Source organism: Phyllobates terribilis, unplaced genomic scaffold (assembly GCF_046119375.1).
Source record: "Phyllobates terribilis strain yellow unplaced genomic scaffold, ASM4611937v1 Scaffold_3__8_contigs__length_932513732, whole genome shotgun sequence".
Lineage (NCBI taxonomy): Eukaryota > Metazoa > Chordata > Amphibia > Anura > Dendrobatidae > Phyllobates > Phyllobates terribilis.
The window spans coordinates 748,170,469-748,458,826 of NW_027362763.1; the positions used below are offsets into that span (position 1 = coordinate 748,170,469).

Below are 288,358 nucleotides of genomic sequence, written 5' to 3' on the forward strand. Positions count from 1 at the left end.
CTCTGTTTGGCGGTGTCCTCCTTTTCAGAAGTGCACAATACTGTGGCTAACGGCACTTTTATGCACGCCAAAGAAGACGGACACCGTCGGATGATAGGCAAGGTGGCGTCCGCAGTGCCTCCATCTGCCTCATTATAGGGAATCTTCCGCTTGGGGTTCCATCTAAATCACGTATTTCAGAGATTTACACGGAAACCCCAGTATAAGCACTCAGCGCAGAGCGCAGGGTAAATGTGAGCAATGCCTTACTGTGATCTTTGGGAGGCAAAATGACCAAATCAACAGCAGGTGAAGAATTTGTTTTATTTATGTTGTACGCCGTTCCTTGTGTGGTATAAGTGATTACATGACTTTATTCTTCGGGCCGGAGCGATTACAGCGATACCAGATTTATATCGGGTTTTTATATTTGGCTGCTGTCACACACTAAAATACACTTTTTTTTGCAAAAACTTGTTTTTGCATCACCATATTTTCAGAGCTATAATTTTTCCATATTTTTTGCCAAGAGAGTCATGTGAGGGCTTGTTTTTTGTGAGACGAGTTGACGTTTTAATTGGCACCCTTTTCAGTTACATGACATGTTTTGATCACTTTCTATTCTGATTTTGGGAAGCAGAATGACCAAAACCCAGCAATTCAGGAATTGTTGTTTTTTTTTTTTGGGGGGGGGGGGGTTATGCTGTTCTACATGTGGTAAAATTGATAAGGCAGCTTTATTCTTTGGGTCAGTACTATTTATATCTTTTTTATGCTTTGACACTTTTACACAATAAAAACTTTTATATAAAAAATAACTATTTTTGCATTGCTGTATACTGAGAGCTATAACTTTATTCTTTTGGTACTGATGGAGCTGTTTGGCAGCTTGCTTTTTGCGGGACAAGATGATGTTTTTGAGCTATACCATTTTTATTTACATTCATCCTCTTGATCGCGTTTTATTCCACTTTTTGTTCAGCGGTATGATGAAAAAGCATCATTTTTTTCCCCATTTTTTTTTTTTTTTTTTTACGGTGTTCACTGAAGGGGATAACTAGTGTGAGAGTTTTATGGGGCAGGTTGTTCCAGATGCGGCGATACCAAACATGTGTGGGGTTTTTTTATAAATTTTTTTAAAATAAAATTACAAATTTATTAGTACAATATATATATATATATATTTTATTATTATTTTCTGATTTTTATTTTTTTTTAAATATTTTAACAATTTTTTTTTTATTTTTTTACCTAGTCTCACTATGGGACTTTGACTTTCAGCAGTCTGATTGCAGTTATAAAGCATAGCAATTCAGAAGCATTGCTATGCTTTGTAACTGTCAGCTCTGCACTGACACAAGTTAGTTAGATCGTGCACTGCACAAGATTTAACTAACTTGCTAGAGCCTGAAGACCCAGATGTCATCATGACAACATTGGGTCACCATGTCAATGATCGGGCCCCTGCAATGATGTCACGGGAGCGCCGATCGGAGAGCAGAGGGGGCCTGCTAAATGCTTTGATCGTGAGCAACCGCTTAGTTTAGGGGGTTAAAGCGTTGGGAGTGGTGCGGGCACCGCTCCTGGCACTGAGTGCCAGATATCAGTTTTCAGAATCAGCTGACACCTGGCAGTGATCACACGAGCACAGCTTCTGTGTGTGCAAAATCGCCTGGATGTACTCAGTACGTCCAAGATCGGGAAGCACTTCCCAACCAGGACATACTGAGTACGTCTAAAGTCATGAAGGAGTTAAAAAGGGGGTGAGGTTTAATCCAGACTGGAGGAAAGGAAAGACAAAAGGATAAGTTTAAAGAAACTAAAGATTAAAGTATGGACAAAGATAACGATTAAAGAAGGACAAAGAGAAATTTAAAGTCCAATTGGCATTAAGCTAAAGTCAAGTTTTCTTTTGCCTTATGATTTTTGCTGGGTTATTGCTGGGTTTTCCCCTTTCCTGCTGGTAGCATGACAATGTATGTATTTTGGTTATCATTTAAAGTATGTATGCAGTGTCGGACTGGGGTGTCTGGGGCCCACAGGAGTAATTGATCCTCAGGGCCCACCCTACAGCATTATGCAAATAACTGTTAGCCGATAGCCCCGTTATAGCGGAGCGTCGACTGTAAATCACAGGTAGCTCCTGCACATACAGTTATATGAAAAAGTTTGGGCACCCCTATTAATCTTAAGCTTAATGTTTTATAAAAATTGGTGTTTTTGCAACAGCTATTTCAGTTTGATATATGTAATAACTGTTGGACACAGTAATGTTTCTGCCTTGAAATGAGGTTTATTGTACTAACAGAAAATGTGTAATCTGCATTCAAACAAAATTTGACAGGTGCATAAGTATGGGCACCTCACCAGAAAAGTGACATTAATATTTAGTAGATCCTCCTTTTGCAAAAATAACAGCCTCTAGTCGCTTCCTGTTGCTTTAAATGAGTTCCTGGATCCTAGATGAAGGTATTTTTGACCATTCCTCTTTACAAAACAATTCCAGTTCAGTTAAGTTTGATGGTCGCCGAGCATGGACAGCCCTCTTCAAATGATCCCACAGATGTTCAATGATATTCAGGTCTGGGGACTGGGATGGCCATTCCAGAACATTGTAATTGTTCCTCTGCATGAATGCCTGAGTAGATTTGGAGCGGTGTTTTGGATCATTGTCTTGCTGAAAGATCCATCCCCTGCGTAACTTCAACTTTGTCACTGATTCTTGAACATTATTGTCAGGAATCTGCTGATACTGAGTGGAATCCATGCGTCCCTCAACTTTAACAAGATTCCCGGTGCCGGCATTGGCCACACAGCCCCAAAGCATGATGGAACCTCCACCAAATTTTACTGTGGGTAGCAAGTGTTTTTCTTGGAATGCTGTGTTTTTTTGCCGCCATGCATAACGCCTTTTTGTATGACCAAACAACTCAATCTTGGTTTCATCAGTCCACAGGACCTTCTTCCAAAAAGAAATTGGCTTCTCCAAATGTGCTTTTGCATACCTCAGCCGACTCTGTTTGTGGCGTGCTTGCAGAAACGGCTTCTTTCGCATCACTCTCCCATACAGCTTCTCCTTGTGCAAAGTGCGTTGTATAGTTGACCGATGCACAGTGACACCATCTGCAGCAAGTTGATGCTGCAGCTCTCTGGAGGTGGTCTGAGGATTGTCCTTGACTGATCTCACCATTCTTCTTCTCTGCCTTTCTGATGTTTTTCTTGGCCTGCCACTTCTGGCCTTAACAAGAACTGTCCCTGTGTTCTTCCATTTCCTTACTATGTTCCTCACAGTGGAAACTGACAGGTTAAATCTCTGAGACAGCTTTTTGTATCCTTCCCCTGAGCAACTATGTTGAATAATCTTTGTTTTCAGATCATTTGACAGTGGTTTTGAGGAGCCCATGATGCCAGTCTTCAGAGGAGATTCAAACAGGAGAACAACTTGCAAGTGGCCACTTTAAGTAGCTTTTCTCATGATTGCAAACACCTGGCTATGAAGTTCAAAGCTCAATGAGGTTACAAAACCAAAAAAAGTGCTTTAGTAAGTCAGTAAAAAGTAGGTAGGAGTATTTAAAACAAGAAAATGATAAGGGTGCCCATACTTATGCACCTGTCAAATTTTGTTTGAATGCAGATTGCACATTTTCTGTTAGTACAATAAACCTCATTTCAAGGCAGAAACATTACTGTGTCCAACAGTTATTACATATATCAAACTGAAATAGCTGTTGCAAAAACACCAATTTTTATAAAACATTTAGCTTAAGATTAATAGGGGTGCCCAAACTTTTTCATATAACTGTATACTGTGCACCTCTATAACTGGGATGTAGAATTACGGTGGTTTGCATTAAAGGGGTTCTTTGGTTAAAACAAGTTATCACCGATCCATGGGATCCACAGGATCGGTGATCACTTATTGATCGTTGGGGTCCGAACATTGGAAAACGCACCTATCGGAAGAATGGGGACGTTTTATCCCTGACAGGACCCTTATCTCCATTTTAAAATGCAGCGGCAGGTGGAACATCTGACCGCAGCTCCATTCATTCTCTTTGGGGCTTCCAGAAAAAAAACAAGAACAGCCACTGAGGGAATGAATGGATCAGTGGCCAAGTCGCACATGAGCTCTAGTCTAATGGGGATAAAAGCTCCACATTCTACCAATCGGTGCAGGTCCCAGCTGTCAGATCCCCACTAATCAATAATTTATCACTTATCCTGTGGAGAGGTGATTACTTGTTTTCCACGGAGAACCCCTGTAAATGCATCTTGTTCCAAGTATTTAATCACTAATGGAAATGAAGAATCTTCTCCTAATTAATATCAGAGAGAACAAATGACCGCCACACACAGCACAATCCACTATACCAACACCAATAGTACCACATACAAGGGAGAAATACTGCCACACCATGACCAGACCACATATTACCACCACATAGTGACCGAATAATACTACATACAAGGGAGAAATACCACCACACCATGACCAGACTACATATTACCACCACATAGTTACCGAATAATACTACATACAAGGGAGAAATACCACCACACCATGACCAGACCACATATTACCACCACATAGTGACCGAATAATACCACATACAAGGGAGAAATACCACCACACCATGACCAGACCAGATATTAATAACATATAGCATTCAGATAATTCCCCATCATTTCTCTCTCCCACCCCATCATTGCTCTCCCCCACCTCCTCCATGATTGCTCCCTCCCATCCCCATCACTGCTCTCCGCTACCTTCTCCAACATTGTCATATCTCCCCCACCTTCTCCATCATTGCCATATCTTCCCCACCTCCTCCATCATTATTGCCATATCTCCCCCCCACCTCCATCATCATTGCTAAATCTCCCCCCACCACCTCCATCATTGCCATATCTTCCCCCACCACACCCTCCATCATCATTGCCATATCTCCCACCACCACCTCCTCCATCATCATTGCCATATCTCCCCCTACCTCCTCCGTCATCATTGCCATATCTCCCCCACCTGCTCTATCATCATTGCCATATCTCCCCCACCTCCTCCATCACCAGGGACATGTCATATCTCCCCCACCTCCTCCATCACCATGCCATGCATGTCTCCCGCCCACCTTCTCCATCATCATGCCATGCATATCTCCCCCACCTCCCCCTTTGCCATGCCATATCTTCCCCCACCTCCTCCATCATCATTGCCATTCCATATCTCCCCCTACCTCCTCCATCACCATGCCATATCTCCCCCACCTCCTCTATCACCATTGCTCTCCCTCTTCTCCCCCAACCTCCTCCATCACCATTGCTCTCCCTCTTCTCCCCCCACCTCCTCCATCATCATTACTCACCCTCATCTCCCCCCACCTCCTCCATCACCATTGCTCTCCCTCATCTCCCCCCACCTCCTCCATCACCATTGTTGTCCCTCATCTCCTCCCACCTCCTCCATCACCATTTCTCTCGCTCATCTCCCCCCACCTCCTCCATCACCATTGCACTCCCTTTACTCCCCCACGCCTCCTCCATCACCATTGCTCTCCCTCATCTCCCCCACTATCACCATAGCTCTCCCTCATCTCCCCCCACCATCATCATTGCTCTCCCTCATCTCCTCCCACCATCACCATTGCTTTCCCTCTTCTCCCCCCGCCTCCTCCATCACCATTGCTCTTCCTCATCTCCCCCCACCTCATCCATCACCATTGTTGTCCCCATTTCCCCCCATCTCCAATCTAAGTTAAAAAAAAAAGAACACTTACTTCTCAGCACGCTCCCCCGCACCATCGTCCTCAGCTTCATGCCCGTCATCTTTCTCCCTCACACAGGCTCACGCTGTATGATGACGTTATCAAGTAGCGTGAGCCTGTGTCAGGGAGGAAGCGCGGGCAGGAAGCAGAGGTAAGGACGGATCCCTGCAGCCCCGCTGCCATTTTCCTACTGTCAGCAGTGGAGCTGGAGGGATCGCTCCCTGCCCGCCGCACAGGATGAGGGCAATCTGGCAATGGGCCCCTGGAGCCTGGGGCTCTGAGAGGCAGGCCAGATTGCCCTCATCAGCCACACTGCAAGGGCTCTCCTGACCCTCCGGGCCCTTGTAGTGCGGCGCACTGGCGGCCATGTTAACCAGGGGCCCCGTGCGTCCTGCTCGGGGGCCCGCTGAGGACCCGGGCCCACCAGAGAATTCTCCGGTGTCCCAGTGCCCCACTCTGACCCTGTATGTATTTATTGTAATGTTTTTCAATTTTCTAATAAAAAAGAGTTTCAGTTCCAGTAATGTACACTAAAGCTGCTTCAGTTAAATAGCTCATAGTTGGATGTGGGATTGAGCTGACACAAGGCATTCTACAGCCAGTCCCACCTCCTCTGCCTTGGAGCGCTTCCCCGATGTTCTTGACTGATTGTCTCGGGGGCCTAAAGCGTTTACTTTAAAAAAAATTGAGTGTTCAAAGCAGGCAGCCAAGCATGAATACTCTAGCTAGGAATAATGGAATAGCACTCCAATTCTATTTTGTTGGTTGTCGGAACTGGGGCCATGATTAAGTCGGGGGTATCCGTATTGAGCTGTTACAGATGAAATTCTTGGACCGGCGCAAGACGAGCCAAAGCAAAAGCATTTGCCAAGAATGTTTTCATTAATCAAGAACAAAAGTCGGAGATTCAAAGACAATCAGATTCTATTGTAGTTCCGATCATAAATGATACCAACTGGCGATCCAGCAGCATTATTCCCATGACCCGTCGAGCTGCTTCTGGGAAACCAAAGTCTTTGGGTGAGTATGGCTGCAAAGAGAAACTTCACCCGGTCCGGACAAGGAATGGATTGAGTCTTTTTGGATTCTGTGGTGGGGGTGCATGGCCATTCTTAGTTGATGGAGCAATTTGTCTGATTAATTCCAATAAAGAATGAGACTTCGGCATGCCAACTAGCTATGCGACCCCAACGGACCACATCCAGATTCTTAGAGGGTCCACCGAGACCCTGGAAGAGAGCCAAGAAGATGATTGAATTTGACTATCTAGAGGACGTAAAAGTCATTACCAGGTTTCCATAGGTGAATGTGAGAAAGAATCATTAATGGGAGAGAAGAAAAGAGGCTGATGCAAGCGACTCTTGTTGCACGGTCAGCCCTGCTTTGTGGCCCCAACCGAGGAGGCGCGAGGGGTTCATTATGTTCAATGGAGCACCACACATGCTTGCGGAAAGGGCTCATGAGGTTTCGCCATTTGGACGATGGCAGAGAGGCATGAGGGTGAGGGAGACATGCAGGGGCCCTGCTCTCTGACTCATGGGGAACCCCAATAGTTCCGCAGTTCTAATATGCCCAGCCTCATGCGACAGAGCCCTCCTGTTCCCCAGCCTAGGAGAAAACCCATGTGAAAGGCCGTCCCAGGTAGGTCGAGAAGATTTGCGCCCTCCATCTTTCCCCTCCTCGTTGGAGGGAGGTACGGGGAGGCCGAGCACCTGGGGCAACAGGGCTGAGAGAGAAAATCCATCCCAACTCATCCTCTGTCCTCTGTGGCCGGCTGACACAGAGAAGAGCGCCCTCGCACGTCCAGACCCAGAAGCGCAACCCTTAAAGGTGGATCACTCAGCTCGCACATCAAAGAAGAATGCAGCTTGCTGCGAGAATTAGTGTGAATTGCAGGACACATTATTATTATTATTTATTGTTATAGCGCCATTTATTCAATGACGCGTTACATGGGAAAAAGGGGTATAAATATAAAAACAATTACAATAATCTTGAACAAAACGTGATGGCGACTGGTACAGGAGGAGCGAGAACCCTGCCCGTGAGGGCTCACAGTCTACAAGGGATGGGTGAGGATACAATAGGTGAGGGTAGAGCTGGTTGAGCAGTGGTATGGTGGGGCGAGGCTTACTGCAGTTTGTAGGCTTGTCGGAAGAGGTGGGTCTTCAGCTTCCTTTTGAAGGTTTCCACGGTAGGCGAGAGTCTGATATGTTGGGGTAGAGAGTTCCAGAGTAGGGGGATGCATGGGAGAAATCTTTTATGTGATTGTCGGAAGAGGAGATAAGAGGGGAGTAAAGCAGGAGATCTTGTGAGGATCGCAGTGAACATCCATTAATGTTGATAGATACAGAAGGTCAGCTGGTGGGATGAAAGAGATGGTGGAAAGATGATGAATTCAGTTTTATCCATGTTAAGTTTTAGAAATTCAGCAGAGAAGAAGGATGAAATAGCGGACAGACATTGTGGGATTTTGGTTAGTAGGGAGGAGATATCGGGTCCCGAGAGGTAGATCTGTGTGTCATCAGCATAGAGGTGATACTTAAAGCCGTGCAACTCTATGAGCTGTCCCAGGCCAAAGGTGTAGATGGAGAAGAGCAGGGGTCCTAGAACTGAACCTTGGAGGACACTAACAGATAGGGGGCGAGATGAGGAGGAGGTGTGTGAGTGGGAGACACTGAATGTCCTGTCTGTTAGGTATGAAGAGATCCAAGATAGGGCCAAGTCTGTGATGCCGAGAGATGAGAGAGTCTGTAGTAAGAGGGAATGGTCCACTGTGTCGAAGGCAGATGACAGATCTAGGAGGAGGAGGACAGAGTAGTGTCGCTTGGATTTGGCGGTTAGTAGGTCGCTGATGACTTTAGTCAGGGCAGTTTCAGTAGAATGGTGCAGTCAGAAGCCAGATTGGAGGCAGTCAAAAAGAGAGCAGGAGGAGAGGTGGGAGGACAGTTCATAATGGACATGTTGTTCCAGTAGTTTTGAGGCAAAGGGGAGAAGTGATATGGGATGGTAGCTTGTCAGAGAGGATGGATCAAGGGAGGGCTTTTTGAGGATGGCTGTGATCGAGGCATGTTTGAAGCATGAGGGGAAGACACCAGTTGTTAGTGACAGTTTGAAAAGGTGGGTTAGGGTTGGGATGAAGATAGTGGTAAGGTTGGGGGTGAGGTGGGACGGAATTGGGTCAATTTCACAGGTGGTGAGGTGTGATTTGGAGAGTAAAGATGAAAGTTGATCTTCAGTAATCGTGGAGAAGTTGGTTTTGGAGGAGGAGGATTGAGTAGGTGTGAGGAGGGGCTGGGGGGACTTTAGGTAAAAACTTTGTCTGATGGTGTCAATCTTCTGCTTGAAGAATGAGGCAAAGTCTTCGGCTGAAATGAGAGGAGAGGGAGGAGGTGCTGGGGGGTGGAGGAGAGAACTGAAGGTGTTAAATAGCTGTTTAGGGTTGTGATACAGAGAGGATATAAGAGATGAGAAGTATGTTTCTTTTGCTGCAGTGAGTGTGGACTTGAAGGTAGTGAGAGACTGTTTGAGTGTGATGAAGTGCTCATTTGAGTAGGACCTTTTCCATCTACAGTACAGACCAAAAGTTTGGACACACCTTCTCATTTAAAGATTTTTCTGTATTTTAATGACTATGAAAATTGTACATTCACACTGAAGGCATCAAAACTAAGAATTAACACATGTGGAAATATATACTTAACAAAAAAGTGTGAAACAACTGAAAATATGTCTTATATTCTAGGTTCTTCAAAGTAGCTACCTTTTGCTTTGATGACTGTCTTGAACACTCTTGGCATTCTCTTGATGAGCTTCAAGAGGTCACCGGAAATGGTCTTCCAACAATCTTGAAGGAGTTCCCAGAGGTGCTTAGCACTTCTTGGCCCTTTTGCCTTCACTCTGCAGTCCAGCTCACCCCAAACCATCTCGATTGGGTTCAAGTCTGGTGACTGTGGAGGCCAGGTCATCTGGCGTAGCACCCCATCGCTTTCCTTCTTGGTCAAATAGCCCTTACACAGCCTGGAGTTGTGTTTGGGGTCATTGTCCTGTTGAAAAATAAATGATGGTCCAACTAAACGCAAACCGGATGGAATAGCATGCCGCTGCAAGATGCTGTGGTAGCCATGCTGGTTCAGTATGCCTTCAATTTTGAGCAAATCCCCAACAGTGTCACCAGCAAAGCACCCCCACACCATCACACCTCCTCCTCCATGCTTCACGGTGGGAACCAGGCATGTAGAGTCTATCCGTTCACTATTTCTGCGTCGCACAAAGACACGGTGGTTGGAACCAAAGATCTCAAATTTGGACTCATCAGACCAAAGCACAGATTTCCACTGGTCTAATGTCCATTACTTGTGTTCTTTAGCCCAAACAAGTCTCTTCCGCTTGTTGCCTGTCCTTAGCAGTGGTTTCCTAGCAGCTATTTTACCATGAAGGCCTGCTGCACAAAGTCTCCTCTTAACAGTTGTTGAAGAGATGTGTCTGCTGCTAGAACTCTGTGTGGCATTGACCTGGTCTCTAATCTGAGCTGCTGTTAACCTGCGATTTCTGAGGCTGGTGACTCTGATAAACTTATCTTCAGAAGCAGAGGTGACTCTTGGTCTTCCTTTCCTGGGGCGGTCCTCATGTGAGCCAGTTTCTTTGTAGCGCTTGATGGTTTTTGCAACTGCACTTGGGGACACTTTCAAAGTTTTCCCAATTTTTCAGACTGACTGACCTTCATTTCTTAAAGTAATGATGGCCACTCGATTTTCTTTACTTAGCTGTTTTTTTCTTGCCATAATACAAATTCTAACAGTCTATTCAGTAGGACTATCAGCTGTATATCCACCAGACTTCTGCACAACACAACTGATGGTCCCAACCCCATTTATAAGGCAAGAAATCCCACTTATTAAACCTGACAGGGCACACCTGTGAAGTGAAAAACATTTCTGGTGACTACCTCTTGAAGCTCATCAAGAGAATGCCAAGAGTGTGCAAAGCAGTCATCAAAGCAAAAGGTGGCTACTTTGAAGAACCTAGAATGTAAGACATATTTTCAGTTGTTTCCCACTTTTTTGTTAAGTTCATAATTCCACATGTGTTAATTCATAGTTTTGATGCCTTCAGTGTGAATGTACAATTTTCATAGTCATGAAAATACAGAAAAATCTTTAAATGAGAAGGTGTGTCCAAACTTTTGGTCTGTACTGTATGCTCAGCAACCCTGGAGGCCCATCGCATTTCTTTGTTTAGGCTGGTGTGCCAGGGTTGCCTGTTGATTGTGCGAGCTATGGTATGTGTGAGGGGGGCGACTAAATTGAGAGCTGCAGCTGTTGTGGTGTTATAAAAAGCGGCAAAAACATCTGCGTCATGTAAGGAACTGATGTCTGTAAGAGGGAGGAGGGATTCAGAGAGTGAGTGTAGGTCAAGGTGTTTAAGATTTCTGCGAGGGTATGCAAGTTTGTGGAGTGGGGATTGTTGCACTGGAGAGGAGAGGGTAGAGAATGTAAGTAGGTTGTGGTCAGAAAGAGGGAGGGGTGAGTTTGAGAAGTTAGACAGGGAACAGAGGCGGGTGAAGATGAGGTCCAAAGTGTGGCCATCTTTGTGAGTGTCTGCGGAAGACCATTGGGAAAGGCCGAAGGAGGAAGTGAGGGATAGAAGCTTAGAGGCAGCTGAGAGAGAAGTGTCAATGGGGATGTTGAAGTCGCCCATGATGATAGTGGGGATGTCAGTGGAAAGGAAATGAAGTAGCCAGGTGGTGAAATTGTCTGGGAAGGTGGTGGCTGGTCCTGGGGGGGGGTAAATGACTGCCAGTTGGAGGTTGGAAGTAGATGCGCACACAGTGCACTTCAAAAGAGGGGAGAGTAACGGAAGGTGGCAGTGGGGTTTTGGAGAAGGAGCAGTTATCTGTCAGGAGAAAACCTACTCCTCCAACATGCTTGCCAATAGGGTGGGGGGTGTGGGTAAGGTGGAATCCACCATATTAAAGTGCAGCTGGAGATGCAGTGTCAGAGGGGGTGAACCTGGATTCGGTGATGCCGATGAAGGAAAGTTTGTTAGTGATGAAAAGATCATGGGTGTTGGAAAGTTTGTTGCAGATGGAGGGAGCGTTCCATAGAGCTCCTGTTAGTGGGACTGGGGAAGCAAGGGCTGGGCGGATGTGTATGAAGTTAGAAGGGTTGTGAGAGTTTGTGATTGATTGTGGATAGGAGGTGGAAGTGACTGTGGGGATGTGGTGAGGAGGGCCAGGATTTGGGGAGATATCGCCAGCAGTGAGGAGGAGCAGAGAAAGTGTTAGTAGGTGGGAGCAGGAGAGAGCATAAGGTGGCTGTCGGTGCTTAAAGGCACAGGATTGAATGTTGAGGAATAGTTCTGAGGAGGAGGTGAGATGAATGGGGAGTATGGAGGGAGAGATGAAGAGTTCAATACTAGGTATAGGGATTAGGGGTGGTTGTAAAAAGTGAAGGATTAAGGGGGTGAGAGTGAAAACAAACACAAACATTGTTTACAATGTCCAAGTATCCAGTTACCTTCAGTTTCCTTCAGGTTCAATTAAGGTATAATTCATATTTCTCACACTTAAGCAATACACTTAAGGCAATGCACTGCAGACACGTCTATAGCAGACTCCTTGTTCACAATGTATGTGCTACAGAATGCGTTCAGTTGTGAACCACAGGGGAGTGGTCTGTGATCATCTTGAGCAGCTGATCAAGGCTAAGCCAAATGCAGGATATTCAAGGGCCAAGTAAACAAAGTCATAAATAAGTGGTGGGTAGTAGTTGATAGTTGAAAAACATACCATGTGTATGTAGGAGCAGAGGAAGGAAGAAATCAGCATGGGAAAGTTGGGTCACATACCATGTGTAAGTAGGAGCAGAGGAAGAAAGAAATCAGCATGGGAAAGTTAGGTCACGTACCATGTGTATGTAGGAGCAGAGGAAGGAAGAAATCAGCATGGGAAAGTTGGGTCATGTACCTGTAGGAGGAATGGATAAACAGAGATGCTGATTTGAGTGCGATGGTGGCAGATGACAAAGTACAGTCTGTATGCATCATATTAATCATGTATAATTCATATTTTTCACACTTAAGCAATACATTTAAGGCAATGCACTGCAGACACGTCATGACATGACATTGATCATTGACACTTCGATCACACCTTGCAGCTCCAGGTTGTTCCTGGGGCTGTGCTTGTCTGAGGGTCATCCCTCCGTCGATCACTTCCATGGCATGGCTGGGGTTTACGTTGCAAGGGTATGGGGTAGGCCCAAGGCTCCACTCCCTCACACTCTCTCTCTCGCTTATGTCCCCCTAAGGCCAGACTCACCCACCCGGGTCTCCAATGGGGTATTCTCCGTCCCCCAGAGTGCGTCGTGAGGCTGTCTGTGGAGACACAGGGCTGCCTCTCGAGCTTCCAGCGAAGGGAGGTAATTCTCTCCTGCCCCGCTGGACACCGATCCCCGTTTCCCTTTGGTGGTGGATGGGCACGTGCGTGAGCAGCTGCTCCAGTGGCGACGGCAGCTGGCTCTAAACTCGACTAAAGACCTCAGTTGAGAGGTGGTGACCCGCTGAAATTAAACATATTATTAAGTGGAGGAAAATAAACTAACCAAGATTCCCTCAGTAACGGCGAGCCCGGCAGGCATCAGGAAATCTAGCATACGGGAGACTGGACCACCCCAACGTTGCTCAGGAGCCTGAGTTTGTCTAATAATGGCCAGAGCCCATGGATGGAGGTAGGCCAGTAGCAGTCCCTGGTGTCGGGCTGTTTGTGAATGCAGCCCAAAGCGGATAGTAAACTCCATCTAACATCCATCCTCCCCTTTTCCCTGAAAGAAATATGCATGGTAATAGATACCTTTATGCTAAGTACAATGATTGATATGTTACAATGCATAATGTTGCTATGGGCATTACATTATAATGAAACTTAAAAATCAGAGGCTGCAGAAAATAGTTTATTTTTACATTTTCAAAATCTCCTTAAAATGGACATATGCAAGACAATTGTAATAAAAAAACTGTCTAATTTTCCAATAGACGTTCTGTAACCCAGAATTACTCAAGGTACTTAACTTGCAATAATTAAACTGAAAAGTACATTGCTTACTTCTACAAGATAGAGATCCATGTCCTTATCCTGGTACTATTTAATGATAGCAAGTGGAGATCTTGCAAATCACAAGATACAGTAATACAAAGTAGATTGGAAACTTGTAAAAACCTTTTAATCACACATTGTCATTCAAATTTATACAATCTTTACACATTTCATAAATTCCCCACATCATCATTACCAGACCTAAATTGTTCATGAAAAAAATAACATATACAGTATATATAAATTTTATTTTTAATTACCAATAATTAGGTCTTGTAATTATATCTAAAATATATTTATATATAATATATATAGAATTATATAATTATATTATCAATAATAACAATTATTATTATATTGTTATTATATACCTATATATTATTTATGTGTGTGTGTATATATATATATATATATATATATATATATATATATATATATATACATAAAACATGATTTAGGTTTGCCTGCACACAACAACCTTTATCCAAGAGTGACAGCCATATTGCACCAAGGGTTAATCCAACACATCCACTGGCATTAATTCCCAGTAATGTAGAAGGTGATACCTTTAGTATCTCACTGAGAATAAAGATCACCATAGTCATATCCACACTGTGTTCACACCAGGACACATGTCCTCAGCTAATGACTCTAAGTAAAGTGTCTTCATTCCAGGTGATGATCAATTAACAGCTCCCAGAGAGGTGTGTGCTGCACCCTTCACAGGATTGGATGCCCTTGACCCTGCCTAGGCGTAGGTGCTGCCCCTCAGTGGCCTTCCCTTCCCAACTCCTGGCTATGTGCTGCCTCTGCAGCTGCTACCTGAGAGAAGCAATCACACTCTAATCCCTCTATTCTCACCTGCACCTAATCCCATTAACACACCTGCAATAATAGCCTTTGTGACAAATGTCTCTCTGTCCCAACAATGGTGCTTGCTGTGTTAAGTGCTATTACTATTACATTGCCTTTGGTGCTTGGTTATTTTCATAAGGATGAGAAAGCTTCTCTCACATACAAAGAGAAAGAACATATTGTGTCTAGTGCACTAAGAACCCCTGTGTAAATACCAGTATATAAACTATGCATTACATTAAACTTTAGAAAACATTTCCCCCAAACTCCAGAAAAGTCTACCTTTACAGCAACCTCCTGCAATAGTGTCCTGTATTTTCTGCCAAAACCTTCTATATATAGTGAGGAGTAACAAGATATAACATAAAGCACTAGAGGCCTCCGAGAAAGTAATAAAAGTTGGGTCACTGTTTCAATGAAGTGTAATAATAATAATAATAACAATATGTATATTATTGTTAGCAGTAGTAATTTTCAAAAACTTTACATAATACATAGTGATTTACTCAATAAACAGAAGTAAAGCAGGATAAATCACATGTCAGTTAAGTGGATGATACCAGTATTATATTGTAGTAATAATATTATGGCTGCAATGATTATGATGATTATTCTAAATTGTTAATTAGATTTTATTATGAGTAATTTTATTTTAAATTATTATGCTGCTCTCTGTAATTATACCAAAAGTTAAATTCTTTTTTAACCTTTTGTTTAACACTGTTGTATTATTTTATTCTTTTGTAATTCTCATTATTATCCTTATTTGAACTGGATCTATTTATGTTTTATGTAGTTAATTATTTTCCCCATACAATTTAAACTTATAGTTACTGTAAGTTATATAGGAAAAGTTATAAGGAAGGGTTAAAATAGTCTACACCTGGATAGTGGCCATGAAGTGGGTGAAAGGGAAAGTAGGGCACAGTGAGATGAAAATAGGAAAAAATGGATAGGGAATGATAGATAGATTGATCGATCGATAGATATGAAATTGATTGATGATAGATAGATAGATAGATAGATAGATAGATAGATAGATAGATAGATAGATAGATAGATAGATACATAGATACATAGATAGATAAATAGATATTAGATGGACAGATACAGAAAGACAGAATTTTAACTTTTACCATCAAATGATTGTCTTCTTCTTCCAAATAATGAATCCACATTACATAAGTTAATTAACAGAAGAATTAACTGTGAATCTCTAATATATTTTACATTTGCAATCCTTCTTCTGCAATGCAAAAATTCTAAGTTGTTTACAGGAAGATATTAAAAATATTACCAAAAGTAGTGCAAAGTTGTTAGTACAGCCAACTTCATGCTCTAAACAATATGTTACTTGTTATCAGACCCGTACCTGCATATAACAGTATGCATAATATATATAGATATAGATATATATGTGTTGCATGGATTAATACTTTTTACTCCCTGCCTGGGACTGATCTACAGGTCTAAAAGAAACATTTTCACTGCAAAAGTCGCAAGTGAATGTAGTCAAGGAAAAAACTTTATTTAAAGTGGTGGAACATGATTTCTCCATAATTCTTCTAATTCCACATCTCTCTTTCTTCCCTATGTATTTATTTGACTAAATTGCTCTCTAGCAACCGATGATCATATTCTCCGATATCTTGTCGATTCCTATTAATTTTGTATGTCAATAATGTCTGAAAACTGTGTCTTTACTTGGGCTATGAATAGACAATAACATCAATTATGAGTAAATATTTATGACTATATATGAATGATCCTAAGAACCTTAGTTATAGGATTAATATTAACATTTTCCTGCTATTTTGAGACTTCGCTTTTTCCATTGGATGCAGAGTTCCCGATCATCCACTAGACGGCGCTAAAGATCAACTCAAACTGCATTGCAGGGCTATGGGACTGACTTGCTTCAGCCTGGATTGTTTCTTTATCTTTACAAACCTAATGCCTTTTTCACTTTATGGTATTGTGGTGTAAATTTAATATAGAACTAATGTTCAAAAAGCAATGAAGCCTGTAAATAATTTGCATAACGCAAACCCCAATCTGCACTTGAGTAAATTGAATTTACAACAAAGCAAGACTAAACAATATACATCTCCGGGCTTTGTTAATTAAACTTTTGCCATACATGTGATTTCAGCAGACTCGGTATCACAGACTGATGCCAGGGCTGCGATACACATGATATAACGCTTCATTACTTTTGCCTGTTCTTTATAGTGTTGACGACAACAAGATTCGCCTGCAAAAAAAATAATGGAAGAAAAAACCTCCCCTCTGTTATATGATTCTGTCAATGCATGCAAAGCTAATTATAATGTAAGATGTTGTGGGTCGTAAATACCTGATGGATGGTACTGTGCGGCGGCTGCAGAGAGGAGGGAGCTGATTGTGTGCAGGGGAGTTATGTGTAACTGGTGTGTGTGTGTGGGGGGGGGTGTGTGTGTGTGTGTGGTGTGTGTGTGTGTGTGTGTGTGGTGTGTGTGTGTGTGGTGTGTGTGTGTGTGTGTGTGTGTGTGTGTGGTGTGTGTGTGTGTGTGTGTGTGTGTGGTGTGTGTGTGTGTGGTGTGTGTGGTGTGTGTGTGTGTGTGTGTGGTGTGTGTGTGTGTGTGTGTGTGTGTGTGTGGTGTGTGTGTGTGTGTGTGTGTGTGTGTGTGTGTGGTGTGTGTGTGTGTGTGTGTGTGTGTGTGTGTGTGTGTGTGTGTGTGTTATAGGTGTTTGTGTATGGCAATAGTATGTGGATGTGTTTTTATCTACTAGTTTGTATATATTTGTGTGTCTGTATGTTGCAATATGTGTATACATTTGTGCATATATGTGTACATTTATATGCACATGTACACTCAAATTATATTTCTGTGTGTGTTGTATATGTGTTATGTGTCTGTATATGTCTATATGTGTTTGTGTTTTATTTACTAGTTTGTATATATGTGTGCTTTTGTGTGTATGTATGTTGCAATATATGTGGATACATTTGTGTATGTATGGTGGAATATGTGTGTGTACATTTAAATCCACATTTACACTCAAATTATATATGTGTGCTATATATGTGTGTGTGTGTGTGTATATATATATATATATATATATATATATATATATAGGTGTCTGTATATGTCTATAATGTGTGATTGTGTTTTAATTTACTAGTTTGTATATATGTGTTTGCTTGTGTGTATGTATGTTGCAATATGTGGGTGTACACTTGTGTATGTTTATAATATGAGTGTTTTTAGTTCCTAGTTTGTATATGTGTGTTTGTATGTATGTTGCAACATATGTGTACATTTGTGTACATTTATATCCACATTTACACTCAAATTGTATATGCTTGCTCTTGGCAATATGTGAGTAATATTTATTACCTTCTACATGTATGTTTGTGCCTATGTATGTTGCAATATATGTGCGTGTGCATCTCTACATTAATGATTATATACATTTATATGCGCAAAAAAATAACTATGTAGATGTACATAATATTTTCTCATAATGTAGAGATTTTCCATCTCTGTCCGGTCTGTGTAACCCATGCCTGTGGTATAGTCTGCGCTGACCTCTATATGACTCCTGAACCGGTCCAGGCGCCTTTTGTTTCCCCTGAGCTGAGTGCAGCCCTCCACTCCACATAATGCCCCTTGTCTTAATCCTGCACTGAACTTCTCAGACTGTCTCCTTCCCCTGCCGCTGCTCTCTTTCTCTTCTTCCATTGCCTCCAAACAACAGCACAACAGTCTGCTCCATCTGTGTCCTTCCATACCATCCCCACCTTATCAGCAGCAGCATTCCTGCACTATCTCCACAGAACATTTCCAAATCTTCTGTATTTTTTACTATCTCTCTTTCCTCTCACCTCCCACTCCTTGAGTTTTCCTTTCTCCTGGAAGGATATTTAGATAAATTGTTCCCAGTCACTAATGGAAGCTGAAGTCATTTAAACACCTAAGATTGATACCTGATCAAGAGCAAACTGCAGGCAAATCTCTGCTTCCTGCTCTCAGTCTGTACAGTCCTCTGCTGTGCTGTATACTGATGTGTCCACATGACATGTCAAATATTATACAGGACTAGAGCTGAAATTAGGAATTACTCATTTACTGTCATTAAAAGCTTTATTGCATGGAAAGAATTAATTGTCATATTAGTAGTAGCAGTAATAGTAATAATTAATACATATTTATATTTAATATATTTTATTGGTATTACTTTTATGATTGTGTGTTTGCTTTCTTCTGGGGTAGACAGGACTTTCTACATTGCTTTCTTCTGGGGGAGACAGGACTTTCTACATGTATTATATCCTTCCCTTCCTTTCCCTCCCTAGAAGATGATTAATTACTGCATCCTCAGCCTGTTGTTATGGTCAGTATATTACATCTACGTGTCAGGGCGGCAAGTTTGACTAAACTGTTTGCCAACTGTAAAACCTTTAACCACTATGAAGCTTGCTCAAACAACAAGAGCTACTAGAATCCGATCATCATCATCATCACAAGTCCTATCAGGCCCAGGAACTGAGGGCTATAAAGACCTGGAAGTTTATACTCTTGATATTGTATGTTGTAGCTTTAACATTATTATTAACTATTATTATTATTATTATTATTATTATCATCATCTGCATTCCTTACACTTTATAGTTAACATTAAATATTTTTTTAATAAATCATTTCCATAATACCTATATTAATTTGCAATTAGAAGAAATCAAAAAGCTTAATTTCCTAAAAAATCAGAAGTTTTACTATTACATACTCACCATTATTAGGGATAGACTTCTGGCTTTGTGGATTTGGGAATTTTTCCTTTAATTTCATGCCTTTTTCTGTACAATTTCCATGATAGACATGATATTGAAGTACTATTAAGGGTCAGGATGAATGACATGACCTTACCAGCTCCATAAACTAGTATTGGTGTCCATAGTTGATGGCTGTCCTGCTGCCAGGCAGTGCCCCATAATGGTTCCTCTGTGAGGTGGCTGCTCTGCTGCCCTAACCCTGAAGATAACCTTCGCTCCACTCCACCTGGTCATCATCCCCCAGTCACATCACATTTACTCCTCATTAACCCTCTCCCTGCTGTGTGTTCCCAGGCAGTGTTTTTTTTTTTTTACTTGGGATCTGACACTTTTGCTTGAACACCTCGATGACAGCTTCTTCCTTTTCCTAAATAGAAAAGTATCTAAAACCTTCAGGATCACTAGGATAAGACCACAGATAAGAATTGCCTGCTGCTCCATCCTGCATTGTGTTCTGTTATCTACAGACAAGTAACAGCTGAAAATCAATGAGTGTGAGCAGATTAGGTGGAGACCTATGATCATCTTATGATAGATATTCTAAAGAGTTAAATGATACAAAGAAATCAATGAATACATAAGAAATGTAGAAGTCCCAGCAATGGGAATGCAACATTTAGAAACTGCTCTCTACATGGGAGATAGATGTAGTTGTGCTGCCTTTGTCAGATGTAGTTGAGCTGAGTTTATCATATGTAGTTGAGCTGAGTTTATCAGATGTAGTTGAGCTGAGTTTGTCAGATGTAATTGAGCTGAGTTTATCAGACGCACATGTGCTGAGCTTGTCAGCTGTAATTGTGCTGTGTTTGTGATTTGGTGGCAATGCACTTGGGTTATCAATGGTCACAATAAACATCATGAGTTCTATCATCTCACTAATGTATTACAATGCACAAACGGAAGAGCTGAGAGTCCAACTCAGCTCTGCTACATCTGCCCATAGAGCTGCGTGTTCCTGCAGTGTGTGAGCCCATCAGCCTGTGCTTTGCTTACACTACACATAGATGATGGCTTTTCACAGGGAGAGAAAAGTGAGTTCTCCCCATGGTGAGTCCCCCCCCACCTCCCGCACATCGCAGCGCCTTGCTGATCGATTATTTGATAATTGATTTTCTGTCTAACCAATCATCAGCCGTCCCTGCCCCGCCGCCTTTTGATTGGATGAGAGGTTTTCTATTTCTGCCTACTGAGATTTGGGCTGGCTCATTTTTCCCATCTAAGGGGGGGGGTTTCTGTGTATCAGCATTCCATACAGTGTCATCGTGTATAAAGTTTTTGATTTCCTGCAGAGTTATGTGTCTACATGTGCTGCAGCCAGAATCAATGTAAAGTCTGCAGAATAAGGTTACAAGAGACACAGATAATACATATACCATGGTTTATACTTCTACAGACTCTCAGACATGGGACTTTATGGATTATACTTTTACTTTACACTTATACATTCCACTTATATACATTCCACCTATACATCACACTTTATATATACAACACACTAACACACTGATCATGGCAAGTTAGACTTACCTTTATATTATATATTACACCTATATACTTCTTGTAATGCTTTATTCTTGAGCAGTGCAGTATAGATTGCACTTTATATAGTGTACTCTATATGTACTGCACTATGTATCTATGTATATATTACACTTGCATTATATATTATACTTGTATAATATTGCACTTATGTGCTGCACTTTATATACAATACGTGTGTTATATCTCACACATACTGCACTTTTTATATATACTATGTACTACACTATATATATATATATATATATATATATATATATATATATATATACCCACGTGTACTCTACTTTACATAGTCTTCACTATATATATTCTTCCTGTATTACACATTACACCTATACCTTTGACTTATATTGTGGAATTTTACATATAATACTCGTGTTATATATTACACCTACATACTGCACTTTATATATACTATGTACTACACTATATATATATATATATATATATATATATATATATATACCCACGTGTACTCTACTTTACAGTTATAGTCTTCACTGTATATATTCCTTATGTATTACATATGACATCTGTACCTTTTACTTACATGGTGGGACTTTATACATTATACTTATCTGTATTACACTTGTATACTGCAGTTTCCATATTAGACATTTTTTACACTTATATGATACAATTTACTTATATAGTGAACTTTGTACATTACACATATAGCTTATATGACACTTTCCTTCTATAGACCTATATTTATATACCGACTAAACATTGCATTTATTTGCTGCACTATATGTATATATATTACAATCATTGACGTTCCCTATTGTATGTTTTGCAGTTTGTGCATGACCCATAATTTATAAGTGACACATTTATTATATTTTATGCAGGACACTTATATATATATATATATATATATATATATATATATATATATATATATAGCACTTTACCTATGTATGTATGAAGTATGCTGCACTTTATACTTGGCACAGACATATCACATTGGTTCCATACGTACATACAATGTTCATTGCACAAGTGACTGCTGCTTACCACATAAGTTCATGTTCTAACTTATCTACATTCATAAAGCGAGGTATATAATGTCGGCAATAGTTGAATGAATATTTATGTGCTTCATTTCTGTGCATGTGCTGAATACATGTGTACTTGCCTCATTAATGTGTTTGTTCTAGCAGCATCAGTTCTGTGCCTCATTTACGTGTATGTCCTTTATTTATGTGTATGTGCCTCATTCATGTGTACAGTATGGGCTATAGCTATAGTTATTAAGTATTTTATTTTATTAAAACTACTTTAAGCTACAGCTGTATATCACACCCAGCTATATATCACACTATCTGCACGTATACCTATAGGTGCATGTGTTTGCTAGGTCTGCCTCTGTGCGTTTACTGAATATATATTTTCAGCTTGCATGCATTCGTTTACTTAACATGTTGCCTGCACACATACATCCTGTGTACATATATAGGTGCATGCACTGATGGCCTGTATATGGGTCTGCATTTTACATTAGATTTGTAAAAGAGGTTTGCAAGTGCTGTGATGTGCTGCTGGTGGCTGTGTAGCCTGAATTTACATATGTATAAGCTGTATACATGTGTTCTCTGCATGTATGGACTGCCTGTATAGATGTGTTCTCTATCTGTATATATGTATAATATGCCTGCATGTGCATATGTACTGTATATGTCTCCTGGACTGCCTACATGTATACAGTATGTATGTGCTCTTAGCATCACTATGTTTTGTCTGCAGGTAAATTAGTTGTCTACATGTATATGTGTTCTGAAATTGTCTCCCTTGCTTACTGCATGCATATGTATGTGCTCTCTGCATGTGTATGAGTCTTGAACACGTATCCTGTGCTGTATATGCCTGTATATGTATTAGGCATTCAGAGAACATATTGCATGCTGTATATATATATATATGTAGATATGCTGCCTGCATGTATATCTGATCTCTGCATACTTACGTGCTGCCTGCATGTATTTGTAATCTTTACATACCTATGCATTGCCTACATGTATGTATCTACCCCGCATGTATATGTGCTACTTGCATGTAGGTGCACTCTCTGTGTGCTGCCTGGATTTGTATGTGCTCAGTGCATATACATGTGCTGACTGCATGTTTATGTACTCTACATGCATATGTGCTGGCTGCATGTATATGTATTTTAAGTTACCTGTGATGTGTATGCACGCATATGTATTTTATATATTCCTATATGTTGCCTGAATACATATGTAATTTTTACATACCTATGTGCTGCCTCTATGTAAATGTACTCTGCATGCATATGTGCAGCCAACATGTAATATGCTCTCTGCATACCTATTTGTTGCATACTCTGCATGCATATGTGCTACCTAAATGTATATTATAAGTAGACTCTGCATATATATGTGGTGGCTGCATATATATATATGTAGTCTCTGCATACATACGTGCTGATTGCATGTATAGTATATGTAGTATCTGCATACATGTGTGTTGCCTGCATGTGTATGTAGCCTCTGCATACATATGTGTTGCCTGCATGTATAGTATAGTCATATCTGCTGCCTGCATGAATATGTAGTCTCTGCATACAAATATGCTGCCAGCTTGTATATGTAGTCTCTGCATACATATGTGCTGCCTGCATGTATATGTAATCTCTGCATACACATGTACTGCCTGCATGATGTATAGTATAGCCATATGTGCTGCCTGCATGTATATGTAGTCTCTGCATACATATCTGCTGCCTGCATGTATATGTAGTCTCTGCATACATATGTGCTGTCTGCATGTATATGTAGTCTCTGCATACATATGTGCTGCCTGCATGTATATGTAATCTCTGCATACACATGTACTGCCTGCATGTATAGAATAGTCATATGTGCTGCCTGCATGTATATGTAGTCTCTGCATACATATGTGCTGCCAGCATGTATAGTATAGTCATACGTGCTGCCTGCATGTATATGTAGTCTCTGCATACATATGTGCTGCCAGCATGTATATGTAGTCTCTGCATACATATGTGCTGCCTGAATGTATATGTAATCTCTGCATACACATGTACTGCCTGCATGTATAGTATAGTCATATGTGCTGCCTGCATGTATATGTAGTCTCTGTATACATATGGGTTGCCTGCATGTATATGTAGTCTCTGCATACATATGTGCTGCCTGCATGTATATGTAGTCTTTGTATACATGTATTGCCTGCATGTATATGTAGTCTCTGCATACATATGTGTTGTCTGAATGTATATTTATGTAGTCTCTGCATACATATCTGCTGCCTGCATGTATATATGCTGCCTGCATGTATATGTAGTCTCTGCATACATATGTGTTGCCTGCATGTAAATGTTCTCTGCATACCTATGTGCTGCCTGCATTCAGCATGTGCTTAGTGGACCTGTGTATTTGCTGCCTCCCTATGCTGTTTACCTACACAAACCTCTGCCCATCAAGTCAATGCTGGATACGAAGTAACAACATCATCTTCCGAATTGTTTTCAATGCAACAGTGTATCAGTGCTGACAGTGACTGTTCTCCAGAAGCCTCAGTGGCAGACAGCAGATCATAAACTACTAAAGTAGCGAATATTAAAAGTGCAATGTGGCATCCTAGACATGAGACAGAGTGAGGGCATGGCTGCTGCAGCCCTATACTGCCAGGCTGGGGCTGTATGTGTAGTGGAGAGCAGGGAATAGTTGCTCTTTTTTAGCTATATTATTGGAGTGTATGTGCTGCTGCTGTCTGGGATGTCCTCCTCCTCCTCCTCCTCCTCCTTCTCCTCCACCCCCCTCTGCACATGAGCTAGTTGATGCAGCCCATTGCATTGTGTAAGACACGACCTGTTATGGCCACCACTACTTCCGGGTTCCAGCATTCTGGTCCAGACCCAGCTCTCCGCCTGTGCAGCACACACACTGGGAGCAGGCGGCAGCAGTGATCGGCAGCAGTGGCGGTGATCGGCGGGACTCACACACTCTTCTCTGCTCCCACAGCAGATCCCAGGGAGAAGGAAGGAGCTGCTGCTGCTGCTGCTGCAGGCTGCACACCCCGAGAGGAGCCCGAGCCCCCTGCACTCTGCATCTGGACACTATTTCACCAGGAGATCGCCCATCATTCATTCAGCACCTTGACAAGCGGCGCACCTATGATTGACAGCTCAGGTGGCACACAGCCATCAGACTTTCCCCTGTTTCCTGCGACTTTTAAACTCATTTTAAGGGGGAAAAAAAAGGAAATTTTTTTTTTCTGCTTTTGGGAAAGTAAAGTCTGAGAGGCTGAATGACTCTTCTGTGTAAACTCTGGAAACTCGGAAGAAGGATTTAATCTCCTGTATATTTCTCTATCTCATCATCACTTGGTGGAGTAATTGATTGTCATCCACACTGGCCTTACATAGGATATATCTTAAAGTCAAGTAGCCAGGAGTTAGGAAGGCCGATGGCTCAGAGGGTAGGTACTCATACATTTAAATGCAATGGAAACGTGGCTCAGACTCAGGCTGGGAAAACTTTTTCCATGTGAGAAGAGATGATGTTTTCACTTTTCATTAGAGTGCATGCTCCATTGCTCCATTATATGATGGCATGTGTATATATATATATATATATATATATATATATATATATATTCATATGTACAGCGCATGCACATGGTAAGGCATATATACTCCTCATATATACATTATATGCATAGGGGGCATGTGTAATGCAATTAAAATATGCATTGAAAACATAAGAAAATATAATGGTGTATGTGTTCACATATCCAGGGCATGCACATGTACATAGGCTCTCTTGTGCATTATTGTGTTCATCCTATAGATATTTCTATAGGGTGAACACAATAATGCATGTGGGCTATGCACTTATTGTATACACTGCAGTGCATACATAGGGGTTCATATACTTTTACATAGTATATTGTATAGGGATAATGGGATAATATCTTTCACATGGGTACATATTGTGCATACATGTAAAGAGATTCATATATAATGCAAAAGATATATACACGTGGACCATCTCAATTTTTAGGAGTTTTGTATGCTACATACAAATACATTGGGACTCATTATAAAAAGTAACTAGATACAATATATAAAGAGAATGTTATAACTTATACATAGGGGTTTATATAAAATGCAGTAGATATACACAGCATATAATAAAGTCAGTGTTCATGGGGCAATATAATACTCTAAACTATCACACTTGAAAACATACACACTACATATATGATGTATATATGTATACAATACATGTCTCTGCCTGAATAGTTTGCTGTTGATACTGTTGACAGCAGCAGCCAGTAAACAATGCGAGGTTTCCAAAGTTGTTGGTGCCTATAGGAATGAAGTCAGATGTAATCTCTCCTAAGGATCTGTCACTTCGGTGAAGTTGTATCCCAAATAACACAAGTAATCTGAAAATTGCTGCCACTTCTTGTGAATATATGCACGTAATCAGGAGCCTTTCAATAATTAAAAGTCATTAAACTTTTGCATATATGAGTACTGAGCCATAATGAGCTAACTAGAATAGAAAGCTGCTTTGTTGCTGACACTTAAAGCTTCATCAAGTGTCATCATCAGCGCAGAACCCGAGCTTTTTACTAGTGTCCACACTCACAGATCATTCCCAGCCATGAGAATGGAAAACGTGTCCTGTACTAGGGAGAAGTTTTGATAAGAAGGCAACATATAGCTTGTGTGGGTATGGAGAGTCACACATACTGAGGGTCAGAGTACTGTAATATATATGTATATACTATATACATATAGCACATACATATATATTATGTATGTACTATATACATGTAGTACTATAATATATATATATGTATATTGTATATGTATATGCAGTACTAAATAGCTATATATATTACATTACAGATATAATATATTACAGACATATTCCGGCCACACACACATATAACAATGCTATGTATCTAACTATACATATATATATATATATATATATATATATATATATATATATATACACAAAAATCAAAAAATAGAAAACAGCACAAAAAGTATTTTTGGTGCAAAAAAGCCCCCAGGTACATACCGGTCCATTAGGTAGCCATATGGGCTATTAAGCCTTTCACTTTATTCTACTCTGTGTGCTGCCTCCATTTTTGCACAACAGGTTAGCTATACTATATATATATATATATATATATATATATATATATATATATATATATATATATATATATATGTATATATATATATATAACTATACTATTCTATACTATATTATATGACACAACAGGCTAACTCCCCTTAATTGGCCTCATTGGCACATGTTGGCATATGGTTATTGAATTAGGCAAACGCTTCTCAGCTTCATTTACAGCTTCACTTCCCAACTGTCACATAGACAATTCATTCACTTCTTGTGATTTCCATTGGATTTTCTTAATGTGAAAAATATAAATAAATAAATGTAATAAAAAGCAAAGATTCTTCAATCAGTGCCAAAGTATCTGTCTGGAAAGAGAGAGAGGCTCACCCAGAGCAGCCACAAGTTTCTTCTCTATAGAGAAGATGAGGAGGATGATGATGGTGGTGGTGGAGGGATCTGGAGGCCCCATCTGATGCCCTTTACTACCCCTTGTCTGATCGCGTCTTTCTATCTGTCATACAGTACGACGACTTGCCCCATTACGGTGGGATGGATGGAGTAGGGATCCCCAGTGCCATGTATGGGGACCCCCATGCTGCTAGGTCCATGCAGCCTGTTCATCACATGAATCACGGTCCTCCTCTGCACTCCCACCAGTACCCGCATACTGCCCATACCAACGCTATGCCCCCCAGCATGGGCTCCTCAGTCAATGACGCCCTCAAGAGAGATAAAGATGCCATCTATGGGTACGTACAGCTCCAGGCTCTACTATGTATAATTCTTACCCTAATAGTACCCATCCAGCTTGGGCACTGCTCATGTCATGTGTGTTCTGATCGATTGCCAGCGGTGGCTTCAAATTAAAATAGAAAGTTTTGAGCTGTTCAGATACAATGCAGTCAATAATAATGAATGTGCTATTAAAATGTTTTGTGTGCAGTTAGTTAAGTTCTAGACTTTTTTTACATGCATAAATTTTATAACTTTGTGCGACTCTTTGAAGTTTAAATGATAAAGGAGGCGTCGGGAAAGTTTTAAAAGTTATGCGAATATTTGCAACAGCTAGAATCGTGTGTGTGTGTTTAAAGCAGCAAGTAATGGGTGGAAATGTATAAGTAATTAAATAAAATAAAATAGGAGGATATTCATATATATATATATATATATATATATATATATATATATATATAAAACTAGAGTATATATGTAACTAGAGCATATATATATTTATATATACATACGTATATATATCTAGCTCCTCTTGTTAATTTTTTTCCTTGACACAGATACATTGTTGTGTTATCCTCAGTTCTGTAGTTCTCCCTGTGAATGTCTTAAATAAATGAAAGCCCCACGCTCTGCTTAATGTGAACACAAGTGTAATCTCCCTCATTTGTCGCACTCTACCACTAATCTTACCAAGTTTATTTAGGCTGGTAACATAGTATCTCTTGCACGAATAAGTTTCTTGTTCTTCCAAAACACACACAAAATGGAGAAAGTTGCGAAGGAATTAAAATATAATAAATGGATCACTTACATTTAGGTTGTGTTCATATGACCCTTTAGCTTTTACCGCATTTTAATATTACAACACACATACTGGTCAGCTCGTTTTACAATGCAGGATAAAGGGAGATAGATATAGTAGTAGTGGAAGGTCCTTTTTTATTTTTTTTTTTTATATAAATATCACACGTAATCCTTTTATTCTGAATACTACATACTGCTGATATTATTGATGCAGTTTAATATTTTATTTTCACTATTATTAAATGTAGTTGTACTATTATTTCAACTATTAATATAATGATGATTTATTTTGCTACTTATATTAATATTATTACTCATGCCAGTTAGTATCACCATAATCATCACTATTATTACGGATATAAATATATGCATATTCAGCCACTTTTTTGGATGATATACTTTTGCATACTTTGTATTTTTTTGCGTTAAAAAATTTACGTGTAAAGCTTTCTAAATAAACTTGTAGCAATCGAGCCATTAACCCTTTCATAGACTGGAATCTCTTGTCGGATTTACTAGAAACGTCATAATATTCTATTCCATAATAATTGCCAGCTAATAATGTGATCACAGGTGATATCATTATCCTGTGTCGAAGTCATCACTGCTCTTTGCTGTAGAAGTAGGAAAGGCCAAATTAGATGACTATGGAGTGTAGTGAAGCTGAATTCGCTGCAGATTTGAGTGTTGATAAAAACAAAAACCTGTTGTGAGAAAATCTAGTAGTTGGGAGTCAGGGTTGTAGTGAGTGCATTGGGTGCTGTAGTGTGTGTTTGCTGTAGTAGAGATTGTGACAATCACACTGCCACTTTTCTATTTTATAGAATTGAATTTGCCAAAGCGCATTGTATGTAGGCGCAGTAGTGTAGCCGTGTGTAGTCACAGTGTAGTTTTTTTTATGACTGCGAGTGTGCGTCTTTTTGTGCTTAGTGGTTGTATCTGCTTTGATACAACCATACATTGACTGCTGTACAATGTAGAGTTAAATAATCAAATTCACATAGCATTTTGGTGTTGTAGGGGTATTTGCATGCGAATGTATATACACACACATATATATACAGATCGATATTTATATAGATAGATAGATAGATAATTGTCAATCATGTCCTTATACTGTTTACACTGTAGTGTGCTAGTATTTTTTTCCATGTTTTGATCGCTATTCTATTGCACAAATAGTCGCAACAATGCACACCGATTATGTTGTGTATTGCACAGATAACTAGACGTAAGTACATTGCATTGAGGCATTTAGTGTTGTTTGCCTGTGTTTGTTTGCTGGTGAATTAACAGTATGATTAGTCGTGTCCTAGGCCTGTGGTGTTATGCAGCACTGAGCTGCCAGGGCCATAGGGGCATCTGCCCCCTCTGATCATGTGGCACTGCTGGTTACATGCCTTATTGATTTATTGTGTTTCTCTTGCAGACACCCTCTATTCCCTCTATTAGCACTGATTTTTGAGAAATGTGAATTAGCTACTTGTACCCCCAGAGAACCAGGGGTGGCAGGCGGTGATGTGTGTTCCTCTGAGTCTTTCAATGAAGACATTGCAGTATTCGCCAAACAGGTCAGCAGCCAAACAATGCATGAATAATCTCACACTGCACCCCCAATATTGTCTGTGTACATGTATGATGATAATACAGCTCTGCTAATATACACCCAGGCATGATAAAAGCATACAATAATACATCTCCTACTAGCTCTTAAGAACCTGATGATAACTATATACACATTTTATGATTGGACTCATTATTATAATAAACCAAAAAACTTCATGGCAACTAAGTGATTTGTATTTCCCTATTATCTGCGTTCAGATTCGAGCAGAAAAACCCTTGTTTTCTTCAAATCCGGAATTGGATAACTTGGTAAGATTTTTTTTTATTGCAGATTTATAATTCATGTAATAATTTAATTTATTTTCTTACTGTTTTATGCCATCTACTTCCTTTGCCTTGTTTATTCTGCACAAAGCTATTAATTAGAAGTCAAACTGAGTAACAGTTTGGTCTAGTCATTTACACGATGATCAGAGCACAGATATCTGCCCCTCTTTGAGATGAGATGGCCCTTTTTTATGACTCCCAGTAATCAGCTTCTTGGCTTATTTAGGGTTGTCAAAACCTTTAGTCTTCTCTGTGCTATCACATCCCCCCACACAGAGTTGTTGACAAACAGATTGAAAATACATCAAAAGTCCCCCTACACCATTTAGGGGTATTTCAAGGGAAAGTCATCAGACAGAAATCCCACACTATTTTCTGGAATAGTTAGATATTTTCACGTTTACAGTATATTCTTTAAATCTGCAAATACTGTGTTTATTTTTGCATTCCAGGCTGTTCTGTTCTGTAAAAAGTGATCCTGGTGTTTCTGCCTGTTTTTTTTATTTTTACAGATGATCCAAGCCATACAAGTATTAAGGTTTCATCTATTGGAATTAGAAAAGGTAAAACATGTGATGTGGAGTCATAATAAGATATAGCTAATAGGGAATTTGCATAGATGTCTTTATTTCTGGTTCGGTGTAATTAGTGTCAAGACAAATCACAGAATCCATTTCTCTTTTTCGGTTTAATTGCTATTTCAGCTACTAAATCCAGAATCATCATCTTTTTGGGCCTGGTGTAAAGTGCAATATTGGGCTTGCATGTGTATAATGCTGTTTATTTTTATGTTAATATTTTGGTGTATTATTAATATTATTTTTATACATATTAAATAAAACTAAGTAAAATTAAAGGGGGAAGAGAAAGGACACTGTTGTGGGAGCTTTTTCATCGACAGTGCTGCCTGCTCTTTGAGACTGTTCTTGAAAGCAGAAGGGAGAAGGATGATAATGTCATTTTACTGGCTGCTTTGCATCTGAGCAATAAAGGGGATTGCAGTTTGATGCCAGCTATAAAAGTCGCATGCCGGCTTTTTTATTTTATTTATTCCATTTCTTTATGGCTTTAAATATTAAACACAAGGCCTCGTGCTACCTATCCAGGCCTGAATACAACTGTTAGTGGTGTATTCTATTCTAGTTTCTTTTTTTTTTTGCATTGTATTTTTCCCCATCGCCTTAAGCAGCCCCCTCTGATGATGATGATGATGATGATATAGCTAGATGAAATTAAATAGTTTACTTTAAATGTCACCCATGCAGGTCACAATCTCTGTTGTGGTCACAGCCCCAGGAGCAGATGAATTTAACACGGGTGTTGCATTTGCTGTAGCCTGTGAATCATCTTGTCAGTGTCAATTTTCTAAGATATCTCTATTTTAGCAGAAAAGAAAGTTCCTCCTAATTCCTGATGCGTCTTGGAAGAAGGGTCTCAGGAGAATAATTGCAATGCGTTCCCCTTGTTTGTGCTACTAGGAGATTTTGATTGCTCTTGTCAATTTTATTTATCTACGCCTGATTATATAGTTTATTATTTTTTTTCCTCTCCCTTTTTACCACTCCCATGGACCTAGGTACATGAACTGTGCGACAATTTCTGCCATCGGTATATTAGTTGTTTGAAAGGAAAAATGCCCATAGACCTGGTCATTGATGACAGGGAAGGTGGATCCAAGTCAGACAGTGAAGACATGACCAGATCAGCAAACTTAACAGATCAGGTAAGCAGAAGCAGATCCACTCTGTGCTTTCTCATCCTTTTCTTATTGATATTCACACCATTTGCTGGGGCCTTTCCATTATTTGCATATGATTAAGGAAATGAACATTTTGGAATAATGTGCCTATTATTGCTTCATTAAGTCCTGGTCTCAGATTAGACCTGGCAGGGTGAACAGTCACAGAGGCTTCTCCTTCCAGCATGTCCTGCTTTTCGGGTGCCTTTTACTGTTTGCTTCATTTTTCCTATCTAAAAATAAAACAAGTAAATGCAATTGAAAGTATTAAAAGCCAGTTCACAAGAATTAGTACAGTGGCTGCAGGGATAACGCTGGATAGGTGTTTTATGGACGGTAATAATAATGACCTGGAAGGATAAATGTGCAATGGGTGCATTGATCACATTAGTGTCCTACTGATGATGGTGATTGCAGTGATCTGTGCTGTTGTGCATGTGTGATATAGGGAGGTATATCCACAGTGGAGACAGTGATAGCGCTGTGTGCATATTTGATAGTTGTATACTGCCCTCAAAACTGCATCCAAAGAGTCTAATATATATATAGCCGTAAGGAACCCTCCAGGAGAGATCTGATGCAAAAAGTGCAAAAGGTGCAAAAATCCAAGAGTAAAAAAAGACAATGTTTCGGCTCCAATACTGAGACTTTGCGAAGTATTTATATTGTAGCCGAAATGTTACATGTTACTTTTTTTTTTTCTTTCTTTCTTCCTTTTTTTTTCTTTTTACACCTGCTATTAAATTTGTTTGCACTTTTTGCATCTGATATCTACTGGAGTGCTATGTTTTTTTTTAAGGGGTGGGTGAAGGGGACTTTTTAATCCATTAGGTTTGTTGGTTTACAACCTGACCTGTAGAGACAGGCACAACATACCTAATATATATTGTATACTGATATAGATGTGATATATAATATATATTATAAACTATATAATGTCCTGTATAAAGTGGTAGTTTGATATGAAAATGTCAATTTATAATAAACTATGGTTAATGAAGATATATGGTATAATGGATGTAGAGAATGTCCTTCATATTAATGATATATATTATATAGTGCATGCAGCGATCGTGTTGATCTTACTGTGTATTATTAATGTTATGTGCATTCTGTATAGCGATGCTATAGATGGCAGTGGATGCAGTTATCCCACTTTGTTGTGAGCCGTAGATAACACGGTGGATGCAATTACCGCACTGAATGTGAACAGTGTACATTGGTGTATAAGTGTTATATTAGTATAAGATGGGTTTTATATGGACGCTTGGTGCGGTGTGTATATAGTGTATGCAGTGAACTGGTGGTCCTGTGATCTGGGGTCCTATGCAGCGATCGCGCTGTATATGTGCTATAGGTGGTCGTGCAGGCGGTATATGTGCAGTAGTCTAGGTGGTCTGGTGCATACCATGGAGCAGGATCGGGCTGTGCTCTAGCTGTGTGCACGCTTCATTAGGCTGTCTTGTCAGTTTCCCTTGGCCGAGCGCATTCAGACCTCAGTGCACATTGCTTTGTGCACAGGCTGCTTGCAGTGAGCGCCCATCTCCCTTATTCCTCCCTGGAATCAAATACTGTAAAATCAGCCCCACATCTATATCTGTGTGTGATATGTAACCCCCTTATTATAATATACCATATTATTCCCGAGATGCCCCTGGTGGTGAGAAGTGACCCACTCTGTTGCCAGAGGCCAGCGCAAGATCTGGCGCAGGAGGAGGCGCAATGTATGAATTGTGTCCCTACCATCAATGCTCAGAAAGGCTTATTTAGGATGATTTCATTATAGGGTCATTTTGCATTAATAAGGGGTTAATGCTTTGTGTGGTTAAACTACTGGGATAATGTTATTTCTATAGGATAAGGAAGGCTTGAGGCAAGGGTTAATTGACTGTGTGCATTAACCCTGAATTAAGGGGGAATCAATGGTGGTGACTGCACGGTGAGCAACTGCCTGCTAGGAGCCGGGAGAAGGGGCTCGGCAGTGTAGAGGGGTCACTGGAGAAGTGGGGAAGGGTGGGCTTTAGGGTTTGGACTGGTTCTATGTAATTTGTGACTACTTTTAATACTTCCTTTTATTTACATTTTAGTTTTATTTTAATTTTTGTGAATAGGCAAATGCTTCTAATCACAATATTCTATCTATCTATCTATCTATCTATCTATCTATCTATCTATCTATCTATCTATCTATCTATCTAATAAAAAAAAAATGGAACAGCACACTTATAAAGATTTCAATGTGGGTGCAAAAGCCTCCCAAACAAAATATCCAGATTTTACATGAGCATATAGAAATAAAAAAAAAGAAGAAAAAAAAAGTTTCAGTTCACTGAAACTTTGCTATGCCATATGGGCTAAATAGAGTCCACTAATTTTTGGTAACTATTGTAGTGCTGCCTACATTTTTTCTCTATCTATCTATCTATCTATCTATCTATCTATCTATCTATCTATCTATCTATCTATCTAATATCCATCTATCTATCCATCTATCAATCTAATATCTATCTATCTATCTATCTATCTATCTATCTACCTATCTAATATCTATCTACCTTTCTATCTATCTATCTATCTATCTATCTATCTATCTATCTATCTATCTATCTATCTATCTATCTATCCATCCATCCATCTATGATCTGTATATATCTGCCATAGACCTAAATGATACATTTAGGCACCTGGTGTATGTTTACTTCTTTCCTTTGCTGTTTTGTACTATTGTAATATGATTATTATTTACTAGAGAGTATTTAGGGTGTAATAATAATTTCTCCTGGGAATTGCTCGCTGGTGATTCCATATGCAGCCAAATCATTGCAGCACCAGAGGCAAGGCGAGCCCCCTAGCTGTGCAACTGTCAGGACCCCCTAAGTTTTAATTAGCTGTGCTCTGTGACTTTAAATTTCCTTAAATGCATTATTGGATTATTGTGGAAAATTATGAGACTGTTATAGAAGTATTTCAAAATTTGGTGTTTAAAAATAAATATTGAAATAAGAACAAAAATGTAAATAATAATAATTTATAATGTCAGAATTTTTAAATCTTACTGTATTTTACTGTCACCTCTCAAATTAGTTACCATCTTGATTAACCTATTCGATTCCATAAAGCATTGTATTGATTCTGCCACATCCATGTCACATTCCAGCAGAAAGCTTTGTGTCCTAGTGAACCCATTGTGAACCGCACAGGCCTGAGATGCCTAACAAATAAAACAAAAAAAAAAATTGCCAGCCAACAAGTCTTGCTAGACCTAGGTTACTAAAAAGCTCTGCTGTGCAGGGTACAGAATGCTATTTGAGCAAATTACAAGAATAGCTCGGGGGCACAAATGAAATCAACACTTTAATTGCCTCCAAAATGAAGATTTATACCTCATTTTCTCCCAAGAAATCATTATTTTCTTGAGAAAGTGACCTAGAACACAGGAGGACAACAGATCTGAAACAATTAGGAAATTCAACTGTTGCTCGAATATTTTAAAGAACTTCAAAATGAATTCTGGACGTCAAATCCGCCACTCGTGGCGGGCAGCAGACACCAGGTCGTAAATTGTAAGTTTATTTTTTATTATCTCGTGATACATCTGATGTCTTTTACTATATCAGCGCCGTCGCGTGGGATTATTTCCCTGTAGTTTTTGTTATGTTAGCGTAGTGCATACTTTCTTACTATATAAATGAGTTGAGTCGGAGATGTAGCAGAGCTGAGTTGGTTCTTTATTTATTCGATTTCAATGTTTTATTTTTGTTGTTTTTTTCAACTTAGGCTATAGATGTTTATTTATTCGATTTCAATGTTTTATTTTTGTTGTTTTTTTAACTTAGGTTATAGATGTTTTGTGAATTATCTTTATGTTTTAAGCCATATTCAGCATTTTGATCAGTATTTTACATCAGTATTTGTAAGCCAAAACCAGGAGTAGAACAATCAGAGGGGAAGTATAATAAAAACACGTCACCACTTCTGTATTTATCACCCATTCCTGGTATTGGCTTACAAATACTGACCGTGGCCTAAAAGACATTGCTACCTGACAGATACAGCTCTGCTGCATCTACATTTTCCTTACCCTAGCCCACATTATATAATAGTCATTAGCTAGATTTCGGATTCTTGGAAGGAACTGATTTTTATTTGTGAAGTTTGCTTCCTTGTAGATTATTTGTATACGCTGTCATTATTGGACTCAACTGAGAACGGTTTGATACATTTTGCTTTTAAGCAAGACACCCAGGACACCGCCCCCCAACTCTGAAAAAAAAAAAGTTTCCTATAGACTTAAAGCTCTTCTACTTTCCTATGAATGTGGCCCAGCCAGTTTGAATTGCACTGTTGTCTCCTTGCTGACAAATGAAGATCCCCTTCAGGTGTTATGTGATCTGGAGTGGCTAGTTGCCTGTTTAACTTGTTTGCTTGCAAAGTATGGTAAAGAGGAGTTGGCTTTTACCACCACTAGAGCCTGTCCTTAATTTTGTCTGGTAACCCAACGCCACTTCCTGTCCAGCATCTGACCCCGTCGCACAGCCCCACCTATGCTTACCGCTGGAGGAGCTCCATATCACCAGCCATATTTCATTAACCCTTTTTGAGGAACTGCCCGTCTAAGGCCATGTGCACACGTTCAGTATTTGGTCCGTTTTTTACCTCAGTATTCGTAAGCCAAAACCAGGAGTGGGTGATAAATACAGAAGTGGTGACGAGTTTCTATTATACTTTTCCTCTGATTGTCCCACTCCTGGTTTTGGTTTACAAATACTGAGGTAAAAAATTCACCAAATACTCAACATGTGAAAGTGGTCTAAGGCTGCGTGCACACATTCAGTATTTGGTGGGTTTTTTACCTCAGTATTGGTAAGCCAAAATCAGGAGTGGGTGATAAATACAGAAGTGGTGACGTGTTTCTATTATACTTTTCCTCTGATTGTTCCACTCCTGGTTTTGGTTTACAAATACTGAGGTAAAAAACTGACCAAATACTGAACGTGTGCACATGGTTTAAGGCTATGTTCACACCTTCAGTATTTGGTGAGTTTTTTTACCTCAGTATTTGGTGAGTATTTTATATCAGTATCTGTAAGCCAAAACCAGGAGTGGAACAATCAGAGGAAAAGTATAATAGAAACACGTCACCACTTCTGTATTTATCACCCACTCCTGGTTTTGGTTTACAAATACTGAGGTAAAATACTCACCAAATACTGAGGTAAAAAACTCACCCAATACCCAAAGTGTGCATGTAGCCTAATAGTTCCAGAAGTGGATGGGATTTATAAAGATCTCCAGTCCATTGTGCTTTAAACGCAGCGTAATATGACCTGCGGTGCGTATTTCAAATCCGCAACACGTCAATTTCTCTTGCTTGTACGCTGAGTTTTCTGTGCAGATTTTCCCCATAGACTTGTATTAGATGCGGAAAATCTGCAGGTAAAAAAACGCACATGCGTTATTAGTGCGTTTCCGAGCAAAAACGCATATAATCCGCACCTAAAGGTATCAAGAAAGTTTTATCAAACCCAAACATCAGGAAGTATGACAAAGAAAGCAGCTTTATCTAAAGCATGACATACCGAAAAGAGATAAAAAATGTGGTAAAAATGCATGTTAAAATAAACGCACACAAAACCGTAATAAAAAGCTGCAAGTAGCCTAATTTAAATAATAGGTGCTGGAATTCTGCAGCGTGAAAAACTCACTAAAAGCTCAACGTGGGAACGTAGCCTTATGGAGGTCCTTGACTTGTGCAACTTTCAGTCTTTTTATCAAGTTATAAAATTGTGTTTCTCCAATATGTTAGGTTATTTTAATCCATGACTATGACTATCCTAATCAAAGCTAATCGAATCACCTCATTTTTTTTTTGGGGGGGGGAGTTTTTGAAGAAAAAAAAGTATTATTATTATTATAGATTTATTTTGCTAGCTTATATAGTGCCATCATATACCGCAGCACTTTACAGATATTATTATCACTGTCCCCATTGGAGCTCACAATCTAAATTCCCTATCAGCATGTCTTTGGAATGTAGTCGGGAGGTTTTTTTGTTATGCCCTACATTTAGGTTTATGGTATAATATAATAATATATATATTATATATATATATATATATATATATAATATATATATATATATATATATATATATATATATATATATATATATATAAGATAAGTGGACATTCCCAAATATACTTAATAAAAAATATATACTTTATTAAAACATTTACATGAAAAAAAAATTATATTAAAAATGTGTGTGTGTGGGGGGGCAATTACACAAAAGAAAGCTCATGACAAAATGGCTGTATGCAAACTATATGACATTGAAAAAGTGTGCTAATAAAACATACTATATAAGTGTATCCAGTATGTCTGATCACAAATATCATAAATAAATAGTATAATAGAAATTCAGTGCAATTATGAGATTACAGACATAGCGTCAGTAAAAAGAAGAAAACTGATTAAACAATCAGGACCCCAGGACTCCGACGTACGTTTCACTTTGGCTTTCTCAAAAATTGAGTATAACTCTGTAGCCCATTAATATCATCTACAAAGTTTCCAAAAACTTAAGTTCTGCAAGTTTGGTGATTCTTCTCAACATCATAGGCCTGACTGCATAGAATTTAGATCTCCTAAATCCTGCCCCCCCCCCCCCCCCCTTTAAAAATTCTGTTTTAAAACTTTTTTTTTTGCAATTTTTCCTTGCAAGATTCAGAACAGCTCAAGTTTCCACTGCCCTTTGGCTACACAGGAGTTAATTTGTCTATTTCATAAGTTACAGATGAGAAATACGCACTGGACATTTTCAGATTGGCAATTAAAGTGATACATGACAATATGGTAACAATAAGAAGCAAAGGACTTTTTCATTATTGCAAAGCCATGTCCAAAGCAGAGCTAGAAGATTTTTTTTTTAAAAAAAACTTAGTTTTATTTCAAGCCTGGATTTCTCATATTTTTTCTGTCGTAACACACATGATGGTGGAAATCTTAAATAATTTTAGAACAATTGAATTAGTTTACTTAGTCCGATAAGTCTCATCGCTTGGACATACGTAAATGGTACTGCTTTATATAATGTATATACTGTAGTGTCATATAAAATACTATGGTATTATAATATTCAAATCAAAAATGAAAAAAAATGTCCATTTAGTACATAACTTAGACACTTTATAGAAACTATTACTTTAAGTAATTATTTTATTATTTTTATAATATAGTATCTATAAGTAAATATTACTCACAATTGTAACAAAAATGATATTGTTCTCTTTATTATTATGATTTTAAGATTTAACATAATACATTAGATTTACCTGGAGTCTTAGAGGAAAAACGCATATATCAAAATGACTGACTCAACTCTGCTGTTTTTATATCAATCCATTGCCATTGTTGAAATTATGAACATATAGATTCATACCTTGGCACGGATATTACAAAGCCGCCTCAATTTAAGAACATACCTTCATGTTAGAAATTAATCATGTACAATGCTGACATACTAAAGGTATGAGATGTATCACAAGATAAAATAAATCAAATGAATTCATTGACAGCACAGAGCATTTACTATCCAAAATTAGTTTGAAGGTTATTTAAAATATTCCCAAAAGCAACCGTGATGAACTTTGTCATTCTTTTTTTTAAAACATTTTGAAACCTACTTAAAGATAATACATTTTTTTTATCCAAAGACATACTGATAGGGAATCTAGATTGTGAGCCCCGATGGGTACAGCGACGATAATGTATGTAAAGCGCTGCGGAATATGTTAGCGCTATATAAAAATAAAGATTATTATTATTATCTATTCCGAGGCAAATAATGTTTTAACTTCCTTTTTGTAATACGCGTTATGATGGCATGATGAGTTCAAGTGACATCTCTTGTAATATAGGAAAGAAGGAAAGAAACTTTTTGAAAGTTGCACTTGTTCACCTTCTACTACTTTACATTTCTAGGTTAAGTTCCCACAATGAGTTTTTGACGCTGCATATTTTTAGTCTGCAAATAACGCAACGTTAGTGTTTCAGCAAAGTGGATGGGATTTATAGAAATCTCATGCTCGCTGTGCTTTTTTTTTAATGTAGCGTAAGCTGACCTGCGGTGCGTTTTAAATCCGCAACATGTCAATTTCTTTTGCGGATTCTTTTGCAAATTTTCTCCATAGAATTACATTAGATGCGGAAAATCCGCAAGTAAAAAAATTTCCGTAGAGGAAATGCACTAAAAGTGCATGTAATCTGCACATGACTATATCAATAAAGTTTTGTAAAATACCAGAAAGTATCAAAAGCATCAAAAACAATGCAGTTTACCAAAAAGAGACAAAAAACGTGACATTAAAAAAGCTATAAAAATGCATTAAAAAAACGCAATGAAAAAAAATGCAAGTAACCAAATTTACCTAATAGGTGCAGAAAATCTGAAACATAAAAAACCCACCAAATACTCATCGTAGGAACGTAACCTGAAGTTTTTAAATCATAGAATCAAGTTCTAAAAAGTGGCAAATAATTAGATAATAAGCATATTAGTCATTGGCCACCATATCTATTGGCCATATTGTGAGGTTTGCAGTATTGAAATGTAGGGCAGGAAATGGGCGTCATAAATGGTCTCCTTGTGGTATATATATAAATATATTGTAGGTTTATAGTGATATTTTATAAAGTTCTAAACTCATAGATAAATATTATTAATTATTTATAAAGTGCCATTGTCTTACCTGGCTCCGAACAATGCAGTAAAGAGAAGTGGTACAAATGTAACACAAAAAAGCAAAAACAGCAATAAATAAAGTAACATGCCTAATATAGAGAACGTTCTTCCTATATAAGCTTACAATCTAATGCCATGATATCCATAGTTGTTACTTAATGCATGGTGAAATATGGTGACGAGGTAGCAGTAATATTGATATCTATTGGTAGAGGTCATTGAGGAATGGCCATTATTCACTGTATAAGGAAAAGTTATACTTTTTTCCTATATACTTTCTGTATCAATTCTTCATAGTTTTTAAGATCTCTGCTTGCTGTCATTCAAAATAAAACTTCATTTTTTTTTACATTCTGTCCTGGTCTTGGACATAAAAAGGATAGTATACATTAAACATCAGCAAGCAGAGATCTTGGAAGCTGTCAGAAATTGATACAAAAATATACTGAAAAAAGTAACGTTTAATAACACAAAAAATAACGTTTATTTGCATAAAAAAGTGCAGCATCCATAGAAATAGTTAATTTGTTCCATAAGGGCTGTTATACATACAGTTTTGCAAATACTGTTATAATTATCAAAACTGTATCAAAGCCAAATGAAGAAATATTTCTAGAAAAAAAAACAGAGGTAATAAGCCAAATTCCTATAGGGCCGAGCAGAGCAATGATCAAAAAGTGAACTTGTCATGAAACCTTCCATAAAAATAACTATTAATCAAGTTTATATGACTGAAACATCAAAGGGGCTGTATGGAGACAGAGCTGATAAGAGATCTCAGTGATATTCACTGTATCCTTAACATTCACTAATAGATTTGAACATGCTTTTGGGTTGTTGTGCGGAGTCTTTAGCTTTTCTGTGACCTTCTTAATAGAGCGTTCAGACGTGATACGTATAGATTTTAATTAATTTAATTGGTTATAAAAATAAACAGCCATTAGTCAATTTGTGAAGCCTAAACCTGGCCTTAATGGAAACATATGCCATAAACATCTATTACCGGATTCCAAAATATGCCCAGAATGTAGACGGTGGGAGGCGTACTTCATTAGCTCTTATCTAGCGAGTGGAGCATGGGGCCTTCACATTTTCCCCTATAACAGAAGTCTGAATATAGGCAGAGTGCAGAAAAAAACCTTTATATTAGCACAGAACTTTCCCTATAGGAAGCTTTATTTATTTATTTTTGTTACTAGGTGGGTAAAAAAGCCAATGAGATCACACAGGGTGAGTGGGCCATAGATATTTGACCCGGGGGTATGGACCAGGGTCACCCTTTTCAGAGGCAGTGACATTAGCACTGAGCTACTCCTGTAGTCCTCCAGGCCTGTAACATTACCATAGTGTCTCTTGCGTGTGAATAACCAGTGGCATGAAAGCTGTGAAAATAACAGGACGTACAGACACAAGAACATGTTACCTTCTGGTCTCATAACAATTGGAAAAAAATTGTTTGTTAAAAGCAAATTGTTGGATGACTGTACATACTGTGGGAGTCAGCCAAATCCTAAATTTATAGTGGAACGCACTCTGACAGTGTGGACAGTGACTATGTGAATCTTCTAACACTTTACTGCTATAATGATTATACTTATATACTATAAATGTGATGTACTTATATATTCCATGTCTATCTATCTATCTATCTATCTATCTATCTATCTATCTATCTATCTATCTATCTATCTATCTGTCTATCTATCTGTCTCTCTAAAAAAAGCTGCTCTTTGCCAATAAAGTCCACTTTATACTGGAATTATCTACAGAGCTGCCTTTCTTTTGCATGTATCCTTGAGGCTTGCTGTCAACCCTCCTTTTGATTTCACAGTGCTGTTTTGAATTTTCTTTCTTTCTTTCTTTCTTTCTTTCTTTCTTTCTTTCTTTCTTTCTTTCTTTCTCTCTCTCTCTCCCTCCCCCTCTCTTTCCTTCCTTCCCTACCTTCCTCTCTCCCTCTCCCTCACCCTCTCTTTCACTCTTCCATTATCATTTCTTCCTTCCTTCCTTCCTTTTTCTTTCTTTCTTTCTTTCCTCCCACACTTGGATACATTTTTACATCCACTGAGCTTCTGATTTAGAGGCAGTGCAACTACAACAGACCCCTAAACCTAAGGTCTACCCTTCCATCCTTGCCCCTTTGAACTTTTGCTTTTTTACCTTAAAGACTTCTATGGACAGCAGGAAAAAAATGCATATAAAAATATAATTGAATTTTTAGGCTGTGATGCATTTGCAATGCATTTGTTGCAACTTTTTTTGGGGAAAATCACAGTAAAAAATGCATCACAAGCGCATCATGTGATCACAACCTTTAAAGGGGTTGTCCACTACTTGGACAACCCCTTCTCATACCCCATGCTTGGCCCCAATAAAATAAAAAAGCATATACTCATCCCCTGTGCTGGCGCTGTTCCAGCGGTGTCATCACTCGCGGCCCCAGGGCTCTTGTGCGCTTGTGATGACACGTGACGTTGGTGACCAATCAGTGCTGGCGTCACTGTCCCCACCTTCAGACAAATCAAACATGAAGAGGAAGTCTGCGATCAGCTGATCTCTCACTTCCTCTTCATGTTCAATTTGACAGGAGGCGGGGACAGTGACCCCTGCGCTGATTGGGTGCCGATGTCACGTGTCACAGCAACAGCACCGGAGCTCCTGGGAGAGCGAGTGCTGACACAGCGGGAACGGCGCCAGCACTGGAGGCTTTTTTATTTTATCGAGGCCAATCGTGGGGGATGAAAATGGGTTGCCCAAGTTGTGGACAACCTAATTAAGTGTGGATTTGCAGTCTTTTTTAGCTATAAAATGAATAAAAAAACCACTCAACACACTGCTACAGAGACACACTTAGAATCATGCATAAAAATGGTGGCAATCAATTTTGAACATTATCATGCAAATCCCTCCAAACTTCTAATTTCAAAAGATCCTTTTCGTCCAAAAACTATATTATAATTCAAAACTACTTTACAAATACTGATCCCATTACACAACTTGCTCCGCTATGTCAGCTGGGGTAAAATGGCACTTTATCTTTCTGCTTCTGCCATATTTTTAAGATCAGTTAAAGTATGAAAGGTAGTGAAAGGCATATGTCAAAAAACTGGGTCGCTCACGGCAGGCCACTCACGAATTGTGGGGCCATATTGGTTACTGCCAGAATATCTAGTCCCACTAGACTAATTCATCTTTGCCGAAATTCTTGCGTGAAATTAATATATTCTTCAAAACACTGAAGAAACTGCGGGATAATCAGAGTAACATAAAGCAGCAGTGATAACGCCAACTGTAAATTCTTTTATAAATTTATATATTTCATTTTTAGATTTTGCTTTATGTAACCTGAGAGTACAAGAAGAAATTCTCGCTCTAGTTACATGCAAGATGGACCATGTTACTTCCTAACATTATAGTCATGCCCTATTGAGAAATTTATGAAAAACAATGAAATAGCAAATAGCGTGATGTATTCAAAACTGATGTCGTTTACAGGGAAGCTATCATCAGCAAATTACCTATTGTTTAAATTAAAGTTTTGTGTTAAATGTATTTTTTTTTTTTTTGGCAATGCTTTTTACATATCACAATCTGTATTAAAACTATTAAATAGAAATCTTGTCATTTCACACTGGTCACTGGAGCTTTATTAGACTTGAACTTCCTATTGTTTCAGGAAACAACACATGTACATAGCCGCAATGAACAAAGTCTTTTGTATTGAAGCATGTGAAGCACTGTGAAGGGAGGGGAATCTATTACATTGCCTATTATGATTGGTAGATTTATTTTATTATTTATTTTACTCACTTATATAGCGCCATTAATTCCACAGCACTTTACAGACATTATCATCACTGTCCCCATTGGGGCTCACAATCTACATTCCCTATCATTATGTCTTTGGAGTGTGGGAGGAAACCGGAGAACCCGGAGGAAACCCACACAAACAAGGGGAGAACATACAAACTCCTTGCAGATGTTGTCCTTGGTGGGATTTGAACCCAGGACTCTAGCACTGCAGTGCTATCCACTGAGCCACCGTGCTGCCCAGCTGTGTATAGAGGTTTTACCTGTCATTGTAATCCTGCCTGCTGAAAACAGGACAAAAGGTACGAGTCCAAAAAAGTGTCAATGAATCCCAATTTGAAAATTGCAATATTAATATTTATAAATATGGATCATGAGTGATATGACAGAAAAAAACATTTCCTTTTTTTTTAAATACATATAACACACAGACCTGATTTAATCAATTGATCATTTTCTGATGATGGCTTTCCTTTAAGATCCGATCCCCAGATCAGGTTATCTGACTGATTGTATTTGCCAGCTTGACCCTGGTTACATAACAGGATGAAGGTGAGCACTTTACCATGTGCAATTAGATGGTGCAGGAATTAGCATTAGCAGTTATCCAGCACTTGTCCTGTATTTATTTGCAGCTTAGGGCACCTCTGAAATGTAGTTTTTTATGGGGAAGCAGGCAGTCACATGGCAGGAAGTGCAGGACTGCTTACACTGCCATTGATCAGCTGCAAGTCCCACGAAGCTGCTGGGGTGTCAAGCTGGGGAGGTAGAACCTGGAGAATGTTGGCACAGATAAAGACAACCTGTCAGCAAAATTTTGTAATGCAAAGTAAATACATGGCTGTAATGGCGCTGTAATAGTGATTACATTAATACCTTTGGCAAAGAAATTCACTTTGTGGTTCTTTTTTTAATCACCATTTGAAGTTTTCTGCTAATTAGATTTCAGTCCTCAGGGGCCGGACTGTGCACTGAGTCTTCTCCTCCCTGTCTGTGATTCCCCGGCCCCTCCGTCTGTCTCCGGTCTGTGAATGACAGGTCACTGCTGAGATTTCATACAGAGGAGTCAGCTCATTCACAGAATGGAGGCAGATAGATGGGCCTGGGAATCACAGACAGGCGGTGAAGAGAAGATCCAGTGCACAGTCCGGCCCCTAAGGACCAAAATCTGATTAGCAGAAACTTCAAATGGTGATTAAAAAAGAACCACAAAGCGAATTTCTTGTGATAGGTTCTTTTTAAGGCCCATTTACATGGGCCAATAATTGTGGAACAAGAGTTGATTTCCCAATGATAACCCGGTCTAAGAGATGAGAAAGGAGTACAATGCTCATTCTTTAGGTGAGATGATTTTTAAGTAGGCTAAGAAATTGTTATCTGTAGACCATCATCCTGTACAAATATGTGATTAGGCCATTAAATGACCACTTATTGGATTGTGTGTAGCCATCAGTGGTTGTTTAATGGTTGCAATTGTGCCATATAAATCCTGTCACATTGTGATTTTTCAATATCTACATCTATCTTTGAATTAAAAAAAAAATGGGGCTCAGACAATTCCTTTATTAGCTTTATGAATAATTATATTATGGTACATTTGAAGGGGTTTGTGTATAGGTGGCTCAGTGGTTAACATTATTGACTTTCAGCGCTTGGATCTTGGGTTCAAATCCAACCCAGAGTCACATCTGCCTGAGTTCATGTGTTCTCCCTGTGATTATGTGGGTCTCCTTGTGAACCCTAATGGACACAGTAATGATAGTGTCTGTAAAGTGCTGTGGAATATGATAAATCGTCCTCGTGTGGTGGAAACACTGATTCTACTTGAAGAGTACGGCTGAGTATGGAGTCTTAACAGCAATGTTCCATGGTAGAAAAGTATGTAAATTAGCTCTTTCATTCTGCATACATTGCCTTTATGGCATTATATGTTGGCATGCTTTAATTTCAGAACTCTGAAGTTACCATGTAAGCTCACAAGTCGCAGGGTGGCTCAGTGGTTAGCATTATTTCCTTGAATCTCTGAGGTCCTTGATTCTAATCTGACCAAAGGCAACATCTTCATAAAGTAAGCATGTTCTCTCAATGCTTGACTGAGTTTTCTTATGTTTCTCCAGTTTCCTTCCAGACTCCAAGAACATATCGTTAGGTTAATTGGCTTCTTATGAAATTGCCTCTAGTGGGTGTCTGAGATAGTGAAAATTAGACTGTAAGACCCATTGGTTATCTCATTGGTGAGATAAAGTTGTAGATATGTTTTAGAATAAGACGGGGAGATAAAGATGAAACTTTTTCCTGCAGACCATCATGGAGCAAGAAGATGAGCCTTTGCATTTGTTGCCTCACTGGTTTTTTCTTTACATTTCTGGAGAAGAGCAGGAATGAAATGAACATTGTTGGATGCTGCAGGTTTATCGACTTTCTGTAGCTACAAAACATTGTCCTTGCTGTGGTCATTTCACAATGCATTTGCACTTAGTGAAGTTGCTTTGACTTAGTGAAGGTTGAAAAGCTTTAGGTTTCTTCTTTATTTATAATTGTAAAAAAGTCAACAATGGTAAAGCTTTCTATACTCTGCAGCCTCTACAAGATTTATAAAACCTGTATTAACCCTTTCGCAACCTTGGGTTTTGTCGTTTTTGCTTTTTCGTTTTTTGCTCCCCTTGTTCCCAGAGCCATAGCGTTTTTATTTTTTGGACAATATGGCCGTGTGAGGGCTTATTTTTTGCGGGACAAGTTGTACTTTTCAATGCCATTACTAGTTTTACCATATCGTGTACGGGAAAATGGGAAAAAAATTCCAAGTGCGGTAAAATTGCAAAAAAAGTGCAATACCACAGTTTTTTTTTTTTTTTACCACGTTCACTGAATGCTAAAATTGACCCACCATTCTTATTCTCCAGGTCATTACGAGTTCGTAGACACCAAACATGTATAGGTTATTTTATATTTAAGTGGTGAAAAAAAATTCCAAAATTTGGTAAAAAAATATAAAAAAAAATAGCGCCATTTTCCGAGACCTGTAGAGTCTCCATTTTTCGTGATCTGGGGCTGGGTGAGGGCTTATTTTTTGTGCGCCGGGCTGACATTTTTATTGATAACATTTTGGGGTAGATCCGATGTTTTGATTGCCCGTTATTGCATTTTATTGCAATTTTGCGGTGACCAAAAAACGTAATTCTGGCGTTTAGAATTTTTTTCTCGTTACGCCGTTTACCGATCGGATTAATTCTTTTTTTATATTGACAGATCGGGCGATTCTGAACGCGGCGATACCAAATATGTCTATGTAGTTTTTTTTTTTTATATTTTATTTTGAATGAGGCAAAAGGGGGGTGATTTAAACTTTTATATTTTTTTTATTTTTTTTATATTTTTAAAAACTTTTTTTTTTCACTTACTGCATGCTTCAATAGTCTCCATAGGAGACTAGAAGCAGCAGTTGTCTGATCGGCTCTGCTACATACAGGGGACCAGCAGATCCCCTGCATGCAGCAGAAATGGTCCTGTGCTATGAGCGCTGACCACTAGGTGGCGCTCATAGCGACCAGATTATGACAACCACAGGCGTCTGCTGCAGACCCTGGGTTGTCATGCCCACCCATCGGTGACCCGCGATCACGTGACGGGGTCGCCGATGGGCGGGGCTTGTGACGCGCAACCCGGAAGCGCGCGTTAAATGCCGCTGTCGGAGATTGACAGCGGCATTTAACATGTTAACAGCCGCAGGTGGATCGCGATTTCACCTGCGGCTGTTGCGGGCACATGTCAGCTGTAAGAATCAGCTGACATGTGCTCGGTTCAGTGAGGGCTCAGCGCAGCAGCCCTCACTCAATGGGGGGTACGCAAATGTGCATACTAATACGGCATGGGCTGTAAAGGGGTTAATATTACTTGGTCAACGTAGCGTGTTTTCATGCACAAGGATAACTATACAGTAAAAATCCTTTGCTCTTACACCAATGGGACTGTAGAGGTGCATGATTATCATGTATTCGGGATTATCAGAAGATAGCCATAGAAATGTCAGTTCTTCGTAATTGATCCTGCAAAACTGCTTATTATATGGTGTATTTGGAGCAAGACTTTTTTAGTGATATCTATGGTTTGTTTTCTTTGCATATACATAACTTACTGTGATTGGATTTAGTCGGCTAACCATATCACTTAGAGGGACAACAGCACTGAAGTTTGTCTTATCAGCATTTGGGCTACAGATATTGTAACACGGCACTCCTGGAGTTCAGGTGCTCGGATAGGGTCCCATCCCACATAGACAAGTGTATTAAAAAAATCCGCCACTTTGTTGGATGCGAGGAGTGTGATATTTATTAGAGAATCCAATGTGTATAAACCTTTATTGAAATGTGGTGCTGGAGAAGGATGTTATCAATACCATGGATGGCAAAAAGAACAAACAAATCAATTTTAGAACAAATTAAGCCAGACATGTCATTAAAAGTAAGGATCACCAAACTACGATTTGCCTATTTTGGACACATCATATGAAGAGAGCAATCACTGGAGAAGGACATCATGGTCAGAAGAATAGAAGGAACAAGGCGAAGAGGAGAACAGCAATCCAATGGCTTGATACTATCAAGATAATGGCGGAGAAGACCCTGGTGGACCTATCTACACTAGCACAATATCGATCTTCCTACTGATTGCTCATTCATCAAGTCACCATGGCTCGAGATCGAGCCAAATGGCATTAAAAAAAACACTTGTATAATGTGACATTTTGGCTTAACACAGTAGACCTTCATCAGACATACAGTTTCTGCAAGGCAAAAGGAGTAATAGCGATGTAGAGGCGTAAGGTGTATGATGACAACTGTCGCAGTAGAGAGGGTCATTTCTCGAAAGCGACCGTTGTCATACACCTGCTACTACATCGTTATTACTCTTCTTTCCTTTCTCAATCTGCATGTCTGATGAAGGTCTATGGTGTTAGGCCGAAATGTCACAACATTATACACATTCGATTGTCTGATAAACATCACTCGCTTTGCATCTAATAGAGTACCAGATTATTTAATTACACATATCAGCAAATTGATACAATCTATTACTTCCCTTATCAGGCACATCAGGCTGGGGAGTAACAATAATGAAGGATTAGTGACAAAAAGTCTAGGAAAATATCTTCCTTCAAGATCACAGCTTTATATCACAAAGGTCTTTGAACAACCCAAAACTTTTACATAACTATATGAGAATAATATTATTAGCTTTGTTAGGGTTAGCACCCTATGTACAATGTAGTACATAGCGTAGGGCCCGAAGTGAAGGTAAATCTTGAATGTATGAGTCTAGTACTACCCCTTCAGGCCATACACTAGGCACAAAACAGGGTATAATTTTTTTTCTGGAATTTTCCTTTAAATATTCTATGTTCCCAGTGTCTAAATAGCTGCATGAAGGTCATAGACATAGATCTGGACATAGATCTCCCTGAGAATCTGCCTCAAAAGCTTAATTTAAATGACCGGGGGCATTATCAGTATGAGACATGTAGATCAGGAGAGCAGACTGTCAGTCGTTACATGTCTCACACAGATAATCCACCCTTCCATTTAAAATAAGCATTGGAGGCAGAATCTTGGGGAGATCTCTGTCTGGCTCATAGATCTTAACAGCTTATTTACATATTAAGAAAAATGTGGATTTCTCAGGAATATCACCTTGAATTGCAGATATCAAGGTATCATTTTATTCAGATTCCTATGCCCTACATACCCATATAGATGGCTTAGTAGGGTTGATCCTACTGGCCGACTCCCTTTAAGAGCTTACCTTATCCTAGTCAGAATCAAAATGTAACAGAAAATGTAGGTATAAGTTTACAGGGGTCACAGAAAAACCCAGAGACATCCAACATTGTTATATCATCCAAATACGTGTGTGTGTAACATTTATATAATCTAGTACAGTGTGTAATGTTTATAATGATATATTAGAGTATTGCTATTTGATTGTTTCTTTTTTTTGTGGTGTATGTTTTAGTGTGTAGTGTGTTTGGCAGTGGGCTTTATTTGTCAGCTCCTAGAAAGTGTCCAAAAAATAGGACATTGCTGAACTTTATTTTGTAGACTTAGGAGCTAAATATATATGAAGCAGCGTTGTATCTCTGCCATTAGCACAGGGTGCCCGTGCCTGTAGTCTTACTGTAATGTTACACTTACCATAGAAATAAAAAAATGTAGGTCTCCAATAGGCATTTGGCTGAAATCTCTGAGGAAGAACCTGGGCGCTTGCATTAGAGTTTATTGGTTTAGCTCCTAAGAGAGAGAATATCATGGTTAAGTAGATTTTATGAAAGCAGAGCTGGAGCACACGTCTTTATTTAACATACACTTTCATCTTTTCAATCTCTATTATTTGTTTTGTTTACAAAGAAATTGCATTAAATACTTCCTTTGTCAGGAATGGCTTCTAAGAGGTGCTCCATGTGATGTGAAGGAGCTCTGAGGATAAGCCGTGCTCGCTGATTGGACTGTGAGGACGGATCCATCTTTACAGCGTCCACGTGCTGCAATTAAATACATAAAATCTGTCGCCTTCCAATTTCTTCCAACATTCTGTGCCATTTGGGAGTTGTAAATCGGTGGAGGAATATGATGACAGATTTTGTTTTTCTACCATAAGGTTGAGTACAAATATGGAGCATACGTGACATATTCCCATTATAATCCTTGAATATAAAGTATACATTTGTTTGCACCTTATGGTGTGACACTGATGGCCATTAATACACAGAGCTTCTGCTAGATCTTGGTTCCCAAGGCTCCCACCATAGATCATTCTAGCCGATGGCAGTAATGGATAGAGGAACAGGAAACTTCCTACTTAAGCTCCCTTCTACAACATAAACAATGGACATAATGTTGCGGCTATGGATTATAGCATTCATTTCATCAAGAGGTGCTTTGTGCTTCACTTGTGTAGATGCTTGTCATGTGCCACTGTCGAATATGATGTCAATGAAATCATTTCACTCCACACTCACTCTGCTATGTGCGTAGTTTAATGCTCAGGCTTCCAAGTGGCTATAAGATAATCTAAATAATTCTATTAGTGATGGAAACGTTATAAGAATGTGGCTAGCACTGTCATTGCTGGATCATACATAATAAATGGCTGTATGACTACACATACATGTCCTGGCCTGATGAAACAATACCCAATGCTGCACAGTCTTTTTGATTCCAACTGTATCAAGACTAGTGATCCATAAATCCACCATCAAACTAACTCCACTGTATGCTTGCTCGAAAGAATTTAAAGGGAGCCAAGTGTGGGTTGGAAAAATAAATATAAACTAGCTTACTTTTACCCTGCTCATGGGGATCTGGCCTGCGCTATGCAAGAGTTTATCAAATATTCTTGAAAAAACAGTGATTTCTCTGGCCTGGAGCTTTGCCTATCAGTGCTCTTCTGTTTAAAGGGAATCTGTTATGTGAAAAACGCTATTAACCTGCCAATATTGAGTTAATCGGCAGGTTAATAGCGTTCTGAACCAGCCTGGCGCCCGCACTTAGAGCCCTTTTGCAGGGAGGAAAATAACTTTAGTTCCACCGACAGTGTTCGGCATTCAGTCATGGGGGCGGCGCCAGCGCGGGTTCAGTCACCCCTTGGTATATAGAGAGAGGCAGCGGTCACCGCACCAAGAGGACTGACTGACAGCTGGGTCTAATGCTGAGCGGCTGTCAGTCAGTGCCAGGGGCACGGTTACAGCCACTGCTCTCTATACACAGAGCGGGTGACTAACCCGCGGCAGGGCCACCCCTATGACTGAGCACCGAACACTGTCAGGGAAGGGGGAGGAATAAAGTTCACTTTGTCTTGGCAGCGGGGCTCTAAGTGCGGGTGTCGGGCAGGTTTAGAATGCTGTTACCCTGCAGATTAACTCCATCCATATCTGAAAGTTAATAGCAATTTTTCACGTGACAGGTTCCCTTTAAGGAGGAAATTTGGTCCCTAAATTTTACCACACAGACTTAAATTGAATAAATCTTAGACATGATGAGGCTGGGATACTTACTTTGAAAATCCATGTCAGAATGGCTGCATAATCCTTCATAAAAGATTTCCCCTCTTTTAATAAACTGAATATGTTATGTTCAGCTATAGACTAAGAGAGCTGCCCATTCAAATAGAAAACAAGTGAAACTTCGAAAAGGGATTATTCATCCATTTTGACATGGATTTTCAAAGTAAGTGCACCATTATCATCAGGACAACAATTTTACTTAATAATATATAAAATATGTAATTGTGATGAAAAATCCTCTTTAAAACAACTAGAAGAGATTTCCTTGTGATCAGGGGCAAACATACCATTGGTACAACCTGGGGATCAAGGAGTAAGGGGGTCCACTACCACCTGTAAAGCAGATGGAATTGTGAATTATGATGAGATATTGGACTGAACAGGGTCCTTATAAAGTTCTTGCACCGGGACCCACTTTTGTCTGTGTCCGCCACTGCTTGTGATGCTATAGTTAGCAGGTCATAGTCACATGACATCGCTATGAATATCATGGCACTTCAGTGTGCAACACACGAAGGCCAAGACAATGGAAGTATATCTGAAATATTTTATTTTCTTACAGACGACACAGTAAAAAAAATTTTTGAGAACCCTATAACATTTGTTTGTGCAGTTAGTTCCATTTGGGCAATTAGCTGATAGGCAGGTGCCATTAACAGAACCCTATTATTAGCGCGCTGTATTAAAGAGAGGTTGTCTATTCACAAAACTGCTAAATAGTGGACAGTCATTCGTTTGGTTGAAAAACTAGACCAGGTAGAAAAGTCTTTGATTAGGGTTTAATATATTTATTTAGCATATTTTTTATTTATTTTCATTTTACGTTATTGATATGTTCTATCCACTCACTCTTTACATTAGGTCATATTAATTCTGGAGGGACATGTCTTGAGTTACAGCTTACTTTTCTTCAATATGCTCATTTTATCAATGCTTTTTCTTACACAGTTCCCAGAGCAGTGTGGTGCAGCAACCATTAGAGGCAATTAATTTTTATGATCTCTGTATGTCAGTCCTGTAACAAGTGAAGCTCAATCAAATTGGTAAAGAGCACTAGAAGCTCAAATTGAGACACGGGGCTAGATGACAGCTACATCAAAGCCGGGGCACTGAGATTCCCATGTTAACAGTTTGTTTGCATCCAGTTACGAGAGGCTTTCTTTAAGGCTCATGGCTGGAGAAGGGTGCTACAGTCTACGGTTCTTTAGGGTATTTGAATATGTAAGTTGTATATTTGTATTTATTGCGTGAGAATGATACATTCTGATCTGATTCTACTCTGATCACTGATGCAGTTGGAGCTATGATTGGTGAATACCACGTTTTCCTGAAAATAAGGCAGGGTCCTATATTATTTTTAGCTCCAAAAGATAGGTTAGGACTTATTTTCAGGGAATGTCTTATTTTTTTTTCCATGAACAACAATCCAGATTTATTCTTGAACAAAAAAATCAAGATTTATTCAAATGTAGTTATTATGTCATCACACATACACATATAGACAGTCATTGCCGAAAGTGTTGGCACCCTTGAAATTGTTCCAGAAAATGAAGTATTTTCTCCCAGAAAATTATATACACACACTGCACATATGGTACATACCAGTCTAGTTCCTCTAGACTCCCAATTAAAGGGCCTTTGATGATACCATGGTTACATGACTATGATGTCACCAATGGTCCTCAAGCAGTCTTAACCTCGGAAAAGAAATGCTGGTGGCCTCTAAGAACATGGTTTCCCTGGGCAATTGCACAGTTTGCCTGTGACCTCTCCTAACACCCCTGACTGTAACTAAGGCTTATTTTTGTAACAGGGCTTCTATTTCAAGCATACTCCAAAAATCCTGTAAAGTCATGCTATGGCTTATTTTCAGGGTAGGTCTTATTTTCATGGAAACACAGTAGTTCATTTGCCTTAGTGACCAATAGACGTCCTTTTACTGACCTGGGATATAAGAGACTAGCATTCCCCGACAGGTGACAATCCTGTAACTGTCACCTGTACATTATAGCTGACAATTTTCTGCATCTGCCACGATCAGTGTTGGAACCGACCATGCACGTTTAACCCCTTAGATTCTGCTGTCAATAGTGACCTACCTTTACCATTATTATAAAGTATCATGTGTCACAAGAAAACCGTCTTAAAATCAATGGGATATGTTGAAGCATTTCAGAGTTATTACTACATAAAGTGACACTGGTCAGATTTAAAAAAATTTGTCCGGTCACTAAGGGGTAAAATGTCATATGCACAGATATACATCTATATCTTGTGAGACTCGTAGGCTGAGCATTGGTCTTTTGAACCAATGTAGAAAGTCAATTAGTTTAATTCAGGAATCAGTATTGAAATGGTTAGATAATTTTGGCCAAAGCCTTTTACTTACGGCTTCCTTAAAGAGCTTGTCCCATGAGGAAAACCTCAGATTATATTTCTAATTAAGGCATATGGATATTATGGAGAATAATTTACAGCTTGAGTCTTCCCTTCCCAAAACTGAAGCCACTAAAAAGCAGCTTCTTCCCAACATTCCAAAAGTCAAAACCTGGAATAAAAGCCTCATCCCAGGAACAGCCTAAAACCAATTAGAACCATCCACTTTTGGTTGGATTTTCCTTAAACCCCAGAATTTAGGAGCTGTAAAAAACAGACATTTTTAATTAAGACCTATTGTAAAGTTTTTTTTTCTAATTTTGGAGGCACTACAACAGTAAAAATTAGACAAATACAGAAAACGGCAAAATGACGATCAAAAAGCCAAATATAAAAAATAAACTCCCTGACGAAGGCAGCACCAAAACACGCATTGGGGAGGACGCGTCAACATTGGAGCACTAGGTGTTCTCTTCCCTGCATCCCAGGTATTGAGGCTTAGGGTGATTTGTTACACCATTGATATAGGCAATGCGGCCCCATATGTGTGTATATATTTATCTATGTATACCCTAATTAGCCAAGATCCTGTCATGTGCTTAAGACTGATATATTGATATAGTATTTGAGAAATCCTTTTGTATTAATGTGCATATCCATTAATATAAGATGCACATAGGGATATATTTGGGATAGATGGTATATGCTGATATGTTGTCATTCTATGGTGATTTATAATGGCTCCAGTGTGGGGCGTCCTTTGCACACGCAGTTGTTTGCATATTTGCACACATCTTCCCCATTCCCCTTGAGTATTATTGTTCAATAAAGATTTATTTTTTTTATATATAATTATTTGGCTTTTTGATCTTCATTTTGCGGTTTTCTGTATTTGTCTTTTGGCGATTTGCCTTTATATAAGTCCAGTATAGGTAGCATTTCATTAAAACATATATATAGTTCATATTGTTCTCATGAAGTGTATTGCTATTTCTTTCATGAATTATTTTTAACAGTAAAAATTAGTTTAATGGGAAATATATCTATATTGATAAGAAGACTAGTCAAAAGTACTGACAGGTCTTCTTCAGTGGTCCCAATAGTTTTGGAAAGCAAGTCTTGCTGTCTATGACTATGACTCCTAAAGTTCTTTTCCATTCTTGATGACTTCCTAGGCGAGGTTCACATATACAGTGCTCCCATTGAGCACTGCATTGAGATTTCCATTGGCTCCCCCCCCCCCCATTAAAGGGTTGTCTGATATAGAAAAAACACATTTTTAAAGCATTGATGAGCTTAAAATAAAAAAAATAAAAAAAATGATGGCATACTCACCTTCCAGTGGCCCCACAGAGGCTGCTCCAGAGGTTTTCCAATGCTTGTAAAGTGTTGCCTTCTATGTTCAGATGTCAGAGGACTGCTGTAACCTGTGATTGGCTGCATTGTTCAGGTGATTAGAAGAGTGCATCATCAGATCATCATCCGATTAAGTGCTCCACTAGTCAACTGACTGCTGCAGCCAATCACAGGCTGCAGCAGTACCCTGACATCTGAAAAGAACAGACATCACTTTCTGAGCTGGCGCAGACTCATAATAGTTGAAGGGGTTGTCCAATATAGAAAAAAATATGGCATGGATGCACTTAAAGTAAAAACTGGTGTCGTACTCAGCTTCCCAGTCCTCCACCAATGCAGTGGCCTGTGCTGCATTGGTGGGGGAAATGGAAGCTGAGTACGTCACCAGTTTTTATTTTAAGTGCGTCCATGCCATTTTTTTTCTATATTGGACAATGGGTTCAACTATTATGAGGCCACTTTGGATTCCGGTCGGCCTCCATCACCGCAGTGTTCGTCTTTTGCAGTCGTGCATGTCTGAAAAAGATGACCACTGCTGGGACCTAGGCCACACGGAGTCCATGGTAACTCTGTTGGCCTCATAAAAGTTAAGGGCTCGATCAGGGTTTTGTTGGCCTTACCATTGGAATCTTGTGTATTAAGAATTCCTACGGAAGCCTCGACAGAGTTCTCAATGTAGAGCCCTGTATATGTGTGAAAGTAGCCTTATTGTGTCACCTTTCCATGGAATCTGACTTGTAACGTAGATAATGACACTTACTGCCTAGATATCAGTATCTGAAATGTACTGGCCACACCGGCAACCAGGATTTGATATCACAAATAGAAAACTCTTCCTGTAAGTCATGCAGCCCTCATCCGGGAAACCCTTGGCTTTTCAATGTTATTTCCTGCCAGTTTGTGGTTACCAAGTCTATTGCTAGCTCCAATGTACCAGTGTGATATACAGATACAGATGTAGCAGAGCTAGAGATACATTACAAAATCATGATAAAGGGAAGTTCTGAAAAAAAAAAAAAACAGATAAAGAAAACCTGGGAAATTCTGTAGAAAACAAAAAACTCCATCAAAGTTTTAATTATATGTTGCATAGGTTGAAAAGGACACTTGTCCATTTAATTCAACCTTTCACAGACAAAGTTGCTCAATCTGGACATTAAATGATTGAGTTCTGTGTTCCCTAACTTAAAGGTGATAACTTGCTGATGGGTGGGTGTACCACCACCAATCAGCAGATTGAGGAACTTTTATTCCTGTTACAAAATGGCGAAGCAAGATGTTCCCCATTCTACCATTCTGCCAGTGGTCAGACTCCCATGATCATCAATTTATCACCCATCCTATGGATAGGTGATAACTTGTTTTCCTCATTCAACCCCTTTAAACAGTCTCATATACAGTATGCCTATTTGGACCATGAGTTCCGTAGGTGTGAAATCAGCATTGCTGTCCAGACTTTTTAAGTGCAAAATCTGCAGAATTTCTTACCAAATCTCATCCACCCGCTGCACAAAAAAATAGATTTTAAATCCGCAGCATGTCAATTTATGCAAATGGTTAAAAATCAGTAGCAAATGTGCAGCAAATTCGTGGACAGACATGTAACTCATGCAGATGTTGCTGCAGATTAAAGGGACTCCGTCAGCACAGAACGACTGTTCAAAACAAGTACAGGCGCTCGGTGCTTCCCGGTGGGGCCAATCATTTATATACACCTTCCCACCTGCTTATTTTCCTTCTATCTCTGACTTTCTTTGGCTTTATGAAGCCAAAGCAGTCAATCAAAGTCGAAGGGGGGTGGATACAGGGAAATCAAGCAGGTGAGAAGGTGTATTTAAATATTTTGAAATGCCTTAGTGCACTGAGCGCCTGTACTTGGTTTGAACAGTCATCCTGACAGAGTCCCTTTAAGGGTAGAGTCACACCAGCATATTTTCTCTCATCCGAGAGAATCTTGTCGATTATGCAAATCACACTCTGATCAAACTCCGATCAGAGTGTGAGCATAGTGTGATCCGATTTTCTCGGATGAGGAGTAGATGTAAAAAAAAATTCTCCCATCTTCTCCATTCTGTCAGTCTGTGAAAATCGGACAGCTTTCTGATGTCACCCCAGTGCAGTATGATGTTTCCCACTCATTGACTTGTATGGCCGAGTGCGATCAGATAATCGGATCCAACTTGGGCATGCTGTGAGTTTTTCCTCGGATCGGCTCTGTCCGAGGAAAAAGTCAGACAAGTGCACTACCGCATAGAATAACATTGGTCTAAGTGCGATCCGATGTTTTGTCGAATCGTGCTTGGACCAAAAATATTGTCATGAGCGCGAGCCCTAATTGTGTATTTTTTTCTGCTAAATTTATGCATTTTGTGGACTTAAAGCAGGAAGATTTCTGGGGAGGTCATTAATTTTGTCCAACTTAGTGTTGTGAAGGAGATTTAGGACACCGTGCAATAGTCCTGAAGTCTCATGTCAGCTACCACAATCTCTCATCATTGTGAGCTGGCAAACTCAGCCCTGCTCCATCTGACAGTCCTGCCTCTACTACATCCAGAAATACAACATATTTTGGAAACAATGACACCATAGTATAAACCATCCAATTCTACATCAAACAAAGAAGACACAAATAATCAAATCTTCAAAGCGTGAATCAGGTGAATTCTTTTATATCGCCTCCGATCTGTGTTATCTCTTCAGCACTGAAATTAAACCTATGGGTTAAGTGACTGTTACACACAATTTTGATAAACTGAAGGTGGAATTCAACATTTCTTGCATGAATGGCTGTATAATGTGGCAATAGCTGTGAGAAAAAGAGGAACTCGGCATCTAAGACCAAACACAATGGAAATGCAATGAATCGGAATGGCTCACAGATCATAGCAGCATCAGAATTTCCAGCAAGGAAAATCTTTTCATGGTGAATTAAGTGGTGGAGGAAGAAAAATGGTGATGAAAAAAAAAAAAAAAAAAGGTAGGCTCAGATCACAAACGCTCGACTTAGGCCTCACTGCTAAAGATTTAAGAACCTTAGCTAACGCCGCACAGAATAGAATGTGGAAAATTGAATTTACTCAACAATTAAGCATTGAATTAATCTACATCCCGGCTCAGTAGAAACGTGTGTGCAAGGGGGGCACATGGTGTGGGGGTGGCGTGATATGGAACAAAACCGAATAAATCATCCCAGCTCATTAAAACATAGTGAATATATCATGTTTGTGGTCTATAGTTCTGCGCCAACTTCTCCTGAATTGCACCCATAATCAGATTAATCAACACATTTTCGCCGGGGTTTGTCGGCCGCTCTATATTTTAGCTTGTTATCTGCAGATTTTCTATTAATTACAAGTCAGATCAGCAGCCGACAATAGTAGTGAGGGACAACACAAATAGAATGAGAATGCCCTGGAGATGTCACTCCTAAGATCTGATGCATCCCAGAACTCCCACGGGTTCAGTGCAGCCTCCCACAAGCCTTGCTGGTCTTTTGTTCAATTACAGTTAATGCAATAGTTTGCCATTTTCTTCTTCTAATTATATTTTCAAGTGGGATTTGTAGCACATAGAAAAACATCCTTTTACATGTTGAGGCACCAGGGCTTTGTGCCTGGCATTGTCTGTCCCCTGGGCGCTGTACCATTCTCTCTGCAGCGCTCTGAATAAACAAGTCTAAAAGCTGCAGTTGTACAATCTGAAAATTTATGCATTAACCGTTTGCATTCATGGCATGTGTTCCACATTACCCACTTACAGCATTCTTCTGGCATGTTGGAGACTGCATATTTGTTTAAAAAAAAAAAAAAAAAAAAAAGCGTTTCTCCCACAGTTCACACATCTTTTTACCAGTCACTGAATCACTAATACAATTGACAGTGTTTAGAATACCCTTGATAGTTGCCTTGCTCTAGTGTGAGGCTTTTTTTTTCTTTTTCTTGCTGACATAGCATTCAAGTAAAAGCACTGAGCAGTTTGACATGTTAAAAAAAAAAAAAAAGATAGATTTTTCAGCTGAGCATGTTTACAATTAATGAGACACTAAATATATTGCATTTTCTACAGTTCATTCTCTTCTGTTATCAGCCATTTTAGTTCTCAGTCAGATGTCAGTGTGTTTTGGATCCGAGTGTCATCAGTGTTTGTTCCATGTGTCCATTTTTACCATCAGTCTATCATCCGTGTGTCTGTTTATACCATCAGCATGTCATTTGTGTGTTTGTTTTTACCATCAGTGTGTCATCCGTGTTTCCATTTCTACCATCAGTGTGTCATCCGTGTGTCCGTTTTAACCATCAGTGTGTCATCTGTGTGTCCGTTTCTACCATCAGTGTGTCATCTGTGTGTCCATTTCTACCATCAGTGTGTCATCCGTGTGTCCGTTTATACCATCAGTGTGTCATCTGTGTGTCCATTTCTACCATCAGTGTGTCATCCATGTGTCCGTTTCTACCATCAGTGTGTCATCTGTGTGTCAATTTCTACCATCAGTGTGTCATCTGTGTGTCCATTTCTACCATCAGTGTGTCATTTGTGTGTCCATTTCTACCATCAGTGTGTCATCTGTGTGTCCGTTTCTACCATCAGTGTGTCACCTGTGTGTTCATTTCTACCATCAGTGTGTCACCTGTGTGTTCATTTCTACCATCAGTATGTCATCCATGTGTCCTTTTCTACCATCAGTGTGTCATCTGTGTGTCCATTTCTACCATCAGTGTGTCATCCGTGTGACAATTTCTACCATCAGTGTGTCATCCGTGTGACAATTTCTACCATCAGTGTGTCATCTGTGTGTCCATTTCTACTATCAGTGTGTCATTTGTGTGTCCATTTCTACCATCAGTGTGTCATTCGTGTGTCCATTTCTACCATCAGTGTGTCATCTGTGTGTTCATTTCTACCATCAGTGTGTCATCTGTGTGTGGCAAATTTTATTTATTGAGTGTTAATTGGTTGATGATTTTGTGGGTAAGGTTGGGTTGACATGAGTGACAGTGTGCCACAATGTGTGCCTGCAAAAGACTGCATGTTCACCGCAAATAATCACGGTGCAATTATTGGTTGCCTAATACTGCAGCTTTACTATTGTATCTATACTAATTGAAAATTCTAGATTTCAGGCCACTGACCATATAATGGGTGTGAGGTTTTCCAACTTTTGCCTCATGGCGATTTCTGGAAAAAGATAAGGCTGTTTGATTTCAACTGATCATTTTGTTCTCACTGGAAATAAGCAGCACCCTGAGATGTCTTGCATTGGATTATTCCCCTCAGAAATCATGGATGCTCCTCTGAGATGAACATGCATGTGTGATGGGGAGTGGAGAAGTATGGCTGGGGTATGGCGTGACACCACTATCCATCAATGTCTCCTGTTGGGGCACATAAGGTTTGGCATGTGGGATTTTTAAAATACTTACGTTTGGGGCTACACGGCAACTTTGACCAGAACACAGGTCACGTTCCCAAACATCGCTCTGTGTCGATGCTACATAGCAGCATCATGCAAGTGAATAGTGTCACATTGTGACCCACAGATAGTGCGACCGGGACTTGAATGTTGAGAAAAATCCAACTGGTCCCTACTTTTTGCTACTTGATTGTCACCGTCACAGAAACTTGCGGGTGTCAATGCGACCCCATTCACTTGGAAGATGCTACGATTTAAAATCCTAAATGCCAAACCTTATATGCTCCAATAGAAGACATTGATGGACAATGGTGCTGCCCCATACACCCAGCTCTTCTTTTCAACTCCCTAATACACATTTACGCTCGGCTCAGTGGATTGAGCATCATTGCTGAAACGGGAGAGGGGAATAAGTTGCTGCAAGATGCCTTGGGAGGGATGGGGGCACTTATTTTCCCTGAGAGCAAAATTATCGGACATGTTGAAATAGACAGCCCAAACCACTTTTTCCCTGAAATCTGCCATCAAGCAAAAACCTCAACCTAAAGACCCCAATACATAATAGATGACTGTCAGCCAAATAATGCGCTTTGGCTGATTGTTCAGCCAACAGTCATCTCAACCATCTCTCCCATACCAAAGGAGTGTTCACTCGGCCGAGCACTCCTTCGTCATCTATGACAAAGCTGCTAACAAACATCTGTGTCGGTAACTTATCTCCAGGGCAAGAAAATCGATTGGCATTCGAAATTGGACATTTCCGGCCAACGTCTTTCCCAACATTCAGTTTGCCGGTGCCACCCATTAGTCTAATGTGCATGAGGGGCTTAATTCTTTGTTAATCCAAGATATAAAGTACAATAAGAAGTGTCTGGCTGTTTCTTATCCTCCCTTCCTTATGTCACCGTACATACTTGCTTGACCACCAGATTGACTCTAGTTAATAGTGCAGCCAGTGACAATATGGCCGGGGTCACACAACCATTGTTGTACTCATCTGAGAGAATTGGGACGAATATGCCAATGACACTCTGATTAGAGTATGATCACAGTGTGATCACAGTGTGATCCTATTCTCTCAGGTGAGAAGATGGAGAAAAAAAATTCTCCATCTTCTCCATTGTGTCAGTTCGTGGAAATGTCATCCGAGTGCAGTCCGATGTTTTCCATGGACTAACTGACTTGCATGGCCGAATGCGATCCGAATATCAGATGAAACTTGGACATGCTGTGATTTTTTCCTTGGACTGGCTCAGCGCGCCGCCTCATAGAATAACATTGGTCCAAGCGTGATCAAATGTTTTTCAGATCGCGGAAAATACGGTGAAAAATAAGGTAACGTGAGTGGGTCTTAACCCTTAGTAATAAATATAGGGAAATCGTAATAAGCTTTACCCTTTTTTAGTAGAGGCCCCTAGGCAGCTGCCCTGTTACTCTTTGAAGCTGACCTATAATAACAGATAGATAATGCACATTTTAACTATAAATGACTCCTTTGTCAGACACTACCTCTATATTTCCTGATTGATGGATTAATTTGCAATGTATGGGAGCCAATACTAAGAATTAGAGTCTTGATTATGCATGCAAGCAGCTACAGGGTAACCACGCGCGGCCTATAGCTATATTTAGAAGTAATTACTAAAAGCCTAATTAAAACTTTTCTAGTGATAAAAGGAGTCTCGGGAGGAGTGTTTTTGTCAGGATTGTTTTTTTTTTTTTTGTAAGAATTTAATTTACAGCCAATTTTTCCTATCTGAATGTTACTTTTGAAATTCGCCCTGTGATAAGGACTAACATCTGTTTTCTGTTGAATACTACAAGGAGGCTCTGCATGGGGCTGAGTGTACATAGACCATGTGAAGCCATTGTTGTTCCCTTCTTTTTTGTCCTCTTGCCTAGTCCATTTGCCACATACCATCCGGCAAACAGCTGACACATATCGGCTATTGTGGAGCCAGGGCCTCATTGTGTCTAGGGCTCTTCTACGCTTGTCCTGTGCGATGTATCAGAGGCTAAGACTATATAAACGGCAGAATCAAAGACCACTCTCATTTCTGCATTTGCAGAGTAACAGACTGTTACGCCAGAGGGTCTGATGCATCTAAATATATAATCAGAATCTAGAAGCCATTATTTGCCTTTTTCTCGGGAATGTTTGTGTTTTCCATGGTAATTCGCCGCGCAATTATGAAAGATATCTGCGCAGTTTAGCTCAGTGAAAGAAACTAATGCACAGCCATTTGGCAGCTTTCCTTTAAAATTTGCACATTAAATTGGTTCTTGTTAAATATATGCGAAAAAAAAAAAAAGAAGATGTGGTTTGAAGCTTTTACTTTTTTTTTTTTTTTCCTTGTGCTTATCAAGTTTCAATGTGTTCCCACAGCCTTCCTGGAGCAGAGACCATGATGACACAGCGTCGACTCGTTCAGGGGGTACACCAGGACCTTCCAGTGGGGGGCATACGTCACACAGCGGAGACAACAGCAGCGAACAAGGTAGGAATATTGAATATTGAAGTTTATGTACACAGATGTAGCAGAGCTGACTATGTTATTGCCTTTATTTTGATAAGGCCGGGTTCACACATGCAATTTTTGTTTTTTTATTAGAATCGTCTATCCTTTAATCTTTTTGATCCAAACTGTTAAAAAAAAAATCAAAACTACATTTGTAAATCCAGAGTTCAATACCCAAGACTTAAGATAAACTTTTTTCCAAGGTCCAAATGCAAAAATAGCTTTAAGGCCACGGCCCCACTATCAGTATTTTTTCAGTATTCGGTCAGTATTCTTTTTCAGGAGTGGGAGCCAAAACCAGGTGAGGAACAATCAGAGAAAAGGTATAATAGAAACAAGTCACCAATTCTGCATTTATCACCCACTCCTGGTTTTGGCTACCACTTCTGAGAAAAAATACTGACCGAATACTGACCAAATACTGATAGTGGGGACGTGGCCATACATTGACAAATTCAGCTCTGCTTCGTGTAATAATATAGTAGGATTGCGTCCTAAATAATATGCACAGTGTAGCCATTTCTGAAGGCTATGTTGCATTTTTATTGCTTTAATGTTGATTAGTATCTTGTTATTTTGTTGTTATTTCTTCTGATACTTGTTATACAATATAACCCTGATGGGAAAATATTTAATTTTGTCTATTTGCTATTGGGAAATCCATTGTTGAATCTGATTAGTGCACTATTGTTCTTTGTTTGAGAACCAGACCCCTATGAATGAGAAAGCTCTACAGATTTAGCAGTGCTGAATTTGTTTCTTAGCATTTTGGCTGCACTCTCCAACGAATCAGAGATAAGCCGCTGCCCCACTATCAGTATTTGGTCAGTATTCGGTCAGTATTTTTTCCCAGAAGTGGGAGCCAAAACTAGGTGAGGAACAATCAGAGAAAAGGTATAATAGAAACAAGTCACCAATTCTGCATTTATCATCCACTTGTGGAATTGGCTTCAATACTGACCGAATACTGATAGTGGGACTGTGGCCATATGCTACATTCTCAAATTCATGTGAAATGTTCTTGCGCTATCCAATGTTGTTGGCGTGCAGCACACGGACCCATAACAATTCAATAAACTATACACATATTATTGAAGATCACAAATGCACGTGTGAGATCCGTGAGATGCAGAACAGGTCCCATTCTGATCCATATTTGCAGTCAGTGGTGATCAGTGAAACAAAGATGCAAATCGGAAGGCTTCAAATTTGCTTTCATTTTGCTTCCGTGTATCACAGATTCATTGCTCAGTAATCAATCTAAATATCATTTCCAGAAGTCTAAATGGGGTCCACAAGGAAATATGAGCTCTGCTACATTTGGCCCACTACTTTTTCTTCTTTAGAATCTGAAGATATCGTGGATGAGATTAATCGCACGATGATAATTGCAGCTTCTTTTAATTTCAGTTTTCTGCCTTCCGCAGCTCTTTGAGTTTAGATCCACGTAGATTTTTTATTTTTACATTTTTCACTATTGCTTATCAGTATGCATTTGTTTTTAGTCGACATATGGAAGTATTTAACGTCATTCTTTAAACTGCTCACTGAGTGTTATGTGCTATGCTCTTATCCCAATAATTCTAGGATAAACCATAGAAAGGGAGCATATAAGTGCGTATATAAATCTATCTATCTATCTATCTATCTATCTATCTATCTATCTATCTATCTATCTATCTATCTATCTATCTATCTATCCATATCTATCTATAGTCCGGGGGTGGAGGGGTTATATACGGTGGTATGTTAGTCATATACCTTTCATAAATAGAGCTCACCTAGGGCGGTTTGTTGGCCTCTGGCCAGAAGTACAATCTTGGTGTATGGGAATTTGTGAAGTTCTTATTTACATACTACAATTTATTTCTGCTACAATTTTATCTTTATTTTAGAGCTTGCTGAATTGTGTATTTTTATTTTTTCATTTCCACCGAACCTAGGTGTGGTAGGTGTAACTTCAATTATATGTAACTCTCTGTAAAAAAAAGTTCCTCGTCAGGTTTTCTATGGCAGGATAACTTCCAATATGCATTCATTGGTTAGCAGATCATAGTACTTAGTCGTTCATGCCTTAGAGGCTATTTGCACGTTCACAAGAAAATTATAGATTATTTTTTGTCTATACAGCTCTTATGCAGAACTATGTGTGTCCATGGTTACAGACTATAAACAAACCCTGTTTGCAGTCTGATCCTATAGTTATGTGCAGAGGTGTAAACTCTTGGGTTTCAATAGAAAACCTGTGAATGGCTCTCAAGTATAATATATCATTTTAAAGAAGCACTCCCATCAAAGTTTTTATCCTCTTGCAGTCATCATATTACATGGCACTGTGTACTTACAACTGCTCATTTTGCCTTTCTACCCAGCTAATTCTTCTCTTTTCCATTAGGTCTATGACATTACGTGATTAATAAAAGACTAGCTGAATCCTTCTAAGCTCTATGTAGAATCAGGAAGTCTCTTTTCCCTGCATGTGTCATCATTAGAACTACAGTTTAACATCACTGGATAGACCCTGGCAGGGGGAGAAGCAGAGCAGCTGGGTTAGGAGTAGTGTTGAGCGAATTTGTTCGGCATTTCAAATTTGGGTTCGTGTTCGGGGTTACGGCTTGTTTGTGCCAAAAAAATCGCCTCCGCGCATGAACATCCCTGACATCAGGGATGTTCGAGGGCTGAGCCGATTTTTTGGTGCGAACACTAGTCAGGAGTGGAAGAGAGATGGAGCTGGGCTGACAGGGGCTTTGCAGTGATTGATAGAAGAATTGTAGTTCTAATGATGACTCATGTACCGGGAAAAGATTCTTCATAGAGTTTAGAAGGATTCAGCTAGCCTGTTTTTAATCATTTGATTTCATAGACCTAATGGAAAAGAGAAGAATTAGCTGGGTAGAAAGGCAAAATGAGCAATTGTAATATATTAAAAGGATAAAAACTTTTGATGGGAATGTTTCTTTAAGCATTTATCTCCTCTTATGGGGTGGGAAAAAATAATTTCCTGCACCTTCCCCTGAATCCCTTATTGTTATGTCTCTAGTAATGTGTTGCTCTACACTCTCTGGCCCCTCTTCTTACTAACCTATGGACTGTATTACCCCCATTGGCTCCAATGAACTACCTAGCCCAAAGCACCAAAACCTACCGATACACCCCAAAACCCAACAAGTGTTAGATAACATCAGCTTTTACTCTGATTTTTTAGCCTATGAGTTATAAATGTGATATGATTCCTATAATGAATGATATACGACAAGCTCTATCATTTATAGACTGCTGATCAGATGCATAAATGATGACGCCTGAAATATATAGTAATCATTGTGCTATAGTGTCCAAATACAAGAGTCTTAGTCATGAGTCTTCATGAATGCTCAAAGTCTCACTTGCTCTCAGCACATATCTAAGTACAGGCTCATGAACATATGGTTAATTTTCTTTGAGAGAGACTAGCTCTACTGTAAGGTTTTTTGGAATCAGCAGGAGTCAGTGTACGAACGGGAGTTGGCGAAATATTTCAGCAATGAGCACAACCTACTTGGCACTAGAAGGCTTAGCAGTCATTATGTCTGCACAACATGGGGAGCAGGCGGCTCATGGTACTAGCCTTTAGGGCCTCAGGTGTGGCCTCGGGGAGACTTTCTACTCACTTTAAGATGCTTCTCATACATATTTGCATGCTCTGCTAGTTTTGCAAATGTTATTTTAGTGCTATTGTATTACAGCCCTAAATTCACCGTGGTAATTGCTGACAAATATTTTTGCAATTTGTCTGGAATCAATGAGTTCTTACATTACTATTGTAGTAAAAGGTGTAGAGTTAAAAAGAACTCCCTGACCCTTATACATAAAATTCTCATCATATTATGTGACACTGATCACAGATTTATTATCAAAGCAGATTATTGATGGGAAGTAACACTGCCTATGGTAATTATCACTATATGAATATCTATAGCTATCTATCTATTTATCTTCTATCAATTATCTATCTATCTACCTATCTATCCATCTATCTATATGTCTTTCTATCTACCTATCTATATATTATCTATCTATCTATCTATCTATCTATCTATCTATCTATCTATCTATCTATCTATACATCTATCTATATATCTATCTTCTATCAATTATCTATCTAATATCTCTCTATCTATACATCTTTCTATCTTTCTTTCTATCTACCTATTTATTTATCTATCTATCATCTATCTATATGTCTTTCCATCTATCTATCTATCTATCTATCTATCTATCTATCTATCTATCTATCATCTATCTATTTTTTTCTATCTATCTATATTTCTTTCTGTCTATCTATCTACATATAATAATAACTACTTCTATGAATTAGTTATAGAATATTGATAATTTTAAACATTAATGTTTTCTTTTTAAAAAACCTATAACATGAAGCCAGTTATATTCTACTGACTTGTTCCTATGTATTTATAGCATATTTGTTCTATCCAGCAATTTTCATCAATATTCACAAACTCGGATACTTACCATCTATATGTTTCACTACCACCCATTTATATCTTTAAAACTTTTTTTTTCTGTGTATGGATTTTTCATTTGGGAAATGTATATGGCTGTTATCCAAGCTTTACAACCACAAGGCCATTGGAGCATGGCATTGCAGCTTCCTAATGGAGATCCTTGGCAGCAACCTGTAATTTACTTTTAATATGAGGAGGAAATGAGAGGTCTCTGGATATATAAGTAATGTTCTCTCATACAGGGGGAGAGTCTATGGGACAACGTGTAATATATCCTTAGCAATAAGCTTTATTAGGGTGTAATAATTATCTATCTATCTATTTATTTATCTATCTATCTACGTACCTTTCATCTATCTTTCTATCTATCAATATATTTATCATCTAATTTTTCCATCTATCTATGTATCTATCATGAAACTTCCGAACTAAGAATCTATAATCTATGTCATATCTCCCTCTTCTATCTATTAAATACAAAGACTATATCTGACTAAATTGTTAACTTTCTATCTATAATCTATATATCAATCTATTATCTATTTATCAATCTATCTATCTGTCTATCTATCTATCGATCTATCTTTTTATATCTGATCTATGCCATATCTTTCTAATATCCATCTATCTATTTAGCCATCTATCTTATATCTATTATCTACTTTTCTATCTATATATCTATCATCTTTTTCTTTCTTTCCTTTCTTTTTCTCTCTTTCTTTTCTTTTTTTATTCTTTTCCAGGAAAAAATAGCACAGTCCGCAAACAACCAGCCAAGAAGCCATGCTTGAGAAATGCTTCAAAGCTGAAACGTTGCAAATATCTGTGTGAATAAAGTCCACTTTTTTCACCATTTCCAGTGGAGTGCTGCTTCCAATATTTTCTTTCTATCTATCTGTCTATCTCTCTATCTATCTATCTATCTATCTATCTATCTATCTATCTATCTATCTATCAAGTTGACGCACCCCCTGGGCCATGTTCAGGGGATACCCGGAGCCGGATCTGGATAGGGGTAGTAGTCCTTGTGGCGGTGACCCGGTCCGTGCCCAGGGTGTCAAACTAAGTGGCAGTCTATGGCAGTAGATGTTAACTTGATTGTCGACTACGCCACCCGTTGAGTGCGGCTTTGACGCCGCCGCTGCAGAGCAGTCCGCTGAGGCCGGTGGTATATGTGCAGCAGTGATGGTATAACCCCCAACGGGAGGGGTATGGCCTCAGGGCAGCAGGTGTGGATGATGGGGGTTGTGATGATGCAGAAAGAAGACTCAGAGTCAGGAGATGCAGTTCAGGGTTTTTACTTACTGGTGTTCTTTTGGTCACTCTGGCCTTGGGTGACCACCCGAGCCGTGCTGCGTTCACCAGGTCCTGGACTCGGCTAACCCCCAGGCGATTCCGGAGCGTGGTCCTGAGCTCCCTTCTGACTCCCTCTCTCTCTCTGGCCGTTCCCACCAGGGATCCACCTGTGTCCGGCTCCCTCGGGTCTCTTAGTGGTCAAGCCTCCTCTGGGCTCCCTGACCCTATGCTCGGTGTGCCATTCTGGTGGATTTGGTGAGGGTCGTGGCAGATCCTGCCCACGACCTCCGGTTCCTGGCTAAGGTTTGTTTTGGCCTCTGCCAGCTTGGGATCCGGTACCCGTGTCCGCCAACCCTTCACCCTTTTGTCTTTATTCTGGGGTCTTGGGGTTCCCTTCTTGTCTTTCTCTCTGGGTCCTTCTTTTCTCCTCTCTCCTCTGCAGGCTTAGCTCTGGAGCTGGGCCCAGCCGGAGCCACAGCTCCCTGTCAGCCCTCCTGGCTGAGCTCCTCTGCTCTGCTTCTCAGGCTAAAAAGACCCTGTCCTAAGATGGTGCCCACCATATATACTCCCTCTATGTGTGAGCCCAGGTGACTAGCACCCAATGAGCTCCTAGCTTTACCCAGACTACTCCCCCTATCTGCCCCTACACTACTGGGATGTTCCACCCCCCTCCCACTCCAGCCAGGGACAGACGCTGTCGTACCTGCACATATACTGGTGGGAGTACCGTAGTTCTGTCCCCCGGAAATGGGATGTATGTAGTGCATGCAGCCTACTGAGCTCAGTTCCACACTCAATCCTTACCCGGGAGTGGAATACCATACCTCTGGCTTGAGGTGTAATACCCCTGTAGCAGCCGAATCCTCAGGGTGCTACATTCCCCCCTGGTAAACCACAGCATGTCCTCGGGCTGTAAAAGAGCAAAAACATAAAACATACAATTTTTTTCCAAAACATCATAAACATATAAAACACTATATATATATCAGCAGCATAATACTCTTCATATAAAACTTTTCATAAAAAAAACATTCTTGTCCTCTGGCCACTTGTGCAAATTGTGACCAGGTAAGTGCCACAGTCTCTGGTAGAAAAAAACAGTTTCCTATAAAACCGGTAGGGGGCACTTTAGGAAGCGCAACTATATACAAGGGAAGGTGGCCGCTCTCAGTCCTCGGCCAGTGGGGAAAAGGGATGGCTGCTCACAGTCCTCAGCCTGTGGGGAGATGGGACACACTGGAACAGTTCACTGGTCCCAACGGGGACTATATCTTACTGGCAACAGTTATTGTACCTTCACGGGTAACTATTTACAGTGCTCCTACTGTACTTTAGTAGCGGCGTCCTCCTGATGCTTCCTCCCTGTATTCTTCAGACCCGTCCGGGTCCTCTTGCTCCTCCTGACACCTCAGCTCTTTCTCTGTCAGTCAGTGTACATGAAGGGCATAGGGTCCTTTGGCACATTGGTGCCGGGTGAAGGTGACCTCATCACCCAGGTAAAGATCACGACCTCTGTGTCCCTCCGGTAGGTAGGACTCGACATCTCTTCTGGTCACGAAGACGTCGCCGGGGGTGTGATGATCTCTGATGAAGCCCCAACCGTGCTGCAGTTGGAATTTGATTACAGTCCCGGTGGCACGGGGACCGTGGGCTGCACGGGGGTTCCGTCGGGTCCGGCTCTTCTGTTCTGCACTCCTTACTTGCAGCCGCTCCTCGCGGACCCGTCTCTCTCTCCGTTCTCGCTCAAAGACTTCCAACTGCTGGCGGCAGCACTCTGCACGCTCCGCTGCAGCCGCTCGGGTCTCTTGAGTGAACCCGATGAGGTCTCCTCCTGCGGGGTCCCACTCAAACTGCGCCTCCTCTAACGAGAGCGGGGTCATCTTGACGGGCGCCGGAGCCGGGATTAGGGGCTCATCCAGAGGTCTTTCTTTCCGGAGTCGGGGATGGTGGTACTCCGGCGGCCACACAAACGGCTGCCCATCCGGGCAAGTGTGTTGGGCAAACAAGTCCTCACCCAGGTGCGGCACAGTGGAAGTTGAGGGCGCGGTGGTGGCAGCGGTGCCCGGGATCACTAGGCCTTGCGACCAGGCTTGGGGTACCCTGAAGGTAAAGGGCACCGTGAAGTCGGCGGCGCCCGGGGGCACTCGGCCTTGCGACCAGGCCGGTGGCGTCTCCTGCTTGGCCGCGCTCAGGGTTGAGGCGCGTGACGTCACAGGGGGCGTGGTCGCGGCTCCTGCTTGGGGCCTAGTCTGGAGCGGTAGCGGTGCGGCAACGGGCACGATCAGTGGGACTTCGGGCTCTGCGACGGGGAGCGGGGGTAGGCTTACGGTGGCTGGGCTTGGGGTAGTAACGTCCCCTTTACTTGCCTCCGTCTCTTCAGCTCCCTCTGCGGCGTCGTCTCCGGCCTCCGTCCCTTCTGCATCCTCTTCAAGGGCAGGCGTGCTCCTCGTTGCGGGTGGTGTGCTCCGCTGGCGGGTCCCAGCCTGCTGGGCCATCTCACTGCTCCACTCCATCAGCGTTTCTCGCTGCACTTGGGCCATCCTCCGTGCGAGGCCCTCCAGCGCGGTCTGTGCACGCTCCCGGTCTCGGGGGAGCTGTGCCAGGATCTCCACCAGGTCTCGTGGGGTGGTTGCTTGCATCAGGCTCCTGACCACAGGGTCGGTGCTGCCTGCCTCTCCCTCCATCTCCGGGTACGGCTCCTCCAGACTCCTCCAAGCTGCTCCCATCTTCTCTCTTTTGTTCTGTCTCTGCCCCCATTGAGGGCGGTCCTGGGACAACTTGGTGATTGTCAGTTCCCGGGGCAGACCCCCCACGCTGATGGACATCTCAATCATTGCAGTCTCTGCTGGTGGGGGCGGTCTTCGTTTTTGGCGCCATTCTTGGTCCTGGCCCACGATGGGAGGTGGCCTCTTGCCACCCTCTGGCACGCCCATAATGGCGTCCGCTCTGCCAGGGCGGGAAATCTTCTGAAATGGCGGGAACCGCTTCCCAGTGGCGGGAAACTCTGTGGATGGCGGGAAAAGACTGCAGATGGCGGGCAAATGGCGGGAAACGATCCGAGATGGCGTCCGATGGCGGGGACCCTCCGGAACCGGCGGGAGACTTCTTTTTGAGGTAAATGCGAACTTTTCTTCAGGCACGCAGTACCCGATGGTTGCGGGCACGTGATCCTGCCGACTACGCCAAAAAGTTGACGCACCCCCTGGGCCATGTTCAGGGGATACCCGGAGCCGGATCTGGATAGGGGTAGTAGTCCTTGTGGCGGTGACCTGGTCCGTGCCCAGGGTGTCAAACTAAGTGGCAGTCTATGGCAGTAGATGTTAACTTGATTGTCGACTACGCCACCCGTTGAGTGCGGCTTTGACGCCGCCGCTGCAGAGCAGTCCGCTGAGGCCGGTGGTATATGTGCAGCAGTGATGGTATAACCCCCAACGGGAGGGGTATGGCCTCAGGGCAGCAGGTGTGGATGATGGGGGTTGTGATGATGCAGAAAGAAGACTCAGAGTCAGGAGATGCAGTTCAGGGTTTTTACTTACTGGTGTTCTTTTGGTCACTCTGGCCTTGGGTGACCACCCGAGCCGTGCTGCGTTCACCAGGTCCTGGACTCGGCTAACCCCCAGGCGATTCCGGAGCGTGGTCCTGAGCTCCCTTCTGACTCCCTCTCTCTCTCTGGCCGTTCCCACCAGGGATCCACCTGTGTCCGGCTCCCTCGGGTCTCTTAGTGGTCAAGCCTCCTCTGGGCTCCCTGACCCTATGCTCGGTGTGCCATTCTGGTGGATTTGGTGAGGGTCGTGGCAGATCCTGCCCACGACCTCCGGTTCCTGGCTAAGGTTTGTTTTGGCCTCTGCCAGCTTGGGATCCGGTACCCGTGTCCGCCAACCCTTCACCCTTTTGTCTTTATTCTGGGGTCTTGGGGTTCCCTTCTTGTCTTTCTCTCTGGGTCCTTCTTTTCTCCTCTCTCCTATGCAGGCTTAGCTCTGGAGCTGGGCCCAGCCGGAGCCACAGCTCCCTGTCAGCCCTCCTGGCTGAGCTCCTCTGCTCTGCTTCTCAGGCTAAAAAGACCCTGTCCTAAGATGGTGCCCACCATATATACTCCCTCTATGTGTGAGCCCAGGTGACTAGCACCCAATGAGCTCCTAGCTTTACCCAGACTACTCCCCCTATCTGCCCCTACACTACTGGGATGTTCCACCCCCCTCCCACTCCAGCCAGGGACAGACGCTGTCGTACCTGCACATATACTGGTGGGAGTACCGTAGTTCTGTCCCCCGGAAATGGGATGTATGTAGTGCATGCAGCCTACTGAGCTCAGTTCCACACTCCATCCTTACCCGGGAGTGGAATACCATACCTCTGGCTTGAGGTGTAATACCCCTGTAGCAGCCGAATCCTCAGGGTGCTACATATCTATCTATCATTGCATTCCAATTAAGTTTTATCTGTGGCATTTCCAATAATGTATCTCCCATTCTATAACACAGCAGCAGAACCAAATGATATTTGATCCCCTCCATCTTTCAAAAGTTTTCTCCCAAACTGGTTGCCCCAGACTAATGCTCTCCTGGCTGGAGTAATGTTGTGACTAAAGTCTTGGATTGTTTAGTTCGCCGTCAATGAACTGGAGTTGCTTAGTGATAATGTGCAGAAACCTGAAAGGTTTGGGACTGGGTTAGGCTTCCATTTGAGGAGCAGTTAAAAGTTTTATCCAGATTAAGTCCTGCTCTCCAGGGGCTTCAGCCTAAGTCTCAGCTAGGTCAGATGCACATTCTGTTTAGACTCTAGAAAGGTTTGGCTTGTGCTACGTTGTATCTTGAAACTAGATCCTAATATTCTTATTTCCTTCTGAGAAGGCCAAAGAAGCAAAGTTACTATTTTTTTGAACGACTTTTAAGGTCATAATAACCAATAGATGCTTCCTTGTAAAATCAGCAGGACATAAGCCGCCTCTTGAAGTCTTGCCGTTTTCAGCTCGGGATTCCTTTCTGCTGTAATGATTATAGCAGATTTTGCTGCGGATACATCAAGGATACAATGCAAAATGTTCTTTTTCTGTACGACATTCTTGCAGGCTCAGATAATTTCTCATACTGGTGAGGGGAATCTCAAGGTGGTTGTTTCAATCCTGTTGGACGGAGAAGAAGAGAAGGGCGGGGGAGGTGAAGGGCCACCGTATGTTCCAGTTGACTGAGCAACGATTTATATACCAGTTCTCCTTTTTTTAACATGAACACGAGGAGTAATAACTGCACAGAGCTGGGTATTCTGGAGCGGCTTTCTATCTGATGACTGATGTGATAGGGTGGAAGGAACTCGCTGATTGGACATCTTAATGAGCACATTTCGCAGGGAGTTTGGGCTCCAGTTCCCCTTGACCTTTGCCCTTTATTGACCAAACTGACACTTCATTTTTCACATACTTCCAATTATGGCTTAGCTTAAGTGTCGCTCGGCCTCCTTTATTTCTTTTCTATGGATGACTTTGGAGCGGTTGGAGGCTGCAGAAGATATTTTAATTTGAGAAACAAGCAATACAGGTTTAGGAGGTAATATGAAACTGCTGGTAGCTGCTGACCCTAAGAAAAGCAGAGGCAGGTTGTGCTAGATATCACAAAACTTCAAATATACATTAGCTAGACATGAGAGTGATGATATAGATATAAGATAGATAATAGATAGATAAACAGAGAGATAATAGATAGATGTGAGATAGATAATAGATAGATACGAGATTGATAGATAATAGATAAATACGAGATAGATAGATGATAGATATGAGATCGATAATAGATAGATACGAGATAGAGAACAGATAGATACTGTAGATATGAGATAAATAGACATACGATATTAGAACTTATGCAGACGACTGTTTTTTTTCCTTCCGAGTATGATCCGACAAAATATCAGATCACACTCGGACCAATGTCAGTCTATGGGGTTGTGCACATGTCTGATTTTTTTCCTCAGAGTCTGTCAGGGGAAAAAAAATCACAGCATGCCCAAGTTTAATCCAATATTTGACAAGTTTGACAAGTCAATGAGTCCATGGAAAACATTGGACTGCACTCGGATGACATCATAGTGCAATCCAATTTTCATGGACTGACACAATTGAGAAGATGGAGCCATTTTTTTTCCATCTTCCCCATATCAGAGAAAATCGGATCACGCTGTGCTCACACTCTGATCAGGGGTCCATCAGAGTGAGATTAGCTTAATCAGCCTGATTCTCTCGGATGAGAGGAAATACGGTGACCCTAGCCAAAGATAGATGAATAGATAGATCGATAGCTAGATAGACATATGTGAGAGAGATAATAGATAGATGGATAAATAGATATGAAAGAGACAGATATACATAGATAATAAATAGCATATGGACAGTGGCGTAACTTGAAGATTGTGGGCCTCAATGCAAAAGCTCCAAAGGGGCCCCCAACTATTCCAAGTCTTTAACAGCAATGGTCATTTCATATGGATCAAAGACACCTTTTGAGCCCCCTAGACTCATGGGCCCAAATGCGATTGCAACCCCTCCACCTATTATAGTTATATCCCTGCAGATAGATAGATAGAATCAAAAATTGTAGGTTCAAGCCACAGAGTCAAGATAAATGGTCTATAAAATACAAACAATGAAGAATGGCAGCAGTCCCACTTCAAAGAAGTGAAAAGTTGTATTTATTTCAACCCATGTACACAATGTTTCGGCAATGAGACTTTTTCAAGTAAATATGAGATAGATAGATAGATAGATTAGATAGACAGACAGTCAGAGGGATTTATAGATGGATAGATACATAGACATATGACATAGATTGATCTGAAGATAGATAGATATGAAAGCGATAAATAGATGGATGACAGATCGATAGATATTTAGCAAGAAAGTTGGAATACTCTATAATAAATTGCTGCTACAATATGTAACTTACATAGACTGGGATACGACTATATTCGGGTGTTTTTGCAGCTAGCGTGTGGTCCACTTCCATGGTTTTGTCCTATAGCAGAATACTAAATAGTGCGACATACTTCTTTTTGCTTCAATATGGAAATGAAAGAATATGTAAAATGGCAAAGAGAGATTCTGTCTTTTCGGTAAGGTGACCTCTGTTACCCAGTAACTGCTTTACTTATGAGCTTATTAAAAACTCAAAAAAAAAATGAGCTTTTCATACTTCACAGGCATTGATGTGAAAATGAGCCGTCCTGTGAGTAGTTTTCTTGATCATTTTTAGAACAATTGATTGACTAAAGAGCTCCTGTCATTAGTTGACATTGACTGATAGCAATTTGTCACAAGCTCCGAAGGTCATCCTGACGGCAGAGACTGTGGCTTGTCTTTGATTGACCTTTCCTGATTTTTCTGATGCCATTATCATGTGCTGGTTTTTGACATGATATGACCGCTTGCACAGGCAGGACATGATTCAATATAGCTGTTGTCTTATTGTTATGGTAAATACATTTGGTTCTTGCCAGCTTCAGTGCCGGGTCACAAGGTAGCAGGATATAAAAAGCAAGTCCTCAAGTGTGGGATAAGTGTGGATGGAAAGATATGCTAAAGAGGATGTAGCAATATCTTTCTGTTATAGGAATAATTCTCCTTAAGATATAATGTGAAACTGATGAGGATTACAGACAAGTGACTGTTCAATTCCCCTGCAGTGCTCCCACAGACAGAGAGAAGTATTACACAGTTACAATTTATATCGATGGACTGATGATATAAAGCACAGACATGATGGGACCTCCAGAGTGAGAATTTACTCTTACATTTATCTTTAATTTTCAAGAATTTAGTTTATACTATTGATAGTTTTCAATTCATGGTGAAAAAACACTTCCATTGAAAACCTATGGCTATGTGAAAACAACTTTTTCAGATCGATTCCGCTCCGAATATTACCTAAAAAAGTGCTAAATAAGTGCTAAAAAGGATGAACATAGGCATTTTTATGTAAAAAAGACTTTCTGTTCATATGTTGTATTTTGAGCTTCTTTTAACAGCTTAAGATTCTTAAAGACGCCAAGTGGTTAAAAGAAGTGATATGGCAATCATTCAGGGGTTTTCCACCCTGAAAATGCTTTATCCTTTACAATACAAGTCAATTTAAAGGCTCAAAAGACGCCTAAAATATGCCTGGGCAATTTTTTGAGCATTTTTGCCAGCGTTTTGATTGAAAAAACATGGTTTGTTCATTGTTGAATGAAGTTAAAAATTACCTGAAAATGGCAGCAAAAAGATGTCACAAAAACCTTGGAAAAAAAGCTAAAAAAAATCACCGGCAGTCAAAAAATGATCAGGAAATAATGAAATGCACGCTGGAAATAAGATGCATCAGGAAAAAAACGCCGTTATATCCTAAGGCATCTTCCTATTGAAAAACTCATTGGATTGTTGTGTGTAGATATCTTTAGGTGCAATTTTGAGTGAAATTTCATGATACAATCTGAGATATGGGCCCCAATACACATTAGACTAATGTCGGCCCAACCTACTGATATTGATTGGCTCTGCTAATCTGTATGAGGACGCCAGCCGACTGATGGTCGCAGGAGATGTCGATTGCGCATATCCGATATCAGACTGCTGCTCATTGTTCTGCCTGAGATAAGCTGCTGGATGACATGCGAGATGGCAACTTTCTCAAAGAGAACACAGAAGCACATGAACGAGCGAGCTCTACTGTGTATGGGAGAGTCAACTGAGATGGCTGTTGGCCGAACGATTGGCCAAAGCATTGTTCGGCAACAAATCTAGTAGGCATGGCAGGCTTTAGGAGAAGTAACAATCCATTGGCAGATTCTCCTGGAGTTGACTTATCTCCCTTGAGTCTTCAAAATCTGTTTTCTGAGGAGAATCCAGACACTCCTCAGAAATGGTACACATTAAGTGGTTGTCTAGTCCTGTGGAAACTGGTAAATTCAATTGACATTTTTTGATTCATATAGAAAGCTTAAGACTAGAGATGACGAGTGAACTCGAATTTAAAAGTTCGGGGTTCGTTCCAGACAGTTATTGTATGGTGCTTAAACACTGAACATGGACTTCTCCCGGAAGTCTGTGGAATGTTTGGAGTTCCGGGGGAAGTCCATGAAAAAGAGAGAATGAATTTTTCCGGCTCCAAAGTTCGGGTCTCCATTTTTTCAATGAGATTCTGGTTCAAGTTCGGGTACAGTTCTGGTACCCGATCCAAACTTTGGAATAAAGTTTGGGTCGAGTACCACAACCCGAACTTCCATGGTTCTGCTCATCCAATTCCCTACTTAAGACTCCTGAACCAAAAATCCTTTGTTCTGATAGAACTTGAGTTTACACATGTGAACACGTGGTGTTTGGGCCTTAGTGAACCCCATATACAGTTCTGAATGAAAATGTCATTTTAAAGGGAACCTTTTATCTGATTCATACCGCCAAACTACGCATTTTATTTCGAAACGCTGCTACATTTCAGAAAAGACATGCTTTGAAAAGTCTGCCTACACCTCTGATTATTAGTCCTATGTAAGTCTCCTGTAGCTTCTTCCAGCCCCACTTTGTGTGACTGATGTGTCTCTCCTTATGTGTGTACTGTATACGGAGAAATCTGTCAGTCAAGGTGATCGGGACGGGGATGAGCCGCTGGAGACCATCTTGTAGTTGTCATCCGAGACACAGTCTCGGATGGCTTTTCATAGTATCTTTTCTCTGAAACGTCACAATGTTTCAGACATACTTCCCATGGTATGAGCAACAATATTCAGATGCAATATGAAAGCCATAATAATACTGATTAATTTTATTTATATAGCGGCAATATATTCTGCAGCAATTTACAGTTGACTAGTGATATCTACATTCAGAGCTACTGTGTAATCTTAGGCATTCATAATCTCTTTAGCAGTGGTCCCCAACGTTTTTTTATCCTAAGAGCAACAGATGGTCACAAGCTACGTCCAGAGCTTACCGAATAATGACATCCAAATTACCAGTATAATGACAGACAAAGCTTCCCCCAATAAATAACACTGATACCTTCTACCATCTTGACTTATCGGCAGCATACTTACATCCAGGTGTTACCATCCTTCTCTCATTCTGTATTCTCGCATGAAGCACTTACATCACTCTATCACATCCAACTTCAAGCACCCCTCTACAACTGGCAGTATTATTCTATCCGCTGGCGGACACAGACAGAACAGGGCCCCTGTGCAAAAACAGTACATGGGCCCTTTGCAGCCCAAGAGCTCCTAAAAAATGCAAAATTGCACCTGCTTTGGAGGTGTAAATGGGTCTCCTTGCCTCTTGGGGCCCTGTGCGGCTGCACAGGTTGCACTAATGATATGTCCGCCCCTGATTCTATCTCCTGCTTACCATATCTCTCATCCCAATGACCAGCTTATGCGTATACAGATTTGATTTTTGGTACAGGGCCACTCAGATGAGTCAGCTTCTGGAGAGGATCTCTTCATAGCTGTGTGCTGGTAGACCTGATTTAGATGAACCAAACCGGCAAATAGTCATGAGCCACACATCATGTTCCCAAGAGCCACATATGGCTTCCAGGCCACAGGTTGCTGTATCTCAATTTATGAATACAGCATTTCCTACCCATATGGGTATATGGTCTAGTGATCCTTTTCTCCACATCTGAAAATAACGGTACGATTATTCTGATCAGAGTTTGATTGGCATCAGTTTTTATCGGATGTGGCGATAAAAAAAAAAGGTTCCCCAGTTTGTGAAAATTGGACCACACTTGCATGTCATCGGTGCGCAGTCCAATTTTTTTCACGAACCCATAGACTTACATTGCCGATTTGATCTGACACCTGGATAAAATTTGACATCTCTCTGATTTTTACCCTGGACCACTCAGTCCGAGGAAAAAATCAGATATGTGCACAGCCCCATAGAATATCATAGGTACGAGTGCTATCCGTGAAAACCACGGATAGCACTCGGATGAGAAAATCGGTCGTGTGTACGAGCCTTATGGATGAGAAATACTGTATATAAGCAAACACTGCTTCATCCGTACTCTATAGACAAAGTTCTCAAGATCAGCTCCTGGAACTATTGTATGATATTAAGGCACCATTGTGCCATTTTGTGAATAGATGTTTAGATAAAGCTTAACTAATATATAAAAATCTGCTTTTGTACTGTATATCATTTGAATATATGTTCAATAAAAATATTTAATTTTATTAATTGTTTTACCATTATTATTCATGGGAGTTTCTCTTTTCGGCTGGATAATAGAGCTCATACTCCCATAGACTTATAAGACTTTCTTAGGCTATTAATATATAATACAATAATATATCACAAATAAAGCAAACCAGAATCATATCATGACCCCTGTGGGCGACATCCGGCCCATGTGCACCAGGTGCAGAAGCCTTAAATAGTGTATTAAATATTTCTTATCTACCACCGACTTCATGGCAGGTTTCCTCAGTGTTTATGGTGGATGTGGTACGTTTTTGGCCTCGATCTATTGTGCATTTCTTATCACAGACCTAGTGATACAAGGCAATGGCCGTACTAAAAAAAACAACAAAAAAGTGAATTAAGTAGATATGCGGTGCTATTAGATGGCCTTGTGTGAAAAGTCTGTTTCCCCTTTTGCAAGGAAGAGATACAGTATTGATGTCTATATTCTGTAATGCGTCACATTGTAGTTTGATTTACAGCTGCTGTAAGCCCTATATCAGGGATGCTTGTCATGTCAGACTAAAGATTATTAACTATATAATGACGAGAAGAAGCCTTCAAAAACAGGAACCAAAGAAAATACAGAACAAGATAAGTAACAATTAAAATAAAAAGTTTGGGAATAGCAAACAGAAAGTCCAACATGAGACGTCACAGCAATTAATATGATATTTCCCACTCATACAGTATATATGATGACTTCAGTGTTGGATCCAAAGTTTTGAAAACATTTTTTTAACAATGTAATTGACATTTTATTACTAAGTTTCTTACTTAATAAAATGTTTAAGGTTATTACATTTTCATGGGAACCTCTTAGTTATTTTTAATTTATATCATTGTGGCCTAACCTCATAGGGTTGTGTTGTGATCTGGGACATAACTATTGATTTAGTGGCCGCAGATGACCCTCTGTGATTACAGAGATCACAAACGTCTGCCTACATGCAAATGACATTTTAATTTTATAGATATTTCTGAAAGGCCAATTTGTTTCTTAAAGGGAATCTCTGAGCAGATTTTTGCTACCACATGAGAGATTAGCATGGTATAGGGGAAGAGACCCTGATTCTAGCAATATGTCACTTTCCGAGCTCCTTGTTGCAGTTTTTATAAAAATCACTGTTTTCTCTGCTGCAGATCTACCAGTTCTCTGAATACTGAGCTCTACATAACCCCGCTCCACACTACTGATTGGCAGCTCTGTGTACACTGTGCATAGGCAGAAAGATGCTAATCAGTGGTGGGGGCAGGGTTTTACAGAGCTCATGAATATGGAGGACTACATGGCCGCAGGGTCACTAGTTTTGTAGTGATAATCTCCTGCTGAAAAAACAGTAATTTTATCAAAACTGCAGCAAACAGCCTAGTAAGTGACACATCACTGGAATCAGGGTCTCTGAATAATATGCTACTCTCAGCTTAGGTGGCAAAAACTTGGTGACAGGTTCCTTTTGAAGGTATGTGCACACATTTTTTAAACTCATCAAATTCATCAGGCAGAAGATGTTTCAAGAAACCGTTTTTTTTCCTCTGAAGTTTCTTCTGTGTTGTTTTTTTCAGTAATTTCCTGAGCATTTTTCTTACTGTTTTTCCCACTGGTATTTTTTTGCTGGATTTTCCAATGTTTTTTTATAATGTGTTTATTACTGTAGCTTTCCGGTAGTTTTTCTTTCACTCCATTGAAGAAACTGCACAACACATCAAGAGATGTCCAGACATCTTCCAAGCATCTTTTAAGCTTTCCTTCTTACTTGTATTGTAAAGTACAGAGTGTCTTCCGAGTGGAAAATATGAATGGTCGGGTCACTTCTTTCAACCGCTTGCCGGTTTTAGGAACCTGAGGCAGTTAAATGACGTTCACAAGCCTGAACATGTGCCCAGCAAGTTACATAGAAATGCAGATGTTCATTCCTTTGAGCGCCTTTTCAGGTGGTTTCAGTGGAGGAATCCACCTGAAAAAGACGTTGTGTTCACATAGCCTAAACTTAACCTTGTCCCCTTGACATTGCTGTGCCAGTTATAAAGCAGGAAAAGCTAAGGACATTGATAATGTAGAGATTTCCTATGCTAAATATTTCAGAATTATGGCACAATGTGCTCAAAAAGCTACTTATATGCTGTGCACCACCTTTAGTAAATGTTTTAGACATTTTCTGTGGTTCATCATGACTTCATGGGAAAGGATTGTTCCATAATAAACAATTCCATGGGCCATTTTGGAGCAAATTTGTGGCACAAAGTAAATTAAATAACAGGTAAACTTGAGGGGCATTTACACTTCACGATTATCATGAAGGAATGTTCCTAGGAAGCAGTCAGACTGTGGAATGGCCGACCACAAGAGGTAGTAATGGCGGACCCTAAAAAAGGGCCGGATACGTTTCCCACAACATATGCTAATGTGGTTTATAAATAAACTAGTGATAGGGAATCTATAGCTGATGGAGAAAGGGTGATCTTGATGGACTTATGTCTTTTTTTTTCCAACCCATTCAACTATGTATGGTCCTGTATGTATTACATAACAATAATCGTGCAGTTTAATCAGGTTAGCGATTACCCGATGACTGAACTCTATGCTCATTTGTCGGGTAAAATGATCTCTTCTTTTGCATAAGAGATCATCTTTCTCAGCAGCACATTGTCCTGTGTAAACTGGAGCTGTGCTACTGAGAACAATGGCAGCCCATGGGCATGTCTCCTTTGGGCGGTTGTTTAACGCTGCGCATGCGCATCCAGACAGTTTAAAAATGCCCCAAACATCATTAGCCCCTGTGATAAATCTGCCACATTTTAAGGGCTCATGCAGATAACCATAGTTTTGGTCCGAGTGCAATCCATTGAAACATCTGATCGAAGTCGAACGACTGTTATTTAATGTGGCAGCGCATATCCGATCTTTTTCTCGGATTGAGAGGTCCGAGGATAAAAAATCACAGCATGCACGATTTACCTCCCGATCGGATGGCAATCGCCCATTCATTTCTATGGGTCCATAGAAAATATTGGATCACACTCAGATGACATACGAGGGAGAACAGATGGTCGTGTGACCCTACCCTAAGACTGTCTAGTTTAACTTTACACTATCTACAAATTAGACAATTTTATTAAATCTGCCCCAAAGTAAAAAGTTTCAGTATAACTTGTAAATGATTGAGTTTCAGGCTTATTCTGGGCTCAGGAGTCCAGTGGGCGGAGTCACTCAATGCATACAGTAAGAGCTATCAATAATTAGGACAGGACTCCTTAGCTCAGGATAAGCAGAGATTTAAAATAAACAACAATAAATAAAGAATAAGTACTGATTATTCACCCACAACACTGTATATCAATGCACTCAACCCCATCACATGATGCTGTTGGACTAGACTAGGGTGGGGAAGGTGGACAGAGTAAGGGCACAGTCAGACAGCTGTAAAAATTGGAAGGAGATCGGACTGCAATGCATGGATTGACTGGCGGCTCTCCTGCCCCGAGCGTTACAGGTTCATGTATTTCTATGCGGCTGTCACGCTCAGCTCAGGAGAGCTGCTGGCCGGTCTGTGCACTGCAGTCCTATTTATACACTCTTAGATGCAGACATATTCTAGCCCCCTGACCTGGTAAGGATGGGAATATGACTTATTAAAGTATCTGGATGAGGGCCCTAAGTGAATAAAGTTCTCCTTTATTTAATGTACATCACAGGCCTCATGCAGCACTCAGACGGCAGCGATTACCTGGGTGTTCTGGAAACAGGTCACTGTATTCTTATGGGTGACGATGATTGTCACCCAATATTTATGCTCTATTCAACAAAATCTATTTTGTTTTGGCTATAGTTATACACCATTAATTCCACAGTGCTTTACAGACATCATCATCACTGTCCCCATTGGGGCTCACAATCTATATTCCCTATCAGTATGTCTTTGGAGTGTGGGAGGAAACCGGAGAACCCACACAAACACGAGGAGAACATACAAACTCCTAGCAGATGTTGTCCTTGGTGGGAATTGAACCCAGGACCCCAGCGCTGCTAGGCCACCGTGCTGCTCCAGCTTGAGCGATTGGTTACATAAGTTCCGATTCTGAGACGCTATTGCTTTGTTGGCTTTTTCAAGCAGCTAGAAAAGGCTGAAATGCAGAAACAAACGCCTGTCGCTGGGTCACTTTTTTGCTCTCTCACTTGACTGGTCAGACATCTGTGGCAGACGAGCCGTTTTAGCGTGTGCTTTCTCACCTTCTCTGCCAGGGCAGTGGGAACAGCTCTGAAGCTTTCATTCAAAATTGACAGGTGATTGCTTCCATAAAATGAACACGCTCGCATTTCCAGCAGGGCTGTTTGATCACCTTACGATTACATCCCACTCCTGTGATAACAAGTCACCTGTTCCCAGGGAGCAGTCGACAGTCCTCATGTTTATTACCCAATCGAATGTTAGTAGCAATTGCAGCTAAAGATAAACAAATATGCAAGTACGTATTGACCTTGACTTCTTCTTCTTTTTCCCCTCTCGTGATATTGTACTTGATGGTTCCATTGCTGTTAAGCTGATAAGAGTTATAAACAGTAGTTTAAGGAAAATGTTCTATTCCCAGAGGAAAATGCCATATAGCTGTGGGAAATGGCAAATGACTAATGCCCTTTGCCAAATTCACTTAGTTCACCTTCATTTCAGCTGTGGGAAAATTAAAGAAAGTCTCCATTATGGTTTAGATATTAATAATCATGGAAATACACATAGAGATCCTGTGGACTGTGAACTGCCTGGTGGTTCAATGACCGGCAGAGGCATTATGATGAGAAATATGTGAATACAGAGGAATATTTACAATTATATAAACATAAATATACAGGGTGGTCCAAAAGTAGGTGGACAGAAAGTGTAATAAGGTTATGAAGGGGGAGATTTATCAAACAAAATCCAGTAATTTTAGATAACATTATGTGGAGTGATGAAGCTTCTTTCAAATTATCCGGCCATATTAACAGACATAATTGTATTTACTGGTATAATGAGAACATGCATTTAACATTAGAGCAACAACTAAATGAGCCTGGTGTCAATGTTTGGGGGGGTATTTCAAGTTTTGGTGTTTTAGGAGCAATATTTTTTGATGGAACAGTCACAGGAGATAAGTATCTCGAAATTCTAATGAATCAAGTTGTTCCCAAGTTACAGCAACAGCCTAATTCAAATGACCTTTATTTCCAACAAGATGGGGCCCCTCCACATTATTCAAGAGTAGTCCGCGAGTATCTTGATGAAACATTTCCTAATAAATGGATTGGCCGAAGAGGCCCACTTGATTGGCTGGCACATTCACCAGACTTGACCCCAATGGATTTTTTCTTTTGGGGAGTACTCAAGGACAAAGTTTATAGTCGAAAACCAAAAAGTGTCAGTGATTTGAAAAATTACATAAGAGATGCATTTCAAGAAATTAATACCCAAAGAGACTTGTGCAAAAAAGTTTGTCGAAGCGTAAGAGGCAGACTTCAAAGCTGTGCAAATTGTAATGGAAAACAGTTTGAGCACTTGTGTTTGGGCTTTTGTATTATTGTTCAGAATAAAATGTAATTGTCAATGTTATGCTTGTGTTAATAAATATAATTTTATATATAAATCAAAATAAATGTTATTATTTTCTGGCCACCTACTTTTGGACCACCCTGAATATATACACTGCTCAAAAAAATAAAGGGAACACTTAAACAACAGAATATAACTTCAAGTAAATCAAACTTCTGTGAAATCAAACTGTCCACTTAGGAAGCAACACTGATTGACAATCAATTTCACATGCTGTTGTGCACATGGAATAGACAATAGATGGAAATTATTGGCAATTATCAAGACACACTCAATAAAGGAGTGGTTCTGCAGGTGGGGACCACAGACCACATCTCAGTACCAATGCTTTCTGGCTGATGTTTTGGTCACTTTTGAATGTTGGTTGTGCTTTCACACTCGTGGTAGCATGAGACAGACTCTACAACCCACAGAAGTTGCTCAGGTAGTGCAGCTCATCCAGGATGGCATGTCAATGCGAGCTGTGGCAAGAAGGTTTCCTGTGTCTGTCAGTGTAGTGTCCAGAGGCTGGAGGCGCTACCAGGAGACAGGCCAGTACACCAGGAGACGTGGAGGGGGCCGTAGGAGGGAAACAACCCAGCAGCAGGACCGCTACCTTCGCCTTTGTGCAAGGAGAAACAGGAGGAGCACTGCCAGAGCCCTGCAAAATAACCTCCAGCAGGCCACAAATGTGCATGTGACGCGCCCACTGGGCCTGTGTTGTGCAGGGGAACCCGGAACCGGGCCTGTTGTAGAATGCTGGGGGCTGTAGTCTCCGTGTGGTGGTGACCCGGTCCGTGCCCAGGGTGGTCAAACCAGTGGCAGTCTTAATGAATAGCAAATGTCCGACTACGCCACCCATGGATTGCGGTCAGTGGGGACCGCCGCTGCGCTGCTGACCGCTGAGGCTGATGTTGTTTGCGCAGCCGAGTATGGGATAACTCCCCACGGGAGAAGTATTGCCTCAGGGCAGCTAATGTGAGAGATGATGGGAGTGATGGTGTGAGGGTCCCAGTGCTAATGGTGCTGGTGCGGCAAGGAATCACAGAGACGTGAGGTGCAGTTCAGGGTCTTTACTGATGGTACAAGGCAGACCCTCCCGGGAGTACTGGCTAGTATAAGGGGCCAGGTCAGTCTGCGAGCAAGCAGGAGTTCCCCTGGCCAGGTGGAGTTGTAGGCCTCCCCGTTTATCTGCACTCTTCCTGGCTACCTTGCTGTCAGCGGTTACAAGTAGCCCACGTCCCTGAGTATACCGTGTGGTGCTCACCCGTATGGCTGGTGACTTGGGGCCTTCTGTTAGCCTCCGCTCCTGGATGGCGGCGCTGGTCCCTTCTTTGTGACTGAGCCTCCGGGCTTCTATGGCCAGAGGACCTGGAATCCCCTGCCGGTTGGTTTCTGCTGCTGGGTATATATCAGTCCCCACAGCCTCGGACTCCTGTGTCCGGTTTTAGTAACTTCAGCCAGGGCGAGCTATATCTCTGCTCACAGCCCCTGGCCTTCTGCCTCTGCTCCTACAGAGCTCCTGATGTCACTTTCCCTCTCCAGGATCTGACTGCTCTGCTTGTTCTGCAGGCTCTGTCTCACTTAATCCCGCCCCAGACCCAGTTTATAAGGGCAGATTCCTCCCTTCCCAGGTCTGGGCGGGCAGTGTTGCATGCTTAGGGCTCCTGACCAGAGAAACCTCCCACTTGCTCTCAGACATAATATCTCTATTACTGTGGCAACCAGACCCCTGAGGTGTCACATTCCCCCCTAGTAAATTTTAGTACTCCGGGACTAAACACATTTTTAAAACATAATAACAGGTTATAAACAATAATACGATAACATATTTACAAGAAGCTTTAGTTCTTTAAAGGTCACGGTGTGTCCGCAACCGGGTGTCCATATCACCCAAGGTGAAGTTTTTGAAACAAGAGGGTGTCCATGTCACCCAAGGTGAAACTTTAAGCGAAGTAGGGGACCTGTCCAAAGCAAACCCCTTGCGTTGGCCTTGGGCGTGGCTGCAAGGGTAGACTAACTACTTTGGGCCGCAAGGAGGCCACGCCAGACAGGTTTTCTCTTCCGCGGCCGTCTTCACAAGAGGCACCAAGGTGCAACTATCTACAAAACTGTTCCGGTTATCCAGCGTCCATAACCTGTTAGTTCATAAAAATCTGCAGGGTAACTGAGAAACATAATTAATAACAGGCAATAAACATAAACCATAAACAGTTAACAGATAAATTCACAGTGCATTAGTTTAGATTCTCCAGCGAGCGGGCATCTGACCTCTAGTGACTCTAGTGGACCTACAGAGCTCACTAACTGGTCCTGCACTACAGGGTGTAGGAGGTGTTATGGGTAAGCTGGGCAGCTGTCTGCGCACTCTTTGGCTCACTAGGGGCACGGCAGGCTCACTACTAGCAGAGGGTTGATCCTCCTGTACTGCTGGTGTGGACTCTTCTGCCTCTTGGGCCGGCCGCTCTTCCAGCTCTACCGGTTCCTCTGTAGGCACTTGCGGGGCTGGCTGGAGAAAGGTGAGGACGGGTACCACGACAGCGCCGTTTACTTGTGTCCAAGACCGGGGGAAGTCTCCGAGTACGGTACTGATCATTTCTTCCCTTTCCTCTGCGGGTTGAGGGTTTTCTTGATCTTCTTCAGGGCTTTGCAGCTGCTCGGGACACTTCTTCAGGTGGTCTCTGGAGACAATGGCTGTGGTTTCTCCTCCATCCTTACTGATTACGCAGATTTTTGGGTTCTCTTGGCTTGATGGCAGTACGGTGTACGGGTCCTTCTCCCACTGGTCGTCCAACTTGTGGAGCCGCCTCTTCCTCTTCAAGACCTGCTCTCCAGGTACCAGGGGAACAGCGGGAGCATACTGGTTATAAGCCTTCTCTTGCCTTTCTCTAGCTTGAGACAGACTTCGCTCGACGCTCTCCTGTACTTTCCGATACTGCTGCTGCCGTTCTGTATCCCAGTCTGCCTCTGGCGAGGTGTCCTCAGGCGTCAGGACTCCCATATCCAGGTAAATGGCAGCTTACCAGGTCTTGCTCTCATTAGGTAAGCCGGAGTACAGTTGGTGGAACCTATAGGGATGTGGTTATACAGGTCCACCAGATTGGGCAGTTTCTCAGGCCACAGACTGCGTTCTTCCAGGGGCAACATTTTTAGCAGATCTATCACCACCTGGTTCATCTTCTCGCAGAGTCCATTGGTTTGAGGGTGATAGGGCGTTGTTCTTATCTTCTTGCAGCCATACAGGTTGCAGAACTCCTGGAAGATCTCCGCTTCGAAGGCTGGTCCTTGGTCAGTCAACACTTGGTCAGGGTACCCGTGTGGACGGCAGAAGTGCTGCTGGAAGGCTCTAGCTGCTGTTTGAGCCGTTAAGTCCTTGACCGGGACCACCACCAGGAACCGGGAGTAATGATCTACGATTGTGAGGGCGTAGACATACCCAGATCTGCTTGGAGCCAGTTTCACATGGTCCAGGGCTACCAGTTCCAGTGGCTGTCTGGTGATGATGGGCTGCAGGGGAGTCTTCTGGCTGGCTCGGTCTTTTCTTCTCAGGTGGCACGGGCCACAGTCTCTGCACCACTTCTCGATGGCTCCTCTCATGCCTACCCAGTAGAACCGTTCACGCAACAAGAACTCCAGCTTCTTCCATCCGAAATGCCCTGCTCCGTTGTGGTATGCCTCCAGAACCATAGCCGCGTCTCGTCTTGGGACCACTACCTGCCAGGTCAACTCATGTGTTCGAGAGTTAACCATTCTCCGGCACAGCTTCTCCCTGTAGAGGAACAGCTTACTTTTCTCCTTCCACAGTTGCTTGGTCTCCTCCGGAGCATCTGGGTCAAGACGGGCATCGGCCTGGGTCAGCATTTCCTTCACCAAATGGACTGCGGGATCACTGTCTTGCGTCTCCGCCCAGTTGTAGTGGGGCAAGGGATTGAACGTCACGGAGCGCCTGTCCTTCACACGGTGGGAATACAGGGTAATCCCATGACGGTGGAACGCAGGGAGCTCAACTTCTTCCAGATCTTCTGGATCTTCCCCTACGTCCGGTAAGTTCGGCATTCTAGACAGGGCATCCGCGTTGGCATTTGAGCGTCCTGCCCGGTATTTGATGCTGAATTCAAAGTTGGACAGGTAGGCCATCCATCTCTGTTCCAGGGCACCGAGCCTTGCAGTGTCCAGGTGTGTCAACGGGTTGTTATCCGTGTACACGGTGAATTTGGAGGAGGCAAGGTAATGCTTGAAACGTTCGGTCACTGCCCACACTACTGCCAGGAACTCCAGCTTGAATGAGCTATAATTCTCAGGGTTCCTCTCCGTGGGCCGTAGCTTTCGGCTGGCGTAAGCGATTACCCGTTCTTTCCCTTGCTGGATCTGGGACAGTACGGCTCCTAGCCCGATGTTGCTTGCGTCCGTGTGGAGGATAAAGGGCTGGCTGTAGTCTGGATATGCCAGGATTTCATCCCCCGTGAGGGCCATCTTCAGCTGGCAGAAGGACTCCTCTTCCAGCTTTTCCCACCTAAAGGGCGGCTTCTGGTTTTTGGCTTTCCGAGATTGACCTATCAGGAGGTCCTGCATAGGGGCTGCCATTTTGGTGAAACCGGGAATGAATCTTCGGTAGTAGCCTACCAACCCGAGGAACTGCCGCACTTCCTTTATGCTGGAGGGTCTTGGCCAGTCCTTAATCACGGTGATCTTATCAGGGTCGGGAGCCACTCCGTCAGCACTCACCACGTGTCCCAGGTATTGCACCTTTGGTTTCAGGAGGTGACACTTGGAGGGTTTCACCTTTAGGCCGTAGTTTGCCAGAGCTTCGAACACTTCTGCCAGGTGTTTCAGGTGGTCCTCGTAGGTCTTGGAATAGACGATGACATCGTCCAGATATAACAGGACCGTCTCGAAGTTCCGGTGTCCCAGACAGCATTCCATCAACCGTTGGAAGGTTCCTGGTGCGCTGCAGAGCCCGAACGGCATACAGTTAAATTCGCTGAGAACCATCGGGGTGGTGAATGCGGTCTTCTCCCGGTCCGCCTCTGCTACAGGAACCTGCCAGTACCCGCTAGTGAGATCCAAAGTAGAGAAGAAGTTAGCAGATTTTAATGCAGCTAAGGACTCTTCTATCCTTGGTAACGGGTACGCATCTTTGTGTGTGATACGGTTGACCTTCCTGTAGTCTACACACATTCTCATGGTGTTGTCTTTCTTTTTCACTAAGACTAGTGGAGCTGCCCAGGGGCTACAGCTGTCCCTGATTACCCCAGCCTCCTTCATGTCTCTAAGCATCCCCTTGGCGTGTTGGTAGTGTGCCGGGGGTACGGGTCGGTATCTCTCCTTTATGGGAGGATGGTCTCCCGTGGGGATGTGGTGTTCTACCCCCTTTACTCGCCCGAAGTCTAGCGGGTGTTTACTAAACACTCTCTCGTACTCTCGAACCACCCGATAGACTCCCTGTTTCTGGTGTGAGGGAGTGGAGTCAGTACCCAAATGCAGTTGCTGACACCAGTCCTCCATTGGTTTCTTAGAGCCGTTACCTTCCTCTGGTTGAGATGGAGCCAAGGGTTCCATGGCCTGTACAGAGTTCTGGTTGATGGTGAACAATTTGGCTAGCGTGGCATACCGGGGCAGGTGTACTTCTCTCTCCCCGATATTTATGATGCGAACGGGCACCCTCCCATGGCGTACATCGACCACCCCCCGTGCTGTCAAAATGGTGGGCCTACTGTCTGAGTAGATGGGTTCTACCATTGCTTGGTAGTCTCTACCTCTTAGACCAATAGCTGCCCGGCACCAAATCATCATCTCACTTTTTGGGGGCATGGCAATAGGGAACGGGTCACACATTCTCACGCTACCTATCTCACCACCAGATAGTTCCACCTGTTGCCGCTTCATCAGTGCCCGGATCTCTTTTTGGAGCACACGCTGCTGGCCGGAACTGGCGTTCTTGGCAACCTGCTGTAAAATGAGAATCACCTCTGCAAGACAATTTTCAATCAGATTAGTTCCCAAGGTTATTCTAGGGTGACTCTCATGACGGTCTATGTCCACTATAATCAGTCCTTGTGCCGCCAGTTCGACTTTACCGATCTTAATGGTCACCTCTTTGAATCCCACCTGCGGCACGGGCTGACCATTGCTGGCGATGATACTCAGGTCGTCATCTGGGTAGCGGGTTATGTCCGAGTCATTCCAGTACTGTTTAAAGAGCACGTACGGGATGGTGGTCACCTGTGACCCAGTGTCTAGTAGGGCACTCATAGGAATGCCATCCAGTACCACAGCCAAGATTGGACGTCTCCCTACGTATTTATCACACCAGTTTGATGGGCTTGATGGTCTTATGCCTGGGGGTTGGCCCTCTACCCCAGGTTGTGCCCGTTTAAATGACAGTACCTTGCCACATGTCCGGGTTGATTGCAGCGGCGGCAGATGGGTCGTCCGTCCTCGTTGTATCTGTCGCTGGGTCTTCCTCTGGCCGGTGGGGTCCTCCTCAGTCGGTGCCACGGGACGTCCTCCGGTCCGGATGCCAGCTGGATCTTTCCTGGAGAAGAGACCTGTAAAGACTGCACAGTTCTGGTTAGCGCGGCAACGCTCTTAGTCAGCTCTTGGACCTGATGGTGCAGGTCTGTAGCCGGGTCACTGTTTAAAGCCTGCGCATCAGCTCCCACAGGCCCTGCAGAGAAGGGCGCCGTCTCCTGGTGGTTAGTGATAGCAGGGCGCCTGTGGGTCACAGCGCCACCTGGTGCCGGTTCTCGGAGCACCCGGATGGCTCTGTCCTTGAACTGTGCAAAGTCCAGGTCAGGCTCCTGTAAGGCCATTGCCCGCAACTGGGTTCGTTGGGCATTGCACAGTAGACCCTCAATAAATTGTTCAGTCAACAGCTTATCTTCAATTCCCACGCTGTCAGGGTCTGCCTGCTTAATGGCTCTCAGGGCTTCTTTTAGGTTTAGAGCATAGTCTCTTATACTCTCATGTGCCCGCTGTTTACACCCGTAAAATCTGAGCTTTATTTCGGCTGAGGTGCGGGTATTAAATGTGTCTTTCAGCCGGGCTAGTATTTCTCTGACAGTCCTCTTCCTCCCAGGTGGCCAGGACTTTACCTCCCTTTGGGCTGCCCCGATTAACTGGGCCACCAGGATGCTCACTTTTTGCTCTTCTGTGAGGGGGTACACCTGGAAGAGGCTATCCAGTTTTTCTCTAAAGTCATTTAGAGTATGTGACTCCCCTGAGTACTGGGGTAGCCAGGTTGCCCCCGGGATATAGGGCATGGTGAATGGCATGACTGCTGCAGCGGTTGCGCTGGCGGTGGCTGTAGCAGTGGAGCTCCCCTCGGTATCCGGCATCCTCCTCCCCCCTAGTGGACCGTGGCCTACCTTGCGATGCTCTTCTTCCGTAGGCCGCGGCTCCGCAGTCGATCGTCGGGGTTGAGGACCTGGCGTCGCACTCCGATGACGTCAGCGTCGCTCTTCCTCTCTTCCAGGACCTTGCGCAGCATCAGAGCGTGGGACGGAGCTTCGGATCTCGCGCGCTTTCGGCGTCCACGCCCCTCTTCTTCCCGTGCGGCGTCCCGAAGATGGCGTCCAAAGGCGGGAAGCAGCTGCGGATGGCGGGAAGAAGGCAGAAGACAGTGGGAAACGGTCCAAGATGGCGTCTGATGGCGGGAATCGGCTCCGGACGGCGGGAAACTTCACCACAGGTAAGTATAAAAGTCTCTTTTTCAGGCACGCAGTACCCGGTGGTTGCGGGCACGAAATCCTGCCGACTACGCCAAAGTTGATGCGCCCCCTGGGCCTGTGTTGTGCAGGGGAACCCAGAACTGGGCCTGTTGTAGAATGCTGGGGGTTGTAGTCTCCGTGTGGCGGTGACCCGGTCCGTGCCCAGGGTGGTCAAACCAGTGGCAGTCTTAATGTATAGCAAATGTCCGACTACGCCACCCGTAGATTGCGGTCAGTGGGGACCGCCGCTGCGCTGCCGACCGCTGAGGCTGATGTTGTTTGCGCAGCCGAGTATGGGATAACTCCCCACGGGAGAAGTATTGCCTCAGGGCAGCTAATGTGAGAGATGATGGGAGTGATGGTGTGAGGGTCCCAGTGCTAATGGTGCTGGTGCGGCAAGGAATCACAGAGACGTGAGGTGCAGTTCAGGGTCTTTACTGATGGTACAAGGCAGACCCTCCCGGGAGTACTGGCTAGTATAAGGGGCCTGGTCAGTCTGCGAGCAAGCAGGAGTTCCCCTGGCCAGGTGGAGTTGTAGGCCTCCCCGTTTATCTGCACTCTTCCTGGCTACCTTGCTGTCAGCGGTTACAAGTAGACCACGTCCCTGAGTATACCGTGTGGTGCTCACCCGTATGGCTGGTGACTTGGGGCCTTCTGTTAGCCTCCGCTCCTGGATGGCGGCGCTGGTCCCTTCTTTGTGACTGAGCCTCCGGGCTTCTATGGCCAGAGGACCTGGAATCCCCTGCCGGTTGGTTTCTGCTGCTGGGTATATATCAGTCCCCACAGCCTCGGACTCCTGTGTCCGGTTTTAGTAACTTCAGCCAGGGCGAGCTATATCTCTGCTCACAGCCCCTGGCCTTCTGCCTCTGCTCCTACAGAGCTCCTGATGTCACTTTCCCTCTCCAGGCTCTGACTGCTCTGCTTGTTCTGCAGGCTCTGTCTCACTTAATCCCGCCCCAGACCCAGTTTATAAGGGCAGATTCCTCCCTTCCCAGGTCTGGGCGGGCAGTGTTGCATGCTTAGGGCTCCTGACCAGAGAAACCTCCCACTTGCTCTCAGACATAATATCTCTATTACTGTGGCAACCAGACCCCTGGGGTGTCACATTCCCCCCTAGTAAATTTTAGTACTCCGGGACTAAACACATTTTTAAAACATAATAACAGGTTATAAACAATAATACGATAACATATTTACAAGAAGCTTTAGTTCTTTAAAGGTCACGGCGTGTCCGCAACCGGGTGTCCATATCACCCAAGGTGAAGTTTTTGAAACAAGAGGGTGTCCATGTCACCCAAGGTGAAACTTTAAGCGAAGTAGGGGACCTGTCCAAAGCAAACCCCTTGCGTTGGCCTTGGGCGTGGCTGCAAGGGTAGACTAACTACTTTGGGCCGCAAGGAGGCCACGCCAGACAGGTTTTCTCTTCCGCGGCCGTCTTCACAAGAGGCACCAAGGTGCAACTATCTACAAAACTGTTCCGGTTATCCAGCGTCCATAACCTGTTAGTTCATAAAAATCTGCAGGGTAACTGAGAAACATAATTAATAACAGGCAACAAACATAAACCATAAACAGTTAACAGATAAATTCACAGTGCATTAGTTTAGATTCTCCAGCGAGCGGGCATCTGACCTCTAGTGACTCTAGTGGACCTACAGAGCTCACTAACTGGTCCTGCACTACAGGGTGTAGGAGGTGTTATGGGTAAGCTGGGCAGCTGTCTGCGCACTCTTTGGCTCACTAGGGGCACGGCAGGCTCACTACTAGCAGAGGGTTGATCCTCCTGTACTGCTGGTGTGGACTCTTCTGCCTCTTGGGCCGGCCGCTCTTCCAGCTCTACCGGTTCCTCTGTAGGCACTTGCGGGGCTGGCTGGAGAAAGGTGAGGACGGGTACCACGACAGCGTCGTTTACTTGTGTCCAAGACCGGGGGAAGTCTCCGAGTACGGTACTGATCATTTCTTCCCTTTCCTCTGCGGGTTGAGGGTTTTCTTGATCTTCTTCAGGGCTTTGCAGCTGCTCGGGACACTTCTTCAGGTGGTCTCTGGAGACAATGGCTGTGGTTTCTCCTCCATCCTTACTGATTACGCAGATTTTTGGGTTCTCTTGGCTTGATGGCAGTACGGTGTACGGGTCCTTCTCCCACTGGTCGTCCAACTTGTGGAGCCACCTCTTCCTCTTCAAGACCTGCTCTCCAGGTACCAGGGGAACAGCGGGAGCATACTGGTTATAAGCCTTCTCTTGCCTTTCTCTAGCTTGAGACAGACTTCGCTCGACGCTCTCCTGTACTTTCCGATACTGCTGCTGCCGTTCTGTATCCCAGTCTGCCTCTGGTGAGGTGTCCTCAGGCGTCAGGACTCCCATATCCAGGTCAATAGGCAGCTTACCAGGTCTTGCTCTCATTAGGTAAGCCGGAGTACAGTTGGTGGAACCTATAGGGATGTGGTTATACAGGTCCACCAGATTGGGCAGTTTCTCAGGCCACAGACTGCGTTCTTCCAGGGGCAACATTTTTAGCAGATCTATCACCACCTGGTTCATCTTCTCGCAGAGTCCATTGGTTTGAGGGTGATAGGGCGTTGTTCTTATCTTCTTGCAGCCATACAGGTTGCAGAACTCCTGGAAGATCTCCGCTTCGAAGGCTGGTCCTTGGTCAGTCAACACTTGGTCAGGGTACCCGTGTGGACGGCAGAAGTGCTGCTGGAAGGCTCTAGGTGCTGTTTGAGCCGTTAAGTCCTTGACCGGGACCACCACCAGGAACCGGGAGTAATGATCTACGATTGTGAGGGCGTAGACATACCCAGATCTGCTTGGAGCCAGTTTCACATGGTCCAGGGCTACCAGTTCCAGTGGCTGTCTGGTGATGATGGGCTGCAGGGGAGTCTTCTGGCTGGCTCGGTCTTTTCTTCTCAGGTGGCACGGGCCACAGTCTCTGCACCACTTCTCGATGGCTCCTCTCATGCCTACCCAGTAGAACCGTTCACACAACAAGAACTCCAGCTTCTTCCATCCGAAATGCCCTGCTCCGTTGTGGTATGCCTCCAGAACCATAGCCACGTCTCGTCTTGGGACCACTACCTGCCAGGTCAACTCATGTGTTCGAGAGTTAACCATTCTCCGGCACAGCTTCTCCCTGTAGAGGAACAGCTTACTTTTCTCCTTCCACAGTTGCTTGGTCTCCTCCGGAGCATCTGGGTCAAGACGGGCATCGGCCTGGGTCAGCATTTCCTTCACCAAATGGACTGCGGGATCACTGTCTTGCGTCTCCGCCCAGTTGTAGTGGGGCAAGGGATTGAACGTCACGGAGCGCCTGTCCTTCACACGGTGGGAATACAGGGTAATCCCATGACGGTGGAACGCAGGGAGCTCAACTTCTTCCAGATCTTCTGGATCTTCCCCTACGTCCGGTAAGTTCGGCATTCTAGACAGGGCATCCGCGTTGGCATTTGAGCGTCCTGCCCGGTATTTGATGGTGAATTCAAAGTTGGACAGGTAGGCCATCCATCTCTGTTCCAGGGCACCGAGCCTTGCAGTGTCCAGGTGTGTCAACGGGTTGTTATCCGTGTACACGGTGAATTTGGAGGAGGCAAGGTAATGCTTGAAACGTTCGGTCACTGCCCACACTACTGCCAGGAACTCCAGCTTGAATGAGCTATAATTCTCAGGGTTCCTCTCCGTGGGCCGTAGCTTTCGGCTGGCGTAAGCGATTACCCGTTCTTTCCCTTGCTGGATCTGGGACAGTACGGCTCCTAGCCCGATGTTGCTTGCGTCCGTGTGGAGGATAAAGGGCTGGCTGTAGTCTGGATATGCCAGGATTTCATCCCCCGTGAGGGCCATCTTCAGCTGGCAGAAGGACTCCTCTTCCAGCTTTTCCCACCTAAAGGGCGGCTTCTGGTTTTTGGCTTTCCGAGATTGACCTATCAGGAGGTCCTGCATAGGGGCTGCCATTTTGGTGAAACCGGGAATGAATCTTCGGTAGTAGCCTACCAACCCGAGGAACTGCCGCACTTCCTTTATGCTGGAGGGTCTTGGCCAGTCCTTAATCACGGTGATCTTATCAGGGTCGGGAGCCACTCCGTCAGCACTCACCACGTGTCCCAGGTATTGCACCTTTGGTTTCAGGAGGTGACACTTGGAGGGTTTCACCTTTAGGCCGTAGTTTGCCAGAGCTTCGAACACTTCTGCCAGGTGTTTCAGGTGGTCCTCGTAGGTCTTGGAATAGACGATGACATCGTCCAGATATAACAGGACCGTCTCAAAGTTCCGGTGTCCCAGACAGCATTCCATCAACCGTTGGAAGGTTCCTGGTGCGCTGCAGAGCCCGAACGGCATACAGTTAAATTCGCTGAGAACCATCGGGGTGGTGAATGCGGTCTTCTCCCGGTCCGCCTCTGCTACAGGAACCTGCCAGTACCCGCTAGTGAGATCCAAAGTAGAGAAGAAGTTAGCAGATTTTAATGCAGCTAAGGACTCTTCTATCCTTGGTAACGGGTACGCATCTTTGTGTGTGATACGGTTGACCTTCCTGTAGTCTACACACATTCTCATGGTGTTGTCTTTCTTTTTCACTAAGACTAGTGGAGCTGCCCAGGGGCTACAGCTGTCCCTGATTACCCCAGCCTCCTTCATGTCTCTAAGCATCCCCTTGGCGTGTTGGTAGTGTGCCGGGGGTACGGGTCGGTATCTCTCCTTTATGGGAGGATGGTCTCCCGTGGGGATGTGGTGTTCTACCCCCTTTACTCGCCCGAAGTCTAGCGGGTGTTTACTAAACACTCTCTCGTACTCTCGAACCACCCGATAGACTCCCTGTTTCTGGTGTGAGGGAGTGGAGTCAGTACCCAAATGCAGTTGCTGACACCAGTCCTCCATTGGTTTCTTAGAGCCGTTACCTTCCTCTGGTTGAGATGGAGGCAAGGGTTCCATGGCCTGTACAGAGTTCTGGTTGATGGTGAACAATTTGGCTAGCGTGGCATACCGGGGCAGGTGTACTTCTCTCTCCCCGATATTTATGATGCGAACGGGCACACTCCCATGGCGTACATCGACCACCCCCCGTGCTGTCAAAATGGTGGGCCTACTGTCTGAGTAGATGGGTTCTACCATTGCTTGGTAGTCTCTACCTCTTAGACCAATAGCTGCCCGGCACCAAATCATCATCTCACATTTTGGGGGCATGGCAATAGGGAACGGGTCACACATTCTCACGCTACCTATCTCACCACCAGATAGTTCCACCTGTTGCCGCTTCATCAGTGCCCGGATCTCTTTTTGGAGCACACGCTGCTAGCCGGAACTGGCATTCTTGGCAACCTGCTGTAAAATGAGAATCACCTCTGCAAGACAATTTTCAATCAGATTAGTTCCCAAGGTTATTCTAGGGTGACTCTCATGACGGTCTATGTCCACTATAATCAGTCCTTGTGCCGCCAGTTCGACTTTACCGATCTTAATGGTCACCTCTTTGAATCCCACCTGCGGCACGGGCTGACCATTGCTGGCGATGATACTCAGGTCGTCATCTGGGTAGCGGGTTATGTCCGAGTCATTCCAGTACTGTTTAAAGAGCACGTACGGGATGGTGGTCACCTGTGACCCAGTGTCTAGTAGGGCACTCATAGGAATGCCATCCAGTATCACAGCCAAGATTGGACGTCCCCCTACGTATTTATCACACCAGTTTGATGGGCTTGATGGTCTTATGCCTGGGGGTTGGCCCTCTACCCCAGGTTGTGCCCGTTTAAATGACAGTACCTTGCCACATGTTCCGGTTGATTGCAGCGGCGGCAGATGGGTCGTCCGTCCTCGTTGTATCTGTCGCTGGGTCTTCCTCTGGCCAGTGGGGTCCTCCTCAGTCGGTGCCACGGGACGTCCTCCGGTCCGGATGCCAGCTGGATCTTTCCTGGAGAAGAGACCTGTAAAGACTGCACAGTTCTGGTTAGCGCGGCAACGCTCTTAGTCAGCTCTTGGACCTGATGGTGCAGGTGTGTAGCCGGGTCACTGTTTAAAGCCTGCGCATCAGCTCCCACAGGCCCTGCAGACAAGGGCGCCGTCTCCTGGTGGTTAGTGATAGCAGGGCGCCTGTGGGTCACAGCGCCACCTGGTGCCGGTTCTCGGAGCACCCGGATGGCTCTGTCCTTGAACTGTGCAAAGTCCAGGTCAGGGTCCTGTAAGGCCATTGCCCGCAACTGGGTTCGGTGGGCATTGCACAGTAGACCCTCAATAAATTGTTCAGTCAACAGCTTATCTTCATTTCCCACGCTGTCAGGGTCTGCCTGCTTAATGGCTCTCAGGGCTTCTTTTAGGTTTAAAGCATAGTCTCTTATACTCTCATGTGCCCGCTGTTTACACCCGTAAAATCTGAGCTTTATTTCGGCTGAGGTGCGGGTATTAAATGTGTCTTTCAGCCGCGCTAGTATTTCTCTGACTGTCCTCTTCCTCCCAGGTGGCCAGGACTTTACCTCCCTTTGGGCTGCCCCGATTAACTGGGCCACCAGGATGCTCACTTTTTGCTCTTCTGTGAGGGGGTACACCTGGAAGAGGCTATCCAGTTTTTCTCTAAAGTCATTTAGAGTATGTGACTCCCCTGAGTACTGGGGTAGCCAGGTTGCCCCCGGGATATAGGGCATGGTGAATGGCATGACTGCTGCAGCGGTTGCGCTGGCGGTGGCTGTAGCAGTGGAGCTCCCCTCGGTATCCGGCATCCTCCTCCCCACTAGTGGACCGTGGCCTACCTTGCGATGCTCTTCTTCCGCAGGCCGCGGCTCCGCAGTCGATCGTCGGGGTTGAGGACCTGGCGTCGCACTCCGATGACGTCAGCGTCGCTCTTCCTCTCTTCCAGGACCTTGCGCAGCGTCAGAGCGTGGGGCGGAGCGTGGGGCGGAGCTTCGGATCTCGCGCGCTTTCGGCGTCCACGCCCCTCTTCTTCCCGTGCGGCGTCCCGAAGATGGCGTCCAAAGGCGGGAAGCAGCTGCGGATGGCGGGAAGAAGGCAGAAGACAGTGGGAAACGGTCCAAGATGGCGTCTGATGGCGGGAATCGGCTCCGGACGGCGGGAACCTTCACCACAGGTAAGTATAAAAGTCTCTTTTTCAGGCACGCAGTACCCGGTGGTTACGGGCACGAAATCCTGCCGACTATGCCAAAGTTGACGCGCCCCCCTGGGCCTGTGTTGTGCAGGGGAACCCAGAACCGGGCCTGTTGTAGAATGCTGGGGGTTGTAGTCTCCGTGTGGCGGTGACCCGGTCCGTGCCCAGGGTGGTCAAACCAGTGGCAGTCTTAATGTATAGCAAATGTCCGACTACGCCACCCGTGGATTGCGGTCAGTGGGGACCGCCGCTGCGCTGCCGACCGCTGAGGCTGATGTTGTTTGCGCAGCCGAGTATGGGATAACTCCCCACGGGAGAAGTATTGCCTCAGGGCAGCTAATGTGAGAGATGATGGGAGTGATGGTGTGAGGGTCCCAGTGCTAATGGTGCTGGTGCGGCAAGGAATCACAGAGACGTGAGGTGCAGTTCAGGGTCTTTACTGATGGTACAAGGCAGACCCTCCTGGGAGTACTGGCTAGTATAAGGGGCCTGGTCAGTCTGCGAGCAAGCAGGAGTTCCCCTGGCCAGGTGGAGTTGTAGGCCTCCCCGTTTATCTGCACTCTTCCTGGCTACCTTGCTGTCAGCGGTTACAAGTAGCCCACGTCCCTGAGTATACCGTGTGGTGCTCACCCGTATGGCTGGTGACTTGGGGCCTTCTGTTAGCCTCCGCTCCTGGATGGCGGCGCTGGTCCCTTCTTTGTGACTGAGCCTCCGGGCTTCTATGGCCAGAGGACCTGGAATCCCCTGCCGGTTGGTTTCTGCTGCTGGGTATATATCAGTCCCCACAGCCTCGGACTCCTGTGTCCGGTTTTAGTAACTTCAGCCAGGGCGAGCTATATCTCTGCTCACAGCCCCTGGCCTTCTGCCTCTGCTCCTACAGAGCTCCTGATGTCACTTTCCCTCTCCAGGCTCTGACTGCTCTGCTTGTTCTGCAGGCTCTGTCTCACTTAATCCCGCCCCAGACCCAGTTTATAAGGGCAGATTCCTCCTTTCCCAGGTCTGGGCGGGCAGTGTTGCATGCTTAGGGCTCCTGACCAGAGAAACCTCCCACTTGCTCTCAGACATAATATCTCTATTACTGTGGCAACCAGACCCCTGGGGTGTCACACATGTGTCTGCACAAACGGTTAGAAACCGACTCCATGAGGGTGGCATGAGGGCCCGACGTCCACAGATGGGGGTTGTGCTCACAGCCCAACACCGTGCAGGACGCTTGGCATTTGCCACAGAACACCAGGATTGGCAAGGTCGCCACTGGCCCCCTGTGCTCTTCACAGATGAAAGCAGGTTCACACTGAGCACATGTGACAGACGTGACAAAGTCTGGAGACGCTGTGGAGAGCGATCTGCTGCCTGCAACATCCTTCAGCATGACCGGTTTGGCAGTGGGTCAGTAATGGTGTGGGGTAGCATTTCTTTGGAGGGCCGCACAGCCCTCCATGTGCTCGCCAGAGGTAGCCTGACTGCCATTAGGTACCGAGATGAGATCCTCAGACCCCTTATGAGACCATATGCTGGTGCGGTTGGCCCTGGGTTCCTCCTAATGCAGGACAATGCCAGACCTCATGTGGCTGGAGTGTGTCAGCCGTTCCTGCAAGATGAAGGCATTGAAGCTATGGACTGGCCTGCCCGATCCCCAGACCGGAATCCGATTGAGCACATCTGGGACATTATGTCTCGCTCCATTCACCAACAGTCACGTTGCACCACAGACTGTCCAGGGGTTGGCGGATGCTTTAGTCCAGGTCTGGGAGGAGATCCCACAAGAGACCATCCGCAACCTCATCAGGAGCATGCCCAGGCATTGTAGGGAGGTCATACAGGCACGTGGAGGCCACACACAATACTGAGCTTCATTTTGACTTGTTTTAAGGACATTACATCAAAGTTGGATCAGCCTGTAGTGTGTTTTTCCACTTTAATTTTAGGGGTGACTCCAAATCCAGTCCTCCGTTGGTTAATAAATTTGATTTCCATTGTTGATTTTTGTGTGATTTTGTTGTCAGCACATACAACTAGTTTTCAATGAGAATATTTCATTCACTCAGATCTAGGATGTGCTATTTGAGTGTTCCCTTTATTATTTTGAGCAGTGTATATATACGTATAGAAAAACTGATCTCAGCATCATCAGTATTTTCGATCAGTGTGTCCTTTTTTTACCATCAGTGTGACATCAGTATTTTTCACAGATGGATAAAGAAAGAAATAAATTCCCAAATTTCTCCTATATTTTGCAATGTTAAACTCGTACAGCACACGGACGCACACTGACGACACTTGGATGCCATCCATGTGCTGTACATGTTTTTCACGTACTCATAGACTTGTATTGGTCCTTGTCATCCACACAGCCAAAAAAAATGAACGTCCCTGTGTGTTTTGCACAAACACACAGTCCATGAAAAATACGGACATCTGAACAGCACCATAGAGTATAATGGGTACTTTTGGCATCCATGAAAAAAATTGATACCACGCGTACTGCAAACACAGACATGTAAAGGAGGCCTAGGGGTGCAAATCCAAATCTGACCCAACCAGGTCTATAGTAGATAATATCCAAAAAATGGAAGCACTTCTCCAAAAAGTGAAAAAAATACATATTGGAGATGCACAAATAAAGGCACCTTATGTTTTTTCACTTATTGGAGAAGGGCTTCTGATTTTTGGATTTTATATACACGTAAAAGATAAGGAGACTGCACTCTGTAGCTTATATACAAAGGGTGAAAAAGTTAATTTCATGCCCAAGGTACATATATATATGACTTTGATTTATTGTTTATTATCTACACTACAGTTATATGAAAAAGTTTGGGCACCCCTATTAATCTTAAGCTTAATGTTTTATAAAAATTGGTGTTTTTGCATAAGCTATTTCAGTTTGATATATGTAATAACTGTTGGACACAGTAATGTTTCTGCCTTGAAATGAGGTTTATTGTACTAACACAAAATGTGCAATCTGTATTCAAGCAAAATTTGACAGGTGCATAAGTATGGGCACCTCACCAGAAAAGTGACATTAATATTTAGTAGATCCTCCTTTTGAAAACATAACAGCCTCTAATTGCTTCCTGTAGCTTTTAATGATTTCCTGGATCCTGGATGAAGGTATTTTTGACCATTCCTCTTTACAAAACAATTCCAGTTCAGTTAAGTTTGATGGTCGCTGAGCATGGACAGCCCTCTTCAAATGATCCCACTGATGTTCAATGATATTCCGGTCTGGGGACTGGGATGGCCATTCCAGAACATTGTAATTGTTCCTCTGCATGAATGCCTGAGTAGATTTGGAGCGGTGTTTTGGATCATTGTCTTGCTGAAAGATCCATCCCCTGCATAACTTCAACTTTGTCACTGATTCTTGAACATTATTGTCAAGAATCTGCTGATACTGAGTGGAATCCATGCATCCCTCAAATTCCCGGTGCTGGCATTGGCCACACAGCCCCAAAGCATGATGGAACCTCCACCAAATTTTACTGTGGGTAGCAAGTGTTTTTCTTGGAATGCTGTGTTTTTTTGCCACCATGCATAATGCCTTTTTGTATGACCAAACAACTCAATCTTGGTTTCATCAGTCCACAGGACCTTCTTCCAAAAATAAATTGGCTTCTCCAAATGTGCTTTTGCATACCTCAGCCGACTCTGTTTGTGGCGTGCTTGCAGAAACGGCTTCTTTCGCATCACTCTCCCATACAGCTTCTTCTTGTGCAAAGTGCGTTGTATAGTTGACCGATGCACAGTGACACCATCTGCAGCAAGTTGATGCTGCAGCTCTCTGGAGGTGGTCTGAGGATTGTCCTTGACTGATCTCACCATTCTTCTTCTCTGCCTTTCTGATATTTTTCTTGGCCTGCCACTTCTGGCCTTAACAAGAACTGTCCCTGTGTTCTTCCATTTCCTTACGATGTTCCTCACAGTGGAAACTGACAGGTTAAACCTCTGAGACAGCTTTTTGTATCATTCCCCTGAACAACTATGTTGAATAATCTTTGTTTTCAGATCATTTGACAGTTGTTTTGAGGAGCCGATGATGCCACTCTTCAGAGGAGATTAAATAGGAGAACAACTTGCAAGTGGCCACTTTAACTAGCTTTTCTCATGATTGCATACACCTGGCTATGAAGTTCAAAGCTCAATGAGATTACAAAACCAAAAAAAGTGCTTTAGTAAGTCAGTAAAAAGTAGGTAGGAGTATTTAAAACAAGAAAATGATAAGGGTGCCCATACTTATGCGCCTGTCAAATTTTGTTTGAATGCAGATTGCACAGTTTCTTTTAGTACAACAAACCTCATTTCAAGGCAGAAACATTACTGTGTCCAACAGTTATTACATATATCAAACTGAAATAGCTGTTGCAAAAACACCAATTTTTATAAAACATTAAGCTTAAGATTAATAGGGGTGCCCAAACGTTTTCATATAACTGTATATACGGTATGTATAATAGGATTAGGACTTATTGTTGGTTTTACTTATTTTCTTATAGTAACATTAATATACAGCATTATCATCTATGTATTAGCTGGGTGACTTTTTTAAAAAATATATTAATAATTAATCATATTCTTAAATCATCCTTAAAATAACCCTCAAGACAATCCCTACAAGCTCGAAATGTATATGTAGACCCCTTTACCAGCTGCTCCCAGTGATGTGGGAAGAAAGCCAGATGCTTGCCCCAGATCTTGTTAAAAAGAGAAGTGTTGCTCTGTTTCCATGTTGTGCTTCCAGACTCACTGTAATTAAGGGTCTAACCTAAAGTGGCCTAACTTATCTATGTGATTTCAAACTATTGTTTTCTGTTATCAGCCATCTTAGACAAATATTTCCTCCTGGCTACCAACAGAATATACCTCTGAGCTATGAGCAGTGAAAAGCAATTCTGAGGCTAAGTTCACATATCCAGTAATGATCCGTTAGAATGGATGCAACAGCAATCTGTTGGCAAAAAAAGTTGTACAGACACAACTTGTTAGTCCGTTTTTCAAAAACTGATCTCTGCTGGATACGTTTTTTTAACATTGAAATCTATGGGCAATGGATCTGTTGCTCTCCCATTTCTAATGGATCAGTTTCTTGCTTGATGGAGCCGTTAGAAATGTAAGACAACGATGGCTACTTAACTGATCTGTTGTCCATAGTCTTAAATATTAACAAAAACCTAATCCAGCAGAGATCAGTTTTTGAAAAACGGGCAAAAAGTTGTGTCTGCACAACTTTTTTGCCAACAGATTTCTGCTGGATCCATTCTAATGGATGATCACTGGACATGTGAACATAGCCTAAGTTTATGTTCACATGTCCAGTAATCATCTGTTAGGCCACGGCCCCACTTTCAGTATTTTTTCAGTATTCGATCAGTATTTTTTCTCAGGAGTGGGAGCCAAAACCAGGAGTGGGTGATAAATGCAGAATTGGTGACTTGTTTCTATTAAGCCTTTTCTCTGATTGTTCCTCACTCGGTTCTGGCTCCGACTCCTGAGAAAAAATACTGACCGAATACTGACCAAATACTGAGAGTGGAGCCGTGGCCTTAGAATGAATCCAGCAGAAATTTGTTGGCAAAAAAGTTGTGCAGACACAACCTCTTTTGTCCATTTTTAAAAAATTGATTTCAGCTGGATCAATTTTTTTTAACATTGAAGTCTATGGAAAACGCATCTGTTAAATAGCCATACATTGTCTTCCATTTGTAACAGACCCAGTAAGCAAAAAACTGGTTCCTTTTGAAATGAAAGAACAATGGATGGCTAATTAACGAATTCATTTTCCATAGACTTCAATGTTAAAAAAAAATAGATCCAGCTGAAATCATTTTTTTAAAAACAGAAAAAAAAGTTGCGTTTGCACAACTTTTTTGCCAACGGATTTCTGCTGGATCCATTTTAACGGATGATTATTGAACATGTGAACATAGCCTAAGAGAACCTGTACAGGACTATTGCTTTCGTGGGCTACAATATTGAAGTGGGGCATCAGAAATGGCTACATTCGACATGATCAAGAGACAGTTTAGGAGCCATCATACCACCACCTGTTGTCTAATCTACAGTACAAATGTTTTGCTCCACCATTCGGCCAACTATAGTCATCAGGACTGTTGTCCACTTTTACAGTCATAGTAAAAACATTGGCAGTATGTAAATTACTTTAGCCGCGGAGTGATGAGCTCTATTTGTGGGTCAGTGTGAACTGTTGTCGGATTGTTGTGCCTTCTTTTAGTGCTTCCCTAATTTACCAATTAGGCCAACTGAATAAACAACCATGGTTCTCGGGAGCGGCCGTGCAGTTTGTTATAAGTGCTAGTTTGTTAGAGGTGTATTTATCAACAAGCTACGGAAAAGAGTCTGTCTCTCTTACGCTTGAACATGATGTCAGCATTTTCCTATTGCATCAGTATTTGTACGGTATACAAGGCAGATATTGTTTACTTTTCCCCTACTGGGCACAAATTGGAGCATGATAGGTCTTAAACTATCCTCAAGGGTTTACTGTTTAACCCTGAGACCCAGTGGCTGCAACAAGCTAAAGAAAATATACATAGCAGTCCGCTCCTCTAATTGTGTGTATAGCACTCATATACAACCACAGTGAATTGAAAAGTAATTTAAACGATTTTTTTTCAGCTCAGGCATGAGAAGCGTTGTCAGGCTCGAGAACATTGAATGGCCTGAGGGGTTGGGAGAAAAGATTTGGGCTCTTATTTAATAAAAGTCAGTAATGCAGTCTTTATATCAGCTGCATACAGATTCACCTTAACTTTGACCCTAAAGAGAACTTTCTATAGGATCGAGGATAAATGTCTTCTGGGACATTCACAACTAATAGAAATGGGATCCAGAGACCCCCATTACTCCTTTGTGTGGGGCAGTGGTCGAGCATGCGTGGAGAAGCTCTATTTAAAATCTATAGGATTGAAGGAGACGGAGCGGCTGAGTGCTAACTTGATTGCTCCTCCATTCACCCTTTTTAACTGTAGCTACACAATGGGTGGAAAAGAGATTTGGGACCCCCATTCCATTCAGCAGTGTGCCAGTGGTTGGACTTCTGTCTCCCTGCAGACAAACATTTATCACCTATGGTGTGGACAGATGATACATGTCTATGTGGGATCAATCCTACTTATAGGGTTTGCTCTTTTTTCCTGAGAAACAGTGCCACTGTTGTCAATGGACTGGGTCTGGTATTGCACCTCATCATCTGTTTTTTTCCCTGAAATGGCGCCACTTTTGCATATGGGCTGTGTCTGGAATTTTAGCTCAGTGTAAGGGCTCGTGCACACTTTCGTATTTTTGGTCTGAGTGCGATCCGACTAAACATCGGATCGCAATCGGACCAATGTTATTCTATGGGGTCGTGCTCATGCCACATTTTTTACTCGGATCGAGCCGACCCAGGGGAAAAAATTGCAGCACGCCCGAGTTGGATCTGATTATCAGATGGCACTCAGCCATGCAAGTCAACGAGTCAGTGGAAAACATTGGACTGCACTCGGATGTCATCTCAGTACAATCCCGATTTTTAAGGACTAACAGAATGGAAAAGATGGAGACATTGGATTTTCCATCTTCTCCTTTTCTGAAAGTATTGGATCACACTCTGATCAAATTCTGATCAGAGTGTGATTAGCATAGTCGTCCCGATTCTCTCGGATGAGAGAATGTACGCTGGTGTGACCCTAGCCTTAAGGGGACTTATCACTTGCCATAAATATGTAATTGCTTCACCTAGTGTAAATGCTGCTGTTTCCCTAAATCTGTCATTGTTTATTTTTTGTCCCTGTGCCTCTCTGTTCCCTTGATAAGGCTCTCACTTCCCTATGAGTAAAGCCCCTGTCTCACATAGCGAGATCATTAGCGAGATCGCTGCTGTGTCACGGTTTTGGTGACGCAACAGCGACCTCACCAGTGATGTCGCTATGTGTGACACTTTGCAGCGATCAGGCCCCTGCTGTGAGGTCGCTGATCGCTGCAAAGTGTCCTGGACCATTTTTTGGTCGTTGCTCTCCCGCTGGTCAGCACACATCGCTGTGTGTGACCAGCGGGAGCAGCGATCAGGCTGGTAACTAAGGTAAACATCGGGTTACTAGGGGCACACGCGCACCTAGTAACCCGTTGTTTATCATGGTTACGAGCCTGCTAAAGTGAGCGGTAACCTCCCGCTCACTGTAGCAGGGTGGTAACCATGATAAACAACGGGTTACTAGGAGTGCGTGTGTCCCTAGTAACCCGATGTTTACCATAGTTACCTGCCTGCTCCTGCTTCAGCAGGCTCGTAACCAGGAGCAGGACATCGTGGAGAGATTCTTTCCACGATGTCGCTGCTCCCCTGATCGTTGGTGAGCCTGCCTGTTTGACAGCTCACCAGCGACGACTTAGCGACGCAGCAACGATCCCTGACAGGTCGTATCGTTGTCGGGATCGTTGCAGCGTCGCTAAGTGTGACGGGGCCTTAAAGCTAGCATTTTATCCAACCAGACATGGTATCCAAGAAGGCGTCTACACAGTAGAGCTGAGAACCACGCCCACTTGGCTAAACATATTAGATTCATCTATAGAGAAGAGGGAGCTATAGCTCAGGAATAGCTAGGCGCAGGAACAAAAGAAAAACAAAGCCAGATTCAGGAGAAAATTGTCATTTACACCAAATTAAAATATGATATATTTATGGCATGTGACAAATCCTGTTTAATTCAAGTGAATGGGGCTAGGCTGTAATATTAGACATAACTTATGAACAGAAGTGGTATTGTTTGTTAAAAAAAGAAAGCAAATTCTTTCATCTACTCTAAGAAAAAAACCCCGTTTTCTTGTTATTGTTACTATAAATTACTAAATATTTAGAGCTTATATTTTAGTGGTAATGAGCCCTTACTTAAGCTTATACTTGTCCAGTTGCATTTTTCTTTTTGGGCAGGGAAAAGGATGTTTAAATGAAATGTTTGCTGGAACATGTTCTTACTCATACCATTGCAGGAGGTCAAACGAGGGTCTCACAATACTTCTTTGCCTGTTGTTGAGCAACACTAAATGAGTCTTGACATTTTACGTTACGCCGCTTCAAAAATTCACATTTCTAACTAAAAAGAGTCTTTTTTAGTCCAAACTGACCTGAAGAAAGTTAGAGATTTCTATTTTCTTACATCCAGACCTGACTGGGAGCTTTGAAAAATCTGTAAATCTTCTTAAAAATAAATATATCTTCCCGTCTTCTCAGACACATGTTAGGAAGATGGAAGGTAGACAATGTGAGTAATCATTGTAGGCCGGCATCTGCCGCTATAACTGTAACTCGGAGAGTGTGGGCCGATCGCTTCTTTTATTAACATTATAACTGGAGTCATGTGGAGAGCTGCAAAGCCGTTTGAACTAATTTTAGCTTACAAGAAGATGAAGATAAGCTTCCCACTATGGTTATACCATATGCTCTCCTGGTGATAATATTCAAGTCTAAAATACTCAACAGAGATACATTGTTTGAAGAGCTAAAGGCAAGAGATGGAAATTTCTGCACAGTAAGATTATAGAAAATAATATAGTGGCCCAAGTCTCAGATAACATTAAATTAGCAATAAATTCAATTAACCAGATATATTTTGACCCTGATGCCTCTTACGAGATCTAACGTAATTTGTTTTGCTACATATTTGATTGCATTAAATACATTTATCGTGGGCCTATAAGAAAATCAATTTTTATGACGATTGATTGCTTTTCAAGAAAACAAAAAGTTCAGTCTTTTATGTCCAAGCCCACGATTGCCGCCTCCTTTGTAGAAATGAGTAAAGAAATAATGACCAACTATGTTAAAGGGAGTCTGTCGTCCCCCTGACTAATTAAACAGTTATGTAAGGGACTTAGAGCCTAAAAAATTATATTAACAGGTTATTTTGCTGTTGTAATTAGTCTGAAAACTCTTTATATAACATATGACAATGAGGGAGCTTTAGGGCACCCTTAGTGTGGCCAAGAGCTCGGGGCATACTGAGAAGTTCCTTGACTCTTATTGACAGCGCTCACTTGTCCAGAGCGAGTGCTGCCTGAACCCTAACCGTGGTGCTGGGCATGCACACTGACTATGCAGGAGCATGCAGTGTGCATATAGTACGAGGCGGGTCCCCCTTTTATCATTGCATCCTGTCCTGGCACAGCTACTTCTACACCTAGAAGTGTAGAGAGCAGCTTCAGAGGGGAGATCAGTTTTCCTGGCTTCTTTCCTGTCTATCCTGTGACCCACTGAAGACAGGAGGAGCACAAAACTGATCTCTCCTCCCCTCTGAAGTCATTTGCTACACTTTTGGGTCAGGACAGGAAGCAATGATGAAAGGTCCGCCCCATACTGTGTGTGCCCTGCTGATTCCTGCTAACTCCACCATGGTTAGGGTTCAGGCTGCACTCACTCTGGCCAAGTGAGCTTGGTCAATCAAAGTCATTGAACTGCTCTGTATGAAAATTGAGGGAGCCAAAATGGTGCATCATGCTTTTGGCAATGCTGAGGGTGCACCAAAGCCCCTTGTTTGCATATGTTGTAGAAAGAGTTGTCAGACTAATTACAACAGTGAAAATAAACTGTTAATATGATTTTTATAGGGGCCAAGCTTCACTCTGGTGAAGTGAGTGCTGTCAATCAGAGTCAGGGATTGCTCAGTGTGCAAATTGAGTCATACGGTGCACCAAACTCTTGGCAACACCAAGGGTTCACAAAACTCTCTCATTTGCAAATTTATGCTGCTATTATGATTTTTATAGGGGCTAATTCCCCTACATAACTGTTTAATTAGTTCAGTTTGTATTTTGGGGGGTGACAGGCTCCCTTTAAATACCATTCCTTGAAGCCTCCTTAAACAAGTCCTATCATGCATCCATTTTTCGGAGAATGGTTTCTCCGGAGAGTATTTGGACTATATATTTGTCACCGAGACCTCTTCTCTAGGAAGGATTTGTTAGTTCTTGCTATATTGAGAATGGAAAAAAAAAAGTCCAGCGTGGATAGAAAGCATATTTACAGATGAAACAGGGGGTTGAAGACTTTGCAGGAGCTGGTGTGGAAGCTTTGTGTTAACAACTGCTGAAATGCTTGACCTCAGAGTGACCTTGGTCAAACAAACCTGGAACTGAAGAGTCCTCTTTTGACACAGATACCTGGTAGTGTAGGAGGGAGGTAAAAAAAACATCAGATGCTTAAAGTGATGGGAGATAATGGTAGCAGTACTGACCCAGAAACCTGAGGTTAACGCTGTCATCACAGTGATGTAAAGGAGAGTTGACCGACTGTTATTTCTGGTTGCAAAGAGTGGTGGATCTCGTTTTTTTGTAATTTTCTAGATAGGTACGGATAAAGGTGTTTTTACAAAGACAATCCAGACCGACGTGTTCATTGTAAAGTGAAAGCTAATCCTAGATACAACGTAACAATATAAGCAAATAGACCGTTTCCAAGATGAAATATGTGATACATGCTAAGCTTAAAGACCTGGCAACACGAGATGGCAAAGCTTGCTTATCCCCCGCTCTTTGTTTTTATAGGGTTTGCACAGGAACAAATACCTCCAGTAAATACAAGCAAAATAGCTTTGCTGGTCCATATCATGGCAGCACACATGCTCACAAGTCAGCTTTGGCAGGAAGTTACTAAGGTCTGTTCCGTACCATTTCCATTGCATCTTTATCTCTCCTGCTCATTGTTTGTTGCTGAGTACTTTAAACCTCAACTTCCCAACTAAAAGCTTCCTGCTGCCTGCTTTTAAATTTAGGTCTTTCAAGCACAACTTTGCTGTTGTTCTGCAACTCATTTCAATCACAAGTGGTGGACAATGTAAGAGAGGCCTACAGGAGGTCAGAGTGTTTCACCATTGCTTAGAAGACACGTTTCTCCAAGGGTTGTGCATGTAAAGCATGAAACTTTTGTGAATATGCTGTTTTTTACTACTCCAGTTTAGTATTTTTTCACATATTTTTCGTAACTTCTCAGTGAGCATTCGACAACACAGTCACAGTGGACCCATTGACTACATCATATTCAGACATACAAGAATATAACTTGTTCTACAGATCAACTTGGACAAGGGGCATAACCAGTGTCAGACTGAAGAACATTGGGCCCACCAGAGGATTTGATTCTGTGGGCCCACCTTTCTCCCCCGCTTAAGAGCCCCATAGCAACTGCAAGGTTTGCGCTATGAACTCTCCTGAAGGAGAAGCCTGGGTCCACCAGAGGATTCTCCGGTTCTCTGGTGGGCCAGTCCAACCCTGGGCGTAACTACAATGGGTGCAGGGGTTGCAGTTGCCCTCTGGCCCTGCAGCCTAAGGGACCCCAAAAGGTCCCTTTAGCCCATATTAGATGGAAATTATCATCAAATTCATACGACATAGTTCAGCTTTGTTAAAACGTTATCATATTGTGAACCCAAATGTTTATGGGGCTTTATTCAGAGACCCCAATAACAATCATAGTGCTTCAATCCTATGACCCGCAGGAGTCCTCCTAACCCTGTACATTATACAGTGGTTGATTACAGAGCAGAAATCTTTCTTTCTTTCATATGCAAATAAATTAAAATATACTTTAACTATGAAGTGAGAGCTTTAGCACCTGGTCACGTTACATTTTCATATTGGGAATCAGTGTCCCAGCTCTGGAAGCCATAATCAAATGAACCATGATACAATATTTTCAATAATATTCTTATAATAATTATAATGTTATATAATTAGAATATTATAATATAAAAAAATTAGTCTATAGGAAAAAAAAAATATTTTAAATTCTATAAAGTAAATAAAATGAAGCATATAAAAGCACAAATAAAATTGTCTGGCTAAGTGCTCATTCAGATTTTTAAGGCATGCACAAACACAGACCACTGAGTGTTTTGGATCCAAGTTTCAACAGTGTTTGATCAGTTTTTACAATCAGTGTTTTCATCAGTGATTTTCACCGAAGAAAAAATAAAGAAATACATTGCAAAGCTTCTCCTATTCATGGCAATGTTAATCACGGACAGAAAGAACACAGGCTGCACTTTGATGCCATTCATGTGCTGTCCGTGATTTTCTTGAACCCATAGACTTGTATGGGTAATTTTAATCCATGACTCCAATCAAAAACGCACATGTCACTGTGATTTTTTGTGGACCATTCAGTCTGCAAAAAAAACACGGACATGTGAAAAGCCCAATAGATTATAACGGGTATGTGTATAATTACGGCTGGCCATGAACATTAGATAGCTGGGGGGTACTAAATATTTCTCACTATTCACATTTGGCACAGTGCAACACCTATGCGTTTTCAGTAGGCAGAGGGAAGTAAACTGTCACGGGTGTATCAGGTTTGACAGACAGTCATTCTGGATCCGGCTGTAGAAGGTCGCTGCGCTTGGCCTTGCAGACACCTTCTTGATCCTTTCATCATCCCTCCCTCTCTAGGACCCAGTGGTGATCTCCACCTTCTGCTGCTAATTAACACACCCTTGCTGGATCTTTAAATACACTCAGTTTCTCCAGAGAATCACTGGTGATAAGAGTGAATTGCTCTTTTCAGGTCTGGAGTTCTAGCAGTTGGCTAGATTCTTCTTGGAGTTCCTTTGTGGATTGTAGTCGTGATCTCTCTGGTGTCTTCTCAAAACTAAGTGTATCCCCTTGTCTGTTTCCCTTGTTTGTCTTTAGATGCAGTGGGGCTGACTAGTGCTCACCCCTCCCCCTCCCTGCCTAGGGCCTAGCTCTAATGACAGCCAGGGCTAAGGTATCCTGCTTGGCGATAGGTGCGGAACCTATTTAGGGATGATAGGGGAGTCAGCATGTTGTTAGATCTGCTTAGGGGTCTCCACTCTCCCTTTCCCTAGTTGCTGGCTTCCCCCCTTTTCCCGTCGTCATACGCTGGGTCCTTCCCATACCTAGCATGACATAAACCATTTCTAGACACTTCTGGCAGCTGCGTTGTGACTAAAAATCAACAAAAGTAAGCAGCTTGAAATCTGTTTGATCCTCATCTCCCCTGGCATCAGCCATTGGGGAAGAGTTGGGAGGCTCCCATACAGATTAGATGGCTGACAGTTTCTGCTATTGGTAATGGATCATTCATGCCCCTCTATGGCCCCATTTCCATTTATCTGGACATCCGGCTTTTTTTCCTTTCCATCTGCAACAAAAATAACAACAAAATGATGGAGGGAAACTGATGAATCTAAGGGATAGTTCCCATTATTATTATTTATTATGCTTTACATAGCGTCATCATATTCCGCAGCGCTCTACAGATATTGTCATCCAGTGCATCAGTTTTTGCGCCAGACCCTTCGAGAACTTAAAGCACCACTCCAGCTTTTTTTTATTGTAGTGGTGCTACTAATCTAAGTTCCCTTCCCCTAGTCTTATACTTACCAGCCGCCGTCTTCATCTTTTATCGGCACCACTCTGGTCGGTCTGCAGCAGTTTGTGACCTGCTGGATTGCTCCAGTGTTTGCTGGGTGATCGGTAAGTCACAACTCAATGTAAGTCTATGAGAGTCAGAACGGAGCCAGAATGAGACTCCCATAGATTTACACTGAGAGCTTGACTTTCAATCAGTCATAAGTTGTGGTTACAAGATGGCGTAGCTCGACCGGAGCAACACCAGGAAAAGCTGAAGACAGTGGCTGGTAAGTATAAGACTACGGTCAGGGACTTTATGATAGGTGATACATAAATAAAAAAAATGCTGGAGTGGTGCTTTAAATTCATAAATGCTGCGTGCTGCTTTTGGCAATCCAGCTGTATTTTGCCGTAAAAACTCGTAAAAAAAAAAAAAAAGACAAGTGATATAGTTTTGAGATAATCAGTTGTGATCAATTGAAACACAAGAATACTGATCCTAATGCAACTAATCAATGGAAACCCAGCCGATTTCACTCATAAAGAAAACTAGGATATATCTTAAAGTAATGGCGGTAATGTGATTGTCAAAATTCTGAGGGGTCTACTGTGTAGGTGAAGGCCATCAATGATATATTTCAGGCTTGTATCATTTTCTAGTTTCTGGCAGTCTGTGTGTCTGTTTCCTTTAATTAAAATAACTTGGCCTCTGTGATGCTAAAAGGCCTCTTTATAAGGAAAACATTTTTGTAAACAGGTAGAGACCTATGTGACCTATTGTGTTAAGTTTACTCGATCTAGAGTCAACATCTGAGAGGAAGGGAATTTACTAGGAGATACTGTTAGAATGAACCCAATCACCACAAATATGTCGGCTGTTTTCTTAGCCATTGTTCCTTATCAGTCACTGATTAAATGTTAAATGTGGAAAAGACACAAAAAAACACATTTTGTGATGTGTTTCCCATGCAGTGTTTACATTTTCAAGTGGGTGGCATGTGTCGGTGCCCATTAGAGTAGAAATAAGAACGTGCAGATTGATTTCACTGGACGGCTCATTCAAGGGAATAAATGAATGAATTCTCCAGAATTAAAAATGCTTGTGTCCGCAAAACTGATGTGTAATCATTCATGACCACACTATTTTTTGAGCTATGGGAAGTTGTGGAAACCTGAACTGATTTTCTCAAACTGTGATGTCCGTTATCCTGAATTTTATTTAGCAGTTTTTGATACATACGTAAAGTTTATTTATTTTGCACCATTAATTCCACCGAGCTTTCACCATTTGGGCTCAAAATCTAAATCCCCTATCAGTATGTCTTTGGAGTGTGGGAGGAATCCTGAGGAAACCCAAGCAAACATGGGGAGAACATACAAACTCCTTGCAGATGTTGTCCTTGGTGGGATTTAAACCCAGGACCCCAGCACTGCAAAGCAACAGTGCTAACCACTGAACCATCATACTATAGTTTAGTCCATGTCTATGGCAAAACATCTGCCATCACAGAAGAATAAGGAGCCTCCATGTACAATAAAGTAATGTCCTGTCCTGCCAAAATCGGCTGGTTGAGCCAATATTAATCAAATGTTTATGGCTCACTGGTCAAATATACTGTGTAGACATCTATTAATTCAGTGATTCTTGGAGGAGAAAAGTGAATTTCACATGGCAATATTTCTACTATGTCTTTAATGCATATGTTAGGAGGGTTTTATACCTTCTGAGAAGATTTTACCCAGCCAAACTCATTCATTTTAGCCAGTAGAGAGATCGTCTATAACCACATATTTTGTAGTATGGAAGAATGCCTTCTTGGTGTTACCTAGCAATGCTGTTGTGGTTTTTATTTGTTGAGAGTGACTCTTTTGATTGAAAACAAGCAAGTAACACAAAGAATTCTCATGGAATGTCCAAGGGGTAGTAAGGTAGTTGTCTCGCCTTTGTCTGGACAAGTTTGCTGAGATCCACGTATATTGCACATTGACTTGATTTTTTCAAATCCAATTGTTCAATTTGATCCATGGTTTGATGCCACTACTTCACCCAAGAAATTTAGGATTAAATGCTCATTTTGAGTGTGGGTATACATGTGTGTGTATGTGTGTGTATATATGTATATATTTATTGTTTGGCAAGTGTGGAAAAAATGCTTCAAAGTTAGAATGCTTTCAAACATAGAAAAGTTAAAAGCTAATTGTTATCAATTAACAAAATGCATGCAAAGTGAATGAACAAAAGGGAAATCTAAATCAAATCAATATTTGGTGTGACCGCCCTTTGCCTTCAAAAATGCATGAAAGCATTAATTCTTCTCGGTACACTTGTACATGCATGCAGTTTTTGAAGGAACTCGGCAGATAGGTTATTCCAAACATCTTGGAGAACAAACCACAGATCTTCTGTGGATGTCGCTTGTGCAAATCCTTCTGTCTCTTCATGTAATCCCAGACAGAATCGATGATATTAAGATCAGAGCTCTGTGGGGGCCATATCATCACTTCCAGGACTCCTTGTTCTTCTTTATGCTGAAGATAGTTCTTAAATCCATTCGCTGTATGTTTGGGGTCATTCCATCATGCAATACAATCATGTAAGCAGCTGATTGGCTCCAAATTTATCTTGCAGCAGGACAATAACCCCAAACATACCATCAATATCAGCATAAAGAAGAAAAAAGAGTCCTGAAAGTGATGATATGGCCCCCACAGAACCCTGATCTCAACATTATCAAGTCTGCTGGGATTAAATGAAGAAGGATTTGTGCAAGCGACATCCGCAGAAGATCTGTGGTTAGTTGCCCAAGATGTTTGGAACAACCTCCCTGCTGAGTACCTTCAAAAACTGTATGCAAGTGTACCAAGAAGAATTGATGCTGTTTGAAAAGCAACAAGTGGTCACACAAAATATTGATTTGATTTAGTGTTCTCTTTTGTTCACTCAGTTTACATTTACTTTGTTCATTGATAAAAATAAACTATTAGCGCTTCTATTATTAAATGCATTCTTACTTTGCAGAATCTTTTTGCACTCCTGCTGGCCAACTTTTGCACAATACTGTACATTTCAATAGTAATACTACAACTATAAGTGTTTTTTTGCTTAGAAAATCAGCTATAAAGCACAATTATCCACTCACCGATGGCTGCTCAACTTATAGAAGAATTTTGTGGCTGAAGATATGACTTTATTATTGTTGACTGCAGTTTTCTTTATTGTCCCCATTATGTTCTGGGATGGACCCCTGTAACCACTGTTGAACCCTAGTAACACCCCTGCTTACAGTCATACTATTAAAATCAGCAACATAGAAAGATGTCGTGCTGAAATAGACGGTATACAATGAACCTAAGCAAAGCAACATTTTTATTTGGAAAGATATCCCAACACGCTGGAAGCCTCACCATTATCAAAATCATACAATATTTCCCATATGGCCAAATTTAGGGCCGACCCATTTTATTACTCCTCCCCAGTAGCTAACGATTTGCCTTGAGGAGATCCAGTATACAAAGAGTCTTTGGAACAATGCTACAGATTAACCACCTATAAGCGGCGCTACAAAGAAAGTGATCTTAATTCTATTTTTTTTATATTTATTTATTTTATCCCAAGCTATTATTTTTGTTTTATTTATTAGTCCTAAAAAATTAGTAAATCTACAAAAGGGGGATCTACCCTTTCCAGGCACGTACATGTGGCAAGAAGAAAAACAATTATTCTGAAAAGTGTAGCTCAAACCTTAAATTGCCAGCAATGTACACAATATGTTTAGAATACAAATCTATTCCATGACATTTCCTAATGACTGCAAATTAAAAATATTTATATGTCTTTCATTGTAGATTGAAATTGCAGCTTTTCCAAATTAAAATGCTCATTTTGGTAATTATTAAGGAAAATTAGAAACAGTAAACTCTACAAACAGTGAAGGAGCCTGGGACACTGTCCAGATTCCAGATAAACAAACAATACTTTTCGCTGGCTCTATTATTTATGTTAAATAACAGTCACACTAAAACACAAAGTAAGTTCATAACCTTTTATATACAGTGCAGCCGCGTCAGTGCCAAATTCAGATTTAACTCTTGCCCTGTGGCTTTTTTTCTGCTCCCAGCTACATGCATCTTTGATACCAAATTAGATGATAAAAATGAAATTAGAGCTGGAATCATTGTAAATATCACTACTGAGCATAAGTAATAGGAACATGTTAAAAGGTTAGACGATTTCTGATGAGTATTCCAAAATATTTCAGAACACTGCCATTGTCTTGCAGAGAAATTCAGGCGCCTTGCCATCGCTGTGCAAATCTGTCAGCAGAATACAAGCTGCTGTTAATAACAACCTGTGGTCAGTTTTAAAGGGAATTTGTCATCAGGATTTCACACCCAAATCTATTTATATGTGCATGTAGCTCATTCAAAGACAAGTCCAGCAACACCTTAATTTGGCCAGCATGTTCCTCCATTACTGAGAAATCAGTGTTTGAATTGATATGCAAATGACACTGACATGCTATTTGTAGATCTGAAGACTTTGTCACTCCAGCTCTATTCCTCACCTAGCTCTATTCACTGGCCAGTCTGTTCACCCATCACTGAGAAATCAGTGTTTGATATGCAAATATTGATATGCAAATAAGGCTGAAGAGTTATTTGTAGATCTGAAGACTTTGTCACTCCAGCTCTATTCCCTGCCCAGCTCTATTCCCTGGCCAGTCTGTTCCTCCATTACTGAGAAATCAGTGTTTGAACTGATATGCAAATGAGGCTGAAGAGGTATTTGTAGATCTGAAGACTTTGTCACTCCAGCTCTATTCCCCACCCAGCGTCACCTCCTCCTGACAGATAATTCATTTGCCTGAAGTCACACAGCATAGAGACTGTCAGTCAAGAAGGGAGAGGCAGTGCTGGGCGAGGAATAGAGCTGGAGTGACAGAGTTTTCAGATCTGCACTAGCTCTTTAGCCTCATTAATTGTCTCATATTGTTAAATGGGTAAAATTGCAAAGTGCTTGTAAAATCCAGCAACATTGAAATCTACATCTTATTAAAAATCCTTTTCATTCTCAAGAATGGAGGGATTAATAATTATATTATCTACTGCTCATTGTCTAAGTTACCGGCCACATCTACAGTCTTTGAGAAGTGGCCTGTCTCCTAGGCAAGGAGCATGCACCTACCTGCTTTATACTTCAGAGCCTGAACATAGCTCTGAAGTTGACCAGATCGCTGGATTGGGCGCCCCAGCAATGCAGCCCCTGCTTGCAGCATAGGGGAGCATACTGTTCCTTCCAGTGGAGTGACCATGCTGTCAATCTTCAGGAGTGCACCGATACCTGACAAGCAGGAAACCAGGAGGCAGGGTAAAGGTGCGCCCCTGAAGAATGAATATGATACAATCCATTTAGGCATAAAACTGATTGCTTCTTTTGTTCAGTTTAAGGACTTAAGAATACAGATCATATAAAAAACAGATACGTTTGGTGACTACTGAAGGATTGCAGCCTTTTATATTATCAAAACATTCCCACATCTATCCCACAGTAATCCCCTAATCTCGAAATGGGAGGCTTAAAAATACATATAAATATATTTATAAATATAAAATTTGATTTCGGGATACTCTATCATACTCTAGCTATACTGTATGCATCTGAGTGATCACCAAGTGGTTGAGATGTGAATTGCAGCTTGCCTTCTCTCTTGCTAGAATGTCATGGCACTATAGTGATCTTATTTTAGAAAAATTTACATCCTTACCCAAATTCAAGAAAAGGTAAAAGTGAATACATCTTAAGCTTCCATTGACTTGTTAACTTTTGCTCAATCATCAGTATAGTTGTTGAGAATAAAGTAGGACTACATGCAGAAGGCAGCATTACTAGAAGGATAAATAGGCATATATGTATTGGTTAATGCATGTTCCCTCCATTCTTGGGGAAATAAAATAATGTGCTGTTTCTTCAGTCCATTATGCTCGGCTGTGACAATTAAGCCTGGGTTTATGTAGTCATATGTGCTTTATTGTGCCTCTGCAGCTGTGCACGTCCCAAAGCAAGAGGCCCCCCAACAAAGTAGCCCTTTTTTTTTCTCTTTTTTTTTTATTCATGGTGAAAATGACTGTGCGCCACTTAACTCTTTAACACATTACTCTTTACAAGTTTTAAGCTCTTTTTACAATGCCTTATAAAAATGCCCTCAGTATGTTAATGGTCCTCTGAGGGATTGCTGCTGCCTGGGACTTGGCTTAAAAGTCTTAAACGTCCTACTTACCCTCTCTTCTTAAATTCACAGCTTAAGACTGTCTCTTCTGTGCTTCATCTCTTTCATATTTTTTTCAGATCTTGTTATTTGTATAATGTCACAAGGGAAACACTTTCTATTGTGTAATAAGGATAGTCTGTTGATTAAAAGGTTAAATACACTGAATTATCAAATTTATTGAGAAATGTGAATTCAAAGCTCTTATCTATCTATTATCTATCTATCTATCTATCTATCTATCTATCTATCTATCTATCTATCTGTCCAACGATCTATCTCTTATTTATTTATCTATATCTATCTTTTATCTATCGATTATATATCCCTATATCAAACTATCTATTATCTATTATTTCTATCTCTCTATCTATCTATTATCTATATATTATCTATCTATTATCTATCTCTATCTATTTATCTATCTCTCGATCTATATCTATTATCTACCCATCTATCTATTATATCTATCTCTCTATCTATTATCTATATCTATTTATCTATCTCTCAATCTATATCTATTATCTATCTACTGTATCTATTATATCTATCTCTATCTATCTATTATATATATTTATCTATTATCTATATATTATCTATCTATTATCTATCTATTTATCTATCTATTTATCTAGATCTATCTATCTATCTATCTATCTATCTATCTATCTATTATATCACTCTATCTATCTATTACATCTATCTATTTATCTATCTAGCTATTATATATCTATTATCTATGTATTATCTATCTATTATCTATCTATCCATCTATCATCTATCTATGTCATATCTATCTTTATGTCTATCTATTTAATATCTATCTAGTGATGTCTCAATTGTTGCATCTGCATATTTAATATCTATTATTTAACTATTTATTTCTTTATTTCAGTCTTATATATACATTTATATTTCGCTCACCCTCAAGTGTATATATTCCCTGTGCACCCTCTATACTATACTGTGGCTGGAATAATCATGTTAGGGTACATAATTCCCAGATCTGAAAAGAATAAAGGCTGAAAACATTGTCATGACCTGGAAATTTTCGTTAGAACTTTGTGCCTCCCTCCTCTAAATACCGATGGACTGTGGGAAGGAAGGTTGCAGGAGGAGGGGAGGGGAGTCTTGACCTGCATGAGAAGGACCCCTGCTGACATGGCCAGTTTGACCCATTGAATGGCCTGAATTCTATAAATGCTGCTTTATCCTTTCTTGAAAGGAACAAGATAGCATGGCCTAAATGCCTGGGTGTGCTTAAATAGGCAACTATGGGACGTTTGATTTGAGACTGTTTGAAATCTGAGCTCCCTGAGCAACTATAGGTCACCTGCAGTACTCCATGGGGATAGGCCGGGGTCTCCTCAGAAATTGCCCATCAAGAACTTGCAGTCCGGATTCCTTTGTTTGTCGGCTGGCCTCTTGCTCTATATCACAGCCTATCATTTTTTTTTCCTCCAAAACAATTCTTAAAGATTATTTGAACGAGCAAATGGCGCTGCTGAAAGGTTTGACAGCTTGACACACCGAGGATAGCGGTGATAGCTGGGGAGATGAAATGAGGAACCCCGGCCCTTCTCCTGCTTGTTAGGGGCTGGATGTTTTTTAAATAGTGTCTAGTTGCTGTGCGGAGTTCTTGTGCTCCGAGCAATTTGACAGGCAATGAGTCTGCTTCAGTGATCCTAAATCCTTTTAGACTAATTTACGAGAGCAGAAAAACAGCTCGCACCTTTTTGGAGGCCACGTTCAAAAACTAAAAATCAGGTATTGCCAATTAAAGGGCTATTTCAAACAATCATATCAAGACAAATTACTTTTAACTTGGCTGATCATGCCGTGCGCTGCCTAAAGTGACTGCTGCTGAGACTCTCTCTCTGCAGACGAGAGTACACCCAACTCATCAGGGACCCAGACAAAAGGTAATGCCAGCCAGATCTGTGCATTGTAATGTTGCATATGGGCAGCACAAATGCAAAAAGATGAGCCTAGTCTGTCCAGAATTGCCACAGGCCATTTTTAAGAGCCTCTGGCCTCTTAGTCACTGGCCTACTAGTTAATTGCCACACGGACTTCATGACACATGGGCAGATAATATGACATTTTCAGTTTCTGTCACTAGCAAACGCCACAACGTGGCTAGCACTAGTTGCTAAGAAGCTGTCAGAAGCCATTAGCAGCTGGCCAAAGTTGCCCTGTGGCACTTCCTCATGGCATCAGCAAATCGAGTAGAAATCCCCCAGTGGAGCCTACTGTTATACTAATGAGGCTCTACGCCTGTTTATGGACTAGCATCATTTTTGTGATTATTTCCACCTTTTCAGCTTGCCTTCATAATTTGCCTTCATTTGGCAGCAGGAGAAGTCAAACTCAGGAATAAAATCTCTGACAATTTTCCTTTCTCCCGCTCACGCCTTGGTTGTTATATCACTTCACCTCCAGGTTACAATATGGATAACAGCTTACAACCTTACATTTCGGCCAAGCGTGCTCCACACTAGAGTTACAGAGTCCCTATGTGACTAATGTTACAGTTGGGAAGGATTGGTGGGGGTAGAAGATGCCCGAAGTCCACAATCTCCGAATCTACAATTATCAAAACATTTCCTGACAAAATATTCCTCCTTGCTATTTGCTTTCTTTTTTAACTGTTTCTTTTAATGGGTATTCCCATCTCATAGATCCTATCCCAATATGTACTAGGTGTAATAATAATAATATTAGCAAATACCTCCAATTAGAAATGTAGTATAGTTCTTCTAATTCACTATATCACTTACCCCATGTGCAGGGCAGTGCAGTAGCTTAGATATCCATTCTTATGACTACTCATATAGTGACAATTAGTTACTTAGCTGTTAGTGTTCGTAACCATGGATACCTAAGCTACTGCAATGCCCTGCACATGGGGTAAGTGACATAGCGAATTAGAAGAACTATTCTACATTTCCAGTTGGTGGTATTTGTTAATATTATTGTTATTATTACACCTACTACATATTGGAATATGATCTCGGAGATAGGTATACCCCTTAAAGTCGCATTGTCAGACAAGAGCAGGGTTGGACTTGTCCACCAGAGAACCGGAGAACCTTTTGGAGTCCCTTAGGCTGCAGGGCCGGAGGGCAACTGCAACCCCTGCACCCATTGTAGTTATGCCCAGGGTTGGACTAGCCCACCAGAGAACCGGAGAATCCTCCGGAGGGCCCTGGCTTCTCCTTCAGGAGAGTTCATAGTGCAAACCTTGCAGCTGCTATGGCGCTCTTGAGTGGGAGAGAAAGGTGGGCCCTCAGAATCAAATCCTCTGGTGGGCCCAATGTTCTTCAGTCTGACACTGGACAAGAGAAAGGGTTTATTGTTTTAGGTTTTTCTGAACATGCATCAGCATTTACACTGGATTCAACACATTTGCTTCCAATGAAAATTACACAGCTCAGCTGTGTAATTTTCAATTTCCCTTTCTCCAACTCTCTTGTTGGTTGTCATATCACTTCACCTCCCAGTTACAATATGGATAACAGCTTATAACCTTTTATTTTGGGAACGGATGTTCCATACTAGAGGTACCAAGTCCCTATGTGACTAGCGTTACAGTTGGAAAGAATTGGAGGGAGGTGGGAAGACACTCGAAAGTCCACAATCTCGGAATCTACAATATCAAAACATTTCCTGACAAAATATTCCTCCTCGCTGTTTGCTTTCTCATTTCTCTGTTTCTTTAAGTCTCGTCGTCGGACAAGAGCAAGGGTTTATTGTTTTAGGCTTTTCTGAACATGCATCAGTATTTACACTGGATTCAACGCATTTGCTTCCAATGAAAATCTTGTCTTAGATTACAGCTCAGCAGTGTAATTTTCCTCCCAGATGGGAGCAAAGTAGCTGTATTTGCCTAAAAACAGTAGGAAGAACAAACTATGCATTAAGCCCGGGCTGTTTTTGGCTTGACCTAATGATGTAACAGAAACCTTTTATTTGGGATAGGTCATTGCCAGAGATGGAAGGAGGGGATCTGGCCGCTGCTTGAAAGGTTTTCTTCTTTGTATTTACATAAGTCTTCACTTACAAAATTCTGTGCTTAATGCTTCTGCTTTCATAAAGCAGAAATAAACAGGAAAGCTTCTGGTGAGTGTTATACGCGGAATGCAGAAAGGTTTTCCTCTCCTAATGGAGTATATAATTCAGGTGCCCTTAAGGCATGCTTTCAGGAATTCTTTTGCCTGAGGTAATGGGAAGCTAAGGCTGTTTTAAGGCCTTGATTATCTACTGATGCACAAAGCTTAATAAAAAGTCATGACGTTCGGATCGTACTGGATATTTCCATAAATAATCAATTGCCTTTTTTTCTTCTTATATTATTGTAACGTTTAAAGCTGAGGCCGTTCTGCATTTCAATATCTAATATTACGGCGGATTGTAAAAATTAACACAGCGGCGGGCTACCCCGTGTAAAGAAATATCGGCTAAAATATACAAAAATTGTTGTGCTGTTTAATCAACAAATATATATTTCTTTTTTCGAATGGCTCCTCTTTAGCATATAAAGTAGATTGGCTCATTGAAATGTTAAATGCAGATGATTTGCTTCGACGGGTCTTTGCCTCTTTGATGCCGTTTTAGATTTTCATGGTTTCTTGCAATGAAAGAATAGGAAAATCCCAGCACAAACAGATCAGGTTTGAAGAGGCAGTCACCTCATCAAAGTCATTGTTTATGGTTTCACTAGGGTTACCGCAGACACGTTGCAAATTGACTGTAGATTTAGGTTTTTCTCACATGTATTCCTAGAACTCCAGTTGGTAGAAACATGTGCCCACTAGCCCGGGGTTCATTTACATATCATTTGCAGGATTTCTTTTTTTTTTTTATACACTTGAGCTTTTCAGACACTAAACACACCTCTGTTTATAATAATGCATAATTAATGGAGATGTAATTAAAGTGCATGTGCATAAAGGATTGTGGCCCTCACCAGGATACTCATTTTATACTAAGACCATTTTCCAAGAAATACAAATTAAGAGCTAAATAACCACTAAATACAGTATAAGCCAGAGTTGTGTGCATGGCGCTTATATGGCAGCACGTTTCTTCCTATTGTGATGCCATATGGGCAGCTTAGTGGCAGCATTGTTACATTGCAGTGTTGGGGTCCTGGGTTCAAATCCCACCAAGGACAATACCTGCTTGGAGTTTGTATGTTCTTCCCATGTTTGTGTGGCTTCTCTTCTACACTACAGAGACATATTGATAGGGAACTTAGATTGTGAATGGGGACAGCGATGACGTCTGTAAAGTGCTGCGGAATAGCATGGCGATATATAACTGAGTAAAATACATAAATATGGTACCATAAATTTTAATCTGGAACAGAACTATCAAAACTATCCATGAGCCCCCATGCTCATTTGATAGTTATCAATCGTTCAGTTGCCAGCGATCTCTCCCAAATACTCCATACAAAATAACCCTAAACATTCCTGTTTTCGCTATGAGACTCCTCTGGTACTGGTAGAGGCTTAAAAGGGAAATTTAAAGGGAACCTGTCACCATGAAAATGCAGTCCAACCTGCAGGCATTATGTTATACAGCAGGGGGATCTGAGAAGATGGATATATAGTATTGTGAGTAAAACATTCAGAATTACCTATGGTTTGGTCTTTTAATCCTTTGCTCTTTCTGGTATTTTTGGTCCAGTGGGAGGTGCTATCAGTGACTGACAGCTTTCTTTTTATAAGTGTGGTTACAGAGATAACTGTCAATCAATGATAGGACCGCCCACTGGACTTAAAATCCCAGAAAGAGCGGAGGTGTAAATGATGAAAACGCAGGTTATACTGAATATTTTCTTGCAAAACAATATATCAATCTGCTCAGCTCCTCCTGCTCTTTAAGATGGTGCCTGCAGATTACAGTGCATTTTTATGGTGACAGGTTCCCTTTAATAGTGAGATATTTCTTTCCCCTGACATCAGGTTTTGGAGAAAAGTCATAAAGCCACCATCCACAATAGATTGACTCGCACAGGGGGATATGGGGGAAACTCGGTACCCATGCCTTGACCTTTTGTGGGATGTCACGGCAGTTGACTCCCGGGCCCGTACCCTGGGGTCACTCTTTAAAAGGGGTTTGTTACTTGAAGGGACGAATAACAGTTCTGTCTCGTGACGCCACCTGTGGTTCCCAGTAATGGGTACCTGCGCTGCTGCGGACCTCCGGGGATGATGGGATGACAGCTGAGATGTTTCTGCTCCCCACAGGTGGAGCGGGCCCCCCGGGGCAGGGTTGATGAAAGGGATGCAGGTGAGAGGTGGCCCAGTCGGGTCAGGGGGAATGACGGACACGCACACAGGGGATTCGCTTCAGTACCTTTACTGGTGTAAATGGCAGGTATGGTCCAGGGTACTTAGTAGGAAGGGTGCACTTCTGGACTCTCCCCAGTGAGCGGGTAGTAGGCCTCCTGATCCGTTTCTTCCTCTCTCTCTGAAGCTCCTGACCAGCCTGGAACTAGGCCTAGCTTCTGTACTGTTTCACTCTCTCACCTGTCTGCTTGGTAGTAAGAACTTTTCTCTGGCTACCACTATCCCTGGACACTGGGGCCTTCGTGGTTCCTAGTTCTTTAGATGATTGTAGCTTCAGGTTGACCAGGGGTCTGGAATCCTCCTGGTATACCAGGCGTAGAGGACCCTGTAGGCGTGGACCCGGTGTCGGGCTTGTGTTCTGGAGTGAGCCTAAGATGCTCCTCTGCCCCCTTAACTCCTCTCTCCTGTCCTTGCCTCCAGCCACGCTCTAGGTCCTCAGGCTTCAGCACGTGCTTTAGGCTTTGGCTTGCCCTCAGCACAGCAGCTCAACAGGTGCTGCCTCTTCACTGATCTTAAGTGCCAGAACACTCTCCCTACCTAACTCCACCCTCCAGTATATATATCCCTAACAGGGCTCCCTCTGGTGGTATGAGGTGGAAGGGTGGAGGTGTCTGTGTGTAGTGAGGGCCTCTTGTGGAGAAGTCCGCCCATGCACCCTTTTGTGTCCTGTGGTACCTGTGTGTAGCAGGGTGCCACAAGATGATTAGACAATACTGCCAAAATTGGCAGGAGAGGCTGACTTTTAACTAATGTTTATTGGGCTTTAAAAGTAACAGCGTTTTTCTAGTCCATTCAGTTCAGACCGTTTTTCACATATGAGAAAAAAAAATTATATGTAAAATTGGTCTTAAAGTTCTGTGAAACTCAGGGATTGTATATAGCCTTATATTAAGCTTGGAGCTTGGAGCCGAAAGTTGCATGTACACTGAAAGATAATCATGAATGGGCCGTCTTAAAAACACTAATTTCACCACTATCTTGCAGTGCCAACAGGTTGCCGATCACCTGATAAAGGAGCAAAACGCTGATTCGTTGTGTGAAATGATCTTTTTCAGAGCACAAAAAATCAGAACTTGCACTGCCAAGAAACATGGCAGTGTGTGTGTGTATCGCTTACCCTGGTCTGCCTGTGTGAACATGCTATTAAACGACCGTTGATTGTAAAGGTTTACCGATCAGCAGTCGTTTAATGCCACAGTTTGGTCTGTGTAAACGGAGCTTAAAGAAGTTGTCCACTACTTTTCCATTGATGCCCTATCTGCTCTGTAGGATAGGGCATCAGTGTTTGATCGGCCTGGGTCCTGCACATGGCACCCCCACCAATCAGCTGTTATCGGTGCTGGCGACTTGGCCGCCAGCCAGAAGTACTTACTTGCGGTGCTTGGCCATCTAGCTGTAGTGACCGCCGCGGGGTACTACACATCCGCCTCCCATTGAATTGAATAGGAGGCAGATGTGTAGTACCTCGCAGTGGCCACTACAGCCAGAAAGCAAGACGGCCGAGCACCGCAAGTAAGTACTTCTGGCCTGTGGTCGCCACTGCCAGCACCGATAACAGCTAATCGGCGGGGGTGCTGGGTGCGGGACCACTGTCGATCAAACATTGATGCCCTATCCTAAGGATGGGGCATCAATGGAAAAGTAGTGCACAACTTCTTTAAGTCATTGAGTTGTTCTCACCAGTCACAAAGTATGTTCATCTTTTCTTACAGTGGTTTTCTGAAACTTATATTAATGGTCTAATCTTCTGTAGTCTAGGAAGTGCTACCTCACATATGGAGCGGCCCAATAAGTTGACTGGCAGGGTGTCATTAGTTAGATATCCAACAGTTTTATTGATGGGGTCTGTACTAATGGCCCATTCAGATGAGCCAGTAATCAGAGGAATTCATAGCACCACTTGTTTCCGACTATCAGTGCATCTAAACAGGCTGACAATCACCCAACGAATGAGCAAAACACTTGCTCATCGAGGGCGATGATTTTTAAGCCAGCATAAAAATCATTATCATCGGCAGCACATCGTGCCGTGTATGCAGAGGATGTGCTGCCAATATCTGATATTCTATGGGCACAGAACAATCAAATGAACGTTTTAGTCAAGACCAAAGAAATTCTTAGCAAGAACTCATGTGGGCTTTATAATGGTAGTCATATTGTTTGTCACCTTGAAAAGCTTTATTACAAAAAGTAACAAATTGATTAGAGGTTTTAACGGGAACCTGTCATTTACATTCTTGCTGCCGGAGCCATAGGCAGCCGCAGGCCTTGGACCACTCAAGTATGATGAGGATCAGGGACATGTCCCTATACCTCAGTTTGGTGTATATAGAGAATGCAGCTCAGGTGTTTTTCCTTTTTCATCACATTATTAAACTTAATGGAGCTTATCCTATTGTCAGCTAAATACTTCATAGAGCATCAGAGTATCATACAGCTTCCTTTTATTAGCAGTCTTAGCCACTTGGAATTGTGCACATCGCTAGCTCAGGACTTTTACTTTTTACTTTGTGCTTGATTTTAAGGAACATCATCAATCTAACATTAGCAACTTCAAAAATTACAACTTTAAAGAGAGCCTATCACATAAAAAATATAGTTCGACCTACCGACATCATATTATAGAGCAGGAGGAACTGAGCAGATTGATATATACCCTCCTCAACATTGAAATTCCAACACCAAGAAAGAAAAGTAATGGAATTATGGAAATCACATGATCAATAGATGTGTTGATATGTAAATGATGAAAAAATGGAAACTATGTTTTCAAAACGTCTCGATTTATTCAGTATTGAGTACGAGCGCCATTTGCAGAAATCCTCGCACTTACACACCTTGGCTACTATCACTGAGGTTATTGTAAAAAAGGCAAATACAATTCTGGGATGTATTAACAGAAGCATACAGTCTAGATCACGTGAAGTCATTATCGGTCTTTACTCCTCTTTGGTCAGACCTCATCTGGAATACTGTGTACAGTTTTGGGCACCACATTTTAAAAAAGACATAGACAAACTGGAGCAAGTTCAGAGAAGAGCGACCAGAATGGTGACTGGTCTGCAAACCATGTCCTATGAGGAACGGTTGCAGGATTTGGGAATGTTTAGCTTGCAAAAAAGAAGACTGAGAGGAGACTTAATAGCTGTCTACAAATATGTCAAGGGCTGTCACATTGTAGAAGGATCATCTTTATTCTCATTTGCACAAGGAAAGACTAGAAGCAATGGGATGAAACTAAATGGGAGGAGACACAGATTAGATATTAGAAAAAACTTTTTGACAGTTAGGGTGATTAATGAGTGGAACAGGCTGCCACGAGAGGTGGTGAGTTCCCCTTCAATGGACGTCTTCAAACAGAGGCTGGACAGACATCTGTCTGAGATGATCTAGTGAATCCTGCTTTGAGCAGGGGGTTGGACCAGATGACCCAGGAGGTCCCTTCCAACTCTACCATTCTATGATTCTATGATTCTATTATTGGCTGTCTGAGGAATGGTCTTCCGTGCTTAATGTACTTCGGCAAATCATCAAGATCCGCAGCTGCCAGCTCCCTTTGCAATGGCAGACCAATAATATCCAAGCTGTGCTCGATGGGAGGCAAGTCCAGAGATATTGCAGACCATTTTAGGAAATGCAAGCTGCTCACAGTAGCACGAGCAACATGGTTGTTGTGTTGAAAAATGGCTCCTGGAACATTTTGGAGAAATGGCCAAACCACTGGTTCCACAAGCAAATCAATGTAACATTGAGCTGTTAGTGTACCTGAAATAAAGACTAGCGTGGTCTGGCTATTGCGCATTAGACTACTCCACACCATAATTCCCAGGAGTAAGGCCAGTGTGGTGTTCCCTTATGAAGGCCTCTTCATGGAGTTGCCCACATGATATTGTCAGAATCGAAGAATGGCGTGTAGTGATCCATTCTGTACTTCAAGTGAAATTAGACATCATGTAGCAGTCCCAAATCAATAGAGGGTGGATGTGCAGTACCCGGCCGCGGCCACTATCAGTAGACTTAGCAGCTTGGTAGCTGAGCACTTCCAGCCTCCATCGGCACCGAGAACAGCTGATCGGCGGGGGTGCCGGGTGTCACCCCCCCCACCGATTAGACATTGATGACCTATCCTAAGGATAGCCCATCAATGTTAAAGTATTGAACAACCTCTTTAAATCAATAATCATTGGGGACATATATTTTTTTGATCGTTTTACCTGTATTTCCTTTGAAAACACTACACTCTGCCTTTCTTTACCATGCAGTGGATCACAACAGGGAATAATAGATACAAATGTATATGAGACAAACACTTTGAGGATAGTGTACCTACCTTAATTCTGTACAGCTGGAAAATATGTAATATCTTTATTTTAATTGAAATGTTGCATAATATCAATATTTTTCATTAAAAAATCAGTAAACTTTCCATTATTTTTTACATTTCCAATCTTCTGATGTGTTTATGGATGCAGATGTGGAAAGATAACCCAATATCTGAATTGTATTTTCACAGGAGATGGTTTGGACAACAGTGTAGCCTCACCGAGCACAGGAGACGACGACGACCCAGACAAAGATAAAAAACGTCATAAAAAGCGTGGTATTTTTCCTAAAGTAGCCACAAACATCATGAGGGCATGGCTCTTCCAACATCTAACGGTAAGTCCATCAGCTATGTACCTACTACAGGAAAAAATATTTCATTAAAAGTCCTGACAAGTTTTTTTTTTTAATTTAAATGACATGTAGTAAATGATATGAAATTGGCAGAATAGTCTTCATACTGCGACTTCTGTTTTTTTTGTCTTATTAATTTCTTAATTGCCCCTTTAAGTGGATGCTCATAAATGGCCAAACTAAACCATTTCTTTGCCAGTGACAAACATTGAGGGGTAGAAAGATCTGTACAATTCATAAGGGTGTACTTTTTAATTTTTGGAGTTGTTCTTTTGGCTGGCGCGGGAAGGAGGATAAGGGGATAAACTTGAAATGTCTTCCAATGTTTAAAAAGTGAGGTGAAAGTAGAATAAGTATAGGGTATAGGCATATAATGAATATCTGCCATCAATTGGGGGAGAAGACAAGAAACATAGAATACTTATCAAATAACACTTCTCGTTATTTTTTTTAGTATTACTTTAAATCCCATAAGCAGAGTGGACAGCATGTTAAAGTGGTTGTCTAGAACTTATATATTGAGGACCTATCCAATAAGCAATGTGTGCTTTTCTGTCTCTTTATATTGTGTATTTCTGGGCCACTAAAGGAGCCGCAAACAGATGATCAATGAGAATTGCAAGTATCAGACCCCTACCAATCTAAAATCAATGATATATCCTATAGATAGGTTATTAATCCTGGAAACTCCTTTAAGAGGACAGATCCAGTCTTCTTGACATGTCCGGCTTTGGGCTTGTGCACATGACCGTAATAATCAGTCGAGTGCTATCTGTCGTTTTAACGGATAGCACTCATCCCCGTGTTATTCAATGAGGCCGTGCACAGGTCCAATTTTTTGCCTCGGACTGATCCGGTCCAAAGAAAAAGAACACTGCATGCCTGAATTTGATCCGATTATCGGATTGCACTCAGCCTTGTAAGCATATGAGTCCATTGAAAGAATTGGGCTGCACTCAGATGACATCTGAGTGGAGTCCAACTTTCACGGACTGACAGAATAGAGAAGATAGAGAATTCTCTGATGAGTGTGATTTGCATAATGGGTCCGATTCTCTCAAATGAGAAAAAGTTAGCTGACGCGCATCTAGCCTTAACCTCGTCATGACATCGCGGTGACCTAGTAATCACAGAGGCCCCTAGGATGACAGCATTCAAGTGCCAGGAAGAATGAAGCTCGTATAGACCAGTCTGCCTGCCACACAGTACCGTCATGGCCACTGCTCTTTGCTTATGTTGTATTTAGGTAATTGGTGGCAGAGTGTCTTTAAATTCCAACCCCCCTCTGTAACAATATTTAGCTGTTCTAGTATTGAGCCTATATATAGATACAGCCGATAAGACAATATTATCATCACTGTAATTATAAAATGTAATCTATACACAAAGACAAGTAAAATACAGGAAATTCATTTGTTATCTCCACGTGCACATAACAAATACTCAGAGGTTTAGTATTGACAAAACCGGGCCTGTTTATGTTGTAACGTAACCATTAAACACATAAAGATTCATGTCAAAATTTGCTAAAGATAATGTAACAAATCTTAAATAAACAACATAAAATACAAGCTCTAAACTTATTTGCATTAGTATCAATATATACAGCAAATGTTTACTTAAGTTCACAGCGAGGGTTATTCTGCTCATTTCCTACATCCAAAAGGAAATCAACAATGTGTAATAATTTTTTTCCTGTGCGCTCCCCGGAGACTCCTAAAGCACAGTGCATTGTCTGAATTGGTTCTGAGTGGTTCATTGAATGTACGGGTATTGCTGACTCAGACGTATTTCATGTACTCAATGAACCAATTAGTGTTTTAAGTCGTGAACCACACAAGTGTTTATTCTTAGATTGAGGTGGCATGAAGCCTATCGGTATTAACCTCTTTCTAGATTTTAATACCCTTTCACCCATCCATCCAGTGAATTATTTATTGGAATATCTCTAGTGGTTGCAAAGTTAAGTCACTAAATCATAGAGATGTAACTGAAAATTGCTTGGCTTCTCTTTATCTCTTAGTATAGTTGAAAGGGATGTATGGCTTTCATATATTCAAATATTAGAGTTTTGATTGAGATTCTCCATTATTAGTTGTATTCGGAAGAAGAGTATTTAAGTGCGTGCTTTATTGTATTGATTTGAGTAGACAGTAGAGATGATCAGTTCAATTTGCGCTGCCCAGGTCCAGGGTCTGTTCCTTCAATGCAGCCGGTCTTTACTTCTGAGGACAGATGATGACAGGTTCAGAAGTGAAAACAGACTGTAATGGAGGACCAGACTTGAAGCCGTACCATGGCAGTGTGTTGGGAATTGCTCATGTCTAGGAAACAGTTATGGACCTTCAACGCCAAAACTATGCTGGAAATTGCCCTAACTTCTAAGAAGACCCATACAGAGATAAGTAGTGTTTGTCAACCTTATATCAGGTACACATGACATAATGAAACCCTGTTTTGTCAGCCTGGACGGAGAGCTGGACAGACATCTGTCTGAGATGGTTTAGTGAATCCTGCATTGAGCAGGGGGCTGGACATGATGACCCTGGAGGTCCCTTCCAACTCTAACATTCTATGATTCTATGAAAGTCATTGTGTTTGCTTCCTCCTCCATACTTTCCCCATTGTTTTATGGGGCAGTTTTAATCTTTATTACTACTGATAAAGTTCCACCAAAGTGGGGTGTCCTACGCAGGTTCTTGCCATGAGTAGCAAAAGGGCTGGGCTTGCTTTCTCTAGATGCCCATAGCTACACGACATGCCTCTACAGCAAGTATGCTTCTTAGTGGAGTCATGCTTCTTAAAGTAATGGATAATTTCCATTTATCTTGAAAGTCAAGGTGCCACAGTGCTGATTTAGAACTGCAGCCCAGTTACAGTCTTTTCCTGCACGTGGTGCAGCATGACTCTATTTAAGTGAATAGGGTCGGCTGTAGTTTCTCATACAGTAGAGTGATGTTCAATTTCAATGTATATGGGTTAAAAAGTTCAGAGGAATCCTTTTCATTCTCACTATCTGTGGCATCCCACAGTTAGGACCACTACTGATCAAAAAGTGATTGCATAGTTTAGCAATACTCCTTTAATGTTCTTCACGCTTGCCCTCACATGTATCCTTCATTTATAGGTGCAATGTAAGTAGACAAGCATTTCATCATTTACTGGGGATCCTTAAAAAATAGCTCAAAATATAGAAATATTCGATACTCAGGAAAGTAGAAGTCCAGTTTGGAAATTCTGGTTGCGGAACCAATAAAAAAATAATATAAAAAAATGAGATGTGGGAATATGTTGTCCACAACTTTGACTTTGTTGACCTATCCTTAGGATAGGTGATCAAATTCTGATCGGTGGGGGTGTGATACCCCGCAGCCCCACCAATCAGTTGTTCCTAGGGTCTGGGGGAACTGCCTAGTTACAGAGCTGGGCTGGGTACGGCACATTTGCCGCCGTTGATTTGAATAGGGTGCAGTACCCGGCCGCGACCACTACACAGTTGTCGGCGCTGTACTGTGCAGCTCAGTAACTGAGCAGTTGCGGCCACTTCCGACACCGAAAACAGCTGATTAGCTGGGGTGCTGGGTGTCGCATCCCCATCTATCTGATATTGATGACCTATCCTAAGGATAGGTGATCAATTTTAAAGTAGTGGACAACCTGTTTAATGGAAGGGCTTCTTAAATATGGAAATGCAGGTGACACTCATCTGTTTGCCATATTTGGTTGTTTTGCCATCTCTACAATCATAAAATATATCTTCAAATTGTGATATTTTTTAATTTGGTTAATATTTTAATGGTTTATTTTTAAAGACTCATTAAAAACAAATATAAACCAAAATCCTTATCTTACAAAATCCTGGATAAAATAATGTTAATGAACTATGACATATCAGACCCGTACAGTGAGTGCAAAATGTAACTACTCCCAATGAAAAATCTACAGTTATAGGACAATGACCTTCAGGTTGCTCATTTCCTGCTAGTTAATGCCCTGAGAGGTTAAACTCAGGTCTTCATAGAAGCACTAACTGCCATGAAATTCTCTCCCCATTTGTCACTATTACTTAGTCGATCAGGGGAGAGTTTCATATAACTATACATTATTCAGAGCTCTTAATTGACACTACCTGATTTTCAACTTAGTATGATAAAACCATGAGAAATGTAAATCTGGTCACTTTCATGTCATGCCACATTATGTTTTATTATTTTGAGTATCATTTTTCCAAGTCCACAAGGCAACCCTTTGAAAATTTTCTGCAGATTATTATTTCAGGAGGAGTTGCCAGTACAGATGCATTCTGCTCCGTCTTTCCATAGTAACTGAGGCTTTCATGTAAACTTAAAACTGTTGCAGGGACTTAGGAATTTTTGTGCAATATCCATAGATTTAGGTTACTCAGGTTTTACTCCAGGAATTTTATTTTGCTCTGTATTTATTTATTGACAACATGTTTATTCAGGTATATAAATTGATTATACCTAATACTTGAATAAATCTAATAAATATTTGCATTGTTACATAACAGATAAAAATAAATGATTAGCCACTGAAAGTCATGTAATTACTAGAGACAAGAAATTGAATTCATGCTGTCCTTGTCCGCCATCCAGTCCAGTCCTTCGTGGCAGCCAGTCTTCTGCCCATTGTCATCCATGGCCCAAAATCCTCGGCAACTCTGCTGTTTACTAGGCCCCTCTGTGACATGATTAACTGCTGAAAGTCATGTGATTACTAGAGACGAGCAATTTGGTTCATGTTGTCCTTGTCCGCCATCCAGTCCTGTCCTCCGTGGCAGACAGTCTTCACTTCTGCACACTGTCATCCTTGACCCAACATCCAGGGCAACTCTGGCGTTTACCAGGCCCCCCATGACATGATTAACCACTGAGAGTCATGTGATTACTAGAGAGAAGCAATTTAATTAATGTTGCCCTTGTCTGCCGTCCAGTCCTGTCCTCCGTGGCAGACAGTCTTCACTTTTGCACATTGTCTTCCTTGGCCCAACATCCTGGGCAACTCTGGTGTTTACTAGGCACCCCATGACATTGCCATGCCTAGTAAGCACTAGGGGTGCCCAGGGGTGCTGGGCTGAGGATATTGGTCACAAAAGTGTAGAACAGTGGTACCAGAGGACTGGAATGGACGCCTGACCAAGGAATCAAATTGCTCATCTCTCAAAATTAGATTCCCCACTCTATGTAACTCCAGATTTCTAAATCCTTACAGCGCATGCATCAGACACTGTCAGAATTTTTTAGTGTTTTCAGCGAGAGCGGGTGGTCATATGACCGCAAGTATGTGATTTTCATACATGCAGTCACATGGAGACTAGACTTGCTCGGCCTTGCTTAGTACAATTGAGGCTGAGCACGTCTAGTTGGAATGTGGCTGGACATATGCAAATCATACTTGTGATCATGTGATGACCACTTTAACCTGCAATACCATGTAATCCTGACAGCGTGTGGTGCGCACTGTAAGTTTTCAGAAGTCTCTAGTCACCTGGAATGGCTGCAGACTTTTAGCAGAAGTCTAGCAAGCCCTTTAAGATTTACATCCAGAGTACAAACAACCAAAACCAGGTATAATATCCACATCTATATGAGGACTTACCCCTCCACTACACAATTGACCTGACCTACTGAAGATCCTCAAGTACTGTAATCTTGAAATGTTCATCTTCTTGTTGGCGTTAAAGAAGTCAAACAACTTTGATTCTTTCCCTTTATTTTCTTACAAAGGATCCACTTAAGTACTTTTAACAGTTATTTTAGCATCAAGTTTGAGCCGCCTTCATGTTTTCTCTCTTTCCTTTCCTGTGAAAATGCGTTTTTCTCACCTTACTTACAAAAGCTGATAATAGTTTGAATATTTCCGACAAACCTTTAAAACATACACAGTGACACGGCGGTCTTTGTCTGAGCGCTATGATTATGATCTACAATTGCCCGCCTCATTTGCAAGCGTTTTCTTTTTTTTTCCCCCACTTCTTTCTTGTTTAATTTAACAAGAAATGAGTAGTAAATGAAAGCTGCTGTCTGAAATCCCACTGTGAGCCTGTTTTGCACTTGGCTCCCCTGTGAAAAGGCAATTTGTGAAATTATGTGATAGAGTAATTAGTTGAAACCAGGCCTCCTGATTGTTGCCGTGCTTGTGTGGTGAGGAAGGGTCTGTTATAAAAAAAATAAAAATAAAATAAATTAAAAAAAAAAATTATGAAGAGATAAAATACGGGATTATTACCCTGGCAAGTTGGCTCTAAGCATCTTCGTTTATTTGTAAACAGAATATTTAGTGACCACATAGGAAGTTGCTATAATCACAAGCTCGTAAAGAAACCACAGCAGTGCCTTTGGATTTATGTTGAGCGCTCATGTAAAATTTAAGCTGGGAAGCCAGCCTCCCTGTTAATGTAATTAGGGTTTAATTTACCACCCTTCGCACACGAATGTAATAGGGCCTTCATATTTATGCAGTCTTTAGGTACATTATGGAATACCTCTGTGCAGTACTTAGTGCACAGAAACAGGTGTGAGGCCTTTTATATTTCATTTTTACACGGTAAACACATTGTATTTCTTGGGAAATATTAACAGGAATCAGAAGAAAAACAATGTCAGCGTACAAGGTGGTAATGGACAGTTACCCTTTATGTGCTCATGTATTTTGCCGATGGTTAAGTAAATTAAAGCAAATGCTAGGGAAATCAATAGGCTTGCAGAGTCTTGGTTGTGCCTCATAGACTCCAGGACAGAATGACAGATGTGGTGCATATGAACCATTTAAGTATTAATGTAAGAAAACTGCCTCACTGTGCGGAGCAAGAAAGATCCTGCAATATTGGATCTCCATAAAAGAAGAATTAGCTCAGCGTTGGTTTGTGATTAAAGCTCCATTCATGGTAGAGAATGTGTTTTGTTTGTTTGTGGGATTGTTTTTAGAGCTGATATTCAGGATATTGTAGTCAATAAATCAGTGATATCGATGAGGCATGAGGCATAATGCGCCTCATTATTCACCAATATTCACCATTGTCTATGAGAACTAATATCTGTATTTACACCATCATTGGTTTAGAATCCAAAATGGCTCTTTACAGCAAGATCACAAGGTTTGAGACTGATTGTTATTCCCATAGGGTAAAAGTTTGAAGGGTCTGCAACACAAACACAGCATGCAGTCCTAAAATTAAATTTGTCTACACGGGAGTGAAGCTTCTGTTTTGCTAGTGTCTGAACAGACGGTGCTCCATGTGGTGCTGGTGTTATTTTCATATTGTACAATTTGCTTCTAAAAAAAAAAAAAATTAGAGATTGAATAACAAAATAAATTTGATTTTAGAATCTTTAGTATCTGAGCATACCAATCACAAGCTTGGAATTGTGAATTAGGCAACATTTTTCTATTCTTCATGTTACAGATATTGTAAAATATAGTAGTTGATGGAATCCTTCCTTCCTTTCTTTTTTCCTTCCTTTATGATAAATTATATCTTCCTGATCACTGGGTGTTCGACCACTGGAATTCCCCCAATCCCGAGAATAGATTGTTGGTGGTTGATCATGAGCAATTCCGCTTTGTTCTTAATGGGAGTGCCGAAGACCAGCCAAATGCTATTTCTGGTGTGCCGATAGATAATTAATGGAGCAGCAGTGCGCTTGATCTACCACCACAGCTCCTTTCACATTGGGGTTTTCAGAGCCCCAGTTCTCAGGATTGGGAGCAGCTTCCTGCAGTCGTACCATCAGTGATCGGGATAGCTTCGAAACTTACTTCAACCCCTTTAGTAGGCTCAGTGGTGGACATATCATTGGTGCAACCTGTGCAGACGCACAGGGGCCCAAGAGCTAAGGTGGCCCATTCCGTCCTCCAAAACAGGTGTCCACTATGATTTGCTGTTGGACTGCAAAGGGCCCATTTCTCTTACACAGGGGCGCTTTTCTGCCTGTCCTAGCCACTGAGTAGCCTTAGACCCTCGTGATGTGTAAAACATGAGCATAAACATATAAAACAATAGAGTTTAGCCCTGTTTAGTTACCATGACATGAATAAGCAGTTTAGAAACCGTCGTCATGTCAGAGTAAATAGCTCTCCCATGGAGCTCCGTCAGAAGTTGTGCAATAACAATAAAAATGCTTTTCATTATCTTTCTTTGTTGAAGTTGTTGTTTTGATTTCCAACAATCGCTCTGTCATGTGAGCTACATGAAGATTATACTCGGGCCTGAAAATTAATAGACCAACGGGCCAGTCACATGCTTTTATCGTAATTCAGTGATTTTTTTTTTCATTCCTGCTGGAATTTCATTATTTTCTAAAGCTGTTCCCATGTGATCTTAGGGAGATTTAGTCACGAACATAGAGGAATAATTCTGGCAACGACTGTAAAATGATACAGCAGGACTGATTATGATTTATCACTGCTTGATGGCCAAGTGCTCAGGGTGCTAGAGAATATACTGCTAAGGTCTGTCAGGACCGGGTAGTACTCTACTGACTTGAGTGATGACAGATCCTTGTCACTGCGCCATGTCTAACTTCATCACTATGGTGACAATATCCCATGAGGAAGGTCTTTAATAACATGTGGACAACTCACCCAAGAGATGTCCCCTGTGCCAGCTTCCTTTCTGCTGCAGGGGGGCTACGCTCAATAGTTTTTGTTTTTAAAATGGATATGGTCACCTAATACAAGAAATGGTGTGCAATGTCTGAATTGTTGGGTCCATTGCCCACTGAAGTTGCCAAACTAGACAGCTGGGCTATTCAGTAACACAAATACCTCATTACTTTACTGGAGACTTTGTAACAAACTTCTATCTTGGCATACTGACTCGAAATGGTGTAACCTCTCAATCATTTATTTGTCTTGTATGAGTTTATGCAATTTTTGATGGCATTGCAGCTCATAACTGGTTTGAAACAAAAGCATATTTGGGCAGGAATTACATTATCCATTTAGAGATACATATAAATATGGTATGATAATTAGGAAAAAGATATTTAGAACTCTGTGTTTTGTAGCCAACACCCTTAGGGCTCATTCAGAGGTCAGAATTTTCCACGTATGAGAAAAACGGATCAAATATTTTGATCAGAGTTTGATCAGAGTGTAGTCCAAGTGTTATCAGTTTTTTTCGTATGTGGAGAGTAAAAAAGAGAAGTTTCTCCCCCTTTTCCTTTGTGATAGACAGTGAAAGATTGGACCGGACTCAGATGTCATCCGAGTGCAGTCTGATTTTTTTCACGGATCCATAGACTTGAATCACCGATTTTCATCCAACCCTCGGATCATAATCGGACGTATCTCTGATATTTTCCTCTGAGGAAATAATTGGACATGTGCACAGCCCCATAGTGTATCATATTTATGAGTGCTATCCGTGAAAACCAAGGCTATCACTCGTATGAGAAAATTGGACGTGTGATCAAGCCCTTAGTGGCCTTATGGTCTACTATATTTTTTAAGCTCTTTACTAATGTAAAATGTTCTTTAAAAAAAAATATTTTTCAGGCTGAACATAAATTTCTGCTGGTGCTCCGTGACTGCAGAATGCTGAATCCTGATAGTGTGCACACTATCTTAATAAAAGGCAATATGCACACTGTCAGGATTGACCTCTATTGCCAGCTTGAGTGAGGTCGTCACGTGATCAGAAGTATTTGATTTGCATACTGAAGGACAGGTGTCAACTAGCAACTTTTCCTGCTTCTCCCAATATTTTAATGAGACAGGCAGATGAGAAGCTACGCCACTGGAACTATGCAAATCACATACTTTCGTTTACATAATGATCCTATTGAAGATGGCACATTGATTGCCTGCAGAAATTTATGTTCAGTCCGAAAACCCCTTTAACAATGACCTTAGAAAAGAACAAGCAACTAAACAGGAAAGATGTAGAAAAATTTGGAGAATTCAAATAGCTCAGTAAAGAAATGTCAAACTTTTCTTCTCTAACAAAAATGTGTATTCAATAACTAAAGCAGTAATGTTGATATGATCTTCATGAAGACTGGAAAATGATAATTGACAGCTGTTCTGTCCAAAGAGGTCCAACCCCAAAAAAGGCATCTAGTAGCCTATATATATTACATTTGGTCAGAAGCATACCATATCAAAGACCCTCAAAAAAAAAGTCAATACATTTAATATACCACCAGAGGAGGTACCTGCTGATGGCTGAAAGGAGATTAGGAAATATTGGAACCAATCAAGGACTAAGGGTACATGCACACGTTGAGAATTTGCAGAAATTTCTGCAATGTTTCTGCATCTTTATGAATTTGTTGGCAGCAAAAACACAACGGACATCATGCACGTTTTTGGTGTGTTTTTGCATGTGTTTATTGCCTGCGTTTTTGACTGATTTGAGTGAAGTCAATGGTGAAAAACGCAGGGCAAAACGCACAGAGAATTGACATGCTGCAGATCTGCAAGTCACAAATACTGAAGGTGTGCATGACACTTCAGGTTCCTCATTCTCTTTGCTGGCATCAGGTTTTGTCACAAATCCACGCAGAACAAAAGAGGAAAAAAACGCACCAAATCGGCAACATGTGCACACAGCCTAAAAATACTCAAGTCGTTGTGTGCTCTTCTTATATCATTCAAAAATATTTTCAGCAGGAGTTAATATTTTATCTGCTACTTTTCAATGCCCAGTTGTAGTCCATATGACAATTGTCTTTTCAGAGAGGAAGAGGACTTGAACTCTAGTTCCAACTATTGTAAGTGACAATCCTAAAAGTCAATATCGACTCTTTAAGGATCCTTGCCACATGACTTACGATAAAAGCCAAATCACAATCTCATTATGCAGACACATGTTTTGGGGTGTTGCCCCTCCTCAGTACAAAGCATGAGATCTGATTTTGGCTGTATGAGAGGCCTCTGACTGAGGTCTAAGAGGTAACGTTTCTCAATTTATTTATTACTTTGTTCATGCATGCTCATTACAAATCTCAATACAACGTGTTGATTCGCCTTTTTAGCCTCTATATACCTGGTAATTATTTCAATCTAATTTGCTATTCTAATGTATTCTTGTGCATATATAAGGGCTTTACTTGACACATTAGCTCACTTTACCCCTGAGGAAGCCACAGATTGGGTGGTGAAACGCGTGGAATCTTTTTTCCTCATTATACTATTGCCTCTATTCACAGGTCACTTTAGTTGCTATATTCATTATGGTCTCTTATGCATATATATTACCTTTACCTTGATGGTCACTTCTGCAGATGGTCATATTTTGTTTCTCTATAAGGAGAAACATTACTCTTTAAATCCCAGTTATATTCCAAAAATGTGCTTTTGTTTTGGAGGTCTAAGATCTTTTTTTTTTTTTTTTTTAAAAATTCTATTATATTTTTCGGTCTAATTTTCTATAATAATTTCAACTGTATGAGTTAAAACATATTGAATAAAAAAAAAACGTTAGAAATGTTCGGGTTTTTAAACAGACTATTGAGAGATAGCAACTTTTTGCTTTTATGACAATGAAGTTTTGTCGGATTATGGTAACCATTATGTTTTTTTTTCCTTCTGAAAGACATTAAACAGTTAGCATTCTATATAGGTCCTGCTACTTTTTATTTGTTATGTTAACTCTAATCTTGCAGGACCATGGTGCCTTTTTAACTAGGTCATCTGTTTTGTCTGGGACATTAAGGATCAAAGGTCATTTGGAATCCAGAAGTCATTAGTCAGTGGCTGCTCTGTGCTAGATCCCCAGGATGCCAGCTCACTAGTCACCCATGGCAACCTGGGTAAGACATGCTGTGCCGTCGCTATCTTGGCAGGATGCCTATTTCTTCTTTACTCTCACTTTGAATTGATAAGCAATGGAGCAACTGCACTCAGAATTAGAATATAAATATGAACACATCAATCACATAAGTAGGTGGAAAAAAAAAAGAAAAATTAAGCTCTAAACTGGAAAGATCACAGCGGGAGGGATATTTTAGAAAAGTGATTTTATTGCATTCTGGGCATTTATAGAGCGTGAAAGTCATCAGGGCAAGTTCCCATACAGATTCAGAAGTTGGTAAATACTTGTATTGATTAGCATTGACCATAACCAGGTTTATTTCACTTTCACTTCTTCACAACAGAAAGCCATTATGCTGGGAAACAGATAAAAGGCAGAGCCTAGTGAGATCACTCACTTAGCCCTTATTGAGACCTAATGTCCCCTGAACCTCCACCTTGCCTTGAAAACATCATCAATTACAAGAATGACAGGCTCCTGGGAATCATGCTAAGACATTTAAGTTGGGAAGTCATGTTGCTGGGGAAAAAAAAAAGTTCTGGAATGTAATGACATGCACAGGAAGTATTCGTGAAATGTTCTATGTCTCTAAAACAGGCATGTTGAGCTCAAGTGACATCAAGGGTCACATTTTGTAAGTCAAGCTCCTTCACTTAAAAAAAGGAATGGCATTAAATGAAGAGTTAAATAAATTGAATTTTATTAAATTGACTTCTTTAAGTTAGAAAAATATTAAGATTTGAGAGTCCTGAGTGGTTGATACCTTTTAATGGCTAACTGAAAAGATTGCAATAAATTACAAGCTTTCAAGACTACTCGGGCCTCTTCATCAGGCATAGAACTTCTTTAATTTAAAATTTATATATATATATATATATATATATATATATATATGTATATATATATATGACCCAACTACTTGGAGATTTGTGGCATTACGTGCGTGGACATGGAGTATCAAGTTGGACAAATTTAGATGATTTCGATTATTTTGGAATATTTTATTGTAATGGCTGGTGACCAACCATTGTTTGCTAAAGTTATTTGAAATATTTTTGAATGGTAATCAGCTAAAATGTATGTTTATGGTGTAATTGGCAGTTTACTAGAGATGCAAATTCAAAGGAAACCAAAGTTATGTCGAAGTTTTAGAAATTTGCTGGTCTCTGAAAATTCAGGGTAAATAACAAAAAATATAATTGAAGCTAGGTCACTAGAAAAGTCTCAGGACGCATAGGAGCACGGGTCTCTGTTTTGACTAAACATGGGCAATACATACATACATACATAGTAACTAAGAAAAAAGAATGGTTCCAGCTCCTGATAGAGTGTAAAAATTTATTGGGTCAAAAATAAAAGATACAATCCATCTTGCTCCAAGAAAAACCAACAGCATGTTTCGAAAGCACCACAGAGTTCTCTGACTGAGTTAAACAGCAATATATTCCATGATGCTTATAAATTAAGCCAATACAAATGCCGATAGGAATCACATGATATACGTACGTATAATGAAATGGAGTTATTTATTGGAACCATTCTTTTTTTCTCTGATAATCCATACAATTTTCAATTTGTATTGGGGAAGATTGCATCAGCCAGAGTAGGCTTACATGACCTCGGGTATAGCCGGGTGATCTTCCCAATAATGCCTTACAGCTTTCACATCATAATGTATAGCACAGCCAATCAAGAGGGACTATTATAGCCAGTATAAAAGCAGAAGCAGGGAATGCAGCAGCCATTTTTGGGTGAATCTGAATAGCACATCACAGTTTACAGCTTAGCAACATAGACATGGAGAGAAAGCCGTAAAAAATGTAAGAAAGTATGCAGGTAATGTGTAGTGGGTAGTGAAGAAGATTAGTATGTGAGGAAAAGAGATTAATAAAGATCTAATTGGTAGGTAGAGAGATAGGGGTGTTGCTGTGTTATTGGTTACCAACATTCACACAGTCATATATGTTGAGGTCACTTTGAAATTTCTAAAGCTGTGTTTGCGTTTAAGAGCTTGAAAGGTGTTGGATACAGCCCTAGCAAACCTCATTGTGTCATACACATCTTGTCAGAGCAGTTGAAGACTTTGCAGTACTTTTAGTTGCTGCAAATCGATGTGCTGGAATTTTTTTTTTATATATAATTCAGCCAAGTTGTCAAATTTCGAATTTCAAAAGATTTGCACATGTCTACTAATTGCAGACGATCATTCGCCACATTTTATAAACATTTCCATATTGTTCCAGGTTAGTCTAGTATGTTAATGAATTGAACGAATGAATAATCCTGATGAGAATGTCTATGTCTTGTTTTACGCTATTTTCAAGATGTCACATAAAATTTCCTCACGCCTTCAAAGTAAATTGTTTATCTTTTTATTTCTATTATCATATTTTTTTTGTGTGCGACCATTACTTCAACCATTAACAAAGTTGCATGTAGCTCATTTAATCGTATTGAATTTCACTTGTATTAACAGTAGTATTACCAGTGACCAAACATTAGATTGTATGTAAGAATGTTAAAACAGAAAAGTGTCTGCTTCATAGGCAATAACATGGGGGCTGGTATTCAATCTTTTGAAGGCAGAACTTTTGCATGTACAGTAGTTTAACCATATCTTTATTTTCTTTCCTTGTTTTTCCCCCATGTTTCTCAAACTTTACCTTTCATGTATTAAAGTGAAAGTGGGGAGATGGAAATATTGTATTTTTATAAAAACATTTAAAATTTACAACATAACATTTTATTGTAAAGCAAGAAGCCAAAAAAACCCACTTAAAGACCTTTCACTACTTTTCTGTTTATTTGAAACTGCCTACCTTATTATAAAGTGGCTGGATGCAGATTAAAATGATTTTTTCTTTTTTTTTCTCCACTCTGTTCTGAGTTTTATTCCCAATATGTAAATTTCCCCTTCAATAAAGGAGGTGGTAACATAGATTTTCCTCTGGGAGCATGTCATTTTTCCTATCTATGATGCTAGCCAATCATAAGAAGGATGCGTCTTAGAGGGGGAAAAAAAAAGTCCACAGAGATTGTCAAAACAGGCCCTTTCAGCAAGATCTAGTGAGACTTGATGTGTCTAACTTGACTACGCTGTCGCTTCCTGTCTTTAGAGTCCCAGAAGAGGAGGAGAGTATGCAATGTGGAGTGTGTCAGCAGTGAAGATCATCATGAGTTTGCTACATACAATGCTCGGGCCATGAGGGGGCATACCCTCAATCTGTTTATTCTCTGATACCTTTAGTATCCCGAGAGTTGTCAAGAGTTGTTTATACTCCCACAATGATCTTCACTGCTTTGGTGTTCTATGCTGCAGCTCTCCTCCTCTTCCAACGATGGGAAGCAATGGGGTTGAGAAGATCTCAGCATGGTCAAGGGAGACACATCAAGTCTCCCTAGATCACTCTGAGGTCTAAGGGGTAGAGCCTCTCACCTAGCCAAATCAGAACTCATACTTTGCACTGATGAGGGCCAACAGCCCGAAACAACTTGTCTGCAAATTGAGATTCTGATTTGGCTTTTATCCTAAGTCATATTGCATGACTCATTAAAAGGTTGATTGTGACTTGTAGGATTGCTGCTTCCAATAGGTGGCGCTATAGAATACAATTCCTCTATTATTCTGAAGAGGCAATTTGCATATTAAATTTCCCAGAGGAGCATTGTATGGCGAATAAGCCTCCTTACCTTGACGTGCCAGAGCTGGTGTGTCACTCTCCATAAGGAGAAACACTACCCCTTAGACCTCAGTCCAGAGCCTCTCATCTAGCCAAATCAGAACTCATACTTTGCACTGACGAAGGCCAACAGCCCGAAACACCATGTCTGCAAATTGAGATTCTGATTTGGCTTTTATCCTAAGTCATATTGCATGACTCGTTAAAGGGTTGATTGTGACTTGTAGGATTGCTGCTTCCAATAGGTGGTGCTATAGAGTACAAGTACTCTTTTATTCTGAAGAGGCAATTTGCATATTAGATCACGCTGAAAATTCCTGTTTTGATATTTTCTGTGAGTTTTTGCTTTTTTTTTTCTCCCTCTGTGATCCTGCTTTCTTTTAATTGGGCAGCATCATACAGGAGAAAAAGTAAACACCCCCAGAGAACAATCTGTGATGTTTCCCCGTTAGTCGAAATTTGAATATTGTGGGCTGTAAAATTCAGAATGAAGTGGAGAAAACGAAAAAGGAAAGAACATTTTTTAATTAGAGCTTCAGCCCCTTTATGATGTGGTAAGCAGTTACAAATAAAAATATAGTGAAGGGTCCTCTTTACTCAGATTCAATATGATTTCTTGGGTACATTTGCTGTGAAATTATATTAGTACTTATAGTCAAAAACAAAAAAAAGATTTTTACTTGTAGATCTCATTGCTTTTCTTAATTATTTATGTTTTCATTGCTTCATTTGTATTTTCAAATTTGGATGACTATTTTCAGAAATTTGTATATTGCAGTAATACATTGATTAATTTTACCTAATATCAGTGTTAAATATACCAGTAACATAATACCTACCAGAATAAGTAATACTTTCCTACACATGTGGACATATATCTTACTGGACTTCACACTTGTATATTTGTTTAACCAGGAAGTAGATTGATGATGTTTAGTTTCACCTCTAAATAAACGGCAGGAGACAAGAAGCTAAATTAATGGCCTTTCGGTTATTTCAACCCAAGGGACTAATGTGAATAGGAGGTTACCTAAACAAACAAAGATGGTATTTCATCCTGTTATCTCTTAGCAGATTGTGATTCTTATATACATATCCCAAGCTTTCTAGCTTAAGAGGCATTGGTATCAGTAATGCACATTTGTTTCAATATTCACTCAGTTTGATAACATTAACAAAATTTGATGACATAAAAAAAGAGATTTCTTTTTCAATTTCTGCGAGAAGTCTGGTGCTCAATATAAGAGCCCCAATGTAGGCACAATAGGAATATTATAAATAATGGAGTCATATAATTTTTTTTTAATTTCTTAAGGTTTTCATTACTTGATGTCATCATTGTGACTATAGTTGAGCTAGTGTTATGGGATATTTAAACTTGCCAATCGTGGCTGTTCAATGTCCACTGATCGCCTACATGAAAGGCGATTGGCAGTTGTTTAATTACCTGTTTACACAGTCTGAGGAATGTTCCGTGCACATAAAACGATTGTTAATACGGACATTCTGTGTGCATAGAACATCATGTTATGGCACCACATCTCCTAATTACACTAGACAATGTTCTGATGATAAAGAGGCGTTCTAAGCTTGCTTAAAAATCATCGTACCCATTGAAAGAGCGTTTTGCTCACTCATCTTGCAATTGCCAGCCTGTTTAGACTGGCCGATAATTGGGAAAGAACGTTCCTACGAGCTCCTATTGGTCCATTTAAATGGGATTTTAATGTAATAAGACAAAACTCAAGAAAAAAATAAAAATGAGCATATACCCTATTGTAAGTAAATAAGTGAATAGCAATAGTACATGTAAATAACATAGGGTACTTAGTTAACACTATTTTGATCAAAGAAGCTTAAAAGCAATCCCATCCTGACAAGGTGTACCCAGTCAGGACTGTCCTATCCTGTCTCTAGTATTAAAATTTCACCTTGTATCAGCTGACCTCAGTGTTAATAAGTACAGAGCAGGGCAGGGGCCTGACTGTGCAGACACCTGTTCATGGGAAGTCATATAGATGAAATGCCTAGCTCAGAAAGGGGGGCTACACCAGTGTTTGTATAAAGTGCAAAAAACTACTGCAAAACCAAAGAAATGAGCTTGAGCACAAGTTGACATACGTGCAATGTGTAAAAGCACATTAACACTGTGGCTACTTCACAGATCTAATAAGCATATTAAAATTTGAAGGTTTGTATAGTTCAAAGCTTGGGGGGCAATCATATATATGACAGCATGTAAATGAACATACCATGACTTTTTTTGTTTCTTACCCTAAAGGAAATACATTGTAAGAAGACTCCAATATAGAAAACATAGTCCAGCACTTAACAATTATTGACACACAAATACAGTAGGGCGAGATCGAAGGGAGCCTGATCAAGTCTTCAGGGCAACCCAAACAAGTCTGTTTATAAAAAATAAAGACAAATAAAAGTCCTCCATTTAGGACCGCAAGGCAATGTCATCCCAATGTTGGAAAGTCAGCTCACAGCTACTTGGTTATTGCGGGCATTTCTGCCCTTGTCGTTTGGATTACCGTTGTGCCACGCGCGCAGTTACACAATGAGTAAAGGCGAGGGTTATTTCTAGGACACATAATTGAACATTAATACTCGCTGACACTGTCGCAGAAATGATATGTCAACCTGACAGGCCCTATGTGCTTACATCTGCTGATTGGCTGTAGACGAAGGGGATGTTTGTCAGATTAGTCCTGGGGCCTCAGTACCGTAAAGCCGAGGATGATACAACCATTAATCATGTGTTGCCATCTTTGCTAGGCAAATCTTTAACCAATTTGATCCCAATTTATACATTATCACATAGGTTTTTTTTAATATATGGTTAACAACATCCTTTTGCTTTCCTGAAGGTTTAGGAATGTATGGCCATTGGCAATTTATTTTCAATCCAATTATTAAAATTACAGAATTTTAATAATTAAATAATAAGAATTTAATTATTTTATTTCTATTTCTAGGTCTAAATAAATGTAATAATTATTACCTAATTAAAAGACTATAATTAATCATTGATTTTGATACACAAGTAAAGCTTAGCTACCTTGATAGGTTTATCATCCTTTGTCCCCCAATTTACAAAGAAACCAAAAACAATGCTGCTTTAATTGGCACTTACCTTACTATGGTTCTCTAGAGACATCAAGAATTGCTGGTCTATTATTAGCTTCTGAAGACCTATATTTGGCCTCCTCGTTACATTGCATTACCACTATGCAACTGGCTCGCATGTTAACCCCTCCAAATGCCAGGTTGTCCATATCCGTCTATTTTGCTTCAGCTTTTTTCTAAATTGATGCCTGAAGCGAACAGATTTTTAGAGCAAAATCAGTAGGTACTAACCATATTGGTAATTATTCAAGCACGGTTTCCTCCAGCTCAACTTGTTTATAAAATGAGACCCCGGAGATGATCCATTTTCATATATTTTTCAACATTGGTTTTTGAAAACTCCCAATTGCACTTTACCCATGAAGAAAAAGCTTTCATCTGTAAAGATCCAGTTTCTCTTTGTTATTATAGCAAATGAAGCTATTAAGTACTAGTTTATACCCCTTGCTTGTCAAGCTCGTCACATTCTATCATTAGATTTACATTTTTATTTAATTGGAAAAGTCATATCTGAAAGCTTTATGTGCGAAAAAATATCAAAATGTACTTTCACCGACTATCATTTTTATGACTCCGAGAGTTGCGTGTGCTTCGTATGCTGACAGAGATTGCTGCAGGATGGAGAAATTATTCCTGCTTAGATACAGTAGAATGACAATATAAAGCATCTCTCGCAAGGAATGCATTTTTTGTCTTACCACAGCCAAAGAAAGACAAGCAAAGTGTGAATTAACAGACACTGCTATTTTTTTCCATTACAACCTTCTATCTAAGCAGATTCAAAGAAAATATATACAAGGAATTACAGCTGACCATACGCTTAGATAATTGAAAGCACCTAACAATAATTGGGGTCCAAACCCACTTTGATATAAAAAATACAGTAATCTTTATTAGTTTCTTTTATATGTTCGAAAAGCACACATTTTAGAAAGCACGGTGCACAACAAAACAGGAACCGGACTACAGTAGTCCCTCTCTATATCGTGGTTCACTTATCGCGGTCTCACTGTATCGCGGGATTTCGAGCTTGTTTGTCTACGTGAGATTGCACATGGCAGACGATTGGCTGGTTGATGGAAGGTGATCAACCAGAGCATTGTCTTGTGTATCATGGGTGCTCATTGGCTCAGTATCTGTAGCATCAGTCTGTCTGCTATCCCGCATGACTACTGAAGACGTAAATACCCTGATCAATGTGCACTCTTAATCGTTGATGGACAAAAACGTGGAGGTGCTGACTAAGTCAGCAAATGAAGAAGAGGATGAGGAACAAAACAAACAATGGGTTGAAGACGAGGAGGCGGTTGGGAACTGTTTATAAGTATGTAGGAACGGTTTATAAAGCCTTAAGATATATTAAAATATTAAAATAAATGTAAGGTTCCTACTTCGTGGATTTTCATCTATTGTGGGGGGTCTAGAACATAATACTTGCAATAAGTGAGGGATCACTGGATTCTAAGCCAAAATCTTGAGTAATTTTTTTCAGCAACCTATCATTATTGTTGTTAGTGGTAAATCAGTTATTCCTATAGTCATAGTATAAAAGCTCCCATTTCTAGAGATGGGAGAATCAATTTGCAGGACTCCTGTCCATCTGCCAGGTTAAAATTCTGTTACCATTGGATTGGAGGTCTGCAAATCTTCTTACGTCTCGGCTCTTCTTTTGATTTGCTGGATGGAGCATAGTCATTTATTAATAACTAAATAAAACCCTGCCCTCCTGTATAGCCCACAGACTTGTTTTGGGGGATTATAGATATTCCTCTGAAGTGACATCATGGTGAGTGCCATCTACTGGTAGTGGGGCAAGGACTGAAGCTCCAGAGCAGTGGTTCCCATGTAGGGCTCTGCTAAACCTTGGTGTTCCTTGGAACCTGTTTATGGTTTCTCCAGAAGAGCAGCAACAACACAAGTAACCACAATTAATACTTTGAGTTCTTTTTTCACAAAGGAATATGGATTTCCCAGTAGAAATAAAAATAGTCAAACCTATCCTCTTGGTAAGGCTCTGTTAACATTTTATTTATGCCCTCATTAACATATAATGGGATGTAAACCATAAAGGGAATCTGTCAGCACGATCAAATCCCTCAAACAGTACATATGGGCATGCAGGTCTTTGAAAAATAAATCCAAGAACACCTTTAAATCTTCTATCTGTTACTGCATTACTGAGTGGTAGTGTTTTCATTCACAGGCAAATGATGTGTTAAGTGCTCTTGATATGACAGAGCACTTAAGGAGTCACTGCCTCAGGAGGTTGTTTCCCTGCCCAGCACCAGCCTCTTTAGCCGGATTGATAGCTCATTGCCTGGTTGATCACATTCACCAGGCAACAAAACCAGACAGCGAGCTATCAAGCAAGCGAAAAAGGTTGGTGCTGGGTGGGGAAATAAGCTCTGGAGGCATTGGCTACTTAAGCTCTCTGTCATATTAAGAGCCCTTATTGCCTCATTTGCATATTAATGAAGACGCTAATTGCTCAAAATGTTGATTTTATTTACTGATCCCCTTTAAAAGGATGCCTCTGAAATATGACATCCTAAAAGTATAGGCTCCCATTATAAGAAAATGTATAAATTAAATCTACATTTTTTTTTACAGGATCCAACAGTATAGAAAATCTATACCTTATTTTGGTGTTATAATAGTGTAAACCAGCCAGCCAGAAGTAAAGAGGTCACTAGTTTGGCATTCATTTGGCTAACATAACCCTAATGGACATGTTTAGTATCTTCGGCAGTGGCGTTCTCAGTGTATGAGCTAACATTGATCTCAAATGTGGTGTTAATGTTGTACAGCCTAATAAATGAGAAATCTCTAAAGATGTGCGGATCGCTTCGCACAACCCCGTTGAAAAATACTAGTCGGTGCTCTCTGGTCATGGACAGGAGCTGCGCAAATTCCATAACCCTCCTGTATCTCAGGCTTGTGATAATCTAAGCTGACAAGATGTCACGGCACACAGATGATGTTACACCATGCCGGTGAATCAAACGTTGTGCCAGGGAACCCAAAATCTTATGGAATTCCCACAGCTTCTGTCTACGGCAAGAGAACACTTACCTGCACAGTTGACCCGAGTAGACAGAATTTTGAAGACCAAATAAAGGTGCTTCTCACTAAATTAGAATATCATCAAAAAGTTAATTTATTTAATTTCTTCAATACAACAAGTGAAACTCATATATTATATAGAGTCATTACAAACAGAGTGATCTATTTCAAATGTTTATTTCTATTAATGTTGATGATTATGGATTACAGCCAATGAAAACACGAAAGTCATTATCTCAGTAAATTAGAATACTTTATAAAAACAGCTTGAAAAATGATTTTAAAATCTAAAATGTTGGCCTACTGAAATGTATGTTCAGTAAATACACTTAATACTTGGTCGGGGCTCCTTTTGCATCAATTACTGCATCAATGTGGCATGGCATGGAGGCGATCAGCCTGTGGCATTGCTGGGGTGTTAAAGGGAATCTGTCACCCCCCTGGGAGATATCACACCTCTACTGTGGCCATATAGGTTATAGAAAAGTAAATCTATACATACCTGTATGGCCCATAGTAGAAGTCTGATTGCAGAGAAAAGAGTTTTAATCAATTCTGTTTTGTACAGGTTTGGCGTTCGGGGGACACCAAGCAATCCCACCCCAACTGTTTATTATTCCCCTAAATCCCCATGAGGGACAACAGTGCACATCACAGGGCCTGTCACAGGGTCCTGTGATGTGCAGAGGGGAGGGGGATAATATGATAAATAAGCATATAGGCGGGGATTTAGGGGAATAATAAACAGATAGGCGAGGATTGCTTGGTGTCCCCCGAAGGTCAAACCTGTACAAAACAGAATTGATTAAAACTCTTTTCTCTGCAATCAGACCTCTACTATGGGCCATACAGGTATGTATAGATTTACTTTACTATAACCTGTATGGCCAGAGTAGAGGTCTGATAACTCCCAGGGGGTGACAGATTCCCTTTAAGGAAGCCCAGGTTGCTTTGATAGCAGCCTTTGGCTCATCTGCATTGTTGGGTCTGATGTCTCTCATCTTCCTCTTGACAATATCCCATAGATTCTCTATGTGGTTAAGGTCAGGCGAGTTAGCTGACCAATCAAGCACAGTGATTCTGTTGGTTTTAAACCAGGTATTGGTATGTTTGGCAGTGTGGACAGGTGCCAAGTCCTGCTGGAGAATGAAATTTCCATCTCCAAAATGCTTGTTGGCAGATGGAAGCATGAAGTGCTCTAAAATTTCCTGGTAGACGGCTGTGCTGACTTTGGTCTCTTGATAAAACACAGTGGACCTACACCAGCAGATGACATGGCTCTCCAAACCATCACTGATTGTGGAAACTTCACACTAGACCTCAAGCAGCTCGGATTGTGACCTCTCCACTCTTCGTCCAGACTCTGAGACCTTGATTTCCAAATGAAAATTGGAACTCTGGGACCTTGTGGAGTGTGTCAGTGACTGCCTTCTGGACATCTGTCAAGTCAGCAGTCTTCCCCATGATTGTGGAGCCTACTGAAACACACTAAGGGGCCTTTTTAAATGCTTAGACAGCCTTTGCAGGTGTTTTTTTGTTAATTATTTTAATTTACTGAGATAATGACTTTTTTGTTTTCATTGCCTGTAAGCCATAATCATCAACATTGACAGAAATAAACACTTGAAATAGATCACTCTGTAATTACTCTATATAATATATGAGTTTCACTTTTTGTATTGAAGAACTGAAATAAATGAACTTTTTGATGATATTCTAATTTAGTGAGATGCACCTGTATATAGAAATTGTTAATAATTTTTTTATGAACAAAATGATTGCATTGGACCCCCCTTGTATAAGTCAACTGGTCAATTTTGTATAGCATCTTAGAAATAGTAATGTAAAAATTACATTTTAGTTGTAAGTTAAACATTTTTAATTAAAATAATGGCCATTTTTTTATATACACTATTAATTTCTGCAATATCTTTGTTGTCGTTGGCATGTATGATAGTCACATCATCATCACAGTCAAAGAGAGCAACATAAGGTTATGGGCACATTTACGTGACTTGAATTTTTCCCAATTTTGTGGTTGTCTTGCGAGACTTGTACTTGCTTTGCCATATGGCTGGAGCTATTAATTGAAAATTATTTGAAGATTCGATGCATGTTGAATACAGCAAAAGTGTGTGGATTGGATTAGAGCCCTACCCCACATGGGAGCTGAATTATATTGGTATTATGGCTACGTACATATTCATTAGTGTAAGTGTTTCCCATGCATTGAAGACTCAAGGAAAGTGGATATATGATATATTTACCTTTCATCAGTCGCAATGTGTCCTTGCACGTTAAATGCCGGCAGAATCCACAGACTACTTTAACATTTACTGTAGCATCATTGTATTCGGAGAACATGAATAATGACAGCTTTCGAGAAAACACACATATTCACACAAATACCTGCAAAATAAACTGGAAAATAAAACGCTCGGAGGGCTGTCAATGTCTTCTTTATCCTTTTGATTTCGTACTGGTTTATAGCAAAAATAAGATTTAAGACTTGCCGTACACTGTGGGCTAGCTAAATAAATATTTTACATTATGTCATGTCTCATGGTAATGTAATGAAATGCAATGGAAAATGTGCACACCATCCGCTCATAATATACAAATATCTCTATGCGCTATATTGTTTTTATGATTTTTTTTCGAAAGATAGGGTCGGTTCTGGCCATGTGAGTTCAGTAGCCATGAAATTGCAAGGATATTTAATATTTTTCACACTTTTTATGGGTAAGGGAGGCTTTTAAGGTGGAAAGTTTCGGTTTGGCGTTACCAAAGCCACTTGGAATTGTCGAGGGGTTAACAGTGTACTTGATGGTGAAAGGTGAGAAGGAATGCGAAAACACTTGGCTGCTGCCGATGTTAATACCTGCTAGCTGTGCTTGAAGCCCTTGTCCCTGTAGATTTCAATGTCCCCTCTGAATGCTGGCAGGCAGCTTCCAGCTGTGGCAGGCACGATGCAAGCGAATTGCTTTTGAATGTTCTTTACTCAAATAGGCAGTAATTACAAGCTTAAAGAGGTTTAGTGGTCCAGTAAACTACATAATCACCTCTGAATTAGCCTAGGCTCATCAGTTGCAGTCCAGCAAGCTCAAATCTGCTGTTTGTATTCAGCCATCATCACGTAGCAACCTGAGCAGCAGGTGTGGAACAGTGAGAGTCCTCCTTAAATTCAACAGTCTACTGGGGACAATGATCTTTAATGAGATGAAGCTACACCATAACTGTATTTTAAGTGGCGAAATTAACACTGGAAATTATGTACCACTTATTTTGTTGGGAAGATGGGCTGTTTAATAATGTTGTAATTGTAATTCCCCATCTCACTCCGTAGGAAGAAAAAAAAAATGATTTGCAGTAAAGAGAGATGTGGGGCTTAGGAGTGAATGGCTTATGAGGCAATTATTACTTTTAGGCGCACTTGAAAGTAAAATATCCTGACGTCTGCGTGAATAAAACATGTTGTATGAGGATACAACCTTGGCAACTCCTATACAAAAGTCTAAAATGGCTATGCTCTACAGCACATAGGTAATTCTGCTTGTAGGAAACCATAGCTCTGTGGTGACAGAGTAGACATATTAGGAAGCTTTGATTTCACCCCCTGAGCACCTCCACTTTGAAGTGTCTAATATATTAAGAAACATATACAGTCTGTAATATTTTTGTCTTTAAATATTCAAATTGTCTCTTAAGAGAGGAAGAGGACTTGAACTCTAGTGCCGCCTATTGGAAGCAGCAATCCTAAAAGTCAATATCGACCTTTTAACAAGCACTGCCACATGACTTAAGATAAAAGCCTAACCAGAATCTCAATTTGCAGACACGTGTTTCAGAGTGTTGCCCCTCTTCAATGCAAAGCATGAGCTCTGATTTGGCTTTATGAAAGGCCTTTGACTGAGGTCTAAGGGGTAACATTTCTCTTTATGGAGAGTGACATGCCTGACATGCCAAGGTAAGGAGACTTATAGGCTATGCAATGCTCCTCTGGGAAATTAAATATGCTACTTTTTAATGCCCAGTTTTATTCCATATGCAAACTGTATCTTCAGACAGGAAGAGGACTTGAACTTTAGTGCCACCTATTGGAAGTAGCAATCCTAAAAGTCAATATCAAAATGTGTATGGGGGCGCGGGATGACTAATGGTTGGGGAAGATGTCGATAGCACATGTCAGATTTCGGACCGCTGATCGCATTGTTCTGCTTGAGATAAGCTCCTGAACCTTGCCACAAGACTTAGGATAAAAGCCAAACCAGAATCTCAATTTGTAGACATTGTGTTTCTGGGTGTTGTCCCTCCTCAGTTCAACACATAGATCTAATATTTATGGTATGTGATTTTGAAAAGTAATTTTATTAAAGGGTTTGAAGACTTTGAGTCTTCATGATCACAGATTCCTGCTTACTGGGAGATAGTGCACTCCTGATGATTGAAATGGCAAGCCAGCAACATGGCTGAGCTAACAGCCAAAATTGTGCACTCTCTGATGCTGCTATCAGAGGCAGCATTGCCTATACAGCATCGGAGAAGCACAGCGCAGGTGCACTGCAAATGGCCGGATCCAGCAATCTGGCCAGCTTCAGAGTGGCGCCTGCGTGTTTATAGCAAACAACAAAAGTGTATTTTTTACCTAGAAAACCTTAGCAGTGAGCTGTTAGCTATGGAAATAAAAATCTCCCAAAGCCAGATAACAGAGATGATTTTTAATAAGATGGAATTATCAAAGTTGATTGTTTTTACAAACGTTTTGCAATTTTACCAATTGAATAAAATGAGATATCCTCTTTAAGCACCCAAGGTTACCAGCATGGTGTCTCAGTAGGTAGTATTGTTTCCTTGCTGCACTGGGGTCCTGAGTTCAAATTTGACCAAAGACAACGTCTGCATGGAGTTTGTATGTTCTCCCTTTTTTCCTTATGTACTTCATAAGACATATTGATAGGGTAGTTTGGAATTTAGATTGTGAGGCCCAATGGGAACAATAACAACTATGGGGATGATCTATGTACAGTGCTACACAATCTATTGGTACTGTATAAATGAGAAAAAAGGACATATACTTTAGCCCTATAAAGTATTCAGGGAGAAAACAATTGTACAGATTTACTTGTATTATCAAAATGTCCCTGATCTTCTGATACCAGTGCAGTCCAGAGTTCTGGCAGCTCCAATCATGGAAGAGAGCTAGTGGGACTGACTTATTTTGAAAGTCCTATCCTGCTTTTTCAGAAACTCACTGCTCCCTAGATAGCTAACTTCATGTTTGCTTGGAAGGTTCCGGGAGAGGTGTACTCCTGCTCGACTGACGGTTTTGACCGACAGTATTGTTGCACCACTGGCCATAACTGTACAGTCTCCCATCCTGCTATCAGAGAAGCATAGTAGCACTGAAACTAGGCAGGATCAGGAGCTTACAATGCAGTCCAGCAATCCTAAGCAGCTTCAGAGCAGTGCTTACATGCTCTAATGGAAAGAGCTTGTAAGCGCTGCACATGTTTATCCACTGATTCTAGAATGTAAATGTGGCCGGTAAGTTAGACAATGAGCTGTAAACAATAAATAAGAAAATTAGCTTTATGGGGGACTTTTAATACAATTATTAGCAAACAATACCCACAAGTAAAGATGGGAATACATTTTTAATAATTAAGCTAGTCTCATTTTAGTTGGAAGTGTAACCTGAGACTACACTGATAATAAAAGTACATTAGTAAGTTTCATATTTTTCATTAGGAACATATCTAAACTAACTATTTTTTTTAACTAAAGAATTCCTTTGATACTTGGAGTTAAGAAGAAAATAGACTATCTGAGACATAATCAGATCAAATTATTGAGACCTCTCTCTTTGCTTTTGGCCCCTTTAACAAATTTACTGGCTATCTCTGAATTACCAATGTGTGAGGTTTTAGGCCTCAATCAGACATCTTTTTTTTCAAGAATGTGTTCTATCCTTATTTTTCATGACTGTGACTGTTTGTAGTTTTTTTTTGGTCCATGCATTCGGCAAAAAATAATGGAGACTTGTTTGTTTTTGATTGAAGTCACAGATCAAAATCACTTATACAAGCATATGGCATTCGCAAGTAATCCGTTTGCTGTTCATTTTTAATATTACAATGGATAGGAGAATTAAAATTGAAATTTTTCTTTTTAAATAAGCACTCCTGTTAAAATTTTGATCCTTTTAATATATTGCAGTCATCATATTATACAGCACTGTGTACTTACAATTGCTCATTTTGCCTTTCCACTCAGTTAATTCTTCTCTTTTCCATGAGGTCTTTGACATCACGTGATTAAAACATGAGTAGCTGAATCCTTCTGAGTTCTATGTAGAAACAGGAGGTCAGTTTTCCCTGTATGACTCATCAGTCACTGCAGCAGTCCCTGGCAGGGGGAGGAGGAAGCAGCTGGGTCAGGAGTTGAAGAGGGGGATGACTCATGCAGGGAAAAGAGACTTCTTGTTTCTACATAGAGCAGAGAAAAGAGAAGAATTAACTGGGTAGAAAGGCAAAATGAGCAATTCTAAGTACACAGTGCTATATAATATGATGACTGCAATATATTAAGACGATGAAAACTTTAATGGGAGTGCTTCTTTAAGCATGTGAGGAAATCACTGATGAAACAGATGGTAAAAACAGACACAACGAGCCACTACTAGTGATGAGCGAACATGCTCTTTTAACCCTTTAAACGAGCAACGCTCGGGTGCTCACCGAGTATTTGCGGCATACTCGGCATCTAGGTTTGATCCGCTGCAGCTGCATGTGTCGCGGCTGTTTAACAGCTGCGACACATGCAGTTGCGGAGGATCAAACCTAGATGCCGAGCACGCCGCAAATCCTTGGCGAGCACCCGAGCGTGCTTGTTTAAAGGGTTAAACGAGCACGCTCGCTCAACACTAGCCACCACTCATAAAAAAATTATAGAAATTGGTTTGTTTTTTCATGTATGAGAAAAATCACTAATGTCTGAACGAGGCCTAAGTTTACATAATGTTAGTTAAATAAACTTGTTAATTTGGTTCCACAAATGTGTTTGACAAGTGTAGACCTGACACTGAGAATGTGGTTTGTGTGCAGATAGGTAGGTGACACCCCAACATTTAGAGACATATTGCGGGTCCCTATCACAAGAATTTGTTGAACGTTTTCCATTTATGGCAGTTTTAAGGCTGTTATATGGCAACGCTTTTACTATCATTCCATTGGTAGTGAAATATCTTTACATGAATGGGATGAACACTTCTTGGATTGCGGCCATATCTCTGCGTCTATGGTCCCTTTAGGTCATGACAGAATGATCTGCTGTTCTTCAGACATTAGGAGAATTTTCCTTTTCTTTGCTGCAGTCCGCAATAAAGAGCTCTGACTTGATCTGTTTATGAAGTCATCAGCTCTCTCTATTTTTTTCAGTTATTCCATCCTGTTTGCTGTTTTTACAAGTTGCTTTAGGGCAATATAAAATAAAACAAGGCTATACTAGTTTGAATAAAGCTCTCATCAACTTTTGGCTACGTTTTTAATGTCCCTGTATAGTCATACTCACTTTAAGAAATTAACAGTTTAACAATTTTCAAGAGTTACAACGTTCTTAAAGGAACATTACCCACTTTGAAAGATTAAAGTATGAAAACATGGTAGCAAGTATAGAATAAAATTTGCTCTATTTAGAAAGACTGGTGAGAAAGCAATATTCCAGTAATGATACAAAGCTTAAATAATCATCCGTAAAAGTTTTCTTCATTAACTTGTATATTCAGCAATATTCACATACCTAAGTGTGGATATATTAGCAACTGATTTTTATATGTTTAAACTTTTATATGTTGATGACTTTAGGCTTATTTCTTCAAAACAACACCTTATAAAACTTTTTACACTTTACCTACTGGAAAAAAAATTAACAAACTATATTCTCTGTTAATAGTGGCAAAAATAAATAAAAATAATCAATGTTCCTGGTCATGAACAAGGAAATATGGCCCGGTCTTGAATTAGTAAAAGAAGAGTGGTCCAAATGACACAGCTAGAAGTTATTGTAGTAGTAGTAATGATAATAATAATAAAAATAATAATAGTAATAATAATAATGTTAATAAATTATTATTATTATTTCATTATACTGTTATTATTATTAGTGATAGTAAAAATAATAATAGTGATAATATTTATACCAACATTATTTTAGCAATTTTACTGATGTTATTGATATTATATCATATTATTTTATAGTTATTAAATTCATAAAAATAGTATGTTATTATTATGCTACTGTTTTTATTAGTACTATTAATAATAATGGTAATAATAGTAATATTTATACCAACTTTTTTGTAGCATTTTTACTGGTTATTAATTTTATTATTTTATGATGATGATGATAATTATTATTATTAGTTGTTATAATTATTATTATAGTAATAAAATTATATAAATAATAATAACATCAATAAAAATGCTAAAACAAATGTTGGTATAAATATTCTTCTTCTTATTATTATTACTACTACTACTAGATATTTATTTTATACTAATATTTTTAACTTTTTTTTTTAGCTCACCAATAGAATATATTTATAAGTTACATCATTGTAGCTTGTCCTCTAAGTATAATATACCCACCTGTCACTTTCCCTGTAAAGTTAATTAATGGTAATATTCTTTGTTAATGTACATACATATCATGGTTTCTAGAGCCAGAACGTGGTCTCACAAATGATGGAGGCATTTGGAAATACAATGCTCCACTGAGTGATTTCACAGCTAAGAGCGGCCTCGTTTACATTCAAGTATTTATAAAGATACGGAGCTCAGCTACTATAAATTCAAGCTATGTTCTAAGACTACGTTATGCCCTGCTTTTGTAATGCAAATTACTAGCACAAAGTGCATCTTTGATAATGTTCACTCAGGGACAAAAAAAAAAGCATTCACTGAAATAGCAAGCCTAATTCAGAAAATTGAAATAAAATAACATATAAGACCTGCGTTTTATTTTCTTGAGTCAGAGACACAAAATATGTTCAAGGTCTAGTGCAGATGGGTGTGCTGAAAAAAAAATTATATTAATATCTGATTGTTGTACTTGTGAATATATGTATATTAACCAAAGAAACATTGAAATAAAAAATTGATAATAATAGAAAATCTCTTGTGTACTGCAACGAACTGGACTGTACTGTACTGCACTGGACTACGTGGGATAAAATGCATCATGATACCATCTTTGGCAACCATGAAAACTAGATTTAATAAAGCGGCTATATAAATAATCCTTGAATGGCCCATATATATTAAAGCTAAGTATATCCATGTATGCATCTCATCTGGACTTACCCTTTCACAGAGATGTAATGTAAAGCTCCTGGAAATTCTGTAACGGCTTACCTAACGATCTACAAGAACTGGTCTCCATATCTGAAGCATTTTGGGCTATCTCAGGTTCCAGGGCTTAGGTGTGATCATAACGTCTGTACCCTCTATAATTACACCACCCAACGCCTTTATATTTTTTATCCAAATTGTATCAATTTTTTTCCTATTAGTTGACCCTGTGCTTAAAAACTTTTTGACTTAAATATTTGGATGTAGAGATGAGCTGATCAATTCGAAGGCTTGCTTTCTTGCATCCAAGTCAGTGGTACCTGGTGGCTAGACATGAGTCCTGTGAATTTCTTATCTTCCGCGTTCCATGTGTGGCACTTGATTTGTGAGGGCTGGTGCAATGTCATCTGATGCACAGATGATGTCGTGCAAACCCTGGCTAATCAAAAGCAGCACCTGGGATGCCAGAATTTAAGAGATTCATGGGATTCCTGTCCAGCCACAAGGCACCACTGGCCTGGTCTGTAGACCGGAGTCCCGCTAATCGATCAGCTCATCTCTACTCGAATGTCAACCTCATACACCGGAATATTTTCTCCATTTGCTTTTCCTTATTTTTAGCCATCCATTTAAAAAATACTGTTTAATAGTTATCAAACAACAGGCGCATTACATCAATTCTAGCAGACCGGTTATCTAGCAAAGCCTCGCTCACTCCCCACAACTTCCCTTCCTTCCCAGCAGCTCCACACCCATTCAAGACACAACAATCTCCATTTATTCTTTGGTTCAAACAACTAACAGAGAGTGAACTCGAATAGACACGTTTCTGAAAAGAACAGGTGTTAGCTGTTTAGACCATAGGAATATGAGGATTATCTATCCCATCATAATATTTTGTAGTATCTCAGAAATAATTAAGCAGGGGAGTGAAACATTTCTAAGGAGTTGACAAATATACTTGGGAGGATTTCTTGATCACAGGGGCTTTTATTTTTTTTTCACTTCAAAATGAAAAAGACCAGAAGTAACATTTGACATCTCTTAAATGATTGGAGTCTGATTCATAGAATTGTGGAGTGGAGAAAATGCAATAAAATAGAAAGCAAAAGCCAAATATAACATTACGTAAAATGCCAAAAATTGGAATGATTTCTATGGTACACATGGAAACCTCTGGAAATATTGGTTTTAATAAATACCTAATTTTTGATTTACTGTCACTCCCTTTTTCCTTAGGCTATGCCATATATGTTCCATTTAATTTTTAACCTAGAATGCATATTTATGGCCACAACTGTTTATCCCTCTCCTATAATAATAGTTCTGATTTACGTCACTTGTCTTATCTATTGCATTATTTCTGTGTCTTGCTGTGTATAAATATATGACTCTTCAGATTTTGTGTTTGTCTATGCCTGATAAAGAGGCCTGAGTAGTCTCGAAAGCTTGCTATTTGTTACCATCTTTTGAGTTAGCGATTAAAAGGTATCAACCACTGAGGACTCTCAAATCTAAATGTTTGCTTGTGGTCATATATGAATTGTCGAGAAAAGAGGTGGAGGGGAAGTGACAACTTCACAGTGCACTTGACTCTTATTAAAAAAATAGTTGTCACTATTAAAGATGAAGGAATAAATTCAAGTGGAATTAAATTCTACTTGAATTTTATAAAAATCCACATTCTCCAAAATGCAGATTTTTTTTAATCAGTTTTTGTGCGGCCTCAGCTGCTGGCCACCATTTTTCTGAAACATTAAGGGCCTTCAAAAGGTTAAACACCAAGCAAAAAAAACCCCAACTTATACTCACCCTACCACTCACCTGTCCAGCTCCTTTGCTCATCACTGTCACCAATCTGGTCTTCACCACATCTTCTGATACCCGCTGCGAGTGCTGAAATTCCCGGACATTCGGCTCTGATGAGGCCTGGGACCGTTCTGTGCATGCGCACGCAAGGCCATAGTGCACATTGTGACGTTATGATGTTGTGACTTTTTGTGTGCATACGCAGAACCCTCCTGGGCCTCATCAGAGTCAGACATCCAGGCTAAGGGTAAGAGGCCTGGGGATTTCAGCGTGAGCGGTCTGGATCAGAAAATGCGACAAGGACTGGACAGGTGGCGGTGATGAGCAGAGGGTCCAGAGAAGTTAGGATTAAGATTTGTATTCATTTTGTATATTTTACATTTATTATGTTTTGGGGTCTGGAGAGACCCCAAAGCAAAATAAGTGACATTAAATTCACGCTGAATAACTTCTCCCTTGTGAATTAAATTTCCTGGGAAAATATGTACAAACAGGCGAATTCTAATTTTGCCTGATCCGCTCATCTCCAGTTACTATTTTTTTTGGGCCATCCAGTCATTGGTACAAGAAACTGATAAGAATATCTTAATGCAACTAGCATTAATTACTGTTTTTATACTTTAAAAGACAACATCTAATACAGCCGAGCCAACAAAACAGCTCATTACGACTTCACTTCCTTTTAACCCCTTTTACACATGCACGCTAGGTTTGCTTGAGTGTACATGTGTTTTCAAAGGTCAGCGAGGAAAGTAAGCTGCTGTCAGACACGTCTGGCAATGGCTTATCTCCTTACAGAATGTTGCAGTTCAACAGCCCGATTCTTTTTTTTCTCTGACCTAATCTGTTGGAAGAGAGTTAAAAGACCACCATTCACATTATTTGGTAGGCAGATCCCATTGAATTCTGTGGATTCTGCCTTCATTAATCTAATGCATTTGGTCAGTTTAAGTTATTAGTCTTTACCAATGTCTTAATATATGTGACATTATGTGTTTTAAAAAGAAGAAAAGCTACTTGATGAACATTTGCTAAATATTTTACATCATCTATTAAACATGCTGGCCAAATATCAATAATTTATACTGCATTCATCTATTCCTCTTTATCTTTACTAGTAGACTTGTGACCATGGACCATTTGTCACTGACTCTAAAATGTTGCCACTCTTATGCATCAATAAACTTCTCTTTTTTTATTAAAAAAAAAATGGTAGGTTCAATCTCATTACCACCAAACATACAATTCCTTACTGGGAAAAGGTCTCACTGTATCAAAAGTAAATCACCATGTTTTAGTCAAGTAGGTACCTTCGGTGGTTAGGAGAGGTTGCCTTTTATTGTGTAAATCCACTTCTTTAGAACTGAAAGAAGGATGTTGATTCATAAAGAAAAGATGCCCTCTCTCCCGAGTCCCGCTACTCCACCAACTTGACCAAAAATGAGCAAAGCCTGAGTCGCTAACCATTTGAGGACAAGGAATTGGCTAAGGGAACAAGGAAAGAACAATAGGGTGTTATCCAGGTTAAGGTAGTGATAAGAGGCAGTTCCACTCACCTGGTGGGGTTTTGTGAGACACAACACTTAAAGGGGTTTTCCCATGAACAAAAGTTCATTTCAATCAATGGCTGTGTCTGACCGTGTATGGAACATGATCTGATCATACCACAGCTCCTGGGCAGGGGAGGAAGCCATAGAGAATATACAGACAGTACAGCAGAGGATCACAGCGGATTCTTTTTGTGAGGTAAAACATTTCCCTGCCTGTTTTTAAACAATGTTTTACCTCAAAGAAAGAATCAGCTGTGATCCCCTGCTGTAATGTCTGTATACTCTTTTGCTTCCTCCCCTGCCCAGGAGATGTGGTATGATCAGACCATGTTCCGTACACAGTCATACACAGACATTGATTAAAATGAACTTTTGTTCATGGGAAAACCCCTTTAAGTGGTATCAGACAAGCTTCCACTGGTGGGCATATCCTATGTGGTAATGCGGATAGTGGAGATAGCAGATGACCTGCGCTGCTGGTGTATAGCTGATCAAGGAGTCAGTATCTGCAAAAGTATTAGCAGTGCAGTTTATTTTCAATGCGTTTCAATGTAATCCAATTTATTCATGAGAACCACTGAGATCCTTGATCAGATACACACCAGCAGCGCAGGTCACCAGCTATCGCCAAACTACCCACATAACCATTCGGGGATAATGTGATTTATATTTTTTTCTGTTTTCATTCCTTTTTCATCTTGTTAAAGTTTAAGTTCAGATTGAAAGCTCCTTTTAAACATATGCCCCATTCCTCTATGAAAGAGAGAGTGACATCACTTATCTTGTTCACACATGAAATGCCATGTGTGCAAAAAGCACATTGCTCATGAAATATTAAGGGATTCTTCCATCACAGTCATTATCCAGAGTGAGGTAGATGTTCTTAACCACTTTAGTTCAAGCCTGCTTGGCATAATCTTAACATTTTCTCAAATATATAACTTTCCTTTGTATGTTTGCCCAGTTTAAAGTAGAGACACTTTTGCGTCAAACGAATTACTAAGGATGAGGTCCGAGACAGGACTTGTTTGGACTTGGTTTATCTCCACAGCGAGCTCTGTGTTAGATTATTTTCAAATTTCCTTAAAGCATTACTAAACACTGTCACGGGGGCATGTCCGTGAAGGAGAGAATGTTTTTGATACGTGGTTACCAGGGCAGATAAGATAACTCCTGTATCACTGTCCTGGCATCCGCATAGGCTGCCAGTGGTGGAAACTCTGATGAAAGGAGAACATTTGGACAAGGCAGTTTATTAAGATATGAAAGTTGGACATTTTCCATCTGCCTGTGCTGTGGCCTTCTTTTATTTCCTATTGTCAATGCTGACTAAAGGAAGTCTTAAAAAAACTTTTTTAAATCTTCAATAAATGAATATTTAATATGCTGTCAGGGGAACTAAATGTTTTAGTTAATTTATTACATTTACAAAATACAAGCTTAGTATTCTTATGTTTAACTTTCGTTATACTAATCACCACCTTTTCCTGTTACAAATGCTTGCAAACTGCACAGAGGACCTATCTTTGAGAAAATGCTCATTACTTTGCAGTCTTTTGATAGGAATTAGGAAGCGGTCAGTATTTTAAAGATTAGGAGGCTCAAACATCTAAGCAACCAATATACTGAAGTTCAGTGCTAAAGGATTCACTATGTTGCTTCTGCTTTCAGAACCAACGATATGATTGCTTAGCAGTTAAACTGTCCATAGAGATTAGATTAATGATGTTCAAACCTACTGACTTTGGTAGAACCAGCTGAACATTTAATGTCTGTGGGGGTATCCCCACTTTGTCCCCAATGTAGATGTCATTGACTGTTGAAATTCAACATCATCAATCCTTTTATTCTAGGGGAAATATGTTGCTTCCAATGGTATCTGGTAGCAGCCTACTTTGCTCTTCCGATGCAGAACACAATACTTGGCCAAGCCCAGCGTACAAGCGTACAAGGTAGTCAGGAAGAATAGAGGTTGGCCACAGGAGAGTTTTGACGATGGTTAGTTAAATTGAACCTCACAACTGATACATGCTGATACATGCTGCCCGATTTACAAGCAGCATGTATCAGATACTGGCTGTTTGATTTCAGTCAGGTACACTTGACTCTATAACTCTGCTGCATTTAAAAAAAACAAAACATAGCTTAAAAGCTTCTGAGGAATTTAGCTGCACAGGAGACTAGTCGGACTAGTCAGACAAGAGGGTCCCCGGTGGCTTCTTCCTGACTGCTGCCAGTGACTGACAGGTCTTTCCCTATAGACACACTCAAGGGCAGCAAGCGGGAAGAAGATGCCGGGGACCCACCTATCCAACTAATCTCCCATTCGTCTCGGTCCTTTGCGGTTAATAAACCATGTTTTTCTCTGAAACACCTCAGCATGTCAGAGTCAAATCTAATACAGTGTCAGTGGATCAATCAGCATTTAACAGTTTCAGGTTCACTTTAAAGTGTATGGCAAACTTTAGTCAAGCACTAGCATCATATTGTAATATTTTGTATTCCATGATTTTGAATAAGATTTACTGTATATGGTTCTAACAGTTTAGAAATAAATTTGTATTTTGGATATAACTAGATATTGGCATGATATTCCGAGTAGTTATGGAGCTACTGATAAATTGAAGGTATATAGAGGTATCATGGTGCCTCATAGTAGTAGTAAAAATCAGAGGGTGTACGCTTTTCCTACCTCATGTGCTTAATGGTCATATATATTTTATTACTGGATGAACCAAAATCCATACGATTAGGTTTAAGCAGAGAAAATGCAGAATTTATCTATTTATTATGGGAATAAAAACTATGACATACAAATAAACTAATGTTAGGATAACATATGGTGCTGTGCACAATTCAAGAACCTAGGAAATGTTGTGCGTCTTGGGTGTCAAGGGTCATATGCCCAGAGGCTCCAGTACTCTAATTATGTTTATTCATTGAAATAAATAAGAATTGGGAAAATAGGTGAAAATAAATATTTATGGTGAAAACGATATCTCTTTGTATAATCATTATTTTTTTAGAGGAAGTCGTTGACTCGGAAAGTTGAACAGTTTTCGGTTTAGACTTGTGACTAGCTTGAGTTATTGGTGACGTTTTTCATGAAGTTTTTTAAGATAAACATGGAAATGCATACAAATTAAAGGAATATCAGTCTTTCACATATATTTTTCCTGTTTGGGATTTACTTCAGGATCAAAAACTGCATGTGTATTTCTAGACTTTCATCTTGTACACTTAAAAATTACAGTCTAATCCTTAAACATATATATATATATATATATATATATATAAATATACTGTACATATATATATATGTATATATATATAGTGCAGACCAAAAGTTTGGACACACCTTCTCATTTAAAGATTTTTCTGTATTTTCATGACTTTGAAAATTGTACATTCACACTGAAGGCATCAAAACTATGAATTAACACATGTGGAATTATATACTTAACAAAAAAGTGTGAAACAACTGAAAATATGTATTATATTCTAGGTTCTTCAAAGTAGCCACCTTTTGCATTCTCTTGATGAGCTTCAAGAGGTAGTCACCGGAAATGGTTTTCACTTCACAGGTGTGCCCTGTCAGGTTTAATAAGTGGGATTTCTTGCCTTATAAATGGGGTTGGGACCATCAGTTGTGTTGTGCAGAAGTCAGGTGGATACACAGCTGATAGTCCTACTGAATAGACTGTTAGAATTTGTATTATGGCAAGAAAAAAGCAGATAAGTAAAGAAAAACGAGTGGCCATCATTACTTTAAGAAAAGAACGTCAGTCAGTCCGAAAAATTGGGAAAACTTTGAAAGTGTCCCCAAGTGCAGTTGCAAAAACCATCAAGCGCAACAAAGAAACTGGCTCACATGAGGACCGCCCCAGGAAAGGAAGACCAAGAGTCACCTCTGCTTCTGAGGATAAGTTTATCCGAGTCACCAGCCTCAGAAATCGCAGGTTAACAGCAGCTCAGATTAGAGACCAGGTCATGTACACACTGAGTTCTAGCAGCAGACACATCTCTTCAACAACTGTTAAGAGGAGACTTTTTGCAGCAGGCCTTCATGGTAAAATAGCTGCTAGGAAACCACTGCTAAGGACAGGCAACAAGCAGAAGAGACTTGTTTGGGCTAAAGAACACAAGGAATGGACATTAGACCAGTGGAAATCTGTGCTTTGGTCTGATGAGTCCAAATTTGAGATCTTTGGTTCCAACCACCGTGTCTTTGTGCAACGCAGAAAAGGTGAACGGATGGACTCTACATGCCTGGTTCCCACCGTGAAGCATGGAGGAGGAGGTGTGATGATGTGGGGGTGCTTTGCTGGTGACACTGTTGGGGATTTATTGAAAAATTGAAGGCATACTGAACCAGCATGGCTACCACAGCATCTTGCAGTGGCGTGCTATTCCATCCGGTTTGCATTTAGTTCGACCATCATTTATTTTTCAACAGACAATGACCCCAAACACACCTCCAGGCTGTGTAAGGGCTATTTGACCAAGAAGGAGAGTGATGGAGTGCTACGCCAGATGACCTGGCCTCCACAGTCACCAGACCTGACCCCAATCGAGATGGTTTGGGGTGAACTGGACCGCAGAGTGAAGGCAAAAGGGCCAACAAGTGCTAAGCATCTCTGGGAACTCCTTCAAGATTATTGGAAGACCATTTCCGGTGACCTCTTGAAGCTCATCAAGAGAATGCCAAGAGTGTGCAAAGCAGTCATCAAAGCAAAAGGTGGCTACTTTGAAGAACCTAGAATATAAGACATATTTTCAGTTGTTTCACACTTTTTTGTTAAGTATATAATTCCACATGTGTTAATTCATAGTTTTGATGCCTTCAGTGTGAATGTTCAATTGAATGCATTACTTATCATTTTCAACTTCTTGCAACTAGAGACTGAGTGATGGAGCCCACACTACTTCATTTACTCAGCGCCAACCTCTGCTGTTAAAGACAGATGACGACTTTTTGACATTGCTGGCATTTACTGTATGTGGAGGATGATCAACTCCTGAACCTCCTTCACACATGCATATCCAGCAATGACATACAGTTATGTAAATTTGTGCTAAAAGGGTTGTACAAGACTTTAACATTGATGGCTTAAGATAGGTCATCAATGTCTGATCGGTGGGGGTGCGACACCTGGCACCCCCACCGATCAGCTGCTCCCGGTGTTGGCTGGAACTGCTCAGTTCTGGAGCTGCATAGCACATAGCATAGAATAGTGGCTGCGGCCGGGTACTGCACATCCACCCCTATTGACTTGAATAGGGGGGGCATGTGAAGTACTCGGCCGCTGCCATTATACAGTTGATGGAGCTGTGCAGCTCTGTAACTGAACAGTTCTGGCTGCCGCCAACGTCGGGATCAGCTGATTGGTGGGGGTGCTGGGTGTCACATTCCCACTAATCAGACACTGATGACCTATCCTGAGGATAAGCCATCAATGTTAAAGTCCCGGACAACCCCGTTAAGTATATTAGCATGTTTTTTTTATTTTACAAGATGTAGAATTCCATTAAAGGGTTCTTCTCATCTTCTGACTTCAGGAGTGCATTGCTTCCCTGACTCCCGGCTTACGGTGGTTGGTGCACTCATGAAGATTGACATTAGAGATCGGTAGCATGGCTGAGCTACTGGTCCAAACTGCTCAAAGATGCTAACAGAGGAAGCTTTATCTCTGCATTGGACTAAAGCTGACCAGTTTGCTGGATCCTACGATCCTTTAGTGCAGGCTTTACAGCAAAGTGTTCACAAGCACACGTTTTGTGCCTTGGAAACTACCACTTTTGCTGGATAGCAGAGGTGACTTATAACTTAGGCAATGAGCAGTAAATTCTAAAATTAGAAATCCATTCATTCTTGAAAATGGAGAGAATTTTCAAGAAAAGCACATTTGCAAATACACCAATTTATGATTGTGACAAATCCCTTTTAAGCTTGACCCGTATTTACATAATTTGATCCCAATAAAATCCTCTGTATTTTTTATGTCATGGTAGAATTTTTTTCTTAACCAGCAAAATCACTGGTCCAGTAACAGCTCCTGCGAACTTGGACAAGTCACTGCTGTTCTGGCACTAAAATTAGATTGTAAGGTTTAAGGGCAGGTGTCCACTGAGCCTGAAAAAATGTATGTTTTCGTGCTGCGTACCTTCTGTTTAAAGAAAGAGTATTTTTAACTATGGAGATATGATTACTATTTTCAGTGTTAAATCAATGCAATTTTTTAAAACAATATATTTATCTAAAAGTTTCATAGTATTAAAATAAATATCAAAACAACATACTGGAAAATATTAGAAAATTGTCTTGAGATTATTGTGTGATTCTAAAATTGTGAGATTACAAAGATCTAACAGGAAACCAAGCGTTAAACTGAAGAAATGTGCAACATTGATTCTGAGAGAAAGGGTCAGCTTTCTGCTGCATAATCTCTGTTTTATGGTCTTCACTGATTCTTTAGGTGTTAGCCCAGATGAAATAGAGAGCACTCCAGGAGAACCATTACAACTATTGCTCTCCTGTAGACAAGGTCCCAATCATTAATTTCTTTTGTGAGAAGTGGAGGTAATTTTGTTTGCTCTACTAATGCATTGTAGTTCTCCCTTGGTCCTAGAATATCCTTTCTCATATTCCCATCTTGATCAATTGTTTGCAAATAATTAAGCTTTTAAGAGATAATGGTACAAGGCTAATGGAGACAACAAGGGAAAGGTATCAACTCTATTTGAGAAGGATAGACAGCTTTTTTGGATACTTTATGTTGGTTGCATCAATGGGGTGAGTTTCTTTTGTTGGTAGATTCATAATAGCTCTAATATTACTACAGAAATGCTCCATTCGACTTGATTTTGGGCATTGAAAATTTGCAATGGCATAAAATTCAGGTATAAATTGTAGACTTATTTAATTTGAAGGTTGCCAGTTATTTCAAACATTTGATGGAATACTTAAGACATACAAGATAGCTACAAAAATTTTAATAATTTAGGGTCCAAGTCTTAAAACCCTTAATAATTTATAAGTAATAAAATACCAAAGGTCCACCATACACATTAGACTAAGGCTATGTGCCCACACTGCAGAAATGCTCCGGATTTTTTCCTGAGCATTTCTGCATCTCCCTGGCAGAAAAAACGCATGTGAATTGTACATGCGGATGTGAAGCGTTCTTCACATGCATTTCCGCTTGCGGGTTGACAAGCGCTTTCCAAGTGATTTTAGCATCACTTGGAAAGTGCTTGACAACTTGGTCACACTATATAATCCATGCAAACGGCATGGATTTATATAGTGTGTCCCCAAAGAATGTCAAAAAATAAAAAAATAAATCTATACTTACCTACCGATGGCCCCCGCAGTCTTGTTTCGCTCCGTCCTGGCTTGCCAGCAGCTCGCAGTACACTACACTGAAGGACCTGCCGTCACATAACTAAATGACGTTAGCGTAGGTCCTTCAGTCCACCGTGAGCTGCCGGCAAGTGAAGACAAGGAGACTGGGGGCATCAGAAGGTAAATATAATATTTATTTTTTATTTTATTCTTTTTTTCACAGGTTCTATGGTACCTGGGTCTGGATGAGAGTCTCCGCTCCTCCACACCCGGGTACCATCCGCACATAGAAATGCATATTATCCGTGTGTGCAAATGTGCTGAAACAGATAATATGCATTTCTATGCAAGTCAATGTTGTCAATTACGCTGCGTGTCCGCAAAATTAATGGACATGCTGCGTATTTTTCCGCAATGATAATCCGCAGCGGAAATTTCCGCAGCATGTGCACAGCACATGTGGATTATCATTGGGGAACATGGCAGGCCTTCTGCAGCGTTTTTGCTGCTACGGAAACGCTTAAAAACGCATCATGGGCACACAGCCTAACATTGGCCAAACTCACTAACGGCTGACTCAGCTGACATTTTAATATCTCCTAATTTTAGGGAAGGTAAGACTGCTGATCCTGTTTGTTCTTGATAAGATAAGTTGCCAACAGAGGTTTTTGGTAGAGACTCTCTGATAGAGAGAGTGCTCCTGTGTATTGAGAACTCCTGTATGGAAGAATCGAGAAAGATAGAGATGTTGGCACAACGATTGGCCAAACCATTGTTCTGCTGTTGCTTTCTATTGTGTGTGGGGGTCTTAAGTCTCAGCTGAGTCTCATAGCCCTTTAGATCATATTTTCTGTATTTGGTAAAACTCATCTAAATGATGAATGCTAAAAACTGTCAATTTTGGGGATCCTGGGGATTAAAAATACTAACTTGCTTCTATGGCAAATACCCAATATTCATGTTCTCATATTTCTAAAAGGAAAACCCCTTATTGATCTTAATTTTTGGCCCCGATTAAATAAAAAAGGTTATACTCACCTCCCGTGCTAGCGCTGTTCCAGCGATGTCAGTACTCAGGGTCCCTAGGCTCTTGTGCAGTTGTTGTGACACGTGACGCTGGCGCCCAATCAGCACTGGCGTCACTGTCCACATCTTCTGGCAAATCGAACATGAAGAGGAAGTTGGGGCTGCAGCTGATCTCTCACTTCCTCTTCATGTTCAATTCGACAGGAGGTGGGGACAGTGTCGCCAGCACTGATTGGGCGCCAAGGTCACGTGTCACAAGAACAGCACGGCAGCCCCGGGGAGAGCGAGTGCTGACACCATAGGAACGGCGCCAGCATGGGAGGTGAGTATAAGCTTTTTTATTTTATTGGGGACAAGCATGGGGGATGAGAAGGAGTTGTCCAAGTAGTGGAAAACTTCTTTAAGTTTTAAGAATTTGCTTAAAGAAAAATGAGCAAGCAGATCCAATCATGCTATTTATTGACAAAATGTTCAAATAATTATATAAGTCCTGATCCATTTAGTTCAAAATAGAAAGAAAAAAGAAATTGGATTGATTCCTAAATATGCACGGACATTAGCCAAATTGGCCACATGGTGGGCATGTAACTACTAAATAATTAGTTATATTGAAAATCATTAGACTGGTCCAATTGGTCAAATTTGGGTAAAACATTGGCCTTGTTTCCATATATCTAGCCATCTGTTGTTATCTCGTTTCACCATGGTAGTGAAACTCTGGAGGAATACTGATGCCAGAACTGATCTATGCGATCGCTCCTGTTAACCAGTGCAGCAACTAATAATGGTCTTAAAGTCAGATCAAAAAACGTTACCACTTTGTCCGTGTATCCTCCAATATCAAGTTTTGAGAGACAGCTTAATGCATTGATTTCAACGCTAGGAAAATAAAATTTAATTCTGTTTAGTAACCTACCTTAATCGCCCTTTGTGAAGTTTTGTGTTTAAGTGAAAGTAAACCCCATTCATGACATTCTTTGCTTTCTAAACTTTCAAACCATCTATGTCATTAGCTGCAATTAGGAAAATGATTAATTGCTAGTTTTTGTCATATGATGGTAATCTTGACGTATGATCTTTTTAGTAATTTTTTTTTTTTCGTTTGTGCTGACCGCAGCTGTAATTGACTTTAGAATGTGAACTTGAAATTTCATTTTGGCAGAGTAGCCTGTGGCGTGGTGGTACCTTGTCTGGTCATGCCTGTTAGCTCTGTTTGTAGATAACATCTTAATCCTCCTCCCTTCTCTCCAAATCACCTCCACCTCCAAAAAAATAAAGAACCATATAACCCCCCAAAAATCACGTTTTTTTTCTTTTACAAGAACGTTGGAAAGTATTTAAGTATTTTTAAGCATATTGAGTTTCAGTTAAAAGGTCTATGTCATTATGGACCGTTGGCTGAGGAGGATTAACTGCATGAAGTCATGGCTTTCATGTGATTATGGCAATTATAGATTTTCATGAAATTGAAAGTTTCTGCTACAGTAAGCCAATAAATATGCAGAGAACAGATCAGATGGCTTGAGCACACAATAATAAAGATTGGGGGAACGATTTCACATAATAAAATCTTTTTTTTATTATTTATTCAGTTGAAAGGTGTTTATGTTGTTTTATTTTATTTTATATGGTGGTTAAATGGGTTTGATGCTTAATTTGCCCAGTCTTGTCTGTTGCAAAGAATGCAGAACAATTTAATATAGCATAACAGACATTAAATCCTCATTTTCAATGGCTCGAGGCAAGCTAGCAATTATTGCTTTCTTTACGACATTCTACACAGTTTGCTCCAATTACTTAAAATTAGACCACATAAGTTTTTCTTCATGGGATAAGTCTATAACCAAATTCAAGAGCATGGTATTAAATTATGTTTTTCTCTGTTTTTATCTTTCTCTGTACAGAACATTTACATGCGTGATATTCATAATCATTGAACTAACTATATGCCACAGAATGTATTTTTATAAAAAAAAAAGTCGTCATGTTAGGGTTAAGGCAAACTGGGACATTTTGGTTTTCTAGAAATCCAGCCTATCCAATAAGATTTTGTTCACGATCTAAATATTAATGTTTAACCATACAGCTATTGTTACTGTTATATAGATTATAGATTCTTTTATTAAAAGGGCTGTCTGGTCACATGTTACCGATGGCCTATCCTCAGAATAGTGTTATCAATGTTATTGATCACCTATCCTTGGAATAGTGGTATCAATGTTATCCATGATCTTTCTTCGGCAAATCTGTAAGACTTTGGAGTGCTGGTCTACTTTTCTCTACATATATGGATACTTGGATGAGGGGTGCCCTGCACACAAATAATATAGACCCATTCTTCATACACTATAAAGGAGCTGTGAGGCCTGAATTTGTACCACGTACCAACCATACTCGAAATAGGTCACCAATATGAGATCAGTGGGGGTTCAATATTCGGCGCCTCCACCAATAAGCTGTTTTCAACTTTAGTTGTATCCGGATGCAGTGCACATCTCCATTCAACAGGCAGTGTCCTTGTCGAGTCCTGCCAAACAGCTCCTATTCAAGATAATGTATATCATCCTTTATAGAACAGTTCCTAGAATAGTAGCTTATTTGCAGAACCCAGCACTGGCTGCTGCACAATTAATGGAGCTACAGAGTGCAGCTCAGTGCTTACATCCGGATTCCTCAGGCACTTATAACGGCCTATTGATGTGGGTACCAGTTGTCAGACCCCAACCGATCTGATATTGGTGATCTAACCTATGGATAGGACATCATTATCTTGTGACAATCTCTAAAGTAACTCAAGTCTTCAATGAACATGACTAACATGGTGCAACAACTGATATGCTGGATGACTGGGAATGATTCCATCGAAAACTATTGGATCAGTTCCTAAAACAGTTTTTTCAGCAGCATTTCACTATTATTCAGTTGAAAAAAAAAACACCAGCTAGTAACATAAATGGAAACAACCCCTTACTGGGTGAAAATACAGTAATTATATCTAATCATTAAAGCTCCACTTGTTTTTTATTGCAGTGCTGGAGTGGTACTACTAATCTAAGTCCCTGGAACCTAGTCTCATACTTACAAGCCGCCGTCTTTATCTTTTATGGACGCCACTCCGGTTGGTCTCCAGAAGTTTGTGACCTGCTAGATTGCTCCAGAAGTGGTTCAAAAGTCACAACTCAGTGTACGTCTATGAGAACCAGAACAAGTTGCTCATAGACTTGCATTAAGAGCTTGTGACTGTTACCTCTGACTTCCGATCAGTAGGAAGTTACAAGATGACGGCGCCGGACCGGAGCGGCACGGGGAACATCTGAAGACTTTAACTTTATCTACCTGATCTTCAAAAACTTTCAGTAGACTAGAAAGTGATGCCTGCTGCTGACATTGTGAATTTGGCTTCCACTCCTAATACTGGTCATCTGGTGCAGTAAGGAAACCCACAGGGCCTGACTGCTCTGTCTGCCCATGTGCCGATTTTTGAATTTTATTTTATTCCATATTAATACATAAAACCATTTTATCTTATGCCCCGAGCATCTTAATCATGTCTCCTCTGAGTGATGCTTAACCTTTTCTTAGATGAAATGACATGTCAGTGTGAAATTTGAACCTTCAAAATTTAATTAAACTTAACTTGTATTATCTATAAATTCATACCATGTGTACATTTATATATTTATCGTTATATATATATATATATGTTAAAAAGAAGAATACACTTTAGCCCCTTGTTCCATGATAGTATAAAAATAAAGTAAATAATCCTGTATGTGGGTAAATGAGAAGGAATGTTTATATATAGATTGTAAACTTCCCATAGTAAAAATAAGCAAATCCACCTGGAATTACCGATGCTGACATATTCTTTACACCTCTTAGAGGCCACAATGAGCAATCAATCAGAAGAATGGTGGAATGCTTTTAAAAACAACAGGACTGTATAGAATGATACGTGGATCAGAGTGTAGCAAGCAGGCATGCCAGAAATGTTAGGGCATGTCTAATCCGCCTTAGCAAATAATGCTAATGGAATTAAAAGCTAGCCTAACCAGCAAGTTTTAATACAGAAATGGCCTTCTCACAGGTGTCTGCTCTGAGTACGATGGCTAATTCACAAATAAATACATGTAGTATGAATGGAAATGTATTATTGCTGGCAGATTATGTTTGGACAGTAATGTCCTTTTAATGTCCTTTCCTCATAGTTAATAAATATTGACACTGAGTGTAGGCAAAGTGGCTGCAATTTTTTCTCAAAATAAGTAAGTATACAGCGTCTAGCTGTAAAATTGTTGCAATTTTTTTTAAAACAATGGCATTACATTCATGTACATGAATTCATGTTTTTATGCATTTTTTTACTCTTGTACTGTTTATTCACAATACTTAGTATTTAGACCCCAATTTGTCTTAAAGCACCACTCCAGCATTTTCTTTTATTCCACCACCGGAGTGGTATCACTAATAGATTTTCATGTCACTATCACAAATGCAATTTCCTGTCCTTAATAAAATACTTACTAGCCACCATCTTCTTCTGTTCTCAGTGCTGCTCTGGTCGTCTTCTGCTAGTTGTGACCTGCTGGATGACTCCAGTGTTTGGTAAGCCAGAAGTTACTTCTCGATGTAAGTCTATGGGAGCCAGGATGAAGCCAGAGCGATGACCTCATGGACTTACATTGAGAGCTTGTGATTGTTAGCTCTGACTTTCTATCAGTCAGGAGTTGTGGTCTCAAGATGGTGGAACCAGACCGGAGTAGCGCCGAGAAGAGCAGAAGACCGCAGTTGATTAGTAAAGGCAGGGAATATGCATTTCTGATACCACTCCAGAAAGAAAATGTTGTTTTAAGACACCCATGCAACGTAGATGACTAACAGACTGTCATATGTGTACGAGGGCTTCCAACTTTTCCCTAAGTAAAATCAAACATGTTTAAATAAAATGCCCAATTCTTTTGTTCTCCTTCAAGATAAGCAGAAGTGCCTGGTGGCTGTTTAAATCTGCTTACCTGATAGAGAACACATACAGGCTTGGTTAAGTGTGCATATAAATGGATAGCTGGGCACAGGACCACTGAACATATGGTTGGCTAGAAACTATTTAAAGTTTGTGGGCACCTTTAAGCATCAAAACTTCTTAGAGATTACAAATTTTTCGTCTAAATTTATTAGAGACATGAAATATGTACCCTGGCCCAGTGGAGACCTCTCTTAGACTTTGGCAATCTGGGTCCTACAATCTTTTAGTAAAGAGAGAGAATTTTTGCAGGGATTTGATATTTGTAAACTAAAACTTTACAACTATCCTACTGCATGAGGCAGTAATGGCAAACACCATAACAGCATTTAATAAAGCGCTGGGTGCTTTTCATACAACAAATGACACTGTGGTTTATAGATAACCTAACAATAGAGAATGTATCAATGGTGGAGAAAGACTGAACTTGATGAACCTGTGTCTTTTTTCAAGCTATATAACTATGTAACAAATATCTGGGGCTATAAGATGAAAATCTCTGGTCTGTGTAAAGTCACAATACATGAATAAGTAAGGTCATTGTACAGCAATAACCAGTATTTCCAATATATAATCTATATACCTCATGGACCTCAAAACAGTTCTACCACTTACATGTGAGTTGAAAAACAAAGCCCCCCACATTCTCTGGAAATGTGAACACACATACAACTTTTTCCATGTGGTGGGTCAGCTATGCCATTACCATAGTAAATTATTGTTGAGATGCATTTCATTGTGTTGCAAAATCTTGTCTTTGATGCAATCTGTTACCAGTCCTTAAAGTGAATTTGACGATACTATCAACTCTCCTAAGCCGTCTATATGGACATGTAGCTCAAAGGAAGCTGAATAAAATGATACATTGATTTCTTTGGCCCAATGTTTTATTCTAGAGTGATCCACATTTTTCTCAATATGTAAATGAACTGTTAAGATCTATGGGCCGGCCTCAGATCTCCCAGAGAATCTGCCTCCAGAACTTATTTTAAATGAAAGGGAGTTACCACTGTGAGACATGTAATGACTGATATGTTGTTTCCCTGATCTACATGTCTCACTCTGGTTACTAAGGGAGATCTATGTCCGGCCCATAGATCCTAACAGTTCATTTACACATTAGGAAAAACATGGATTTCTCTGTAGTAAGACATCGGATCGCAGATATCAAGGTATCATTATTCTACTTTCTATGATCTACATTCCCAAATATACAGCTTAGGAAGGTTGATTATACATACAGATTCCCTTTAACCCCTTCATGTCAGGAACATTTTCTGTTTTTTTTTTCGTGTACTGGAAAACGGGAAAAAAATTGCAATTCCACAATTGTTTTTATTTTTACCACGTTCACCAAATGCTAAAACTGACCTGCTATTATTTTTCTCCAGGTCATTACGAGTTCGTAGATACCAAACAGGTATAGGTTCTTTTTTATTTAAGTGGTGAAAAAAAAATCCAACGTTTGCAAAAAAAAAATATGGCGCTATATTCTGAGATGTGTAGCATCTCCATTTTTCGTGATCTGGGGCCGGTGAGGGCTCATTTTTTGCGCACCGAGCTGACGTTTTTATTAATACCATTTTTGGGTAGATCTGATGTTTTGATCGCCGGCTATTGCATTTTATTGTAATGTTGCGGTGACCAAAGAAACGGAATTCTGGCGTTTAGAATTTTTTTCTTGTTATGCTGTTTGCCGATCCGATTAATTGTTTTTTTTTTACATTGATAGATCAGGCGATTATGAACGCGGCGATACCAAATATGTGTATGTTTTTTCATATTTTTAAAAACATATTTTTTACACTTTTTCAATGCTTTAATAGTCTAGGAGACTAGAAGCTGCAGATATCTGATCCCCTCTGTTACACACAGACGATGATTAGATCGCCTGTGTGAAGCAAAATTGCTTACTGGCAATGACAAACACAGGGGTATCCTGCAGACCCCGGATTGTCATAACAACCCATCGGTGCCCCGCGATCATGTGACGGGGTCACCGATGGGCAGGGCCAATGGTGCGCTTCCCAAAGGGCAAGTTAAATGCCGCTGTCAGACATTGACAGTGGCATTTAACTAGTTAACAGCTGCCGGTGGATCGTGATTCCACCCGCGTCTGTTGTGGGCACATGTCAACAATATAGATCAGCTGACATATGCCCAGAAAGGTGCGGGCTCCGGCGCTCAGCCCGCACCAAACAAGGCGATCTGACGTGGGGCTTACTATTACTCTCCACGTCAGAAAGGGGTTAAACAATACTGTGAATACCCCATAGTGTTTTCTATTTCAATGGGTATCAAAATTAATCTGAAAACATACAGTCTCATGTACAAATCCATTCTCATGCCTAGAGACATTGGTTAATTTTTTTTTAAATTCTCTACGTGACCCAGGACTGAAAGAATTCTGATCTGATCTGATCTGAATATGCTCCTTAAACTAGTTAATTAACATCTTTTAATAAGTCATTGAGAATGATGTAATTTTCCTTAGTTAAGTACATTTGAGTTCTCATATGAAATCTAATACCTCTATTATCCATAACATTAATTAAAAAAAAACCCCTTTTGAATCAGAGCATTTGGCCTCTCCATCTGATGATTAGACTAAGACAGTTATGTTAATGTCAGGCAAAATATGCGTTGAGTGACCTTAAGTTGGCGCGTGTTCAAAATCCCAGCATTTCGTTGATGAGCCACATAATGTGGAGGACTTGGATCACGGCGCCAAAAGAAGCTCTTTTTTTTTTTATATTCTCGTCCATTATTTCTAAATGTTTTAAATTAAATTTCAAAGTAGTGTGGGCAATAGCTTATCTGATTATTTTCTGGTATAATACCAGCTTGATTCTTGCTCCTACTGTGTGCCAACTGAAGACAAAATGAATATGAGTGACTAGCCAGGGTTCTTAATAGCAATTTCTTCACTCTGCTAATTCTTATAATTGGTATGTCTGCATTGCCTAATAATTAGATGATGTGGAATACAACTAATAAAAGAGTGACACACCTCACCGTTTTGCGCCGTTTTATTAGAGACTCCATGCTGGCATTTGTATTTGTAACAAAATGAGATCTCATCACAATTAAGAGTAACTCTCTGTTATTTTGCAGCACCCCTACCCATCAGAAGAACAGAAAAAACAGTTGGCACAAGACACAGGTCTCACCATACTTCAAGTGAACAATTGGTAAGTAATTTGACTTAGTCTTTATACGCAATCAGCACTTCAGCCTCCGGCAACCTGCAGCTAATCATTTCTGTTACTATGGCACGCCCTGTAATTGCCTATTTTCCTTCGTAGTTAACTGATGCAAAAGTAATATGGCCTAAAGAATGTTTCCAGTGATATGAATGTTAATACTACCGTACCAATACAACTACAGTATGATACTACTCGGAATACACAGATACTACATGCAAATTAAAATAATACTAAGCAATGACTGTCAGGCTGGCTGAATGGATTTGACAGTCATTTTTGAAGAAGAGAGATGGACCTGAACTCATTTTAATCAAACATTTGCATCCTTTTTACACCCCTTAAAAGCCTGTTCTTTTTTTTTTTTAGGGAACCTATCACACTGAAAATTTGCTCCACTCTGCAGATATCATTTTATACTACATGAGAACTTGAACAGATTGACAATTTGAGATATACAGTATTATGCAAAAATTTTAGGCAGATATGAAAAAAAATGCTGCATAGTAAGAATGCTTTAAAAATAGACATGTTATTAGTTTATCTTTATCAATTAACAAAACTCAAAGTGAATGAACAAACAAAAAAACGAAATCAAATGAAAATTTGGTGTGACCGCTCTTTGCCGTTAAAACAGCATCAGTTCTTCTAAGTACACTTACACAAAGTCAGGGATTTTGTAGTTTTATTGTCATATGTCTGAGTAACCAATTATAACAAATGGGTGAAAATATTTGTAACTTTTATATGTAGCTTGAAAAAAAAAAAGCGATTAACTGAAACAGAAACAAATGTGTAGGAGGCCTTAAACTGGGTGAGGAACAGTCAAAATTTCATCTTACAGGTCATAAAACATGGCAAGACTGAGCACAGCAAGATACAATGTAGTTATACTGCATCAGCAAGTTCACTCCCAGGCAAAGATTTCAAAGCAGATTGGGGTTTGAAGATGTGCTGTTCAAGCTCTTTTGAACACACACCAAGAAATGACCAATGATGAGGACCATAGGCACAGTGATCAGCCAAGGAAATTTACAGCTGGTGAGGTACATCATACTTACTTGCTTCTGAAATCTGAAGATGTCCAGCAGTGCCATGAGCTCAGAAGTGAGACTCGGTTACACTCATCTACTGTTGAGAGAAGTTTGTCCTGAAGTAGACTTCATAGAAAAATTGTGGTCAAAAAGCCACGCTTTGACAAGGAAACAAGGCTAAGCGACTCAACTATGCCTGAAATAATAACAAATTTGGTTCAGGACAATGGAAGCAGGTATTCTCAGCTAGCAATACATAATTGGAAATATTTGACTGTAACAGAATGCAGTTTGTTTGCCAAAAGGCTGCAGAGAAGTACAATAATGAATGCCTGCAGGCAACAGTGAAGCATGCTGGAAGTTCATTTCATGTCTGGGGTTGCATTTCACCAAATGGAGTTTTGAATTGGGTCAGGATTAATAGTGTCCTCAATGCTGATAAATATAGGCAGATTCTTGTATATAATAAATACTATTAAGGAGGTGCCTGATTGGCTCCAAATTTTTTCTGCAATAGGACAATGACCTCAAACATACATTCAATGTCATTAGGAACGTTCTTCGGCTTAGAGAAGAACAAGGAATCCTGGCAGTAACAATATGACCTTCACAAATCCCTGATCTCAACATCATCGTCTGTTTGAGATTATCATGAAGAGACAGAAGGGTTGCAGAAGCATCATCCACAGAAGATCTGTGATTAGTTCTCCAAGATGTTTGGAGCAACCTCCCTTCTGATTTCCTTCAAAAACTGTGTGCAAGTGTTCCTGGAAGAATTTATGCCTATTTGAAGGCAAAGGGTGGTCACACCAAATATTGATTATTGATTCAGCTTAGATTTCTCATTTGTTCATTCACTTTGCATCTTGTCAATTGATTAAAAATAAACTATTAGCACTTCTTTTATTGAAAGCATTCTTACTGTGCAGCATTTTTTCCACGACTTTCTAAAACTTATGCAGATTACTATATACTGTATATATTACTGTCGTATAGCTGTAGTTTAACTTGTATTAATTTATTTAAATCTCTGCTCAATCTGGATTTAGGAGTCCAGTGGGTAGGATCACTCAATTGTGTGCAAACTTTCTTGTAATAGTATTTCTTTTACAGAGACTGGTATGAGTAATGTACAGTACAGACCAAAAGTTTGGACACACCTTCTCATTTAAAGATTTTTCTGTATTTTCATGACTATGAAAATGGTACATTCACACTGAAGGCATCAAAACTATGAATTAACACATGTGGAATTATATACTTAACAAAAAAGTGTGAAGCAACTGAAAATATGTCTTATATTCTAAGTTCTTCAAAGTCGCCAACTTTTGCTTTGATGACTGCTTTGCACACTCTTGGCATTCTCTTGATGAGCTTCAAGAGGTAGTCAATGGAAATGGTCTTCCAACAATCTTGAAGGAGTTCCCAGAGATGCTTAGCACTTGTTGGCCCTTTTGCCTTCACTCTACGGTCCAGCTCACCCCAAACCATCTTGATTGGGTTCAGGTCTGGTGACTGTGGAGGCCAGGTCATCTGGCGTAGCACCCCATCACTCTCCTTCTTGGTCACAGAGCCCTTACACAGCCTGGAGGTGTGTTTGGGGTCATTGTCCTGTTGAAAAATAAATGATGGTCCAACTAAACGCAAACCGGATGCAATAGCATGCCGCTGCAAGATGCTGTGGTAGCCATGCTGGTTCAGTATGCCTTCAATTTTGAATAAATCCCCAACAGTGTCACCAGCAAAGCACCCCAACACCATCTCACCTCCTCCTCCATGCTTCACGGTGGGAACCAGGCATGTAGAGTCCATCCATTCACCTTTTCTGCGTCGCACAAGGACACGGTGGTTGGAACCAAAGATCTCAAATTTGGACTCATCAGACCAAAGCACAGATTTCCACTGGTCTAATGTCCATTCCTTGTGTTCTTTAGCACAAACAAGTCTATTCTGCTTGTTGCCTGTCCTTAGCAGTGGTTTCCTAGCAGCTATTTTACCATGAAGGCCTGCTGCACAAAGTCTCCTCTTAACAGTTGTTGTAGAGATGTGTCTGCTGCAAGAACTCTGTGTGGCATTGACCTGGTCTCTAATCTGAGCTGCTATTAATCTGCGATTTCTGAGGATGGTGACTCAGATAATCTTATCCTCAGAAGCAGAGGAAACTCTTGGTCTTCCTTTCCTTGGGCGGTCCTCATGTGAGCCAGTTTCTTTGTAGCGCTTGATGGTTTTTGCAACTGCACTTGGGGACACTTTCAAAGTTTTCCCAATTTTTCGCACTGACTGACCTTCATTTCTTAAAGTAATGATGGCCACTTGTTTTTCTTTACTTAGCTGCTTTTTTCTTGCCATAATACAAATTCTAACAGTCTATTCAGTAGGACTATCAGCTGTGTATTCACCAGACTTCTGCTCAACACAACTGATGGTCCCAACCCCATTTATAAGGCAAGAAATCCCACTTATTAAACCTGACAGGGCCCACCTTTGAAGTGAAAACCATTTCCGGTGACTACCTCTTGAAGCTCATCAAGAGAATGCCACGAGTGTTCAAAGCAGTCATCAAAGAATGCTGTATGTAAGTCCCAAATCCCCTCAGCCTAGCACAAAAATGGCTTTTATTATACTCACCTTCACTTACAACGTGGTTCGGTCAGATGGGCGTCTCTGGTCTTGATTTGGCTCCTCCTTTCTTCTTGCGATTGCTGCCCTCCTTCTTGCTTCGTGTGGATGATGCTCCCTACATCGTCCACACAGTATCCTCCAGCACGCTCCTGCGCAGGCGTACTTCTCTCTGCCCTGCCGAAAGGGCAAAGAGCGCTGGCGTATGCGCACAACATGCTTTGCTCTGCCCTTGGTCCTACTTTATATGAGAAAAACTTGGTGACGGGTTTCCATTAAACAGATTGTGATTTGAAAAAGAAACCTAAAATGTTTTAAAAAATACATTTAACATACAAACCAAATTTAAACAATTGGTAATTTTTCTGTTATTTATTCCATTTAAAGGGAACCTGTCACCATGAAAATGTAGTCTAATCTGCAGGCGTCATGATATAGAGCAAGATGTAAAAGGCTGAGGAGAAAAAATAGCACAAAAAATAGGGTCTTATCTATAATATACTTACCTTGTAATGTCTTCACATCCTGTTCCATCCAGATGTGTCCAGATTCCAGAATTCCAAGTGGCGGAAGTTCGTCGACCGCCATATTGGGACATCCAAGCGATGGGTGTCTCAATATGGAAACCGCTGGTGGTACCAGCCTCTTGTGCAGTACCATCAGCGGAACACTGTCGCAAACAAGCCGTACACGCCGCAAAGGCACCGCCGCGATCAGCCGAATGATTCACTGACCGCCGCCATCTTTGTACAGGAGGAGCGCATGCGCAGTTTTAATGTGACCGCCGCTATCTGCCTGCACAAAGATGGCGGCAGTCTGATTTACTGCACAGGGAGACAGCTCAAATGAGAGAACACATGAGGGAAGAAGACTGCACAGGGGCGGAGAGAGAGAGCAGACATGAGGGAGAGCACATGGGGTACACAAGTCAAACAAGAGATCACATGAGAGGAGAAGACAGCAGATGGGGGAGAGAGAAAGCACACAGGGGGGAGAGAGACAGAGCACAGGGGGGAGACAGCTCAAACGGGACAGCACATGAGGGGAGAACACAGCACAGGAAGGAGAGAGACAGCAGACAAGGGGGATAGCACATGGGGTAGACAGGTCAAAGAAGAGAGCACAGACGGGAGAAGTCAGCACATGGGGGAAACAGAGAGTAGATAGGTGGGTGAGCACATGGGGGGGAGAGATTCTCAATGCTGCAAAACCTCTCCCCATCGTGACATTACCGCCCTCCCGATGCGATAGCATCGGGCCTCCATCTACTGCGAGAATAATTGTCAAGGATAGTAATAAAACATGCTGACCTGTTCCCAGGTTGTGCGGTCGCTGCAGATCCATGGGTGATTTTACCAGAGAAATATAAAAAAATGGAAGTTTGTGGTCTGTATCCACACTGCCAACTGATGAAGTGACGTCAAATGCCAGAGATATTCTTTTGCGCCTTTCGAAGTGTAACCCACTCACTTGAAACGCATCATGTGTGTACCCTATGAACTTTGACACATGACATTGTCATGTGTCCCTCTTGGCGCTCTCTTTTTAAAATGCTCCTCTATATAAACCTTTGTGAACCCTGTCTTTGCATATGGTTTTGTTCCTGAAGAAGAAGTGGGTTACACTTTGAAACGGGTGGAAAAATAAAAGAAACCTTTTTTTTACATTATCTCTGGCATTTGATGTCACTTCATCAGTTGGCAGCGCGGATACAGACCATAAACTTCCATTTTTTTATGAAATTGCGCAGGGGGAGCCGAGTAGATTGATGTATAGTTTTGTGAGAAAAGATTCAATATAATGTGTTTTAATAATTTAATCCTTTGCTTGTGCTGGGATCGTCAGTCCAGTGGGCGGTCCTATCAGTGACTGACAGCTTTCTTTGTACAAGTGTGCACAGAAGTAGCTGTCAGTCACTGATAGCCCCCGCCCACTGGACCTTACAGGCCAAAAAGAGCACAGGTTTAAATGATGAAAACACAGATTATACTGAATCTTTTCTCACAAAACTATATATCAATCTGTTCAGTTTTCCCTGCTCTGTAACATGATGCCTGCAGATTGGTTGACATTTTCATGGTGACATTTTCCCTTTAAATCCCATATATTTTGTATTTTTCAAATACCACATTATGTAGCCATTACAACACTCAGGTATTAGCCATAAGTGTGTAAAAAGTAACAGGATAAGTAAAAACAACCTCAAGGTTACACACTTGATTCTTAGCGTGTCATGTGAATATTTAGCGTGTCATATACATATTAGCGGGACAGCTAATGCACTATGTTGTTTGCTTAAGATCAATGCTTGTCAGGCTTCTAAAGCTCCATGTACTATCACATGCAGCAAATTCATTTGATGTTTTGATCTCCGTAGCACATATATATAGAAGCTTTGAGAAACCGGCACTATCAGAGGTTCACACTTCATTACATGAGATGTCAGTTGTGTCAATATAATTCTGTGTAATCTCCAATGTAACACCTTCATGATAACTAGCAGCTTCTTATGTTATATTTGCCATTACAGGATTAATATCCCAGAGTGCATTATCTTTGAGCGACAGGCAAACTCGCAGGCATAGACTATAAAGGTTATCAATTCCTGTGACCTGAATTGCCTTGGGAGATCAATTTTCTGCTGCCCTATTAAACGGAGGGCTGTGAATACAGGATGTTTTGTGAATGCAAATACTGTAGGTTTGAATTTACACTTTGTAATTTTACGATTTCATGGTTAAAAGAAAATCTTCCATCATAGAAGCCCAATAAAAAAAGAACATAAATGAATAATTAAATATTCCGGAAGAACATTTCAATATTTTATACAAGAATTTTCCATCTAACTTACAGTGTATCCTTTGCAGTTAATTGTTTTAGAACTTGTACTTCAAATCTCAACATTTAGAATTTAATAATTTACTAATTTAAGAAGTATCAGGGGACATACATCTCAGAGACCTGATATACCTCTAAATTGGGGCTCCGTGAGGATGTTGGGGGGCAACGAACTGTCGACAGGGTCACTAATAATGATGATGAATCTGCGTGGTGGTGGTGGTAAACCTGGGAGAATAAAATTGCTTATACACTTTAGATAGTGGCCAACCAATACTCATGAATCTCTCCAGATTGGCCAAGTGCTCTTTTGCTTTCAAAGGAGAGAGTGGCTTAAACTGGTGTAATGGGTTGGGATTTGCAATTTAACATACCAAAACCTTCTCTCACCCAAAAGATGTATCAGAGAGGAGGCTGTGGAGTTAGGAAGCCCTTATAGTCATGATGCGTTCAGCTGTGGCTTCCATGGGTTTGGGGATCCTAAAGGTAGACGATTTTGTGGACATTGAGATCATTGTTGTGGGGCATCACATTTCCTGTATAGTCTATGCCCCTGAATGGTATATCCAATAGTAATAATTATACTAATACTTTATTACACCTTTTAGAACCTGGACTATTCCAATAATACATCAGACAAATTGTAATTGTAGCTTTCAACGTGTTCCACTAACAGAATACATTTTGTAGGGACCCAATGTTCTACTGTCCCTATGGATTTTTCACCCCTATGTTCACCTTTTATTTCAGTCCATGCACATGTCTACGTTTGCACAAAATCCTCCCAAAGTTTTTCTTGCCACATTATTTTATACATTTAGCAGTTTGGTGTATTTCACAATCCATAATTTAAATTTATTGATGGGAAACCTAACCTCAAAATGTGAGTTATTGGTATATATTGTCAAAGGAAATGCCTCTTCTTGACTGCTCTTTCCTACATGCTCTATAGGGGCTTATGGATGTTATTGAGAGGCTTCGGAGCTTGTAACTGCCATTACTGAATTCACTAAACCAAACTAGACAGTCACAAATCTATTTCTTTCTGATATGATGAGGTATTAAAGGGGTATTCCCATCTCCAAGATCCTCTCCCAATATGTAGTAGGTGTAATTGTAACACGGGTACTTGTAATACGGACACTTTAGATGCAGTGACACAGAAACACAGAGCAGCCAATGCGGGGTTAATAACAGGGGGGGTTTATGATAACAGGGTCAATCTCCACACAGGGAGTAACACGGGAAAATATGGGGGAAAAAACAAGGGAAAAGCAGGTAAAAGTCTATCACTGACAGTTCACAGTTTAACTAGATGCAGCAGAGTCAAACCGGTTATAAACGACAGTTTTTTCACTTAGCTGACTCTTGCTCCTCACAAGGCAGTTGCCAGCTGATGCCGGTGTTGATTTTTCAGGCTTCCCCGCCCAAACAATGCTCCGTCTTCTGGCGGCAGCGGGCGATCTCCGATTTTACCCGGTGAGCCCCTAGTCCATAACACGGCACCTCACGTTCCCGGCTCCACCGACCCTGCGTCTCTTCTCTAATCGGCTTGACTCCTCCGGTCCACTGCACTCGGCTCTTGCTCCCAGTCCTGGAGCCAGGAGCCTGGACCCTCTCACGCTGCTCTGCTGAACAGGACCCAGCTCCTCTTTCCCGTGCAAATGTCCTAGTCTGTTCCTCTTTCTACCCACGTCACCAGTCTCTCGGTCACCTGACCTCCCAGCTCTCACTCTGGACACGCCCCCAGCTTCCCAGTCACTTGACTCCCGTGCTCGCAGTCTGTCTTCCCTCTGCAACCAGAGGCACGGCCCCGGCAGTTCCGGATCCCTTGCTCTGAAAGCACTTACACCCCGGTCTTCCCCCTTACATAATAATAATAATATTAGTAATTACCTCCAATTAGAAATGTAGTATAGTTTTCTGATTCGCTATGTCACTTACCCCATGTGCAGGGCATTGCAGTAGCTTAGTCATCCATGAAATAGTTCACATTCGTCCTGCACATCAGTTGTTGCACCGAAAACCCTTAAAAAGCATCAGAGAATCAGAAAACGCGACATTTTTTTCAATCCAGCTCACTAGTTTTGCAATAAGAACTGATGAAAAAACCTATTGACAACTGATGCTGTTTTGACATCAGCTGTCATAAGATGAGGCACAAAAAACTGATATTGTGTCTACTACAGTAAAAATGTAGATTAGTCTGCAACACCAACTATTTGACTGAGGCATCAGAATTTAGCCCACCAGCAGCCAAGTGTTGGCTGCATTGGCTCTCCTCGTAGTTTTTTGTGATGAGACATCCCTTTAAGCCTCTAGTTTTAGCCACTGGGAATAAGAAAGTCAGCTTTTATAAGTCCCTATACAAAACTAGTAGATCTTCTAGCTGATTTTCTAAATATATCTTCACTATGTACTTTGTGTACTAAGATTATAATAGATCTCCCCATATAAACCTTCCACAATGTTATTTGCTCCAGGGAACGGCAAACAAACGATTTTTGATTTATTGTGCCTTTGTTCATTTTTGCAAGCAAGAACTTTCCAAATTTTTTGCTTTTCAGTCAAAAGACCGAGCCTAACTTGTTAACACACATGTACATTTTTGTATTATTAATGACAAGCTACTGTAAATCACTGTTGCAGAGATTAAATAAAATGCTGAAGGGCAGCCTGGGTGCAGATCAGTCATAAATTATTGGCAGCAACACAGCATGTGGGAATACATGAAATGTGTATAAAAACATAAACTCACGTCTAGTAAGATGGTATTTAACTATGACTTTGGACAATGGAGTGTCTCCATGTAATTGTTATGGCAAGTGTTCTGCTGGAGAAACCCCTTCATTCATATGTTCATGTTCTCAGCCTTTATATAGACAGAGAATATTGCCTGTCATAGCTACTCTGCTCTATAGTTTTAATGGATGTTTTCAAGTTTTCAAATATTTTTTTCATCTACAATTTGATTGAAAATGGAAAATCTTTTTTTTATGCATATAAAATCAAAAGAAAAAAAGAGAATTTTCCTACAAAATACATTTACCTTCTTTACATAGGATAGGTCATAAATGTGTGATTGCTGGGGAAGCACACAACTGATGGGTTCTTCACCAATCAGTAAAATTGTCCGAGTCTCTCTATATCTCATCATGTGCATATATGGTATATATATTTTGTAGCAAAATCCTCTTTTTTTTAATTCTGTTTGATTCTGTTCACATAGATTATTGTATGGCACGTAGTGAGATACAGCCAATAACTCGGCCCATTTTACTGACTCCCATCGGTCCCATCAGCATGTCTACTTTTATATGCCTGTGGAGACATGTAGAGGTGCGATATTGCCTCATAGAACTCTATGGGTGCCATATTTTACTTATTTATTCTTACATACATATAGTGCCATCAAATTCCGCAGCACTTTACAAACATTGTCATCACTGTCTCCTTTGGAGATCACAATCTAGATTCCCTATCAGTATATCTTTGAAATGTGGGAGAAAACCGTAGAACCTGGAGGAAACCCATGCAAACACGGGGAGAACATACAAACTCCTTGCAGATGTTGTCCTTGGCGGGATTTGAACCCAGGACCCCAGTGAAGCAAATCAACAGTGCTAACCTATTAAGGTCCTTTATGGCTTGTTGGTTGTACAAGGTTCTATTAGCGTCATATACATGAGCTATTACGTCTATAGTTACCAATACACATTAGAGGAAAGTCAGGTGATCAACAATCTTATATGTACAAAGGTCTTCCAACTCTCTCTCAATGGCAGATGTTCTGGAGGAGGCTTACCTCCCCTAAAAATTAAAAGTGGGTTGTATTTTAATTGAACATTCTCAATTTGTTTGATGACAAGAGTGAAAATTGCAATATATCTATTTTTTAAAGGGAACCTGTCACCAGATTTTTCCCATATAAAATAGGGTCAGCACCTGTACACCCTCATATACAGCGTACTAGAATGCTGGATATAAGTTCCCAATCTCCTCTGCACAACACAAAAAAATTGCTTTTATTATTCTCTCCTATGGCTCGATCCGGTTCGATGGGCGTCTCTGGTCTTGATCCGGCGCCTCCTTTCTTCTTGCAAACGCCGTCCTCCTTCTTGCTTCAGGTGGATGACACATCCTACATTATCCACACAGTATACTCGATCGCGCTCCTGCGCAGGCGTAATTCTCTTTGCCCTGCCGAAACAACTATTGGAAATGTATAGGCACCTAAAGAAGTCGCAGTTGACCAGTTGCCAGTCTTGACCTAATATCTAGACTGCTAGGGTAACATCTCATAAAAATGAGCCTGTAAACTATACTGTATCTTTCTTTTCTTTCTATCAAGGGGAGGCCCTTCATATTTAAAATCTATTTTAATTATTTATATACCGGCTAAGTTCCTCTCAGAAACTAAATTACACGGCATGCAATTTACATGGAAGAAATGTGCAAGGCTCAGCCATGAACTTCCTATGGGAATTAGTTGCCCTCACTGTAAGTTTAGGCAGATTGTTCCCTTGACTAACTTTTTTAAATGTCTTTCCGATAGTCTGGAAATTATTTCTAACCAACCATTATTCATGATGAACTGTGTAACTGTTTTAATTATAATATTACACTGAATGCTCTTTTTAGGTACCCAAATTACATCAATCAGCGCTGATCACCATATAAAATGCTATACTGTTACATGTAGGAAAAAAAAGTATTAATTGTAATCAGTCAAAAATGTTTAGCTTGCATATTGCCCCGGATAGACTTGGAGAGTTGCCAATCAGGCAATGTATTATTAAGGAAGCTGAACAAATAACTTACAGGCGTAGGAGCTGTTCCATTTAGACACAAGATATTGTCAAGAAGAATTCCCTCTTTCCTTCTTTATCTCATGCTTCTTCTATTCCTCTCTCAATATATATGTTAAATTGACACAGAACACATATACAGTGCTGCTTGAAAGTTTGTGAACCCTACAGAATTTTCCATATTTCTACATAAATGTAACCTAAAACCGCACAACATTTTCACATAAATCCTAAAAGTAGATAAAGAGTACCAATTTAAACAAATGAGTCAAAAATATTAGACTTGATCCTTTTCTTGAGGACTATGATCAAATAACATGTCTGTGAGTGCCAAACACATGTGAACCTTTAGGATTTGCTGATAATTTGATGTTTAAATTAGTGTCTAGTATTTCAAAGCAATGAGTTGACAATCAGATGTGAGTGGGCAACTGTATATTTAAAGAACAGGGATCTATCAAAGTTTCATCATCACAACATGTTTGTACAAAGTTTATCAAGACAACAAAGGTGATTTCTTGATTTGTGATGTTCATCAGGCTAGAAAAAGTTACAAAATCAGATCTGAAGCATTCAACTCCATCTATCCACAGATAAATTGTGAACAAATTGAGAAGATGCAAAACCATTATTACCCTCCCCAGGAGTACTCAGTTTAATAAATTCATCAGCAAGGTGTAAAATAGTTACAAAAAAACCCCCAAGGTAACCACTCAGCAACCAAAGGCCTCTCTCACATTATCTAATATTAAAGTCCAGGAGTCCACCCTTCAGAGAACACTCAATAACAATGGTGAGTATGGCAAGATGGCAATGATAAAGCCATGGCTCACCAAAACAACATTGCTGTGCATCTCCAGCTTCCTGAAGATCACTGAATATCACTTGTAAAAGTCTAAAAAGCTATTGGAACAATGTTTTGTGACAGATGAGACTAAAATACACTGCTCAAAAAATAAAGGGAACACTTAAACAATACAACTCCAAGTATATCATACTTCTATCCAGTTATGAAGCAACACTGATTGTGAATCAATTTCTCCTGCTGTTGTGCAAAAGGAACAGATAACAAGTAGAAATGATAGACAATTAGCAAGTCACCCCCTATAAAGGAGTGGTTCTGCAGGTGGTGACCACAGACCATTTCTCTGTTCTCATCCTTTTTGGCTGTTGTTTTGGTCACTTTTGCATTTTGTCATTGCTCTCACCCCTAGAGGTACAGCAGCATGAGGTGATGTCTACAACCACAGACGTTGCTCAGGTAGTGCAGCTCATCCAGCAACTGTGGAAAAAAGGGTAGCTGTGTCTGTCAACACAGTGTCCAGAGCATGGAGCAGATACTGTACCAGGAGACAGGCCAGTACATCAGGAGATGTGGAGGGGGCCGTAGGAGGGCAACAACCTCGCATCAAGACTGCTACCTCCTCGTTAGTGCAAGGAGGAACAGGAGAAACAGTGCCAGAGCCGTGCAAAATGACCTCCAGCAGGCTACTAATATCCTTGTGTCTGCTCAAACTGTCAGAAACAGACTCCATGAGGTTGGTTTGAGGGCTCGACGTTCACAAGTGGGTGTTGTGCTTACAACCCAACACCGTGCAGGACGATTGTCATTTGCCAGAGAACACCAAGATTGGCAGATTCCACATTGGCGCCCTGTGCTCTTCACGGATGAGAGCAGGTTCACACTGAGCACATGTGACAGACGTGACAGAGTCTGGAGACGCCGTGGAGAACATTCTGCTGCCTGCAACATCCTCCAGCATAGCCTGTTTGGCTGTGGGTCAGTAATGGTGTGGGGAGGCATTTCTTTGGAGGGTCGCATAGCCCTCCATGTACTAGCCAGAGATACCATGACTGACATTAGGTACCGGGAGGAGATCCTCAGACCCATCGTGAGATCATATGCAGGTGCAGTGGGCCCTGGGTTCCTTATGATGCATGACAATGCTAGGCCTCATGTGGCTGAAGTGTGTCAGCAGTTCCTGCATGATGAAGGCATTGATGCTTTGGACTGGCCTGCCTGTTCCCCAGAACTGAATCCAATCGAGCACATCTGGGACATCATTTCTCATTCCATCCACCAACGTTCAGGAGTTGACTGATGCTTTAATCCAGGTCTGGGAGGAGATTCCTGAGGAGGATATCCGGCGCCTCATCAGTAGCATGCCCAGGTGTTGTAGGGAGGTCATACAGGCACGTGGAGGCCACACACACTACTGAGCATCATTTCCTTGTCTTGAGGCATTTCCACTGAAGTTGGATCAGCCTGTATCATTCCAAATCCAGACCTCCATGGGATATTAATTTTGATGTACATTGATCATTTTTATGTTTTATTGTTCTCAACGCAGTCCACTATGCAATGAATAAAGATTTGCAACTAGAATATTTCATTCAGTGATATCTAGGATGTGGTATTTTAATGCTCCCTTTATTTTTTTGAGCAGTGTATAATTCTTTTGGTCTAAAGGATAAGTAATATGTTTGGAGAAAGAAAAAACTACATAGCAGCAAAAAAACCCATCTCATATTATCTGTGATAATGATACCACTATGGTGGTAGTATCATGGTTTGGGCCTGTGTTGATATATCTGGGCCAGGATGACTGCCATGATTTATGGAACAATGAATTCTGAATTATACCTGCAATCCTAAAGGAAAATTTCAGGTCCCTGATCTGAATCTCAAAAGAAGTTGGGTCTTACGGCAAGACAAAGACACAAAGAACACAAGTTGTTCTACAAAAGAATGATTAAAAATAAATAAAGTTAAGTTTTGGAATCGTTAAGTCAATGTTCCCACCTATAGAAATGTTGTTGAAGAACTTAAAACAAGCAGACCATTGGAGAAACCCACCAACATAAAAGAGTTGAAGCTTTTTTATATAGAAGAATGGGTTAAAATTACTCAAAGCCGATGTTTAGGAACAATCAACAAATTCCACAAACATTTAGATGCAGTTATGGCTTTATTAAATCTAATATTTTTTGTTTATTTGTTTGATTTGGTTCACTTTACTTTTAGGACTTGTGAAAATCTGTAGTTTTCATACATAAAAATGGAAAATTCTTAAGGGTTCTCAAATTTCTAGCACCAATGTTATATATTGATACTGATAATTAATTGAACAAATATAATTACAATGACAATCTTTTTTTTTTACCAATGTTGGCCATATAAGCTTCCATTAAAGAAGCACTCCCGTCCAAATTTTTATCCTTTTAATATATTGCAATCATAATATTTTATAGCTTACAATTGTGTACTTACAATTGCTCATTTTGCCTTTCTACCCAGTTAATTCTTCTCTTTTCTATTAGTTCCAAGATATCACATGATTAAAAACAGACTAGCTGAATCCTTCTAAGCTCTATGTAGAAACTCCTTTATTAATTCAGATTGCCTTGAAAGGGTTTTCTGAAAAGTAGTTACATTAAAACCTTTTTCAGATGTAAGTGGTTAAATCTAGTTTTATAGCTTGGAACTAGAATGTTATTGTTTTCATTATCAGTTACAATTTTCTCTTTGGATACATTTTTCTGTAACAGGCAATTTCCTCACTCCTCCTCCGCTGCCCACACACACATTTCCCTCTTGAATATATTTTTAGTTCACAAGTTTTAATACTCGAACAAGCACAAATGTACTTCATATTCCAATCTTCCCAGATTGCATAAACTATGGATGGAATGCAGGGAATACATAAATTGTGATACAACCCTCTCTTCACAGACTGACTTTATCCTTTGAGAAACCATCATAGTTTGGATGTGTAATAAATGTATAAAAAATATATAAGCTTAAACTCTAATGAAGATTTAACATCCTATAACATCAGTTGTAGTCCGTGACTCTTTATATATACTGTATTTATAACATATATCTTTTTGCTCCACCAATGTGTATGTCGATTAAATTTCTCAATGTATCTGATTCTTTATTTAGAGTTATATTGTAATCATAAGTTCTATGCGATTCCCTCCTAAAATATATTTTAATGGGGTGATATCAACATCCCCAAATGTATTCACCAGTGACGATGTTCTAACTTCAATACCTAGTCCTGATGAAGCCTGGTTAGGATTTTTACCTTCAAATAGATTTTCAATATTGGGGAGCTTGAATGGCAGCCTCAGTGGGAGTAAATTGCCGCACATTTGGGTTCTTATTGGATCTGGTACCTTTTTTTTAATGACCTTCTGCTCGATCCCTAGCCATGGCGACTTGATGGATGAATGATTTGTAGAAACATTGATCTTGTGGAGGCCTAGATACCAGGGTCTTCTCCGCCATTATTTTGATAGTATAAAGCCATCGGGTTGCTAGTCTTCCTCCTCACCTTGTTCCTTCTATTCTTCCGACCATGGTACCTTAGAGAAACTAAATTGAGTCTTTGAATTATTTATAGCTAGAGATGAGTAAATCTTTTGAAATTCAAATTTGCCAGCTATGCTGAATTTCCCTCAAAAATGTATTTGCGACAAATGAAACTCCAATTGTCCAGAAGAAACATGTACAGGACTGTAATGCGCCCCTTCTGAACTCTTTAAGGCAAACAGCTTTATCAATGTCCCAGTGACCTCATCCTATCTGACCAGGGAAAACAGATGGTAACCAGCGAAAATCAACAGCCTATTTAACAACACACTGCAGTTTCAAACATTTTTATTAAGGTGGTGTTACTACAGTATATCATGGATCAATTAATTCATAGTTACACAGACTATGCAGGTCTATCACCTTCCTATATCACATGAATCCTTAGATTATTGTTCACAGACTGAGATTTCCACTCCCATTTTTATTGTGTGGCACTACAGTAGTACACCAAAATCATATTTAGATCTTTTTATATCCCTCTATGGAATATATGGAATAAGCTGGGTGCTCTCACCTCCTCCTGCTAAATTGTATAATCCTAATATGGCCACTGCTTGCCTTTTATAGTGTCTGTGATTGTCCCCCTTGATTGGTTGAACTAGACCATGTGATGTTATAATTCTAAGGCTTTATGGTGGCGCCTGACACCATATACCTGCTTCCTGGCTGATGAAGTCTTTAGCAGTGTGTGAAATGGTGTTGGACATTTCTTTTTTTTTGCAATCCACCCTAGTCAAATCACAGATTGTTTGAATTTTAGGAAATTCGACTTAAAGATGATTTGTAGCAGATCGATCTGCTAATGTCTATTTATGGTTGGAGTTTAGTCATCAAAAAGCTGTCTAGGTTCAAAACCTATTTCCAAAAGGAATTATTTATTTACTTCCAGATTTTTTTCTATTTATTTGCACTTAATATATTTTATTTTATTATCTGTTGGTAGACAAAATGCTATAAATATTTTTATTTTTCAGTGATGAAACATTTTCCTAGTACACACTCCCATTCAGATCGTACAAAATGGTAGCATCCATTGCATACCATTTTTCTATTGATTTCTAAACCATTACTTTGGTTGCTTTTGACTTCAAACAAAAACATGTGACATTTTTAAAAGAATGCCTAGTAATATGGCTTAAGAATAAATGCACTTTCGAAACCTTTTTAGCTAAAATCTTGGAACCTCTGAGAACTTCACAAGTCAGGTTTTGGTCTGTTCTTGTTAAATCTCTCTAAGTGTGTTTACATAAAGTTTGACTTTCTGGTATTTCATTGCTTGCACAGACCTGATCCACACCTATTTTGAGTCAACAGTGGCCAAGAATGGTGCAGAGCAATTAAGCACAGCAAAACGTAGCACCAGCAAACTGAGAAGTGTGCCCTTAGAGACCTCTTCTCCCTTACATCATACTGCAGCCCCAGGCCATGCCTCCATAAAACAAACTGCGTTTTTAGACGTTAAAAAGCCGGTCTGAAATATTGAAAATGGGGCAAATGTTGCCTCCTTGTTGGATAAAACAATTTTCTCTTCTTAAAAATGAAGGAGAGCCAGAGGCATGAGGGAAGGAAGTGCATTTGAAGGCATATATTGGGTAGAGCGCACTGTGTGTGTGTAAATGATGCATGGCTTTCTGTATCAGCATTAAAGGCTTTAGAGATTCTTTTCACTGAAAAGGAGGTGGCAGCACAGTTAAAATAAAATCTGGGTCATTTAACAGTTCCACTAATATTTTATAAGGCTTGTGTATTTGTTGATGCCAACCTGATAGACCGTAGGCTCGATTGTGCCTTTTAATACTAATCTACATACTAAATAACTACTTTGATACAGAGACAACATAGACAAATGCAGAAATATGGCTCGAAGCAGTTTAGTCTCGTTCTATGTATAGTTTATATGATGAGGAAATGGATCCTATGTTTTCAAGTCTTTCTTATGCAAAGCAATCTGCATAGGCAATTCTAACTTCCATTAACCTGAAGCGATCTGTACATAGAGTCAGTTTTCTTTTTGATGTTTTATTAGGTTACATTTCTCATGTTCTGTTTAACTAGCACATGTGTCTGAAAGACGCTCGCACTATATGAGGCGGGCGAACTTCGACTCTCAATTCAGACACATTTTATGCTAAAGAGTCAATGTAATTAAAATGGAATCAATGTAAAATGATTTGTAACTTTATTAAATACTTTGGCCTAAATTAATCAAGATCAGAGTGAATAACGCGGGTCTTGATGAGGAGGCATGTTGGAGTCAGGTGCTCCTGTTTCATGAAGAGGCACATGCCTTTTAATGAATCTGGCAAGTCTGAGATGTGGCATGTGCCTCTGCGCACCTTATCACAAATCTAACTTCAGGCATAACATTAGATGTCAATCAGACGAGCTGTGGCATCATGGACCTGTCTCACTCCAGTTGCGCCCATTTTGGTAGAGCTGGACAAAACCGGTGTGAAAACGTCAAAAGCCGCAAAATTTTTCCACAACCTTGAGTGACTTGTCAAAATGTTTATTTGTGACTAATCAAAATGTTTTATGCCAGATATTTAGGAAAATATTTAAATACTTTGATGAACCGAGCCTTAGCATTTCAATGGTTCATCATGTTCAAGAACTAAGTTTGTTGCCTATGAATAAAAATATTCCTGCTTATATCCAGGAAATGTAATGCCTAAATGATCTCTCTGAGTGAAATACATCATCAGCAGCACAAATCTGACTCCAGTTTCTCATAATCTAGTAGTATAGGTAGTATAGATAAGGCTACGATCACATCTGTGCGATTAATTCTGTTATTATACTTTCTTATGAGTTAGAGATGAGTAAATCTTTTTAATTCAAATTTGCTATCTTTGACAATTTTTTTCCCAAAAATTTGATTTGTGGCAAATCACAAGAACTTCATAAAAACAGTATAAAACTCTGCGGTGTCCTAGGTCTGTATACAACTCATTTCAAGCTCTTTAACACAAACACATCCTTGGTAATTTCAAAATGGCCTCAACATACAAGACTATGGGTAAATGATTGGTAATTGTTCTTCATTTCTGTGCCGTCACACACTATCGGTATTGTTTATTCAATCTTTCACTTCTTATCTCTATTGCTGAGCTGTGATGTCCTCTCACTGACCAGATTCACCACACAATGACTGCTGTATTCCCTACCTCTGCCTTTATACAGGCTGTTATAGTCCTTCCTGATTGGCTGTGCTATACCATGTGATGTGATAAATCCAAAGCATTATACAGAAATACTGACCAGCCTGAGGTCATGTAAGTCTGCTCTGGCAGTTAAAAATTTTCAGCATTGTGTAAAATAGTGGCAGGAATTAATGGTGATTTGGCAAATAGCAAAATGTTTGAATTAACTGGTCCCAATTTCCAAAAATTCTACATAAATTCAGTTTGCATCAAATTGATTTGCTCATCTCTATCAGGAGCATTAACAAATATTCATAGCTTTAATATATGTGTATCACAGGATGAACACCAATGGTGCTCAGCAGACTCCATTAACTATATTGGGGTTTGTCAGGTTTCCATTATAGTATCATTCGCTTTACTAAAAAATAATATAGTGCTAGGTATATTATAATCAATTCGATTGAGAAAGAGGCTCCTGATAAACCCTTAGATGGATGCCCAATCTCTTTAGCTTATAAAGGGTTGTCCTGGATGCCTTGTAGGAAATACCTAATCAGAGAAATCTGCTTCCCCTCCCCCTTGCCTCCTAAATTCATCATATTCTCTGAAAAAACATCCTAAATCCATATTGGTCAAAGCAAAATGGACTATCAGCATAGTGAGGTGTCGGATTACATAGCCTATTCTTTTGTAGATGGGAAAGGGGAGGAGGCATGAGGAACACTCATGTAGAAGACCAGGCAGACAAAGGCAGATCGTACTGCAGCTTCTAGAAAATTTTAGATGTTCTGAATTCACAGCCACACAGCTCAGTACTGCTGTATAATGTCCTCCATTCTGCTGCTACTTCTGTCTGTGTGCTACAGAGAAAGAAGAAGGATAATCCATCGTCCAATGTGTGCTGTGTATGGAAGACATCATAGCAGCTAGTTACCACTCTCTAGCTCAAATTAAAGATCCTGCAGAAGAGAAAACTGGTGAAAATGCAGGATACAAAACATATAATCATCCACAGAGAAATTAAAACTGTTAGCTTATAGGCAACGATGAGTAAATCTTCAGAAATGCATTTCTGGCAATTTTTTTTTTAAATTGCTCCTTAGATTTGATTTTGTTCAATTACAATCCTGTCCTAATCAAATTTGCACAAAAAAAGACCTGCTTTGAGGGCTCTCCAGACTTCCATTCATAATAAATGGAGGGCCTGTAAAGAGTTAAAAAAAAAATGTAGGCATCTCTACAGTCAGTGCTTGCTCTGGATTGGGTATTTGGATCAGATTCCAGTCTGGATCTTCCAGCGCTGACCAGATATCACGTAGAGAAGTGAAACACCATACTGCTGGCCACCATTTTGCTGGATTGATGCTAATTAAATCCCAAAAATCCAAATTCTGTTGAATCAGTTCGCTCATAGGGTATACATTAGTTGTCATACACATGTCTTTGCCTTGGTGCAAGAAAACCTTGTAATTCAGTAGAAAAGGCAAATGAGAAGTTACTCACATAAGACTGACCGACACAGTAAGAAAGAAGAAATGATTGAGCGTAGAGATTATGGTTGAAACTTATTCCCCCAAATTACAGTTAGAAGAGCAGCTCTGCAAAGTAAACTGCTGCTCTAACAAGTGAATTACTGTGCAAAATAAAGTTACAGAAATATTCATGAGCACATGTCTTGAATGGAGAGGAACCTCAATAATTATAATTGTACTTGTGAACCTCCATTGCAGGTTGCTCTACCCTTTTCGTAACTGATACATCATGAATCACATATCTCTCCGCCTGCAGATACTATGGAAATGCCTTTTTAATACACTGCGAATAGCTTCAGTAAAAATTATGTAAATTGTGACATTTCCTGTGTTTATGTAGTTTTGCGTTGTCAAACACTCCATCACCGAAAATTCCAACTTCCATGCTGAGGTTCACGAGAAAAGACTGAGACTGTAAACATAAAGCTATATGTGTCTTCTGCATTGTCCTCGCATCATTTCATTTGTCAGCTAATTGATCATTTTTACCCTCGGTGTTTTATCATATCCTTATACTGGAAAAGCTTTGACATAGTGCTCTGTTTTTGCTACATGGTACAAATTTTTCATTACTGCCTGAGGTGTAAAACTGGGCTTGAAAGAAAATCTACTGATTCGTATGATTGATGGTCTTGCTGTGATTTGAGTAAATTCCAATATTATGTTTCTGAAGTAGGCGGTTAGTGAAGCATGCATACAGCCTCTCCTTTTTTTCCCCTTGCAATGTGAATAATGTTTTGCAGTTTGGGGTCCTCTTTTTATTCAGCGGCACAAGAGACAGACAAAGGCTGATTCACACTGCCAAAATATGACTTCATAAGTTGTCGCTTGTGGTTTCATTAGGTTTCCTGAATGGCTGTAAATTTACCAAGTATTGAAAGTTAAAAAAAATGAGCTTCTTAATTATGATGATTGAACATCAATGAGATCCTTCTTTATCAAACGCCCAGCGCTGATGCACAAACGAGGGGCTTTAAACAGTCACTTCTTAGTTTATGGAAAGGAATGCATGAAGGTTTTTTCAGTGGCTTGATGACATACTGGAAGTGAAAGGGGTTGCCTAAATTAAAAAAATGGGATAAATGGTGGATTGATGGGGATGCCACCAATGGGACCTTCAAATAATACCAAGAACAGTGGTCCCATATCACCTGTGTAAATTGATTGGTAATGTGCTTATGTGAACACCACACCATTAAAGACTCTGGCAGCTGTAGTGTGCTTGTGTGATGGCCACTCCTATAAAAGCTGAATGGTTGACCATTAAATGGTTAAACAGTCCTACCAATATCTGCGGATTTGGAAGATTTGAAGTGAACCTGACAGCAGGATTTACCACTATTAACTAATTACAATGCTGCATGAATTATCTATCGCTGATTTCTAGCAACCCCAATGTTTAGGAAAAGTTTCCTAATCGTAAAATCAGCATTTTATTATTGTGTTGACATATATATAATTATTTAGACTAGTCAGAAAGGCATGCACTTAGTGATGGGCAGTACAGCCCAGCCAGCCAATATCACGCCCATAGAGGTGGGGTTGTTGTCTTTGTAGTGTTCATCTGCCACCTCCCTGCTCCATAAATCACATAAATGAGCAGCTGTAAGCGTGACTTCGGGCCTGCATGGTGGTCTTCTGCCCATGGGCTGCTGCCCTGGCATCACACTGTGCAGACTCAAAGTCTCTTAGATCTCACAGAAGAGTTTATAGTGCTGAGCCTGCAAGTAGCGGGGCATATGCAGAAGTTCTCTGTACATGCCTGAAGAACGTGCCACTACTTGCCAGTTCAGCACTATACATAGCAGTGCATCTGCTGTGAGATTGCAGAGGCAAGTTCTTGGTTGGTCAGGGTAGCGCCGGGGCAGTGGCACATAGGCAGATGATCACTGCGCATGCCTGAAATTGAGGCTGTAACCACACATTTGTTCAATTTAGAGAGCAAAAAGGAGGTGCACTGCAGACTATAACCATACCTCTGTGGGCGTGATATCGGCTTCCTCCTGGGCTGGGCTGCTCAGCCCTAAGTGCACACCTTTCTCACTAGTCTTACTAATTATAACTTGTGGACCACAATATCAAAAATACTGATTTTACAATTATGGTGGCAACTTTTCCTAAACATTGCAATTGCTAGAAAACCGCGTTGAATGCTGAGTGCAGTGCTTAAATTAGCTAATAGGGATAAATCCTGCTGTCGGGTTCCCTTTAAGTCTAAAGTGTGACATCCTTAACACTGTGTGACAATGCATGTTGAAATTCAAGGTCTGTAGAAATATGGTTGTCAACCTCAATGGACAATGTAATAATGGCTAAAATGTGAAATTGAAAGCTGTTTTTGTATCATCATTTCTAAAATTCTACAATGGATAGCGAGACATTTAGGATAGATTGTGCATGCTTTCTGAATAAGGAGAGGGGAATAATAGGCTTATCTTCCCTGAGAAAAAAATGATTGGACATGTTGAAATCCAACAGTCCGATTCTTCTTTCCCTTGACATCTGAGAATGGCAAAGTCAGGAATTTACTGTACACATTAGATGGTTAGCGAGTCCCCCCAAAATGATCAGGCTTATCCGATTTTAATCTAATGTGTGTAGATGGTGATAGACCACTATAGATATAATATATGTGACCCAATAAGACTTGCTCGGTATAGTATGTATATTTAACTGTAGTATCTTACACTGGGTTTGACTGAGCGTCCATGTATTATGCCGCCGGCTACAATCTGTATTATTTTCGATGTCGGTGTCATCTCTGTGTATTCAGAATTGAATATAACTGAAGAGCTGCATGGAAATAAAGTATGATGATCATAAAGATAATTAGTTGTTCCATTGCAATAAAAGCTAAAACATTTTTATGTAATGACATTTAATTAAGGGAAAGCTGTGGTAGCAGTTTTAAAGAATTTTTAAGGCAAATGATACTTGTTTGAAAGTGTTCTGCACATTAACTAATTAGCATTAGAGTGTAATTTACACAGTTCTGTTCTACCGGAAACTCTGGATTCTTCGGAATAAATGCAGAATAATATTAAAAATGATCAGTATGTCTTAAATCTTTCTGTATTGGTGGTAGTTCTCTTGTAGGTTGAAACTATTTTAACAATTTGTGATATCATCTAGGGCACATTACAGTTTCTTTACCTGTCCCAGGGGTATAGCTAAAGGGGGTGCAGAAGAAATACTTGAACCTGGACTTAAATTCTTCCATACACATAAGATTGAAGTTGATATGTGTCACCCGTTTAGGTGGAACCAGCCAACCATCTAAAGTATATGGGGGCATCTCGACTCTTTCTAGACATATCATTTTAGGAGAGACAAGAATCAGGAGTTTGAATAAAAATGCTCAATCCTTTCATTCTATGGGAAGATAAGTCACTGCCAGAAGTGACTATAGAAAACACAAGAACCAAGCTTAAATACCAAGCTTGATTAAGGTGAACATTCATGTATACTGAGGAAGGGTACAAAAAGATAGTTGTCAGCTGAATGGAAACTATCTAAGGTGCCAAAAATTATAAATTATAAATTACAGACGCATCAAGTCTGGAGCTCCGTTATAGATTTTGTACTGCGATACGTGAGCTTCAACTTTCATCTCTCTGCCCTTTCCATATGCCCTATGTCATAATATACTTAAACTAGATGACAGAACATTGAGCTCCTAATTTTTGCTCTGTTAGGCCGAGTTTGTAAAACTACAAAGGACACTTTAAGGAAATTGTTGTGTGATACCCAGACTTTTTAAAGAATACAATGCCTATGTTATAAGTGTACCATATATCGTAGAACTGCTTTATGTGCTGTTTCTTGTTCTTAAACTCCCCCCAATCCAAACCAAGAGGGTCTAGTGTTTCATATTGTTCCAATACCAACCATTGTATCACTGAAGGACTAGATGGAGTTATATTCACTTAGGCTATGTTCACATGTCCAGTTGTCATCCATTATATCAGATCCAGCAACAATCCGTTGAAAAATTTGTGCACACATAATTTTTTGGGCCAGCTAAAAAAAGAAACTTATTTCAACTGGATCCATTTCTTTAACATTGAAGTCTATGGAAAACAGATCCGTGAAATAGCCAACCGTTTTCCTTTCATTTAAAACTCATCCAATAAGCAAAAAATGGATCCTTTTCAAATGAAAGAAAAATGGATGGCTAATATTTAATGGATCAAATTTCCATAGACTTCTTTGTTAAAAAAAAATCCAGTTGAAATCAGTCTTTTTAGCTGGACAAAAAAGTTGTGTTTGGACAAATTTTCTGCCAACAGATTCCTGATGGATCCATCCTAACAGATGATTACTGGATATGTGAACATAGTCTTACTTTATTTGCCAGACAATCTGTTTAGAAACCTACTACTCATTATAAAGGGCTAACAGGCCAACCTGAATTCCAGACACTATCTTTATGATAAACATTCCCTTAATTTTTACATTACATTATCTATATATTCCTGTTTGTATTAAAGATTTCAAATATATTCTTCATCTTTATCAATTCCCTTCAATATTATAGTAAAAAAAATATTTTATACCTAAAAAAGTTTTGGGGACACCTATGTCTCCCTGCTCTATGCAAAAATGAAGGTCACCAAAAATAGTATTTTTCTACCTCCGAATGTTATCACATGAGTGTCACTGTAGAGGATTACAGCTCTCGAAGCTTCACTAATAGCCCAGAGGTTAGATTGTCTTATGGAGGAGCATTCATGTGTTATAGAGAACAGGCTGTAGCTTGTAATGTGGCCTGAACAGGTATTCATCATTTTTTAACTCCTACTATATTGTCCACCCAAATAATAGCATAGGGTGCATAGATTAAGACATTTTCGGTTGAGCACTGAAAGAGGTGGTCTATGGCTAAGATAGATAGATTAATTTATTTTATTAATTTACTCACTTATATTACACCATTAATTAAGCGCTTTACACCCATCTTCATTATTGTCCCCATTAGATCTCACAATATAAATCCCCTATCATTATGTCTTTGGAGTGTCAGAGGAAACTGGAGAACTTGGAGGAAACCCACAGAAACACAGGGAGAACATACAAACTCCTTGTAGATGTTGTCTTTGGTGGGATTTGAATCAAGGATCCCAGTGGGTAGCACTGTTGCTTTACAGTGCTGGGTTACTGGATTAAAATTCCATCAAGGATAACATCTGCAAGGAGTTTGTATGTTCTCCCCGTGTTTTGCATGGTTTTCTTCCGGGTGCTTCAGTTTCCTCTTACATTCCAAATACATACTGATAAGGGATTTCGATTATATCCCAATAGGGCGACTATGGGGACATAATGTAAATCCCTTATCAGTATGTATTTGGGACATTATGTTCCTATTGGGACATAATCTAAATCCCTTATCAGTATGTATTTGGGACATTATGTTCCTATTGGGACATAATCTAATTCCCTTATCAGTATGTATTTGGAGTGTAAGAGGAAACTGAAGCACCCGGAAGAAAGTGAGTAAGATAGATAGATATGGATTTAGGCTTCATTTGGCATGCAAGAGAAAATATTCCTAAGGACTCAACCTTCACTTCATCTATACAGGACATATCCATGTCCACTTTTTTTGCATCAATTTTAGTTTTCGTTCGTGTGACCACATAATGGCCACATGCGCTATGGCAACTCTGCCAAATTTGTAGATCATTTGGACCATTGTTTAGAGCAACAACTGGTGTGCAAAGTGAAGCTTTCTATTACAAAAGCATAAAGATGAGGGGAGAGGTCAGAGGCCATTTTGGAAACAAACAGCTGGACCAGTTTATTTAAACAGATATGAGGATGGGATACTGACCTCAGTTTGACTTCTTTTGGGAGGGGCAAGAATGCCATTTTATGACTAGAGAGAAAGAAAAGTTTAGTTCTTCTCTCTTGAAAGCAGCCTTAAGGCAAAAAAAAAAAAAAAGAAATTGATGTTTTGCACACAAAGTTGTGATATAAAAAAAAAATATCCACATTTTTGCATGGTTGCAAAAAAATAAAGTAACTGAGGAGTAATAAAAAACAATAAAAGCACAACAAACTTTTGTAATAATTAATACATTTTTGTTAATAGAAAAAAAAGAATTCCTTCTTCTTCTTCAAAGTACTCTATAATAATAGTTAAAACGTTTTAATTTGCCATGTCTAATGAATGAGAGTTAACAGAAAAAGACAGTTGCACCAAATGCAAAGTTCTGTGGAACTTCGGCTAGGGAACAATGGCAAGTGGACCTCAGTCTGATGAGGCCACGGGAAAGTGTTTATGCGCAGACCTCCTGCTAGGAAAGGTATTCAGAAATTTGTGTATATCACAAAGGGAGGGATACATGCTCTCTAAAGTGAAGGTTAAAGAGGCTTCCCGTAACAATAGGTTTGTTTATTTCTTTTATTTTTTAACACTACTTTTATGACATTTAATATTGAATAAAACTGTTGCCAGTGTAACCTACCAAAAATTCATTAAATAATGTTTAATTGGACAATCAAGAAAGACAGTTGACGGGGGGGGTTTTCATTTCCCAAGTTCTCCCAGCATCTTTGCTTGATGAAGGTTATTAAAACAGAATAAAAAGGAATTCTATAACTACATACTCCCCATGTGCTCATATTTTAATTTAATTTTTGTGTTTACAGTGTTGTATTATCCTGATGCAATAAAGTTTCTCATTTGGGGAATCGGCACATGTCGTTGGTGATATTATATTTTGAGTTAACGCTAATTGACTAGGAAAAAAAAAATCCAAAACATAAATATTACTTTACTAGGCACATCGAAAATAAATAAAAAAAAACAACAATAGTATATGCTAATGAGCTAAGACTGAAAACGCGTTGGTTGATAAATGACTTTAATTTTAGTTGGTCAATGAATGGTCTTATATTTTTTGACCTTTCGTGATTTCTGAAGAAAACCGGATTATAAGAGCAAATGGTCTATGGCATTGACCTTGTTCTGACCCCACTCTTTGAATAAACCAAAAGGAAAAAAAAATAGTCTCTATAAGCCGAATGCCTTGTTCTGAACTCCCCAGCAGCGTGAGCAAATGGTGATAAAACTCCAGACGTTCTCTCATTTGATGGTATACTGCCATCACACAGTTCATTATCTTAATAGTGGGCATTAAAATAGAATTAAACTCTTAAGAAAAAAAAAGAAGGGATTTTAATAAAAGTTGTGAATTAGTCACAAAACAAAAGATATGGATAGGCCTGCTCGGATTATTGTATTAGGCTTCACCCTTCTATGCGATTCGTGTTTTTTCTCCCCGTAGAGTTGAAACTGGAATGGTACACATATTGTTTTTCAGCAAACCTGGCTAATTCCCTCATGTAGAGCTTAAATGGAAAAGTCCGACTGTGGTAAAAGCTGACAAACATAAATCAACTCAGAAGCCCCAGCTTGTACTCTGGAAGGTCAGAAGGGGTTACATGGACTTCTGACTGCTTCACCCAGCATGTAAAACATCTGACTAAACTACATCAGCCTTGCTCTTTGTAATGGTCAGAACCCCAACATTACATTGTAGACTCAACTTTTAATAATTTGTAACAAACCCCAATAACCATAATATGTTTTGTTGTCTTTTCTAGGTTTATAAATGCTAGAAGAAGAATAGTCCAACCTATGATAGACCAGTCCAATCGAGCAGGCAAGTCCTCAATAGTAACTGTTTTCAAGTCACGCAGGCGAAAACCATCCTCAAGCCATTCACCGGGAGGTCCTATACCTGGTAAATAAATAAAATGCCGGGAGTAAAAAAATAAATAAAAAAAATAAAAAAATAATTTACAGACCTTAACTATTTGTACTAATTTTAGTACTACACGAATTGGATCTATTCTTAAGAATATTGTTACATATTTTTACTTTTTGTATTAGTTTTTCTCCTCAGCTATACTTTCTGCTACTTTGACCACTCCCTGGTGCATGGCTTGGTGTGGAATTGCTGTAAACTTTATTACCTGTCAAAAGGGTAACAGGGTCAGTATCCCTTATGGGACTCGGTAAAGTTCAAAGACACTCAATGAGGTAGCTTTTTTTTTTTGGACCTTAACAACCTTCAGACGTTTAACTTTAAAGCCAGCTTGTTGTCTTCAACTAAAAAATGTGTTACTATACAAGAAAACATCTATGTCTCATACTAAGTTTCTTTGGGAATTCTAAATTGGTAATTACTTATGTTGGATACTCTTGATTCCAGTCAAGGGATATCAACATTACCTAAATATCAGCATGCTGGTCCAGAAAAATGGTGGTGGACTTCTTTCTTAACTAAGTGTCTAGTTTTCCAAGCATTAGATGTAATATGCTAACATGGGGTATTGAGATAAAACTGAACATTTACATTAAAGGGGTGATCTGAAGCAAATTAATTTTAATCCCAAATCCTTATCTATTTGATGTCATAATCTAATTTTATCTCTAATAAACTTTAATTCAAAATTCCCTATCCTACCCTCACTACACTATTTAACCACTTCATTTTTTTCTATTTCCTTTTTGATGACGCTTTGTTTGAGATTCCCAGTACATGATGTGCTACTCAAGCAAAGCGTCATCAGGGGCAGAGACTTTAGACACTGCTGCAGCCTCTTCCCCCTCCCTGAAATGAAGCATTATCAGTGACCTCAGTTTCAGGGGCTGGGCTAGACCCTGTTCTATTGAGCATGCGTCAGTTGTCAAATCCGATTTATGCTCGGTAGATTCTTGTCACTGTGCGATGTGCACAGTGACAGTGCACTCTCTCATCAGCTCTGATCAGAAGTAACGAACTGGCAGGAGAGGGCACTGTCAGTGCACGTGGAAGAATAACTGGTCTGCCAAGACCAGCGCTGCCCCAGCAAGTGAAATGAACAGAGACACGAATGTACTGAGCATATGTTGGAATTGACAGCCAATTTGTGCTCAGTACAGCAGAGACTAGCCCAGTCCCTGAAACGGAGGTCACTGATGACACTGTGTTACATTGAGGGGGCAGAACCTGGGTCAGAGGCTGCAGCAGTGACCACAACCTCTGCCCCCTGATGATGCTTCATTTGAGTTTCCCAGCATGCATGGGGATTCTCAAACAAAGCGTCATAAAAGAGGAAGTAGAAAAAAAAATAAAGAGGTTAGATGAAGTGAGTGAAGTGTAGTAAAGGAACAATGGGGAATTTTTAATTAAAGTGTATTAGAAAAAAGATTAGCTTATGACATCAAATAGAAATTTAGGATTAAAATTAATTTGTGTTTTGGACCCCCCCCATTAATCTTTCTATTGATGTTTTTTAAGAAGATGTTAATTTGTGATTGGAATATATATATACTCCATTGTAACAATTACATTATACATTTCAGTAAGTCAAGGAACACCTTATAACGCCGACGGACAACCAATGAGTGGTTTTGTAATGGATGGTCAGCAACACATGGGAATCAGAGCGCCAGGTAACACTTTTTTGTATTTTTGAATTATTCATACAAAGAAGTAAATGATTAGTTTGAGCTTTTTTTTTTATCTTTTCCTATATCTTTACCTATCTGCAAATCATAGCGTGGCTACAATCTGGGTGCTTTACTTTATCTTGATTTCTTTTGGGTTGGTTTTTGACGTGGGATCTTTGGTTTCTCTGTTCACTTCTCTGATCTCCTGGCATCTTCTTGGATTTTATCTCCCTTTTAGGACCTATGAGTGGAATGGGCATGAATATGGGCATGGAGGGGCAATGGCACTACATGTAACCATCAACTAGTTAACCAATGGCAAAGCAAGGGGGAAGTAAGTACACCAGGGGGCAACGGATGCTCTGTCTACTTTGCTCAAGGAGTTGTTTTTATTTTTTTTGCACTGTGGATTTTCTTGATTTGTGTTCTCCCTGCCCATAGCTCCATGCTTGTTCATTCCTTTTCCAAACCCAAAAAAAATTCTGGGTATCCTCTTTCGTCTCTTACTGATTTTGTTTCGTTCATCTACTGCATATATTGTACATTTACTCTTGTGTTATTATTATACAGTACTGACCACATGACTAAACAAGAAATAGGCAGTAGGTGGGGGAGGGGGGGGGGGTTGGAGGGGGTTTCCATGGCAACAGACGGATTTGCAAAATGTAAGCAGTCTGCAGCAGTGCAAGGAAAGGAAAGAGCATGTCCCCAAAGTGTCATAAATCTGTCTAACCACAGTTGATGCATGAGTTACACTTCTTCCCTAACCTGCAAGACACCGATATGCAAACATGGACTTCTTGAAGCAAGATAAACACCATCTTTCGGAGGGGGGGGGGGGGGGGGAATAAAAAAAATTCCTAGATCTATTTAAGATCCCACACAGGAAAAACTTTGAATTTCCACTTTGCCTCTCTTTGTCCGTCCTGTATAATAGGATTACGTGTGGAAAAGGGAAAGTAAAAGAATACAAAATAGAGGTGTGCACAGCAGGTTCTGCAGCTTTGCCTGGGCTAATTGACTATATCCAAATTAAGTATGCCATCACTTGCAGTGTGACAAATGGATTTGACTCATTCAGTATACAAAAATAGAGATCATTAATGCAATCTTCAGCGGCAGGCCTAGTGAAGTCTAGAGAGAGGAAAAAACGGACCACAATCTCGCTTTGTATTTTTTTTTTCTTTTTAGCAGCAAAAATATTATTCTCTCTAAAGGAATGTAGTAAAAGGGTTCAGACCCAATCGGATTTCGGTTTTTGTTCTGCATAGAACGACTGCTGCGGTCTCTTCCTAATTGTGAGTCTGATGTTACCCAGAATTCCAAATTACATATCAGACTCAGAAAAAAAAAACTGCCTGGGAAGGCACCAGCCTCTCGCTCACACATCATGAACATTTCCAGCTTAGTTAATCTAAATATTGTTTCTTAATTTCTGGGTCAATTAAATTTAAATGATGTATGCTATGCTTCATAACCAATTAAATTAATAGGATATTATGAAAAATATCATCACTTTTGATTAAAGAGCAGCGGATATGGTATATTTTCTGAGCAATTTTTCAGAGTTTAGTGAAAAAAAGAAAGAGAGAAAAAAAGAAAGAGAAAAAAAAAGCGTTCCTTTAGGCTAGATTAAGCAGCCTTTCATTGCTGGAGCCCTGAGACCTGAATCCAAGGTGTTCACGCTGCAACATTACTTAGAACTAAAGCCAATTGAACCTACTTAGAAATAGCGTTATGCCTTTCACCCTTGATGATTATGGAGCTTATAGCTCTCTGAGACAATACACCTGTCAGTTTTCATCAACTATAGCAAACCATGCAGAAGACAGAGGCCCTCGGAAAGCAGGGGGGCTATTGTTTTACGTTCCGTTTCCTCATTGTTCTCAAATTTAGTGAAAGCTTGACTGAGTTTGTAGTCTGATTTATTTTAAACGTTCATGATCACAAGGAAGGAATTAATTGCTAACAGTTATTGATTTCTTGCATGTATGAAGGACCAAAAATGCCTCCCATTTAACAACTAGTCTTAATGGATTTTATTTTATGACAATATTTTACTAAACTACTGCTTTCTTTTTCTACCGTCATGCAGTAGTCATAGCTAGGCTTCCCTTCTTTTTATTTAATGGCCTTCAGCTCTATCTCGAGTCATGACGACTTGATGGATGAATGCTCTCTAGGAAGATGGACCTTGTGTATGTCTAGATAGGTTCCACCAGGGTCTTCTCCGCTGTTATCTTGATAGTATCAAAAATATCGGGTTGCTGATTTTCCTCTTTGCCTTGTTCCTTCTAATCTTCTGACCACGATATCCTTCTCCAGTGATTGCTGTCTTTGTATGATGTGTCCAAAGTAGGCAAGCCGTATCTTGGTAATCCTTGCTTCGAATGAGATGTTTGGCTTGATTAGTTCAAAAATTGATTTGTTTTTTCTTCTTGCCATCCGAGTTATTGATTACATCCTTCTCCAGCACCATATTTTAAAGGCGTCAACTCTTCTTCTCTCTTGTTTCTTTATAGTCCAGGTTTTTATAGTGTGTATCTTAGCACAGAAAAAAAAAATCTTTCAAAAGGCTTCCCGTGACCAAAAAAGGTTTTCTTTCACCTTGGTTAAATACTTAGCTTGCCTCCCTAGCCTTGTATCTGAATACCCAGACTAGGGCAGAGTGGCTTGTTGGCACCATCATCACTCAACTTTGGAAGAAAACATACCTTACCATCACTGGCAGACACAGACAGAAAAGGGTCCCTGTGCAAGAATAGAATATGGGCCGTTTGCAGTCTAATAGCTCATAAAAAAATCTCCTTTACCTCTTGGGGCCCTGTGCGACTGCACAGGTTGCATCAATGATATGTCCACCCCTGCTTACCATATCCTCCCCCCGGATTATGTGGTAGGGTATTATTGTATGTAAAGCAATAAGGATCCACCTACTTTGACAAAATTTTCACCATGAAGTTCACTGTATATATGTGCTACTTACTCTTAGTGTTTTTGGGCAATAACTAATTTTACATATCTTTCTCAGGACTGCAAGGTATGCCAGGGAATTACATATCTTCGACTGGTCCGATGGGTATGAGTATGGGACAGCCAAGTTATCCTCCATCGCAGATGCCCTTACACCACGCTCAGCTGCGTCATGGGCCGTCTGTGCATACCTACATTCCTGGACACCATCACCACCCAGCGATGATGATGCACGGGGGACCACATCACCCTGGAATGCCGATGTCAGCACCTAGCCCCTCAGTACTTAATACAGGAGATCCAACGATGAGTGGGCATGTAATGGACATCCATGCTCAGTAATTTAAGGGAATATATGGTGTCTGCAATGACAAAAAAAAAAGTCACGTACTGTGTTTCTGCCACGATGGTGGTGTTCCACTCTTGGAGTCCATGACCGTTTTGACACAGGGATGTCTGAAAAAAAGCAGATACAAGATGCTGAAATCAAGTTTGGGGACACAATAAATACATATATAAGACATTAAGAGAACAAAGAGTGAAATATTGTAAATGATATTATACTGTTAACCATATTATGTTGTTTCTTATAGATTTTTTTAAAAAAATGTGAAATTTTTCCACACTATGTGTGTTGTTTCCATAGCTCTTCACTTCCTCCAGAAGCCTCCTTACTTAAAGAAAATAAAGCCTTACAGTTACCCTGCAGATGACAGAAAGTCCTCATTTGCAGGTCATTTTTAAAGCATTACAATAAGTATGTCAGGCAGAAGATTTTTTTCTTCGATCCAAGGATTTCAGCCATGCACTCTTTCTCTGCAGCTTTGTCTCTCGATTTTTTTTTGTCTCCCTGTTTCTTTCTCTCTAGCCTGGGGCTTGAATTTGCATGTCTAATTCATTTACTCACCATATTTGAATTGGCCTGAACAGATGTAAATCGGGAAGGATGGGAAAACTGCAGTCATCAACAATGATTAATCAGCTGTTGCAGGCAGTGTCTTAAGGAGACTGGTAGGATGAGGCATGGAAACCAAAAGGCAATGTGTATGGAGCATAATTGTCACAACAGAGCATCAGTGTCCCCATTCAGCAGCGACAACAACCAATCTGTGCATAACTTCCTGTGTCATACAACTCAAAAGCAAGAACTGTAGATGATTTATTTTTAATACATTGACTTTCTTTCTCAGCAAGGCATCAGTCATGCATACATTTTTCCATAGTCCCATCATGGAACATTTAATGTAAACATTGTAAATAAATTTTGTGCAAAAAGGACTGGAAAAAAATAACTGTATTGTTGCAATTTTTTTGTATAAACAGAAGATTGGTATGAGTTGGAATGCAGATTAATTTACTAGGTGGAATGAGCTAATTATATTTCTTTTTTTGTGCTAAAACAAAATGCTTGTCAAGATTTTTTTATTCTAAAAAGACACAAAAATCTAACAGTGGAATATAATAAGATTTACGTTAACGTAGTGCTAAACGTATTCAAATTCCTATTTATTGTGTGACTTTGAGTGCAATAGGTATAAAGCTAAGGCTAGTTCAAATAAAAACTAGAAGAGAGGTGGCACTCACCATAGGCTTGGACAAACGACAATGTTTATTTGGATAAAGACATCAAGGAGCGGCGGTGAACAGGGGAGTGTGGGGGAGCATGAAGCTGGACTACGGCGGTTTCGCTCCAGAATGCGCTTTTACGGGTCCACCCGCTCCTTGATGTCTTTATCCAAATAAACATTGTCCTTTGTCCAAGCCTATGGTGAGTGCCACCTTTCTTTTACTTTTTATTTGAACTATATTGGAACTCTCTGGTGTAGGACCATGGGCCACTCATAACTGGATTCTGTTTGAGGACTATTGTATCCTGGAATAACAAGGTCTGGTGCCGACTTTTCTTCCTTATTGTGGAAAACGAAGGCTAGGATCACACGACAGTATAAAAAATCGTTCAGAGTTGCATCCAGAAAAGTCAGACGACTTTTCTCATATCCCTGTGCTGTCCGCATGCAATCTGATTTTTTACTCAGCATCTATTAATCATTTACAAGACCATTTAAAGTTTCATATGTTACAAAATTGCAACGTATCCATTAAAATCAGATGCTATATTGTGGCATCCAATTTTTTTTTTCTTACACCCATAGACTTGAATGGGTGAGTCTCATCAGATTTTCAGAGGAAAGTCATGGATGCTGCGTTTTTTTCACATGCAGATTCAATCAGTGAAAAAAAATCAATCATCTGCACTGCCCCATTGAATAACATTCATTCGAGAGCTGTTCGTTTTTTTAATGGATAGCACTCGGACCAAAAATATGGTCGTGTGCATGACCCCTTAAACAGAGCAATGATCATAGGCCTGCTTGTAGGCCGCAGGGGGGAATATATGTCATATCCCTCCACCCATCATGGTGTAGAAAACCGTAGCACAACTGGGATAAGGTGCGCGAGTAGGGTCCAAAACCATTTAACAGCAAACAAAGACTTGGCACTCAGAAGAACATGACTTTATATATTTAATCGCAGTGCAAAAATAGTACATATGTTTCAGGGCACTATCCAGAACCAGCAGTGGATGCCACATTCCATGCCCCATTCAGTGCTAATTGAACAAACTGGACCCTGTTCCGCCTATTGGAGATTGTGTCCTTGCTTCCTCTGCTTAAACTTCGATCATGAGCAGTCGATATACTGATAAAGGTCCTGTGGACTGAAACATCTGTACTATTTTCGAACTGAGATTAAATATATAAAGTTATATTCTTCTGAGTGCCAAGTCTTTGTTTCCTTAACCCATCATGTGACATATATTATACTTGAATCTTCTCATAAGGGAGAGGGGGCATTTTGACTACCTCTTCACCCCCCAGGTTTTGGAATTAATCATTTAAGGAGATATCACAATAATATAGCTGATCAGTATGTAAGCGAACCACTCCGTCCATTGCTCAACAGGAGATCAGAACTGTATCATTACATCTCACACACTGAGAAACCTAAGCTACTGAGTGGGCGTGTTTTTCTTCTGCTTTGTTGCTGCCTGCTTATGATTGGACAACTCAAAAAGGGAGTAGAAGTACACGTCCCCAGTAGAATTTAACAAAACAACAACAGCAACACAGAGGCAAAATAATATATAAAAAAAAGATTTTATTCCGCTCTGGAGCCAATATTATATTGTGTGTCCACTTCAAAATGAGAAATGTGGTTAAAGGTCCTCTTTAAGCATTTCATAATCCTCATTGAAATCAATGGCTGTGGGTGTTAATACATTGACATGCTGGATCCAAAAAAGATACACTATTTGTAGCCTCTCTCTGGTTTGAGGGTTCTAGGGTCCTAAATAATTGAGTCTTCTCCCCTATAAAAACATATCATTCACCATTAGCATATTTGAAAATGGGTTTTTAAACAACACAGCATTTTTAATAGTTTTTTTTTCCAATGAAACTTTTAGAATCCTCCATGTTTTATCATATTAATAAGAAAATATATGTTATAATCTATCTAAAAAATAATCAAGTGCAGAATGTCTGCCATTCATAAATGTATTATTCCATACTTAAAATAGGTGTAAGGTACACATACAATGTGATTAACAAGTTGATTGCACTGATGATTTAATTCTATTCAGCGGCTGAATTCATTATCATTAAAATATTACACAAGGAGTTTTTAATTTCCAACTAAAAGGTATAATCGAAAATGCACAACATTTTTAAACTGGTAAAATAGCTGAAAATTAAGAGCCATTAAGATTCATAGAGAGACGTTATCATACCTAAAGAAAAAAGATATTTTTAAACTTTCTAAAGACCTATTTATAAAACGGAGAATGATGAATAATATACTGATTGATATGAAATTAAACACAAATATAGACTTTAACCCCTTTACAACCCAAGGTGGTTTGCACGGTAAAGACCAGGCCAATTTTTACAATTCTGACCACTGTCACATTATGAGGTAATTACTCTGGAACGCTTCAACGGATCCCCCTGATTCTGAGATTGTTTTTTCGTGACATATTGTACTTCATGATAGTGGTAAAATTTCTTCGATATCACTTGCGTTTATTTGTTTTTATGCCCTTAAATCAGAGAGATATGTCACACAAAATAGTTAATAAATAACATTTCCCACATGTCTACTTTACATCAGCACAATTTTGGAACCAAAATTTTTTTTTATTGGGGAGCTATAAGGGTTAAAAGTTGACCAACGATTTCTCATTTTTCCAACAAAATTTACAAAACTATTTTTTTAGGGACCACATCATATTTAAAGTCACTTTGAGGGGTCCTTATGACAGAAAATACCCCAAAGTGACACCATTCTAAAAACTGCACCCCTCAAGGAGCTCAAAACCACATTCAAGAACTTTATTAACCCTTCAGGTGCTTCACAGGAATTTTTGGAATGTTGAAGAAAAAAATGAACATTTAACTTTTTTCACAAAAATGTTACTTTAGACCCAATTTTTTTTATTTTCGCAGGGGTAACAGGAAAAAATGGACCCCAAAATTTGTTGTGCAATTTCCTGAGTAAGCAGACACCCCATATGTGGGGGAAAACCACTGTTTGGGTGCACGGCTGGGTTTGGAAGGGAAGGAGCGCCATTTGACTTTTTGAATGTAAAATTTGCTTGAATAATTAGCGCACGCCATGATGCATTTGGGGAGCCCCTGATGTGCCTAAACAGTGGAAACTCCCCCACAAATGACACCATTTTGGAAACTAGACCCCTCAGGTAACTTATCTAGATGTGTGGTGAGCACCTTGAACCCCCAAGTCCTTTACAGAAGTTTATAACATGGAGCCGTGAAATTAAAAAAATCAAATTTTTTCCACAAGAATGATGATTTAGCCCCAATTTTTTATTTTCACAAGGGTAAGGGGAGAAAATGGACCCCAAAAACTTTTGTGCAATTTCTACTGAGTACACCAATACCCCATATGTGGGGAAAAAAAGTGTTTGGGCGCACGGCAGAGTTGAGAAGGGAAGGAGCACTGTGTGACTTTTTGAGCGCATAATCGCCTGGAATCGAGAGCGGACGCCATGTCGCGTTTGGAGAGCCCCTGATGTGCCTAAATAGTTGAAACCCCCCACAAGTGACCCCATTTTGGAAACTACACCCCTCAAGGATTTTTTCAAGGGGTATAGTGAACATTTTGAACCCAGAGGTACGACACAGAATTTGATGACATTAGGTCATCATATTGAATAAGTTGTCATTAGTCTTGAGCGCAAGTGCTCGCTACTTAAGTTTGCATCGGGTACTCAGGTATGCACCATGTATCACGGGTGCTCAAGTGAAATGCTTGAGTCCCCGCCCGCATGTTTGACGGTTATTAGACACCCCCAAAAAAACATGCAGGGATCGCTCCTGCATGGCAGGCAATCCCTGCGAGTTTTTTTTGGCCACGAAGCATATGGGGTGGAGACTCGAGCACCCGCGATACTCAATGCATACCCGAGCACCCGATGCAAACTCAAGTAGTGAGCACTTGCGTTCAACACTAGTTGCCATATCGTCATCTTTTTTTTTTTTTTTTTTTACTTTTGAAAAAAAAACAACCCTAACCCCACCCTAACCCTACCCTAGCCCAACCCTGACCCCAACCCTAACATTAGCACAACTCTAACCCTAACCCCAACCCCAGCCCTTGCGTTTATTTTTTACGCCGTTCCTAGTGCGGTATAAGTGATTAGACGACCTTATTCTTCGGGTCGGTGCGACTACAGAGATACCAGAATGATATCGGGTTTTTATGATTGACAGCTGTCACACACTAAGAGACACATATTTTGTAAAATCTAGTTTTTGCCTCGCCATATTTTGAGTGCTATAATTTTTCCATATTTTGGCCGACAGAGTCATGTGATGGCTTTTTTTTTGCGGGATGAGTTGACGTTTTTATTGGTGCCATTTTCAGGCACGTGACTTTTTTGATCACTTTCTATTACAGCTTTTGGGAGGCAGAATAAACAAAATCCAACAATTCAGGAATTGTTTTTTTTTTAAATTTTTTTATTCTACTCCGCGTGTGGTAAAATTGATAAGGTAGCTTTATTCTTCGGGTCAGTATGTTTACAGTGGTGCCACATTTATATCGTTTTTCTATGTTTTGGCGCTTTTACACAATAAAAGCTATTTTATAGAAAAAATTATTGTTTTGCCTCGTTATGCCAACAGTGAAGTTTGGAGTTGGGAACATCATAGTGTGGGGCTGTTTTTCAACATTCAAACTTTATTTAATTGAAGAAAAAATGAATGGACAAATGTACCGAGACTTTCTTGATAAAAATCTGCCATCTACCAGGATGATGAAGATGAAACGAGGGTGGACATTTCAGCAAGACAATGATCCAAACACACTGCCAAGGAAACTCTCAGTTGGTTTCAGAGAAAGAAAATAAAGCTGCTAGAATGGCCCAGCCAATCATCTGACCTAAATCCAATAGAAAATGTATGGAAGGAACTAAAGTTCAGAGTTCATAGAAGGAGCCCAGTGAACCTTCAGGATTTGAGGAGTGTTTGTGTGAAAGAATGAGCCAAAATCACACCTGAGCAATGCATGCAACAAATATCTCCATACAGGAGGCGTCTAGACGCTGTCATCACCAACAAAGACTTTTTTATGAAGTATTAAATACATTTTAAATAAATTTCAGTAAGCGTGTTCAATACTTTTTCCCTGTGTTTTTTCTCATTATTACACATAACTTAATTTATGAACATCTATGGATCGACTTCTTTGCCTGTGTGGATTGGAGTGATGAAAATTTGTGACGTGTTCAGTACTTTTTTTTACCTGCTGTAGATTATCACTTCTATTTTTTTAAATCATACTTACTTTGCACATATATGTGTGAGTCTAGAACCTGGAGCCAATGTCAATTAGACCCTATATACAGTATATATATATGTATTGTGGCAAGACGACTCGCTCGGCTCTCCCGGAGGCAGACTCAGGACACACGTTCTCAGGTTACCTTTCTGTTGGTTTATTATGGCATAAACTCATGCAGGATTCCACAGGAAAAAATAAACCTTTGGGTTAAACGAGAAAACAAAACAAAATATAGCTCAGTTCATAGGTGAGCGAGTTCTGCCCGATCTCGGTAGCACAAACTGCACAACAAAGTCGTTGTAGAAAGCTCTGCAGCTTCCACAACACTGTCTGGATACTTCACTCTCCAGACCACACTCCAGAGAAAAAAAAAAAGGGACTGAGCTTTTACACATTGCTCAGCCACACCCTGAGGGGAGGTAGGGGGCATGGCATCCCGCCCTCTTTGCCATTCCCATAAAACCGCACACCCTTTAACAGAGTAAACCCACCAGCATATAACATGCTGGCAGAAATAAAGTAGGTCTTAGTTCACACAGGAGAGCATCCTGAGTGACACATACCTCCCCTCACATATAAAACCAGTGACACTGTCACATATTCCCCCCTCTCCCCAAAGCCAGGGGTTTGGGCACCTTCTGACACCAGGCAGGGAATCCTAGATAGGGCATCTGCATTCCCATGTAACTTTTCGGGCCTGTGCTCTACATGAAAGTTAAAATCTTGGAGCCCTAGGAACCATCTAGTTACCCTGGCATTTTTACCCCTCTTCTCCCTCAACCATCTCAACGGGGCATGGTCTGATACTAATCTAAACTTTCGGCCTAGTAGGCAATATTTCAGTGTATCCATGGCCCATTTTATGGCTAAACACTCTTTCTCTACTATGGCGTAGTTCTTCTCGAAGGAGGACAGCTTTCAGCTCAGATAGAGAATGGGATGTTCTTCCCCATTTACCTCTTGAGAGAGTACAGCCCCTAGACCAACCTCTGAAGCGTCCGTCTGGACCACAAATTCTTTCTTAAAGTCTGGCGCGACCAGGACCGGCTGATGGCACAGTGTTAGCTTCAACTGTTGAAAGGCGGTCTCTGTTTCTTCCATCCATTTCACCATAGTTGATTTGGTGCCCTTTAGAAGATGCGTTAGTGGCGCGCCCATCATGGCAAAATTCGGGATAAAATGCCGGTAATATACCACCATTCCCAGGAACGCTCTCACCTGCTTCTTCGAGAGCGGTTGCGGCCAGGTTTAAATTTCCTCCACTTTCTTGATTTGCGGCTTTATTTCACCTCTTACAACGACATAGCCCAGGTACTTGGCCTCCTCTTTTCCGATGGCACACTTTCTCGGATTTATAGTAAATCCCGCCTTCCTTAGCGCCTCCAGAACGGCCTGTAGTTTAAGTAGGTGATTAGCCCAGTCTGGGCTAAAGACCACAATGTCGTCAAGGTAGGCTGCGGCATACTTCTTATGTGGGGCTAGGATCCGATCCATAGCCCTCTGAAATGTGGCTGGGGCCCCCTGTAGTCCGAAGAGCATCCGCGTGTATTGAAAACACCCATCAGGTGTTGAGAAAGCCATCTTCTCCTTAGCCGTCTGGGACATGGGGATCTGCCAGTAGCCCTTCTTTAGGTCAAGAGTGGTGATGTACCTTGCCGGTCCAAGCCTCTCAATGAGTTTGTCAATGCGGGACATCGGGTACGCGTCCCACTTGGATTCCACATTCAGCCGGCGGTAGTCATTACAAAACCTCCATTCTCCATGGGGTTTCGGCATGAGGACGATTGGGCTCGACCACCTACTCTTTGACTCCTCTATTACCCTGAGGTCTAACATCCTCTTCACCTCAGCCGAGATCACCTCCCGACGTGCTTCCGGAATTCGATATGGCTTCAGATTCACTCGTACGTGCGGCTCTGTTAGCACGTCATGCTCTACCACTTGAGTATGCCCCGGCAACTCTGAGAACAGCTCCCGGTTCCGCTGTAGTAATTCTCGACACTGTTGCTTCTGGGTCGGTGATAGAGTCTCTGCAATAGTGACCTCCTCCACCTTGCCTTCTGGTGCGGCTCCCAGGCAAAGCGTTTCCACAGGTTCCCGCTCCCGCAACGGCTTGAGCAAATTCACATGATATACTTGATGCGTCTTTCTTTGGCCAGGCTGCTGGACTTTATAATTAACCTCGCTGACTTTCTCCATCACCTCTTACTGACCTTGCCATTTGGCGAAGAACTTGCTCTTGACATTAGGGATTAGCACCAAAACACGGTCCCCGGGCTGGAACTGTCTTAGTCTCGCCGACCGGTTATATACCCTCACCTGGGCTTCCTGTGCCTGGAGGAGATGTTCCTTCACGATGGGCATCACCTTGGACATTCTCTTCTGTAATTGGGTGACATGTTCAATGATACTCCGGTGTGGTGTGACTTCGGCCTCCCAAGTTTCCTTGGCGATGTCTAGGAGACCTCTTCGATGCCGCCCATATAGGAGCTCAAATGGAGAGAACCAGTGGAGGCTTGAGGAACTTCTCTGACCGAGAAAAGCAGAAATGGGAGCAGGTAGTCTCAGTCTCGCCCTTCCTTTTCAACGACCTTCTTGAGCATTGCCTTTAAGGTCTTGAAGCGTTCCACTAGGCCATCCGTCTGTGGATGATAAACCGAAGTCCAAATCTGAGTTTTCTGAAGGACTCTGCAAAGCTCCTTCATCACCTTGCTCATTAAGGGGGTTCCTTGGTCTGTCAGAATCTCTTTTGGCAGACCTGTCCGAGCAAAAATATGGACCAGCTCTCGGGCTATACTTTTACTGGACGAGTTCCTTAGGGGAACCGCTTCATGGTACCGGGTCGTATAGTCCATGACGACCAGGATATATTGGTGGCCCTTAGCTGATTTAACTTTAGGGGCCCACGAGGTCCATGGCAATCCTCTCAAAGGGAACCTCTATCACATGTAGTGGGACTAAGGGGCTACGGAAGTGGGAGGAGGGAGCGGTTATTAGGCAGGTGGGGCAGGACCTACAATAGTTTTGAACTTCTCGGTAGCACCCTGGCCAATAAAACCTCAGTATCCTCTCCTGAGTTTTCTCGACCCCTAGGTGTCCCCACAGAACATGTGAATGGGCCATATCTAATACCCTCCGTCTGTATGGCCCCTGCACTTACAGCTGTTCCACTATCTCACCGCCCCTTAGTTTGGCCACCCGATATAGCAACTCCCCCTGCACTGCAAAGTGGGGGAATCTGGTGTCGGCCCCCGGCTCTTGGGCAACCCCATTACATACAATAACCTGGTTGAACGCCCCCTTTAAGGTCAGGTCTCGAACTTGAGCAGTCCCAAAGTTCTCTCCGGACATATCTAACTCAGGGAGGTTGGTCTCCTCGGTCACCTTCTCACCCTCGTCACCGACAAAGATGTACAGTGGGAACTCCTCCACCTGAGACTTCATCGGGAAATCTTCTCCAAGGACCTGGCTTTTCCCCACGCTACTTAGTCCAGTTCCCTTCCCCCACAAGTCCCAAAATATGGAAAAATCACGGCTCAATATGACGGGGTGTATCAGGTCCTTCAATACCCCGACTTCATGCGACTGAGCACTACAGTCTGTCCCCACTGTCACTGTGGCCATTGGATAGTCCTTGGCATCACCACGGATGCACCGAACGCCCACAGTTTTGGAAGGGATCAACTGGTGGGGAAAGGTAGCTCTGTTCAAGGTCACCAGACTCCCAGAGTCCAACAGCCCAAGTACTTTTATTCCATTAATGGACACTGCACACGCATGGGGCTCCTCGCCGGGTCGACAGTCCACGCTACAGGCTGGATAGGCATAATAGGAGACCCGTCGGCCTAGGCTGCAGTCCATGGGCTCAGGGGATATTTGACACCTGGCGGCTACGTGTCCAGGGTTGTGATACTGCCCACAGACTATATCTTTACCAACAGTCCTTGTGGCACCTTCAGTGGAAGTGGGACTAGACCCCTTCTGTGCTGAACCCGCCCCCTTTTGGGTATCCCAGTACAGAGAAATGACTGCATCCGGTTTCCCGAGGGATCTCTCAACTACCTGGTACCTCTCTACCAGGCCGATGAAGTAATCTGCGTTCTGGTGATCACCCTGTGCAACGCAGGTCAGTACTGGCTTGGGAAGGGAATGCATGAATGTGTCAATCAGCACCCACTCAACCATCTGGGCCGGAGTGGAGGACTCTGGTTGTAGCCACTTCTGAACAAGATGCAGTAGGTCAAACATCTGCGAGCGAGGGGGTTTGTTGCTAGCATACGCCCAGTGATGAACTCGTTGGGCTCTCACCACCATATTTACTCATAGGCTTGCTAAGATCTCTGTCTTTAGCTTGGGATACTCCTTAGCATCTTGCAGCACCAAGTTGAAATATGCATTTTGGGGTTCACCCGATAAATATGGCGCCAGAACCTCTGCCCACTGTCCTGGTGGAAGTTTCTCCCGATCAGCCACCCTCTCAAAAACAGTCAGAAATGCTTCTACATCATCCCCAGGGGTCATCTTCAGCATGGCCTGCCTTACCGCCGTCCTGACGTGAGAATCATCAGTTGGCCCAGGGGGTGGGGCGACTGCCCTGCTCTGGATGGCGTCCGCCAGAAGCTGTATCTGCTGTTGCGCCCCCTGCTGGTGCTGCTGCGACTTTTGCTGCAACTGGATTTGCTGAAGCAACAGTTTGGTCGACTTCTGGTGCTGCTGCATGCTCTGCAGGGCCTACGGCATGCTTTTCTGGCTCTGCAGGTGTTGCTGCTGCATAGTCTGCTGACTCTGGACCAGGTGCTTAAAGAGCTCCTCCATGCTATGGGACTTCTCTGGCTGGCTGCCGGAGTTCACCCAGGACATCCACCGGTCTTTGTGGCAGGTACACGTGTTCCTGGAATCCTTCACGCACTCTCACACCAAATGTGGCAAGACGACTCGCACTGCTCTCCCGGAGTCAGACTCAGGACACACGTTCTCAGGTTACCTTTCTGCTGGTTTATTATGGCATAAACTCATGCAGTGTTCCACAGGAAATAATAAACAAGACGCCCTTTGGGATAAACAGGAAAACAAAACAAAATATAGCTCAGTCCATAAGTGAGCGGGTTCCGCCCGCTCTCGGTAGCACAAACTGCACAACAAAGTTCTTGTAAAAAGCTCTGCAGCTTCCACAACACTGTCTGGAGACTTCACTCTCCAGACCACACTCCAGAGAAAAAAAAAAAGGGACTGAGCTTTTACATATTGCTCAGCCACACCCTGAGGGGAGGTAGGGGGGAAGGCGTCCTGCCCTCTTTGCCATTCCCATAAAACCGCACACCCAGAGTAAACCCACCAGCATATAACATGCTGGCAGAAATAAAGTACATCTTAGTTCACACAGGAGAGCATCCTGAGTGACACATACCTTCCCTCACATATAAAATCAGTGACACTGTTACAATATGTATATATATATATACATTAGAAGATTATTATTCAGATTGTGAGCTCCATTGAAGACAGTGACATTGATGATGTTGTTTGTAATGCACTGTGGAATTAATGGCGCAAAATAAGTGAGTAAATAAATAAATAAGAATATATATGTATATACAGTATAGACCAAAAGTTTGGACACACCTTCTCATTTAAAGATTTTTCTGTATTTTCAAAACTATGAAAATTGTATATTCACACTGAAGGCATCAAAACTATGAATTAACACATGTGGAATTATATACTTAACAAAAAAGTGTGAAACAACTGAAAATATGTCTTATATTCTAGGTTCTTCAAAGTAGCCACCTTTTGCTTTGATGACTGCTTTGCACACTCTTGGCATTCTCTTGATGAGCTTCAAGAGGTAGTCACCGGAAATGGTCTTCCAACAATCTTGAAGGAGTTCCCAGAGATGCTTAGCACTTGTTGACCCTTTTGCCTTCACTCTGCGGTCCAGCTCACCCCAAACCATCTCGATTGGGTTCAGGTCTGGTGACTGTGGAGGCCAGGTCATCTGGCATAGCACCCCATCACTCTCCTTCTTGGTCAAATAGCCCTTACACAGCCTGGAGGTGTGTTTGGGGTCATTGTCCTGTTGAAAAATAAATGATGGTCCAACTAAACGCAAACCGGATGGAATAGCATGCCGCTGCAAGATGCTGTGGTAGCCATGCTGATTAAGTATGCCTTCAATTTTGAATAAATCCCCAATAGAGTCACCAGCAAAGCACCCCCACACCATCACACCTCCTCCTCCATGCTTCACGGTGGGAACCAGGCATGTGGAGTCTATCCGTTCACCTTTTCTGCGTTGCACAAAGACACGGTGGTTGGAACCAAAGATCTCAAATTTGGATTCATCAGACAAAAGCACAGATTTCCACTGGTCTAATGTCCATTCCTTGTGTTCTTTAGCCCAAACAAGTCTCTTCTGCTTGTTGCCTGTCCTTAGCAGTGGTTTCCTAGCAGCTATTTTACCATGAAGGCCTGCTGCACAAAGTCTCCTCTTAACAGTTGTTGAAGAGATGTGTCTGCTGCTAGAACTCTGTGTGGCATTGACCTGGTCTCTAATCTAAGCTGCTGTTAACCTGCAATTTCTGAGGCTGGTGACTCGGATAAACTTATCCTCAGAAGCAGAGGTGACTCTTGGTCTTCCTTTCCTGGGGCGGTCCTCATGTGAGCCAGTTTCTTTGTAGTGCGTGATGGTTTTTGCAACTGCACTTGAGGACACTTTCAAAGTTTTCCCAATTTTTCTCACTGACTGACCTACATTTCTTAAAGTAATGATGGCCACTCGTTTTTCTTTACTTAGCTGCTTTTTTCTTGCCATAATTCAAATTCTAACAGTCTATTCAGTAGGACTATCAGCTGTGTATCCACCAGACTTCTGCACAACACAACTGATGGTCCCAACCCCATTTATGAGGCAAGAAATCCCACTTATTAAACCTGACTGGGCACACCTTTGAAGTGAAAACCATTTCCGGTGACTATTTGATGATATTCTAATTTAGTGAGATGCACCTGTATACTGTATACAGTACAGATGAAAAGTTTGGACACACCTTCTCATTTAAAGATTTTTCTGTATTTTCATGACTATGAAAATTGTACATTCACACTGAAGGCATCAAAACTATGAATTAACATATGTGGAATTATATACTTAACAAAATTGTGTGAAACAACTGAAAATATGTCTTTTATTCCAGGTTCTTCAAAGTAGCCACCTTTTACTTTGATGACTGCTTTGCACACTCTTGGCATTCTCTTGATGAGCTTCAAGAGGTAGTCACCGGAAATGGTTTTCACTTCACTGGTGTGCCCTGTCAGGTTTTAATAAATGGGATTTCTGTATATATACAGTGGGTACGGAAAGTATTCAGACCCAATTAAATTTTTCACTTTATGTTTCATTGCAGCCATTTGGTAAATTTTAAAAAGTAAATTTTTTTCTCATTAAAGTACACTGTACACCCCATCTTGACTGAAAAAAAACAGAAATGTAGAAATTTTTGAAAATGTATTAAAAAAGAAAAAGTGAAATATCACATGGTCATAAGTATTCAGACCCTTTGCTCAGTATTGAGTAGAAGCACCCTTTTGAGCTAGTACAACCATGAGTCTTCTTGGGAATGATGCAACAAGTTTTTAACACCTGGATTTGGGGATCATCTGCCATTCTTCCTTGCAGATCCTCTCCAGTTCCGTCAGGCTGGATGGTGAACGTTGGTGGACAGCCATTTTCAGGTCTGTCCAGAGATGCTCAATTGGGTTTAGGTCAGGGCTCTGTCTGTGCCAGTCAAGAATGGTCACAGAGTTGTACTGAATCCACTCCTTTGTTATTTTAGCTGGTTGTCTTGTTGGAAGGTTAACCTTTGGCCAAGTCTGAGGTCCAGAGGACTCTGGAAGAGGTTTTCATCCAGGATATCTCTGTACTTGGCCGCATTTATGTTTCCTTCAATTGCAACCAGTCGCTCCTGTCCCTGCAGCTGAAAAACACCCCTATAGTATGATGCTGCCACCACTGTTGTTTCACTGTTGGGATTGTATTGGGCAGGTGATGAGCAGTGCCTGGTTTTCTCCACACATACTGCTTAGAATTATCACCAAAAAGTTCTATCTTCGTCTCATCAGACTAGAGAATCTCATTTCTCATAGTCTGGGAGTCCTTCATGTGTTTTTGCGCAAACTCTATGCGGGCTTTCATATGGCTTTCCGTCGGGCCACTCTGCCATAAAGGCCCGAATGGTGGAGGGCTGCAGTTGACTTTGTGGAACTTTCTCCCATCTCCCTACTGCATCTCTGGAGCTCAGCCACAGTGATCTTGGGGTTCTTCTTTACCTCTCTCACCAAGGCTCCTCTCCCACGATTGCTCAGTTTGGATGGATGGCCAGGTCTAGGAAGACTTCTGATGGTCCCAAACGTCTTCCATTTAAGAATTATGGAGGCCACTGTGCTCTTAGGAACCTTGAGTAATGCAGAAAATCTTTTGTAACCTTGGCCAGATCTGTGCCTTGCCACAATTCTGTCTCTGAGCTCCTTGGGCAGTTCATTTGGGCTCATGATTCTCATTTGGTCTGACATGCACTGTGAGCTGTGAGGTCTTATAGAGACAGGTGTTTGCCTTTCCAAATCAAGTCCTATCAGTTTAATTAAACACAACTGGACTCCAATGAAGGAGTAGAACCATCTCAAGGAGGATCACAAGGAAATGGACAGAATGTGACTTAAATATGAGTGTCTGAACAAAGGGTCTGAATACTTATGACCATGTGATATTTCAGTTTTTCTTCTTTAATAAATTTGCACAAATTTCTACATTTCTGTTTTTTTTCAGTCAAGATGGGGTGTACTTTAATGAGAAAAAAAATGAACTTTTTAGAATTTACCAAATGGCTGCAATGAAACAAAGAGTGAAAAATGTAAAAGGGTCTGAATACTTTTTGTACCCACTGTATATATATATATATATATATATATATATATAATATACTGTATATATATATACACACGCATTGGGGAAAATAAGTATTTGATACACTGCCGATTTTGCAAGTTCTCCCACCTACAAAGAATGGACAGGTGTGTAATTTTTATCATAGGTACACTTCAATTTTGAGAGACAGAATTTAAAAATGAAAACCAGAAAATAATATTTTATGATTTTTAAATAATGAAATTGCATTTTATTGCATGAAATAATTGTTTCATCACGTACCAACCAGCAAGAAATCTGGCTCTCACAGACCTGTTTTTCTTTAAGAAGCCCTACTCTGTACTCATTACCTGTATTAATTGCACTTGTTTGAACTCATTACCTATATAAAAGACAACTGTCCACACACTTAATCAATCACACTTCATCCTCTCCACCCTGGCCAAGACCAAAGAGCTTTCAAAGTACAACAGGGACAAAACTGTAGACCTGCACAAGGCTGGGATAGGCTACAGGACAATAGGCAAGCAGCTTGCTGAGAATGCAACAACTGTTGGCGCAATTATTAGAAAATGGAAGAAACACAAGATGACTATTAATCTTCCTCGGTCTGGGGCTCCATGCAGGATTTTCCCTTGTGGGGTAAGGATTAGTGATGAGCGAGCACTAAAATGCTCGGGTACTCGTTGCTCGGGTCGAGCAAATTGGAATACTCGGGTGCTCGACCCGAGCAATGAGCCCAATGTGAGTCTATGGGAAACTCAAGCATTTTTCAGGCGGCTCCCCCCGGCAGTCTGCAGAGGGCCTAAAAATTGCCCAAATCGATGGGAACAGTGCTCAAATGACATAGAAACAGCATGGGGAAGACCCCTGGGAGCTTCTCTGACTCCCAGATCACTGCTGTCAACATTGTGGTCAGAGTATTACGCCACTTTTACTGACTCACAATAAAACATACAAAAACGAAACCAAAATGGAAGTTCCTGGGAAATATGTTAAGGAACATCCTTTCCAGGGTAATGACTTGTATATAAGGCAAAATAAATAGCCAAAAACAAAAATACTCCTCCACAACTTGGGCTATGTTCACACGTAGCGTTTTTGATGTGTTTTTGCACTTTTGCATTGCTTTCAACCAAGACAAATGCATTCACCAGGAAATGTCATTTTAACATTTTACAACCTTATCTGGCCATGTGGTGTGTGACACATCATCAGACACATGCATACAGTGCTGAAAAGACATGGGAACAGCATGGGGAAGACCTCTGGGAGCATCTCTGACTCCCAGGTCACTGACTAAAAGTGCGCCCGTCATAAGTGATCCTTGGCGCATGCGAAGATGCCTCCCGCCATGCACCTGTCGTTGCAGACTTGCAACAATCACCGTTCACGTCCTTGTCCCACTGCAGCGCTCAGTTGTCCCTACCCCATTCCTTGGAATGCAAGTGCAAGTATGCAGGCAGCCACCCACCCACCCACAGGCTGCAATACTATACTGCCAAATTTTTGACAGCTGCTTGCACTTGAAATGTGGCCATTTAGGCTCGTGGAGGCGGAAGCTTTTCATAACCTCATGCCGGCGGCCGGGTGTCCATACTCGGTCCCCAGCCGCTACTGTTTCTCCCGGTGTCGCCTCCGCTTTTCACAAGCACAGGTCCCACAACATTACCCGTTCCCTCCCCAGTGCACTAACTGGGAAGGACCGCCTAATCACAAACACGTGGACAGGTGAATGTGGATAGGGACGGTACGGAGCCAGTCCACAACTTTTTTTGCTGAGAGTTGTATTTAGCTCGGTGAAAGGACTGGCATAGAGGGAAACCGTATCTATCCTGTGTGTCATTTCTCCCAGGAAGTCCTCTAAAGCTGCTTGCACTTGAAATGTGGCCTGAACATTACTGCTGGTACTTTTCTGTGGGAATTTGATTGCCTCCTACCAGCCTGGAATATTTCCAGCAAACTATAGTACGACGCCATGGTATTAGCACTGCCCTCAGTACCAGTAGCGAAGCCACCCCCAATTTCCTTCTCAGGAATTTTATTTGGTAGACTGAGTGGCTGCCCAAATACATTTTCTCACAAAGGAGCTGAAGATAGAGTGGCAGTAGGTGCAAGATTCTCCAGCCTGTTAGATATTAGAGGGTGAACGGCAGCACACTGGATCAGTGGTTAACACAGAAGCCTTGCAGAGCTGGGATCCTGGGTTCAAATCCCAGCCAGGACAACATCTGCAAGGACTTTGTATGTTCTCCCTGTGTTTGTGTGTGTTTCCTCCTCAGTAAAAATAGAGCTTGTTGCAGAAGCAATGGCAGACCGTCCAACATCAACTCGCATTTGTCGATGGTGCTTTGACACACACACACATCTTTCTTTCCACATTTAATGTCTTGAATATGGAGTTGGACAATGGCCTGATCTGTAATGTGTTTTGAGAAATAACATGCATAAGCATGGTCGATCCACATTAAAAAAGCAGCCATAGAGTGTCCGGGAAACTTCCCACACACTTTTCATAGCAAGGACTGCTTCTCAGCAGGGTTGAACGGTCCCACCAGAGAATCCTCTTGGCTTGGCTTCTACCTCAGGAGAGTTCTTGATAGCTCTAACTTTGCAGCTGCTATGGGGCTCTTGAGTGGGTGAGAAAGGTTATCCCTCAGAATCAAATCCTCTGGTGGGCACAATGTCTTTCAATCTGAAACAGCTTCTCAGTGGGAGTTGTATTTCACCACAGCCATATTCTTTAGCTCGGTGAAAGGACTGGCATAGAGGGTAACCGTATCTACCCCGGCTGTCATTTCTCCATCACCAGGTTCCGTCCATAGTCACATACAACCATGCCTAGCTGCATGTTCAGCGGTGAGAGCCACAGATCAGCTGCTGTGTTACAGCTTTCAACAACTCTGCAATGCTGGGCAGTTTGTCAATTAAACATTAAGCATGTTATCTTCAGCGCAGCCTGTTGCTGCTTGGCCAAGGCAGTGCTGCAGTGCTGTCAGCTTGTGACTGATGTAGTCATTTCGGAGATGGTGGAGGAGATGCATGAGCTGAACAATGTGATTATATTGAGGTTACATTGGTGACACTGTTTTTTATACTAAAGAAAGATCCTATTGTTTTTTTTTTTTACGTTATTTTTTAAGACAAATGCATTCACCGGGAAATGTCATTTTAACATTTTATAACCTTATCTGGCAATGTGATGTGTGACACATCATCAGACACATCCTGTTTTATTTATGATGGAGGGACTCTGAAAGTCATAAGCCTATTTTTATAGGGCCATCAGACAGCCCTTACTATTCTTAAAAGGCCAGCAGTCGGCCCTCGCTATTGTTAGAGAGCCATCAGCCGGCTATGCTTTGTTGTTCTTATTATTAACAAGTGGGTCTCCTATACTGTTATTGCATATGCAGTGACTGCAAGGGCTGCCAAAAATTTGGACGCAACCCAATACCCCTTTGAAGAGACATAGAGGAGGGTCTCAGTAAAAAAAAGTTCCCATTATAAAGGAGCGGGTCGCGTATAGTGGTAATGCCCATGCTGTGACTGCAAGGGCTGCCAAAATTTGGGAAAAACCCCACTAAGAATTTAAAGACACATAGAGCAGGGCCACAGTGACGACAAATTCCATTTAGAAAGGAGAGAGTCTGCTATACAGTTATAGGGTATGCAGTGAGTCCAACGGCTGACCAATTTTAGGAAAAACCCCACTAAGAATTTAAAGACACAGAGCAGGGCCACAGTAACAAGTACGACATGTTCCCATTAGAAAGGAGAGGGTCTGCTACACAGTTATAGGGTATGCAGTGAGTCCAACGGCTGACCAATTTTAGGAAAACCCCACTAAGAATTTAAAGACACACAGAGCAGGGCCACAGTAACAAGGTACGCCATGTTCCCATTAGAATGGAGAGAGTATGCTATACAGTTATAGGGTATGCAGTGAGTCCAACAGCTGACCAAATTTAGGAAAAACTCCACTAAGAAATTAAAGACACATAGAGCAGGGCCACAGTAACGACAAATTCCCATTAGAAAGGAGAGAGTCTGCTATACAGTTATAGGGTATGCAGTGAGTCGGCTGACGAATTTTAGGAAAAACCCCACTAAGAATTTAAAGACACATAGAGCAGGGCCACAGTAACAAGGTACGACATGTTCCCATTAGAAAGGAGAGGGTCTGCTTTACAGTTATAGGGTATGCAGTGAGTCAAACGGCTGACCAAATTTAGGAAAAACCCCACTAAGAAATTAAAGACACATAGAGCAGGGCCACAGTAACCACAAATTTCCATTAGAAAGGAGAGAGTCTGCTATACAGTTATAGGGTATGCAGTCATTCCAACGGCTTACCAATTTTAGGAAAAACCCCACTAAGAGTTTAAAGACACATAGAGCAGGGCCACAGTAACAAGGTATGACAAGTTCCCATTGGAAAGGAGAGGGTCTGCTATACAGTTATAGGGTATGCAGTGAGTCCAACGGCTGACCAAATTTAGGAAAAACCCCACAAAAAATTTAAAGACACATAGAGCAGGGCCACAGTAGCAAGGTACGACATGTTCCCATTAGAAAGGAGAGGGTGTGCTATACGGTTATAGGGTATGCAGTGAGTCCAACGGCTGACCAAATTTAGGAAAAACCCCACTAAAAAAATAAAAGACACATAGAGCAGAGCCACAGTAACGACAAATTCCCATTAGAAAGGAGAGAGTCTGCTATACAGTTAAAGGGTATGCAGTGAGTCCAACGGCTGACCAATTTTAGGAAAAACCCCACTAAGAATTTAAAGACACATAGAGCAGGGCCACAGTAATGACAAATTCCCATTAGAAAGGAGAGAGTCTCCCATACTGTTGGCCTATGCAATGAATACATGGGCTGCCAAAAATTTGGAGGCACTTCAGTAACCCTTGGAAGAGACGTGGAGGAGGACCTCATAAAAAAATGTTCCCATTAGAAAGGAGCGGGCCTCCTATACTTGTAATGCCCATGCACTAAGTGTACGGGCTGACAAACATTTACCCCTGGGGGGTACACATGAACATACTGTATAATTTTTTTTTTTTACGGGCATCATAAACATCCTTTAAAAAAATTATGTGGGTGTTGCATCACGGACTACGGTCACCCTGGTGATATGGTGGTGGAGGATGAGGAGAAGGAGGTGGACAAGAGCAAATAGCCCAAATCAGGAAGCGTATACCCATGTGTGGGTGTGAAAAGGTGCATGAGAATACACCTTCCAAGAAAAGACACTGGATTTGATTTTATGTTACGCGGCTATCATTCGGTGGTGTTGAGAAGTCTGGCCCAATCCAGCCCTTGTTCATTTTTATAAGAGTCAGCCTGTCAGCATTTTCAGTATGCGCTTATCAGTTATAATTCCACCAGAGGTACTAAAAACCCGCTCTGATAAAATGCTGGCGGCAGGGCAGGCCAGGACCTCCAAGGCATAGAGAGCCAGTTCATTCCACGTATCCAGCTTGGATACCTAATAATTATAATGCACAGAGGAATCACGGAGGACGTTGGTACAGTCGGCAAGGTACTCCATCAGCATCTTCCCAAACTTTGCACTCCTTGTGAGAGTACCCCGCACCTCAGGGCCTGTGCGATTGGAGGGTCTGAGAAAACTCTCCCAGAACTTTGACAGCGTTCTCCTGCCTCTGCTGGATTGAATTTGTGTCTCTTTCGCCTGTACTCCTTGGTTGTCCAATGAAGTGTGCCCTCTGCTGCCAGCATTTTCAGATGGGAATTTTTTTAATAGTTCCGCAACAAGGGCCTTCTGGTACAGCCCCATTTTTGTAGACCTGTCCGCCTGAGGAATAAGAGATATATACTTCTCCTTGTAGCGTGGGTCTAGAAGTGTCACCAACCAGTAATGACTGTCACCCAAAATTTTGAGAACGCGAGGTTCATGAGAAAGGCAGCGTAACATAAACTCAGTCATGCGTGTCAGACTACTAACAGGCAAGACTTCCGTGTCCTCACCAAGAGGATGACTGACCATGCTCACCTTCTCCTCCTCCTCTCTATCCTCGATGAACAGACGGTATGACAGCTGTGCAGGTAGTACCGTCTATAGTGCATGAAACTAGCTCCTGTCCTTCCTCCTCCTCCTCCTCTTCCTCGTTGTCACCCAATCCACGTTTGGATGAGATGAGGCTTGGCTGTGTGTAATCACCCTGTATGGTTCCTTGCTCTATCTCATTGTGCTCCGCCTGCAATGCATCCTCTTCGATTGTGAGCAGAGAGCATTTCAGAAGACAGAGAAGCGGGATGGTGACGCTAATTATGGCGTTATCGCCGCTCACCATCTTGTTGGAGTCCTCAAAGTTTTGTAGGATGGTACATATGTCTGACATCCATGTCCACTCCTGAGGTTTTATGTGTGGAGTCTGAACTGAATACTGACGGCCTTGTTGATGCTGGTACTCAACAACTGCCCTTTTCTGCTCACAAATCCTTCCCAACATCTGCAGTGTAAAGTTCCAACGCGTGGGGACATCACACACCAGTCTGTGAGCCGGAAGCTGCAAAATGCTGCTGAAACACTGCAAGGGCGGCGGAAGCCGTAGCTGACTTTCTAAAATGGGCACACAGATGGCGTACTTTAACAAGCAGATCCGGCAGCTCCAGGTAGGATTTGAGAAACCGCTGAACCATGAGGTTAAGCGCATGGGCCAGGCATGGTACGTGTGTGAGCTCGCCTCGCCTCAGAGCCGCCACCAGGTTCCGGCCATTGTCACACACGACCATGCCTGGCTGTAGGTTTAGTGGTGTGAGCCATAGATCTGCCTGCTCTTTCAGAGCTGTCCACAACTCTTCAGCATTGTGCGTTTTTTCACCTAAGCATATTAGCTTCAGCACAGCCTGTTGACGCTTGACCGAGGCAGTGCTGCAGTGCTTCCAGCTTGTGACTGATGTGGTCATTTCGGAAATGGAGGCTGAAGAGGAGGTGGAGGCTGAGGAGGATGAGGTGCTGGAGCTCTACACCATGGGGGCAACCCTGATTGACCTAGAGCCCGCAATCCTTGGTGTCGGGAGGACGTGTTCCGTCCCAAGATCCGACTGAGTCCCGGCTTCCACTATGTTAACCCAGTGTGCCGTCAGCGAGATGTACCATCCCTGCCACAAGCACTTCTCCACGTGTCCGTGGTTAGGTGGACTTTACCGGTAACTGCGTTGTTCAGAACACGGCTAATGTTTTTGGACACGTGCTTGTGTAATGCGGGGATGGCACACCGGGAGAAATAGTGGCAGCTGGGCACCGAGTACCGAGGGACAGCCGCCGCCATCAGGTTGCGGAATGCTTCCGTCTCCACGAGCCTAAAAGGCAAAATTTTGAGCGCAAGCAGTCGTGAAATGTGAGAATTTAGTAGTGTGGCCTGTGGGGCGTTGGCTGCATATTTGCACTTGCATTCCAAAGACTAGGGTATGGACAACTGAAAGCTGCACTGGGACAAGGACATGGACGTGCTTCCTGATGCTGCTACTTGAGAGTGTGCAAAGACAGGTGCAGGTCAGGAGGCGTCTTCGCATGTACCATGGACAGGGGATTGGCTTGTATGCACAACAGCGGAAGAAGCAATGGTGCCACCCGAAGACAATGTTCCTGGACCCTGGGGTTCGGCCCACAAAGTCGGGTGCTTTGCTGCCATGTGCCTGATCATGCTGGTGGTGGTCAGGCTGGTCGTTTTGCCACCCCTGCTGATGCTGGCCTGGCAGGTGGTGCAAATGGCCTTTTTGGGGTTATCGGCAGAGTCTTTAAAAAACAACCAAACTCGGGAAGACCTAACAGTTGTACTTCTGTCTGTGGCCACCACACTGCTTCTTCCTGCCTGTTGGGGTGCTCTGCCTCCCTCCCCGTGTGTGCTGCTGTCCTTGCTCTGCATGTCCTCCTGCCAGGTTGGGTCGGTTACTATATCATCCACCACCTTGTCTTCCACTTCCGCACCCTGGTCCTCCTCCTGACTTTCTGGCAATTGTGTCTCATCATCGTCCACCTCTTGTGACACTTTTCCACTGTCATCTTCTTGTGACCGTGGCTGCTCAAATATTTGGGCATCGCTACACGCGATCTCCTCTTGCCCTGCTTCAAGTGGACCGGGCGAGAGGCCCGAATCTATAAATGGAAGAGTGAACAGCTCTTCAGAGTGTCCAAGTGTGGGATCAGTTGTCTCTGGGTACTCGGCACGGTGGGAGGAAGGAGGATCAGGGTGAGCAATATGTGGTCCAGACTGACGGCTACTGAGACTTGACCGTGTGGAAGACAGGGTGGTGGTGGTGGTGGCTAAGTGACTGGAAGCATTATCTGCTATCCAACCAAGAACCTTTTGACACTGCTCTGGGTTCAATAGAGGTGTGCTGTGGTCCCCTAGAAATTGGGACAGGAAGGTCAGGCGAGAAGATGTGGGTGTTTGTTGTGGCACAATTTCGGCTTGCCCACGGCCTTTTCCTCGGCCTCTGCATGCATCATTACCATCACGTCCAGTTCCCCTTCCCTTGCCACGTGCCTTGCCCATTTTTAATGGAGGACAGTATCTTCCACGCTCACTACAAATGACTGAGTTTGAGCGAACTTATATGTGATCCGTGTGATGGAGAAAACAGAGTTTTAAATGTGAATTGCTTCGCTGACACACTAAAGGAAATTTTTAATGGAGGCCAGAAATGGCATTATTTTCTGACAACATATAAGTGATCCGTTTGACGAAGAAAACAAAGTTTTAAATACCTGGCCTTTAGGTAAGTAGTTTGACCAGCAAACTGTTGTGAATTGCTTCAATGACACACTAAAGGAAATTTTTAATGGAGGCCAGAAATGGCAGTATTTTCTGACAACGTATATGTGATCCGTTTGACGGAGAAAACACAGTTTTAAATAGCTGGATTTCTAGCACTCTAATATGGAAAGGACCTGGCTATATTCTGCAGTGCCAACAAGCAAATGGCGCAGAAAAAATGGTGTTCTCTGGATAGCTTTTTAAGCAAATAATGAGGATTAAGACCCAAAGAAAAGTATTCCTGGCCCCTGAGACCTGGGCCTTTGTATAGAAATATCTAACAGCAACAGAAGGCAGAATTGGAATGGAGCCTCTTGTGCTATATGCACTGCAGTCTGCTATATACACTGCCTGCCTATACACCCATACCTGCCTGATATCTCTGCAGATCGATTAGTCCTCAGAAGGACTGTTTGTTAAGATGGATATGTGTAATGTACGGTTTTTCTCCCTACACTACCTAATACACAAGCAAATCTGTCCCTGACGCAGCAGCACCTCTCCCTACACAAGCAAATGGCGCAGAAAAACGGTGTTCTCTGGATTGCTTTTTAAGCAAATATTGAGGATTAAGATCCAAAGAAAAGTATTCCTGGCCCCTGAGACCTGGGCCTTTGTATAGAAATATCTAACAGCAACAGAAGGCAGAATTGGAATGGAGCCTCTTGTGCTATATGCACTGCAGTCTGCTATATACACTGCCTGCCTATACACCCATACCTGCCTGATATCTCTGCAGATCGATTAGTCCTCAGAAGGACTGTTTGTTAAGATGGATATGTGTAATGTACGGTTTTTCTCCCTACACTACCTAATACACAAGCAAATCTGTCCCTGACGCAGCAGCACCTCTCCCTACACAAGCAAATGGCGCAGAAAAACGGTGTTCTCTGGATTGCTTTTTAAGCAAATATTGAGGATTAAGATCCAAAGAAAAGTATCCCTGGTCCCTGAGACCTGGGCCTTTGTATAGAAATATCTAAAAGCAGCAGAAGGCAGAATTGGAATGGAGCCTCTTGTGCTATATGCACTGCAGTCTGCTATATACACTGCCTGCCTATACACCCTGCCTGCCTGATATCTCTGCAGATGGATTAGTCCTCAGAAGGACTGTTTGTTAAGATGGATATGTGTAATGTATGGTTTTTCTCCCTACACTACCTAATACACAATCAAATCTCTCCCTAATGCAGCAGCAGCTCTTCCTACACTGTCTGATCCGGAGTGACTGTGACGAGCATGGCAGCGCCAGGTCTACTATAGACCTGATGACGCTGTGCGGCCAGCCAATCACTGTAATGCCCACAACCAACATGGCTGCAGCATTACAGTGCATGGCAGGCAATCCCTGCATGCTCATTGGCTCTCTAAAGAGCACCAAACATGCAGGGAGGGGACCTGAGTTCCCTCCCGAGCAACCCGGAAATACTCGGCGAGCGCCGAGCATCTCGAGCAGTGAGATGCTCGGGCGAGCACCCAGCAGTATCGAGCATGCTCGCTCATCACTAGTAAGGATGATTCTGAAAAAGGTCAGGAATCAGCCCAGAACTACACGGGAGAACCTGGTCAATGACCTGAAGAGAGCTGGGACCACCGTTTCAAACATTTCCATTAGTAACACACTACTCCGTCATGGATTAAAATCCGGCAGGACATGCAAGGTCCCCCTGCTCACACAAGTACATGTCCAGCACCGATTGAAGTTCACCAATGACCACCTGGATGATCCAGAGGAGGCATGAAAGTAGGTCACGTGGTCAGTTGTGACCAAAATTTGAACTTTTTGGTATCAACTCTAGTCACTGTGTTTGGAGGAAGAAGAAATATGAGTACAACCTCAAAAACATCATCCCGACCATGAAGCATGGTGGCGGAAACATCGTAATTTGCTGGTGATATTCTGCAAAGGTAACTGGGCGACTGCACTACATTGAGGGGAGGATGGATGGGGTCATGCATAGGCGGATTATAATGAGGACAATCTGGGCAATCCAGGGGGCCCATGGCCAGATTGCTCTCATTATAATATGTGCGCCGGCGCCAATGTGGCACACACCTGCAGGTAGAGGCTGGGGGCCCCGGACCGCTCCCCCAGCAGCTGTGCAGTGCCCCTGCTTCTTCAGCCGGGCCACAGCTAGGAGACACGGTCCTGTGCGCGGCCGTGTCTGCTAGTGTGACGTCACACAGTGCGCCCTGCACCGCTGCACCGGAGAGGAGCTGGAGGACTGGAGCCAAGATGGGAGATGGTGAGTGTGTGTCACAGTGAGTCTGTGTGTCACAGTGTGTCTGTGTGTGCAGATATCATTGTGTGATGTTTGTTTATATGTATTTTTGTGTTTCAAATGTGTTTATGCGTGTATGTATATGTCTATATATGTTTGTGTGTGCATGACTGCTTGCGGCCTCCTCCTGCTGTATCTGGGGGGCGCCGTGTGGCCTCCTCCTGCTGTGTATAGATGGCGCCGTGTGGCCACCTCTCGCTGTGTATAGATGGCTACGTGCGGCCTCCTCCCGCTGTGTATAGATGGCGCCGTGTGGCCTCCCGCTGTATATAGATGGCGCCGTGCAGCATCCTCCCGCTGTGTATAGATGGCGCCGTGCGGCCTCCTCCCGCTGTGTATAGATGGCGCTGTGCGGCCTCCTCCCGCTGTGTATAGATGGCGCCGTGCAGCCTCCTCCCGCTGTGTATAAATGCCACCGTGCGGCCTCCTCCCGCTGTGTATAGATGGCGCCGTGTTGCGTCATGCTGTGTATAGATGGCTACGTGTGGTCTCATGCTGTGTATAGATGGCTACGTGTGGTCTCCTGCTGTGTATAGATGGCTACGTGCGGCCTCCTGCTGTGTATAGATGCCTACGTGTGGTCTCCTGCTGTGTATAGATGGTTACATGCAGCCTCCTGCTGTGTATAGATAGCTACGTGCGGCCTCCTGCTGTGTATAGATGGCTACGTGCGGCCTCCTGCTGTGTATAGGAGGATTATGTGTCAGCTCATATTTTATGTAGGGTCTCATATTGTACTGTATATAGGGGATGTCAGCATACTTTATCGTGCTCAATATTAAGTCATACAATTAATGTAAAAAAATGATTATAATATATTAATAATGTGTCAAATTAATTTCACGTGAACTATCACATGATCTATCATGTAATACATCAGGTGTGTGTGTGTGTGTGGGGCCAGACAACAAGCAGAAGAGACAAGTTTGGGCTAAAGAACACAAGGAATGGACGTTAGACCAGTGGAAATCTGTGCTTTGGTCTGATGAGTCCAAATTTGAGATCTTTGGTTCCAACCACCGTGTCTTTGTGCGATGCAGAAAAGGTGAATGGATGGACTCTACATGCCTGGTTCCCACCGTGAAGCATGGAGGAGGAGGTGTGATGGTGTGGGGGTGCTTTTCTGGTGACACTGTTGGGGATTTATTCAAAATTGAAGGCATACTGAACCAGCATGGCTACCACAGCATCTTGTAGCGGCATGCTATTACATCCGGTTTGCGTTTACTTGGACCATCATTTATTTTTCAACAGGAAAATGACCCCAAACACACCTCCAGGCTGAGTAAGGGCTATTTGACCAAGAAGGAGAGTGATGGGGTGCTACGCCTGATGACCTGGCCTCCACCGTCACCAGACCTGAACCCAATCGAGATGGTTTGGGGTGAGCTGGACCGCAGAGTGAAGGCAAAGGGGCCAACAAGTGCTAAGCATCTCTGGGAACTCCTTCAAGATTGTTGGAAGACCATTTCTGGTGACTACCTCTTGAAGCTCATCAAGAGAATGCCAAGAGTGTGCAAAGCAGTCATCAAAGCAAAAGGTGGCTACTTTGAAGAACCTAGAACATAAGACATATTTTCAGTTGTTTCACACTTTTTTGTTAAGTATATAATTCCACATATGTTAATTCATAGTTTTGATGCCTTCAGTGTGAATGTACAATTTTCATAGTGATGAAAATATAGAAAACTCTTTAAATGAGAAGGTGTGTCCAAACCATTGGTCTGTACTGTACATATATATATATATATATATATATATATATATATATATATACAGTGGGTGCGGAAAGTATTCAGACCCCTTTAAATTTTTCACTCTTTGTTTCATTGCAGCCATTTGGTAAATTCTAAAAAGTTCATTTTTTTTCCTCATTAAAGTATACTATGCACCCCATCTTGACTGAAAAACAGAAATGTAGAAATTTTTGCAAATTTATTAAAAAAGAAAAACTGAAATATGTCAGATGTCATAAGTATTCAGACCCTTTGCTCAGATATTTAAGTCACATGCTGTCCATTTCATTGGAGTCCAGCTGTGTTTAATTAAACTAAATGGACTTGATTTGGAAAGGCACATACCTGTCTATTTAAGACCTCACAGCTCACAGTGCATGTCATGCCAAATGAGAATCATGAGCTTAAAGGAACTGCCCAAGGAGCTCAGAGACAAAATTGTGGCAAGACACAGATCTGGCCAAGGTTACAAAATAATTTCTGCATTACTCAAGGTTCCTAAGAGCACAGTGGCCTCCATAATTCTTAAATGGAAGAAGTTTAGGACCACCAGAAGTTTTCCTAGACCTGGCCGTGCAGCCAAACTGAGCAATCGTGGGAGAAGAGCCTTGGTGAGAGAGGTAAAGAAGAACCCCAAGATCACTGTAGCTCCCATCTCCCAGAGATGCAGTAGGGAGATGGGAGAAAGTTCCACAAAGTCAACTGCAGCCCTCCACTAGTTGGGCCTTTATGGAAGCGTGGCCCGACAGAAACCTCTCCTCAGTGAAAGACATATGAAAGCCCGCATAGAGTTTGCTCAAAAACACATGAAGGACTCCCAGACTATGAGAAATAAGATTCTCGGCTCTGATGAGATGAAGATAGAACTTTTTGGTGATAATTCTAAGCGGTATGTGTGGATAAAACCAGGCACTGCTCATCACCTGCCCAATACAATCCCAGCAGTGAAACATGGTGGCGGCAGCATCATGCTATGAGGGTGTTTTTCAGCTGCAGGGACAGGACGACTGGTTGCAATTGAAGGAAACATAAATGGGGCCAAGTACAGAGATATCCTGGATGAAAACCTCTTCCAGAGTACTCTGGACCTCAGACTTGGCCTAAGGTTCACCTTCCAACAAAACAATGACCCTAAGCACACAGCCAAAATAACAAAGGAGTGGCTTCAGAACAACTCTGTGACCATTCTTGACTGGCCCAGACAGAGCTCTGACCTAAACCCATTTGAGCATCTCTGGAGAGACCTGAAAATGGCTGTCCACCAATGTTCACCATCCAACCTGACGCAATTGGAGAGGATCTGCAAGGAAGAATGGCAGATGATCCCCAAATCCAGGTGTGAAAAACTTGTTGCATCATTCCCAAGAAGACTCATGGCGGTACTAGCTCAAATACTGAGCAAAGGGTCTAAATACTAGTTATGACCATGTGATGTTTCAGGTTTTTTTTTAAATAAATTTTCAAAAATTTCTACATTTCTGTTTTTTTTCAGTCAAGATGGGATGCAGAGTTTACTTTAATGAGAAAAAAAAAATGAACTTTTTCAAATTTACCAAATGGCTGCAATGAAACAAAGAGTGAAAAAATTTAAAGGGGTCTGAATACTTTCCGTACCCACTGTATATATATATATATATATATATATATATATATATATATATATATATATATATATGCATACCGTATACACTCTAATTGGTCTCTTGAACTTGAAAGCTTGAGTTTGTCTTTAGCTTGATGCTATCAGACTATTGTACTGTACATTATCAGCCATACCAGGATGATAACAGTCTGGCTGCAGTGCACTTCTGTGGGGTTACTGGACAGGAAGTCTGCTGTGTACAGATAACTATCTCCGTTACATACAGTATATGCATGTGAATGATAAAAGTGTCTCTTTTATGTTCACCAGCTTAATTATCTAAATAAACGAAATATACTCCTCCACACTGAAATTGTAACATTAAGATGGAAAAGTCTTGGAGTTATGGAATTCACAAGATGGATAGACATGTTAATGATAAGCAAATGATATAAAAAATAGAAACAATGTTTTTAAAACATCTTTATTCAATATTATGTGGAACATTACATAGGAGATTAGTAGTAATTTGTAGAGAAAGCTGGCACTAAGTGGCTGATTCATCAAGACTGGTGTAGGGCACACTTGCGCTATGCCTGTCTTGCTGGAGTAGAAGGTCCTGAATCCATTATGAAGCATAAACCACTTAATGAATTTGTCACCTCTTCTGAGTGGTGTGCGCCGTGCAGAAATGCTTCTCCCCATTTCATGAACTTGACAGTTGGAACATTTGATGAATTTAATGGGTGGATATGACCCTTCCCTTGCCCCACCCCAGCACCTCCCCAGATTGGTCCATTTCAATGGAGCTAATTTAAACTGGCGTGAAAATGCCAAAAGTTACTAAGCTTTTGCGCATCTCTCACTGCGAAAAAAAATTGTGACGTTTCTAAGCTTTTATGACAGTTTTCTTGCTTAAAACTTTAATGATTTGGCCCCTGTGTGTTTAATTTCTTTGCAGTGCCAAACTGATGAACTTAAATATTGTACACTGTGTATTCAAATAATGGTTTGCCTAAGTAAAGCAGTACAGGTTCTCCAGGACAGATCCTCCAGAAAGAGAGACACTATTCATAGCCTTTTTACACTTAGACCAAAAAGATGAGGAGATCTTCCTCTATTAAAAATACTCTTTCAGTGTATATGATACTTAGTATTTTTTTTAAAAATAACAGCCAAGTTTTTTGTTTTTTTTCTAATTCTAAAGGTTATCTATAGTGATGAGCGAACGTGCTCGCCTCTGCTCGGTACTCGCCCGAGCATCACAGTGCTCGACAAGCTCGGCGCTTGGTGAGTATTTCCGGGTTGCTCGGGCGGGAATTTGGGTCCCTTCACTGCATGTTTGGCGCTCTTTAAAGAGCCAATAAACATGCAGGGATTGCCTGCCATGCACTGTAATGCTGTAGCCATGTTGGTTGTAGGGATTACAGTGATTGGCTGGCCGCATAGCGTAATCAGGTGTATATAAGACCTGGCGCCGCTATGTTCATCACAGTGTACCCCGGAATCAGGTAGAGTAGGGAGAGTTGCTGTTGCGTCAGGGAGAGATTTGCTTCTTTATAGTTAGTATAGGTATTCCACAACATATGTATATCCAACTGAACTAACAGTTCTTCTGAGGACTAATCCAGCTGCATATATTCAGTGGTGATAGCAGGAGTTAGGCGGGGAGGCTGGGTATGTGGCAGACTGCAGTGCATATAGTACAAGAGCGTTCATTGAACGTCCTGTTAGTATAGGTATTTCACAACATATACTGTATATATATATAAATATATATATATATATATATCCATCTGAACTAACAGTCCTTCTGAGGACTAATCCAGCTGCATATAATCAGTGCTAGGCAGGCAGTGTATGTGGCAGACTGCAGTGTATGATACAGCACAAGAGGGTCCATTGAACGTCCTGTCTGCAGTTGCTGTAATAATTACAGATATTTGCAGGCATAGCCCCAGATATCAAAAGCCAGAGCAAATTTTTTTTATATTAATCCTGGTTATTTGCTTAAGAAGCAATCCAGAGTACACCATTTTTCTGCTCCATTTGCTTGTTCTCACTGCAGAATAAAGCCAGATCTGTTCCATATTTCAGCAATAAAAATCCAGAAATTTAAACTGAACGTGGAAAATATTGGCCTCCTTTTCCATTCTGTTGCGTGTCGGTTAACCTATTCACACTAGGTGTCTGTGAAGAGTACTATTAGCAAATTACAGGCCTGCTATTTAAAATCGTGGTTCTCTGTCAGACATAACACCTATAAGAATGTTCCAAAATCAGCCATTTCTTCCATTTTCATTTCGTTGCAGTGTGTCGGTCAAGCTATTCACACTAGGTCTCTGTGTAGAATTGTATTAGTAAATTACAGGCCTGCTATTTAAAACTGTGGTTCTCTGTCAGACATATCATCTATAAGACTGTTCCAAAATCAGACATTTCTTCCATTACAATTCTGTTGCAGTGTGTCGGTCAAGCTATTCACACTAAGTCTCTGTGAAGAATAGAATTAGTAAATTACAGGCCTCCTATTTAAAACCGTGGTTCTCTGTCAGACATATCACCTTATAAGACTGTTCCAAAATCAGACATTTCTTCCATTTTCATTCCGTTGCAGTGTGTCGGTCAAGCTATTCACACTAGGTGTCTGTGAAGAATAGTATTAGCAAATTACAGGCCTGCTATTTAAAACCGTGGTTCTCTGTCAGACATATCACCTATAAGACTGTTGCAAAATCAGACATTTCTTCCATTTTCATTTCGTTGCAGGGTGTCGGTCAAGTTATTCATAGTAGGTCTCTGTGTAAAATAATATTAGTAAATTAAAGGCCTGCTATTTAAAACTGTGGTTCTCTGTCAGACGTATCATATATAACTGAGGTTCAAATCCAGGCATTTGTAGTGAACGTGGAACATATTACCCTCCATTTTTAAATTGTAGCAGTGTGTTAGTATACACCATTTTACAGCTCCATTTGCTTGTTCGCAGAATACAGCCAGATTTTTTTTGTATTATTCATATTACTGTATTGTGGAAGCAGAGGTAATTTTTTCAATGATCAGATGCACGTGATCCATATGACTGCCGTAATAATGCAGAAATTTTGTGGAGCGTTCAAATTATTCCACTCCTTTTAAAGTTAGCCACCTGTGTTTTATTGAACCAATTGACACTTGGTTGCTGACAAATACCATACTATTAGGCAACTGCCTGAAACCGTGGCCATCAGACGTTATCCCACATGACTGCTCTAATAATCCAGCAATTATTGTGAGCGTGTCAAATATTACACTCCATTTAAAGTATTGCAGTTCAGGGTTCAAACGTATTCTCAGTTGGCTGCTGACAAATAGCATATCTGTGAACAATGTTGTCAGAGTATTAGGGACTGACAAAAAAAACATACAAAAAACAAGCTAAAATGGAAAAAATGTTAAGAAACATTCTTTCCAGGGTAATGACTTGTATATAAGGCCAAAGAAATAAAAAAAATAAAGTTATGGACTGTGTAAGACATTTTTGCGACCAGAATGAACACTCATCTGTAGCTGATGATGATACCACCTAGCAGGACAGGAGCACCTGTTCCTATTGTAAATGCATTTGACAGTGTTATTGATAGGAAATAGAATAGATTTTACCTTTTTTTGGGCAGCACCAGCAGAACGCAGTATAAGGCAATAACACATGGCTGGATTGGTGCAATACGCTATCCATACTGCGATACCTCACCTGTAAAAGAATTTCAGATAAGATAGTTAATATTCTAGAACATAGATTCTATTTGAATTGTCCTTCCCATTATTAAGGAGTGTGTCTCCTATACTGGTTATTGCATATGCAACAATTTCAAGGGCTGCCAAAAATTAGGACGTACTCCAATACACATTTGAAGAGACTAAAAAAAAAATAAAATAAAAAAATAAAAACACAGTAGGATCTTTCTTTAGTATAAAAACCAGACTCCACTTCGGCTTCCATCTCCAAAATGACCACATCAGTCACAAGCTGGAAGGACTACAGCACAGGCTGTGCTGAAGATAACATGCTTAATGCTTAGGTATCAAACCACCCACCGCTGCAGACTTGTTGAAAGCTGTAGCACAGCAGCCTGATCTGTGGCTCTCACCACTGAACATACAGCCAGGCATGATCGTGTGTGAAAATGGGCGGAACTTGATGGCGGAGAAATGACAGCCAGAGTAGATACGGTTTCCCTCTATGCCAGTCCTTTCACTAAGCTAAAGAATATAGCTGTGGTGAAATACAACTCTCATGAGAAGCAGTGTCAGTGAAAAACATTGGGCTCACCAGAGGATTTGATTTTGAGGGCCCACCTTTCTCCCCCGCTCAAAAGCCCCATAGCAGCTGCAAAGTTTGCGCTATCATGAACTCTCCTGATGGAGAAGCCAGGGCCCACCCGAGGATTCTTGGGTGGGTCTGTAAAACCCTGCCGAGAAGCAGCCCTGGCTAAGAAAAGTGTGTGGGAAGGTTCCTGGACACTCTATGGCTGTGTCATAGGTGTGTCAGAGGTGACAGACAGTCGCACTGCAGTGGGTTCCAGGTGATCTCTACGTTTGGCATTGCAGACAGTTTCTTAGATAAGAGGCTGTCTTTAGGACCTAGCGGCTACCTCTCTCTTGCTAATTAGCTCTCTGGCCTGGGTGTATATATACCTGGTGTGTCTGAGAGGGACACACTGGCTATATCCATTTCTACTTGTGAAGCTTAGCAGGAGCAGTACTTCGTCCTCTCTGGAGCTTGAGGTCGTGTGCTTATTTGGAGTTCATCTAAAGCTAAGCTATTTTCCCTGTTTTGTCCACCCTTTTTGTCTATAGAGTTTAGTGGAGGTTGACTAGTGCTCATCTCCTTCCATCCCTAGCCATAGCCATATGCCAGGGAGAGCAGAACAAAGGAAGCCATAAGTGTTTCAAACACCCCAAAATACAACATAATTTAGACACAATGTGATGACTAAAAAGATTTCATAATTTATTAAATATGTTCAAAATGACACACATTGTATGAGTTCCATATAATATCAGACATAACATGGGCAGGTAAGGCAATAGAGGGTAGATAGAGACACAGTTGGTGTCAGATTTAAACCAAACCTACAACACATAAGGTCACATAGCTTATCGAATACAGTTCATTGGTAACAACAGGATGTGTGTTGGTAAAGTCACAGTAACATTAATCATATGACCTACCATATATGTAAGGTCAGTACACATGGCCATAAGTCATACACTACAAAACACAATAATGAAAATATCACATGGGTTAAGCTAAATATGACATACTTAGTCAGAGTTTGGAGGTAACCAACAGTGTCAGGGAAGGCCCCGACACGTGTTTCCGTACTTCCTCAGGGGGCAGTGGTGGGATGTGTGTGGATACAAGGCCTCTTATATGTGCAAACCAGGGGAGAGAGAGTGGGCACTGACCAATGATGGCGAATAGCGCCGCATGCCCCCGGACATTGGTGACAGCGGCGCGGTCTCAGGCAGCATCCCGGAAGAGGGAATCTCCCCCATTGACGTCACATGTTTCGGAATACCGCCCATCAGAGGCCGCGTCACAGTCACATGACCATGGCACCCGGCGCATGCGCAAATGGTCAGCCCAGGGAGAGTAGGACAAGGCACGCTTGCGGCGATTACTGAGGAGGCAATATAAGGACGATAGTTGAGACAGGGTGACGCTAGACCAGACTAGGAGGTCTCCACTTCCCCCCTTTCCCTAGTGTCTGGGCTCCCTTTCCCTTTTTGCTCTGTGTTGGACTAAGTCTTCCCCACACCTGGCGTGACAGGCTGCTTTTTTACTGTGGACTGGCTCCAGCAATCTATAAGATTGCAATCTATGATCCCTTCACTGGCTCCCCATTGGCCAGAGACTTCAGTTCAAAACCGTATCCATGACATGCAAAGCCATCCACAACCTGTCTGCTCCATATATCTGTGATCTAATCTCCCGGTACATACCAGCACGCAACCTCCGATCCTCACAAGATCTCCTTCTCTACTCCCGTCTTCTCTACTCCCGTCTTCTCTCCTTTTCCCACAATCGCATACAAGATTTTTCCTGTGCATCCCTTCTATTCTTGAATTGTGTACCCCAACATATCAGACTCTCGCCTACTGTTGAAACCTTTAAAAGGAAGCTGAAGACCCACCTTTTCTGACAAGCTTACAACCTGCAGCAACCCTCGCTCCACCATACCTTTGCATGACAAGCTGTACCCTCACCTATTGTATCCTCATCCATCCATTATAGACTGACCATCACAGGCAGGGTCCTCTCTGCTTTTGTACCAGTCAGTGACTTCTTTTCACATGTAAAGCGCAAAGGAATAAATGGTGCTATAATGACTAATAATAATAAGTATACTACTTGTACTCTGGGTCAATTGATGGCACTTTCCTGGTGACTGCCCCTAAATTGATGTGTTTTGGCAGCTTTTGGTCCTGTTTGAAGGTGTTGTGTATACGTTTGGTTTTGGCACCCATTGAATGCAATGGCATTTGGCAATGTTTGGCGAATATTCGACAATTACATTGGCGAATATTGCAAAAACGGCGATTGTAATCCGAAATGAATATTGAAATATTTGCTCGTCTCTAATCAGAAAAAAATTATGTGGGTGTTGCATCACGGTCTCCTTGCTGATATGGTGATGAAGGATGAGGAGAAGGAGGAGGGTGACATAAAATAGAACAATTCCTGAAGGGTATACCCATGTCTGGGTGTGAAGGGGTGCATGGGAATAGACCCCCCAAAAAATAACCACTGGATTTGAGTTTATATTTGATGCTATCATCTGGTGGTGTTGAGAAGTCTGGCCCAATTCAGCCCTTGTTCATTTTTATAAGAGTCAGCCTGTCAGCATTTTCAGTTGACAGGCAGATGCGCCTATCAGTTTTATCAGTTATAATAATGCCCCTGGAGGCACTAAAAACTATCTCTGACAAAACGCTAGCGGCCAGGACCTCCAAGGCGTAGAAAGACAGTTCATGCCACGTGTCCAGCTTGCATCTTCCGAAACTTTTCCCTCCTTGTCAGAGTACCCCGTGTATCAGGGCTTGGGTGCTGGGAGGGTCTGAGAAAGCTGTCCCAGACCTTTGATAGCGTTCTCCTGCCTCTGCCGCATCTTCCTCATTTGTACTCCTTGGTTGTCCAATGAACTATCTGACTGTGACCTCTGCCATTGTCAGATGGGATTTTTTTTTTGTTGTAATTCTTCAACAAGAGCCTGAACTTAATATCTCCCAAAATGAACTCCTTCGGTTTCCTCCCTCTACTAACCTACCTATACCTGACTTTGCAATTTCTTTTAGGTGCTGCCACCATAACTCCCACTTGGCATGCCTGTTATCTTGGAGTCATATTTGACACACAACGTTCATATATTCAACTTGGAAAATCACTCACTTGCTCATATCACCTGCACCTTAAAAACTTCTCCAGAAGTCGACCTTTTTTCACCTTTGATACTGCAAAAACTCTTACTGTCACTCTTTTTCACTAGTTCAACTCTCATCTAATCGGTCTTCCTCTAAACAAACTGTCTCCTCTCCAATCCCTTCTGAATGCAGCAGCCAGGGTTGTATTTCTATCAAGCCGCTTCACCGAAGCCTCTACCCTGTGCCAGTCATTGCACGGGTTAGGTTAAACAATCACTACAGAATACAATACAAACTCATCTCTCTCGCCTGCCAAGCTGTCCACAGTTGTGCACCGGCCTATATCTCTTCCCTCATTTCTGTGCATCACCCATCCTGTGCCTTCCTTTCTATAACTGATCTAAGACAGACATCCCCCTTAATCAGAACCTCACACCTCCATCTCCAAGAATTCTCTCATGCCGTGCCAGTTTTCTGTAATGCCCAAAATGCGTACAACGCGATGATCACGGTATAGGTAGGGGAACATAAAGTCGGCCTTGTGTGCCAGACTGCCAACAGCCAAGACTTCCCTGCAGGGCCGGCGTCAGCACCCGGCGTACCCGGGCAAGTGCCGGGGCCCTGGAAAATCAGAGGGGCCCAGCCGCCCACTCACTGTCGGGGCCCGGCCCAAACACCCGACCGCCCGCCCACTCACTCACTGTCGGGGCCGGGCCCACACACCCACCCGCCCACTCACTGTCGGGGCCGGGCTCACACACCCGCCCGCCCACTCACTGTCGGGGCCGGGCCCACACACCCACCCGCCCACTCACTGTCGGGGCCGGGCTCACACACCCGCCCGCCCACTCACTGTCGGGGCCATGGCCGCATCTTCGGCACCTGTTCAGTGACGCCGGCACTCCCCCAGTCCCAGAAATGGCCGCGCGCTGTCAGGCTGTGTCTGCTAGTAATGACACGGCAGGGTCGACGGCACTGCACCTTTAATTTTGCTTGTGTGTCGCCCCTGCCGCGTCATTACTAGCAGACACAGTCGCACAGCGCGCAGCCATGTCTGGGGGAGTGCCATCAAACACCGTCGGAGCGGAGGTCCTGCACAGATGGGGGGGGAGCGGCCCGGACCCGACCGCAAGTGGGCCCCTCTGATGGTCCAGGGCCATTGGCTTCCCCAATCCCCATATTAAAAATACTTGTAATGGGTCTGTGTGAGTGCATGTATGTGAATGTCAGTGTGTATGACTGTGTATATATATTTGTCTGTTTTATATATGTCTTTAAGAATTTGTGTAAAAATATGTGTTTGTCTGTATGTGTACATATCTGTGTACCATGTGTGCGTGCGTGTGTCTGCGTACCGTGTGTGCATGTCTGCGTACCGTGTGCGTGTGTCTGCGTACCGTGTGTGTGCGTGTGCGTACCGTGTGTGTGCGTGTGTCTGCGTACCGTGTGTGTGCGTGTGTCTGCGTACCGTGTGTGCATGTCTGCGTACCGTGTGTGCGTGCATGTGTCTGCGTGCAGGGTGTGCGTGCGCATGTCTGCATATGTGAAGGATGAGGTGGCAGGCTGGGCCCTGTGTACTATATATATATATTTCTCCGCCGTATCTGTGCATCATGAATCGTGTATGTGTTAAAAGGGTCCACTGAGACTCTTTCGCCCTGGGCCCAGAAAAACCTGGAGCCGGCCCTGCTTCCCTGTTCTCACCAAGAGTATTACTGTCTATGTTCTCTTCCTCCTCCTCATTATCACCCAATCTGCACTGAGATGAGGCTGGGCTGGGTAGCATCATCCTGTACAGTTCCTTGCTCCACCTGCAATGCCTCCTCTTTAATTGTGAGCAGCGAGCGTTTCAGTAGACAGAGAAGCGGAATCGTGAAGCTAACTATGGCGTCGTCGCCGCTCACCATCTTGGTGCAGTCCTCAAAGTTTTGGAGGAGGGCACAGAGGTCAAACATCCATGCCCACTCATCAGCTCTTATGTGCGAAGGCTGACCTGAATGCCGACGGACGTATTGAAGCTGGTACTCAACAACCGCTCTCTGCTGCTCAAAATCATTCCAAACATCTGCAACGTTGATTTCCAATGCGTAGTCACATCGCACACCAGTCGGTGAGCTGGAAGCTGCAAATGTTGCTGAAGCCCTGCCAGGGTGGCGGAAGTTGTAGCTGACTTTCTGAAATGGGCACACACATGGCGTCCTTTCACAAGCAGCTCTGGCAGATCCGTGTAGATTTTGAGAAACTGCAGAACCACTAAGTTGAGCACATGGGCCAGGCATGGTACATGTGCGAGCTGGCCTAGCTTCAGAGCTGACACCAGGTTCTCTGACACAGCTATCAACAACTCTGCAACGGTGTGCGGTTTTTCGCCTAAGCATACAGTCCAGCTTATTGTTATTGACACATACGAAGTTTAAGTAAATAATCTGGAATATGTCCTGAAAAAATTAATCAAGTGATGGAGATGGAGGCTGAAGAGGAGGAGGTGGTGCAGGAGCTGTAGAATGTAGGGGTAACCCTGATTGACCCAGGACCCGCAATCCTCTGCATCGGGAGGACGTGTTCCGTCCCACGGTGCCACTGGGTCCCGACTTCCACAATATTAACCCAATGTAATGCGTCAGTGAGATAAACCATCTGTGGCCACATTCACTTGTCCACGTGTTTGTGGTTAGGTGGTCCTTCCCACTTAAGTGCATTGGGGAGGGCACGGGTAATGTTCTGGTTGGCTGCATACTTGCTCTTGCATTACAAGTAACACAAAGCTAAGGAGATGGATGATCCAACCATCATGAATAATTTGGTCGTTGTCTAGGAGACCGAGCACAATATTAACCCAGTGACATGCGTCCGTGAGATGTACCGTCCCTGGCCACATTAACCTATCCACGTGTTTGTGGTTAGGCGGTCCTTCCCAGTAAGTGCACTGGGGAGGGCACAGGTAATTTTCTGGGACCCGCACTTGTGGAAGGCAGAGACGATACCGAGAGAAATAGTGGGGCCTGGGGACCAAGTATGGACACCCGGTCGCTGCCATGAGGTTGTGGAAAGTTTCCGCCTCCACGAGCCTAAAAGGCAACATTTCAAGTGCAAGCAGTCCAGAAATGTGGCAGCTTAGTATTGCGGCCTGTGGGTCGGTGGGTGGCTGGCTGCATACTTACGCAGGAATTCCAAGAACTGTGGTAGGGACAACTGAACGCTGCAAAGGGACAAGGACGTGGATGGTGATGGTTGCAAGTCTGCAATCACAGGTGCAGGGCGGGAGACATCTTCGCATGCGCCATGGACAGGGGATTGGCGTGCACGCACAACAGTGTAAGAGGCAGTGGTGTCACCCACAGACACTGTTTCTGGACCTTGATGTTTGGCCCAGCTTGTCAGGTGCTTTGCTGTCATGTGCCTGAGCATGCTGGTGGTGGTCAGGCTGGTAGTTTTGGTGCTCTTTCTGATGCTGGCCTGGCAGATGTTGCAAATAGTCTTTTTGGGGTTATCTAAACAATCTTTAAAAAAAAGCCAGAATAGGGAAGACCTAACAGTTGTACTCGCAACTTCTGTCATGTTGGTGTTCTGGGGAGCAGTTGCCCGCCTTGTGTCTGACTTCCTGTCCATTGTGTCTTATCATTATTGACCTCTAGAGACAGTATTTGCATTTTCTCACTGTCGCCTTCAGGTGACCATGGCTCCTCAAATTGCTACATGTGATTTTCTGTTGCCCTGATCGAAGCTGGCCGGTTGAGAGGCCCAAATTTATCGATGGAAAAGTGAACAGCTCTTGGGGTAACCCTGTACTCTAAATTCTCCTTCAAACCACATATCCAAGCTCTTTCCACTTCCGAGCGAGAGGCCAGATTCTATAAATGGAAAGATGAACAAAACAGCTCTTCAAAGTGTCCAAGTGTGGGATCAGTTGTCTCAGGGCACTCGGAATGGTGTGAGGAAGGAGGGTCAGGGTGAGGAAGATGCCGACTCCAAGTAAAAAAAAACTCCTGGATCCGCACATTCCTCAACCACAAATCTACAAAAACAATAGTGCACACGCTCATCATCTCCATTCTCGACGACTGCAACCTCCTGCTCTGTGGCCTCGCCTCTAACACTCTCGCATTCCTCCAATCTATCCTAAACTCTCTTGCCCGACTAATCCACCTGTCCCCTCGCTATTCCCTGGCCTCTCCTCTCTGTCAATCCCTTCACTGGCTCCCCATTACCCAGAGATTTCAGTTCAAAACCCTAACCTTGGAATGCAAAGCTATCCACAACCTGTCTCCTCCATACATCTGTGACCCAGTACTTACCTGCACGCAACCACCGATCCTCACAAGATCTCCTTCTCTACTCCCCTCTTATCTCCTGTTCCCACAATCGCATACAAGATTTCTCCCGTGAATCCCCCTCTTCTCTGGAACTCTCTACCCCACCATTTCTGACTCTCGCCTAATGTTGAAACCTTTAAAAGGAAGCTGAAGACTCGCCTCTTGCGACATGTGTACAACCTGCAGTAACCCTCGCTCCACCATACCGCTGCGAGACCAGCTCTATCCTCACCTACTGTATCCTCACCCATGCCTTGTAGATTGAGCCCTCGCGGGCAGGGTCCTCTCCTGTACCAGTCGCTGTCACATTCATTATTATTGTAATTGTTTTTGCGATGTATACCCCTTTTTCGCATGTAAAGTGCCATGGAATAAATGGCGATAAAGTAATAATAATAATGTGATCCAGACTCACATCTAATGAGACTGGACCATGTGGAACACAGGATGGTAGTGGTGGCAAACTGACTGGAAACTTTATCTGCTAGCCAATCAACAACCTTTTCACACTGCTCTGGCTTCAATAGTGCTGTTCTGTGGCCCCCTATAAATTGGGACAGGAAGGTAGTTCGACATGACGTGGGTGTTTGTTGTGCTCCCTCAGCAGGCAAAGTTGCATCTTGCCCACGGCCTCTGTGTGCACTATCATCATTACCATAATGTCCACTTCCCCGTCCCTTGACACGCACCTTGTCCATTTTAAATGGAGTTTAAGATTTTTCACATTGACAAAAATGTCTGTATTATTACCACAGTAATATAGGATCACGTTTGATGAGATGACCAAAGTTTTAGGCAGGGCCCTGGAGTCGGAGATGCTTCCAGCCCCAGGGGTCTTCCTCATGCTGTTCCCATGTCACACACCACATGGCCAGATAAGGTTGTAAAATGTTAAAATGACATTTCCCGGTAAATGCATTTGTCTTGGTTGAAAGCAATGCAAAAGTGCAAAAACGCATCAAAAAGGCTACGTGTTAACATAGCCCAAGGTGTGGAGGAGAATTTTTGTTTTTGTATATTTATTTTGCCTTATATACAAGTCATTACCCTGGAAAGGATGTTCCTTAACATATTTCCCAGGAAAATCCATTTTGATGTAGTTTTTGTATGTTTTATTTTGAGTCCATAAAAGTGGCGTAATACCTCTGACAACATTGTTGACAGCAGTGACCTGGGAGTCAGAAATGCTTCCAGGGATCTTCCTCAAGTTTTCCATAGACTTACATTAGGCTCATTACTCGGACCGAGCACTCGAGCATTCCAATTTGCTCGACTCGAACAATGAGTATCCGAGCATTTTAGAGCTCGCTCATCACTAGTTATCTATACTACTGAGTAATTGTAAAGGATATTCTAGAATAATCACATGTTCCCTGGTTGTCAGGTCTCCAAGCACAGTGTAACCCGACTCCCAGCTGTAAGAGAGAAGGGAGAGCTTCAGTGTGAGTGTCCCTCTGCAGCGTGAGCTGAGCTGACAGGCAAGCCCCCTGCTGAGATCCTCTCTTTGTTCTCAACATGTGCTATGCCGTATAAGGTACTATACTTCAATACCGAGCTGTGGAAGAACTATATGTCCCAGCTCTTAACAAAATGGATTTTCTAGCTCAGAGATAGATAGCGAACACCATACTGCATCCTAGCCCACTCTTGCGTGTAGGGACGAGGAGATACACGTCCCAGCCTTTTGGAATGTCCTACAACTGCTGTTTTTTGTACCCACACAAAGCAGGGGCCCGACCGAGGCCTTTGACACCAGAACCGGTTCCCTGGGACCATCCAGTAAGGAGGTATGGGCCACGTTAGTTCAGGGAGTCTCTTAGCCAGGAAGGAACAGGGGTGGAGACTTGGGCTGAACAGGGGGTAGGTAGTGGGAGTTCCCAGAGAGTTGTAAGGTCTGTGTAGCAAAAGCCTATTGTCTTTGTTCCTGGGGAGCCCGTGCCATCAAGATGTGTGGGACAAGTCCTGCAACTAAGTGAGGGCCTACACTCTCCCCATGTGGTAGCCCTCCTACCACAAGCCAGGCTTTCCATCTAAACTGGTAACTGACTTTAAGATCTGCTTAGCTTGATGTACCATGCTTTTGTATTTGTAACTCTGACCACTGTATATGTATATCCTTGTGTATATAGTAAATTGTTTACTGAGCCCTTATGGCGATTAAATATATAATTTAATCTTGGGCTGTTCTTGTATCTCCATCCACGAACCCTATGTCTGTTGTTCGGTGCAATGAACGCGCTACCGGGCTGGTTTCTAGCCATATATAAGTCTGTTCTATCAAAATGAATCTGCTGTCAGCTCTATCCAGGCCGACAAGGCTCTGCTTCACTAGAGCCTCTCAGCCTGTCAGGAGTGTGGGAGAGTGTGGGGCCAGGTCAGTGTCTGAGTGGACCACCTTGTCCCACTCCCTGGTGCCTCTCTGTACCCGTGTGGACAGGAGGTGACAGTGTAGAACTGTGCCGATCTGACCTTATGCATCCTTGAGGGGGTGTGGAACTTCACGTTGGTGTAAAGGGTAGATCCATATCACATGCTCCGTCTGGCATATTGTGATGTCAGGTGGGTGGCGGGGTGTGGATCCACCGGAAGGAGCGGCGACAGCGGGACTCTGCGGGGGGCCCCTGGTGCTGTTTCTTCACAGTAACTTTTCATAAAAAGCTGTCATGTGTGTGTATGTGAGGGATTACACTATACAGTATCCGGCCATTACATGTATTGTATCCTACATTTTCTCAAGTTTTATTCTGTGCTGGTTATATCTCTTAATTTGCAATTGACTCTAATCTGGACGGGCAAAAATATCTGCTATGATGTCTCCCATATATAGCTCCTTACATAGAGTAATTCCTGCTCTTCATTCCTTTGTTGGCACATAGAAGCACCAGAATGGAGGAAATTATACAGCAAAAGTGGGCTTGTAACTGTGTATCCAGCACTGGGATGATGTAAAATACTTGTTAGAGAGCTGAGTAGAACCCTCTTCTGCTCTTTAATCTTCCTTGGCCATTGCCTCTCTATCGAGTATAATTTAGGTGTAACCTGGCACTCAATGTTTTGGCAGTCTGTCTTGTCTAGTGCAAGACAAAATTGAACAGTTTTTTTTCATATTGAATGACGAGTTGAGTTCAGGAGGCAGGGGAAGGGGAAGAAGAAATATTACAAAGTTTCTTATATTCACTTATACTTTTATGCAAAGTTTGTTGAAAGTACAATTCTAGTTTAAGAGTCCAGTGGTCAGTCTTGCTTGGTTACGGGCAGCTGTCTCTTTATATACATTCATTCAAGGAATGCTGTCAATCACTGATTAAGACCACCCACTGAACGCCTATGCATTGCAAAAGCATGGTTTTACCTGAAAAAACATATACCGTATATATAATAATATAATATACATATAAAACTATATATTAATATTGTAAATTTCTCCAGATCAAGTGCAATGTTCAATGTAACAGGTTCTTTTTAATATGTGTAGTTATATAAGGCATATAGTAGTACATTGTTTTCAATAAATACATCAGATTGCTACAATCCGCAAATATCTGCCATCTTATAAATGATAATGGAAACTGAAAAATCAGTTTAATTCAATGGAAACGAATGGAAAGACAATATACAATACAATATATTTTTTGCAATCAATTGGCCAATACCAAGGCCTTCCTTTATGGGGCAAAATTCTAATTTGCTGCCTCAGCCTTAAATCTAGCTACATCTTTTAACCCGTTAAGGACCGAGCCACTTTATAGGTTAATGACCGGGCCTCATTTTTTAAATCTGACCATTGTCACTTTATGAGGTAGGGGAGGTAAGCTCGACCTACTTACTTCCTCTCCGGCATCCCGTGCTATCTGTGCCAGGTCTCGGTAGTTGTCATGGTGACCTGATGTTGTCATGACGACATCCGGGTTACCAGGCATCAGAAAGTTACTTTGATCATGCGCAGTGCGCGATCAAAGTAACTTCTGCCTGTACAGCGCTGACACGCAGCATAGCATAGAGATGCTACTGCATCTCTATGCTATACAAGCGATCAGCCTGCAAAAAATGAAAGTCCCATAGTGGGACAAAGTGCAAGTGTAAAAAAAAGTCTCAGAAAATGAAAAAAATAATCCAAAAAAATATATATACTGTACCCATAAATAAATATTATTATGAAAAAAAAAAAAAAAAAAGTACACATATTTATTATCGCCGCATTTAGAATGACTGGACCTATAAAACTGTGCCACTATTTAACCCCTTTAGTGAACACAGTAAGAAAAAAAAAATGAAGCAAAAAACAATACTTTATCATCATACTGCCAAACAAAAAATGGAATAAAACGAATGTAAATAAAAGTGGTACTGCTGAAAACTTCATTTTGTCACGCAAAAAACAAGATGCCATACAGCTCCTTCAGCCGAATGATACAAAAAGTTATAGCTATCAGAATAAAGTGATACAAAAAAATTATTTTTTCTATAAAATAGTTTTTATTGTGTAAAATCGGCAAAACGTAAAAAAACGAAATAAATGTGGTACCGCTGTAAATGTACTGACCCGAAGAATAAAGCTACCTTATCACTTTTACCACACGCAGAAACGGCATAAAAAACAACAAAAAAACAAATCCTGAATTGTTGATTTTTGTTATTCTGCCTCCCAAAAATCGGAATAGAAAGAGATCAAAAATGTCACGTGCTCAAAAATGGTACCAATAAAAACGTCAACTTGTCCCACAAAAAACAAGCCCTTACATGACTCTGTCAGCCGAAATATGGAAAAATGATTGCAAAAACTAGTCTTTCCAAAAAATCATGTCTTTTAGTGTATGACAGCTGCCAAACATAAAAACCTGATATGAATCTGGCATCACTGAAATCGCACCAACCCAAACAATAAAGTCGTCTAATCACTCCGTGTCTGCGCCATAGCACACAACGTAGCCTCCTCGTCTTCCTCCTCCTCCTCAGATGAGCTATTCTGGGTTCACACCAAGTTGGATGTACAACATCATCATCATCCAGTGTGTTATCCCATTCTTCGCCCTTAGAGTCACCCTCCTTCTTTTCTTGCCCTGACAGCACAGTACTGTCAAGGGTCAGGAAGTTGCTCAGACCCAATCTCCTCCCTCCCTGTATGGAGAACAATATCTGCCCCAAACAATTTTAAGCTGAGATGTAGCCTGTAGCGCCGGCGTCCCTGCCCTCTGCTAGGCAGGGACGCTGTTCCCCTCACCTCTCTGCTCCGTGCCCGGCGTCCTCCTCCCGCTCTGCTGGCAGCGCGCGCTCCTTCCCGGCCACTGTGCTTAGGGCGCGCGCGCGTGCTCTCCCTCCCTCTTAAAGGGGCCGCGCGCGCCGTCCAAAGGAGTCCCCGGCCAATGGCCGGAGGACTTCACCATATATAAGGCACCTCCTCCAAAATGGAGGTGCCCGAGCAATGTTGTTGCACTGTTCACTACTCTGCTTCAGCCCTCAGTTCCCGTTGCCAGTTACCTGCCAGATACCTGCCAGATTCCTGCCAGCTTGCTGTCTTATTCCTGCCTGATATTCTGCTACCTGCCTGCTAGCCTGAGGTCCGACGGTCTGCCTTACAACTCCTGTCAGTCTGTCTAAGGACCAGCTTGCCCGCTCACCTGGGAGCGCACATCTGCTACCTGCCTGCTAGCCTACCTGGAGGCTCTGCCGTCACATGCTGTGACCACCCGTTTATCCAGAGACTCTCGCCTGCTCACCTGGGAGCTCACGTCTACCATCAGCCGCCACAGGTCGTACCAACCCTTTACCCAGAGACTGCCCCGGTCACTTGCCGTGACCTCCTGCCCGTTCATCCAGAGACTGCCCCGGTCACTTGCCGTGACCTCCTGCCCGTTCATCCAGAGACTGCCCCGGTCACTTGCCGTGACCTCCTGCCCGTTCATCCAGAGACTGCCCCGGTCACTTGCCGTGACCTCCTGCCCGTTCATCCAGAGACTGCCCCGGTCACTTGCCGTGACCTCCTGCCCGTTCATCCAGAGACTGCCCCGGTCACTTGCCGTGACCTCCAGCCCATTCACTCAGAGACTGTCCCGGTCACCTGCTGTGACTGCCTGCCCGTCTTCCCTGGTCGCCACCCGCTCCCTTACAAGGACCGCCCCCTTGTATAGTAGCTCAGAGGTTCCGCCTCCCAGACCCGTTACATAGCCTGCTTTAAATACCAATTTTCAGTTTATCAGATCTGTGTATCCCTGTGTGGAGAACAATATCTGCCCAAAAAAATTTTAAGCTGAGATGTAGCCTGCTTTATATACCACGGTAGAAAGAAAACCAATTTCTATTTTATCATGTGTTCTTCTGTGAGAACAATATCTGCACCAAACAATTAATTTAAATTGAGTATAAGTACTATAATGGGGACCGACACCTCTTCCACTACAGCCAACCCAGTAGATGGAAACACAATCAGGAGTGTTCACATTTAAAAAAATTGAGGCCTAACACCACGATTTCCATGGCCAACAGATTGGAGATGGTGGAGTTCAACCTCTTAGCTTTGTCATGTGTAGGAAGAAACAATCTTTTATGTGACCACAACTGCGGGACCGAGGGCTGGCTGCAGTGCTGAGAGAGGGCGGAGTACGGTGAACCCTACAAACTGCTGAACCGTGAGTGAGGAGCAGGTGCAGATTTTATGGTGGATTGATTAAGATGTGGTGTGCTCAGTGAAACAAACACAGCAGGCATGTCCGCTTCCATTACAGCTGATGGGCTCTCACTCAGCCTGACTGGAGTGGGTAGAGAACCGGAAGTTCGGCTGTGGGAGACCTGCGTGACAATACTTGGCACGGTAACAGAAGAGGAGGAAGAAGCAGCAGATGCGGTTGATGGGGCAGCTGATGGTTGTTGAGGTCCGCTGATTCGCATTTTACCGCAGTGAGATTACCAGTGTAACGCATATTGTGTGCGCATGTGAAGGTTCATGCATGTAGTAGGCAAATTATTGCACTTTTTCTCTCTACTGAGTTTTTCATTGCAAAGTTTGCAAATAACATGAGCTGACTCATCCTTTGCGGTATCAAAAAAGGCGACATAGGACGCAACATAACCTCCTCATCTTCCTCAACCTCCACCTCCTCAGATGAGCTACTCAGCTGCGTGCCTCTGGGTTCACACCAAGTTGGATGTACAACCTCATCATCATCCAATGTGTTATCCCATTCCTCGCCCTTAGAGTCACTCTTCTCCTATTCTTGCCCTGACAGCACAGTACAGTCGAGGGTCAGGAAGCTGCTCGGACCCAACCTATTTTTTTCCCCCTGTATGTAGAACAATATCTGCCCCAAACAATTTTAAGCAGAGATGTAGCCTGCTTTATATACCAATTTTGTGTTTATTATGTCTGTGTACTCCTGTGTGGAGAAGAATATCTGCCCCAAACAATTTTAAGCGGAGATGTAGCCTGCTTTATTTACCAATTTTGAGTTTATCATTTTTGTGTACCCCTGTATGGAGAACAATATCTGCCCCAAAGAATTTTAAGCTGAGATGTAGTATGCTTTATATACCAATTTTGAGTTTATCATGTCTGTGTACCCCTATGAGGAGAACAATATCTGAACCAAAAAATTAATTTCACTAGAGTATAACTATTGTAAAGGAGACCAAAACCTCTTCCACTACAGCCAACCCAGCAGATAGAGACCAAATGAGGAGTTTTCACATTTGCCTAAATTAGGGCCTAACGCCACCAAAGTGGCATCAATTTCAGTACAGTAGAAATTGTAGAATTAGGAACAACACCTCTTCCCCTACTGCCAACCCAGTAGATGGAGACCCAATGTGGAGTGTTCACATTTCCCTAAATTATGGCCTAACACTACTGAAGTGGCATCAATTTCACTGCAGTAGAAATAGTACAATTAGGACTGTTACATTCTTCCCCTACAGCCAACCCAGTAGATGGAGACCCAATCAGGATTCCCCACATTTCCAAAAATTAGTGGCGGACACCAACAAAGTGGCATCAATTTCAGTACAGTAGAAATTGTAAAATTAGGACCGACACCTCTTCCACTGCAGCCAACCCAATAGATGGAGAACCAATCAGGATTCCCCACATTTCCAAAAATTAGTGGCAGACACCAGCAAAGTGGCATCAATTTCAGTACCGTAGAAATTGTAGAATTAGGAACGACACCTCTTCCCCTACAGTCAACCCAGTAGATGGAGACCCTATCAGGATTCCCCACATTTCCAAACATTAGTGGCAGACACCAGCAAAGTGGCATCAATTTCAGTACAGTAGAAATTGTAAAATTAGGAACGACACCTCTTCCACTACAGCCACCTCAATAGATGAAGAACCAATCAGGATTCTCCATATTTCCAAAAATTTGTGGCAGACACCAGCAAAGTGGCATCAATTTCAGTACAGTAGAAATTGTAAAATTAGGAAAAACACCTCTTCCACTACAGCCAACCCAGGAGATGGAAACATAACCTGGAGTGTTCACGTTTCCCTAAATTAGGACCTAACACCAGCAAAGTGGCGTCAATTTTAGTACAGTAGAAACTGTAGAATTAGGAACGACACCTCTTCTACTACAGCCAAACCAGGAGATGGAGACCTAACCTGCAGTGTTCACGTTTCCCTAAATTAGGGCCTAACACCAGCAAAATGGCATCAATTTCAGTACAGTAGAAATTGTAGAGTTAGCAACGACACCTCTTCCACTACAGCCAACCAAGGAGATGGAGACCTAACCTGGAGTGTTCATGTTTCCCTAAATTAGGACCTAACACCAGCAAAGAGGCATCAATTTCTGTTCAGTAGAAATTGTAGAATTAGGAACGACACCTGTTCCACTACAACAAACCCAAAAGATGGAGAGACCCAATCTGGATTCTCCACATTTCAAAAAATTAGGGCCTAAGACACGATGCGTTTTTAATGCGTTTCCCAGGTGGAATTTCCGCAGCGGAAACGCATCAAAAACGCATAGTAATCCGCACCCCATGGTCCCCAATGGCATTCCGCAATGTCAATGCACATGCTGCGGATTTTTCCGCAGCGTTTCTGCAGCGCTCATAAATCCGCAGCATGTTCATTAATTTTGCGGAAGCGCAGTGGAAGCGCCGCCATTGACTTGCATTGAGACGCATAGAATCCGTGTCTGTACATTTGTACACGCGGATAATATGCGATTCAATGTGCGTATGGTACCCAGTTCTGGAGGAGAGAAGACTCTCATCCAGACCTGGGTACCATTGTACCTGTAAAAAAAAGAATAAAATAAAAAATAAAGTTTATATTCACCTGTCCGGCGGCCCCTGCAGCTCTTCTCCTTCCAGGACCTGAGATGACGTCGCGGTCACGTGACCGCAGGCTGTCTCGCGAGAGCCCAGCAACCAGGAAGAAGCCAGGACGAGCGCGACAGCACACGCGGCGGGGCATCGGGGGTAAGTATAGCTTTATTTTTTTATTTTTACGGGTCACACTGTATAAATCCATGCCGTTTGCATGGATTTATACAGTGTGACCTAGTTGTCAAGCACTATCCAAGTGATGCTATCGCCTGGAAAGTGCTTGTCAGTCCACATGCGGAAACACATGCGTTAACGCATGTGAATCTGCATGTGAATCCGCATGTATTCTGCAGGAAAAACGCATGCACAATCTGCATGCGTTTTTTCTGCCAGGGAGATGCAGAAATGCTGCAGAAATTTTCTGCTTCATTTCTGCATCGTGTGCACATAGCCTAAAACTTGCAGCAGCATCAGCAGCAAGAGCAGGCACACAAGCCATATCACAGACTGCAATTCCACAAGATCAATGCAGCACACTAAAAACTACTACATCGCCTAGGCTATACAGTCTGCGATTGGGGTGCAAAAGTCCTTGGAGATCCATGACTTGATCCATGACTTGTTCTTGTTGATGAAAGTTAGGCGGTCTACACTTTCATGGGACAGCCGCCTGTGTTTATCCGTCAAGACACCAGCAGCAGCGCTGAAGACACGTTCTGAGAGAACGCTGGCTGCTGGGCATGATAAAACCTCCAAGTCGTGACAGGCAAGCTCAGGCCATTCATCCATTCTTGAAGACCAAAATGTAAAAGGGTCCAAATCCTCCCTGATGGTATTCATATTGAGCTCTAGATACTCCTCCACCATCCTCTCCAGTCGTTCACCACGTGTCAGACTTGTACTCAGTTGTGCTGGTGCACAAGCTTGTCTAAAAAATGTGTGAAAGGACTCACAGAAATTGCTTCTGCCTCTTACTCTGCTGCTGCTGGTAATGTTTTGGCATTGACTAACTGATGTGCTGGAGGTTGAAAGACTACAGCTGCGATGCACACTGTGTGCCTCACTCCTATCTTGGGCAATAGCTCTATTAAGGTTGCTTAAAAGCTTGGTTCGATACTCCAACATTAGCGGGTTCCTTTCCAGGGCAGGAAGCATCTGGCAAAATTGACTCTTATAACGTGGATCTAACAGAGTGGCAACCCAGTAGTCAGCATTATTTTGAATCCTAACTATACGAGGATCATGTTGCAGATAATGCATCAAAAAGGCACTCATATGTCGGGTTCTTCCAGGAGGTCCAAAGCCAAGCTCTATTGTTGGCTGTGTAACATTTATGCTTGTTTCCTCCGTCCCCTCCTGGCAACCACGTTCAACAGAGAGGGGAAGATTATACTTTTCAACTTCTGACTGTTGGTCACTCATCACCTCTTCCTCCTCCATTTGTTCCTCGGCTCTTGCACCTTCACTAACTGTATGTCTGGTATCACCAAACCCTCTCGATTGCAGGAATCCACCGTCACTTGGCATCCCCCTATGTGAAGACAGTCTGGAAATTTGAGACATTGGTATCCCTTCCGCATCCTCCTCTTCTTTTGGGACAACCACCTTGTGCCGCACGCTATTCAAAGTCTGCTCCAGCATGTGGATGACCGGAACAGTGATGCCGATGATGGCATCGTCAGCGCTAACCATTTTAGTAGCCATTTCAAAACTGTGCAGAATGGTGCAGAGGTCCTTAATCTGTTCCCACTCCGTAAACATGATATGCCCCACATTCATACTGTGTTGGCCCAAGCTACACAACATGACATACTGCATCAGGGTTTATTGCTGCTGCCACAGTCGCTGCAAAATGAGCAGAGTGGAATTCCACCGCGTCGGCACATCACATATCAACCTGTTAACTGGCATGGAGAAAGACCTCTGTATCGATGCAAGTCTATGACATGAGGGCTATGAATGGCGGAAGTGAGCACACAGCTTCTGTACTTTCTGAAGCAGCTCATACAGGCTGGGATAGTGGCGGAGAAACCGCTGTACCACCAGGTTGAGGATGTGAGCCATGGAAGGCACGTGTGTGAGTTCGCCTTGACGTAGGGCCGCCAACAGGATCGCACTGTTATTGCACACGGCCTTCCCCTGCTCCAGGTTCAGCAGAGACAGCCATTCCTCAAACTGAGCCTGGAGAGCTCTCCACAACTCTTCAACTGTATGACAGTGATCTCCAAGGAATATTAATTTGAAGACTTCCTGATGGCGGTGAGCTCTGGCTGCACAATACAGAGGTGGTGTGGATTCGCTCTGCACTGTTGGAACACGTGTCTCTTTAAGGCAGAGGTTGAGTGCGCAGGTGGATGCCCTAGAGGAGATGGAGGAGGCAGAAGCAGTGGAGGAAGTGAGAAATACAGAGGTTTGTTCTGCAAGCCTTGGGGATTCCAAGATTTGTGGAGCAGGCCCTTCCCCGCCTGCCCCCACAGCCATCAGAGTCACCCAGTGCCCAGTCAGCGAGATGTAACGCCCTTGGCCATGCTTACTCATCAAGGTGTGGTGAAATGCACCCTGGCAGACATAGATTTAGTCAAGGAACGGGTGATGTTGTCTGCGACTTGCTGGTGTAATGCAGGCACAGCTTTCTTAGAGAAGTAATGGCGGTTGGGCAACTGGTACGGGGGGACTGCGACGGTCATCAGCTTTCGGAAACTGTCTGTATCTACCAGGCGGAAAGGCAGCATTTCTGTGGTCAACATATTGGCGATGGTGGAGTTCAACCTCTTAGCTTTGTCATGTGTAGGATGAAACAATCTTTTTCATGACCACAACTGCTGGACCGAGGGCTGGCTGCAGTGCTGAGAGAGGGTGGAGTACAGTGAAACGTACAAACTGCTGGACCGTAAGTGAGGTGCAGGCGCAGATGTTATGGTGGATTGAGAAAGATGTGGTGTGCTCAGAGAAAAAAACACAGTAGGCATATCCACTTCAGTTACAGCTGACGGGCTCTCACTCAGCCTGACTGGAGTGGGTAGAGAACCGGAGGTTATGTGGTGGATGACCACAATACTTGACACGGTAACAGAGGAGGAGGAAGAAGCAGCGGATGCAGTTGATGGGGCAGCTGATGGTTGCTGAGATCTGTATTTCAGCGCGGTGAGATTCCAGTTGTTTGCGCATGTGAAGGTTCATGCATGTAGTAGTCAAGTTATTGCAGTTTTTCTCTCTACTGAGTTTTTTATCACAAAGTTTGCAGATAACGTGAGTTGGCTCATCATTTGCGGTTACAAGAAAAAGGCCCAGGCTAGGCAACCCTTGCCGCCCCTGCGAGCCGCAGACCCGCCACAGCTGCTGGCCACAGCCACAGTTGTGGCTAAGGATGCAGTGCTCATCGTGCTTGCATCACTCTGTGTCTGCACCATAGGGCGAAACGTAACCTCCTCGTCTTCCTCCTCCACCTCCTCAGATGAGCTACTCGACTGCGTGACTCAGGATTCACACCAAGTAGGATCTTCAACCTGGTCATGATGCAATGTATTATCCCATTCCTCGCCCTCAGAGTGACCCTTCTACTTATGTTGCCCTGACAGCACAGTACAGTCCGCATCTGAGTCTCATCATGATAACCTCCCCTGTGGCTAACATCTGGTGACGAGGTTAAGACATACCACAGAAGAGTCCGCATAATCTCACAAAAGGTATACCACCACAATGGGAAGACGAGGGTCAGGAACCTGCTCGGACCCTACTTCATCCTGCCCTACTTCCGTCCAACCGAAAAAATTTTGGGCATCGGTGCAGATGCTTTTTTCCTCTTCACTCTGTGAACATTTGGAGTACACTTCTGATGCCCATGGTATAGAATGGGTGAAAAGTTCTACAGACTCGCCGATATGTGGTTCCCTACAGTCAGTTGGGCAGTTGGACAGTTGTGACGCGGGAGAAACCAAGGTTAATTGGGGTGCCACCTCTTTGGACTGTACTGTGTGTGATGTTGAGGTGGAGGAAGAAGAGGAGAGGCCACCTGAAGCAGCGCTTGCCATCCACTGGAGCACCTGCTCTTTCTAGCCCTTATCAACAAGGTGTATCACTGTGTGGATGCCAAATAAAGAGAGTGGAGTAGCCCGTCCAGTAACAGAAGTTGTCAGTTGTCGGATAGGACATGAGGGTATTGGTTCACTAGTCCTTTCATTAACATTACCACCTAACTCATGTAAACCTTGAACACCAAGCCTATTCCCCCTTCCACCATGACCTCTCTTTTTCCTTCTCATGTTGCTCAGATACTGTGGTAGGAGTATGCTATTAGCAGAACAAAATTAGATTTTTTCCTCTGGAACAGCTCTGCACACACCTGAATTTCAGCGGCACTAAGTGACAAGGTAAGATATGGCTTGCTGTATAACGTTACTAACAAAATAAAGTATTTTTTTAGTGTTGATGAGGCCAGTATAACATAGGATATAGTCTTCAAACTATTTCAAGCTGGGATGTCCCTGCTGTATAACGTTAGGAACCGAACAAAATATTTTTTTTTAGAGTGGATGACGCCTATATAACATACGAGAAATTCTCTAAAGTATTTCAAACTCAGATCTAGCCTGCTGTATCACATTAGGAACAGCAAAAAATATATTTCTTTACTCTGCATAAGCTCTGAATACAGTTGAATTTTACCGCCACTAAAGGACTAGGTGGCTTATAGCAGAGTGTAACACGTTTGCGACAGAAAAAAATATTTTTTGGACTCTGCATAGCAACAGAAAAAAAGCTTTTTTTTTTTACTCTGAAAACAACTGAAGTTCAACGCCACTAAAATAGTAGGTGGCTTTTAGCAGAGTGTATCACGTTTGCGACACAAAACAGTCTTTGGTGGACTGTGGCTAGCAACATAATAAATATATTTTTTTACTCTGAAAACAGCTGAAGTTCATCGCCACTAACATAGCAGCTTACTTATAGCAGAGTGTATCACGTCTGCCACAAAAAAATATTTTTTTGACTCTGCCTAGTAAGACAAAAAAATCTATTTTTTTACTCTGAAAAGAGCTGAACTTCAACGCCACTAAAATAGTAGGTGGCTTTTAGCAGAGTGCATCACGTTTGCGACAGAAAAAAATCTTTGCTGGACTGTGGCTAGCAACAGAAAAAAAATATTTTTTTTTACTGTGCATGCAGCTGAATTTCACCCACCAAAAATTACAAAGTAGACTGCTATAGCTTGCACTATCACATTAGCAAATGAAAAGAAAAAAGTTTTTTGTGCTCTGCACTGAGAAGCTCTGCAAAGTCTGCATACGGCTCAATTTCAACCCCACAAAATCAAAAGTCGGGCTGCAAGGGCTTGCTTGCTTGCTTGGTTTATCAAATTAGCACGTTAAAAAATAGATTTAAGGCATACTTGTGCATGAAGCACAATACAACCGGTGCACAACACACTTTTATGGCATGGGCCCTGCTCTTTCTGTCAGAATCTTAGTAATTGCACAAGAAAAAAAAATGTACTGCAACATTGATTTGACAGGTACACAGCACAGGACTTATCTACACTATCTGACTTTCATGCAAGCACCCATCTATCTAGCTAAAATCTCTTAGTACACAGGGGCACACTGAGCAGGACCGTATGACATGCATAAAATGGTGCTGAGGGACCATGTCCGCTCTTTATATAGAGAGGACTTGTGATTTCAGCAGCCAATGGCAGAAGCCCTTGTGTCTGGACAGTGTGGATGCTTCCTCTGATTGGCTAGCCGCACTTTCCTGACTTAAAGCTACAGCCTACCGGAAAAAAAGCAAAAAGATTACAAGTGGGCCTCTGATCTGACCTGTTCTGAGATTTCCCGAGCCCCTCAACGCATCTGACACGTCCCCCCACTCATCATAAATAGGCATTATGCTAGGCAAACTGTTCAAAATGCTGTAGTTGCCCCGCAATCACATTCCGGCATTTATTCGCCGAATGTTGCAGATTTTTCCCGAAGTTAAGAAAATTTGCTCTCCTTTCCAATCATGAATCCGAATGTGCCATTTTCGTGTCGATTTTAAGCTGTACGATAATATTTCGAACAAATTTGCTCATCTTTAGTTTCCACTGTTTAGGCAATCAGGGACTCCCCAAACACAACATGACGTCCGTACAGTGTCCATTTTAGGACATGATCAGATATCAAAATCAAACATCACAATGATGAACTGATTTTGATAAGTGATTCTGACACGTGATTCTGACAATTGATTTTGACAAGTGATTCTGACAAGTGATTCGGACAAGTGATTTTGACAAGTGATTCGGACAAGTGATTTTGACAAGTGACTTTTACAACTGTAATAATTATAAAAAAAAAAAGTAACTGTTCGCTTATGGGACTTGAACCCCAAATTCTTTGTCCCAAAGACAGTGCATTAACCACTGAGCTATTAACTCGGTTGAAGAAACTTAGGAGTTCTATTTGGTTATATGATTTTCAGTGCAAACCTGATTGAAACTCATTGGGACTGATGCACAGACTGCAAGCAAGCTAAATTCAAATGATGTTTGATTTTGATGTGTGAGTCTGATGTGTGACTTTCTTCAAACATCAGAATCAGAATCACAATAACTTTTTGTCACCCTGAGTATTTTCATAGTTGATCTCATAAGTGTCACAGTTCAAATCCCATTAGGAATGTTATTATTATTATTATTATTTTTTTAATTATGCCTGTTTAGCACACAAACTACAGGGGTGTTTTATTTTTAATATCTGACACTCTGATTGTCATCCTGAAGTGTTAAGAGTTTCAGACACGCTGTCTATTTGCATGGTAAATTACATAGCCAAAGTAAATTGGGAGGCAATAATTTACTACATATCTATTTCCAAGTGACTGTACATTTGCATAATTTCATAAAAGGGTCTAATGATCAAATTTCTTTATTGTCAATTTTTCTTTACATCCACCCAAGAACTGGCTGCAAACTCCCAATTTACTTTTGCTATGTAATTATTATTAGATATCACTACCTAAATAATCAAATAATGAACCTATAGTTTAATGGTAAGGCATCTGTGTTACATAGTTTTGGTTTGAAAGGATAATAATAATAGTAATAATAATAGTAGTAATAATAATAAGAATAATTATTAATAAAAATGTCAGTGTCCCTAATAATAATAATACATTATTAGTAGTGTTGAGCGAGCATGCTCGACACTGCTCGGTACTCGCCCGAGCATCTCACTACTCGGGATGTTCGGCGAGCATCGAGCATTTCCGGGTTACTCGGGTGGGAGCTCGGGTCTCCACCCTGCACGTTTGGCGCTCTTTACAGAGCCAATGAACATGCAGGGATTGCCAGCCAGTCACTGGAATGCCGCAGCCATGTTGTTTGTGGGCATTACAGTGATTGGCTGGCCGAACAGCGTCACCTCGAGTATTTAAAACTGGGCGCCGCCATCTTGGACACAGTCGCTCCGGATCAGACAGTGTAGGGAGAGTGCTGCTGAGTTAGGGAGAGATATATAGTGCAGAATAGTTAGTGTAGGGTCTCTAAAGCCTGCCAAATCAAACAAACAGTCCTTCTCAGGACTAATATCCATCCCAGATATCAGGCAGACAGGCAGGCTGTATAGGAGACGCAGTGGTTATACCAGCAAACGCTGCATTACAGTCCTGTGTCCTCCTGTTGGTCAAATTGCTAGACTTATCCCCCAGTCTCAGGGGCCAGGAAAAATCCTTTTTTAGTCATCTAAATCCTGTATTTTTTTTCCCTCAGTCAGACTGTACAAATGCGCGTCTTATTAACCTTTTGGTATTTTTTTCCTCCCCCCCCCAAAAATTGAGTGTGTCTGTGACTGTTCAGACACCAATATATCTGTTTAAAAGAGTCTGGTGTAGGCCAGAGAAATAGAACTATGGTTTTGCAGTTCCACGGGTCAAATCTCTGTATTATCCTGCTTTTGGCATTTTTTGCAGTAAAAAAAACTGTAATAGTGCCTCCCTGACTGGTCAGACACCAATATATCTGTTTAAAAGAGTCTAGTGTAGGCCAGAGAAATATAACTGTGGTTTTGCAGTTCTACGGGTCAAATCTCTGTATTATCCTGCATTTGGCATTTTTTGCCGTAAAAAACCCCCAGTAATAGTGTCTCCCTGACTGTTCAGACACCAATATATCTGTATAAAAGAATCTGGTGTAGGCCAGAGAAATAGAACTGTGGTTTTGCAGTTCCACGGGTCAAATCTCTGTATTATCCTGCTTTGGGCATTTTTTGCTGTAAAAACAAACTGTAATAGTGTCTCCCTGACTGTTCAGACACAAATATATCTGTTTAAGAGTCTGGTGTAGGCCAGAGAAATAGAACTGTGGTTTTGCAGTTCCAAGGGTCAAATCTCTATATTATCCTGCTTTTGGCATTTTTTGCCATAAAAAAACTGTAATAGTGTCTCCCTGACTGGTCAGACACCAATATATCTGTTAAAAAGAGTCTGGTGTAGGCCAGAGAAATAGAACTGTGGTTTTGCAGTTCCACGGGTCAAATCTCTGCATTATCCTACTTTTGGCATTTTTTGTTGTAAAAAAAACTGTAATAGTGTCTCCCTGATTTGTCAGACAACAATATATCTGTTTAAAAGAGTCTGGTGTAGGCCAGAGAAATAGAACTGTGGTTTTGCAGTTCCACGGGTCAAATCTCTGTATTATCCTGCTTTTGTCATTTTTTGCCATAAAAAAACTGTAATAGTGTCTCCCTGACTGTTCAGACACAAATATATCTGTTTCAAAGAGTCTGGTGTAGGCCAGATAACTAGAACTGAGGTTTTGCAGTTCCACGGGTCAAATCTCTGTATTATCATGCTTTTGTCATTTTTTCCGTTAAAAAAAACAGTAATAGTGTCTCCCTCACTGTTCAGACACCAATATATCTGTTTAAAAGAGTCTGGTGTAGGCCAGAGAAATAGAACTGTGGTTTTCCTCTTCCACGGTTCTAATCTCCTTTCTATTACCCTTTTTCCATTGATAGTGCGAGTGTAAGCTATTTTACTTCATTTACAATGGGCAAGGCGCGTGGCAAGGGACATGGAACTGGACGTTCCGGTGATGGTGCGTGTAGAGGACGGGGCCGTGGCCAAGGTGAAAATGTGCCACAACCAACAGCCACATGTTCTCGCTCCCACTTCTTGACCGAATTACTAGGGAAGCACACTACAACACCAGTTATGCGAACTGATCAGTGTGAACAGGTTATTAATTGGATAGCAGATAATACTTCCAGTTACCTGGGCACCACCACCTCCGGTCTGTCATCCACATGGTCAAGTTTTAGTAGCCGTGAGTCTCGACCGCATACTCCTCCTCACCCTGATGCTCCTTCCTCCCACCATGCCGAGTGTCGTCAGACAGCAACTGATTCCACACTTGGACACTCTGAAGAGCTGTTCACTGGTCCATTTCCATATTTGTGCCCCTCGCCTGCTCCGCTTGAAGTGGTGGAAGAGGAGATCCCATGTAGCGATGCGCAAATATTTGAACAGCCATGGCCACAGGAAGTCAACGGTGGCAATTTGTCACAAGAGGTGGACGATGACGAGACACAATTGCCACGAAGTGAGGAGGACCATCGTGGTGCGCAAGTGGAAGAGGAGAAGGTGGTGGATGATCTAGTAACTGACCCAACCTGGCAGGAGGACATGCAGAGCGAGGCCAGCAGCACACAGGGGGAGGGAGGCAGAGTACCCCAACAGGCAGGAAGAAGCAGTGTCGTGGCCACACACAGAAGGCGGGCAACAGTTCCCTGTAACACCAACATGAGGGACGTTGCCAGTACAACCTGTAGGTCTTCCAGAGTCTGGAATTTTTTTAAAGACTCTGCTGATAACCCCAAAAAGGCCATTTGTACCACCTGCCATGCCAGCATCAGCAGGGGTGACAAAACTACCAGCCTGACCACCACCAGCATGATCAGGCACATGGCAGCAAAGCACCCGACTTTGTGGGGTGAACCCCAGGGTCCACGACCGGTGTCAGTTGGTGTCACCACTGCTTCTTCCGCTGTTGTGCGTGTAATGGAACCCCCTGTTGTGCGTGCAAGGCAATCCCCTGTCCATACTGCATGCAAAGATGCCCCCTCCTCTAAGTCTTCAATTGTTATGGCAGTTTCTCAAGAAACAGCATCAACGTCCATGTCCCACCACAGCGTTCAATTGTCCGTATCCCAGAGCTTTGAATGAAAGCGAAAATTCGCAGCCAACGCCCCACAGGCCACAGTCATAAATTCGCACATTTCACGACTGCTTGCGTTGGAGACAGAATCCTTCTGCAACCTTATGGCGGTGGCCGTCCCTCGGTACTCGGTCCCCAGCCGACACTATTTTGCCTGGTGTGCCATCCCCGCACTATACAAGCACGTGTCCCAAAATATCTGCCGTGCCCTCATCAATGCAGATACTGGGAGAGTCCACCTGACAACGGACACGTGGACAAGTGCTTGTGGCCAGGGACGGTACATCTCCCTGACGGCACACTGGGTAAACATAGTGGAAGCCGGGACCCAGTCGGACCTTGGGACGGAACACATCCTCCCCACACCGAGGATTGCGGGCCCTATGTCAGTCAGAGTTGCCCCCACAGTGTACAGCTCCTGCGAATCATCCTCCTCCTCATGTTCAGCCTCCATCTCAGATATCACCACATCAGTTACAAGCTGGAAGCACTGCAGTATTGCCTCAGCAAAGGGGCAACAGGCTGTGCTGAAACTCATATGCTTAGGTGATAAACCTCACACTGCTGCTTAGTTGTGGACAGCTGTGAAAGAGCAGGCAGATCTGTGGCTGAGACCGCTGAACCTACATCCAGGCTCTGAGGCGAGGCGAGATCACACACGTAGCATGCCTGGCTCATGTGCTTAACCTCGTGGTTCAGCGGTTTCCTAAATCGTACCCCGAGTTGCCAGATCTGCTCGTCAAAGTACACCGCCTCTCAGCTCATTTTCGAAAGTCGGCTACAGCTTTCGCCGCCCTCGATGTGTTGCAGCAGCATTTGCAGCTTCCGGCACACCGACTGGTGTGTGATTTCCCCACACGTTGGAACTTTACCCTCCACATGTTGCAAAGGATTTATGAGCAGAAGAGAGCAGTTGTGGAGTACCTGCAGCAACAAGGCCGTCGATATTCAGGTCAGATTCCATACATAAGACCTCAGGAGTGGACCTAGATGTCTGACATATGTACCATCCTGACAAACTTTGAGGAGTCCACTAAGATGGTGAGTGGCGATGACGCCATCATTAGCGTCAGCATCCCACTTGTCTGTCTTTTGCAACGCTCTCTGCAGAGAATTAAAGAGGAGGCATTGCACCAGAGTATGATGAGATGGATCAAGAAGCCGTAATGGGCGATTACACACAGCCCAGCCTCATCTCATCCCAACGTGCATTTGGGGCACAATGAGGGAGAGGAGGAGGAAGAACAGGAGCTGGTATCATGAGCTGTAGACGGTTGTACCTGCACAACTGTCATACAGTCGGTTCAGCGTGGGTGGCCTGAGCACAGGGGGGAGGAGGAGGAGGAGGAGAGCATGGTCAGTCGTCATCTTGGTGAGGACATGGAAGTCTTGCCCGTTACCAGTCTGGCACGCATGGCTGACTTTATGTTACGCTGCCTTAACCGTGACCCTCGCGTTGTCAAAATGTTGGGTGACAGTCATAACTGGTTGGTGACACTTATAGAACTTTCACTCTCTTATTCCTGAGGTGGAGAGGTCTACAAAAATGTGGCAGTACCAGAAGGCCCTTGCTGCAGAACTGTTAAAAAAATTCCCATCTGAACACTCTAGCGGCAGAGGTCACAGTTTGTTGACCAACCAAGGTGTACAGGCGAGAGAGACGCAACTCCAATCCAGCAGAGGCAGGGGAACACTGTCAACATTCTGGGACAGTTTTCTGAGACCCGCCCAGCTTACAGGCCCTGAGGCGCGGGGTACTCTCACAAGGAGTAGAAAGTTTCAAAAGATGGTGAGGGAGTACCATGCCGACCGTACCAGCGTCCTCCGTGATTCCTCGGTGCCTTTTAATTATTGGGTATCCAAGCTGTACTCTTGGAATGAACTCGCTCTGTATGCCTTGGAGGTCCTGGCCTTCACTGCCGCTAGCGTGTTATCGGAGCGTGTTTTTAGTGCCGCTGGGGGAATTATAACTGATAAGCGCACTCGCCTGTCAACTGACAATGCTGGCAAGCTGACTCTTATCAAAATGAACAAGGGCTGGATTGGGCCAGACTTCTCATCACCACCAAAGGACAGCAGAGTAACATAAAGTCAAATCCACTGAGTTATTGTGGGAAGTGTATTCCCATGCACCGCTTCACACCCACACATGGGTATACGCTTCCTCATTTCGGCTGTATTTTGCTCTTCTCATTATCCTCAGCCTCCACCACCACTATACCACCAGGGTGACCGTGGTCCGTGTTGCCAGCATTGCAAGTTCCTCCGTCCTAATTTTTGGCAGATTTTGCTTGGAAGGCATAGGCAAAGATTATGGGAGACCCACTCCCCAATAATGGGAATAATGTTTTTAATATGCTGTACTGCATGGCTCTTGTTTGCCAGCATTGCAAGTTCCTTCATCCAAATTTTTGGCAGCTTTTGCTAGGAAGGCATAGGCAAAGACTATGGGAGACCCACTCCCCAATATTGGGAATAATGTTTTTAATATGCTGTACTGTATGGCTCTTGTAAGGGGCATGAAAACCGTCTTGTTAATCTACTCTGAACTCCACGTCTCTTCCAAGGGGCATTAAAACCATCTTGTTAAGCTACTGCGTCCTCCACCACTTTTCCAAGGGGCATTAAAACCGTCTTGTTAAGCTACTGCGACCTCCACCACTTTTCTAAGAGGCATTAAAACCATCTTGTTAAGCTACTGCGGCCTCCACGTCTCTTCCAAGGGGGATTAAAACAGTATTGTTAAGCTACTGAGACCTCCACCACTTTTCCAAGGGGCATTAAAACCGTCTTGTTAAGCTACTGCGACCTCCACCATTCTTCCAAGGGGCATTAAAACCGTCTTGTTAAGCTACTGCGACCTCCCCGTCTCTTCCAAGGGTATTAAAACAGTCTTGTTAAGCTACTGCGACCTCCACCACATTTCCAAGGGGCATTAAAACCGTCTTGTTAAGCTATTGCGACCTCCACCACTTTTCCAAGGGGCATTAAAACCATCTTCTTAAGCTACTGCGACCTCCACCATTCTTCCAAGGGGCATTAAAACCATCTTGTTAAGCTACTGCGACCTCCACGTCTCTTCCAAGGGGCATTAAAACCGTCTTGTTAAGCTACTGCGACCTCCACCACTTTTCCAAGGGGCATTAAAACCGTCTTGTTAAGCTACTGCGACCTCCACCATTCTTCCAAGGGGCATTGAAACCTTCTTGTTAAGCTACTGCGACCTCCATGTCTCTTCCAAGGGGCATTAAAACCGTCTTGTTAAGCTACTGCGACCTCCACCACTTTTCCAAGGGGCTTTAAAACCGTCTTGTTTAGCTACTGAGACCTCCACCCTTCTTCCAAGGGGCATTAAAACCGTCTTATTAAGCTACTGCAACCTCCACGTCTCTTCCAAGGGGCATTAAAACTGTCTTGTTAAGCTACTGTGACCTGCACCACTGTTCCAAGGGGCATTAAAACCGTCTTGTTAAGCTACTGCGACCTCCACTACTTTTCTAAGGGGCATTAAGACCATCTTGTTAAGCTACTGCAACCTCCACGTCTCTTCCAAGTGGAATTAAAACCATATTGTTAAGCTACTGCGACCTCCACCACTTTTCCAAGGGGCATTAAAACCGTCTTGTTAAGCTACTGCGACCTCCACCACTTTTCCAAGGGGCATTGTTATTGTCTTTTTATTCCACTGCAACCTCCACCATTCTTCCAAGGGGCATTAAAACCATCTTATTAAGCTACTGCGACCTCCAGGTCTCTTCCAAGGGGCATTAAAACTGTCTTGTTAAACCACTCTGAACTCCACAGCTCTTCCAAGGGGCATTGAAATATTGTTTTTAATTAACTTTAACCTCCACGACTCTTCCAACGGGCATTGCATTTCCTCCTTATTTTAGTCAGCTTTTGCTTTTCAATGCATAGGCATACACTAAGTGAGACCCACTCCCCAATAATGGGTAGAAGGTTTTTAGTATGCTGTAATCCACGTCTGTTTCAAGGGGCATTGCAGTTCCTCATAATTTTTGGAAAGCCTTCCATTCACTGCTTAGGCCAACAGTCTACAGGAGACCCAGTTGCTATAAATGGAAAAAATGGTTTAGTTAAGGCCCTCTGACCTCCATGTCACTTCCAAGGGGCATTGGAGTGCCTCGAAATTTTTGGTAGGCATTGCACTCATTGTATGCCCTATTACTGTGTAGCCGAACCGCTCCTTTTGGTACAGAAACATATCCTACAAGACATGTGTGGTTGACTGGACTGATATTGATGTGAATGGTCCCTGTTCCTCCTGCTCTTTCTCCTTTGCCACCACCTCATCCATCATTCATCACCTGAAGCTTTGTTTTAACGGGAGTCATAGAACTGGGATAGTAGCAGGAAAACATCCAGCAATCCTCGGAGGAGGTAGGATATGCGCCAAAACGCTGACCACCTCTGGCCTAGCCGCTACTACATACATGCACTTGCATTCCAAGAAAACAAAGCAGATGCTAACTTCTATCATCATCATCATGCTCCTCACTTTGGCACTCTCAATTCTCCTGGTGGAGAAGCCAGGGCCCACCGGAGGAGTCTGGTTCTCTGGTGGACTCGTCTAATGCTGCCCTAAAGGAGGCCAGGCTAAGAAAAGTGTGGGGGAAGTTGACAGGAGAAATAGGGGCGGCTGGGGACCGTTTATGGACACCCGGCCGCCGGGCGGCTGGGGACTGAGTATGGATACCTCGCTGCCGAAGCAGCCATGAGGTAGTGGCCAGCTTCAGCCTCCTCCAAACTAAAAGGCCCCATTTCAAGTGCAAGCAAGCAGTATGGTATTGCAGCCTGGGGGTGGGTGGGTGGCAGGCTGCATACTTGCGCTTGCATTGCAAGGAATGGGGCAGGTACAATTGAACACTATTCTGGGACATGGACTTGCACGGGTATAGTTGCAAGTCTGCATCTTCTGATGCGGCAAGGATCACTTCTGATGAGCACACTTTTAGGCAGTGACTTGGGTGTCAGAGATGCTTCCAGGGGTCTTCCCCATGCTGTTCCCATGACTTTTCTGCACTGTATGCATATGTCACACAGCACATGGCCAGATAAGATTGTAAAATGTTAAAATGACATTTCCCGGTGAATGCATTTGTCACGGTTGAAAGCAATACAAAAGTGCAAAAACGCATGAAAAATGTAACTTGTGAACATAGCCCAAGGTGTGGAGGAGTATTTTTGTTTTTGGTTATTTATTTTACCTTATACACAAGTCTTTACGCTGGAAAGGAACTTCCTTAACATATTTCACAGGAAAACCGTTTCAGTTTAGTTTTTGAACGTTTTATTGTGAGCCCATAAAAGTGGTTTAATACCTCTGACCATGTTTTTGACAGCAGTGACCTGGGGATCAGAAATACTTCCTGGGGCGATCCCCTTGCTGTCCCCATGTAATTTGAACACTGTCACTATTGTTTTGGGCACTTTTTAGGCTTTCTACAGACTGCCGGGGGTGCCGCCGCATAAATGCTCGGGTCTCCTATAGACTAACATTGGGCTCGTTGCTCGGGTCGAGCACCCGAGTATCACGGTGAGCTCGGCCCAAGCTTCGAGCACCCGAGCATTTTAGTGCTCGCTCAACACTAATTATTAGTTATAATAATTAATAATAAAATTTAAATAAAAAACTTCTGATGAGCACACTTTTAGGCAGTGACTTGGGTGTCAGAGATGCTTCCAGGGGTCTTCCCCATGCTGTTCCCATGACTTTTCTGCACTGTATGCATATGTCACACAGCACATGGCCAGATAAGATTGTAAAATGTTAAAATGACATTTCCCGGTGAATGCATTTGTCACGGTTGAAAGCAATACAAAAGTGCAAAAACGCATGAAAAATGTAACTTGTGAACATAGCCCAAGGTGTGGAGGAGTATTTTTGTTTTTGGTTATTTATTTTACCTTATACACAAGTCTTTACCCTGGAAAGGAACTTCCTTAACATATTTCACAGGAAAACCGTTTCAGTTTAGTTTTTGAACGTTTTATTGTGAGCCCATAAAAGTGGTTTAATACCTCTGACCACGTTTTTGACAGCAGTGACCTGGGGGTCAGAAATACTTCCTGGGGCGATCCCCTTGCTGTCCCCATGTCATTTGAACACTGTCACTATTGTTTTGGGCACTTTTTAGGCTTTCTACAGACTGCCGGGGGTGCCGCCGCATAAATGCTCGGGTCTCCTATAGACTAACATTGGGCTCGTTGCTCGGGTCGAGCACCCGAGTATCACGGTGAGCTCGGCCCGAGCTTCGAGCACCCGAGCATTTTAGTGCTCGCTCAACACTAATTATTAGTTATAATAATTAATAATAAAAAGTTGAGTGTCCCTACTGGGACTTGAAACCAAAAGCATGTGCTTCGCAGTCAGCACACCATTGAGCTATACACTCAATACAGAAAAGTGGGCACTTTACTTGGTTATGTTATTTCCAGTGCAGTCAGGACTTTCACACAGACATTGTCCAAGCCAAATTCAGATGATGTATGAGTTTGATGAATGAGTTTGATACCTGACTTTCATCACACATTAGAATCAAAATCAGAAGGACTTCCAGACACCATGAGTATTTGCATAGTAAATATCATAAACAAAGAAAAAACAGTTAGCAGCCTCATTTGAGTTTATGGCAGAATGGTAACTCTCTTGCCTCACAGAGTGGACGTTCTGAGCTTAAATCCCTGGGGCAGAAAAAATTATCTTTTGTTTTTTAAATGATGCTGGCTAGCACACAAACTTCACTGATGCTTGGCTTTGATATCTGACTTTTCTCACACATCAGAATAAGAATCACAATTACGTTTAGACCCCCAGAGTATTATCATGGTTAATCTCATAAGCCAAGAAAAACCTGTAGGGACACTGACATTTTTATTAATAATTATTCTTCTTATTATTACTACTATTATTATTACTATTATTATTATCCTTTCAAACCAAAACTATGTAACACAGATGCCTTACCATTAAACTATAGGTTCATTATTTGATTATTTAGGTAGTGATATATAATAATAATTACATAGCAAAGGTAAATTGGGAGTTTGCAGCCAGTTCTTGGGTGGATTGAAAGAAAAATTGACAATAAAGAAATTGTATCATTAGACCCCTTTAAGAAATTATGCAAATGTACAGTCACTTGGAAATAGATATGTAGTAAATTAGTGCCTCCCAATTTACTTTGGCTATGTAATTTACCATGCAAATAGGCAGCGTGTCTAAAACTCTTAACACGCCAGGATGACAATCAAAACACCCCTTTAGTTTGTGTGCTAAATAGGCATAATTAAAAAAATAAATAAATAAAAAAATAAATAATAACATTTCTATTGGAATTTGAACCGATACACTGTTGTTTCAGAGGCTGATGCCTTATCATTAAGCTATCCAGTCAAGTGATAGTTACAGGTAGCTTTTTTTGTCTTATGAGATCAACCATGAAAATACTCAGGGTGACTAAAAGTCATTGTGATTCTGATGTTTTAAGAAAAGTCACACATCAGACTCACACGTCAAAATCAAACATCATTTGAATTTGGCTTGCTTGCAGTCTGTACATAAGTCCAAATGAGTTTTAGAAAGTTTCCACTGAAAATCATGCAACCAAATAGAACTCATAGGTTTTTGCAACTGAGTTTATAGCTCAGTGGTTAGTGCACTGGCTTTGAGACACAGAATTTTGGGTTCAAGTCCCATCAGCGAATACTTTTTTTAAAATTATTATTACAGTTGTAAAAGTTACTTGTCAAAATCACTCGTCAGAATCACTCGTCAGAATCACTTGACAAAATCACTCGTCAGAATCACTTGTCAAAATCACTTGTCAGAATCACTTGTCAAAATCACTTCTCAAAATCAGTTCTCAGACAGGGTATTTAGCCTCAAACTGACATCATTCTGATGTTTGATTTTGATATCTGATCCTGTCCTAAAATGGACACTGTACGTCCGCTACTTATTCAAGCAAATTTTACATTCAAAAAGTCAAATGGCGCTACTTCCCTTCGAGCCCTGCCGTGCATCCAAATCGTGTTTTTTCCCCACACATGGGGTATTGACATGCTCATGAGAAATTTCACAACAAATTTTGGGGTCCATTTTTTCCTGTTATCATCCAGATAGACCACGACAAACCTGCCCACCAAAAGATGGAAAATATAATTTATGAAATTCTGGAATACCGCAGGTGCATTGGTCAGACCAAAAGGCATAACCAGACTCTCGAATTGACCCTCAGGGGTATTGAACGCTGTTTTCAATTCATCCCCTTCTCTGATTCTAATCAGATTGTAGGCTCCCCTTAAATCCAACTTGGAGAACACCTTAGTTCCCACAACCTGGATGAACAAATCTGGAATCAGAGGAAGAGGGTATGGATCTCGGATGGTAATTTGATTCAATTCTTGGAAATATAAACAGGGACGCAGACTGCCATCTTTCTTCTTTACAAAGAAGAACCCTGCCACCACGGTTGAAGATGTTTGTCTGATATGTCCCTTCTCCAGACTTTCCACAATGAAATAGTTCATGGCTTGTCTCTTAGAGCCAGAAAGATTATACTGTCTGGACTTTGGTAGTTTAGCTCCAGGGGTCAGGTTAATAGGACAGTCATATGCAAGATGAGGAGGCAAATCCTGACACCCCTTCTCAGAAAAAACTTCCTCAAAGCCAGACAAAAACACTGGTAAGGTCTTTGTAGAGACTGTAGAAAGGGAAATATTCAAACAGTTCTCTTGTCAGTAATCTCCCCATTCAATGATCTATCTGGATTGATAATCCACTATCAGATTATGTTTCACCAACCAGGATAGACCCAGTACAATTGGAGTGGGAAGGCCATCCAGGACATAACAAGGAATTATCTCACAATGAACAGACCCCACCCTCAGTCTTACATTATGTTCAATCTGAGTCAGAGCTTTCTGTGCAAATGGCATTGAGTAGATGACAAAAATAGGAATGGGTTTAGCTAAAGTACAGCAAGCAAGCCATGAGTTCTCACAAACTCAGCATCAACAATGCTGACTCAAGCTTGACTGTCTACAAACACATACATTTTATCAGTCCTGCTCTCTAGCACCACCTCTGCTGTCAGGACAAACTGAGAACTGTAGGTTGACAACAAACATACAGTGGTGGCCAAAAGTATTGGCACCCCTGCAATTCTGTCAGATAATACTCAGTTTCTTCCTGAAAATGATTGCAATCACAAATTCTTTGGTACTATTATCTTCATTTAATTTGCTTGCAAGGAAAAAACACAAAAGAGAATGAAGCAAAACTCAAATCATTGATCATTTCACACAAAACTCCAAAAATGGGCCAGACAAAAGTATTGGCACCCTCAGCCTAATACTTGGTTGCACAACCTTTAGCCAAAATAACTGCGAACAACCGCTTCCGGTAACCATCAATGAGTTTCTTACAATGCTCTGCTGGAATTGTAGACCATTCTTCTTTGGCAAACTGCTCCAGGTCCCTGATATTTGAAGGGTGCCTTCTCCAAACTGCCATTTTGAGATCTCTCCACAGGTGTTCTATGGGATTCAGGTCTGGACTCATTGCTGGCCACCTTAGAAGTCTCCAGTGCTTTCT

General features: G+C 41.6%; 1 protein-coding gene across 2 annotated transcripts; it reads left to right on the forward strand.

Moving 5' to 3' along the window:
- Positions 1 to 24,859: 24,859 nt before the first annotated feature.
- On the forward strand, positions 24,860 to 218,789 carry MEIS1 (Meis homeobox 1). Of its 2 annotated transcripts, XM_073672174.1 has the most exons (13): positions 24,862 to 25,513; positions 27,715 to 27,941; positions 30,158 to 30,299; positions 30,553 to 30,603; positions 31,134 to 31,184; positions 32,198 to 32,344; positions 64,494 to 64,605; positions 133,491 to 133,636; positions 184,523 to 184,599; positions 212,578 to 212,717; positions 214,325 to 214,414; positions 214,650 to 214,745; positions 217,443 to 217,582. In XM_073672174.1, exons 1-12 carry the CDS (start codon positions 25,502 to 25,504, stop codon positions 214,706 to 214,708), a joined length of 1,254 nt encoding a protein of 417 aa, XP_073528275.1. In that variant the 5' UTR covers positions 24,862 to 25,501; the 3' UTR covers positions 214,709 to 214,745; positions 217,443 to 217,582. The 2 variants fall into 2 exon arrangements, with proteins under 2 accessions (XP_073528274.1, XP_073528275.1); XM_073672173.1 differs by lacking the exon at positions 214,650 to 214,745 and having other exon boundaries at positions 24,860 to 25,513; positions 217,443 to 218,789.
- Positions 218,790 to 288,358: the final 69,569 nt, after the last annotated feature.

What these genes read in the sequence shown, in the direction of transcription:
- MEIS1 (XM_073672173.1), top strand. An exon ending in GATAAAGATGCCATCTATGG is followed by an intron (nt 27,942 to 30,157) that starts GTACGTACAGCT and finishes TTTCTCTTGCAG; the next exon opens with ACACCCTCTATTCCCTCTAT. An exon ending in GGCTCTTCCAACATCTAACG is followed by an intron (nt 133,637 to 184,522) that starts GTAAGTCCATCA and finishes GTTATTTTGCAG; the next exon opens with CACCCCTACCCATCAGAAGA.